The 288,358-nt window shown below is 38.6% G+C and overlaps 4 protein-coding genes and 1 long non-coding RNA gene across 6 annotated transcripts; 2 read left to right on the top strand and 3 right to left on the bottom strand.

The window, feature by feature from the left end:
* Positions 1 to 96,123: 96,123 nt before the first annotated feature.
* On the bottom strand, positions 96,124 to 112,551 carry PSAT1 (phosphoserine aminotransferase 1). The gene is made up of 9 exons (XM_071581745.1): positions 112,443 to 112,551; positions 109,617 to 109,677; positions 108,389 to 108,458; positions 107,540 to 107,745; positions 105,904 to 106,076; positions 104,736 to 104,905; positions 100,943 to 101,071; positions 98,388 to 98,525; positions 96,124 to 97,783 (listed from the first exon to the last, which is right to left on the bottom strand). Exons 1-9 carry the CDS (start codon positions 112,500 to 112,502, stop codon positions 97,678 to 97,680), a joined length of 1,113 nt encoding a protein of 370 aa, XP_071437846.1. The 5' UTR covers positions 112,503 to 112,551; the 3' UTR covers positions 96,124 to 97,677.
* Positions 112,552 to 117,248: 4,697 nt separating this feature from the next.
* Positions 117,249 to 143,295, bottom strand: CEP78 (centrosomal protein 78). Its single transcript, XM_071580659.1, has 17 exons — positions 143,248 to 143,295; positions 142,537 to 142,623; positions 140,964 to 141,238; positions 140,565 to 140,740; positions 140,070 to 140,142; positions 139,454 to 139,557; positions 138,351 to 138,525; positions 136,744 to 136,857; positions 136,440 to 136,504; positions 132,604 to 132,712; positions 130,820 to 130,955; positions 129,856 to 129,907; positions 128,556 to 128,699; positions 123,015 to 123,092; positions 121,102 to 121,268; positions 119,236 to 119,389; positions 117,249 to 118,091 (listed from the first exon to the last, which is right to left on the bottom strand). The coding sequence occupies exons 3-17, from the start codon at positions 141,214 to 141,216 to the stop codon at positions 117,585 to 117,587; spliced, it is 2,307 nt and encodes a 768-aa protein (XP_071436760.1). The 5' UTR covers positions 141,217 to 141,238; positions 142,537 to 142,623; positions 143,248 to 143,295; the 3' UTR covers positions 117,249 to 117,584.
* A 269-nt stretch (positions 143,296 to 143,564) lies between these two features.
* On the top strand, positions 143,565 to 160,908 carry LOC139684566 (uncharacterized). Its single transcript, XR_011699929.1, has 3 exons — positions 143,565 to 143,680; positions 147,801 to 148,071; positions 160,450 to 160,908. It is a non-coding gene; the product is annotated as an uncharacterized lncRNA (long non-coding RNA).
* Positions 156,501 to 162,312, bottom strand: LOC139684565 (uncharacterized). Of its 2 annotated transcripts, none has more exons than XM_071580663.1 (3): positions 161,184 to 162,312; positions 159,218 to 159,470; positions 156,501 to 158,766 (listed from the first exon to the last, which is right to left on the bottom strand). In XM_071580663.1, exon 1 carries the CDS (start codon positions 162,277 to 162,279, stop codon positions 161,617 to 161,619), a length of 663 nt encoding a protein of 220 aa, XP_071436764.1. In that variant the 5' UTR covers positions 162,280 to 162,312; the 3' UTR covers positions 156,501 to 158,766; positions 159,218 to 159,470; positions 161,184 to 161,616. The 2 variants fall into 2 exon arrangements, with proteins under 2 accessions (XP_071436764.1, XP_071436763.1); XM_071580662.1 differs by having other exon boundaries at positions 159,218 to 159,466.
* Positions 161,857 to 281,751, top strand: LOC139684564 (guanine nucleotide-binding protein G(q) subunit alpha). The gene is made up of 7 exons (XM_071580660.1): positions 161,857 to 162,844; positions 204,187 to 204,371; positions 241,809 to 241,963; positions 253,710 to 253,838; positions 254,788 to 254,917; positions 270,659 to 270,812; positions 274,182 to 281,751. Exons 1-7 carry the CDS (start codon positions 162,709 to 162,711, stop codon positions 274,370 to 274,372), a joined length of 1,080 nt encoding a protein of 359 aa, XP_071436761.1. The 5' UTR covers positions 161,857 to 162,708; the 3' UTR covers positions 274,373 to 281,751.
* Positions 281,752 to 288,358: the final 6,607 nt, after the last annotated feature.

Genomic DNA, 288,358 nt, shown 5'->3' with positions numbered 1-288,358 from the left:
GTGATCTCCTGCTGTCGAGGTCCTGCTGCTGCTCTGGATCCGACGAGAAGGTCCTGAGGTCTTCTTACCCACCACTTATGTACCCTCAGGGAGCACTCAGTCCCTCCCCCTGGGCGGGGACTCACACAATGGGTGATTAACTCTGGGAGCCAGGGGTTGTTGAGCTGTTGATGGCCCATTAGCAGCTCCGCCCCCCTCAGGCTGGGTGTGAAGTGATAATGACTCCCTAGGCAGCTGCTGCTAATGGCCCATTGTCCTTGGGGAATGAATAGAGGGGGTGGAATACACAGGTTTGATCACCACCACACAGGGTTAGCTGGTCCCTCCAGCTGAACTAGGACATTATCCACCCCTTATTCCACTCCATCTAGTCATTCCCAGATTAACCACCTTTTTACCTATACATATATATACACATGTATACAATGAAACATTACAAACCCTTCTCGCTCAAAATTAGGTCCCCTTGTGGTACACAACGTGTTTCTCCATCTTTTTGCATTACCCACCAAGTGCAACCAGGTCCTTGAGCAAAGACAATCCCTCGGATGGGTTTGCCTTTGTTTGAGGTGGGACTAACCCAAACAGTCTTTCCTAACATACCTCTCATATGGACCACAGGGACTTTATCTCCATCTACAGTATTCAAGAGTTCTGATTGGGCAGGGCCAGCTCGATTGATGGAGCCCCGGGTGTTGACCAACCAGGTGGCCTTTGCCAAATGCAGCTCCCAGTGTTTGAAAGTTCCCCCACCCAACGCCTTCAAGGTTGTTTTCAGCAGTCCATTACATCGCTCAACTTTCCCGGCAGCTGGAGCATGGTAGGGGATATGATACACCCACTCAATGCCGTGCTCTCTGGCCCAGGTGTCTATGAGGCTGTTCTTGAAGTGGGTGCCGTTGTCAGACTCTATTCTTTCTGGTGTGCCGTGTCTCCACAGGACTTGTTTCTCAAGGCCCAGGATGGTATTTCGGGCAGTGGCGTGAGATACGGGGTATGTCTCCAGCCATCCAGTGGTTGCCTCTACCATGGTCAGCACGTAGCGCTTGCCTTGGCGTGTTTGGGGAAGTGTGATGTAGTCAACTTGCCAGGCTTCCCCATACCTGTATTTCGACCACCGTCCACCATACCATAGAGGCTTCACCCGCTTGGCCTGCTTGATGGCAGCACATGTGTCACAGTCATGGATAACCTGTGAGACACTGTCCATGGTTAGATCCACCCCTCGGTCACGAGCCCATCTGTATGTTGCATCTCTGCCTTGATGACCAGAAGCATCATGGGCCCATCGGGCTAGAAACAATTCACCTTTATGCTGCCAATCCAGATCTACCTGAGAGACTTCAATCCTGGCAGCTCGATCCACCTGCTCGTTGTTACGATGCTCCTCATTAGCCCGGCTCTTGGGTACATGAGCATCTACGTGACGGACCTTCACACTCAGCTTCTCTACCCGGGCAGCGATGTCCTGCCACATCTCAGCCGCCCAGATGGGTTTCCCTTTGCGCTGCCAGCCGGCCTTTCTCCAGCGCTCCAGCCATCCCCACAGAGCATTGGCCACCATCCACGAGTCAGTGTAAAGGTAGAGTCTTGGCCACTTCTCTCGTTCGGCGATATCCAAAGCCAGCTGAACAGCTTTCAGCTCTGCAACCTGACTTGATCCACCTTGTCCTTCAGTCGCTTCTGCAACTCGACGTGTAGGACTCCATACAGCTGCTTTCCATTTCCGGCTTGTCCCTACAATGCGGCAGGAGCCATCTGTGAAGAGAGCATATCGCTTCTCCTCTTCTGGTAGCTGGTTATATGGTGGGGCCTCCTCAGCTCGTGTCACCTGCTCCTCTTCTTCTTCAGAGGCCAATCCGAAACTCTCACCTTCCGGCCAGTTAGTGATGATTTCCAAAATCCCAGGGCGATTAGGATTCCCTATCCGGGTTCGCTGCGTGATCAGAGCGATCCACTTACTCCATGTGGCATCAGTGGCATGATGGGTAGAAGGAGCTTTTCCTTTGAACATCCAGCCCAACACTGGTAGTCGGGGTGCCAGGATGAGCTGTGCCTCAGTGCCAATCACTTCTGAGGCAGCTCGAACTCCTTCATACGCTGCCAGGATCTCTTTCTCAGTTGGGGTGTAGCTGGCCTCAGATCCTTTGTATCCCCGGCTCCAGAATCCCAGCGGTCGTCCTCGAGTCTCCCCAGGTACTTTCTGCCAGAGGCTCCAGGATGGGCCATTCTCCCCGGCTGCAGTGTAGAGCACATTCTTCACATCCTGTCCTGTCCTGACTGGCCCAAGGGCTACTGCATGGGTAATCTCCTGTTTAATCTGCTCAAAGGCTTGTTGTTGTTCAGGGCCCCACTGGAAATCATTTTTCTTCCGTGTCACAAGGTAGAGAGGGCTTACAATCTGACTGTACTCAGGGATATGCATCCTCCAAAAGCCCACGGCGCCTAGGAAAGCCTGAGTTTCCTTCTTGCTGGTCGGTGGGGACATAGCTGCTATTTTGTTGATCACCTCTGTTGGAATCTGACGACGCCCGTCTTGCCACTTCACTCCTAGAAACTGAATTTCCTGAGCAGGTCCCTTGACCTTACTTCGTTTAATGGCAAAACCAGCTCTTAGGAGAATCTGGATTATCTTCTTTCCTTTCTCATAAACCTCCCCTGCTGTGTTCCCCCATACAATGATGTCATCGATGTACTGTAGATGTTCTGGAGCCTCACCCTTTTCCAATGCAGTCTGGATCAGTCCATGGCAAATGGTGGGACTGTGTTTCCACCCCTGGGGCAGTCGATTCCAGGTGTACTGCACCCCCTTCCAGGTGAAAGCAAACTGCGGCCTGCACTCTGCTGCCAACGGAATGGAGAAAAAGGCATTGGCAATGTCGATGGTGGCATACCACTTGGCTGCCTTGGACTCCAGCTCATACTGAAGCTCCAGCATGTCCGGCACAGCGGCACTCAGGGGGGGTGTGACCTCATTGAGACCACGGTAATCCACCGTCAGCCTCCACTCTCCACTGGACTTTCGTACTGGCCATATGGGGCTATTAAAGGGTGAGTGAGTCTTGCTGACCACCCCTTGGCTCTCCAGCTCACGAATCATCTTGTGTATGGGGGTCACAGAGTCTCGGTCAGTGCGGTATTGCCGACGGTGCACTGTGGCTGTGGCCAGCGGTACCAATTGTTCTTCAACTTTCAGCAGTCCTACAGCAGAAGGGTCCTCTGAGAGGCCAGGCAAGGTGCTCAGCTGTCTGATTTCCTCTGTCTCCACAGCAGCTATGCCAAAGGCCCAACGCAGTCCCTTTGGGTCTTTGAAATATCCATTCCTCAGGTAGTCTATGCCAAGGATACATGGGGCTTCTGGACCAGTCACAATGGGGTGTCTATGCCATTCCTTGCCAGTCAAGCTGACTTCAGCTTCCAGTACAGTCAGCTGTTGGGATCCCCCTGTTACCCCAGAAATAGAGATGGATTCTGCCCCGACGTATCCTGATGGCATCAACGTGCATTGTGCGCCAGTGTCCACTAAAGCTTTGTATTTCTGTGGGTCTGATGAGCCAGGCCACCGAATCCACACAGTCCAATAAACCCGATTGTCCCTCTCCTCTACCTGGCTAGAGGCAGGGCCCCCCTAGTTCTGGTCATGGTATTCACTGCGCTCTCCCTGTGAATATGACCGGGAGGTTCCTTCAAGAGGATCGGGCATAACATCATCATTCCTATACTGTCTGGAGCCTTGCCCACGAGAGACCGGAGCAGCCTTCAACCTTGAAGAATTCCCTGTGTTAGTTGTGCCTCTTTGCAATTCACGTACCCGAGCTGCTAAGGAAGAGGTGGGTTTCCCATCCCACTTCCTCATATCTTCTCCATGCTCATGGAGGTAAAACCACAGATTGCCGCGCGGAGTGTACCCTTTCTCCTTAGCTGGAAGACGCCTGCTTCTGATGGCGGAGACTCTTGTTTGTTCTGGAGAGATATGGAAGAGTCCTTCCTTAATCTTCTCTTCCAGTTCAGCCAGTTTTGTTTCCACAGCTGAGACATGGGCTCGTAATGGAGCAGTGACAGTGTCTTCATAAATCCTGAGTTTGCTGACCAGTGCACCCACCTTGTCTTCTCCCTCTCTCCACTGCAATGTTGCAAGGTAGCGAGAATACATTTCTGGCCCAAGTCGTGCAAATTTTAACCACATCTGGGATGTGCACTGGACACCATCTGGACTTTTAGGGAATCTCTCATCCTCTGAAAAGATTATCTCCAGTACGGCTAATTCCCTTAAGCACCGGATACCTTGTTCCATCGTGTTCCACTGTCCTTGCTGTACGTGGAGGTCCTCCTTACAAAGATATCTCTCCCTCACGCTTGACAACAGTCGCCGCCAGAGGCTGAGAGTTTCCTGTCTCTTTCCAATGCCCTGATCAATGACAACATCTCGAGACAGGGATCCCAGCTGCCTTGCCTCACTCCCATCTAGAATTGTGTCATTGGCTGCAGCATCCCAGATTCGAAGTAGCCAGGTCAAGATGGACTCATTTGCCTGTCGTGTGAACTCTCTCCGGAGCTCACGCAGCTCTCCCAGGGATAGGGACCGGGTGATTATTTCTGGCTCCATTTCTTCTGCTTGAGATGAAGGTCCTGACTCTTCCTCGTCATGCACTATACGAACTGATTTGGTCTTTGATTTTCTTTTCTGGACAGGGGCAACTGCTATCGGTTTCTGTTGTCCTTCTGGCTCCTCCATGGTTTGTGTGGACATGGTGCTGGTTGATGTATCTCTCTTCCTCTCTGGCTCAGTCATGGTCTGGATGGACATGGCGCTAGTTGATGTATCTCTCTTCCTCTCTGGCTCAGTCATGGTCTGGGTGGACATGGCACTAGTTGATGTATCTCTCTTCCTCTCTGGCTCAGTCATGGTCTGGGTGGACGTGGCGCTAGTTGATGTATCTCTCTTCCTCTCTGGCTCAGTCATGGTCTGGGTGGACGTGGCGCTAGTTGATGTATCTCTCTTCCTCTCTGGCTCAGTCATGGTCTGGGTGGACATGGTGCCTGTGGATTTGCTCCTTTTCTCCTCCTCCTGATGATGCTGTACCACACCAAGCAGTGTGCGGTAGGCAGTGGCCAGGGCCCAGCAGGTTGCTGTGAGCTGCACATCTCTGGGACTACCAGAGCATCTTCCTTTCACATAGCTTAGCATTTTGGCAGGGTCCTGCAGTTGTTCCGGGGTGAATTTCCAGATCATTTGAGGAGAGAAGGTCTCCAAATACTGGCCCATATCTTCCCACTTCCCGTGCCACTCAACATCATCCGCTCCCAGGGCAGGCCTCCAGCAAGTCTCCTTAGAGAGCCCAGTTCTGACCCTAAACATGGTGTATACAGTACAGAGGAGACAAAGCAACACTAACAGCAGGATTATGCTGTCCCTAACATCAAAAGGAGGCTCAATACTTTCAATGATTGTTGTAGCAGAGGTGAAAAGGTGGAAGTAACCATTTCCGCCTGTTTTCCCCACAGTCTGGGTGCTATTTTTAATGAGACCCCAGAGGTAACAACCCAAACCAGGACAGGCAGACCAGACTGAATATACATTCACAATGAAATTCATTGCTTCTGATGTTATGACAACATAAACATAGTATATTAATAAAGCAATTTTGATCCTTCTCCCTGGTATTAAAGAGAGCATCAAAACAGGCACATGGTTCCCCATGTGTCGAAATATGAACAGGCCCAGATACACCATCCACATGAATACATCAAGCAACATGGTAGTCAGGGAGTTTCTGTACCCAAATACACAAAATGAAATTGTAGTTCTGACTTCTCTCTCGTGCCCCACGTTGGGCGCCAAAAGATGTGCTGGTTTGAAGGTGAACCAGCAGGGGAAATGAACTCACCACGAGAGAGATTATAAGTCAGACCTAAAATTTAATAATAATATTACAATAACAACACTGATACACCAGGGAAATTGCTTTCAACTCACAATACCCCAGCAGTATAACCCAGTGTCCTGGGGCACAAACCCAAGGGGGTTTGTTTGCCCTTGTGCTGAGAACCCTGTGGCTCCCCCAAGTCCAGAGCAAAAGGAAAAGAAAAACCTGTTGGTGCAGGCGAGGGCTGTGGTCTGGGCGAGAGCGGTGATCTCCTGCTGTCGAGGTCCTGCTGCTGCTCTGGATCCGACGAGAAGGTCCTGAGGTCTTCTTACCCACCACTTATGTACCCTCAGGGAGCACTCAGTCCCTCCCCCTGGGCGGGGACTCACACAATGGGTGATTAACTCTGGGAGCCAGGGGTTGTTGAGCTGTTGATGGCCCATTAGCAGCTCCGCCCCCCTCAGGCTGGGTGTGAAGTGATAATGACTCCCTGGGCAGCTGCTGCTAATGGCCCATTGTCCTTGGGGAATGAATAGAGGGGGTGGAATACACAGGTTTGATCACCACCACACAGGGTTAGCTGGTCCCTCCAGCTGAACTAGGACACACTTGAACTTTTATATTCGTAAAATCAGAGCAAGAACATTGTCAGTGAACAGTGCAGCTAAAACAAATTTTCTACATCTCTGCATATTCATTCTGCACATGGTTAAGTGTAGCCCAGAGGCAAATCATGTGGAAGATTTTACCACCATTCTCCCATCCAGAGTCCAAACTTTATGACTACAAAATCAGGTAAGTGCAAAACACAACCTTTCAACTTGGTAATAGCCACTGTTAATTTACTGACTTCCACTCTGTCAAGGCCTTTTCAGCAGAACACTGGAGAGAAAAGCTGTCCTATTCTTGCCTGCAGGGGTTTTTTGATGAGCTGAAGCTTTATCTACACTGAAAAGAGAGTAGTGAGCAAGTGTCAGAGCACTTTTATTCAGATCTCCACCACACCTTTGCCATGCTTTCTGCATCTCTGGGGACTATGAAAAGGGGAAAAAAACAACAACAACAAAAAAAAATCCACTTCACCCAACTTTGGCTAAACATCCAGCAGCCAGAATATAGTATCAGATTAGTCAAAATTATATGACATCTTCCATCTCAGAAAGAAACACCTGACCCAAAGGCTCTATACACATCTCAGGAGGGGAGTGAAGGGGACAGCATTTGTGTGCAAGAGGCAAAGAGAGAGAGATTATTGCTTATTCTGTCACTTCTCTCCGAAGTAAGAAACAGTCAAGCAAGGAATAACATATATATGATTTAATGTAATCATATATATTGGTTTAATTTAATCTCCATAAGTAAGTTGTAAAAGCATTTCTTTGCTTCATGTCAGATGAAATATTCAATGGTTCTCCAGCTTTCTTCTGTTATTTCTGCTGAGAAGACACAGGGCATCTTTGTCAGCAGAGGCAGATGCTCAGGAGGCTGAGGCAGACCTGCCATCTGACCACAGCTGATCAGCTCAACCTTTATGTGGGTGAATATGCCCTCAAACAGTGGAGGAAGTGAAAAATAAATTCACTGGCTTTACACTAGCAAACTTGAACCACATTTTAGGGGAAGAGACACAGATGGTACAGAGACAGGTACAAAACTGAAAAGAAGTACTTTATAGTCTGTTAGCAAAAACCATAAGAGTTAAGCCCCTACCATAAATGCAAGCAATCTCTGCAACAGTCCCTGTTGAAAGGATTGGCAATTCAAGGGAAAATGAATTAATGCATTTTTAAAAATTTACCTCAAAATACAAAAGCACTACCAGAGTAAATCAGTACTTCATTGTATTCCTATTCTTCCAAGTACACCTTACTGGAGACAAAAGCAGCACATGGTGAGCTCAGTTTTACTTTCAGTTTTACTTGCTAGTCTTCACATGACAATCATGACAAAGTCAGATTCAGAGACCAATCACGTATCAAATGAAGTGTACAGCTGAGTATCAACATAAGATACCCTATAGTCCAGTACATCTTACATGTGGCCTGCAGACAACCTATTTTACGTTATGTCTCACTACATAAGCCACCACACACAAGCTAGGATATTTCAATGGTTTTCAAATCCATTAATGAATGGGAATTGTCAAAGTGTAATCTTTAAATAGTATAAATATATTCTCTCTTTCAATATTTTGTTTCCTAAAGATAGATGAAGGGTTTAAGAACCGCTGTACTGCATGACCTACCATAAGACTTAAAAAATTTCAAAACATCTCACACAAGAAGAAGCTGAACTCCTTTAAACTGCTCTTCATTGTAAATATTAATATATAAACACAGGTAAGATCCACTCCAACTGTCATGCAATGAGATTGATATTTCATGGGTTAAGGCATATGGTTTTTATCTTATGACAATGGTAAGAAATTATATAATTCTTATTTAACCTAAGAACCAACAAATATTTTTAGTAGCTTAGAGTCGTATAATACTGTTTATAAAGTTGCTCTTACCTTCCATTCTGGAAGCATGTGTCTGTTTGAGACACCTCTCTATCTCCTTTCTGACAGCAAGAACCAGCTTTTCTGTCTCATGGTCTCCACCTCAAAAAATCTGCAATTATGTTTTGACTCTAACTTCCTGGAAAAAGAGAGATTAGTGCTATAATCCTCAGGGATGTTTGTCTATATTGAACAGCTGATGGTCCTATTTAAGAAACGCACTTGTCAAGGGTCTCAATCTTGACAAGTGAAATTCAATGTTGGAGACTTCTAGGGATAAACCCTTCCTGTATACACATACAAACATACAGACTGATGAAAACTCCAAGATCACTTGGAAAAGAAAAAGAGGCTCATTCTGGATAGTTTTCTTAAAATTCAACGGTAAGAATCAAAAGTTCAGGAACCAAGTCTGTGACAAGCTCCTGGTGTCCAGCAGAATGACAAGAATTTAAGTTTTCTGTCAGGAATTAAGTAAGATTCATTCACAATCTGGTTGCAAAGTTCACAAGTGAAGGTAGAGCCCTGACCCATCTGAGGTATGTGTTCTCCAGCCGGATCTGAAGACACAGTCCTAATAATGTGTTATCCTGCTTTTGGCTTTTAGCAGCACTAAAAGCAATGTATGTCATATCCTTTAGTTGTCTAAGGTTGGAACTGGGGAGTTTTCAGGCTAAGAATTCTTCTGAAGTATGCATTATCATTAGCTGTTGCAATTCTGAATATTCTTGTTAGTGATCAGTGTCCTATCTTTTTTGTGCTTCATACTAACTTTGGTTTCAACATTGTCTTTATCGCAAGGAGTTCACAATTTTAATTAACATGGTATGAAAAGTCATTTCCTTCCCTTTGTTCCAAGCCCATGGTAGAATTTATCTGTATATAAGTCAACTCTTAACCTATATTTCCTAAAACACTGGATTTTTTCTCCATTCTAAATACATAATTCTAGAACCACCCTCAGACATGTGAATGTCAAATCCAATTCATTCATATTCAACCACTGTAGTCAAGAGACCAAAAGAAAATCCTGATTTTACCACTCAGACATTGCGATAAGAAAGGCCAACGGACTTTAATTTCCCCCTTGTTTTTGTTCACAATTTTCCCTTCCCACAGCCTTACCTAGGCCAAAAATAAGGAATGAAAGGAAAGTGACTTTTTTCCTGAGTTGTGTCACATGACTTGTCTTCGGTTGAGCTGGCACAATGCCAGCTGCCCAATACAGAGTGTCAGAGCCTCTCCTTCTGCCGAGAAAAAGGAGGCAAAAAACATAAAACTCAAAACAGGTTTATATATTTATACAGAAAAGAGAAAATTAAAAGAAAACTATGACATAACACACACTTACACAAGTTAGAAATAACAAAAAATATCTCCTCTCTCCCCACTGAACACAAATCCCACCATTCTAGCTACTGATCACTCCAGAGAACTCAGTCCCCTGAGGGATACACTCAAGCAGAGAGAAAGACTAAGAACAAACATTTACTTCCCTCAGATAACATCGTGGTAAACCAGTGCTGGGTCTGGTCCTCCTGTCCCTCCTGGGATGACACAGTACATCCTACTGGGACCACAGCTATGAAAGAACTGAGAAACTCTTCCTACTCTACTGTATTTATATCTCACTTTGCGTCATCTGGTATGAAATATTTCTTTGGTTGCTTAAGTCATGTGATGCTTGTCTCCTCTAATCTACATCAGATTATCATGGTTTACTAAAATTAAGGTTTATATCTAGGTTTAACTAAAACCACCACAAAACTGCAGAAGAGCTTATAGCAAAAGAGATACTATTTGGCTGTGTAAAGACACTATTTATCTCATTAGAGGGCATCTCTGATTTAGATTAGGCAAGGCAGAACAAGAAAAGTCAGTGCAGCTGCAGATAAGGATCAGAGTTTTCCCCAATTCACATCTGTTAAGTCCAGTTATTAAAATTGCTAGAGAGGTGCCTCTTCCTGAATGAACATGTAAATAAGACCATATGCTGAAGTCAATAGCAGGGATTTTTATTTAGCAGTAAATATGAGGTACAGAGATAAGTAAAGAAATAGGAAAAAGAAAAAGAGAAGGAAGACAAAGACAGTGACAGAGAGACAGTGAAACAGGGGCAAAAATAATATAACGTGGAAACTTAACTATAATTGTGTCACTATTACTTTTTAAATCTACTGTGACTTTGCAAAAATTAAACTGTTTGTAGAACTGACAGCTACGCTCTCCTGCATATGGGCAGCTGAGATAAAGGGAAATTAGGAGCTTGCTTGAATAAAGGCTAATAAGACAAGTGCTTTCAGCACGTCCTCAGCACAATAAGATGATGGAAACCTGGGCAGTGACGGGTGGAGAGGAGTAGTGTTTAAAGTGATATTATGTTATATAACATCCTTATAGTAGAAAACATACATAGACCCAATGAGTGTAATAGATAATACTCAAAGCTAACTGTATAAAAATTGCTGAATTTTATGTATCCAGTGGACAAGAACTTTGGAGGCATGAGTCCTCTGCATGACTCCAGCAGTGGCCAGGCTGTGATAACATTGTACTTTACTATCAATACCTAGATTCCTTTAAATCAATTTGGCGACTCCACTGGGACCTTCTCAGCTGCCTGTGAGACCCTCCAAAGCTGGGGAGCCTAAGCACCACAGGACATTATTCCAGGAAAGTTCCCAGAGCTTGGCTGGATCATCACAGGAGTGGACCAAGATCCCGTACAAAGGTACGCAAATTGTAAAACACTCTTTTATTTTGTATTATTGTTTTTATTTAAGATTTGGAAGGTACTAAGGTACCCTAGGGTTTTGGAGTTGGGTTTTTGAGAAAATAACCATAAGCCGTACGCAGGTTCATTTTGCTCTGGCTTGCTGGCAGCTAAAAGGAGCAGCACCTTCTAAGTGACAGAAATCCACTAGAAAGATATAAAGGATCTTTGTCTGTGGGCAAAGAGTCCACCAAAGCCCTGCCAAATTCCTCAGATAAGAGAATTTGGCAACATGGACAGATGTTTCTGGGTTTACATTTGTGGCTGGATTTTGGATTTGGATTCAGGACTGTGATCATTTTAAGTCTGGTAATTTATTGTCTCTGGATCTGTTTTAAATCTTCTGTGGGGATCCCTTGAGTGTGTTAAGTATATGTGTTGCTGGTATCTGTTTGTGGGTATTGCAAAGGACGCTATGTGTGGGTGTTTATGGGAGATAGTAGTTTTATTGCTTGCAAGATAGATCAAGCAGAGAGATAACCCCGGTGCTTATTGCTCACAGGAGCTTGACCCGGAGGTTTGCTGGCCACTTGTAAATGCCACAAACCCCAGAGCTATCAACGTCTTGGCTTACAGCAAATGAAACTGCTAACCCTTATCTGTACTCAACTTATGATAATTGTTCTCCTCGTTTATTTGTAATTTGTATCTAATGCTGGCAACTTCAGCGCATTAACCCAAGATTAGGGATAAGACTGCCACTGAGGGATTTGGAGTTGAAAGACAGGGGGTGTGTGCCTTTGTGGAGCAGTGGTGCAGGGCTGGAGAGTGTGCTGAAAGAGGATTGTTAACTGTAGAGATGGGGCTTTAGCTCTGGATTGGTTACACTTGGACACTGTCCTTGTCTAGTGTCAAAAAGAGTGTCAAGATTATTGCAAGGCACCAAAAATGGAATTAGTTTTAATGCTGTGTTTTTTGCAAGTGTATGTGTTTATGGGCCCTTGTGTGTGTTAATAGTGTTAGCGAGTATTCGTATCTGTTTAGTTGTTTGTAAAACTACTTGAGCAAGAAACTAGTTTTAACATTTATTATTTGCAGAAATCGGACCTGGAAGTTTGCTGGCCACAAACTCCAGGCCTGCCTGCCTTTTGTTAACAAGAAATGAAAGCACTAAATATATCTGTGCTAAGTGTGGAGTAATTGGGTTTTTTATTTCTAATTTTTGTGTTCTAAACTGTTATGTGTTAACAGATCGGCACCCTGGAGTGTGTGTTAAAGGGTAAGCCGGCACCCCTGGAGTGTATGTGTGTGTGAAGTGGGAGTTGTATGTTTAGATAAATTTGTAGACTATAAACTTAATAGAAATATTAAGAAAAAAAACTAAAAATTAAGTGTTGTTCACACTGTCCATATTTATCTGTGAGAGTGTGTTGTTTGTACTGTCTGTAAATCAAAAGACTACTTGTATGTGCTTAAAGCCTGTTAGCTTCTTTGCTGACAGCAAATAGAAGTGCTAACCTGGATCCATGCTCAACTTGTAGTAATTTCTTTTTTTCATACATTTATGTTCTATGTTCATTATGTTTGTTCCAAAGATCAGGCCAAAAAGTTACAGCAGAACATTGAGAGATAGGATTAGTTTAAAGCCTCCTTGCTTTAGAGACAAATTGAACCGATAAATAACTGAAAATTAAGTTCCCATACATAATTTAAAGCTGCCGTTATGTAGAATGATGTGTGCTAGAAGGTGCAATTAAGACATAGTAAATGCAAAGGCCGGAACTGCAGTTCTGCTTCTCTGAGAGGATAGCCAGTGACGGACAGGGTGGCTGCTGTGAAAGGACAGAGTGAGACACAACTAGAGTGAGTGAGAGCCTGGCTTTGCATTTCCAAATGCCTTTTGAAAGGCACAGCCAAAGACAAGTGAAGCAAAAGCTGAAAGAATGGGAAATCAGCAGAGAAAACAAGAGGTTGATAAAAGCCCAAGGTGTATTCTAATATACTGGAAAGCGATAAGAAAACCCCCCACTAAATTTTTAGATCAAGTAAAGATAAGAGAGAACTCAGCTCTAGAAGATCTGAACGACATCCTAAAAACAAAAGCCATAAGAAATTGAGACCAAACAAATATGCAATTTGCAAATGAAATAGACACTGGAAAAGAGAATGCTCACAAAATAAACAAAATTTTACTCTGGTAACAGAATGATACCAAGACTGAAAAGAACCAGGAGAAGATATGAAGATCCCCGAAGACCCTTGAAGACCCCAGAAACCCCTGCTTACAACAAACCCAAAAAAGAGAAAAATAAGATTAAAATTTTTATGTACATTAGATCAACACCTTCTGAGTTAAATAAGAATTAAAAAGTAAACAATGTATCTTTAAATATTATAAAAGCAACTGGCCAACAAAAGATATTTTTTATAAAATTTTTAAGTTCAGTAAACTCTTAAGTACGTACAAAGGGGTTTTTAAAGTTGTTTTTAAAAGACATTCAGTAAAAAGTTAAATGCAAAAATTAAGGTAAAATAGTAAAATATAAATTAAAATGGAGAAAATGAACTAATCAAAGTTTTAAGTTTTGGGTTAATCCGGCTGCAAATATCAGGAGAAGTGCCCTGGAGTTTGAGCTGGCAAGACCCCAAGAAAAGTTACTAGTAAAGTTAAAACCCAGAACATAACCAGTAAGTAGTTCCACCTGGCAATATACACTTGTAATCAAACTAAAAGTAAAAACCAATTAATATGTCTAGGCTTATTGTTCTAGGCTTAAAAGATGCCTTTTTCTGCTTGCCTTTGGACCCTAGAGTTAAAAATTGTTTGCCTTTGAGTCAAAAGTTCAAATGCAAGCCGAGTATCTATTTGACGAGCACACCCTTGGGGACTGTGACAATGACAGCTGAAGTCTGGCCAAAGACCACGCTGTGGGTTTCAGTGAGACTTCTACTTACTGTCCAGCCATGCATGCAGCTTCAGCTACCTAGAGAAACAGTTCCATTCTCTGTCTGCTGATCTCAACTTATTTGGAACTCCAGGATTTAAAATAGCCCCTGGTCTTTGAGAATCATCTTGCAAAAGTCTGGAGAAATGGACCCAGAGTCCTCTCAGTATGCAAACCCCCCCCTTAATTGCTATCTGGACTAAGAAAAATGTGTTGAATAGACTGTAAGCTTGTTAAAAACTTTCTGAGACTGAAGAAGCACAAAGTATACACAGTAAAGCCCAGATTGTTGAGATAAAAGTCACTTATCTGGGATGCAAAGTCTCAGGAAGACAACACTGACTGAGGTCAGAGAAGGAGAAAGCCATATGCAGAATACCTTTGCCCTGCCAGATTACAAGACTAAACAACCAGTGTGAACTGTAAAAGCTAAGAAAGCTTTTCATCAATTGAAGAAAGAACTTATGCAAGCACCTGCACTAAGCCTTCCAGATGCAACCAAGCCCTTCTGACTTTTTCTCACACGAAATCAGGGGATTGAATTAGGAGTGGTAGCTCAACAGTTCAATGACTACAAGCAACCCACTGCATCACGATTGCATTGAAGCAATGGAGGCGACATGCTCCTGTTCATCAGACTTCCACCAGTATAAGGACAGACTCAAAGTATGCTTTTGTGAAATGAGTGCCCACAGGGCAGAATAGAAAAAAAAGGATTGCTAACATTGCAAAGAAAACAGATAAAGCATGCTGAAGAAATCTTAAAGTTACTTGAAGCTGTCTGTCTGACCACCAAAAACTTGCCATTATGCATTACAAAAGACATCAAAAGACAATCTATTGGCAAGTTAAAAACGTGAAAAAGGCAGCAGAAAACAGCCTGGTAAGACTTGCATCCCTAATCCCTAGTCGCAAAATCATAAAAGTAAGTTTTAATATATTTTATTTAAAAGGCAATTTAAAATTAATGAAAGATCAGCAAGCTCAACTCAAAAGTAACATGTACTACTTAAAAACAGGAAAAGTAGTGGTACCTAAAAAAGTACTGTGGAAAATTGTGAAATCAAAACATAATAAAACTCATTGGGGAGCAGATGCATTACATAGACACCTAAATAAACAAATAGTAAGATGAAATTTATACACTACAATAATCCAAGTTACTAAACAATGCAAAATTTGTTTTTGCAATAATTCTCACACAACCAATAAAATAAGGATAAGGACAATTGGCAAGGTAACCTCCCAGAGAAACACTGGCAGAAAAATTTTTCAGAACCTCTAAGGAAGGGGGGTACCAGTACCTATTGGTCCTTACAAATATCTTCTCAAAGTGGCCGGAGGCTTTCCTAACCTGAAGCAATAAGGTTCAAGAAATTGTTAAAATACTGCTTAATAAAACTAAACATTTTGTAAATTGATTTGACTTTATATTGTCCACAAGCATGGGGTCAAGGAGAAATAGAGCGTTTGATAAAACAACAATTGGCAAAAATCTGTCCAGGTTAAATTTGTATTCGTACCAAGCGTCACCATGTTGTAAGTAAGAGCCAAACCTTGAGATCATATAAGTTAAAAAAAGAATATGTATAAAAATGTTTAATTATATTAAATATGCAATTGTCAAAATTAAGAAACACCTCTCTTGGAGAGTAGGTGTATTATGAAGCTTTTAAGACGGCTTACCTGAATGAAAAGTGAACTCAACCTCACATCACATGCTGTGACAAGCGAAACATGACACCAAGGAGATCAAAAACATCATTACAGAAGTGGCCAAGACAGGAGAACACCAGTGGTAAAACTATTCCTAGGACTGTTACTGCAGCCCAACTATTTCAATTCCTGATACACCCAGTGTTGGTTTTGATACTGGCAGCTATTCTGACATTCACCAACCTATGGCTGTGGTGGAAGAATAAGAATATAGCACAATGGATGCAAGTACTCTGGACTGTACAAAGAGTGATGCAAAAGAATTTACATCAGTTATATGAAAAAGAGGGGAATTGAAACAGGGACAAAAATAATCTAGTATAAAAGTTTAACTATAGCTAATAGGTGTTACTATTACCTTTTAAATTTACTGTGACTTTGCAAAAATTAAACTGTAGAAAGGGCTTGCCCAAAACTGACAGCAGTCAAAGTAAAAGAGACTTACGCTCTCCTGCATATGGGCAGTTGAGATAAAGGGGAATTAGGAGCTTGCTTGAATAAAGGCTAATAAGGGCTTTTAGCACATCCTCAGCAGAGCAAGATGGTGGAAGCCTGGGCAGTGAGGGGTGGGGAGGAGTAGTGTTTAAAGTGATATTGTGTTATATAACATCCTTATAATAGAAAACATACATAAACCCAACAAGTGTCTGCAATAGATAATACTCAAAGCTAGCTGTATATTCAGCTAACTGCTGAATTTTGTGTATCCAGTGGACATGAACTTTGGAGGCATGAGTCCCCTGCATGACCCTGGTTATAATAAAATTGTACTTTACTATCAATATCTAGATTTCTTTAAATCAACAGATTAAGTAGGAAAACTTTGTGACAGCATACCATCTGTCCCCTTCTGGTTTTATATATGATGAGGGTTCCAGTATTGTCAAAGTGATAGCTGCGGTCTGGATCTATTGAGGGAAGTCCAGGGTGGTGAGGGAAACCCACAGTGGTGAAGGAAGTTGCGGGTAGTGAGGGAAGCCCACCCAACACACAGTCCATAGGGGTTTATTTCATAGGGTTCCATAGGGATTTAGTTCATAGTGGTCCAAGTTATGCTTATGCTAGGTGGAAAGGCCCCACGACCTCCCCTGTGTCAGGGAAATTTACGCTGGATGACATAACATTGGATCAGGAGATATTTCAGAAGTATTTGACCTGTTCTAAGTCCTTGCAGCTGCCTGTCACATCAGTGCAGTTGAGTCAATTCTAGCCCATTATGGTCCATCAGCAGAAATTAATACCTTCAGGCTACATATGAATGTTCCAGCACTTCCTCAGAGAGGAGTTATCACAGCTGAGTCATTTGTGTAAGGACAAAGAAACCTATCCCACCTCACAGGATTTGCCTCATTCCTTCTCTTGTTCAACATCTACCTTGTAGCCTGAAGTGTTGGATGTGCAGTCCTCTGCAGCTGGACATTTACTTTGCACATTGTCAGTTTTCACCTTCATTGCTGGAGGCATTAGCATTCCATTCTCTGACAACTGTGGGTACATTCTTCTCTGGGAATTAGACACACGTACCACAGAATCACAGTTTTGCAGATTATGCTGAATTGGAAGGGATTCACAAGGATCATGGAATCCAGATCTTAACCATGTACAGGACCATTCCCAAGAGTCACACCATGTGTCTGAGAGTATTATCCAAATGCTTCTGAAATGTGTCAGGCTTGGTGCTGTGACCACTTCCTTGGGGAGTCTGATACAGCATCCAGTCATCCAGTGGTTGAAGAACCTTTCTCTAATATTGGACCTATACCTACCCTGGCACATTTTCAGACCATTCCCTCAAGTTTTGTCACTGGTCGCCATGGAGATGAGATCAGTGTCTGCTCCTTGATCTGTTGAAGTCCTCCACAAGGACAAGGCCAATTGACTTGGAATTGTTTCTTAACTCCTCAAAGGAATTCATCCTGGCTGGGTGGTCTATAGCATATTCCCACGACAACATCCACATTTGCCCCTGGATTCTTACCCAGAGGCTCTCAGCTGTACCATTGCCAACTGTGAGCTCTATGTATTCTAGCCCTTCTATAACATACAGTGTCATCCCTCCACCTCTTCTGACCTGTCTATCCCTCCAGAAGAGTGTGTAACCATCCAACACAGTGCTCCAGTCGTAGGACTTATCCCACCAGGTTTCAGACTTCACGCTCCCACCAGGCAAAAAACAGGCTGGTAACACTTATACAGTTTTCAAGCTTGCTACATTCGTGGATTAAGTGTATTTTAGGCAAGAGTTCAGGAGGAAGTAAAAACACGGGTACTTTTCTTTCTTATTCATGTTTTATCCCATTATTTTCACAAGCTAATTCTGGTTTCTAAACCAAGCACTACCAAGTCTTGCTGTTTAATCATGCCTGGATGTTTATAGCCAGGGAGTCCTTGACCAGCCAGATCTGGAGCCTTTCATGTCTGTCAGTGAAGGAAAATTTCCCTTGACTGACATAGGTTATTAGCAGTATTGGTATACTAATTAGAGTATTACATATGATTTACAGGCAGAGATTCTGCCTTACTCTGCCTCATCCAGAGACAAAAATCCTTCAAGAAACTGTGTTGACACATATGTATAGTGTGTCCTTATATATATGCACTGTACACACACATTTACACAAACACAAGTGAAATAAATCAATAGCCCTTCTAGCCCTGTAACTTCTAAAGGCATCTAGCCACCACAAGAACCAACCTCCTGTTAAAGGCAAGAGAAAAAATGGGTGCAGAGTAATCTGTGTGAGTGAAGAAGAACATGGTAAGAAAGATCAGAGGAAGACCAGTCCAAGACCTGCAGCAGAAGTGTGCCCGAACCAGTCATCACCTCCCACACACCCCAGAAAGTGCATGCTGTTGCCTTCAATAACCATCCAAGGTGAGAGGCACAAAGTGGTTTCTCAAGCACCACAGCAAGCAATATTACCAGCTCCGTTGCACAGAGAGAAACTTAGCACGCCTGCTCCCCAGCCTGCCTCAGGCAGATAAACCTGCCGCCTGTCAGCTCACATACTCGTAGGCAGGAGATAGCAGCTAGGGCAGCTGCCGGTACACACTGGCTGACAGCAACCTCTCCAGAGGCCTGATATTATTACAGACCACACCTCTCTCTCCATGCACTGAATTAACTTGTTCTGACTGTGTGACAGCTCTGACGACTGCCCGCATGGATGCAAGAAGCCAGGGTCACATGCTGTTGCGCGCATGGCCTGTCACAAGCTGTGCCACTAAAGCCAAACAAAACCTTGTCATGGGAGATAAACTACTCCAGAGGCAAAGATAAGCAACTCAACTCGTGACACAGCTTGTGAGGGTTTTGATCAAGTTCAAGGACAGTATTCTCTGACAGGGGAGCTAGGTGTAGGTGGGTAGGCACACACGTACGCTGGAACACACGCACACATGCACACACGTAAAGAGAAAAGCAAAGGCAGACAGGCTCAGCTGATGGAGAGAAGGCAGGAACACTAGTGAGGGCTCAGTTCACTGTCAGCAATCTCATGATAAAAGGATCAAAGGAAAAACTTGAGATTCTCCCTGTATGCTGATATCAAAAGGGAAAAACAGGGATGTCCTTTCACTTTGAGTTTCTAGAGTTCTGGATGTGCTCAGAAATGAAGCTAGTGAGCAGGAAAAGTGAGTTTGCAAAGAAAAATGCTTTGTTAAATTTAGCAGTTAGCCCTTGATGCAGAAGACACCTCTGCTTACAGCATACCTGGCACAGGTTTGCAAACCTGACAGAAAAACTGCTTAATATTCAACATTTTTTCTTCACCTTCCTTGATGAACCTTTTTCCTAAGCATGAAGCCCATAGGCAACTGAGCTCTGAAGTACTTTCAAAGACCTCCTACAGAGTACTCCCTGCCCTGAATATCAGTGAGCTGTACTCCAAGAAAAGGAAAACATGGTAGGGCTAAAACCAAACACCATTTGCTGTCTGCTTTGGATTTGAACTACAGAAAATTTCCATCCTACTTGCTGTTTACTCTAAAGTACCAAGGAAATGTGTTCATTCACTGTCTTATTTGTCCCAAAGGTACTAGGTGTTTGAGAGATACAATTTTTTTTCCTTTTAAAATGAAAGCATTGAGCTTACCAGACATGTTTGATCAGTACATATTCAAAGCAGTTACTTGAAATAATGTACACTTTGGAAGGCATGTTTAGTCCAGATATGGTCTGTCTGCTTCATATTACTGCTGTGACACAAAGAAGCCTTTCCATAGTTTAAACACCTAAGGAGACAGAAGCTACTGATACTGCACATTACCAGCATAGTAGAAAACCACTGGAATATGCTACTTTGGTCCACTGAGTTTGCTAAGACAGGGAAAAAGGAGGATAGGCTTAAGATGGGTATCACGTTATTTTGCAAAAAATCATTATTTTTTATGAGGTCCTTACCCATGGAAAGGATATTAGCACAATCTAGAATAAATCAAACGTTATTTTATGGGTTCATTCCGTCAATTAAAAAAAACATTTACATGGACACTAAATAACATGTTTAAAAAGAGCCTTTATTAATCTGTAAGTATCAGGAAAGTGTATCACTCAGAGACAACTGGTTGTCAGAGAGGTTTTCTGACCTCTTATGGGCCAGCATGGGCCAGCAGTGATCAAATGTTATCCTTTTCCTTCATAGCTCCTCCATGGGAACAACCATTGGTCTTATTCCCAAGACACACCACAGGAAAATCAGCTTAATTGACACACATTCTAGCATTAACACATTCCTGATCACAACTCCCATCTAGACGCAGTGACTGGTGGATGGCACAGGTTTATTCTGCTTTTGTCTGTGCCATAGTCTTTTCTGCAAACCTCTGAAATAAGAGAGTTTTCAAAACTTTTTATTCCATGAAATACCAGAATGTCATTGAACAAGTAATCAACCTCTTTTTGCTTACTTTAAAAACATATTTGGCAACAAAATCTTGTGGGTTTGTGAAATGAGTGAAATATTTCTTTTCTAGTTGGTGATTTTTAAAAGCTTAACATATAAGCAAGTAAGTAGTGTCCTTTCACAAAAAAATCACATTGAGTAAAATATTTTCAGAGTTGTACAGGTACTTCTAACAGCAACAGGGATGAATCCAGAAACTTGATTTTTTTTTATTCTCTTGGACTTCTATACATGTATGATCTTCCACAACAGATCTTAAGGGAACAAACTGCTGTCCCATAACACAGTGGAATCTTAGGCTTAATGGCTAGCAGTAACTTACAAACAAAGAAAAGAAGATGAGAATCAAGCTACTCTCTTAGGTTGTTAATTCTATTCATTCAAGGAAGCTTTTGATTTTCAGTTGAAAGTCTGATGAGCAGTGAGTGAAGAGTTCCAGAAGTGGAGGATCCTGTTAGCATAATTTTTTTCCACTTCTTTTTCTAGGTATTTTGTTTCATAGACTTAATGAATTGTCATTCATATTCTTGAGTCATCACTTATTCATCCAGCCTATCTAACAGAGAAAGCATAGTTTGCTACTGACCTCCTCAATTTTGACAATCTCCAGCCTTCTTCTGGAGTATAACATTCCTTTTTATTTTGAGAGTGATCCTTAGGATCATGTAATGAAAATCCTTTCAAGCCTGGAAACACAAGCCTATCTGGCTGGGAACAGCATAGCCAAAACCAATTCACCAAATTTTTCTGTCAAGTTTGAAGTAATCCGGATATTCCTGATTCTTATTGAGCACTGAATCAGTACAGAATGTCTGGTCTGTGGGAGAGCTTTAGCATGTTTTGACATGTTTATCAAGTTTCATAATGGCAGAGTTGCTGTCCAAGATATACATCATCTTTGTCTCTGCTAGCTATTAGTTGGGGGTTGCTCTCTACTACACTTTGGGTTCAAAAATAACTTGTGATTTTTATCTTCCAAGGGAACAGCCTTGCTGCCACTGAGCAGTGACTAATCATTATGATGCCTCAGGGGGTTTTTGATTTTTTCTGATGTTCTAATTTTATAGATTTTAGATGTAATTGCAATTGTAGTGAAAATGCAGACTTCAATGTGTTAGTATTTCTAGTAGCTTAAGGTCAATATTTATGCATTCTAACTCCTATCCCATATCAATGCCTCAAATTCCATTAGCTATTTAGTCTTCTTTTCAAGGTAGAAAGCTGAAGAATATCAAAAGACCTGAAGCTTGAGACATAAGCATAGGCCAACAACCTCAAAGTCTAAAAACACTGGAAGACCTCCAAGTGCCCTATGTGTGCTGAGGAAGATGAAGATGATGAAAAGGGGGTCCCACTCTGCCCCAGACTCAGTTCCTGATGGGATGAGCCAGAATGGGATAGGGCTGGACAGAGGGGATGAGTGAAGATGGGATTGGGTGGACAGCGTTATAAAAACAATGGAAAATCAGTGTTTGGAGCACAAGTTGATATGTATTCCTGGTTGAGCCTGAGTGCTCATTGAAGCCACTGCTCTCTCACTCCAACTAAAATTGACTTGGAGTCTTTTTCTCTGCAGACATTTCAGTCAAAAATTATCATTATCTTTAATTTCCAACTATCAATAAAAGATACAATTATTATACACCCTTAATGTCTAGTACTGATATTGTGGCAGCACTCTGATCAGCCACAATGTCCCACCTAGCATAGTTTGCAGACAATACACCTGTTAATTTTTTGTGGTTGCAACTTTAGAGGCTGTTGAGTGAAGCAATTGAGAATTGTTGTAGTAATAGCACCACACAACACATTGTCTGTGAACTGAAGTGTTATATGGGTTAGCCTCCTAGCAGAGCGTTGAAAGCACATGAGGATGACAGTTCAGTGCATTTGTAAACATAAGCTTCTTATTCCTGACTCTAAAGAAAAAAAGAAATCATAAGAAAGAATACAGCACTTCTGGATGCAAATGACAAGAATAATACTACAGACGTTGTCCACTTTTTAGCAGGGGACTAGTGCAGCATTCCTAGAAGAACATGACTGCTCCATGCAATTTGAGGAACGAAAAACCCAGATTCCATTTTCAATTCCATTTCTCATTGCATTAGTTCTGGCTTGGATGGAGTTCATTTTCTTCAGAGCAGCCTGAAAAGAGCTGAATTTTGAATTTGTGCTGAAAACACAGCCAGTGTTTGGCTAGTTCTGAAAGGTGCTTGTGCAGTGCCAAGGTGTCCTAGTTAGAGCAGCTGGGACTGGCTTATTGCTCTGTGGGTGTAACCAAAATTGTGTATTCTACACCCTTTATGTAATTTCTAATGAACTGTTAACAATGGATCATTTGCAGCAGCTCCCCAGGGCACGCTTGACCCTACAGGCTACAAACTAGGTGTTAGAGACCCTTGTGAGATAGGGTCTTCACACCAATGACTCAGGTGTGATAACTCTTCTCTGAGGAGGCCATAACACCTTCACATGCCAGCCTGAGGGGTCATGTCTGCTAGTGGGCCATCAAGGAGTCCAAAAATATCCCATGACTCACAGAGTTCATCATGAAACTCCTGGCCCTGGGGAAGGTACTGGGCATTCTCATCTGAACTGAGCATATATAATCTTGGCATTTGGGGACTTCTGGTACCACTCATCACATCCAAAGGAGGACCAGAACTCTGACAGGACTGCAACCACCACTCTCAACCAGACTGCGACCATATCTGCACCAACAGGTTTTCCTTTCCTTTTGGTTTGGACTCAGAGGGACCACTTGGGTTACAGCACAAGGGGCTAATGAACACCATTCTGTTGTGCCCCATGGTGCTGAGTTATACTTCTGTTTTTGTGGGTTAAAATCCATTGCTTTTTGTATCATTGCATTTATTGTAATGTTTTTATTAAATTGCAACTCTGACTTATAATCTTTTTTTTAATTGAGTTCGTTTCTCCTACCAGTTTCCCTATAAACCAGCACACAAGGTTTTCTCTGTTTCTTACCTTCCCTTCACATTTCAAGTGAGCAGGCTGGGGGTGGGCGAATGACTGGGAGGGGACACAGAGGGTATAGTTGACCTCAAATGGACAAGGAGGTGTCCCATGCCATATGGAATGGTGCTCAGCAAGAACAGTTCCAGGCCAGGAGCAGGAGTGCAGAAGGTTGAGCCTATGGAGTTTGTGTTGTTCCCAAGTCAATGTTAGGTGTGCTGAGGCCCTGCTTCCCAGGGAGTGGGTAGTCATCAGTTTGTACCTGGAAAGTGGGAACTGAATTCCTGGGTTTGCTTTACCTGGCTGTGCAGTTTTCACTTCACCTGTTAAACTGTCTAAGCCTTCTCCCCTTCTTTGTATTTTGTTCCCATCTGGCAGGAGAGGGGAGAGACAGAGTGACAGAGGTGTGCTTAGCTGCTGGCTGGTGTCAGCCCATCATATTCATTACACTGTAGTTAATTAGGAGGATTTATTACCTCATAGTGAAATTAACTGTTAATTGCACTGTTACTTTTATTTTTAGTGTGAATAAACCCCACAAAACCAAAACCACAGAGATGACAAAGCATATGTTAATGATGAAATAGGAAATAGAACTCAAGAGTACTGATACTGGTCTAACCAGTGTGAAGCAGATTCTCTGTGTTCTTGTAATAATTCTGCTATATAAATCAGTATATTTCAAAAAGATGAGAAATGCAGAATCTTCAATGCTAGGACTTGAATTATCTCCTGCCATACAAATATCTACTTACCTATAAGCTTTTACCAGCTGAAAAGTAGAACAAAGAATTATATGCTCATCAGGAGGTTCCTGAAAATATGAAAGTGTAATAGACTTTGGTTGCATGATCTCAAGGCAAAATATTGAAAATCAGAGCTAATTTTATGTAGACAGCTCTCATACAAACTTTTGTCAGAGAAGTGGGGAAAAAAGGACCACAATTAGGAGATGTTTAAGTCTGTGCCACAGACCATCTGCTTAGCCTTACATTTCAGCTCTAGGTGCTTTGAAAATGGTGACCTTGATGATTCTTTTTACTCACATAGGTTTATAAAACTGTCTTATTACATCCTGCGGGCTGTAACTTCGAGAACCAAGAGCCAGACAGAATCAGCTGTTATTGTACGTGGAGCTGCTTGTTGTAGAGGGCTGATTGGTTATAAATTTGACATTGAGTGCACAGGGCTCTATAAGACATCTGAGTAATTATGGAACAATTTGCATCCTTTCACAGATCTTTTCAGGAAAGCCATGAATCTATATCCAGCTTGATATGCAGAGGTGCGTGCAGAGGCTGCATAAGAGTAGGAGCAAAATGAAATGCTGTATTCGGGCTCCTCCTCTCTGGCAGCAGTGATTCAAAGCCTCTAAGTGGTCATGGCACTCCCAAGCTTTGTGCATACAAAAAGATCAGACTGGGTTTTCCAGATGTTACTGGGCTGAATCATAGTAGTTGTTGTACTGATATGGTGTTGGACTACCCAGTTCATGCTGCCCAGTAGGAGCAACTTGGCCACTTCTGCAGCAAGTCTGTACCTGCGGGAACCATGGGAAAGAGTCACAACGTAGACTCTTCTCTTCCTCCTTTCCCTGTGTACCAAGTGATGACCCCTAACTGTAGCCAAACTTCAGCTTTTAAAGGGTCACCATGAACCTGGAACCCTGAACAACCACTCTGCCTGCTCCCCTTGGAAACCAGCTGTCTCACAACTGCTTAGTTCTCCTTAGTGCAAGGTTGGATTTCTTTCATACACTGATGTACTGATTGCTCCTTACAGTCATTTATTGAGCTTAGCAGTTGCACACTGTCACTGTGCTTTTTATATTTTGGCCCCAAACCAGAAAGCAAGTAGCAGTTGCCCCACGTTTAGTGTCAGAACCCTGTGCTGCCAGATCGCTGCAAGTCTGAGCAGCAGTCACAAGTGACATGAGAGCATGTGCCAGCATTTCTGTCAGTATAAAGAACCTGTGGGATGAAATGTCTGCTGGCTGTAGGAAGACAAAGGTATAGCTCTTGTAAAACATGCATGCCCAGTAATAATCTATCAGAAAACTGTGGACAAATGTGAAGCAGTGATGTGAGTTTGTATTGGTTGGCTACCTTGCAACTTTTGGCTGCAATATTTCTAATGTGGTGCTAGCCAGGCCTCCTCTATTGTCAAACCATGACCTGTGCAGAGGGAAGGTTGTTAGTTTGACCTTAGTAACATAAAAGCAGAACAAAAAGCATTTAACATATCTTTTGCCAACTAATGGATCTTTCTTTTCCCATCCCCTAACAACAATAATCCTTCTAATACTTCCACAGAGGATGCACTATAGTAATTTCTGTGGTTTTCCTTCCCTCATTTACTGTAGGATTGCAAAATTAGTGCCAGGAGTTCACTGGCTTTAATGTTTAGTAGTTCATAGATTTTTACAAGCATAGACAACAGTCTAAAGGAAAGAGAGTGAGAATCTCATGACTTGACATCTGAAGTATTCCCAGACTTCAAAAAAGTTTCAGCTGGCCAAGCAGTCTCATTTCAATAACTCAGAAGAAAGGTGGGAGTGGCTGAGTCTCCATCAGGGATAGAGCAATCAAGAACATGAAAGAAAAGGAATCCCTCCTGGTGGAACTGGAGTCAAAGTGTCAAGGGGATGGAGTCATAAAGGGGCCAGTAAGAACTTCAGACTGAAGTGTATACAGGATGTTTTTGACCTCATCCAAATCTAAAATAATACAGCAACAGTCAGGCTTGGGAGAGCTAGCAATAGAGCTATCTATCGAGCTATCCAGCTATCAAGCTATCTATGAAGCCATCTATGGATCTATCTATCTATCTATCTATCTATCTATCTATCTATCTATCTATCTATCTATCTATCTATCTATCTATCTATCAAGCTATCTGTCAAGCTATCGAGCTATCGAGCTATTGAGCTATAGAGCTAGCTATCAGGGCAGGAATAGAGTTGTTCATCTATTACAAGTCATCCAAGAGAATTGTATGGTACATGAGAAGACAGTAACTGTCCTCTGGGCAGAAACAAAGTATGTCTGAATGATTTTGTTCCATAGGGAATCAGACAACACTATCCACGAGTGGTCTGGGTTTGGCAGAACTGCTAGTGGTGGGTCGACTTACCCTCTTCCTCCTGGGGATGACTGCCTTTCAGCACACACACTGCCAGGGCAAACAGTGATGAAGAGTGGCAAATGATAGCTGTTCCTCCCTGCTGGAGGGCAAGTGAGGCATATTTCAGTGTAGCAGAAAGAGATGTGGCTGAACTCTCTTTCAAACTCTCCTGCTTAATGAAAATATCTAATGCATTACAGCCTGTGCACTGTGCAGCTGGACAGTGATACTGCTTGCATTTTCCTGCTAGAGATACTATATGGAGCCTCTTTAAAAAACTATTCTATTTTTAATTCCGTCTGTACAACAGGTTTACTGTACACCATTAAATATTTTCCCTGGGGAGGGACTCCACAGAAAACCTTTGCAAGGGACCCTTCTATTGAAAACATCAATCATCTGAAACAAGTGAGTGATTGTGGAAGGCTCCTGGCAGTGACTCTGATATTGGTAGTCATGATAAGCAAAAGAAAGCTGGTTAAACTACCTGTCCAGTATATGAAAAACTGAAGACTGTCAAGAAAATTGGAAGTAAAAAGGGGCAGCCACAGGTTCACTAATTTACAGAGCAAGAGAAATGCTGGTAACATAAGAGAGCCTGAGAGCAGTAGATTACCTATCAGTTGCAATTTGTTTTAGGTCTTGGGTCATTTCTGTGCATGTGTCTTTCCTTGATGCTAGTGCAGTTAACCTCTGTACACCAAACGGATTAAAGCTACAGCTGCCTTCCCATATACTTGCTCAGTAGCTTGAGGTCATCTAGGAATTAGGACCTCTAGACTTATAAAGATTTTTGGTAAAGCAACACATTGTTATATCAGGGGATCAAGATATCAAACCTCAGAAGAGATCCAGCCCTTTGAAATGACATGTGGCTTTTAGATTTCCATGAATTTCTTTCCAGTAAAAGCTGGCTGATTTATCTGCATTACATTTATAGCATTTTGTACAGATACAGATTGCTTTATTTCTTTGCATAAATATCTTTTGTACATTTCTATTTTCTCCTTTTAAACTGCAAGAGTTGCAGGAGATTCAAAATTTCTGGGTAGATATACTTGCTATAAATATGCATCGTATTCTGGTAATAATGACTAACTTTTTATTGACCTCTCGCATTAAAAGTCACCTTCAGAAAACACTGCTGCACCTTGCTTATAATCAAATGACACCTCATAACCACTCAACCATTTTTAATATCCCCTAGACTCTCTTGTATTATGCCAAGGCTCAGACACTATCTAGGTAGTCAAGGAAAAGAGCATGCCATCATATTTAAAAGCAGTTATTGGGAAAGATTTTACAGGCAGTGGGCTAAGACAATTCAGAAACAATTGCTTATGTGATAGTTTGAGGATTTGTCCCTGTCAAACAGTTAATATTGCTTTAATACATGAAGTAGGCTGTATAAGACAGCAATAATGAAAAATGTCAGGAAAGACAATATCAATTGTTATTCAACATCCACATCAAAGATTACTTTTTTGTCAGTAGCTTTCAGAAAATGTATTTTCTATCAGATCTGATTGCCTTCCTCTTTGAAGTGCTCCATCCTCCTGGTAGATTTAATGTGACATCTAGGCACTTTTTAGTCCCTGGGCCTCTGAGGCGATTCAAAGAGGCACAACAAGCCATCACAGGTTTATCCTCAAAGGCCGACACTGTCTGTCTGATTTATTGTAACTTTAAGAATCATCTCCAGCAAAGCATGAGCCTTTCTACCCATCCACAGCCTCAGACTTTTATCAATTCATTTGTATGCAGCCTGTATATTCTGGAACTGAGAGCCCTATAGCCACTCATGGAAAATGCATTACCTGCTACTAATCCTTTTTATCTTTAAAGTCTGTATTTTTTATGTATAAGTCATTTTGGGTTATCATAAAATATACATAATTCTTGCACCAAAAAAGACAAAATGAAAAGAGAATATATAATAAGTTATGAGTTTGCCATGTCCTTATCACCAAGGATTCTAAATAAACAGCTCTCTCTATGTAAATACTGCAGGATATAAAACTGTGATTACTTTCAATAGGGAACAGGAATGCTTCCATTTTTGTTCCTTGTTTCAAAGCGAGACAGTGAGATGAATAATTTTAAACATGTTTGGGAGCACTTCTATTTTCTACTTCATTGCTTGGGGGGCCTGACACTGGTAAGGGTTACCTGTCAAACTTCTGCCATATACTACAGATATCCAGAAGCCCTTCAACATTTTATTTCAAAATTGTGGTCAACCAAAAGTTAATGACATCTGTTTTATTTACTTTTTTTTTTTTGATGACGTAGGATTTATTAAAAGTACTTACAATACATCATGGCATGCTGTGAAAAGTGGTGAACAGGATGGTAGACTTCTGGGAGCAGGGCGTTCTTTACAAGTTTTGAGTCAGCTCCCTGCAAAGTCAGTGTGCTATTCTCTTAAAATATGCTACTCTGTGAATAGTCCTTCACTAAATAGATTAATCATGCTAACTTTTATTATTTTGGATACAATATTAATCACAGATGAAACTTTTTAAAAATTAGGCCTCACTGTCATCTATCCTTGTCAGTCCTGTGTCTCATGCATATATCATATCATAGGTCAAGATTATGAAAAGTAACAGACAGGCACAGGAGTCCATATTTAGACACTTCTGCATATATATATTTATGCACACACATATGTATAGATAGATAAACACATAGAAGTCTTTGTGTGTATGCAAGCATGCATGTATAAAGTTGCCGGGACAAGCTTTTACAGGCAGTGTGCTAAGACAGCTTGGTTGATAGTGAAAGTTTGCAGGTTCTTGTTGCTGATGTAGCATCAAAACATAAAAGTGTTTAAACTGCAAGCTTCAACTGAACCCACTGGGATTCAATGACCTAACAGAAACTAAAAATCTGTTATGTTTTTGCAAGTGTGGTCCTACATGTCCCTAGGGTCTTACTGTTTCAGTGAGTCTGGTCTCATGTTCAGACTCATTCGGTACCTCTGAGGAAAAATTAATGTCTATACACATACTATCAGATATTAATTAGCTAATTAAATTAACAGAGTTACACCAAAATAAAATATAATGGAGAATACTTGTTGGACAGTATGCAGGAAACCAACACAGAGGGAATGTAAATTCAGATCTGTTTTTCAGACTTGGATATAATACTTATAGACACTTTTAATTAATATTTTCTCAGTCTAATGGACAACATACTAGTTTATTAAAGCAGCGAATAAGTATGGTCATTCAACAATGACAAAACCCTACTGCAAACAAAGTGACTTTGTGTATAACTGGAAATTACTTTTGGTGAGAGACTACCTGTTTTTCTTATGAAGTTATATGGCTAATGCCCACAAAACTCACGGCATAATATGAAAAGTGAACAACAGCACTAGGCATTAGTGTGAGAGACTTAATGATGTCAATATTTATATACTTTTATTGGCCCACTGCGTGGGGTAATTCCCCGCCTACATGAGGAAGTTTATCCCTTTGCATGTTTAGGATTGAATTTTGCTTGAAAGCTGCTGGACTTAGGGGACTGAATTACAGAAAGTCAGAATTACAGGAACTCACTAATTTACTGGCAAGTTCATAATAGGAATTGTTGGGTCAAGTCCTGCTCTTCTTTTCCAGGAAGTCTCTGCAGAACATAATTCTCCATTAAACAGTTACTGTTTACCAGCTGTTCCCTACATCAGCAACTGATTTCTAAACTTTTATCACAATATGATATCTGTTGAGAAAGGATGTATTCCTGAGGATTCCTTTTTTGCCTTTGATGTATGGCGCACAATAGAAATATATACCAGGAAAAGGATATTACCACTTTCCTTTTTTTTTTTTTCTCCCCAGAATATATGCTTCTTTTTAAAGATGATAATCCTGTGTCCTGTCAGACTTTCAAAGTCTGGTTTGTTCTCTGTGCTTGATTGTGCTTTTTAATAAATTAATTACTAATTTTTTCCTGCTCAGACTGAGAAGCGCAACTTCTGTTCAAATAACCATTTCCTCTTGTTATCAAAATGATGAGTTATAAATAGTTATTCAACTAAAGTAAGCATATTTATCAGAATGTGTCTCCAGGCTTTTGATGGGATAATTTACTGATCTATTGAAGTATTTTTTTAATAATGTGCTTACCTGTGCTGTGCCCAAACAGTAAAGATACACAGTGACACCAAGCAGAGAAACATACTTTTCTCTGCAGAGTTTTATCATGGGGGAACACAAATTGTGGAAATTTACTATAGCAGGAGTTACAGGACACACAGTAGTAGGAGGTATTTCTATTACTCACCAGCGTCAAGTGTTTTCTTTGCCATACAAAGATAATTAAAATTCTGGCCTCCTACCACTGAGATGAATGGAAAGACTACTACCTTCATTGGAAACTGGACTGAGCCATGATATGGCAGATATATATTCAGCTAGAGAGTGCACGCCTAACAGAAAGATGTTTCTCTTTTTTTTAACTACTCCCAGGTGCAGAAGCACTAGTGTGTTTATGGCAATGACCATAAAGGATCTTCTAGAAGCACACTAAGTGGGAGAAGCTGTAGTAGATAGGGAATCTACAACTTCCCTGGGAACTAGCACAGCCAAAGCCAAATGCTATTCCCTGTGCAAGTTAATTGTGGGCAAAATACCTTGTCATAACTAGTTTCTTCCACAGTCTCATTAATGAACTTTGGCATTCTGTTACAGGGATCTTCTATGAGAGCATGAGAATAGTTCAGGTTTTATATAATTTTTTGGTTTGGATTTTAATTCTTGACATCTCTGCTTTCACTTTTCACCATTTACATTACAACAAACAAATCTGAATTATTGATAGTAATAAGAAATCAATTTCATAAAAGTATAATTTGTTTAAGAAGTGCTATCACTAATGTTGTGGCAAGACATACCTGATTTTTCTCATACCAGGTGCTGTCCATTGGTTTGTTTGAAAGAGAACATACACAGACACCTCTGTTTTTTAACTGACAAAGTAATAATGTTAAAATTGGGAATTAGGATGGAATTGGGGAAACTCTAAAATCCTGGGCTCTGGGCAGAGGAGGATTCTGTAGGTACACAGCTACTGGCAGATGACCTGGGAAGTGTGGATGGACTGGAGGGGCCATGCAACCCAATAATTTCCTAATCAAGGCTGATCTGGAATTTGGGGCAGGTCCAGCAGGTCACAAATAAGCCTGTGCTAATTACTAAAAAACAAGATGCAGGAAGTTAGCCATCAGAGCTAGAAGTGTGGCAGTTTGACTCCGTCTGGACTCCATGTGTCCACTAAAATGGCTCTATCCCTTCCTGTCTCCACTGGGCAGGGAAGAGAAAACACAGCAAAAGGCTCACAGATTAGGTAAGAACAGGGAGACATCACTTACCAATTACTGTTATGTTAAAAACAGACACAGGGAAAAAATTGATTTTATTACCAATCAAATCAGAGTAGTTTAGTGAGAAATAAAATATCCTTCACCCACTCCTTCCTTCTTCCTGGGCTAAACTTCACTCACAATTTTCCCACTTCATTCCTCCTAGCAGCACAGGGGTACAGAGAACAGTAGTTGTGGTCAGTTCGTCACGTATCTTTGCTGGTCCTTCCTCCCCAGTGGGAGGACTTCTCCCTCACATCCTTCCCTTGCTCCAGTCAGGGCTTCTCTCTCCATGGAGTCACAGGTGCTACCAGGAGCTTGCTCCAGCACGAGCTTCCCACAGGGTCACAGCCTCCATCCACCTGCTTTGATGTGGGGTCTTCCATAGGCTGCAGGTTGATATCTGCTCCACCATATATGTCCATCAATGGATCAATCTGTCTCTCATCAAGATCTTCACCATGAGCTGCTGGGGAAACCCCACTCTGATGCCTGGAGCGTCTTCTCCTCCTTCTGCACTGACCTTGGGATCTGCAGGGCTTGTTCTCTCATGTATTATCACTCTTCTGACTACTACTTCATGACAGGCTTCTTTTTACCCTCTTAAATGTGTTCTTCCAGAAGTACTAGCACTGTCACTCATAGGCTCAGCCTTGGTGGGTTACTTCTTGGCACTGACATTGACTCTGTTGGACATGGGGGAATCTTCTGAAGCCACCCCTGCAGCCCCTCTGCTACCGAAACCTTGCCAGGAAAGCCCAATAGGCAGGTAAAACTTGATTGTGTTTCCAAAAGTCCATTTTCTTTTGAGTCCTCTGCTAAACCTGTCTTTAAGGATGTCATCATCTACTGTTGCTTTTCTGTAACATGGACATTATATATCCCTTCTTGCTACCCTCCAAACAGAAATGAGTTCAGAAAATATCATTCCTTCTAGCTAAACAACAACAACAACAACAATAAAAACCAACCAACCGACCAACCAAAAAAACCCCTCAAACCAAAAAATCAACAACAACAAAAATCAATTATTACGTGTCATGGAAGCCAGTAAGAGATGAGATCTTTTTTCACTTCTTTTTTATTTTATTCTCAGTGTTTTATCTCAAAATCTGAAAATGCTGAGACAAAATTAAAATCAATGAAAAAGAAAGTACTACAATGTGTAGATTTTTGTACATGTTCTTCGAGATACCTATATTATTTAGTTTAAGTGATGAATATTTCTGTAACTTCTATCAAAGAAGTAATTCAAAAGGAAAATATACCTGCAGGTCTCAGGGTTATTATTCATGAAATCATGATATTTTAATAGTATTTGTGACATTTTCAGGTTCTAACACATACCATTTGTGTGACCAGAACTGATCTTGAGTGATCTACATTCAATTACCAATTCTGTCTAATCACTAAATTGCTACTGTGAAGACAACAACATTTTGCAGAATTTGGAGTCTTCTCTGGGAGACAGATTACAGCAGAGTCCACAGTACTGTCAAGAACCAACATTCACCCGCAAGTAGCCTCTTTTGCTTTTAATAGAGAAGCTGTATCACTTGCAAATTCTTTTCGCCTGCTAGTTCTGGGAGCCAGCAAAGCCTGCACCAACATGGAAAAGCAGATAACCTCTCTGAATATGGCTACTTTGTCAGATCTAAGGAAAGAAACATACTAAAAGAATGGAAAATCTCTTTATAGCAAGACAGACAAATGATTTCTAGCTCTTTATATCCAAATCAGCTATAAATTAAAGGAAACTGATTTAAAGGAAACTCCCTGTTAACCTTAGGTAAAACTGTGATCAAATATATTCCAAGGTATTAGCCAGTCAAAACTGATGTATTTCCAAGCTGATAAAGTCCAGAGTCACATAGGTAAAAAGACATAGGCAGCCTGTACTGGCAGAACTATTTGAAACTATTAGTTTAGCTCTTGGACTCCAAGGAGATCAGAATAAAAGAATAAAGAAAAAGGAAATTTTGAAAATTTAATATAAAAATTATCTCAGTGATATGGAACCTTCATAAATCTTCTTCAAAGATAATGAAATAATTTATAGCTTTGTATATACTTGGATCTACACTGTATTTCTGGACAGATCTTTGAGTGAGGAACAATGCAAAAACTGCTCAAGAGTCTCACACTTTCTGAGGTGCAGGAGCTGCCCCTTGATATGTTCAGTATTCATCAGGTGCATGGGAGTTCCCTATTCTCAGAGACTGATAATTTATAGCTTTAGTTTTCATATACCATGTGGGTTTTGTGTACTCTCAGAGAGAGGAAATCCTCAGGGAGCTGATGAAGGTGAGCTTCCAGTGATTTTGCATTGCTGGAATGGCACAACTCTGAATCTGACTCTGCTATTGTGCAGAGCAGTGACAGTACTCAGATTTATTTAATGCACATGGCAGGCAGGTAATAATGTAATACTACACAAACTCCCCCCTGTTGAATGTCAGTTTAGGCAAGAAAACACAGAGGATGAGAGGGAAGAGCTAGAATATCAGAGCCCAAGAATGTTTCAGAAGAGTGAACAAGGATGGGGCTGCTGGCTTGACAGCATTAAATATTTATCTAGGAGTTATTTGGGAATGTCAGGAAAGACGCTATGTAGTTTATTGTTTCCTGCACCAGAAAAGAAGGACTATTTACTTGTAAATGAGCCGCATTCTATGAAATAGCTGACCACTCCTCTGAAGATAAAATCCAGACTACAATGCTCTGGTTTTGCTTTACCCTCTCAGCAAAAGGGGCTGAAAACGGTAGAAGAACAGTGACAAAGTATCTTTCTCTGATTGTAGTCAACAACAGAAACATTCAGGTAAGAAAATGAAGTGTTGCTTTAGAAATACAACCCCAGCTGACTTAGTAGTCCTGGCCTGGCTTTGTGTGTACTGTGAATAGAAAACTAAGAAATGCTGTAGTCAGCCTGTCCATTTAATACTCAATAACTTTTGCAGAATGCTGTGAAATGCCTGACTTGAGCTGGAATTTGATGATTTTCTGCATGTTGTCCCTGCCCTATCTTTCCCATTTAAAATTTGGACTAATGGCTTTCTAATTTTTTTTTCTACCAGGAGAGAGCAATTTTGAGCTAGAGAAAAAAATTCTTTCCCTTAGAGACACTTAGAAGGTGATGGCTTAGGTAAATAAAACTTATTTTATTCTTACAAATGCAAATTCTTTGTAATTTTTTTTTTCCCTGAGATGAAATATGAATTTCTTCCGTGAACATCTTGATTTTATGAAGTAGGGTTGAATATTCTGAATTTCTTCTTAACTTTCAGGATCAACTGGTTATTTTTTAGCAAATATGCTGATAATTTTTTGAGATATTGGCTTCTGACAAGTGAAATTTTAATAAAGTGCTATTTTTCAAAATATCCCAAGTCCCACTTATCATAGGACAATGTAATAGAGACAAATACTCAACCAATAATGAAAAGCTAAATAATGTTTAAGGTCTGTTGTATGCAGAGAAGTACATTAAGGCAGAGCTAAGAGACACTTTAATGGATTTAACTTTAACAATCAGACCTGGACTTAGTATAAATGAAATACCACTGCATTTCAGCAGAATGTCCACCCACTCATTCATTAACACTGTTCAGTGCGGATTATAAATATTAGTGAAGAAACCTTGAGCTCTTGAAGAATCTTTCCTCAGACACAGCGGTAATTGAACAATAATTATGACAGTCTTCTTTTTATGAATCACTACAACTTACTGATTTGCACTTGGGACTTGTGAGAGCTTTTTCAGCCAGTATGTAACAGGAAATGGTTCTAACCTAGGAAGAAGCTCGGGAGAGAAGGAGAGACAGATAGAAAGATCAGAAAAAAAAATAATAAAGAAGTAGTAGAAAGATGATGGAATTATGTGGTGATTGATTTAAATGTAAATCAGCAGGAGAAATGAACACAACACAAAGGAGATTATAATTCAGAGTTTCAATTTAATAACAATATTACAATAAATGCAATGGCACAAAGAGAAAAATTGGTTTTGACCCACGAAAGCCCAGAAGTATAACACAGCACCCTGGGGCACGAGCACAAAGGGGTTTGTTAGCCCTGTGCTGAACCCTATGTGGTTCCCCCAAGTCCAAAGTAAAAGTTCAAAATGGAAAACTTGTTGGTGCAGCTGACAGTTGCAGTCTGGTAGAGAGTGGTGGTCACAGGCTGGTTGAAAGTGGTAGTCTCCTCCTGTCTAGGTTTTGGTCCTCTTCTCAATCTGACAAGTGACCCTTGAGGTCTTCTTACCCCAAAATATGTACCCCCAGGTCCAGGCGGGAGCACCCAGTCCCTCCCCCAGGGTGGGGAGTCACACAATGGGTGATCTAACTCTGTGAGTCATGGAGTATTTTCGAATCGCTGATGGCCCATTAGCAGACATGACCCCTCAGGCTGGGTGTGAAAGTGCTAACGACTCCCTGGAGAGGAGTTATCACAGCTCTTATCTCACAGGTGTCTTTCACACACAGCTCACAGCCTGAGGGGTCAGGTGTGCCCTGGGCAACTGCTGCAAATGGTCCATTGTTCTTGGGAAATGAATAGAGGGGGTAGAATACATAGCTTTGATTACCCCCACACAGTGATAAACTGGTCCCACCTGCTAAACTAGGGCTAATTAACACTAGTATCAGATAATTGCAGACATAATCAAGATGTAATGAGAGGATATGTAATTTACAAACCAGGTGATACAAGGTAAATTAATTAACCTGCCTCATATACGTGATCATGCATACAAATGTCATTGAGGAAAAAGGAAAATATGGTAAATTTTTATTTTGCTTTTCAAAAGAAAAGAAGGGCCACACACGTAAATATTTCATGAACTGTATACTCATAAGTATAAGCACAGAAGGAAAGGGGACTTTTCCACTGACTGTGATATACAGCTCCAAATCAATATAAGCAACTTAAGGTTCTGGAAATATATGATCCATTACTCTGAAAAATAGCAGAACTCTTCTATCTTTGTTTTGCAAAAGATGTACTGATATTTGTTAGGGAGTTTTTCCTATCTTGTATCTCAAAATTGGTAGAAAATTGAACAACCTATACCTATGAACGTAAAACTGCAATATATCTGTTTTAAAGGAGGAGGTGTTTCTGTATGTGTTGTGTGCATTATTGTTAGCTTTTCATCTCTCTTGTTTTTGGAAGACAGACAAGATTTGATTTCACAAACATAGAAGACAACTGGAAATATTTAACTATTTATTTCATAATGCAAAATTTGCAGTGGTACTTATTGAGCCTCAGATAGCTTGGATGCCACCAAATATTAAGTGGCATTTCCCTATCACAGTTTTTTGCAAGAGTAAATATATGTATTTCATGCTAGCAATTACTCTCTTTTCCAATATTCTTTCTTTTTTCATGATCTAAAACATTTGTAGCTTATCTCAGGCTAATTTATTGACATGAGTGTAATCAAGCCAAGATTCTGAATAAGATTCAGCTGCGCAAAAATAGTTTTGGTATTTAGAAGTTCACCATAAAGCTACACACTGACTGAAGTCTAGAGAACTTAATTAGTAGGAATAATTAAGTTACAACAATTTTTTTGATTCATGTGTCCCCCCAGGAAAGCCAGATATATTTAAGCTTGCAACATAATTCAGTGAATCATAGATGTTTAGGATTCTTTTTCCTAGGAATAAAAATGTCAAAAGTATATTTTTATGTTTCTTAATTGCTTTATAGTATATGTTCATAAAACTATGTGTTAGCAAGTGAAATTACAAAATATAAATTGATGAGGTTAATGGAGATTGCAACACAGTGATCCTGTGTTACCATACAAAGTATTCAATATTGTAAATAGGCTGAAAAAGAATGATCATCAAGATACTGGAGCTGTGGGCACCCTGCCAGTTTTCAGGTTAAGGCTCATCAAGATGATAGAGAATTAACCCTAGGTGAGATTGCTGTCTCCCAAATGAAATGAAACATATAGTGAAAGCAGGGCAGCAGAAGTCTCATAAAATTCTTTTAACAGGACACTTGGGAAAAGGTCAGAAGATTTGAAGGACTAGGAAGTTAATAGGGCAATGTAAACAAGAGATTTCCTACATGAGAAGATGGCAACAACTGAGTAAGTATAGCAACTATTAATCTTATTTGCCTTCTTTCAGCAGCTTTAGGACTTTTGCTGGCTAAATCCTTACTCAACTGCCCATAACAGCAAGAAGAACTTTAGTATGCCTCTGAAACTGTTATGGAGGGATCTTCATGCTGAGCAGCTGAAACAGAACAGCTCACCCTTGCTGCACAGTACCTACTTGTGTAGAAAAGCCCCTAGTTGCACAGGTTTAGAGTAACACCTTAAATCCCATTTAAAGCATCTCCATTCTATTGGTTAGTGTCCTCACAGTAATAATTGTGGTTAAATACCAGTATCTGGATGAAGTGAATCATGCACTATCAAGAAAAGCAATTTTCTGTCAAATTTATTTGCAGGAAGAACATGGCTGGATGTGGAATCTGTGTTACAACATATGTTCACAGAATCAATGAGAAGACTGAGGACTATATGGACATAGAAGCAGATGAGCAGCCATTTTGGTAGGTTCCATGTCTGAGATACCTTCCCTCATGCCAGAAACTGGGATACACTTAATAAGAAACCATGGTACCTTTCCCACATTTCTTGTGAGCTCTTCTATGACACAGATAGAAAGGTGCAATGTGAAAAAAATTCCATTTTCTCTGTCTGGTGTCAAGACTGTAATTCACCTTACTAATGATTTTTCTGGACAAAGTTTATCATACTAAGATACCTGAATAATAAAAAAAATATTAAGAAAAAGGTGTCCAGTTAAGCAGTCTGCAAGAACTGCTTTTGACTGTAAGCAAGAGATACGTGTTCAGAATTCCACTACATAAAGAGGAGGTTTAAAAGAAAGATAATATATTGGAACCATAAGGATTATCTTTGATTTGTTCTAGATGATTTCTATAGTTATTAGGAACCTCTCCTAAAAAGAAACAATACATTCCTGCTGGGGTTTGGTTGCTTCTCCTCCAACTGTTTTCAGGTGAGTGAGAAGTGGGGTTTGCTCATTAGCAGGGGTTTGAGAAGGCTTTAAAAACATCTCTGGAGAGCACAAGCGACCAGGAGCACAGCAAACAGTAGCGGGCAATCAGGGTCATGGCAGGTCAGTGAGGGCAGGGCACAGCAGTTCGCACAGGCGGGGCAGGCCAGCAGGACACAAGACTAGGTGGGGCGTTTTTTTGTTGTTGTTGTTGTTCTTCCCCCCCCCCCCCCCCCGCCCCCCCTCCGCCGGTGCTGCTGTTAACCAGTAGAGGTGTGTCAACACAGACAGAACCCTCTGAAAAGGATGCAGCCACTCAGGGTGTTAGACTGTTAGAGCCTGGAACTGCTACCAGAAGACAGCGTGAGAAGCACCTGCATACGATGTGAGCAGGTGAACGATTTGCTGGGTCTGGTGGCAGACCTAAAGGAAGAGGTGGATAGGCTCAGAAGCATAAGGGAGAGCGAAAGGGAAATTGACTGGTGGAGTCACACCCTTTCCACTCCTAAGGAAGCCCAGCAGGAGATGGTGAAGCCCTGCCCCTCCTGCCATCAGGCAGACAGAACGGACCATATGGATGGGGAGAATGGAAACAGGTGCCTGGTCATAGAGGCAAAAAACCCCTCTCTACTCCTTTCACCTACTGGGGTGATCTTAAAAAACAGGTATATGGCCCTGGACTCAGAAAGTCTGAAGGAGGACAGTCAGGAGGAAGATCTGTCTAAAGGTCTTCTGGTTACCCCGTGTCTGCCAGATGGATTACAACTACAGATACAAGGAAAAAGAGAAGGGTTGTTGTAATGGGTGACTCCCTTTTGAGGGGAACTGAGGGCCCTATATGTCAGCCAGACCCACCCCATAGGGAGGTTTGCTGCTTTCCCAGGGCCAGGGTGAGGGATATTACTAAGAGACTTCCTAAGCTAATTCAGCCCTCAGACTATTACCCACTGCTGGTTGTCCAGGTTGGAAGTGGTGACATCAATGAAAGAAGTACCAGGGTAATTAAATAAGTTTTTAAGGCGCTGGTCCGATCACGTCATGGGATAGGATAGTAATTGCCTCAGTTCCTGTGCTAGCCGGGATGAATGAGGAGAGGTTTAGGAAAGCCCAACTTACCAATAGTTGTCTTGGGGACTGGTGCTACCATCAAAATTTTGGGTTTTTCCATCATGGGGCAAACTCCATGTTGCCTAGTCTCTTCAAGCCAGATGGGCTTCATCTGTCTAGGAAGGGCAAAAGAACTGTAGCCCATAAGTTGGCAGGATTGGTTAGTAGGGCTTTAAACTAGTTTGAAGGGGGAAGGGACTGAAACTGGACTCTCCAGAGATAAGCCTAAGGGTGTAGAGCCTGAGTTGAGAGTAAAATCAATGGCCCAGCTGAAGTACATGCACACTAATGCCCATAGTATGGGCAACAAACAAGAGGAGCTGGGAGCCACAGTGCAGCAGGAAAACTATAACGTAGTTGCTATCACAGAAACGTGGTAGGATGACTCATATGACTGGAGTGCTGCTATGGGTGGCTACAAGCTCTTCAGAAAGGACAGGCAGGGAAGGAGGGGTGGAGGGATGGCTCTCTATATTAGAGAGTCTCTTGACTCTGTAGAACTTGAGGTCATTAACAATAAAGTTGAGTGTCCATGGACCAGAATCAAAGAGAAGGCCGACAAGGCTGACATCCTGGAGGGAGTCTGTTAATGACCACCCAACTAGGATGATGAAAGGGATGAATTATTCTACAAGCAGCTGGCAGATGTCTCAAGATTGGCTGCCCTTGTTCTTGTGGGTGACTTTAAACTGCCAGATATCGGCTGGGAGCTCAACACAGCAGAGAAGAGACAGTCTAGGAGATTCCTGGAGTGTATAGAGGATAATTTCCTTCTTCAGCTGGTAAATGAACCTACCAGGGGTGGGGCCCTGCTAGATCTGCTGTTCACAAGCAGAGAGGGGCTGGTGGGAGATGTTGTAGCTGGAGGCTGTCTGGGGGACAGTGACCATGAAATAATAGAATTTTCAACACTCAGGGATGTGAGGAAGGCCATCAATAAAACTTCTGTGCGGAACTTCCAGAGGGCAGATTTCAGCCTATTCAGAAGACTGGTCCACAGCATACCCTGGGAAACAATCCTTAAAAACAAGGGGTTACAGGAGGGATGGATGTGCTTCAAGAAGGAAGTCTTGCTGAAAGGCAAGCTGGCAGGGAAGAAAATCAGCTTGGTTGAACCAGGGAGATTCTGTAGGAAATCAAGGAAAAAAGGAGAGCCTACCGACTGTTGAAGAAAGGGCTGATTACTCATGAAGAGTTTAGGGATTTAGTTAGGTCTTGTAGGAAGAAAATTAGAGAGACTAAAGGGCAATTTGAAATCAATTTGGCTACTTCTGTTAGGGACAACAAAAAGTCCTTCTATAAGTGCATCAATAACAAAAGGAGGAGCAAGGAAAACCTCCATTCTTTGCTGAACTCAAGGGGGAACATAGTTAATCAGGGCAAGGAGAAGGCTGAAGTACTTAACATTTACTTTGCCTGTTTTCACCAGCAAGACATGTGGCCCTCAGGACAACTGGCCTTTGGAGCTGATAGACAATGACTGGAAGCTGAATAACCCCCCTAAATTCCAGGAGGATAACGTTAGTGATTTACTGAAACACTTGGATCTTCAAGTCTATGGGACCAGATGGAATCCACCCTAAAGTGATGAGGGAGCTGGTGGAAGAGCTTTCCAAGCCACTCTCCATCACCTACTAACAGTCCTGTCTCTTTGGGGTGTCCCAGATGATTGGAAGCTGGCGAATGTTACTCCAATCCACAAAAAGGGCTGCAAGGAGGACCCAGGCAACTACAGACCTGTCAGCCTGACCTTGGTGCCTGGCAAGGTTATGGAGCAGATCATCCTGAGTGGGATTAAACAGCACCTACAGGATGGACAAGGGTTCAGAACCAGCCAACATGGATTTAAGAAGGGCAGGTCCTGTCTGATCAACCTGATCTTCTTTTATGATCAGGTGACCTGCCTGGTGGATGAGGGAAAGACTGTGGATGTGGTCCATCTGGACCTCATCAAAGCCTCTGATGCTGTCTCCCAGAGCATATTGCTGGAAACACTGGCAGCCCAAAGCTTGGACAGGGGCACTCTGTGCTAGGTTAAGACTGGCTGGATGGCTGGGCCCAGAGAGTGCTGGTGAATGGAGCTGCATCCAGTTGGCAGCCAGTCACTAATGGTGTCCCCCAGGGATCACTGTTGGGCCCAGCTTTGTTTAACACCTTTATTGATGATTTAGATGAGGGGATTGAGTCCATCATTGGCAAGTTTGCAGATGACACCAAGTTGGGAGGGATTGTTGAACTACTGGAAGGCAGGAGGGCTCCACAGAGGGATCTTGATAGACTTGAGAGATGGGCTGATTCCAATGGGAAGAGATTTAACAAGGCCAAGTGTTGGGCCCTGCACTTTGGCCACAATAACACCATGCAGGGCTACAGGCTGGGGACAGAGTAACTGGAGAGCAGCCAGGCAGAAAGAGACCTGGGTGTTTGGATTGACAGGAGGCTGAACATGAGCCAGCAATGTGCCCAGGTGGCCAAGAAGGCCAACGGGATCCTGGGCTATATCAAGAATACTGTGGCCAGCAGGACAAGGGAAGTGATCCTTCCCCTGTCCTCAGTGCTGGTGAGGCCACGCCTTGAGTACTGTGTTCAGTTCTGGGCCCCTCAGTTCAGGAAAGATATTGAAGTGCTGGAGCAGGTCCAGAGAAGAGCAACAAGGCTGGTGAAGGGACTTGAGCACAAGTCCTATGAGAAAAGGCTGAGGGAGCTGGGGTTGTTTATCCTGGAGAAGAGGAGACTCAGGGGAGACCTTATAATTTTCTACAACTACCTGAAAGGGGGTTGTAGCCAGGTGGAGATTGGTCTCTTCTCTCAGGCAACCAACAGTAGGACAAGAGGGCATGGGCTTAAGCTCTGCCAGGGGAAGTTTAGGTTGGATATCAGGAGGAAATTCTTTACAGAGAGAGTGGTCAGGCATTGGAATGGCCTGTCCAGGGAGGTGGTGCATTTTCCGACCCTGGAGGTTTTTAAGGTGAGACTGGACATGGCATTTAGTGCCATGATCTAGTAATCACAGTGGGGTTGGATTAACTGTTAGACGTAATGATCTTGGAGGTCTCTTCCAACCCAGTTGATTCTATGATTCTATGATTTCTGGTGGGTTGGCTCCAGCCAGCAGCTAAGCACACCTCTGTCACTCTGTCTCTCCCCTCTCCTACCAGATGGGAACAAAATACAAAGAAGGGGAGAAGGCTTAGACAGTTTAACAGGTGAAGTGAAAACTGCACAGCCAGGTAAAGCAAACCCAGGAATTCAGTTCCCACTTTCCAGGTACAAACTGATGACTACCCACTCCCTGGGAAGCAGGGCCTCAGCACACCTAACATTGACTTGGGAACAACACAAACTCCATAGGCTCAACCTTCTGCACTCCTGCTCCTGGCCTGGAACTGTTCTTGCTGAGCACCATTCCATATGGCATGGGACACCTCCTTGTTCATTTGAGGTCAACTATACCCTCTGTGTCCCCTCCCAGTCATTCGCCCACCCCCAGCCTGCTCACTTGAAATGTGAAGGGAAGGTAAGAAACAGAGAAAACCTTGGCATTGCACAAGCACCTTTCAGCAATAGCTGAAGCATTGGCATGTCATCAGAACTGTTTTCAGGACAAATTCAAAATGCAGCACTTTCCAGGCTGCTCTGAAGAAAAGGAACTCTATACAAGCCAGAACTAGTGCAATGAGAATTGGAACCTAGGTCTTTCATTCCTCAGCCTGCACTGAGCGGTCATATTCTAGGAGAGCTGCACTAGCCCTCAGGCAAAACTGGAGAATCTCTGTAGCATTCTAGCATCCAGAAGTGGCATAAAATTTTCTAGTCTCCCCAGAGATGAGGCAAGCACTTCTCCATTGCTGATACATTTTCAAGGCTGGTCTAGCCAGCAGACTTTCTTGATAACATTGTCTTATCCATATGCCCTTTCTCCTAATTGATAGATCAGCAGGGATTATTTTTCCTGACTGAGAAGGTCTCCATGAAACTACCATTTGAGGCCTCCAGTGCCAATCCAATTGAGCTATGAAAGATGTTACTTAGCTGTATAAAGAGCTATTTCTTTTCTCTTCCTGAGGCAGACAGGCTGAGACTTGTGCCCCAATAACATCCTGACATCTGTCACTTGGGGAAACACGTAAGACCCAGCTTTGATTTTCTATTTCAGATTTATGTAAATGGATCTTCTGCTCTGTAATTAATTTGCTGCTAATTACACAATTACTCTCATTTATAGTATCATTTAAAATAAATTGATGTTAGGCTATCCTAATTTGCAAAATAAATTAAGCAAATTATTACTTTATTTTAAACCAAGTAAACCTACCCTTCCATTCAGTTTGCCTGCATGGTGCCAAGCCCACTGTGATACTGCTGGACGTTGCTGATGTTCATGTGACTGATGCAATTATCAGAACCTCACTATAACGCAGCAGGGAGAAGATTAGAGGCTGTCACTGCCTCTGGTTGTGTGGCATTTTGCTTTTCCTGGACTCCTGTTTAAGCTGACCACTTTGATCTATCTCATTATGAAGATTTATACCATCATCTAGTGGAACAACCCTTAAACAACAACCCAGTAACTCTCTTAGTCTGCACTTTACATGCAGCCTGAGATGCAAAGAGCAGGCAATGAGGTTCTTGTAGTCATGTTACTAAATATAGGAGGATTTTTGACATCTCCCAGAGCAGGAAAATTTGTCATAACCACTGGAATTAAAATCTTGCTCAATATTTGCCTAATGTCGCATTTGATCCATGTAATGCTGCTCGTCTCCTCCATCCCACCCATGCCTTGGTGTTATATTTCAGAATCTAGAGACATGACTGCAGCAGTAACCACAGCTAAGTTTCATTATACAGATGGGAAAAAATCCTACTTAGAAAAGCATGAGAACCAAGAGAATAAACATGCAACCTAAGCTCTACACATAGAATGAAAAACTATACCTGAATAAAAAAAGTATTTCATCCTAATTTCTTATCACAATGGAATAGATAGCATTTCCTCTTGTGTTGTGCAATCACTCTTGTGTAATAACACACACATGCTTTTATCAGGCATAGAAATGATTTACAGTTCATACCTCTCAGCTCTGAAAAATGGCATCAAAGATCTCTCCTTGCTTAATTTAGGAGTGCCCCCAGACATTTTTCAAATGAATTTGTTCTTTCTAATCCAGAAAAAGATAAGGAATCACCTGTAGTCCCATGTTACATCAGGGCACTAAGAGGAACTTACTTCACAACTCATCGTCAGAAGAAGCACACTAATTCCGTATCTCGGAATTGATTAAAGGCTAAGTCAGAGGCAGTGCAGCTTTACATGAACTTTACCTCAGTCGGAAGGTGTATTTCCTACTCAGGGCTTGCTCCTAACACTGGATCCTGGATCTGTATCTACCATCTACAGCTGTTGACAAAATGCAATGGACATCTCTCTCCACCCAAATCTGTTCAAGCTGAGGAGAAAGCCATGTGTCCCACAAGTGTGCTTGTGAAGTGCATATGGTGAGGGGCACACAGTCTGGTTCCTATTGTACTCTTCCTTTCTGATTTAGGTGCAACTGTTGGACCATGAGGACCTAAGGAGTAATTGCAATGACTATCCCAATGCCAGTGGCCTGTGATGTCAGGCCCAAGATCGTACCCAGGATCTGTGCCAGGAGTCCTTTTCCCGTTTCTATTTTGTGATGTTACCCAGTGTACAGCTACACCTGGACTAGCACCACTACCCCACATTCAGACCTGCATCTTCTATTTCTTTTCAATATGTACAGTTATTTTCCTACAAAATGTATTTTCTCCCTTCTAGCATTGCAGTGGTAGCCAGTTCATGCTGCAGAGAGCCTTTCTGAGAAAAAGTACTGACCATGCATCTATGTTATGGATTAGTTTGTTTTTACTCTGTTTTAGTGCTAACATAATTTTCTGTGGCCAAATGCCTGATGCCTCCCTCTCCTCTAAGGCACAATTATAACCCTTCAAGTACCAGCATACAAATTTCACAACAGTCAAAAGACAATGTAAAGGAGAATGATAATCCAGTGTAACAGCACTTGTTTTATAATAGGGTGTACTAGAGAGCTACAGTACAGCTGTTTCATCTAATCTGAAGCATGTGAAGTTCATATTAATAGTTAACTTAGTCTGCTTGCAAATCACAGTAATGTGAACAGCAACAAAAAAGCGTGACCTGTCTTTCCTGGAGGAGCCAAGTCACATTCCTCTCTGACTTCTCCATGTGACAGAGTAGTGCTACAATTAAAGCACAATAATGTGCTTGTTATTCAAGTCAGGCATTAGTTCTAGTAATAGGGTGCTTGGTAGCGAGATGGATTTCCTTGTTAGGAGCTAAGCAGAGGATTAGCTGAATTCTCCATAGAGAAATCTTGATTTGTTCAAGGTCTTTCATGTTTTCTACAGAGAAGGGATTATGTCTACTTAAAGAGGGGGCTTGCTTAAAAAGCTACAAAGTATAAGAAAAGGATTTAGGGCAGTCGGGTCTGTGGTTAAGTAGCTGAGGGGTAGAGGGAGTTTTAGAGCAGAGGATTATTTAAAGCCTAAAGTTCAAAAAATAATTGGTTTAGGACTACTGGGTCAATGCAGAGTAACATGCTGGAAAGGCAGTTAAGCATAAGCTAATATTCCATTTTACTTTGGCTCATTATTGCAAGGATTCAGAGTAGAGGTTGAAAGAAGAAATGTTCTAGCTCTTTGGAGTCCAACCACGCAGTACAGTTCTACACTCTTTCGCTTTGCTATAGATGCATGTTATGACATACATCACCAGCCCAGCACAAGAATTGCAGAGGACTCTTTTTGAAGCTCCAACATTGCTCACTTAATGAGGCCATGAAGCAGACCATCAGAAGCCTTTCAGGAAAGTTGCAGAAATTAGAGTTCTCCTGCAGCCTCCTGTCTCTAGGGTAGCTCTGCTCCTTCTCCCCTTCCTTCCAAGCCACTGGTCATATCATTAGTCTGCTTTGACTACTATCACATTCCCATGATCATCAGTGCCTCTGACAAACCTAAGTCATTCTGCTCTGCATCCAATGTGCTCAGGAGTGCTGCACAGCACATCATGGACGAGCCAAAAGCCTGCCAATGCAGGAGGCATGAGGACCACCACGGTTTTAGCACAAAGCATCCTTCACATGTAGGGAAGAGTTGCAACTTGCAGTTCACTCTGAATTTTCACCTTAGTCATGCTGCAAGTTCACAGCAGAGATCTGAGGACAGCAGAAACAAAGCCACCACAGCCGGAGAGAGAGCCTGGTAAATGGAGTCCAGGTTTTTACTGGATAAACAGACCAAGACTGATGGATTAAGAGCTATGGGCATGTGGAGAAGATACTTCCATAGATGAAATATCACAATGAGTCATCACAATCTAAGCACAACACACACAAACAAAAGCTGTGCTGGGTGGATAGTCTGAAGCAGCTGTTTTAAAAGTTGTTCAGACTGGACCACAGCTCAGGAATCAGAGGGTGGTAAGAAATAAGTTGTCTTTAGTAATTCACTGGAAACAGTTCAGTGAGTTTGGTGAATGGTAATGAAGAGAAATAAGCTTTCACTAGGATGGTAGGAGATACAGTCACCGGGTAGAAATGTTCTGAGTTCATTGTGCGGGATGGAGAAGAGGTAGGGCATGGCAAGGCAGAGTTCATAAAGTTTCAAAGCAGAAAAAAGAAACAAGTGCTTGGATTTGGGCATCATATGAGGAAACTGAAATGGATTTGTCCTTCACTTGTACAATTGTCATATATCCACATTTGAAGTGTTATATTCAGTCCACAGTCCAAAAGAAATCAAGAAATCAAGAAATCAAGTGGATAGTTTACACTAGACGCCCAGAAAAACTAAGGATCCACAGGTGAATAAAGAGGCGTGATTACAGGGGCTAGTTCTGCATGATAACCTGGTGAAGTGACAACTCAGTGCATATTGGAGAGACATAACAGGAGATATAAAATATTTTAAAGCTAAAAAAAATAGGCAATAAATGGAGTTATTTGGAACAATGCATAAGGCATAAAGATATGTGTGGATATAGTGTCAAGATATGCAATTTAGTAATTTGCCAGAGTAGAAAATATTCTATACCCAAGGGAAACTGAAAACTTCATTATTCTGAAAAAATAAAATTGTATAAATATAAGACTCAAAAATGTACGTTAGAGAAATGCCACACATAGGAGAAAGGAGTAAACTTTTGTGTCTGATGTGCACGATATGGGTCAAGGTACATGGGGACCATGACAAAGCAAGTAAGATACTCTGGCAAAACACATGCAATGCTTATTGCTGAAGATTCAACTAAGTACTCAAAATCCATTAACATCCATATAGTCGTCCTTGAAAGGACTCTGCAAGGTAAAAGGACACATTTATTACCATTCTATGGGTCTCAAACTGACACAGAGACTGACAGATAAACCCCCAATGAGGTTGGGCATTGTCACACTTTTGACAGACCTGATCTAGTTCAAGCCATGAGAAGAGGAGTGTACTTGCCAATACAGTTAACATCACTTTTATTTTACTCTCAAGAGTCTGAAACATCTGCAGACAGCTGGTGATTTTTCATCCTCTGCCATGACCAGTAGACTGGCTTCTTTATAGATTTGTCCTCTGAACGATTTTGTTTCCTGAAACCCATAAACAAGACTTTTGTCTTATGATAATCCAGGTCCTATTCTTGGCTTTTAGTACAGGTTACCTATGTCAAATTTTCAGAAAAGCATTGCTTCTCACTTTGTCTTGACCTTCTCCTCCTTCAAACTCAAATATCAACATTTGCTAAAACTCTGCCATGTGGGGAAACTAATTTTTTTTTTCAAAGGGCTTTGGATGAAAAGCACAATAAAATTCAAAATATTGTTCTTTTCTTGAAAGATTTATGCTGCTAAATAGGTGAAAAGGTTCCTTAATGGCTTTCTTTGTTCACTGAAGCTGAGTATTTGAACTGTGCTAGATAGGAACTTCTTACAGATACAGGAGGGCAGAGCACTTCTCAGACCAAAGTTTTCAGATGAAGTAAAATTGAATCCACTTTCATTATAGATAATTGGGTTTTTTTCTGTTTCAATGTATTTATAGATTGAAAAAATTAAAAATACAAACAAACTAAACTAAGTACCAACTACAGACATAGTTATTAAGACTGAGGTAAGAGTATCTAGCCCCTGTTTATTACCCTTTCCCCAGTGAGAGTAAATCATGAATATTTGACAACACTGTAAATTCCCACTTTGATAGCCTAGCACAATAATTTGCCATCACTGCTTTCTACCATCATACATGGCATCTCTCCCATGTGAATACTCAACAGCTATACTAGAGATACCAGTGCATTGTCATTACTGGTACGACAAAGAAGAATTTGGCTGAGTTGTAAGTCCCAGTTCTCAAACCAGGCCCATATTTTTCAGTAGATTCACCCTCAGAAATGGAAGTGACTGTGTGAACAACTGGAAATAAGCAAAAGCATTCATACTGTTAATGACTACTCTGATGGATGGGTAGTTTTGTGATAAATTCAAAATTCTGTGGTGTTGTTGTTTATTATTAATTTTGCTGTTTCATTTTTTCATTTCAAATTTTTTTAACATTTTAATTTTTTAACAGGACTAGAAGGAACAACTTGGGTCACATAGTAGCTATTCTCTTTGGTGTATAGATCACAAGCAAACAACACCGGCCTCACTTTCAAGGACAGCCTCTCCTGTACCCCGTGAGGCATCTGAATGAGGAAATGCCTATAGCCTTCTCATAAGGTGCCTGGACATGTTGCTGCCAGCTGGTCCTAGATCTAATGGGATGCTTGCCCCATAGAAACCTCACAGCCCTATAATCCTCAGTGGAAAAACAGCCTGAAGGGACAGCCACAACAAATCTTGTGTAGCCATGGTGACTAAATCTAGTCAATATCTCTCAGAGGGTTCATCCCCTTTCCCCTACATATATAAAAACATAGCTCCTGTAATGAATTTGACACCCTTAGGTATTCCTATCTTCATGATTTTATCCCTCCTGTTCTAAATTGCCTTGGTCCTCATGTAGCCTTTTGTTACCTAATTAACATTTAGAGTTTCCAGGGCACTACCTCCATCATTCCTGGTCCATGGAGAGGGATAGCAAGGGAACAAGGTATTAGGAGGGTGTTTGAGGCATGAAGACTAAATTTAAATCTGAATGCCATTCAGCTGAATTAAAGAAATAAAAGCAACCAAAAATCACTCTTCTAGAGACTTATATTTCCCTATACCTGTGAAGAACGAGTACCACCTAAATGACAAAGGAAAAGGAACTTGTCTGTAATAATTGAATTTTACTACACCATATAGGTAACGTCTGTATTTCATGGCACATCCATTGAAAGATCCACCTCATATTTCTGTCTCATCATTTTAAATATTTCAAAGTTCAAATTCCTTTCTTTTTTAAGTAGGTTTTTGTGCCTGATACATATATTTTTAGCTGGACCGGTATGGCACAGTAGAGCCATCCTGTGGTTTGTTAGATTATTAAACTCATGACTGTCACTGAAGATACAGTACAGAGTTATTTCCATTAGATAATGGCAATTTTAATTTAACTTCAAACACAAATTTAAGATTTCATATTAATCAGTACTAATTCAGGAACTTGCACTAATTTGACACCAGATATTTAATTTAATTTGCCATACATAACTAGTTTGTAGTGATTTATGTGAGATAAAACTTCTATTTATACTAACGTGCAAATTTTCTGTCACATTAAGTTAAAGTAACATTGCTGAAGTTAGAGGAGTTTTGTCAAGTTACTGGTAAAGGACATGGCCCTATCTATTTTGAAGAATTGAAAAAGCATATGCATTAATAGTTTAAGATTCTGCAGCAGAAAATACCAATTTGACTTATATTTGTCATGCTCTCCATTCAAGAATGTTGGAAGACAGAATGAGAGTGTGAGCTCCCCCATTTTTAGCAACTTGTTAAACAGCAGCAAATACATTATGGCACTTGAAGATGGAAAGAAGATTGCTAGGAGCAAACAAAGATCTGGCAACTGAGAGGAAGAAGGCAGCCCAACAAACAGAGATTTAGCAGCTAAATGGTGGGGACAGAGCTCCAGAAACAGAACTAAGAATGAAATGAAATTTTGAAAGCAGACACGAGAAAGAGTCAAGCTAGCATGACAGTGAACCTTGGATTGGAAAAAGACAACATCAGAGAATGAGTCAATTCTGACTAGCAGTATAAAACTCTATTTACATTCAGTGGGGCTGTACAGAATATAAGTAAGAGTTGCTTGAGTAGAATAAAATCCTTAAAAAGACAAAGAAAAACCTAAAGCTGGCAGGCAATAGAGAAACAAAAAGGTATGCAGCCTGTCAAAGGGTTTGTGACTTATTAAAGTGCTAGAAGCTTGATCTAAAACACATTTAACCCAGTAGGAATTTTCCACAGACTTTGGATCAGGCTCAGAAACAGCATTGCCTGCCTGGTTAGTAAAGTGAATAAGAGTACATATCTTTCCTATTGACCAAAGTCAGAAGGAGTTTTTAAATTGCTTTTATTCAGACGAGTTTTTACAAACAAGAAGCAAAGTTGGGACATGCACAGTACCTTGTTAGAAGGAGATTGAGGGAAGTTAACATTAATCAGTTTTAATTAGTACTTGGCATGAATGCCACAGAAAAATTTAAATTGAATGCTGCATATGTTTACTATTCTCAGTGGGTTTTTTCACCATTTTAATAGGTACGTATGTGTGTAGCAGAGAAATGAATATTGGTTTAAATCAAGGGTCTATCTAACCCACTGTCCTGTTCCCAGTGGTGACTAAAAGCACACAGCTAAGGAGGAGCAAGAAAAAACATGTCCCTATGTCCCATTCTACCACATATCTCTTAGTCACTACATACTTTTACTTGAAACAGTTTTTTAATCTGATGGCAAATATAATTGGGAATAAGCAACACAATTTAGGAAAGCATAAAGGAGTATATTCCCTTGTGCTGGGACCATTTGCAGTCTGACCCTTTTCTTGTTAGAAGTACACATAGATCACTCAAGACCCTCCTACTCTGCAGATGAAGTAAAATTGCATGCTTTTCATTGCAGGTGCTTTGAAAAGCTACATACCAGATGGAAACTGCAAAGAATCCCTGTAATGTAAGGATGTGGCTTTACTCTTGATTGGATACTGTACAATTAATTGTAAGACCTTAATGTCTCTACTAAATTCCTTAACTCCAAAACTTTTCATTCAAACTTGCTAGCATAAGCAAATAATTTTCCCACCCTATATCAGAAGTTTGTTCACAATCCCAATTTTGAGAACCGGTAAGTGGAGGGATATTTTCATCAACTGAACAAAATGGGTCTGCCTGCACTAATGCTTTTTAATGTATTCAATGTGAGATCCTAGGCTGAACTTCAATAGTGGACAGAGTGTTGTGTTCATGGAGCTGACCAGGAAACAATTTAATTTTTTATTGAACCATGTCTCAAAAATTCAGTAAGGGCATAAATGACAAGCTAATATTCACAGTGAAAAACAGATCACTGGGTTTCCAGGACAATTAGCACCTACCACATTCTTCTGAATGCACTGAAATATTACAGGTGACATTCAGCACTAGTTTTTCTTTAGTGTCTAGTAGTGCTGGTGAAAATTGCTGGCTTGACATAGGTAAGAATCTATAGCGCATTTTTAACCTCTGCTCAAGTGAGAAACAAAACAGAACAAAAAATGGAGCCTTCCCCAAAATACCTACCAGCCCCCCAAGCATCAGCTTGGAGACCCAGCTCCAGGGACAAACTAATAATCAGTTTCCATGCTTATTCACACATTGTCTGTTCTGTTGATCCCATGATCATGTGGCATACTTTTTTCTGACACAATCATTATTGTGAGAAGCAGAACTGCCTCATGTTTGCTGGATCATTTCATATAGACATCAAATGAAATATTGTCCAAGTAGGTACTGCTGAAGCAATCATTTGCACTTTTATTAAAATGCAACAGAAGCAGCCAGCTCAAGAATGCACATATGTAGCTAGCTTTGCACATGGTCAGTAAAACCAGTTATTTGGACCCTTCACAGCTCTCAGACTTTAATCATAAGATGCGTTTGTGTAAAGATGAAAGCTCAGAATTTTTTTATTTTAAGAGCTCTTCTCATAGGCTGTTGACCAGAACAGAGAAATCAAATCACTGCAAAGGCTGGACCTTTAATCCATGCTTGGATTTTCTTTTTGTTTCCTTTTCCATTCCCTTAGATTTCCACATACACTACTCAAAAGAAACTCTGAATTCAGTAATAGAAATAGTTATTAAATGCTGAATTAAATTTGAATCTATTCAATTATTTTGATATCTTGGGAACTGAAAATCTATTACTTGTGACACAGATCAGAAGATTTAAGACAGAATTGTATTCCTGATGATCCATAAAAGTAAAGACAGAGAAACAGTAACTTGACCAGAGTGACTTCCACCTCAGGCTGAGCTGAGCATCACTTACCTTAGCCAAGTTTTCACAGCATCCTTTTTGTGTAACATTTCTAAGAGATTTCTGCTAGAGCTTCTCAGAAAAAATTATTTTGGACACATTTTCTTTATTTTGATGACTGAGCAAAAAGACAAGCTCTATCACTATTGTTACACTACCAGGGTTTATAAAGATTTTATTAATGTTAGAGTCCATTTAGAAGTAAAATGTCATATTACAGAGAGAAGAAAATTTGCTGTAATCTGTGCATTTATCATGAAAATCTTGGAAGACAAGCATAACACTTTTAAATAGTTGTCCTTTCATTATATGCCCACTACAGAAGCTGCTAACAAAAGAAAAACAACAGTTGAATACATACAAAATACGATTCCCATCCCACATTCAGACTGCAGGGCAGCCAAGTATACAGTCGAGGTGGCAGGAGGTTGCAACTAGCCTCTCATCTGATCTCATGGATAGCTTTCAAATATCCAGGGCTTTGAGCCCAATTGTTCTATCTCTATCTTTAGCCACCTCCGTTCTTTGTGACTCTAAGTCCTATCATAAAATATGATTTTCCAGATACTTATTTAAATCCTGTAAATTATGTGTAGCACAGTGAGTTGTAGAAGAAAATTGTATTCTTTACACATTGTACCCCAAAAGTCACAAAGAAGGTGGAAGACTACCAGTATATATCTGACTGACTTTCATCAGCTCAGAAGCTGAGCACTCACTGTCATTAGTGGTGCAGGACCCTTAATGCAAAGAGAACTTCTTCTTCTTTTGCAAATGAGGAGCCTTGAGCAGAAGGGAGCATAAGTGATTTCCTCAGGGCATGGGGAAGCATGACACTCTGCCAAGAACTCTCACTGGGTATCCTTAAGTTTCACTTCAGAGCACTAAGGTCATTCCAGCTATCCTCCTAATAGCCACCACTCTGGGACACCTGTGGTCTTTCTGAGTTTTAATTCATACGTGGCTAGTTAAGAGAAAGGCTAAGGGATTTTTCAGGGAAGTAAATCTGCAACATATCCAGTTCTTTTAAAATGTCTGCTTTGAATGGACTAGACAGTTACATTAGAAGAGATGTGCTATAATGAGTTGAAAAATACTCAGATGAAGTCTTGATTAACTTGTCATCCTAATTGCCTCTGGAAGTAGAAGGAAGAGAGTATTTTATTTTTAACAACTAGTGCAGCAGAAGAACATTTGCATTGTTTTCCACTACATGTGTGAGTGGGAGAACATGAATTTGAGATTTCTCATGTTTTTCTGTGACAGAAAAAGACAGAAACAAAAAGTGGGTTTTGATCTTATATGCAGGAGATCAAGCATTTATCACAGGATTTATGTTTTGAAATTGATTTAAAAGAGCAAGGGCTGACTAGAACTTTCCCCTAAAACCAAACCTAATTTTTGGATTTCGAGGAAACCCATCTACTTCAGAAGGACAGAAGAGAAACAAGTAGACTCCCTGCTCTCTTCTGTTCCTGAATAGGTCTATATTAACAATTCCTTTCCATTTTGCCAACTTTCACAGAACTCTCAGGCCCATATTTCAGAATCAAGAATTTCACATAGTTATGAGAGTTATCAGAATTGGTTCAAAGCTTAAAAAAAAGATATGAGTAGGGGGAACTTGATAGGTATGACAGAGCAGTGAAGAAGGAACTCTTAAAAGGAAAACTTAAAATAAAATTTTGAATAGGGGAAATACCAGAAACAATTGAAGTTATTTATGAAAAGTACTCACCCCTACTTTTTCTTTGCCTAAATGTAATCAAGAATGAAGGGCCACACTGACTACTTAACTTGCTACTTCTTGCACAGTAATGTCGAGTAATACAATACAATTCAAATTCATACAGCATGACCAACAAAGTGATATCACTGACAGAAGAAGCAGTTACCTGACACTGGAATGATGATAACTTTGTTGCTTAGTAGCTTTCTAAACTTGTACTCTTGCTCAGCAATACTGATTATAAAAAACTGACAGACATATGCTTATATTTGTAGCAAGTTATACCTGATTTTTGTGCCTCAGTGGACCCATGCATCTGCCGTGATCTGAGCCCTTTCACAATTCATTTCAGCTCTTTATGCTTCCATATACACCCACTGCAATTTGAACCTTGTGTTTCTCAAAACCACTGTCTGCAAAATCAATTTAAACCCACCTGGATATAGAAGAGCTATCACTAGAAGGGAGTTTGATGCCCTATTTCCCTGCTTATCAATGTGAAGACATCTGCCCTCCTCTGATTGTTCTTATTCCCACCAGCTAGCTCCAGCTGCCAGAGAAAACCTGTCCACTTTGTAAACAGAGCCATTCTCCAGCCAACTACTCTTTATCATTGTGTTAATAACCATGTTCCCATCTGTCCTCCATATCCATCTGCTATCTTCTGTCTTACACTGGTCTTGAAAGATCCTTGGTGAATTCATAGCCCTTGGTTACTATACTTTTGTGATACTCTAAAAAGGCTGATTAGATAAAAAAAATTAGCCTTGATCCACGCATATAATTTAAGAGAAGGAGAAGGAGGAATACCATTTGACAAAGGCACCAGCCACCTGCATGCCACAGTACTGACCAGGAGAGGCCATCAGCTATCTGCTGCACTGTATTTTGGAAGTGATAAGGAAACAGAGGATCTTGCCTACCCTTCCCCACCTGAAGACTGAGATGAAGACCTGTAGCTGGCTGAAAGGCTGTAAGTCTAAAGGATTTTAGAGGCCCTGAAGTCAGACAAGAGTAGCCAAAACACATGGCTGAAGAAAAAGGAATCTTTTGAAGGAAAACGTGTGGGATCTATGGAGGATTTACATGTTTTCCCTGGACGAGGGGGTGGGGCTGTGAAACAGAGGCTGGGACTGATTATTTTTAGGGATTAGTGAAGGTGGGAAAAGCAAGGAACTATGTTCTCCCTCTAACAAATATCCTTAGTATTAAGTATCAGCTTGCTGGAGTGTTTTGACCAGCGGTATTTCTTGTGCCCACTTCAATAATGATGCATAAGTCTTTAGGTAAATAAATTCATAACATAATACCACATTTTTAGCAACATTTTGTGTTGCAGCTCCTTCTACATAGCCATAGGAGAGAGGGACTTTTCCAAGGCTGTGACTGTGAGCCATTGGAAATTCTCAGCATGGCACCCCAATTGCCATGATTCCAAACTAATTTATGTCACTTAAAAAAGATGCATAAGAAAAAAAGGAAATATTTTCTTCTATATTAGTTTATTGAAATGAAGTAATCCATTTATACCATTCTCTTACTATTTCTGAAATCTAGAAATATCCAAAAATATACAAAGGTAATCACATAAAATCCCAAAAACCATGGGAGCACATTTGTCTTCCTCTCTCCATTGGAATTTGTCTCTAAACAAAGGAATCAAACAAACAAACAAAAAAAGGTGGGAAAAACCCCACTGTGTTGGAAGAACAAATGTTCATGCAGACACACAAACCTATAAAAGCAAGGAAGTTTTGAATCCAGGTCACTGCAGAGTCCTAAACATAGACCTATTGTGTTTTGATGAAGCAGCAGCCCATATGGCCTTTCATTAGAAGGTCTCAAAGCAATGGGCAATGTTACCATACCATATGTGCTGATTATTCTTGTTCTGTTAGCAGAAGCCTAGGAATGGACAGCCTTGACATTACAGGTTTCCAGCATTAATATTAAATTTTATTCTAGAAAAAAAAAAACAAAATTATTATAAGGCCAATAATGCAGGACTACATGCTTAGAAGTGACATCTCTAACCTGGAACTACATGTTTCCACCAAATAAAAGATCTCAATTTCTACTTTGGCTTCACACTGCTTCTAATAAATTTCCTGCTAGGAAGCTACAAAGAGGCAATGACCAAAAATGAGCCTTATTGAAATTTACCTCTCATAAACTGAGCCTCACAATGCAGGTTTGTTTCTCAATTTTCCACTTTAAAACAAAGCAACTGGAAAGAAAATCAAACAAACATCAGCCAGTAAAAAAATCTTGCTTTCTGGAAGAAAGAAACAGCAATACAGCTACAGAAAAAAGCCAGCATCATCTCTCATTCCCTCAGGAGTACAAACCAGAGCTATACATGACTTTGCTATCATGGATCAGTTCTGCACATAAAAGTCACCACACAACACCCACAAACATGCTACTCGTCCTGTTCTGGTGAGCATTTCACACTTTGTGAAAGGTCATAAAAAGGACAAACCAGCCCAGTAACAGAGGAGCAGATTTCCTTTTCCATTCCAGCCTGTTGCAGCTCCAGCTACCCCACCCCAACAAAAGTTATTGTCAAATGTAATAACTGTATGATGAAGATACAGGCCTTTATCTCCAGAATAAATCAGTTGAATAATAAATTCAGCTGACAATTGTTGCTTTTCCCTATTTATAAAATGTCAAGAAAAATGGCCTAGAAGGAAATTTTAATAGCACAAAGATAGGACCTATTCAATATCTTATAAAATCTTGGACAAGTGCCAGCCAGCTATAGCAATTGCTTTTCTTCAACTTGGTGTAATCCTCCAATTCAATTTATCCTACACATTTTTCTGAGTCTCAGAGGAAAACTAGGTGCTCCAATGTTGTATGGTGTTCTAAGCTGTTTATCTGAGAACACTGGAGGAAAAAATTGAAGGTATTTCACACAGTTGTGTGTACATACCTTTGTGTGTATAGGTACCTATGGACTGTGTGTACAAACACACTGACAAAAGGTTCTGGTAGTTTTACAGATTCTTTCTTTATCATCAGCACATTTGGCAGTCTCTATTCAGATATTTTATAGGATTGCATAGCTAAAGCAAGACACATTCTGCAAAAAAGCCATTTACAAGGTGAGTCTTCACCATGGAGGTTTCTGTTAGAACCAGGTGAACTAAGCTTCACAAAATAGAACAGATAGCAATTAAAGAAAGAGGCTAAAGACAGAATATAACCAGTTGCCCAGGAACATACACAAGAAGAAGAATGTAGGGGCAAAGCACCGTCTAGAAACTCTACTCTACAAGGAAGCAGACTCAGCTCATCCAGTAAATGTGAATAATGTCATTCCACTGGTTAACACTGAGCCTACTGATTACTGGTCTTAGCAGAATCATTAAGCAGTTGTGTTTTGAAGTTTTTTGAATCTTAACCATGTGGTATTCAAAATGCCAGACCTCAGGAAGCACAGAAGAGCTCTGTTTTGGGAGAGTGAAGGACAGGACTGGACAAATGCAATGTACTCAACAGAAACAGCCAAGCACCACTGACATGGAGTGAAGTCTCTCCCAGTGCAAGTAAAGATAAGGTTCATGACCACCTGAGGAACCTGAATGTGTAAGTCTATGGGACCTGACAAGCTACATCACAGAGTCCTGAGGAAATTGGACAAGGTAGTTGCCAAGTCACTTTCCATGATACTTGAAAAGTCACAGCAATCAGTGGAAGTCCCAGCAGACTGGAAAAACAGATACCATGTACCCTTCTTTAAAAAGGGTAGAAAGGAAGATCCATAGACTTCTGACCTTTCAAGTCTCCCCCATGTGCTTGGGAAGATCATGAAAGAGATCCTCCAAGAAGCTATGCTAAAGCACATGGAGAACTGGGAGGAGATTCAGGGCAGCCAGCATGGCTTTAGAAAGGGCAAGTCCTGCCTGATCAACCTAGTGGCTTTCTGTGATGGAGTGACTACATCAGTGGACCAAGGAAGGGCTACATCTCTCTAAATCAGAGAGATGGATTCCATGGGTAGACTGTTGGGTGAATAAGGAATTGATTGGACAATCACATCCAGAAGATAGTGATCAATGGCTCAGAGTCCCAATGGACATCAGTGACAGTGACAAGTGGTGTCCCTCAGGGTCCATATTGGGACCAGAGTTACCGGAACAGGTAGCCCAGAGAAGTTGTGGATGCCCGGAAGTGTTCAAGGCAAGACTGAGCTCTGAGCAACCTGGTCTAAAGGGAGGTGTTCCTGGCCATGTTAAGGGAGTTTAAGGCCCCTTTGAACTGAAACCGTTCTATGATCCTAAGATTCTCTGAGTCATTGAGAAAGCCCTAGATTTGGCTGCCAAATAGATATGACATGGTGGCATGGATGGATGCCAGTTGCCCACAAGCTTCTCAATCACTCCTCTCCTCAGCAGGATAGGGAGGAGAAGATAAAATAGAAAAAACCCCATGTGTTAAGATAAAGACAGTTTAACAAAAAGGGAAGGTTGTGTACAGAAGCAAAGGAAAAGCAAAGATTTATTCTCTACTTCTCATTGGCAGATCATAACCAGGGAATTCCCAGGAAGCGGGGCTTCAGGACACTCAGTTGTTGCACCAAAAGACAAATGTTGTAATAACAAATGCCCATTCCCCCTCCTCCCCTTTTCCCTTAGGTTGTATTGTTAAACAGATACCATATGGTACAAAATACCCCTTTGGTCAGTTTGGGTCATCTGTCCTAGCTATGCCCCTTCCCAACCTCTTGTCCACTCCCACTGGTTGCAGGGGGTGGGAATCTTGGAGAGACTGCACTGATGCTGTGGGAGCACTGCTCAACAGTAGCCAAAACACTGCTGTGTTATCAACACCTTTCTAGCTACCAATACATAGCACAGCACTGCGAGAGCTGCTGTGGGGAAAATTAACTTCATCTCGGGCAGAACCAACACAGTGAATCAGTCCAGGCACAGATTACTTCTTTCAGTCATTATTGTATTACAACAGAATGCCTCATAGGGAGGTCTAAATAGCTTTATTTCATTGATTCTTAAAATAGAGTCAGATGTCATGCAGGAGTTAATGAACTTGAAAAAGAGCAGTAATCGTAATCAACCCACAAAAAAAAATCCTTTCTTTTTAAGCCCTTTTCATTTGATCCAAATCACTGTGCTATAGGTGATCAGTAGACACAGAATTGAAAGATAAATAAATGCACCCTGCTAGTTGACTCAGCTGTCACTGCAGTACTTTCTGACACATAATTAGAAAACAAATGGCAGATTAGCTTAATGATATTTATTAGCATCTAGTCAAACCGAGAGTGTTTCATGTTCAAAACATGTTGGGCTGTTAGTTGAATTTAAGAAAATTCTGTGGTTCCACCTTACAGTTATGAGAAGACTGGGGGATGGGAGAGAGAGAGAGAAAAGGAGAGAGAGAGCTAGGATACAGTTAACCCTTTTCTTTCTTTGCCATGTTATGAATTGCTGGTTTTTTTCCTCAAGTCTTTCTCCTAATCCTCAGGGAAGGAACAGTTAACAGAAAAGCAGGGCCTCCTTTCAGACATTGCTGTTCTTCCATGCCCCCCCTTCTTTCTTTTTTTTTTTTTTTCGAATTACCCTAAGTATGTATTTTAATGATATTCAGAAATCAGGTCTGTCTTGCTGAATCGCTGTAAGACTGACCTCCCTTGACAGTTCTTAAATTATTCAGCTATCAAGGGCCTGCTAAACATTAAATTAAGCATCCTCTCTCCCCTGTCCTAAACCATTAAGTTATGCAAATGCACAGATAATGGGGCATATGACAGCTGGAAGCATTAATCAGGCAGCTCTGTCTCTGGGCTGTTGTTATGTAGAAACTGCATCTGCCAACAGACAGAAGAGACACAATTAGATCTCACTTAATGGAATGAGAAGAAACTACCGAGCTCTCAACACTCCTGTTAGGTTGTAGACCTGGGAGGGAATAAGACACTTGGGAAATCTCACTCACTCTCTGTTTCTCTTGCTCTCCTTTCTTTAAATGCCTGTTCTTACAATTGAAATGAAAAATTACCGGTAATTGTAATCATTTGCAAACAAAGCCTGTCAAAAGATCCACCCGCTGTTTGCAACGGATGTTTTTGTTGTTCCTTACTAAGGTTCTTTGGGGAATTTTCCTTCATTTGTTTTTTTTAAGTAATGCTCTGTCTTTGGTGGGGAGGGTGGAAGGAAGCAAACAAATGGGTCTCCCTTTACACCATTCAAATTTCTGCTTTGCAAATGAACTGGCATGCTCAATCACAGTGAAGAAGCATATTGCTGAGGCATGACTCAGTTTGCCATTTGTACATATGTGATGATTCCTTTCCTATTACTTGCTAATTGTTGGAGACCGGTGTTTGCATGCAGATTTTTCTGGCACTTTTAGCACATTTCTCCCCACATAATTGCTTTTCCTCTCTAACGAGAGGAGTGGGGGGATGATGGCCAGAAATTGTGCTGTGTCTTGAAGATATTTAGAAAACAGTCTGAATAATTTAATGCAGCTTACTTTAAGACTAGCTTTAAAAATCCTTGTTCAAAATTTGGGCTGTGATGGAAAATGGAGAAAGAATAATGAGCTGGGTAAGTGTGCAAACATGAGGCACTGTGCTGGAAAAGAACATTTTTCCTATACAGAGTGACTTTGCATCCTCTGCTGAAATTTCTGAAAGCAATCGTTATTAATAAAGTATCTGATAGAATTTTCTTATCACAAAGGTATTGTTTCACCCAGCATAAGTTTTTCTCTTCTCTCTGAAAAAGTACCTACTAAAACAACTTTATTAAATCCTTTAGACAAAGTCTTTAATATATGTATTTTCCCATGGAGAGGCAGGGCTTTTAATTCAGATGATGTGTTAACTTGTTTAATAAAAGCAAAGAATATCAATCTTTACTGATACCAGAGTTGATTTTTTTGAAAGCAGTGATTTTTTTTTTCTGGGCCTTATGTTAACAGGAAAATGTTCTTGAAGTAGTGGAACAGATTAGTGAGCATACATATTTTGTATACTGCTAAAATAAGGCAAATATGTACTGCATGCAGTCAGTAATACAGATCTTTTTCTGCTCAGCTGCCATAATCAGAACTTCTGCCAAACGTTTTGCAATCCAAACTGTTACCAGAACAAATTAGTTGAACATTAAAATTGATCTCTACGCCCTCACACAAAACAGTCACTACTTCTTCTGCTGCTGAAAGTCTAAGACCTGATGAGCTTAACTGTCACCTATAGGTCAGCAAACTATAACCCCATCTCTAGGTGGGGGAGAACAAATTTCAGAATCCCAAAATACTAGGTTTTCCTCAGCCATCTGCATTGGGGAAAAAAGGAAGTACTAGGATAAACATCCTAGATGCTCACAGCTGTCAGATTCCACATTTAGAAGAAGCAGGAAAGACAGAAAATGTAAGCTGCTTCTATTATTGCTGATTGCCTGTGACAAGCAGCTGGAGATCTAAGACCTTAAGACTGTAGATCATAAAGCAGTATTAAAGTAATAATGTAGGTACTTCAGTCCATTTAGCTTTTCTCTGTTCATATTATCTCAGGTGTACTGAGAATTTGGCCCAATGGGTTTAATTCACCTCTACTCCCACCTTTCCAGGCAAAAAACAACTTTTCCTACTGATCCAACAGTCTTAAAGGTAAGAAAAATGGAAGCCAAGCAGAACATAACACCACAAAATTGTATTCTTTTCTTTTCAATTTTTGACAAACGTGGTGTTTCAGACACAACTTCAGTTGTATGGATTTGGTGATGTGTTTGTTCCTGATGATCATATGGACACAGGTATCATTTCTGTTGAGTATAGGGTGCTTGCAGAGATCTGGGTTATGAAGCCCTTCGTAAACTTCCCAATACCAAGAACAATATGCAAGACTAATATCACTTTCTTCATTACTGAGATATTGGATGGCTTCTGATTTGGGTTGAGAAATCTTCACTGGCATTGTTTATTTTAAAAAACCAGTGATATGCAAATAACACCTTAGGTTTTCCATAAGTCTGAAAGTCTTATGGTAAATCAGCAATATGTGTATAAATTATTGTACACAAATTCTCTGTATATGAATGGCATAAACTCCTGAAACTTTTACTGGAGAATATGGGACAGATGCAAATAATCAAACCACTGTTTGTCCCATATTGTATGCTTTGTGACATTTGACTACTTTCTAGTGCCAGTTCTGAAATTGCGGTGACTTTGAAGCAGCCATCCATTAACAAAAAATCCAGTTATTTGTGAAATTCTCCATGCCAATGCATACTACAGTTTTATAATGCTTCATCAGGTTTTCACTTGTAATTTTCAGAAATATCTAAATAGAGAAATATGACCAGTCTGAGGGCTGTTCTTGGCTAGAACAAGATAAACATAATACTGTAAGTAAATACCTCTATAAAAATGCCTATATAAGGCATATGTACAGAGCAGTTATGACTGTTCTGAAATTTGTCTAGAGTAGTCTTGGTCTGTGGCACTACTTACAGTGTGACATGATATTTAAGCCACAAACATAAGATATTCTTTTCTGGTCACTAGTCATACTTTTACAAACATATGCAGAAATAATTTCCTGGGTGAGCTCCATTTAGAAAACAAACTGCATTAAGACATATGTATAGTCATAACTATTAGCAGAGTATTAGGCAGATCAAGACAAAAAATATTTCATGAGGCAAATAATTTTTCATACATGATGGCACCATACAGAAGCTAGAGATCACAGCATACATCTGTGTTTTAAATAAGAAAATCCATGCACATTTTTACTGTTGCTGTTCATATTGGTAATTATCAATTTAATATAAGTTAATATAAAATATTAAAAAGGGATTAAGGTTGCAGTAGCCAAAGACAGACATTCATGTAATCACCTTGGTGTTGATTTATCCCTGACAGAGTCGCAACCCTGCAGTGTTCTCAGACTGCTTTAGAAAGGAGTGTGACAGCACTATCTTCACAGTCTCTCTTAGGGAAAAGTGTGTTCAGCAAGACTTCCTTAAGTGAGACTAGACAGTGAAGAAAACAGCACTGAAATTGCTGATTTATGCAAAGGCTATCACATTCTTGTTCAAGAAAGCTTGCCCTCAAATATTATTTTAAATTGTTCTCTATTGATAAGCACCAGTGTAATAAAGTATTCTGCCAACATACGTGAACATTTGGCATTTTTAGTACTCAATAGCCAAAAAAAAAGCTGTACTATCATCTTTTTATACACTGCATATGTAGGCACATTTTTTCTGAGATGAACTAAAAGCATAAAATGCTTAAATTGTGCAAGTCCATATAGTTCTATGCTGAATTTTAAATTTCAAAACACAATTTGCCGTACGTTCTTCATCTCGAATATGCAAGTGCTTCTTCATATATGCTGATTGGTGATATATATCAAGCTAGGACTGAATATGTAGATTACTTGTTGAATGTAACTGCATTATAAAGAACACTATTCATAATGAACACAATTCCTATTATTCAGTACAGATACAATTTTTGTGTTTTCCTATTACAGTGTAATGACTGGACTGTTGTTTATATTTGCCTCACCTTCAAATACAATTTTTTGCTTCTTTATTACCTGGGCCAGAGTCCAGGCTGGGGTTGCTCTCTGAGATTCAGTGCTTCCTTTCAGAAATTCAAACTTTTCTCTAAATAACCTTCTCTTACAGCTTTGCCACTAATTTCTATGACAACAAGACTGGACCCAGTGTAGTCATTTACTATAAAATTACATTGACTTAACCTACTAAGGCAATGAGCTACAACTTTCACCACTGTATGGGAAAAACAGTTCTTTCTAATTTAAGTCATATGTATCAGCAGAATTAGTATTTTGGTCTTCTATAATAACCTTATTTATGATTTTAACTAATTTTTACTCACTGGCTCAAAAGCTTAATCTGATACTGCATGTTCTGAAGCTTTCCTTGATCACTTTGACTGATTACCTTCTTTGCTGCCCAGCACACCTGTTTTTCTCCAAATATAAGAACTGTCTCTGTGTCCCTATTCATTTCATATGATTTTATCAAACATGATTCTTGTCAAGCTACCCTCATTTTCTATTGCAGAATATTTGATAAATGTCAACATTTCCTTCATATTCCTATCTTTATTAGTAATCACTGGTATGCTTCTTTATTTTTTGGTTCAGAAAGGAAACACATGATTTTGACAGTTTTGCTCACATATCTATCTGTGGATGCTACTAGACCTTATTTAATGTTGTTCAGATTTTTTTTTTTAAATTTATTTACAGGTCTGCTTTTAGCCAGCTCTTACAAGAAGTCAGTTGTTGAAATCCTGGTCTCTGATCACTTTTGTCTACATTTTGATAACAGGTTTTCTCACTATCACTTACCATTTTACCTGAATTGATCTTGCCACAGCTCTTCTTTGTCCTTACCATTACACTTTCTGTCAAGGAGTGTATTTCCAAAGCTGCAGGGACTGGCCTTCTTTCTCCATTCACACTCCTTCGAAAGTCAGCCCTCAGCTGAGTACTTGCAACCCACCAGCTCCCAAATGGATCTGAAGCCCAAGCAGCCAGTTCATTGTCCAACAAAAGGCAATATTGAGTAGTCCCCAGCCCAGACAGGAAGAACAAAATCATCCCTTGTGCCCAGGTCTGTACACAGAGGCAAACATTGCCTGTAGGTTTGCCTCAAGACTTTTGCAGTGTGAGTACTTCCTTGACACTCACCAGCAGAATTCCTGTCATGTAAACAGCTGCATCCTTCTTAAACCTCTGTCAGGCTCCTTCTGACCCTTCTGCTTTTCCCAGTCATCAGTCAATAGAAATTAATGCCAATCCACTGATCTTCCATATCCATCTTTCAGATCAAACTCAATAGATCAAGCAATACCAGCCACTTTTTTCTGCCTCAACCAGGGAAGAAATTTGGCCCTGTAATTAATAAAGCTTTGCAATACCTTATTTCCACAATGACAATTCCATCTTCTGCAGAATATCATGGTACTGTGTCTTTTGTACCATTTCTTACACTGCACTGCAGTGAGAATTCTTACTCTGCACAGCCAGGGCTGCAGGGGATTTTTAAAACAGTCTGTTGGTGTACTTGTTTATAAGGATAACTTACACAAGTGTCATTTTCTGGGATGTGATCTCTGTCATTTTGCAGTTTGCATGTGAATTTACACAGAATAATTTTCAGGTTTTCTGGGTTTTCTATGAAATTTCTACATATTTGTTAAACGATCCAGTGGTTATTCATTTTCGATTTTCACCCGTTTGATTAACTTTTTATAATGTTTCAGGCAACAGCAGATTTCCAGTAAAAGCGAACTAGGTCACATCAATTATTTCCCTCACTTCCTCAAGACCACTTACTGGTTTCTTTCCTCAGATTGTTTTATTTCCAGTCATATTAGGCATTGGAATTTTTCCCCATTTTTTTAGCTTATGTTCCATAATCGCTGCAATTTATATATCTATATATTCCATATATACAGAGAGATATGAGACATTCACATAATAAGATATATATGAGGAAAAATATACTTTCATCATATTTTGTATAAGAAATGTTGGGTATATACTTATATATATTATACTTATATTTTATATATAAGACACTTTTGAAACCCAAGTTCATTATAGATATTAGCACCTTTTCTGTGGAGAGAAGTTGAACTCTGAGCCCTCAAACCTCCCAAAGTCCTGAGGCATACTAAAAATGATAATAACCCATGGTTTGTTCTGTCATATTACTTAATTATTCCAGCTGCTCTTGAATTGCATTCTTCTTCTACTGGATATTAAACCAACTTGTCAATTGTAATTGCAGAACTCCTTTTTCCCTTTTTATCTCGTTCAGACCAGTCCTACTGAGTCTGTCTTTTCTTGCATAGTATCTCTTTATTGAAATACATGGTATAAAGAGTTGAAATTTTTAAAAAATTGGCCAACAAATTTATGAAATAATAATTGCAATTTATACAAAAGCTTAATTATGATTTTAAAATATTTTAATTTTAAATATTGTAAAAGCTTTATCTGTAGAAATGTAATAAAAGTTGTATGGATAATTCTAATACATCAGTAATCAATAACTTCAAGGTTTTAATAAATTTCTACTCTGCTGTGTTACAGATGTGTCAGTCTGTTAAAATGGGATCACACTGCAACTCTGCCACTTGTAGAGGAAGATGAGTACTTCTGAGGAATAACAGGTAACATTCAGTGCTTGTGAAATTGCTTCTTTCTCTGTGCACAAGCACACAAAGTTCCTTTAAAAATGTAAGTGCATAGTTTTCTTGTCCTCATTTAATTTTTGCCTTCCCTCATCTAGTGACACAGAACAGGAAAACATAGGTAGAAGGTGATAAAAAGAAAACATGAGCAATGTATTAACAAAATAAAGTAAATGAATGACAATACATTCCTCAGCACTTGAACTGCAGGAAGAAGAACTATCTGATATGGATATTCCTAGCCTTCAGAGAGACATGACCTTTCTGTCATGACCTTTAGATTGTCTTGCCCATCAGAATCAAGACCTGTGAGCAGCTCCATTAAGTACATAGAAGTTCAACCTTTTTTGTAACTGTGAGATTGGGCTCAAATGAACAAGTAGATATGTAGCCACATACTTTTGCCAGCTACAGACTGTAAACGAGCCTTAGAGTTTTTACTCCTTTCTACAGGACAGTCCCTATTTTCATTTCTTCTTGAAGTATGTGGCCCTCACATGTCTTTTCTCTATAAGTCTCTGTATGTGTAAAGTTTTACACCAGTGAATTTTTGTTCATTCCTCAGGGAGCTGAAACCTAAAAGTTACTGAGTCAATGCTACCACATGTGATCTGCTCCTCTTCTTTATTTCTCTGTGCATTTGTTTTTATTATTTTCTCAAGTATATTTAGTGTGCAGTCTCTGTGTGGAGTATTATATATTTCTAAATAATGCGATATTGCTGATAGAGTTTGCATGACGGAATCATTGGTATTGATGTGACAGCCTTGATGTCTCTCTGCTTATTATTATGAAGTATGTCTGCTGTGATGCAGTATTTTTAATCCTCTCTTCACTCAACATGATTCGTTGTGTTGCCCTAAAACAAAATCTTAATTCACTGTGAATAGTGACAGTGATTTTGACAATCAATAATACTCATCCTCAGTGTGAAATCCATTCACAGACTTCCTTTCATTCAACTTTTTATGAGGCAATAACCCAGTCCAGGTGGATATTTCTAGCGCTGACTTGAATCATCAGTCACTCCAACAAACTGCAGACACGCAGGGTACCCCAGCAGCACAGAACAAGCATGACTCCAGAAGGCACCAGAAGATACTGGCATTCTTGAAAAATGGAGACTTAAGCATCAGTAGAGAGCACTGTAAACTGAAGCACTAACATTACCCAAAGTGTGTTAAGTCTTCTCAGGTGCTCTCAGCTACTGCTCACAGACATCATTACATCTAGTAAGAGAAATTTCCTCTGCCTCTGGTCATGTCCTCTGTGAGTCATACAGCTGTCTTTTGTGAGCAGAAACTATCCTGGCCCCTGCAAAACAGCCCTTCTGCCCAGGAAAGAGTATAAGAAAGCAGTGCATGCTAATTAGAAGAGGAGTGACAGGTGCTGGACTAGTAGCCCAGAGTAAAAGGTTCTCCATCCTCTTAACCTGTCATTTGAGCGACCTAGTCCCACCATCTCATACAACAGCACTAATATTCATTTAATGCTTTCATTTCTGTCATCTCAGCTTTTGAACACTATTAATTTCCTTGAATGTGGAAATAGAATGAAATCCTTTAGAGACTTATGCAGCTGGAATCTCCATGACTGTCTTGACAACTGCTTAAAGAAGAAACAGAAAGATTCTGAAGCTGTCCTTGACAGCTATCAAAGATTATGAACTATGCCATCGTACTGGGTCTAGCTGTGCTGGAGTTCATTTTCCCACAACAGTCCTCACAGTATTGTGCTTTACAGTGGTAGCTAGAAAGGTGTTGATGGCCAGCAGCAAGTCTATCTGGGAGCCATCTGGCCTTGTCTGTTGGACAAGGGAGAAGGTTCTGGCAGCTTCTCACAGAAGCCACCACTGTAATCCTCCCACTGTCAAATCATTGCTATGCAAACGCAATCCAGGCATAGACACAGTTCCTCCACAAGAATTTATAATAAATCAGGCTAGTAGCTTCCCATCTGAAGAAGACTATCACAGACTGAGAGCACAAATATAATACTGATGCCAAGTTTTTAAGTTATGATTCAAAGTTACTGTCAGTGAATAAGCTGCTGCACTCCATTCTCAGCCTCCTCATTGAAAAAAAAATTACAAACGTATGTACTTAACTGAGGTTTAGAACATATGAAAATGAATTTGTAGGCAGAATTCATGTTCCATCTGGAGGAAGGATCACCTTCCCTTCTGCAGACTCTAAGGTACATTATACAGAACCTAAGCACACAAAACCTAAATATGAAATGCCTCTCTCCTTCCCGCCATTCCTCCCTCCCCCATCCACCCTTCCTTCCCTCCCTTCCTCCCTAACCCACTCCCCCCACTTCCTTCCTTCTTTCCTTCCTTCCTTCTCTCTGTAATCCCACAGCCCTGAAATAGAAAAGGACATTTTACCAAAACAGATTAAGTTTGTCTCAGGAGCATGAACTTAACAGAAGATGGAAGAGCAATGCACAACAGTTCATATTTAGGTGCATCTGTGTGGTCTAAACACATACTTCCATTAAACATCTGGTTTGCAGATTCTTTTTAATAGCAGTGAAGTTAGCCACATTTCAAGAGGTCTTAATTGTCCAATATAGTAGTCCTTTATTTTATTTCCGTATATTTCGTGTCACTATGAATTACTTCCATATGTGGAAGGAAGACAGCTCTTTGATGGAATTTTGAAGTGTTGTTTACTTAGTTAAAATTCATACCAGCACAAAGAAGGCTGTGTAATTAGGGGTCTCAGAGAAGGATATGAAATCATGCAGAACTGAATTGCTATCTAGAATACAGAGTAGTACTGACCAATTTACTAAACTCATTGTCCCCTGAACTTGATTGTACCTTAAAGTATTCATTCCTTGGAATTACTCTTGCACATTTTTAGTAAACCAAAACATAAAGATTAATTGGTGATTTCATTTTACACTGTTGTAAGTAGATATAAAACATAAAATCACTATTTCGATGACAAGGTAAACAACTTTATAACATCTACATGGCAAACTACTCCTACTACTCAGAAAACTGTTCACATTATCAATTTGTTGTCTTATCCTATCCAGCTCTTTTCCACCATCTCTAAGTCAGTTGATAGTATTCATCTCTAGACAGTTTTATTTTCTTTATTATATGGTTTAAATGCAAAGTCCATCCTCTCACTCTTTGATGGACAGCGTAAGCAACCTCAGCTCACCTCTCAGCAAGCAGGAAACTGTACCACCAATCGGAAAAACGAGCAGATTTTCAGTCCCAGCAGACAGACTCCAAGTGTACAAGAGAAACGAATTCTGGAGAGGCTTCTTCTGAAATACAGTTAGCTCACAATGCCAAGGCCAGGCATATTGTTGTACTGCTGTAGAGAAAAGGGAGCTTCAGTATCCCAGCTTTTAAACAGACAGCAAGTATTCTCAGCTCTGTTTCTGCTGCAAACTACAAAAGACTGTAAAGATGTTGCAATCATGGTTTGCAAATAATTTCTGCCAAGAAAATTTGGAAGAAAACAGTTATAAAAATCTTTCCTATCATGTCTGTTTGCTAAGAGTTCTCAAACAAAAGCACTACAAAACACTATATACACATGACAAATAGTGCTCCATTTAAAAACCAAGATGATGAAGAATAAGTACATCTTACTTCAAACGTTAGCAATATAGTCTGCAGAAACAATGTAACTTTTGTATGACTGAATGTAATTTTTTCTGTTGGCAAAAATAATTCAATACCAGCTATAGGTGCAGGCAAGGGAAGACTGTCCGTGATACCACTTCTAGAAATAGGCTAACAAATTATTGCATTAGCAGCAATTAGTAAAGGAAAAAGGAAAAACGTGAACTGTTTCTCACCGAATAATGCTAGGAGGCAACTTATAAAGCAATATGGGATATGATAAAAATCTTATTTTTAATCAAGCATAATACTTTTAAAGCACTGGCTGTTTTGATTCCACACATTTCTTTCCTGAAGCTCAGTTTTTAAACAATTTTCTATGTCTGTCTTGTTAACCAAGTCTTTGTCTCCCTCCTGTGTTCATTGCCTGTAGTTAACATGAATTTGAGAGAAATGTGAATGATGATGTCTTTCAAGTATTTACACGTACTGCTTTACACACCTTTTTTTTCCCCAAGTCATATGGAAAGCAACATTAATATTTCTCAGATAAAGTGACTACCTTCAAGATAAAGGGTAGTTCACTGGTAAAAGGAACTCACAAAAAATTGCAAAGCAGATTGAACAAACACAATGCGATACCTTTGTGATTTATGATCGACTCCCCCCCCACCCCCCCACCCCCCCGCAAAATACTGCATCTCAGATTTCTTGGTACCAGTTTGCAAAAACTTATCCAAGACCTCTAAACCTTTCTTTTAACTGCTAGGCTGCTGAATTTACATGATCTCATCAAGCAATAACTTTCAAAAGCATTAACCTCAAAAGAGGGAAGAATGATTAATGCATAGATGAAGCATACCATTAAATCTTAAAATAATCAATTATTAAATTTGCAATATCTTAGTAAAGTTGCCTGCTTTTATTTCAAAAGGGAATATATGGAGCTCAGGTGGATATATCATACATTTTTGATGCACATACACATCTATACTTCAGCTCATTAAGTAGTGTGAGATTGCCTTGAAAGAAATATATAGTAGATGGGAAAGACCCTCAAACATGTCATATAAAATCTACCCTGTCATTTTTCCTTTATTTCCTTTTAAATTTCCTTTTCCTTCTATTTGCAACAGCCAAGACAATTGTCTTTGTGAAATTACTAGTATCTGGCTTGCTGCTATGTTTTTAAGTTTTCTAGAGCTGGGTTGAATGTGTTCCTCTTTTTAAAGGAATCTGTAGAGCAGAGACCTTCTCCTTTGCTCTAAGGGAACAAATTTCCAAATCAAGTCACATTGTTTGGAACGCATAGCATCACAGCTTGTTGTAGTTTGGAATTATGATGTAAATTCTCTCCCCTGCCACTAACTACCCATGCCATTAGTTAACAGAGGAAGTAGTTAACTGCTACCGTCTTCTTGATCGCTTGGATGGGGACAGGTTCTCTCTGTTGTTCTTGGGGACTACACACCGCTCGGATGGGTGGGTGTGTGCTGCTGCGGGAGAGAAGCCGTTGCTGCTGCTCCTTGCTGCGACTGTGGAGTGAGGCAGTTTTCCCCTGCCACTGCTGTTGCTCCTGGTTTAGGCATTGGGGTCCCGGTCTCCGGTCCAGTCCCACCGCCACCTGCAGAGTCATGACCGGTCTTGGCTGCAGCAGCGACCCGGGAGAGATCGCGGCTTCTTGTATCCATTTTCTGATTAAAGTTCCTTTTCTTAAATTTGATAGAGTCGCGTGATTATTGTGGAGGAAACCCCCTCCTACACTTGTGGGTAAACATTTTGGTTTTTCCCCTTAAACTTAGACGCAGCTACTGTTCATTCATTCGGAATAAAAGAAAAAAAAAGCCATCATTTTCATCTAATGGAAGTCTGGAATAAACCCACAACATTTCACCTGTTAAGTTACAAGTCTCTTACTTGCTGTAACCTTGTTCCATCAGCACTGTTAAGTTACAAGTCTCTTACTTGCTGTAACCTTGTTCCATCAGCAATGGCTTGTAGTCTTCTCTTTCCTGCTAGCAATCTGTTCCTTTCCCAAAGGTGAATAAAGACCTTAGGCACAACCCTTTTACTATTAATGTGACTGATTTGGGGGATATGAAATCATTACAAAACTGTGGGATTTTACTCTAAAATGCTATCTGATGCTTATGTTTTTGATCCAAGGGAGGGGGCAAAATTTTCTTCTATTTCTAACTCTCAGTTGCTCTGAAAGAAAATATTAGCAGTTTTAAAACCCTTCCATGCTTTCAGTCTCTGGAATTCTCTTATTCGGCAGTCTGTGATCTGAGTTTCCAAAAGCCTTCATTGACTTCAGGAGAACAGCACATAGCTCTCTGACTGAAGTTGTAACCCATCACCCTCGTATGTTATCACTATTCCTATTTCAAGGAGAAATGAAACAGTGTTGTTAGTTTTACAGCTTTGAAAGTCCCTCCAATAAGGGGATAGAGAGCACATTGAAGTATTTCTCACTAACGTTTTCCTGTCTAGCTAAAGAGAAAGGCAGTGTAGTAGAGCTGGAATAAAGCCTGTTCACACAGCTTTTTCAGGACTTCTTTTCTGTGGCATACCTGCATTTGAGTATTTTATGTCTCCCTAAATCTTTGCTCCTTCTCCTTCTCTCTCTCCTCCTTCTCCATCTTCAGACAGCAAATGCAACCACAATAATGTGTAAGTAGGATTTGTAACCCATCCTGATGGGGCTGAACGCTAAGTAGGTCACAAGAAGACAGACGCTGATTTCCTGTTGGATGAGGAAGAGCTCCAATGCTTCTGTCACATACATCTTCTAATGCAATGTGAAACATTCTTAGCCCAAAATGTAGAGTCAAGTCAATTCCTCTTTGGCATCAGTGATGATTTTTCTTAAGTGTTTTAGTACTTATCCCGCCACTCAATGATTGTGTCCAGTAGGAGCATTACTGAAAATTAGCTTTGAAATGGCAGTAATATTGCTACTATGTTTGGCAATAGATATCACATGAATTCATTTGCATTTAGACAAGCCAAGCTTTCAGTTACTACAGACACCATGGTGGAAAGAGGACCAAAACATGGGCAGTAATTTTCTTTGTTTGCTTTACTCCTGTATGCTTTGATAGCAAACTGGTGATGGATGGGAAGCAGTGTAATGATGCAGTCTCCCTCTTCTGAAAGCTGCTTTGTGCAGCAATCCCAATACTATTAAAACCTCATGAAATATCACATTTTTATGAACTGCTAAAGTGATGTGACTGTTATATGCTGATAATGATAAATTGAAGGAGCAATTGCCAATAATTTATTACCCTTTTCCTTGAAAGAAAATTACTCATACAGCTAAATGATACTAGTATGTTATGAAAAGGAAGTCATTTTCTTCCCAGGCTATGCCTCTTACAGCTAGAAGCCATGTCTCCTATTTTTGCATCTTTCATTGTTGTCCAATTCTGAACTCTATGCAAAACAACTGCTTTTCTTTTTGTGGTACACTGAATGCTATGATACAGACAAGGATCACAAGATTTAAATCTTCTAACAGAAATAGCATCATATTTTTGCAACCTAACAAGATTGAAAGGAAACATTTCTTTATACAGTGCATAATGATATAGTCTAATTTCCTGATAGGTCACTGATTCAAGATAGCAAAGCAACAAATATCTTACAGAGAAAAAAATAATCAAAATTAATTAAAGAGGTAGAGAGAGAGAGAAATATCTGTCAGACTCAGCCCCCAGGGCTCACACCCCCATGTTCCTTCCCCCTCTCTGTGTTTTTTCCCTGAGGTTTTTCCGTGTCGTGAAGGTACCTTGATGGTCTCCCTGTGTCAGAGAGTTCTACACCTCTTCCCTGCCCTGCTGCAGCTACCTAAGCCTCTTCTATCCCTGCCTTCCTAACCCTGACCCAGATGTGCTGTCCTAACCCCTTGTCTTGGTTTGAGATAAGCAACTGCCAACCCCCCCAAGCACAGAGAGAAAAGCCTCCCTCCTAACACCAGGGAAAGGGAGGAAAAGAGAGGGGAAAGAAAAAAAACACTTCAAACTGCATTTATACTAAATCTACATATATTTTTCACAGAAAGAAAGAGACAATTAGAAGAGAGTACAAATATACACTCACACAAGTCTACAACAACAAGTTCCCCACGTCAACTTCTTAACAAACACACAAATTCTACTGTCCTAACTACACATTACTTAAGAAGAAGCTTATTCCCCAGGGAGACAAACCCAAGCAGAAAGGAGAGACCCAGAACAACACATTTTACTTTCCTGAGGTACCCTGTGAGCCAGTGGTGGGCCTGGTCCTCTCCATCCCCCCTGGGACAGCATCGTGCGTCCTCCCCAGAGGAGGGCTGAGAAGCGACTGCCTTAACCACTCCCACACTGGTTCCTCCTTCCCTGGAGATGATGTCATAATGTGGTATGGAATACAAAGTTACTGGCTAGAAGAGGTCAGCTGTTAGCTCAGCCCAGCTCAAGTCAGCTGACAGCTTCGGCCTAGTCCAGACTTCAGGGCCCAAATCTAGGCCCACCTAGGTGAACCCATAACACCCCTTCACACCCCATCCCTATCAGGACCCTTATAATCCAGACCCCAGCCAGAAATAAAGTGCTTTTGACATGTTCTCCAATTCTATGTGTGTCTGAATTATCTCGGGAACCATCCCCATCGCAGTCCCAAGAATTATCCAAATAATTAAAAAGTCATCTCTAGCTATGCAAAGAAAGATTAGTATGCAAGAATACCTCTTTAGTTCTCATCTCTGAAAACATATCAAAGATTACCTCATTGGGATGAGAAAGAAATTTATTACAACATTAGTCATCCATTGGAATCATTCACCCCAACAAAATTTGTCTTCAGTCAAGTTTGTAATTTCAGAGATGTAATAAATACACAAACAGCATAGAATATTCTTCAAAGAACCAAAGAAAAGCTTTTGATGGCCATGTTGACAGTGGCATGAGCTCTTTTGAGCATTCTTTTTTATGGGGAATTTTTAATTGCTCTTTATTGAGCATAACCTTTCCTTCTGCTTGTAAAAGAAATTACTGCTTTCTCCCTCTGGTTCAGTAAAAGGAAGTTAATAGTCCCAGTTTCCTCTGGCAACAGAGACAGTTAATGACTGGGACACTATCATAAATGGTTTTATTGCCCAAATTATAATCCAGATCCTAACTAGCCTTCTCAGTTCAGATTGTCCTCAGGGCATTTTAGTGGGTTCCTGTCTTATTACCTGGTTCACAAAGACAGTTCTCTGATACTTAAAAATTTAGTGCCCTTTTTTTTTTATAGTATTCACATGATATTGCTGGATATTGTTAAGGTCAATGTGATAGGTATATTTATTGACTTCATGACACCAACACCAAAGTGCTTCTCAGCAAAGGTGATCCTTCAGAACACAGCAAAGCCTATGCTCATATCCAAAATAAATACTTTCTTTTCTGCCATCATGCTCTTCCTTTTAGTGTGACGCCTAACAGCTGTTATGAAGGCATTTGTATGAAAAACACAATTATATATGCAAATACTTGTAAAATTTCTAAGGTAAAAAAAATTACAGCAGTTCTATGTATGTGATCATTCTTACTATGAAATCATAAATGCACCTAGACTTTGCAGTAAAAAGACTAAAATCCTTGCTTTGTAGTGCTAACAAAGAAGGCAAACATAATTACCAGGTGTAGATGATATTGTGGCTGGAACACATCACTGAATAAGGAGACTTAAAGAAGTTTTAAGAAAGATTTTCTCTAATTATTAGAAATGAGAAGTGTTACAATAAAACTGATAACTAAAAATTGACTTCCTTTAATGTGGCAATTTCAGAAAGGAAGATTTTGGGAATTTCTTTTCAAGAATTGCTTTGCTATTACACCTTATAATTAGGAGCCAGATTTTCTATATAGATAGATTTCAGGCAGACATTAACTCAGAGTGAAATAAAGATGCAAGAAACATAAAAGCCAAATTTCAACCAGGACATCAATACAAACACCGTATGAACACAGTCTTGCAATGTGACCAAGTCTCACCATGAACTCCAAATACCATTACTGCATTTTTTTATCAAACAAGTCTCCTAAATTTTGCACCACTTTAAAGAAAACAGATATGCATCAATCAATCAATCAATCAATCAATCAATCTTAAGTTCATTAGAAGTGGGAGAAAACACTGATTCTTTTTAAATATACCACATACTCCCTAAGCATCTGAAGACTTCCAGCTCTATCAGGGTATATCCCTGATGCTGTTCTCAATAATTCAGACTGAAAGTCTTTTAAATGAAAAATGTTGTTTGTTATCATGAGTATTGCATGATGAAAACATTTACTATCACTGCATCAAGATTTTTACATCTCATATTGGCATTTCTATACTCTAAATATAAATAACTAGGGATATATCTTTTAATTCTTCATTGAACATATTAAAGCTTCTATAAAGCATTTCCATACTGATGATGAAAAGCCCCAACTATTTAGTGTAAAGATAACATCTAGTTTGGTTATGGTTAAGGACTCATACCAGAGTGTACCCATGTCTCCGTAAGAGGTGTTGCAACAGGCACAATAAAAATATAGTAAATATTTTGAATAATCAGGATGATTTAAAGATAACATTTATAGAGCATTTCACCATCAGTGCCTATGGCATGCTACAAGATTGAATTAGAAATCAACAAGTGACAGAGGACTGTGCAGCCAGGGGATAAATGAAAAGTCTTCCAAATATTGCTTACTTTTAGCTATAATATACTAGACATGGTAAAAATAAATGTATTATTTCTAAAAAGCACAGGCTGTTTTGAAGTCCAGAATTTTGTTTAAGTCCAGTTCCAGCCTTGCTTTATTCTTCCCTTACTGTGTCAGTAGTCTTTCACTCAGAAACTCATTTTGTGCAGGGTGAAAGAATAATAACGCAAAAGACTGCAGCTGATGACAAATATCTTAACATTTTTATTTCATGTTACTAATGTGATATGCAACATGTGATTTCCTGAGACTGGTATGACACTCTTTGGGGACCATAGTACATGTGCAGATTCTCCAGGAGAGCTGCTCCTCTTACCAGTTTCTGCCTGGGAATTGTAAGCTCTTTCACATCAGCAACAACTGCCCCCCAAACACACTACAAGTATTACATCAATCTGAGAGGAAAAAAACCAACTATAAATTAGTCCTGCTGAGCAGCACCACTTTCAAGGGAGCGCTCTTTCTAATAAAAGCCATCAGACATGAAATTTGTCACTCTTTCAGCAATCAAGTGCCATCATTTCACATTGACATCAGAAAAAGGAATTAGTAGCCTCTTAAAAAAGTATCAAACAGACATCCTTTGAGTAGTACCTGAAAGTCAAGTTGAGGGCTGGGTTGTTGCCTGCAGCAGGTGCTTATTTCAACAGTTCCAGCAGTGGGAGAGAGGAAGGATATCTGAAACCAAACCAGAGCCTTTAACAGTAACAGAACAGCTCCTTCAGCATTTCTACTCCAACACATCGTCTTAAGACCTTGTCTCAAGGCAATCTATATTTCAAGCTGACTAAATCTGGAATTCCTTCTCCAAGTGGCAAATAGATAATAAGAGGATTGGAAATCAGAGTCTAACATGGGAAGAAGCATGGTACAGAGGCCACCTTGCAAAGCACCCCTTAGGACAAAAGTGCTTCCTGATTTTTTCAGATCCCACTGTCTGAGCATAACACTCAGTAAGCCCCATCTTATGTCTCCTCTACTCCCAAAAAATGCACTGGCACTCAATCGACCTGCAATACAAGTATTTGACAATTGTCTCATGGTACAAGACTATAAAAAAGAAGAAAGATAATCCAAGGTTTTAGGGCTGCTAAGAGGAGATAACCCCTGGAGCAGCCCAGTGCCTTACTACCTCCTCTGGCATTCAACTCCCTGCTCTGGTCTGCAACATGACACACTGGCATTATGGTAAACTCTGTAGGCTGTAGCTCCATTCCTAAGTTTTAGGAAGGCAGACCATATACCATAGGTATAAAATCTATACAACCGCATTGTACAGTTACTTTAAACAAACTGTTCATGGAACCGTAATTTTTTTTAAGTGAAACAAGGTCAAAACAGTTTAATCTGATCTCTTAACCTCATTTTAACCAGCTGCTGGATGAAAAGTTAACTGGTTTGGGGTTCCAAAAGCCATATAAATTCAATTTATATCTACTTATTCCCAAACTAAAGGGATGTGTACAGTTTAAAAATAAGATATTACAAAGTATGCTCTAATGGGCTATTATCAGAGGCATAGCTATGTGGCAGACAGCCTTTACTTTCCATCACTAAGTGCTGCATTAACGACCAGTTAAAGAATCCCCCTGAACTAGCTCATTTACAGGTAGAGGTAAATTTATAAACTATATTTTAGAAAACTGAGTTCTTATTGTTCAGCATATTGGAAAATACTGTGCATCAGAAAGATCTATGCCAGTAGAAGTAAGAAGGCAGTAAAGTCCACAGCAGCTCACTTCATTACACTTCAAGCAATAATCAACACCACCTCAGGAAAAACAGATAATGATTATTAAACACTTCCTTTAAAGTAAGTGACAGTAACGGTGCAGCTGTGGGTAACATGGACAGCTGCTGCAGGGTGGGAGCTTGCTATATGTCGTAAGGAAGGAACTGAAAAAACTACCAGTGACTGCAATAAAATACATTGCCTTTTCTAAAGCCTTGCTTCACCAAAATAACTACAAATATCTAACACCAATGCTTAGTCTCAAGACTTCTAGTGATTCCAGGGTATATTGTTGCCCAAGTGGAAAGGCACAAGATGGACATCACAGTTTAAATGGCAGGACACAGAAGCTCATCCACCTCTCCACAAACAATGGCAGCCTCAGCCACAAGAGGCCCTCAGCTGGAAGACAACTATGTCCTCTGGCCAGTTTATCCCCTAGCGTCACAGATTAAGAAAAAATAAGGAAAACAAAAGAAAAAAGCATACATCAGTCCTTTTTAACAGCAAAAGAACAATCAGGTCATTTCCTCCACACCTCTTGCCAAAAGTCCCACCACTAAGAATGCAGGGCTACCTACAGACTTCTGCAGACCAGGTTTCTTATGGGAGCACCCTCAGCCTGATGCTACCTGGGCCCTGGTGGGGCTGGTAGAAAACACCAGGCAGCAGCCTGTCTGTTTCTCACGCCTTGACTGAGAGCAGACACCTGCTGTCTGAATGCAGCCCTGTGAAGACAGATACCGAAATTTTTGACCTTTAATGCAGTGCCTCTCCACCTCAACAGCATTCAGCTTGTGAGCACTTGGCTGAACAGACAGCAGCAGCAATAGCATTTGTCAACACTGGTGCCACAGCCCCGACTTCTCATCCATCCCCTTTGTTCCTTCTCCCTTGCACTTTGTCAGTCTTCATGTTCCCAACACTGCAGCCACCTAACCTTGTGTGCTGGTTTGAAGGTGAACCAGCAAGGGAAAATGAACTCACCCCGAGAGAGATTATAAGTCAGAGCTAAAATTTAATAATAATATTATTATAACAACACTGACACACAAGGGAAATTGCTTTCAACTCACAAAACCCCAGGAGTATAACCCAGTGTCCTGGGGCACAAACCCAAGGGGGTTTGTTTGCCCTTGTGCTGAGACCCCTGTGGCTCCCCCAAGTCCAGAGCAAAAGGAAATGAAAAACCTGTTGGTGCAGGCGAGGGCTGTGGTCTGGGCGAGAGTGGTGATCTCCTGCTGTCGAGGTCCTGCTGCTGCTCTGGATCCGACGAGAAGTACCCGAGGTCTTCTTACCCACCACTTATGTACCCTCAGGGAGCACTCAGTCCCTCCCCCTGGGCGGGGACTCACACAATGGGTGATTAACTCTGGGAGCCAGGGGGTGTTGAGCTGTTGATGGCCCATTAGCAGCTCCGCCCCCCTCAGGCTGGGTGTGAAGGTGATAATGGCTCCCTGGGCAGCTGCTGCTAATGGCCCATTGTCCTTGGGGAATGAATAGAGGGGGTAGAATACACAGCTTTGATCACCCCCACACAGGGTTAGCTGGTCCCTCCTGCTGAACTAGGACACCTTGGATCTTCCATGCCATTTTGATCTATCTCCCTGAAAAGAGCAGACTTTCTGGGGATTTAAGCCAACAATGTGTTCTGAAAGATTTATAGCATGGCCAAGTTTAGGGATGGAACTTGAGCACTTAATTGCGAGGACATCTAAAACCCCTGCTCCAAAATATGGGAACTTTCTACTTAGGTAATGCTGGTCATTTCTTCTTCACTGCTGACAGATCTACCTTTTTTCTGAATTTCAGAAACAGATGAACAATTCCTCTCATCCTTGCTACTATTCCCATTTCCATCTCTGAGTCCCTGATCTCTTGCTCAGAATGTTGTCTCAAGTGTGAATCCAAACTACCTCTGTCTTAAATACCTGTTACTGAATAGTGTTTTTTGTAATAGGATACAAGCGCTGCACTGTATTTTATCATAGGCAGTACAGTTGTAATATATAGTGTTTCGTACTTACTGTTCCTCAACTAACAGAAATTGGTTTTCCTTCTCCTTTACCCTAGTGTGGGACACACTGTGTGACCAGCCAAGTTCTGTTTGCGTTGCTCTCCCTTATGTATCCCACTCAACAGACAAAACAGATGCATCAGCGCAGCTGCAGGGTTTCTGGGAGCATACTCTGTGGCGAACTGCTGAGTATCCTGCAATATAACAACCAACAGCACATCACCTTTAACCAGCTAACCTGGCTGAGTGAAGGTTTGAATGAGGAAGGACATTTAAGTGCCATGGCTCAGAATATACCTGGAGTAGTATATACCAAGGCTCACTGCCAGTGAGGTCTCTGGCTTCACCCCTGTAACTTTATGTCTAGTTGCTAAAACTAAGTCTGTTATTAGTTCTCCTTAACAATAACATTAAACATAAGAAATCCCAGTGATTTAAAATGGAATGGTGGTCATAAAATCCTCTTTTAGCCTACATTTTAACTGTAATTATATTCTTTTCAGAGAATAATCACTACTTTCTAGAACTGAGCTTTCAATAGAGTTGCAAGAATTTAATATGGGGATTGGAATTTTGGAGATCTCATTTTAGACCACATAATACACTTATAGATTAAAAAAGTAGTCATGAGGTAAACATCACTTTAAGAATGAACTCAAGGCAGCCCCCACACTCAGGAGTGTGGGACATTTCAACCCATAAGCTCTCTTAGATCCCAGGTTTATGAGGTGGATTGCTAGATATTATAATCTGTAAAATAGCCTGAAGAAACTCTGAATATACAGTTAGACATGTAATAACCAATTAATTGCCCTTCAAATCCTTAAATGAAATCAATTTCTTTGCAGTATCAGGTCTCATGATTTCTCAGAGAGGTACTGCAACTTGTCCCCAATTGCCTGTGGTGACTGGAAACGTCCCCAGTTGTGAGACAGAATGGTTAACTGAAGCAAAAGATTTAGACCTTTCAAGTCACATCAGAGCTGTGGCCACCTCTGGTGATGCCCCAATTCAAGTAAAATTCTGATCTCTTGTGTAACTCATTAACTGTCTCTGGTTTTCATTCTTGGACCTCTGCTCTACACAGAGCTGAATCATGCTAAGCTATTAATAGTACACAAAATAGATTTCTTCCTGACCTGAACAACAATTTGCTCTGCAAAGTCTAAGTTTGTTAAGCCTGGTAACATGTTAATGCATTTACTGATCTTTAATGATCTTTTGCCTGGAATTGAACTTACCAGACTCACTGACATTTAAAGGCTGATCATTTGTTTTATATTGAATAGGGCTCCATCCCTATGTGTTTTGCACACACAGACACAAAGAGTGCTTGCAAGAACTGAGAGACACTTCAGCAGACAGCAAGGAGAAGCATGATACGGTGCATCACCGATCCCCTTCTGCTCTTAGGGATCTTTCCCATCACTATCTCCAGAGACGGAGTGCAGTGGAGGTTTGGCCCCAGACCCTGAATTGCACAGCCCACGTCAGGAGCTAAACAGGCTGGCAAGGTCAGCCTGTCCTTGAAGCAGCCTGAAGGAGAGGTAAACAACCTCAGATTCGTGGTAAACAGCGTCAGGCTCTCTCCAGAGGTGGGCTCCTCAGTGCGTGAACAGCTTGTGCATGCTGGCCCCCAGCCAATGGGAGAAGCCCCCAGCCTCGTGTACAGAGCCCTTGGACCTATCCAAAGCTGCCCCGGTTCATGTGAACCCCTCAAAACCCTATATACGTTGTTTACCTCCCCAATAAAGGGTCTGAACATTCTTTTAACCTTTGGAGTCTGGACTTTATGAGAAGACATCCAGGTATCTGGACGCTAAACCCGGGGCACCGTGTGAGGTGGGCAGGCTGGAACACGGAAAAACCTCTCGCTTTGATGCAGTAATTTTTCCCTATAATGGAGAACTTGCCAGCCTTTCACATTTTCTAAATGGTTAGCCTGTTTGTTTGGCTTAATCTGAAATAAAAGACATCACACTGAAATACATGGTTATTCTTTGTGTGTAGAAGACATTATAAGGAGCCTTTCGTATTCTTTCTGAGTTAACAAAGGGTAATGGGTATCAACACTCCAGATTGTTTATGCTGTCTTTCCAGCATCTTCCTCTGTGAATATAGTTTTATTATTCTACAGACACATACTTCTCTACTTCTAGCTCAGCTTTATTCCACATCTAAACTTCTTAAGTACTTCCTTTCACAGAGATGGGAGAGCCACACAAAATGTGTGCTGCTTCATATTGCATCCACAGACAACTAATCCTTTAAGTAAATTCCTCAATGCCTTTCACTCTTCATGAGCATTCTTAATATAATAAGTTCTGTATTTTCTACAATCAGGAATGAGAACCTAAAATTAAATGAATTGTCTAAATAAATACTATTTTTATGAAAGAACTGGAAGTAAATATATTGGGCCGAACAGTCTTCCAATGCTACTCATTTTTGCCTCAGCAAGGATTTAGCAATGCTCAGCAGCATTTTGGCTCAATATCTGTTTTTTCAGTATTGCTGAGCCATGGCTATTCTCTTTTGTGTAGTGTCCCTACTATTCATTTCTCTCATTCTGAGCATGGATTGTCATGCAGAACTTCTACCATATTGGCAAGGTGTCAAACTGATTCACTGATGGTACAAATCTTAAACTAGGATTTACAGTACCACTGCTCCAAAATTGTTGAGGGTTATGATGGCCAAGAAAGCAAAAGCAGATCCAAGACACAGCAGTATTTACAGCCAGCAGCAAGCCTTTATTCTGGGAGAAAGAACCCGCCTTCTGGGTTACAGCTTTCTCTTTATATCTTTAATACAACAGAAAGTCTATTCACAATTGTTTATTCAGTTCCTTCAAGCATAGATACAAACAGATAAGAAGGTCTGCACAGACTGCTAGTGCTACACATCCTGTTCTACTGTTGAAACACCCTCTAACTTACTTACCTGTTACTTTGCCTGCATGTCTTTCTCTGTTTCAAGGGTACACTTTAACAACTCAAGATTGATTGCTTCAGGAGTCAGGGCATCAGCAGACATGCTGTCAACTCCACCAACCCCTACAATTCCCCCTTTTTGTATTCGTGCTATGATAATGGCCATGGCCATCTTCTACAGGGCCTTTTGCAGAAGACTGACTAAACCCAGTATCATTAACAGCACAATCATCACAACCACAAAAATCAACAGTCCAGTTCTTACTAAAGATAAAAGCCATCCAGTCAGACCACACCCTTGAAACAGATTAACCATTCTCATCCATCATCTACCTTCAATTTTTTTACCCCTTCCTTCAAAAGTTGTGTACTTTTGTGGATGGACTCACTGTGGAGTGATAAATTCATACAACATATTCCTTCAAAGTTTTCACATCCATGACCTTGAGCCAATAACAAAAAATCAATTGCTGCTCTATTTTGCAATGTAGTATGTCTAACACTATCAATATCAGTTAACAATGCACTCAAAGCCATAGAAGTAGCATTACTCTGCTTGCTTAACTAACATCCTAATTTTCTAAGCTGAGTCAGAGCCTTGGCAGCTGCCCCCCAAGGAACAAGAACAGATACTGCAGTGGTTTTTCCCCAATTCCAAAGATCCACATTGCTGTCACAACCCTACTTAAAGGCATGAGTAAAACAATTATGCCATACTTTCTGATGAATTATGGTCAAATTAGGAGTTAATAGGGTCAGTCTTCCCAAACTACAGGCACCACCACTGAGTTTTGACGGCAGCCCCCTCCAAGCTCTGTCTCCACAAATTAAAAACAATCCTGAAGGCAATGCCAAAGGTACATCAAAGGACTTAGAAATTTTATGAGAGGTATAATTACACCAACCAGTAGGATTTCCAATTGATTCTGTTGCATTAACATTCTATCCCTTCCTAGCAGAGTGATAGGTATAATTAAAATATAAACATGCATCCATAGGAACAGATCCCAACAGTTCTAATTCCTGTGGTTCCTGTGTCACCTGTGGGAAATATGCATAAATACCATCCCAGTGAACCACATCAGCTACAGGTACTGTTGCTTTGCAAAGTCCAGACTGGGGTGGACAAGGCCACTGATCCAAAGGCACACCAACCAGGCACATTGAAAATGGGTTTTCTGGAGTCACAACACAAAGGCACAAGGTGTTCTGCTGTGTTGCATTTGCCAATGTCATCTATACATTTTGTTTAGGTTGAGGGACAATCCACGCTTCTGGTAATGGCACCACCCACAATAGGCTTAACACATCAAGTAGGAACCCATCACAGACCTGCACCTGTGGAAACACAAGCATATCCCCTACTCCAGTTTACTCAATCATGTGGGCCAGTCTAAGATCTCTGACTTGCACCTGGGCTTTTCCTGGAACCTTTTTTGTGGAAAGGAGAAAAAATGCGAAAAAACAGTAGGAAAATTAAGAGATCTAGGATAAGTAAGAAAGTTAAGAGTATATACTTCTTTTTCTAACCTCTCTTGTCAAGATTCTCCTCTCATTTCCCTTTTTTGTTTTTGCAAAACACACTTTAGAGTACCGTGGGCTCGTTCAACAATTGCTTGGCCAATAGAGGAATGAGGGATTCCAGTAACACGAGTAACACTCCACTTAGCTAAAAACTTCTTAATCTATTGTGCTATGTAGGCAGGACCATTATCTGTTTTAATTTGCTTTGGTGCTCCTAAAACAGCAAAAGCTCTCTGAAAATATCTAATAACATCAATGCTACGCTTACCAGAATGTGCTGCAGCACATATGGCATGAGAAAATATCAATAGAAACGATCCTTCTTGCATAATTACTTTATTTTGCCATGTGTTACCATCATGCCACACAATAGCAGCTTTCCCAGTTTTTTCTGAACCATCTGTAAACACAGTAAGACCCTTTATAGGTTCTTGTAAACACAACTGGTTTTGTCCCAATGGAACCTCACAAACACAGTTTAATTAAACAATGTTTTGAAAAGTGATACAAAACTTGACCCTGAAAATCAGACATGGCTGATTGTACTTCATATTTACTCTCCATGCACCACTCAAAATAAACAGCTTGAACTGGAAGAATGATACTTGCTGGATCTTTTCCCAGAAGTTGTGTGCACCATTGCTGAGCTTTTATAATTAAATCTGCTAGTAGCTCAAATAAAGCAGTTTTTCAGGATCTGTATGGCAAAAACAACCATTCTAAGATATTTAATGGATCAGACCAATCCAAACAATACTGAACTGGAGCTCCAAATGGAGTGACATGATCAATAAACACAAACAACTCAACAACCTGATTTTGATCAATACGGCTCACAAATCTCTTATTTAATAACAATTCAACTTCTTGTACTGCTTTTTGTGCTTCTGGGGTTAAGGTTCTCAGTTCTGTAGGATCATTGGAATGTTGTAACCGCTCAAATAAAGGCTGTAATTGAGAACTGGTTATTACCAAATAGGGTCTCAGTCAACTAAAGATCCTAACACCTTTTGTACATCTCTAAGTGTTTTTACAGTAATATCTAAAAAAAACAGGTTGAGGAGTCACTTGATTAGAAGTGACTAACAATCCCAAATATTTCCAATCTTTGAACCTTCTCAGGTGCTATCATCAAGCCATATTGATTCAGAAATTGAGTAGTGTCACTTCTAGCTGGTCAAGCTGTTATTTTGTTTCTGCTACTAACAGAATGTCTTCCTTATAATGACAGCAATAACAACCAGAAAATTTTTGTTGCACTGGGGACAATGGAAGAACTACAAACCTCTGACAAATAGGTGAATTTTTCATGGCTTGAGGTAACACCTTCCACTGATACCTTTGAGCAGGCATTGCCTGATTTATAGCAGGTACTGAAAAAGCAAATTTTTTTAATCTTTCAAGTGTAATGCAATTGTGAAAAAACAATCTTTTAAGTCAATTACTGTAATGTGCCAATTCATGGGTATCATTGCTGGTGAAGGGAGGCCAGGCTGAAGAGATCCCATAGGAGCCATTACTTACTGCATTTACATATCTCAAGTCATGCAACAATCTCCATTTACCAGATTTCTTTTTTATAACAAAAAGAGGTGTATTCCAGGGACTAGTAGATGATTCAACATGTCCCACTCTGAGCTGTTCATTAACTAGCTCTTACAGAGAGTGCAATTTTATTTCTGGCAGGGACCACTGTTCAACCCACTGAGGCATTTCTGTCAGCCAGGTAAGTGCCATAGTAGATTGACGCACGCCCTGTAACACCGTGGCCCCTGTCAAAAATCCATAGTAAGTTGTGCGCTCCATTGACTAATGGCATCTCGACCCCACAACGTCATTGGGGCTTAAGTAACATAAGGCTTCAAAGTTGCTTCAAGGTTTGCCCTTCAGAATTAGTAAGTAGAATAGGTAATGATGACATGGCTCCAAGGGCCACTCCTCCTAGTCCCACAACCCTAGCTACACTAGGAGTTAGTGGCCATGCAGATGGCTAAACTTCCCACACAATAGTAGTTACGTCAGCTCCAGGAGGATGCAGCACTGCATTTATGAGCCACAGATCCAACTTTTGCATGTGCCTGTACCATGTCAGATAATGTTGGGATTTTCTGGCAAAGCTTCAATAATTTTTTTACAGTCTTCATTAGCATTATCTTGGGCTATTTGTAAGCATAAAATATTTCTTCACTGTTCATCAGACACTTGTTTTCCAAGGACACAGCTAAATGCTCAGCAAATTGCAAAAATGGTTCCTTTAGCCCTTGTTTCGCTGACATATATTATGGTTGAGGGGCAGCAAGCTTCATTGTTTGAAACAGAGCTGCCATCCCTAAGAGCTGAGCTTGGCTCAAAATTGTAGGGTCCCAGGTGGCTTGTAATTCTGGATTGCTAAAAGCACTGGTCCCCATGAGAGCTTCAACTCCCACTCCCCTTAATGGGCTTCCCTGTGGGGTATTTAAATTTTCCAAGGCAGCCACCTCTGCTAATTTTCTCCAGGCATTTTTAAACACATGATGTTGAACTGGTTGAAACAATGTTTGTGCCAAATGTCGTACATCATAGGGAACTAATAAATCAGTATTTATGACTCTTATCAACTTCATTACTTCAGGGGAGTTAACACCATATTGTGCAGCATAATGTTGTAAATCTTGTACCACCTTCCAGTTAATAACAATGCTCATCATTCTTTCCTGAGTTCAGAACCACTTTCAGGACAGGAAAAGCTCCTGTAGCGTTTTTATCAAGCACCATTATATTAAATTCAGGCACAGTAGTAGGAGGACCTAGACGATCAATCAATTCCCACTTTCCCTGATCTGCTGCATTTTGTTTCACTGCATTCCAAAACTTAACAGGAAAGTGCAGAATGAAAGGAAATTTTGCAGTGTTGTTTGCTATCTTTCAACACTTCCCTTTCCCCAGTTCTTCATTAAGTAGGTATTCACACAACTCTTCATCTTCCAATTCTGGCAGAGGACACAAATCACAAATAATAAAATCCTTCTCCCCTATTTCATTCTCAGTCAAAATAGAAGGAGCAGTAGGTGCATTTTTAAAGCCTGATAAATTAGTCAATAACTTTTTTTGCTGTGCAGGAATAGAGCAAGATCTCATAGCAGGAGGACATGGCAGCTGTACAGGCACTTTAACTGTTGCAGTTTAGAACTGCTGTGATGACAAATTACTGTTCTGTTTGATATCCAATTACTTTTCCACAGGAATGAGCAACTGACAGTGTTCTGCATTACTGTCTATTTCTGCTAGAGGAGCACTTTCACTCAATTCAACTGCAGCTTCACTCCCACCATCCTCCATCTCAATTCTCCAAGTTTTTAAAATATCTAAAAGCAAGTGCCAAATTGCTGGAAGGCCAGATCCTTCTGCTGAGCCCTAAGAGACAGCATCCCACAGTCTATCTCCCACTTGCTGCCACATGCTAACACTAAAGGCAATATTTGTAGCTGCTTCATATCCTTGCTGTCAGCAACATATGAAATGATACCATAAATAATAATCAGGAACTTTAACACACCTTTGTTTAAGCAAAGCTATCCAAGTGCCCAGAACAGCATATTCCTTCTTGGACCTATTTTGTCCCATTTTTAAGTGTTCTCAGTGGCTCACATTTCATATCAGATGTCAGACCAGGTCTCGACCAAGGCAGCATCCCCACTGCTCTCTCGCTTCACTAAGCTCCATCACCAACGCTGCTTCACCTGAGTGGACTTTCTTCAGCTTTTCTTCAATGGATCACTTCACGGTTCACGTCGGGATCACCACTTGTTGAGGGTCATGACGGCCAAGAAAGCAAAAGCAGATCCAAGACACAGCAGTATTTACAGCCAGCAGCAAGCCTTTATTCTGGGAGAGAGCGCTCCCCTTTTGGGTTACAGCTTTCTCTTTATATCTTTAATACAACATTAAGTCTATTCACAATTGTTTATTCAGTTCCTTCAAGCATAGATACAAACCTATCAGAAGGCTACAAGGTCTGCACAGACTGCTAGTACTACACATCCTGTTCTACTGTTGAAACATCCTCTAACTTACCTGTTACTTTGCCTGCATGTCTTTCTCTGTTTCAAGGGTACACTTTAACAAGCTCAAGATTGATTGCTTCAGGAGTCAGGGTAGCAGCAGACACGCTGTCAACCCCACCAACCTCTACACAAAATAAGGGATTTGTTTCATCATATAGCTGTTTGGGTTGGAAGGGACCTTTGAAGATAACCTAGTCCAACTGTTATGGACAGGAACACGTTTCCCTGGACCAGGTTGCTCAACGCTCCATCCAGCCTGCCCTTGAGCACTTTCAGCGTCTTTGGGCCATCTGTTCTAATGCCTCACCTCCTTCACCACAAAAAATTTCCTCTTATCTAAACAATCTTTTTAGTTTGAAACAGTTATCCCCTTGTCCTCTTACTACAGATCCTGATAAAAAGTTGCTCCATCTTTCTTATAAGCTTCCTTTGTATACTGAAAGACCACAATAAGGTCTTTTTTCCCCCAGAGAAAAATCTATGGAAGAACTGTAGAAGTATTTCAATTTTGGACAAATAGTTTATATTTCATTCAGGGTATATATCTAAAGTCATGGGAATCAACATGATCAGAACACAAATTAAATCTTCATAAAAGCAAGAATATCTAATATTCACTATGCATACTTGTGCTGGTTTAAAGGCGAACCAGCAGGGGAAATGAACTCACCACGAGAGAGAGATTATAAGTCAGACCTAAAATTTAATATAATATTACAATAAAAACACTGACACGAAAGGGAATTTGCTTTCAACTCACAAAAACCCAGGAGTATAACCCAGTGTCCTGGGGCACAAACCCAAGGGGGTTTGTTTGCCCTTGTGCTGAGACCCCTGTGGCTCCCCCAAGTCCAGAGCAAAAGGAAATGAAAAACCTGTTGGTGCAGGCGAGAGCTGTGGTCTGGGTGAGAGTGGTGATCTCCTCCTGTCGAGGTCCTGCTGCTCCTCTGGATCCGACGAGAAGTTCCCGAGGTCTTCTTACCCACCACTTATGTACCCTCAGGGAGCACCCAGTCCCTCCCCCTGGGCGGGGACTCACACAATGGGTGATTAACTCTGGGAGCCAGGGGGTATTGAACTGTTGATGGCCCATTAGCAGCTCCACCCCCTCATGTTGGGTGTGAAGGTGATAATGACTCCCTGGGCAGCTGCTGCTAATGGTCCATTGTCCTTGGGGAATGAATAGAGGGGGTAGAATACACAGCTTTGATTACCCTTACACAGTGTCAGCTGGTCCCTCCTGCTCAACTAGGACAATACTGTCTTTTAAGATTTCAAGGATTTGTGTCTGATTTTTGGGATGCATTCCCTCATGTGTATCGCAGAATGGACATGGCTAGAAGGGATCACAGTCAGTCATCTGGTCCAACCTTGCTCCTCCTCAGTTGAGGAAGAAGGAGTCTCTAAGGATGAAGAGAGTGAGAAAGTTGCACAACATTCTACACACTAGTCAGGTTCATGAAATTGACATCAATCAATAAATTGTTTTAATGTAGCTACAGGTTTTACATGCAAGACTGCCTGGCTGTTGAGTCAGGGGCATCCCAGAGTACATGGCACAAGATTGCACACACACAGTTCTTGAATATCTCCAACTTCTCTGTGCAATCTGTTCCAGTGCTCAGTCAACTAAACACTAAGTAATTTCTTCCTCATATTCACATGCAACTTCCTGTGCATCGGTTTCTGTCCACTGCCACTCATCCTATTTCCTGGCACCACTGAGAAAAGCCTGGCTCCCATCCTCTTGACATCTTCCCTTCAGACATTTACAGACATGGATAAGGTTTGCTTCTCAGTCATCTCTTCTCAGGGGCTGAGCAGGCCCAACTCCCTTAGCCTTTCCTCAAAAGAGATGCTCCAGTCCCTAAATTGTCTCTGTTGCTCTCCACGTAACTTGCTCCAGGAGCTTCATGTTCCTCTTGGACTGCAGAGCCCAGAACTGGACACAGCACTCCAGATGTGGCCTCACTAGTGCTGAGTAGAGGGGGAGGATCACCTAGCTCAATCTGCTGGCAATGGTCATTCTAATGCATCCCAGAATACCATTGGCCTTCTTGACCACAAGGGCTAAAGTTTGGGGTTATTTTTCCATTCAGGTGTAGTTCAGAGTATCTACCAACCAGTAGTGAGATATCAAACCAATCAAAACTTAGTAGAGCACTACTGACAGAATCCCAGATGTGGTTGCCTTCTCACTGCCAAATGTGGTAGGGATAGAAATAGTATTCCAGATTACTTTACACACATAAACTGGTGCATTTTGCATGAGAAAGCTAAAGGTTTTCTGGTAATATGTGGACTATTTTTCACTTACTAAAATGTACACTCCACTGCCAGTTAAAGACTCTAAATAGTGCTGTCAAACAGCAATCTGTTTTCAAAGTAATGCTGTAATTAAAACTACTGTTAGAGGGCCTCTGGAACACAATGGGACCACTTCTCTGATTATAACCATGATGTAAAGAAGGAATTGAATAGATAATTTTGTTCATCTGAAGCTGTCATTACGACATGGATCAAGTAAATTACACATTGGTGGTCACAGTGTAACTGTGCATGCAAAGTGAGAGTGTAGTTCAGCCCTGACATTTACGCGACACACAGAGGTGTGTTCTGTCTTGCTTCCCGTTCTAGCCACTTTTTTGCTACAGCCCTTATGGTGATATTAGTAGTCACTGACCCACAAAATAAGCAGTCCGTCTCCGTATAATAAGGACAGGGAAGATAGGCAGAGGACCACCTCTTAAAGTGATTCAAACTTGTATACCAATAGCTAACAAAATAGCAATTTCATGTTGTATTATATTCTTAATGTTTTTCTTCTATTTCTCTCCTTCAATTTTAAACAAACTAATTCTAAACCTTGCAATACATCCTCCTGTTCACCAGCTGTCCCCCAGTGTTCACCTTGCCCATACCTCATCACTAACTTGGTCCAATGCCTCTTCTAGAAGTGTCAGAGCACATAGCTCTGCCATCAAGGTCTATTACCCTTTCTGTTGCCACATCACAGAACCCCTCACATCACCAGAGCAATGTCCTGTCTTACCTCACACTACTTCACATCACCAGACAGATGTAGGAAATTGAAGACAAGCTTTTATGCCATACCAAAGAGGAGAAGGTACAGATTAGGTGGCTGTGTGAAACATCTCCACAGACAAAACCTTCAATTTCAGTCCTGATAGAGGGACCAGACCTGACACACAACTCAAGAGTACTGAGACACAGCATGAAGCAGCATCACAAATGAGGCAAGCATTAACACATGCCTAACACTAAGGAAAGAGGTGTGTCTTCAGAAGAAAAATGTGTCCAAAAGCAGCATGACTGGAGCTCCCCGGTAGTGAAGAAAAGCCATAAGTCAGTGTAACCTTACAATGGTAGGGCAGTGTAACTTTTACAGCTTTTATAATTCTTTAGGTCTGGTTTGCCAAAACTTAGCACCAGAGTCTGAAAGTTTCCTACAGTTGTTTCAGTCCCAAAGACTATTGCTCACAGTATGGAAAAATATTTACTCAAAGAGTTTTTGTTACTACTATCCCTAGTTTCAGCAATGCCTCTCAGCTTTCTTCAGCTTGTATTATGGAACTAAAACATAGAATCATACTCACATTTGTTCATTTTATTACAAATTCTAAGCAGTTTAATGGTAATTTCTCTTATTATAGTTTAGCAAATATCAGCCTCTCATATGATTTCTCCATATATCTTTTGCAATTAATCCATTTACTAAAATAAATTTTGCCTTTTATGCATAGCCTACAGGTAGCAGATAGCATTCAAAACCCAGCTTTTTTTTTTCTGCTTTTGTTTTTGTCACTTCAAATACACATTTATTCTTTACCTATTTAAGAAAAAATGTCTCCTTCCATCTCTTTGATGACACTTCTCTAAATATTCAGTAATTCATCAGTAATTATAACTTCTTAGTTTCTTTAGCCTAAAAGGGTTGAATTTTCACCGATTGTCATGAATCCTAGTTTTAAAATTACCAAGAGTCCAAATACTGACTGGGATGGCAAAACTTCTTTCCAATTAAAGTGACTGATTTCATGTAAAACCTTCACTTTTTAATTAGGTATATCCTTATCAAATACAAAGAGGTCCATCTTCATTTTATTTTCTACCCATGGAATGAAATACAGTGAAAATTAATCATACACCAATATAGTACCAGACCTGATAACACTTTCAATATGCCTTGACTACTAATACATCAGTGTATGATGCCTTCTATTCCTGTTTCATTCCAAACACCTACTTGGAAGTCAAGAACAGGTTTAAACTTTTTACATCCAAACATCCCTGGGTACACCTAAAAAAATTAAGCCAGTTATATAAGTTGAAAAGAAAAAACAGGATTAATTTAAACAGAAATGGAGAAACACATGAAAATGCAGAGCATCAGCTGACTGCTCAAACCACTGTCCATATGAATCATTTATCTCCACTAGAATTACTAGTTAAATAAGGACATGACAATCCAGGATTCTTATGTAATTCTTGTATGGGTTACAGATGGCAATGACCATAGGAAGTTCATACCATAGACAACTGACGGGACTCTCCTGATACACTGTACCTTCCTGACAGAAAATTCTCACTTAAGCCAAAGCACTCCTCACTGCACAAAGCAGAAACAGAGGCAGTGTGCAACTTTCTCAGCAGCTTTCTCTTTTTAGGCCAGACCTTGGAAAGACACTGGTTAGAGACTTTTATACTACAAAGAAAAATGCTAGCAACTACTTCTGTGAAACCAAACACAAGAGCTAGGAGATACAAGAGCTAAGATCTGAAAGAACTGTTCATCATTGAAAAGAGCCTGTCTTACAATTTCCACTCTACATAGGCAAACTCAGATGAGACTTCCTTATTTTTAACAGCTTTTAATGTCTCAGGAATATTCATATCAAACCAAGCAAAGCTCTGCTTCAAACACTGCAAATATTGACCCAGATTGCAAGTGCTAACAATTAAAGAAATAGATCAGGACTCTGAGCAACCCATTGCTGAAATTCCTTACAGTAGTCTGATGAGGGGAATCAGGATTTCTCTGTCCACCAGGGCTCAAATCCCCAAATACAACTTTCAGGGAAACAGCTTGGAAGGGTCTAGAACTGCTGCATGGATGAGTCTGAAACAAACCTCAAGTAACTAATTCATTCACACGTGCTTCAGTATTCCCAGTATTCTTGTATCCCGCTCACTTGATATTCAGTCAATCATTGTCTATTTAATGTAGTCTTCACTCTATTTCATTTTCACTTGATTTCTGCCTTACTGGGTTAAAAAAAATTGCCAAGGTGCTAGACACAGTTCAGAAGCAGCAAGAGGTTCCCTGCTGGGTTGATTAATCAGCTGCATAAATCACTGCAAGCCCTTTTGTAAACACACGTTAAGAGCATGCCTGCTAGGAGGAATGCAAGGCTATTATAAAATAGAAAGGTTGACTAGCTTCTGGAAAGAGCTAACCAGAGCTACTGTTGAAAGCAAGTACACAAAATTCAGAGGAAGTATTTTAAGAAGTTCAAAACCTTAATATGGAACCCAAATTAAATATTTGTAATTGGCAGGGCAAAAAGGATTCTTGAAGTCTTTTCATAATAATACTTTTGTTTTCACACTCATTATAGGAAAGACTCTTCTTGGAAAGAAATACGTATAAGAGAAGTTTGCTTTTTACAGAAAAGGCGGATAGCAGAATCTACAATTCTAACACACGTTATTCATAACTTCTCATCCTTCTGAAAGTGATAAAACCAGAAGGTTTCAGACACAATGGTTCTTCACATAATGACGCGACGCAGTTTTATTTTCTTCACATAATTTGTTTAATTACTTTGAGTTATACTAAGTTGACAAAAATCTCAAAACAGTAGTCTTAAAATGATGACTTTTCAGATAGGAATGTAACTCAACACTAGCACATTCCACTGACTTTCTATGAGGTTCCATCAACAAAGGCACAACACATTGCTATCATTATTGAATTGTTACTACTGTACTGACATTACATCAAAATAAAAAAAAATCCCCATTCTGTATCAAAGAGTTTGCAGTCTGAAAACAGCTGCAGTGATACTTAACACTATGATAGTAGCAGACAGCTTCAATTCAAGTTAAAATAGGAGGCTAGTGTAAATTGGCATTGGCAGTAGAGTCACAAGCTCAGAAAGAAAAGTAACTCAACGGTACTGTATTAGAAACTGTTCTGAAGACCTTTGTATAACCATAGCTCCTTCTTTAGCTCAGAGTATCAAAGTCTGCAATAAGGCACAAGGATCAAGTGAGAAAGGGAGACCAAAAGTGTGCTGTAGTGTCAGCAAAAGTCAGAGAAGTCAAGACTAGTCTTTAACACAGCTGAACAAAGCCCCACATGCAAAAGGCTGCAGAACTGAAACAATGAAAAGGCAGAAAAATCTTGGAGCAATTGGAGAGGGAAGACATTTAAGAAACACCAGACAAGAAAGTCTGCTGCACTTGAGACTCGGAAGTCAGTGCAGGGTGCAGAGAAAGTCACAGGTCTATTGAGTGGAATAAGCAATCCAGTTTGGCACAAAATTAACAAATTAAGAACAAGCTTTTGGCAGCAGCAAATATGCATACTCCAAAATAAGAAAATAAAATTAATAATCTAGGAGTTTAATATACAAAATGTATAGAGAAGTAAAAAAAATCTTATAAATTGATTATTCAGTAAATCTTAGCTTTAAACTAATAAATGATATTAGGAAAAAAAGCCCAGTCCTACAGACTTTAACCACAGTCCGTTATTTAGAACTGTTACGATAGTACTTCAAGCACTGGAGCAGTAGTCTGAAGGTGGGGACCTCAAATTAGGAACACTGATATTAAACTCCTAAATACTGCCAGTGGTATACTGTAGGAATATATCCAACAAGCCAACTAGATGTCCTTAGAGATCATGTTAGTCTAGCTTCATTGTGCAATCACAGAGTGTTTGTAAAGCATTACAGGAAGAGTATGACAAACTTTGCTTCCTGAATTTTACTGCAAGCAAGACATTGTTGAAGTCATTTGTGACCAGAAGCAAGAAACAGACTCAGATACATAGCACCTTACAATGCTACTCATGTCTCAACTACACATTGAGAATACTGTTTTTCAAATTTTTGAACCAATGATAATCAGTCTGGGGATCCTCACCTTCATGAAAACCAAGACTGACTGCCAAGTCATTTTAAGACTGAACCTCAATCCCATGCAGTGAACTAAAATAGCTACAGGAACTAAAAGAAAATACATCTTGTGCACTATAGCTGTGCAGTGCCACAGTAACTTTCAAACCCTTTAGCTTTTGTTTCAAAGATGTGCAGCATGGTTCTAACCCCCATGGGCATTTATGACTGATGCATCTGCATGAAGTTTCTCATGAATGTTGCAAGCTTCTGAACATCTTCTACAGTCACCGCATTATATAAAGATGCACGGATTCCTCCCACAGATCTGAATTGAAAAGAGAAGAGAAGGAAAAAAACCCAAAATTTTGTATATTCTAAATAAGACATTAACATTCACAGTCATGCAAATCTATCCCTGCTCTAAAAGGATAAAATTCACATTTTAGGTGAATGAGAAGCAATATTTAATTCTTCAAGGCAAGCCTGCAATCTAGAAAAGCTTAGTATTTATTAGTTATTTACTGCTCCAAAGTTGGAGCCCTATGACATCAAAAACCTAATCCCACAAAGTCTACTGAACATGGGAAAGAGCTCTTGCAGCCCTGCAGACAAGCCACCTGAGAGGCTTCATACAATGACAATCTGATCTCAAGTGACACTTTCTTTGGCATTTGCACAGAGGCAGATTTGCAGAAGAAAGCAGATTAAGGAGAAAACACTCTGAGGCCCGCCACCAAATCTAAGCAGTAGTTGACCCACCAGCAGTCTCTGATTACAGTCTGCTATTCTTGAGTGATGCCAAACCAATATGAGCAAGAGCTTATGAATGAGAAAGGCTGGTAAGTCAATGCACAATGCCCGCTGCTGTATCACTGCTGTATTAACAGTTTGTTCCGCACAGGAAAGAGATTCATCTGATTAATACTTACCGATGTCCTTTCAAAGATATCATGTTAAGTTCCACAGCCTTTTCAAGAAATTTCTTTTCCAGAGCTTCATCACCCTTGACACTGCCAATACGGAAAGGGACATTCATTCTGCTTCTGTTCTTTCTCTCCACTGGACATCTGGAAAGGTTGCAGAATGTAATGCTTAATCTATTTTGTGCTAAATTTATATTTTCAGCTATATACAATTTCAGAAAGTGAATAATCACATCTGTTCAGAACCAAAGTTGAATTTCCACAATCAAAAAAGTCATTACTTCCTTTTTTAACCAAGGATAATAATGGAAATTAACCTTTTCTGACATACTCAAAGTTGCCCCAGAAAAATGCACAAGAGGCTTGTATACAGACCAAATTAAAAAAAACCAACCAAACAAACAAAAAACCCAAACAAAACAAAACCAAAAAAAACAGCAAAAAGCAAAAACACACAAAACCCCACAAACAAGCAAAACCACCCAAAAACCAAAATGTGACAGAACCAGTTACTCAGAATGAGTGAAGATAGTTACAGTGAATTTTGACTGAGTCTCAAGCACTTTCTTCAAAGACTGACACACTTTTTTACTCAGCTAGTTAAAAGTGCTACCAGATTAGACTCAGCTAAATAGAGGTAAAGGAAATATGAAAACACAGCATTAGAAAATTTTCATGACATAAGAGACTTCTGTTAGTGGTTTCAGTCCACTTTCTAAATTAGTATTATTTAGAAGCATAAACACCTCAAGTAGACAAGAGGTATCCATAGCAGAAAATTCAAAATACAATTCTTTTCTCTTCAATTACTTTGTGAAGGTAAGAAAGGATGGAGAAGGAGAAAAGATCCAAGTATCTTTCTTTAGTGATTCTAGTTACAAAGGAGACATGAAGCCATCAGATTTATACTTTCCTAAGGCTGTGCTCTAGATTCTTGCAGGCATTTAGTAGGAGTAAGTGTTCATAAACTGCATGTGAATGTCATACCTAGTATTATTCTAGTTGGCAAAGAATGGGTATCATTCTTCTTAGTTTCTCCCTTGTTCCCTTTTCCAGATGTCTCCATGATGAAGAAAAATATCTGCCTATGCAAATTTTCTGTTTCAGGCTCAGCCAAGAACATATTCTTCAGAAAGGCCTATGCTTATAAACATACCCATACTTGAATTACTGTAGCCATGCTACAGTTTTTATAATATCTGTTTGCTATTAGGCAATCTGATGTAACTCAGTTAGTACGCTGACTCTGGAAAGCAAATTGCAAATTACATAGAGCTCTTTGTGGAAGAAAGACTCCATTTCCTAAATGGCTTGCCACACTGCTTACCCAGGGAAGCATTCCACAGGTTAGGTGGCACATTACAGCTGGGATGGCAGCCTCATATTAAGTCTTCCTTTTAGTCATAGATACAATAAAAAACCCCTCACAATCTTAACTGTGTTGCTCAGGAACATGCATTACAGCTTGGTTAGTGAAGCTTGTTCTGCCTTCCCAACTGACTATTTACCATCCCATCTGCATTCCATTTCTCACTCTCTGCCTTACACACCAACTTGCCAGGAAAAGGTTACTGTTGGTCACAAAAGCACACTTTTTTCAAAGTTTTATGTGCTTTCTGAGGTTTATGAAAAGCCCTCTGGATTTTGTTGGAGTGTGATCACAATCCCGATCATGATGATGCTAAAGGCAAGTCTGTTCTCATTAACTAAATGAATAAGCAGGATGTATTAAATATTATGATGAAACTTTATCTTTGTCAATTAAGATTGCAGTCAGCTTTAATCTAAAATACGAATTTAATTTGCGCCACCCTAACTTTGTCTTGAAAGTTAGTTAGGTCCCCAGGCTGTTGCTTTATACTGGAAGTGAAGTAAAATACTTTGCAGTTTCATAGTCAATTACAGTTTCATCTTAAAATTATTACAACATCAGCTTTTAACTACACATAGGTCCTATAAGCTCAAAAATACCTTATAACAAATCAGAAGGTTAAATCTGCTTTGGAAAGCCATCAAAAATAACTGAAGAAAATATGTAAGTACATAAAGCACATAAAGAAAATGTATTCCATTTTGAGGTTTGATCTTCTATTTCAGAAAGCATTTCAGTACTTAGCATAACTAGCAAATAAAAATGCTCTGCTTGACAGAGGAGAGTCTTTGACTACTGGAAGACGTAACAGGGAGAACACAACCCAAAAGTAGTGTCTACAGTTTCTTACAGGCAACTTTCTCTGGTTAGGTCTATGTTTCCCCGAGAGATTCAGTAAGCATACAAACCAGAATCTGCATGTCTGGGTTTTGTATACTCTTTTCCTAGGCTCTTGCATTTTATTCAATTTAGAATATTGAACTCTACAGGATAATTTGAAATAACTTCCTACTGGAATAAGATTCATCCTTAGGCAGTTACCAAGTAAATGGTTTGCACAAATAATTTCTGTAATAGTCCTCCAAAAAGGTGACTTCAAACATACACTGCAATCAGACTCTTGAAATTTATGAATATGTTTGACTCTGCAAATAATATTGAAACCAAAAGGAAAAGCATAGCAACTTACGCATAAAATCCATTAGATTTGTCTATAATATCATAAATCATTCGTGATTTGATCAAACTAATTTTATCCATAGCTGCAGCTCCACCATTATTCTTTATCCATTCCAATACCAGTCCCATGATATAAATACTGCAAAAGGAAATAACATTTTTTAGTGAGATTATTTGTACAGGAAAAAAGTAACTCTCATCTAGCAGTTCACAAAATGTTTCAGCAACAAAATGCTATGTATGATTTAAGAGTACTTAAGATTAACAAGTCAGAATCTGGACTATTTTATGACAAGTTATGAAAAGTCTAAGAAGAAAATGGCGTTTGGACGCAGATAAAGTATCCTGAAATTCAAATGGTACACAAATCTGCTAGACTAAAGTTAATCCTTTGTAGCACAGAAGGACATATCATGCAGGTTTCCTACAGCCCTGCAGGGCGCCAAAGGACACCTCTAGACATTCTGCATGGACTGCCAATTCATTGACTACACAGTTGCCTGTTAGGTCCTAGAAGGAGCCAGATTTAGCATAAAGGTTAATCGTGTTCACCCTGTGCAGACGCTCTAGCAAAAATACAGCAGTGAATTTCAAATGTGTGTACGTTAACAATGACAGAAATTTAACCACATTTTAAAAAATGTTAAAAATAAATAATAATCCCATTTCTCTCTAAAAAGACCTTTTGTCCACATGAACAACAAAGTTTGGTGAAACAAATAATGACGTATTCACATTTAATTATTCATTACCATTCAAATTCTAAGTAGATTTGGAAGCCTACTGGCATCACATGGCTTGGGACCAAGTATTTCAATGCTAGTTACTAAGTGCAACATAAAAAATCCTTGAGGCCTTTTGCCTTTGTGCTTTTGCCACATCACTCAGCTTGTTCAAGTTCAGGCATTTCCCATGACTACAAGAATTTACATAAAAACCTGCTCACAAGTTTTTATGGCCTATTTCCAACAAGTTTGTACTTACTAATCCCCTCATTATAGATTCCAAGGGAGTGCTCAGAGAATATTACCCTACAAGTTTTCCTAACACCTATCTAGCAGGAGACTGTTTTAAATTTTGCTATTTTTAATTTCTAAGGGGATACCAGTACCAAATCTTTGAACACTGTAGAAAGGCTGCAGACTAATCAAGGTTACAGATTGCTTTTTACAAGCACTTTGTAGCTCTGAGAGCACAGTCTTGCCACATTTATGATAGCAGACTGTTAACTACCCCAGTACAAAGGATCTAAATGAAGTATAGCCTACACTCTTGCCAAATATACAGGGGCACATTCACCTCTTGCCTCACTCCCTGGAACAAAACTTCTTGGACAAGTTAATTCTAAAAATCAGTCTTACAGTCATTCACAAAACCTAGCCAGATGAAATCTTTTATCCTTCTTTTATGTCAGTCAAAGTAATGTTCCTGGAACAATTTTAAATGCAAAATGCTTTCCAGAGCTTGGAAATGAGATTTTTATAGCAAATTCATTGTTAATTTTAGCTAAACAGATTGGGGTCAAAGACTCGACTCTGTAGTGCCGTGAGGTTAAAGACATTAGCATCACCTTAACTTAATTTAACATCCTGCTGAAGTACCTTTTGCAAATTCAGTTAATATTTCATGCTTGCTTGCCAGCAAACCATTAGCAAGTGATAGGAAAAGAGTAGAGAAAAAGAGACCTAGTAAGCTTTGCCAGTTCCTGAAACTGGGACAGGCAGTTACAGCCAAGCTAAACAGATGTGCATCCTGCCAACATCTCAGTCTATTACATTCTGGAGTGTACTCCAATGTGGGTCTGCACCATGAAGGGAAATCTAGCAAGACAGTGATCAGAAAGGAGAAAGACTGTTAGTTTCACTATATTTTCAGCTTCCTTAACCTTCCACTACCCTGTTAAAGTTACTGACAGATACTGAGTTACAACTAAAGTAGCACTTTATTTTCAGAAGTTCTTTGCAGTGGCTCAAATAAAGCTGCAGAATTTGATCTATTTTGCTTTTCAAACCAGAGGAACAACACTGTGTTCAAGTGCTGAGATTAAGTAGAACTTCAGTTTTTCAAATGGTAATAGCTTTGTACTTGGAAAACATGAATAGTTGGATTTAAAAGCTGCCATTTTCAAGTATACAGTGTCCAAAAACTATGTGTGACTTGGCAACCTGGCAAATAATCGATCATTAAATAGAGGCTTCACCAGTCACTAGGGGAAAGAATAAAAAAAAAAAAAGACATACATACTGCTTATGTTACAAAGCTACATTCATAAGACAAAAATCTGGAAAAATCGTATAGTTGATTCTTAACTGCAGCCTTAAGGATACTGTGTGAACCCAGCCAACAGAGCGGACAGGCTGCCAGAAAGGATACATGATTACTGCACTACTTACTCTACAGTATTCACATGACTTGGGGAAACAATTTCTGCACTACAAAATCTGGAAAAATCCAAATGCTCATAAGATTTACTGTTCTTCTTATAAAGGTAACTGCTCCTATGTCATTGCAATAGTACACTCTGCAGTGCCAATCAGCAGATTCAGACATAGAAACAGTAACGTCACCTCAAATTTTGCTGAATTTAAGTAAGCAATGGCATTAAGTTAAAGGCCTTATAGGCAAGAATCACTGAACTTTATGCCTATACTGTGCATTTAACAGTAAATGCGGGAGATCATTAGGCAACCTCAGTTTGCAAACTCTGGCATGTACGAACAAGATGTAAGAGCTAAAACTAAACACTGCGTTGTCAGATTATCTGAATCAAAAGGAAATATTCTCTTGAAAAGCAGAAACTTTTATTTTCAAAGCAATTTTTAAACCCTCTGTGAATTAAAATGATATCTGGATTGAAGATTTTATTATAAAATAAGCATTTCAGTGGACACTTGCGTAAAAATTCTTCCAGTTAAGAATGGGTAGGTACCACTCGTTCACTATCTAAATATTCCAGCAGTAAAGCATCATTTCACAGCTATCAATCAGAAGTTAGAGACAGAAATTTAAAAAGGGCAAGCTGTAGTCTGTTTGGCTTCTTGTATACATGAAACCATCAAGTACATGACAATTTTATGATCTTGATTGCTAGCAATGATTATGAAGCTATATCAATTTTATTTTTGGATGACAAGTCAAACACTGAGACAGTAGTCAAAAAAATAAGGAAAATTTTACTAGATAATAAAACAGAACAATGGTTGAACTACCTTTTAAAAAAATTCTTTTACAGTTTCATTTCAGACCCAACAGTAGTGAAGGATGTAGCTAGGCAATAAAAAATGCTAAAATTTTAAAAGAATAACGAGTCTTGTAATATTTTATATTATTTAAAACTTTAATATTTACTATTTTCCAGCAAAGAAAGTCAATAGGGATCTGGAGTTTCAAATGCTGAGAACAACCTCAGGGAGAAATTAAATTAAGCTGTACTTATTGTCCAAGAAGCAATTCTAAGTGCCAAATTACCTACTTGCAATGACAGAAGTATCACCACTGAATTGACTAGGCTTGTAAATCAGATCTGCGTCCTGAAACTTCTACAGTGCAGTTATCACATATAACATTTACTTTGAAAAAGACTATGTTCTTTATGGCTGAGTTGCACTAGCCAACCCAAAGCCTACCACAGCCACATGGCTGGACACTTCCTATGTATTCACAGGAATCACATGAAACACGCCAACATATCAAACACTCTAACATATCAATGACTTGAGGGCAAACACCCAACTTTAGAAGTTTTCTAGGGCAAAGCAGCAGATGGCAGTGCAGCAGCTTTCTGAGTAAGAGATATCACCTACCTGTAGCATGGTGGAGTGTTGTACAAAGAGCTATTTGCTGCCTGTGTTTTGTAATCCAGTACGACGGGGCATTCCTTCAGTGCAAATCCCAGCAAGTCCTCACGTACTATTACAACAGTAACTCCAGCACAGCCAACATTCTTCTGAGCACCAGCGAAAATCACACCAAACTTTAAAAGGAAGAAGAAAAGAAAGACTTGCTACATGCCTTCACTTGCAGATCTTACAACTCTGCAAGTGTTGTTATACAATAGGCATACTACTCAGCTGAACAGACCTGAGGATGTGCTGAAAATGAGCAAGTTGCAGTGCAAAAGAAGAGTTAGAAGAAGTTCTGATTTCAAAGTGCACTTACAGCTACTCAACTGAGGAAGATAATCACAAGTTTCACGATTTGTTAAATGTTTATTTAATAGCCACAAAAAGTTCTTAAGGAAGCCTGTCCAAATTTCACACTACTCTTAATAAATTTACTAAATTCATACACAGTTCACAGAATTTTCAACACCTTTGGTATTTCAGAACAGTCATCATAAAATCCACCTATTCAAAAAGACCAGAAAAGGCCAAAATGAAAGCACTAACAATTACTCCTTTCTGCTACACATAGGTAAGTAAGGTCAATCATGCTACTACACTAGTTGATAACACTTCTACTCGTAACACACTTCACAAACATAGGAAAGTACTGTTCTACCTCTTATTATCTGTGAAACAGGTATCATAACTGTGCAGTACAGGAAGCTTTAGGAGCTTACAAGGGGTTACAGATTTTCTTTATGAGAGGTAGGATTAAAAAATCCTTCACAGTACCCTCTACAGACTACATATACATTATCTATTGACTAAATATGATTCAGAAGGTACTTTCAGCTACAGCATCAGTGAAGACCACTGACTAGACAAATAACCTTGAGCATCTATTAAAAATAACAATTCCAGTATAGTTAAGTAAGTTTTTACGAAGGAAAAGGAAAACAGATAGACATTGAAATCTCAAATTTGAAATTTCAACACTTCTCTCAATAATCAGATATTCAGTAAACAAAACATAATTTCCTTAATTTCACTGCTCAGCATCACTGGCCATCCAGACATTTCAAAGTGCTTAATTATATGCATTCAAGTCTGAAAATGTTTTGTGGGGCCACTGTGTCCAATACTTCACCTTGGAAACATCCACTGGTCTGGACAGGAAGTTTGATGACATGTCACAAACCAAGACTGCTCCTTTGACATCAGGTACAAAATCAAACTCCACACCATGAACAGTTTCATTAGCACAGTAATAGACGTAAGATGCATCTGGATTAAGCTTCCAAGTGCTTGGGTCAGGAATGCCTGAGACAAACAAAAAAGAAATCCAGAGATCAGTGAAGACAAGTAATTTTATTGGCATGCAATTTCATTTCAGCATGGAACTTGAGTGCAAATGCCCAACAGTTTTGCAGTATACAGTATTAAGTATGTTATTACCAGGAAGGTAGTGTATCTGCAAAGCAAATAGACCATTGCATTCCTGAAATTCTCTGGTGAGCCATGATTAAGCTTGCAAAACCTTTTGATTTTCACCCCTTATTCATCAAATAATTTCCATGGAGTTTACAACTGAAGACTACAAACTAATGTCCTAGGGGTCCAAAACAGAATTTCAGAGAAATTCAGGCACTAAGTTAAAGAATTTGCCTGCTGCCTTTGGAACCACTGAGGCATCCAAGTTCTCACTTGCAAAGTCCTCTAGAGCTGTGTTTCTATGCAAACTCAGAAGTATTTCAGTCTTGCCCAAGCTGAACAAACACAAGGTTATCTACCTTCACATTTTAAGCTCTGCAACTGATTTACAGAACTGTGAAGATTTCCTCTGTCAACAGGCAATATACAGGCAAGTCCTGACAGCACAGAACAGGTTTTGCATAGAACAAATGATTGGTCTTCCTTTCTTTTCTCCAATTGCTCTTCCTTTCTTTTTTCCTCCTACATCTGAGGAGAGACAGACTGGGGGGAAGATGGTGCTATTGCCTCCATCATTATTTACTGCCTCTCTCCTTATCTACAACTACCAAATGGTGGATATACTGCCCCAAGCTGCAAAGTTGTATGTTCAATTTCTTCCTGTGCCTCAGAGAATATAAACTTTTTTCCAAGTTAATGCCCTAGACACCAGTTAATAATGAACTCCTATGGGGATATTCTTGGTCTTTCTCATTGTCCTTCCCCCTTTCAAATGCTACAATTTGAACCAGAAGGAAAAAAAGTGAGCAAAACTAGCAGGAATAGAAACGAGAACTCATGCATTCCTGCTCCAAGAATTATTTATGTATATTCAGTGACACACAGGTGTGGAAGGTAACTAATCGAGAGAAACAGCTAACAGAATTCAGGTCTCCCATACCTTGGGTCAACAAGTTTAAAATCACAGATATGCTTCTAAATTATAGAGTAATCTCATTACCAAGTGTACATGAAACTGAAATACCTCACAATATCCCTGTGAATAGCTTAAGAACTCAGATAAATATTAAAAAATCTGAGGTAGCCCAGATCATTTCCCTACTTAGACACTTGCTTCTTGCCACTTATTTTCTGGGATCTGCTCACTTCAGAATTTTTTTTCTGGGGGAAACTGTTAAGCCACTTAATTGATCTTTCAGTGATGAACATGGAGAGATGTGGCAGACAATGTTGTGAGCACTGGGCAGTCAATTCTAGTTAACATTTAACAGCCAAATAGCTATGTTGGATCCATTTTTAGAGCAAAGCAAAAAGCTGAGCATTCAAGTGGATGGGTGTAATCATCAACTTACTTGTGTAGGCTCCTAGTTTGGGATGAACAATGTTCACTTTGGCATACTTCTCTGCTTCTTTAGCTGCTTTTGCTGACCAGCCCCCAGTAACGACATAATCTGCCTGTCGTCCCTCCTTTAAACCGATAAGGTTAAGAGGGACTGCACTGAACTGAGCAGATCCACCTCCTTGAAGGAAAATAACCTTGTAGTTGTCTGGTATATTTCTGCATAAAAGAAATAACCATTTCTATTATTTCCAGAAGACACGGTATCCATATTACTTGATATTATGCATTTAACAGCCACTGAGGAAGAACGCTGCCATTTTAGAAGACTCTTTCCAAAGGATTTATTATATATTATATATAATTCATTATATATTATTTCAAACATTAAAACAGTGTTGTACTACAAATAGGAAAAGGGCTCTTTATCAGTGATTCTAACACACATTCAGAGAGCTTATGTTAATAAAATTGGACTTATGAGCAATATACAGACAACCTCTAAACCATTAGAGAGCTGATTTCTATTGTTTACGCTTACTGCTTTAAGTCCATGACCTTTATGAATTCTATGAAGGTGACAAAAATTAAAATCTCAAAACAAAGTCAACTAGTCAGTGTATAGTAACCATACATAAAGCATGTTAACGTACTAAGAGCTCTTTGTTACACTCAAAAATATAAGCATCAGACAAACATAAGATCAATGTCCTCCCCAAGATTACTACTCTGCCATACACAGTACCTACACATGAAAAAAACAACCAAACAGGTACTTTCATGAAAAGGTCTCCACATCAGATATTACTGATGCAACTAGGACAAGCATAAAATAAATATAAGCAGAAAGTAATTCACTTACAGCAATTCACGCATGAGATTTTCAGTTGTATTTAAAATTTTCATGAAATCTGAGGAACGATGGCTCATTTCTTTGGTGGAATAGAAAAGAAGAAATAGCATGAAACAAGACGGTAATACATGAATTTGATTTAAAAATTCTGTTAAGCTTTAAACCTTTTACACTACAGACCCAAAATGCCTGAAGGTTGTCATTTCCAGTTCCCACTCCTATTTATTTTTTTTCCTGACCCTTTCTAAATACCCACAGAAAACTTGTATCTGCTGTCTTTTCCAGATACAGGCAAATCCTGTCTATTGATATTTAGACCCATATGGCCTTACTACGCTCAAAAGCAACTACATTTGCAGTATATTCAAATATACTCCCTGGAAAGGTTTCATTTTTCCTCACTCTAAGAATCTTCTCTGCTACTAATGCTGTAGCAAGCATATAAGAAAGTAGAGGAGTTTGTTTTGTTCTTCTATTTTTAGCAAGATTTCTTCACACAGCAACACTAATTAAACATTTAGGACACTATCATTTCTTTTATTAAATCCATAGGCTGCTTTCCATGTGTAGGTGTACAATTTAAACATTAATTCAAATTGTGCAGAAAGAGCTGCACATTCTATTTTTACTAACTAAACAGTTTCATAGAATTAGCAAAATCCTGACCATCCTGCTGCATAAATCCTTTGTGCAAGTGGGGCTGAAAAGCCAGCCAGCTATCCCATGGCACAGAAGACACCTTCTCCATATGGCAGGATAACATCACCTTTCTAATGGGAAGAATGCTATATATCAAATGTATGTCAAACATTTTATCACACAATCCACAAGATACTGTACGTGGTATCTATACACATATACACAGACATGCATCTATACATGTACATCTGTAGACAGTATGTGTATACTTACATAGTCTTTCATAGATATATAAAATCTTTTCTTTATAATTATACACACACATCTATGTCCAAAGACCTGAAAGTACTCATATTTGACACGATTGGTTATCTTGGTCTCTAGTCCTTTGTGTAGAATTAATAAACATCTGGCTATGTATCATTTTATAGTCCTCTGATGAGTGGTAGAAATAGACTATGAAACAGTATTCTCTGGACATACAGGTTACCAGAATAAGGTATTAGAGAAGAAGCCAAAATACCAGGATCAAAAAGTCTTATTAAACAACTCAGTTAAACATCAAAATACTGAAAAATGTAAATTTTTAAAATCTTACCAAGAACACTTATACCAAGTCCTTTGTAGTCCACCAATTCTTTCTGTGCTTCTAACAATACCTAATAAAAGAAAAGTACCCAGAAATAAATTAAGGGATTTTTCCACTATCTGAGGTCTCTGATGCATCATGCCTATGCCAGCTGCTCTATATTGCAATAACCTGACACTTGTCAAGTGAGATTAAAAGAAGTATAGCCACCAACATAATTTCATTGTATCTAGCAGCTGAAGGTTTCCGTAAAATAGCAAGCTGAAATAATATGCATAATTATTGTCGAGACCATGTTTTAAGTTATTATTTCAAATGTTCTATTTCGAGATTTCAGAATGATTTCTAGAAGTCAAATGGAACTCTTAACCTTTACAAAACACCTACTGTTTGCATACATGCTCATTCTAAGCAAGCATCCTAAATACCCATCTCTGCATTTGTGCTCTTTCACCTGACTTGTGTAAACAGGACGACCAAGGTACTGAAGAAAACAAAGAAAAAGGTCAGCTTGGGGAACTGGATACCTTAAACTGAGCCAACAGGATAATGCCGCGTTTGACAGAATGAAGTTCCACACTTTCTAAAGATGAGCCTTCCCGATGTTATTGAAAGTAAAGAAAGAAATGAAGCAAAATTTTGAGACAACCTCAAAAAACTCAACAGGTCATTCCTAGAAGTCCTAGCCAAGTAATCTTCTGCTTCAGCCTTACATTTTTTTCTGTCTTCTCCCATAGCTCTTGAATACCAAGAAAGTAAAATGAGAATCTAGCTACTGGATCTGCAGCTTCTGATTTCAGTAAAATCTCATCTGAGAGCCAGAAGGCTCTTGGCTGCTCCTAAAGGAAGCAGAAGAGAGAGTTGCAGCAGAACAGTCACCAAAACAAATGTTGAATGAATGCATCCCAGGATCAAACAAGAAACTGCATGCTCTAGACAGTTTCAGGAACAAGACATCTACCTTACTGACAGGGTATCTTCATGGCCTGTCAACTGTAATGATGCCTAAAACCAGCTCTTAAAAGAAAATCTCTAAGACCCAATTTGTGAGTTTTAACAGGCAGCATTACTTTTATTACAACATCAGAGGCATGAAAAGCTAATTTCTTCATAAGTGTGCATGCAGAGTTACAAAAGCCTCTTGCTTTTATTTAGTTACCCATTTAACAATTCAAAGCATTGCCTAAAACTATTATATACACTTCCAAAACCATCCATCCCAGAATACCACCTTCAACACACCTCCCTTAGTTGAGTCTGAGGTCTCCAAAACCCTTTATCTTCATCTTGTCTTCCTCATCATCTCTGTCCTGTTTGAAATAATTTCAAGGTTTCTGGGCCTTCTAAATAGTTATAAGTAGAGTTACATAAAACAACATGCCTATTAGAGTTTTCTGGATGCATTCTATAAAAACTAAATGTTCTTGCTAAACTCTTTATCCATTGAAATTCTTGATGGGGAACATTAAACAGTATCTCATGAATCTAATACAAAGGTAATTAGCTAAAGTGCTACTAAAAGTGCTGAAAGAGTTATACTAAATTCTATATAATCCTAGATTTTAAGGCATCAGTAAGAGCTGGTGACCAAAAGGTCAACTAAAAAAATTGTGCTGTTTTCACTTTAGACATTATGTAGTTTTAACCACCACATTTCACAAGCAAATTATCCATGCCTGAGAAGAGGCGGGGGAGGGGAGGGGAATGATGAAAGAGTATATACAAACTACTAGAACTGCTTGATAAAATCCAGTTCTGTTAGTAACATTTATTTGACAATCTGCATATGCCTGACAACAGACATCTACAACATGCCTTATAATACCCACGAATTGCTTCATCCACTCTCATGCTTCAGTGACTCTGAGTGCTTCATATGCAGCATCAGCCCACAATCAAAGAGAAATAGCCGAGCTGATACAGTAGTCCACATAAACAGCATTTCATTTCAAGAGAATAAGAAAGAATAATAACACAGAATTCACCTATGCCCTTCTCAAAGCCTAAATCAAGCGTTCAGCAGCCTGCCAGAGAGCTGGGTACTACAGCAGTCCCATTGAGAGCCTTTTTGGAACCAAGGGTTCTAGGGAGAACAACAAATTTCTTGGCAACCTGATCTACACAGGAGAAAAGAGAAAAGAGAAGAGGAAAGTGGAAAGGGGGGGGGAGAGGGGGAAGAAACAAACAAAAAATCAGGAAAGAAGCTCTGCAGAAAATTTGTTCACCTAAAGAAAATTTTTAAAGAAATAACACACATATTCCACTCACCTATGAAGGGAACTAAGAAAAGAACTAAGAAAAAAAATTCCACAGTACATAACCCTTAGCTGAAAGTCAGATGTGTACAATTTGGAAGAAACCACCTCCTCTCCATACGCAACTCGATAATCCACGGCTGCTGATGCAACTTCCCAGAGGGCTGAGTCTACACTACATTTCTTAGTAATTTCTTAGATTTCTTAACTATAATTTCTTAAATAAAGATAACGCTGGGGATTACTGCACACAGCTACCCATCTGCACTGAGTACCTACTTCCCATACCAAAACTAACGAAATGCCCCTGACGTCCTATGATCCGGTCTGGTAAAAGAAACTCTGAGAGAAATCCAAAACCCACACTAGGGCTCGCTTCCACAAACCCCAGCTTACCAAGGCAGTTCTTTGGGTGAGGAAGGGGAGAAGGAACGAGGCTTCGGCGCTATGCGGGTTAAGTCCCTCAATACCTATTTACTCGAGCCTCCCCAGCCCACACTTTGCAGTCCGCGGAAGCCGCCGGGGAGCCAAGGGGACAGAACATCCCCCCGCCGCATGCCCCAGCCCGGCCCCTACTCACGGAGCGCGGCAGCTTCGCCGGCCCGGCCCCGAAGTTCGCCACCTGCCGCCCCCCGTCCATAGCGACTTGTATAGGGATGGTGCCACTGCTGCTGTCGGCGCTGCCGTAGCCGAGACAGATAAACCCCCTCCGTCGGGACCCGCCCCGTCCCTGCCGTCCATTGGCAGCGCAGCCCCGGGGGCGGGATGGGGCGGGGCGGGAGCGAGGGGGCCGAGCCGGGAAGGGGTGAGGGGAGCGCTGCGGGGCGAGCGCGGCTGGGGCAGTCGGGGACAGCGCACATGCAGTCGGCGGTGGGTAGGCGTGCAGACAGACACACGGTCATGGACACACAGACACACCCACACACACCCACACACACGCACACATATAATGAGCACGTGTCCTACCGCAACTTGTGCTTTTCCCCACGCGAACACTTGTGCCAAAAGCAATCTGCATATATGCCTGAGAAATTAAAAACAATCATCCACAGTGATGCCCAGAGAGGCTGTGGAATCTCACTCACTGGAGACACTCAAGAACTGGATGCAAACCTGTGCCATGTGCTCTAGGATGACTCTTGTTGAGCAGAAACGCTGGACCAGTTCACCCATGGTGGTCCCTTCAAAACTGACTAATTCTGTGATTCCTCTTGAAAGAGGTAGTTTTACAGTACTCAAATGCTCTCGTATTTTGGGTGAAATTCTTTCCTTGTAGGTAGAGGAGGAGGATCCCTGCCTTCTCTAAGCCGGGAAGAACCAGCACGTTCTACACTGTTTTCCCAAAAAGCTTGTTGTAGGCAAATTGCTGTTTGAATTTCATAGGAAGAGAACAAAATTAAGAGAGCTGTGATAATTGATTTCACAGAAAACAGAGCTCGGACTGCCAGATCCTAGGCTAATATCCCTGACTACTAAACCATTCTTTCCACACATACCTTAGTTCATTGAAAACATAGGTGTAGTACAATTTAACACTTGTAACTGAAGGAGAGACTTCAGCTCATCTGTCTTCAGTTTTAGGGAGAGACATTGTGCCTAACAGTCAGGTTTTCAGAAGTTATTTTAAAGGCAGTAGCAGTAAAATAATTTTGAGAAAACAAGCCATGGAATATGACCGAAAACAGATGGGCTTCACAGAGCCTCAAAATTTTAAGTATCTTGGACAACGTGCATGATTCTCATACATAGCTGTATAAAGCACATGTGAACACCTTAGACTACCCCATGTTACCTGTAACACCAGGACTACTGTAGTTCCACACATGTTTACCTAGCTCATCATTAATTGTCTGTATACCAAATCAGCACTTTTTTCATAAATGAACGTGTTGGTGCCTGTTACTTTGCAAATATTGAGATTTACATAAAATGCTACTTTTCATTACCAATTATTTCACTGAAGAAATACCAACTATTTGAATTTGCTCCTTTCACTGTCAAGCCAGGTGATACCTAGAACTGTAAAAAGAATTTACAGATCACAGCCTGATCTGGTATTTAGCTAACATCTTATGGAAGTTATTTTGTTTAAAATATTGTAAACAGAGACACTGGTTTTAGAGCAAAGATAACTTTAACTTCACTAGTGGCTAAAGCTGAAGAAAAACCTACCAAACTTGCTTTTAGACATCAGAAGCCTCCTGAGTTCTGAAGAGGTAATAGCAAACTTTACAGACATTATAGGCTCAATACATTACATTCAAAACACTAAGGTATTTTTAAAGTATGTCTCAGGCCACAACATGCAGAACTATGCTATTTCGAGTTATTAACATTAGTTCTAATTAAATAGAAGACTCTACTGAAATGCCAAGTAACAACATAGATGCAACTGCAATTTTAATTATTTTTACTAGTGTCTCAAATAAAATTGACTCCAGAGATACAGGCTTCTCATATGGGCTTTTCCCAGTATTAAATCCAAACCACTTATGTCTGCCCGAAGAGGCAGCTTCAAACTCCAAGCTGCTAGGGAAATGGTATCCTAGGTAGGAAGGGGTAGTGGAAGCAGTCAGAAGTAGTGTGGGTTGGTGATTCAGGTGAGGAAGTCTTTGACATCTGAGTAGGATCAGTCTTGAATCCTAACCATATGGGATAAATCACAGTGTAAATTAAAACTTTGGAGTTAAAAATGTAATTCAATCCTTTGATACAAAGCTGAAACACAAAAAGAGAAACTAGGCAAGCTGTTGCTGGTATCAGCTCAGAGCACTGGGACTAAATAACAGCTATTGTAGTTTCAGTTCACAAAAGTCCCATCCTGACCAGAAGGGTCAAAAAGAGCAGCTCCTATGAGATCAGAGGACAGTGATGCTGGAAGCCTTGCCATGCAGAACTTTAGAAAATCAGTTTCACATTGTGCATTGATGGGAAGTATAGAAAATGGATAAAATGTATGATTCAGAAATTTTTTCTTCATTCAAGGGATTATTAGACTTTTTCAGTTGGAAAGAAGGAAGAGAAATACTATGGGACACATAGTTTTATTTCTATTGAATTTTCTCTATTTTAATATTTTGCTACCAGCAATTATGATTTAATGTTTTCAATACATCAATATTCCCAGTCACCCAATGTAAAATAAAGGCCTTCAAATACATGACTTCTGGGAATGCTTCTGGCTTCTACCACTTGACAGAATATTTGACCCTTTAATTGCCGCCACAAATCCCTGCAAATGAACATGAATTTGCATAATTAGTAGAGAGGCAGAGAGAATTGTATTTACTATGCAGATTATTGGAAAAACAAGACATATTAAAAAAAAAAACCAACCAAAAATACACAGAAAAAGTGTAAATAAAGTTTCAGAGTTTTCAGTGGATTTTTATTATGTTCATTGTGCTTCATGTTATGTTGGACAGCAAAACTGATTGGCTCCTGCTGGACAGCCAACCTTGATTGACTTCTGCTGGAAGAGGATCAGCTCACTCAAGGAGAGCAACTGTACATGAGTTCCCCCTCTGGTACTACAGCTGACAAACTGACGTCATTACTAAAAGACAAATAATGCTGACTACACAGCAACCTGGCAACTGTTTCTGGAGGCAGCTGCCATGTCTGTTCCAGCAAACTAGTGAGACAGGCAAATTTTGCTGAAACGTAAAGTCTAGGTAGTTCCAACAAGAGTTTGGGGTTAATTTGTTTTACAGAGATTGCAGTTCTAAACTGAAAAGTAGTTCTTGGGAAGCCTATATGAAGGGAGAAAAAATACTGAGTTTTATAAGTAAACAGTAAGCAAATAGCTCGCCTATTGATTTCAGGCTTTTATGTCAAAGAACACAAATATGTAAAACATTAACTAATAGCAAAAGGATGAAACAGTTTCTATCCAAACTGAGGAAAAAATGGTTTCATAATAATTTAAAATAAATATATTTTTACTTTATATTAAAATACTGTTAAATATATGTACAAAATAATTTTTATTTATATGTATAAAGTATTTTTTGAAAATGGATTTCTACATCATAAGCAAAAACCTTGAAACTTCTGAAATATTCGTGATAGCCTTAAAAACCCCTTCTCCTCCAGGTAACTTCATTGTCTCTGCTGACTTCAGATCCAACACTATATATATATACACACACATACAAAGTAGGCACTACAGATTATTATAGTAGCAGTGCTACACCACAGCACCAGCAACAGGATGAATAATTCTTTCTTTGTGTTTCTGATTTAACAGAAAAAAAAAAGGTTAAGAATTAATCCACTGGAATGAAATACGCCCATCTCAGTTGCAAACTGCCTGGTCAATTTTGTTTTAAATTATTACTTTTTACATAATTCATACTTGTAAAAGCAAATATTTAAGTGATTAACATAAAAGATATTTAATATCACCTGCTTATAGGCATACAACACATAAACTGTTCTAAGTTCTTTTGGGTATTTTTAAGGACAAACAACAGATTCCTCATTGCTAACCTCACAAATTCAAACATTTTTGAATTTATTATTTTATCCAGAATTTCTTAGTGATTAGAATTTTAAATTTAAAAAAGGGAACAGGTAGAATTTTAATGCTGGATATACAGATTGCATGTAATTGTTCAAACAAATCAAAATCACAAGCAAAGGATGACTGAAGAATTACATAAACAGTTGAGAAAGTATGTAAAAAATAACAGATTAATATACTACCTTCTATTATTCTGAAGTCACAAAGTCTGTACAAAGAACATAGTTTCATTGTGCAATTACTTGTGCAATATTGCAATAGCTAAGGCAATCTTGTGCTATTTGCTCTGTAGAAAAAATCCATTTGAGGATTCGTGAGCTTTTTCATAATTGTCAAGCAACTGGAGTCAGGAATTTCTACAGATCTTATGTGTTCAGAACTCACACAACAGATGAAAGAGTGAGAAAGAAAATTACAAAACTATATTTCCCCCTAGTTCAGCCTAAAGCATTCTGCCTAATTCCTGTATGGGAAAAATACCCTCTAGTTCACCTGCCTATGCACAGAGACAAGAACTAGAAACTGGGGGGTAAATCACAGGAGTTCTGAAATAATTATATTCTTTTAGTTGTATGTTCTCACATTTCTCTAGGTTTTAAGAGCAAGCTAACCGAGTTGCACTAGACATCCTCCAGAAGTCCCTTCCAATGTGTGTTATTCTATAATTTACAGTGATACCAATAATGATGGTTTTATTTAAAGATTTCTTGTAGAGATGTTTCTGGACTCATTTTTGTATCTGAAACTTACACTATTTTGGGGAACATCATGCCCACACACTCAGGCAGGAATTGATGTTTGCCTCTAAACTATTTTCGCACTACACTTAGAATACACTGGAAATAAACACTGGGGAAAAAATGTATTCAAATCAACTTTATTGGCTCAAAACAGTTTACACCAAGATCAGTGTAGATAAGTAAACCCATATGCCAGGAGTAATCTCTATGTAGTACAAACTGACAGATACCATTTTAAGAGTATCGTATGTTTCCAAAATTCATAATCTTATGACAAGGAATGCAAACATGAAACAGAAATACTGAACAACATGCAATGCTTTAAAAAGTCACAAAGTCTTCATTACCTTACAAAAAATTCACAAAATATACTGAAACACGCAAAATCTATTATTAATCTTCCAAGTGTAAAGAACAGTCCAAACATTTTAGAACCATTTCAAATGCTAGTAACACTTTATATACTTTCTTGTATTTCGGAGCCAGATCCTAAAGTATCACTTCCAGAGCTGCTTACTGCTTGTAGTCTATTTTGGTTTCCTCTTGCTTTAGTAGTTGGAGCTGCCATTTCATTTGCTCTAGGGGTGTATTTCTTAGAGGAAGAATTTTTGCTTTTTTCAAATGACATACCACTGGATACTCTGTTATCATCGCTTTTAATATGTACACTGGAATCGGCAAATGAATTCAGACTGGTAGCTAACTGCCTTGCTGAGTGACATCCGTTTGCCTGCTCATTTTGTTTGACTCTCCTCTCAGAGAATATTGGAGTACTACTTCGAAGATTATCGTCTTTATTTTGGTTAATTATGTGAGCTTCATTTTCCTTCCATGAGGCTAGCTGGTACTGCTGTCCAGCAGTCTCAAGTTCTTGTGTTTCTCTAAGCACAGAAAAGGCACTATTCATAACCATCTGGGATTGAATCGCGCCAGGAAGAGAAAGTTGGATGTCCCCGGCTCTGTTCTGAAACAAGAGATTCCAATGAAGATACTGAGGTACTAGAGAAAAAAAATCAGTATTTCAACTGCCATATATACACAGACTAGGCACATTAGAGTTTCTAGCTTGAAACTTATACTACAAAGATGTGAACAGTTACACTGAAGCAGCCAAAGCTTCATCATGTCTATCATTCCAAAATACCTGCAATTCCTTATGTTTGCTGGCAGTTCACAGAGGTGTATTCCCAGTAGTCTATCCCACAATAATTAGCTGCTACAAGAATCCAAATAATCACCAATACTAGGACATAAGAACAATAGTCTTCAAATGCAAAACTGGAAATTGCTTACACACTTTAAAAAAAAAAAAACCAAATTTTTAACATCATGCTTTAGAAGCTCATTGTTCTTGAGGAATTTGGAACAGTTAAAAGAGGAAGACATTGTGTACAAGAAACACACTGGAATGCAGAGTGACTCTTAGCTATAACTTGGACAAGGCCATATGAAGCTACTTCAATAGTTTTAAAATCTTAAGTCTGGTCTTTTTTTCTTGGTTGTTTTGGGTTTTCATTTGGAGTTTTTTTGTTTGTTTTATTTTGTTACAGGAACTTGACCATCTCTTTTGAAAAGTCCAGAGAGTTTTCTATTAATTAACAGAGAAGAAACCTTACACACTATCTATAAATACTGCAAATATTTAATTGCCTGAAATTCATGTTATGGCCACACAGAAATCTATCAAGACTGGACACATACAATGCAATTACTTAGAAAATAATTTGTGATTTTCAGCAGGCGCTTTGTACTAGCCTCTACTAGGTTTTAAAACCACTATAAATAATTCTTAAATGTTTCTAAAAAACCTGGTCATGGTATTTTCCATTTTTAATGGACATATATCACTACTGGAACTTCTTATTTCAGAGTAAAAAACAACACAATTACCACCAATACTTTCTTTAATACATTACAAAATGCCATGGCTTATGTTCCAAATGGTAAATACTTCAAAAGCTTAATGGTTGAATTATTATTATCTGTATAAATGCAGCTATCGCAAAAGGGTGCAGTAATAACTTCATGAATCAGAGGGGGTTAACTGCTGAGATGTACATTAAAAAGTATCAAGTAAACTTGCCTCTAACATTCCCTCGATAACTTACTTTGCTGTTCTGGGTATGTTCCTGTCTTTCTTCTTCAAAAGACTTCTCCTTTGACACGTTAGCAGGCTTACTGAGAGTAGAATTCATATGTGGATGCCTCAAAAGTCCAAAATCGGACTGTTCTATCCCAGCTAATACAGCAAGTTGTCCAAGTCTGTAAAATAAAGTTCAATAGAAAATGATACAATCAGTTCTTAGCCTTTGAAAGACCTAAACATTCAAAGCCAGAAGTAGTAGTAGAATCTGTTTAAAGCTTTGAAGATAGTTTTCTAATATTTTATAAAAAGCCCAAAACATCTTCACCAAGATAAAAACAAGTAGCTAAAGGTATTTTCTTATCTTTGCACAAATTAGCCTGCAGATTCAAAACTCGAGTGTCATCAGGCTGAAAATTAAGTTCTCCTAGTTAGCACTGTGCTCAGAGCAGGATGCTGACAGGCAGAGTCCATGTCAGACAGAACAAAGATCAAAACCCTGTCATTCAAGCAGAAGATTGATGCATATCTCCAAACGAGCATAATACCTAACCAGTGCCATGACATACTTCACAAATACAGTGGTGTGTCACCTACCAGCTTACAAATTTGCCAAACCAACCACCTGCCTGCTTTAAGTCTCAATAAGAAGTGAGGAGTTGCAGCCATCAATTGATAGCACAGCATATGATATACAGGAGCTTACTGAGAACAACACTCTTCGTGATTGGGATTCTATAACTTTCAGAGCAGCTCCCTAGGACAGGAATAGACATAGGGCCTGTATGAAAAAATTATTCTTCATGTATTGAAAATGCCTTTGTGCCTTCTTCAAAAGTTTGAAATTAATTCTTGAAGTAATGGCAACTTTACAATTGATTGTCACAAAATCAGAACACGGCCTCAGGGTGAACTTTGCAGTAAGTTAAAATCATAGAATCATGGAATCATTAAGATTGAAAAAGACCTCTAATATCACCAAGTCCAGCCATTAATCTAACACTGCCAGGTCCACCACTAAACCACACCCCTAAGCACTGCATCTAGATGTTTTTGAACACTTACAGAGGTACTGATTCCACCATGTCCCTGGCAGTCTGTTCCAATATCTAACTATCCTTTCAGTGAAGAAATTTTTCTTACTATCTAGTCTAAACCTGGGACAATTTGAGGCCATTGTCACATGTTCTGAGTAACATCATTACAATTTGGAAGTGGGAGGCAAGTAAAATCTTTTGTGATGCTCTCTGAACATGCAGAATAGGCTACAGTATGTATTTATATCATTCCTTCATTCTTGTGGATGCAATTGCCATGCCTTGCTACATTAGCTTAACAAATCACATTTAAGCTGAAATTCTTTGACAATCAGAAAGATGAACCACTCTGTGAGAAACTGCAGGGACAGTGGTTAGACAAATTTTAATCAATACTCTCTAAAATAATTCAAATAATAATATATAATTTAGAATTTAAACAGAGGCTACACTCATCCATCTAGATTTCTGTACAATTTCTATACTTCAATTAGTAAATGGAGAGCACAAGAACAACAGACACTTTCTGAAGCCAAGCCTTTCATCTCATGGAAATGCTAAGAGCCACATGTGATCCAATAAAGACTTGAAAACATGTTTTAATATAAGCTTTCTACTCTTTTGGAATGGGCGTCTTGAAAGCCTTTCCCAAGGACAGATATGTAAACAGTGCTTGGATCATGTTTTTCCCATTAGGAAAAGACTAAACAATCGGTACATGGCTAATTTATTTTCCTTTGCTCTTTGGAAGTACAGTCCTGTAAATGTGGGGGATGCAGCATACTTCTCTGTGAAGATAATTTTGGAAGATCTCAGGAGAAACAGTAAGACTTAAGTATTAAGTAACAACTCACCCAGCATCCTTAAGAAGGTCTAAAAAAGCATGAAACTTTTGGAAAGCATTCTCAATGCTGCCTAGAACACCTTCATCTTCCAAAATCGTGCTGGTTACTGACTGTGTACGAAGAACCTCAGATAGGGAGGCATTTAGATTCTTTAATCTTGCATTTTCAATTTCCAACTATGTGGGGGGGAAAACAAAAAAAAAGGAAAAAAAAAAGAAAGACATTTCTTTCATTTTCAGTTTAAAAATACTCAAAATATCAAACCTCACCTTTGCAAGCCTAAAGAGCAGCATCATTGAAGAGAAATACCAGAAGTAACTGATGTAACAGAGCTTTGCTGTACCAGACACATTGAGAGTACTGTTACATTGAGCTCTTTGCAGGTCTGTTTATCCACAGCTGCAATCCTCTGCTACCAGAGGGATATTGCTGCAGGCACTCAAAACTGCTGGCTCAGCACTGTCTTCAGTATATACAGAAAGTTACAGAGCAATTACAAGCCAACAAAAATCAGATTTCCTATCATGCTTTGCATATATTATATGACACGTTAACACCTAAGAATTTATTTTACTACTAAAGAAACTTAAATGAGGCAAGTGTTCTCCTTATATTAACCCTCGGTATCAGAGGAAATGCATATTACTGTTACTTCTTCCCTGCACTGTGCATCCCAAAACTGAAAGCTGAAGATGATTCAGTTTTTCTCTGCATTGAATTTTAATCAAATCAATGACTGACTGGTAGTTGAATGATAACTACAGGATATACAAGGTGTTGTTTGAAGGAAGGATTAACTCAGACACTGATTTAAGATTATAGGTATGCAATCAAATGCTACCTTTGGCTTTTCTTCTTTCATTTTTTATGAAGACAAAAAATTATAGATGGTGTAATACACTGCAGATGTTAAATGAGCATCAAAATGAACAATTTTAAAGACTACTGCTATTTGGTTTATCCCTTCTTCTGAGACAAGGTGCTAGGATTCAACCAGTCTAGGATGACAGTCAAAGATTTCTTGCAGAGGGTGTTTAGCCTGAAACGCATTTAATTATTTTAACAACAGATACCCAGAAGAGCCCACTGGTGCACATCATGTTACAGAAGGATGGGGATGGCCGCAAAAGAGGTCTACAAGGGACCTTGTAGAATGCAGAGTCCTTTGTGGATATCTGCTCCCTGTACTGTGGGTTACCACTTGGTGCTCAAATTTCAAAGGGTATCCCCACTTTCAGTCCCCTCCAGTTTACATCTAAGAACCAAATCCATTTGTTTACACTATCTCACACTCCATTCTATTTGAAGAAATTCTGCTTATTGATGGAAAAGAGTATTTTTAGGTCAGCAACAGCAGACAGGGGAAATAAGACTTTACAATTTAACTGTGGTAAGTTGTTCAGTTTTGTCAGAACTAAACTGCACTTTGGAACAACTGGCATGCAGACAACCATCCAACATGGTTATTGCCTGTGGAAACAAAGCTTGAAAATCAAAGGCACAGAGTAAGCCAAATTCAACAATAATTGCAACAAGACCTTTTCAGCACAAGTCATGATAAATGAGTTGGGAGACACAGAACTATGATGTGTGCAAACTGCAAACAGATTTAAACACTTTCTCAAGAAAAGTAAGTATCAGGATGCCCCAAATGATAAAACAGCAAATGAATAAAAGCCATTGAAAGAGTAGCTTAATCTGGAGTTCAAGGCTCTGGAACAGGACTGGGAGAACAAACACACATTACTAAACACAGATTTCATCATTGCCCTTATGCTAGTAAATGGTCCACGTGACTTTGAGCTGAAACTCTGGAAGCCACCACATCAGTGGTCATAGATAATTACTCCTAATTAAGCAAAGGGATACTTTGATCCATGCCTCCTTTAAAACTAAAGATCATTAATGGTTAAGTATCTTACCTCTGTTATCCGCTCCTCAGCCTTCTCTCTAGCTCTTTGTTCTTCCTTTAGCTTTTTCACACATTCTTCCAGCTCCAACTATGAAAACACAGATAAATTATCATGAAATTTATTTCAAAATGTCAGATTAACATGCAATGTATAAAAACTCAACAGGTCCACTTAACAAGTAGCACATGGCATTCCAAACAACAACTTATCTTCTACAAAAATACATGACAAATGTCTACAAGTACAGAACTCTAGGATGCAAAAAAGACAGGAAAGTATAAATAAGTGTGATTTGCTTAACAGATTTATACTACTGCAACAGATAACATGACATTGCAGCACAAGTCTCTTTGGGCTATGACATTACTATCAGGAATGCGTGTTCTTCTCTATTTCCTCTTCTTCCCCTTCACTTTTTCAAACATCCTTTTTATCTAAATAGGTCTGTATCATCAAAGGCTCGAATTGGGCTCCAGTAAGAAGTCTCTAGTACCATAACTAGATTTTCAGACTGTATTCTTTATCCACCATTTTATTCCTTCTTACAGCAGTAGGAATAGAAAATTTTGAATAGAAAACTGTGCTCTTTCCAATTGGTTTCACTTATTGCCTCATTAGAAAAAGCAAGATTTTCACAATCGCAAGATTAATGTTGAATTAACAAGAACAAAACCAAACATCTAATAAACATATTCTAGTCTTATCTATGAGATGCCTACACTTAACTATTAGTTCTAAATGGTGAATCTCAGTTTCAGTAACAGGAGTCAGGATCTGTAGCAAAACTCATTTTCATGTATCCCAGCCAAGCATTATCATCTTTAATTACAGAATCTGAGGTGGAAGAACAAACAGGAATTTTTGTTCTTGCACACCTTAACACAGTCTTCTGGTCTGAAAGGTGAAAACAAGCATATAAAACTCCATTTCTCTATACACTTTGTATATGGGCACCTATATGTAAAAAGATACTGCTATATGTACACACCTTACCAACCAGCTCTACAGAGAAGCAAAGTTTCAAAGAGTACTGAAATCCTTTGTTTACTATCAAAAATGTATTCAAGAGCATACTAGTGTACTTCATATAAGCAGTCATCTGAGAAGACTGGTGTGCGACAGAATGCATAGTAAAAAATAATCCTTCTACAAATACAAACAGATCCTCACAGGTCTTGTAAGATGCAAGGGACTTCTGCATCTGATTCAAAGACACAGGTTGTTGAGGCCTCCCAGTGACAACCACTCATAATGATGATTATGGGTCTGTCACTGCTGCCCAGGTGCAGCCCAGTCCTATGATCCCTACACTAGTATCAAACAAGCTAACCCTGGAACTAGAAAGCTAGTCATACCTTTGTCATCAAAAAACATGAGCATCACCTGTGGAAGTCAGAAGGCATAAGAAAAACACATTTCAAAGGCAGTATATGGGGAAAGATTTAATAGTACCTAACCCCCAGGCATAGGGCTGGGGGCAAATCTCCAAGCAGAACCATCCACAAATACCACAATCTTACTGCAATCAAGGTTAGAATGTGTGGAAGTAATGGGAGCTATAAAACCTCTTACAGACACAGAAGCACAGCACAGAAGATAGTGACTATAACATTCTGCATTCTCAACTTGACACGTGACTTGAAATCCCATAACCTAGCTCTGAAGATCAGTCATAGAAATCAGGTTTGATAAGCAAGACTTTCCTCTCATGAAGCTGTGCTGGCTGCGACCAATGACTGTGTCGTCTTTCAGGTGTTTTTCAACGTTTCTTAGAATCTTTTCCATAACTTTACCAGGCACTGAAGTGAGACTGACAGGCCTGTAGTTTCCAGAGTCCTCCTTCTTGCCCTTCCTGAAAACTGGGACAACACTCACAAGCTTCCAGTTAGCTGGGACCTCTCTGGATAGATACGGGTTGACTTTAAAAACAAACTGAACACTGCAGCTGCATCTCCCCATAAGCTGTATCAAATCCAGCATTTAAAGGAAGATGCCTTACACCTGTGTGAATGTATTTGTCACCATTAAAGTATATGTACACCTTTTTGTTTTGCTTCTAAGAAATTACTAGTTGACATAGTGCCCTAGTCTTTTTGGAGAAAAAATTATTAAAATACAAAGAGAGCTAAATGTATATCCAAGCTGCAAGATTAAGCCTTCAAGAAGTATAGCCAAGAAAGACAGCACTGAGAGCCTTTAAGATGAAATCACATACCAAAAATATATGTAGCCCTCAGAATTACTGTGCACATTGTGACTACTCAACACTAGACACGGGTAAAAAACTTAAGTTCAAAACTTGAAATATGTTTTTAAAAATTTAGAAACTAACTAGCCATGTTTTTCTCCTTGATTACATTGCTGTCCTTATTTTAAAAAAAGTTTCAGTACAACCTCTACTTCTTTGTACTGCACAAAGTAGTAACATGTAAAAAGAGTTGCCCTGTTAACTAGATTAAGGGTGAAGTTCACCATTTGAACTGTTAGTTAAAATTTAAAAATACAGGAGTTACCTCAACTACATTCTCCATCAGAAACCACTTGGACATTTTATACCCTCTAGTGGAAGGAATGCATATTTATCAGTCCTTATTTTTCATTAAGCAGAAATAAAGCCTTTCATTACCAAAGACATTTTTTTACAGAAAACACAACTTGTTTCACCAAGCAGTATGCTTAAAGCCCCTTTTTTGAGAAGAAGGTGCAGAGAAGTTCTCATAGACTTATACTAAAGTGAAAGTCTGGTCACTTAGTCACATCAAAATATATTTTGAGAGCTTTTTTAGGCAAAGAAGCAGTTTAAGGAGTTCCCACGTCTTACTGTTTATTCCAACTCTGCATTCCCATCATTGTTCTAGCACAGCTGGTTGTCCCACTTTACTGAAAGGCCTGCTGCCTCCAAATACACTTTTCAGTTAGATCAGTTGCTCAACATAGCTCCTCCCTCAAGCTGCTGTGCATTAAAAGCTGTTTAATGCCAGTCCTTCAGCCAAATTAAGGCAGATAAAAAAGGTCCTCCACTTCCTCTCTCACCTTATCAGCCAAAGACTTCTGCCACTTACCATACTCCAGTCCTGATACACCCTCAATCATATAAACTAACGTGAGTCTTTAAGATAGCTGAACACTGTCCTGCAAAAATATTACAGACTGGTCGAGGTTGGAAGGGATACATGTCTAGATGGTTTTTAGTATCTCTAAAAGAGGGAGAGGCCATAGCTGCCCTGGGCAACCTGTGCCAGTGCTCAGTCATCCTCACAATGAAAAAGTGTTTCCTGATGTTCAGAACAAAACTCCTGTCTTTTTGATTCCACCCATTCTGTCTCTGTCACTGAGCACCAGAGAAAAGAGGTTGTGTCCATCTTATTTTCACTCTCTCTTTGGGTATTTATCTTGTACTGGGGAGCTCAGAGTTGGACATGATATTCCAGGTGTGGCCTCACCAGCACAGAAGAATCACCCCCCTCAGCCTGCTGGTAATATTCCTCCTAATGGAGTCCAGCATGCTATTCACCTCCTTTGCTGCAAGGGTACACTAGTGGCTCATGTTCAACTTGGTGTCCACTAGGACCCCCAGGGCCTTTTCAGCTGCACTGCTTTCCCAATTGTCTGCCCTCAGCAGACACTGGTGCTTGGGGTTGTTCTTCCTCAGTGCAGGATTTTGCACTTCTCCTTGTTCAACTACATGAGTTTTCTCCACATCAGCAAGTTGACTCGACTGGCCTTATGATTAGAAAAATATGAAGAAAGACTAAAACTAGAAAAGAAAAAGCGCTAAGAGACAGAGAGGAAACAGACATCACAAGTCAACAGTGACAAGTTGATGGTTAAGTTCTGCCATAATGTGAAATCTGCTTTGTGTCAATGTAACAAAAAGGATGGGTGAGCGCAGAAAGGCCTGCATTCCATTTAAACAGCATTATCTGATATGCAACCATGGCATAAAGAAGTATTTTAGTCTTCAAATTCAGAATGTCAGGAAACTCTGGACTTGTACAAGCACAGAAAATTTAAAACCATTCTGAGGCAGGTTGCTAAAATTTGTGGGTTTACCTCCATGGAAGCTCCAATTAACCACAAATTGTCTCTTCTTTATAGTTGCTCTACATGTAGTACTATACGTAACACTGATGTCATAGGTCAGTATGACAACCCCTTCCCAAACCACAAAACACTGTCTGCCTCTGCCGTGTGTCCTGAAGATAATATTCCTCCCTCTCCAAACACCAAGAATAGATCCATTAAGTGTTTCCTGAAAGCATAGTACTTCCTGCACATAAGTTTTTTAGAGCAATTTTTAGATGACACAGAATTCTATGATTCCAGACACAATGCTTTTGCTAAGTGTTGAACCCACAACACAGCACAATGTCAATACAATACACATAAACAGTAATGAAGTCACCCTCGAAGGAAGTCCCTACACAACTTTTAGTCCCAGCAGCATGTGAAAACTTGAAATTTTCTTGAACAAAAGTTCTAGAGAGAAAAAGGGGAGGTCTAAAGAAAAAGTATACACAGATAAAATAGAAAAAAAAAGGCTGGTAGTATTGCAGTATTTGTATAGTCGTTTTGCTTTCCACAACTCTAAGCCACTCTAAACAGTCTAACCACCTATAGACCTGCAAGAAGTTAATTTTTAATTTCGCTCCTCTCACACAAAGACAGATACACACTCTTAATATTTGCACATGTGAACAGTATATTCACCCAATGTGGTGCTCTGACAACCACCACCAAAACCAGACTGACTATTGGTTTTATTTTCAGAAATATTATTTTAGAGGCAGGGCAGATTCTCCAAATAGAATTCAAATCCTAACACTTCAGAAACAACTCAGTTATCTTGCCTGAGGGCATTAATTTACAACAGTGTTAGATACCTCAGCAGCATTACTGAGCCACTGAAACACATCCTTTTTTCCCTCATTCCTTTTATAAGAACATTCCTAGTCATGATGTTTGCAGAAATAGTTTCACTACTGCTAAGTTTTCAGAACTATCAAAAAAGTAGACAGAACAACAAAAAAATAAAAAAAGTTTGTTATTAAGCTTCGTTATAAAATAGAGCTTTAACACTCTTTCAGGTATTTTTGTAATCATTTTTACACAACAACCATTACCATATTTTAGCTCTTAGAAATAACAGTAAATTACTTTTATAAAGGAAATACTTGGAAGAAAATACTACAGGCAGTAACACTGATTGAAAGATTTCGGAACTATGATTCAAGATTGGAACAGAGAACTTACACATACTGCAGCTAAATGTATTAAGTGAAGTTCTTCCTTATTAAGGCACTGATTTGACAATATGATTATAGTGTACGCATCTGTATTGCAGTATTAAGAGAACGGACATTCAGAGCATATTTCACATGCATCTTTTGAAATGAAAGCCTGTGTGACTCAATGCAGGATCATTAAGAGGTATTCTGAAATCCTGCTCCATGGCTGGTTATTTGCTTAACTACACTTTTCTGAATAAAATATGGTTTAACTGATATCATTTGGCTCTATGGAATCTAAAGTATAGAACATGCTTCTTACCTCCAATTGTCGATACTCTGATACACTGATCTCATCAATTGATTTTGCCAAATCAGGATGGTGCATGACATCATCTAAATCTTCTGTGTCTTCAGTTTCAGATGTAGAAGCACTTTCTACAGTCACTTTCACAGGAACACCTGTCTAATTACACCAGAAAACCACACCCACTCACAGCATTGTAATGCGCAGCAAAAATCCAAGATTAAATTGTATCACAAGCTTAATTTAAATACAGTTGTTTCTCAGAGTCCCTTACTATGTATACACATTGTCCAGCTATGTAATTTTGAAATAAATTCGCATAAAACAAAATTTAAAAATATCAGTTCTTTAAGTGCACTTGTTGGGTACCCGTGGTGAGCATCCAACAGCAGGGCTGGCCCCTGTGAGGCACCGCAGGGCTGCCCCACGCTGGACACAGCTGGTCCCAGCCAACCCACCACAGGCCATAGCTGGGCCCAGCAGCCAAGTTGGTGGAGCATCAGGGTAAGATGGTTTAACAAAGGGCAAAAAACGCAGAAAAAGTGGGAGCAAAGAGAGTGAGAAAAAGCAGAGGGAACAACAGGCTGGGAGCAGGAAGAGGTGCTCTGTGGTGGAGTCAATGCACTCACTCCAGTAAGGGAAGACCCATGTCAGAGCAGAGGGATGGGTCAAAGGAGCGGTGCTCTGCACAGGTATCATGAGCCAGGACAGGTTTTCCCAAAGGACTGCAGTCCATGGGAAGCCTACGCCAGAGGAGGAGATCAGTGCATACCCATCACACCCTTCTGTGAGCCTGTTTAATATACAAGTACACAAAAACACACTTCTCCAGCTATTATATGGTGGGTAGAGTGGGAGGGGAGATGGAAATGAGATGCAAGGGAGAAGAAAGAAAGTTGGAATTTTTCTTCTCCTTCAGGTATGTTTGCTATAGCAGTTCTCAGATGGGTGTAAATACAAGTACGTAATCCAAAACCAAGACAGAGATGGTGCAAAAGCATTCAGATAAAAATGTTGTTAGTCCTCCTTATTGTCTCTGGAGGGATTGTCCCCATACTCAAACCCATCTTGCTCATACAACTAGAAAACAAAATGATATAGAGACAGATACAGAAGTAAACTAAGTAGCAAAGAAGTTTCAACCAAATGTTGATGTAAACTAGTTTTTTTGTACTTCTATAAGAGAGTATCCTTAAAAGTATGTTCCAGTCTTAATTTTTAAACAATAAATTCACAATAAATTCTGTTGAGAACACTTCCATCTCTTTTCAGGCATTTACCTACTAAAGAAACCACTATTTGAGAGAAACAGTACCTGAATATCAACTGTCAATTCTCCAGCACAATTCACAGCCCCGCCTCTAAATCTGAAGTTAGAAAAAAAGCCAACAAAACACTTTAGAGAAAAAGAAGTTTATAATGTCACCATTGCTACACTCACTGCCAAATACAGGATACCAGGACAGGTAAAGCAGTAAGAGTAAAAACAGCATCAGACACTGTATCCCTCACTAGATCCTCACTTTGTTCTATTAGCACTGCCTACTTAATTGTGATTTAGACCAACATGACTGGATGCTAACATTAGTATCTTCAGGAGTCATCTTGCTTAGTGAATTATTTTGAACTAAAGTCAACAGTAGAATTTGGTATTCAGATTTTTAAATGCAATTTTAATAACTACAGTTGTGATAGAGCATTAAGAGATTTTTTGGTTTAAATAGTTACATAGTCTCCATTTTTGAGGCCAAGGTCTAGAGTATAGATTAACAAAAAAAAAAAAAGCCAAACAAAAACTGTTTCAAAAGATAGCTTCCATGTGTAACTTGTTTAAGTCACAGGACTTAGATGATCACATTAATTATGCTGGTATTGGGGGGAATGAAGAAGAAAGAAGAGGAAAAAAGTACCTAGGCATCTAATGCCAAATCAACTATACTACAAGCTCAGAATAGAAACTTGCACCTTCAGCAATGATACATCTGTTAAATCATTATGAAAAAAAGAACAAGCAGGCAAGGTAGGTTTGCTTGCAGTGGGCTTTTTGCTACATCAGAAAATTCCTGTGGTCATCATATATTTTTGTGTATTTTAAATACCAGAATAGAATTGATATAAAATCCTCAAAATTTATATAAACAGAAAAACTTACGGATGAAATATGAAATTCTTTGTGTAACTTTCAAATTGCATTTTAAAAAGACTAACCTTATTCTCTGCTATATTTGTCATGCAGGTTTTATGTTTCAGTATTTTCCCCTGTAGTGTGAAAAACTCACCTGCATCTCTCTGCACGTTCCGCAGTCCGCCAAGGAAAGAATCCTTTTGTGCCTGGTGGTAGTGGTTTTGGTGTGTAACTCCCCTTTACAGATGTACCTTTTTTCCCAGGACTTACAGATCTTTTAGATAATAGTCCTGTATTGAACAGCAAGATTAGAAGAAAAAGAGAATTCATTATATCTAATTATTTACACACAAATTCACAGCATACTTCTAATAAGTAAAATCTCCTATGTAATAATAGGGACTGTTAATATAATAAGTATTATTGACAATAAGTAGGATATCTGCCATTCAGTCTGACTGTGCGAAAGTGTCCAAAAAGTTGCAATTATAAGCTGGCATACTTAACTGCTATATTAAGTTGATGAAACTGAGACAAGCTGTTATTCAAAAAGGAAGAAAAATTTTGTAGCTGAAGACGTTTATGAACATTACTGATTTCAGATACCTAATTCCATTGGCTCACATGGGAGACAATCTGTGTAGACAATAAAGCTATCTATGTGCTTCAAATTGCCCTGTAGCAGCTTTAGTGTGAAAAATATTGGTTTATTTGGGGGCAAAATGCTTAAAAATAAAGCCAGTACTGATGTGGATTGCTTGTACAGAACACTGACAATCTCTTCATTTAAGAGGACTAATAATGAAAAGTTATGTTCACTAGTTCAGTCTTTTGTTTTTGTTTAAACCCTAAACTATCAAAGTAGATTCAGAAAAGAAACCTAATGTGGATGATCACTCTACCTCAGCTTCCTGTAAGTCAGAAACTAACAAGTCCAGAAAACTGTTCACCTAATATTCATATAGTAAAGCTAATGAGAATTTGGATAATTATTTCACTGAGATCAGTAAAACAACTGATTTTGTAATGGTACGGACATGCATAATTATGGTAATGGGATTCCAAATTTCAGGGTATTCTCAAAATAGTAAACAAGATAGTTTTCACGTCTTGACTCCCTCCCTCTCTCAAAAAAACCCCCAAGACCCCCCAAAACCCACCACACAACAAAAACCTCCAAAACAGAAAAAAAAAATTCACCACCACCATCCCCCAAAAAACTCACAAAACACCCAAACTACCACAACTACATATGTTGGGCATTCTCTTCCTCCATCACTCTCATCACCACAGTTTATTTGTATAAAGACTTCAGTTTAATTTATGCTTACATCTCTGCTTCCAGATAACTAGAGCAAACATGAAAGACAGTCAAATGTATTACAGTGAATTTTTCATAGCTTAATGAAAAATATTTAGTGTATTGCAGCTATTAGTACTTAATTATAAATATTCAAGATACCTATGTTATTTTAAACATACTATTGATAATAGGTTTACATGAAGTTTAAAAAAAATCTTAGAACATTTTGTATATCAGTAAAAAATTCATGTTTGTTTGTTCTGGCAAAGCACAGCTTGCTACAGCAAAAAGGTTACAACCGCACAAGAACTAGGCAAGGTACTACCACCAAGCTTTGCAGGAGTTAAAGCTTGTAGAGAGGATGCACTCAGAATACATATGTGCAGTTCTTACATATATTTAATTCAGCATGTCCTACTATTTTTCCGGCCACTATCTAGCTGCACTAAAAACTAGAGCAAGTTTCCTATAGATACCAGTGATAAAAGACACACTATCAAATTAATTAAAAATGGATATTTGTTCTGTAAAACTAACATTTAGACACAGCAAATATTTTATAATTGAAGTTATTAAGCATTAAAATTTTGTAGACAGAATTTAGTATAGTAGGTGAAAATAAAGACAGTTATTACCAATACGAATAGTAGCTTTTCCTTTTCGACCATTTCCTAGGACAACAGTTCTTTTCCTTGGTCTAGTTTTCAAAGAATCCTTGGAAGATGGAGACGTCAGCCACTTATACTGGAATTTATTTTTTTTAAAGAAAAGATGAATCGGTTTAGCAACTCATAGTTAAAGAGGTACTTATTTAAAATAGAAGGGAATTTTGTTATATATAGAGAACACTGCTTCTTACAGAAAACTTAATAAAGTGTAAAATCTGGAAAAAAACTGAAGTCCCACAAAGCCCAAATTCAAACATGGATTTTATGCAAGTCTGACTGCTACATTATCAGAAAGTGTTTCTAAAACTATAATATCCCATCTGATATTTTCCTATCTCCTGTGCAGAACACTTCTCCTTTTACAGCAAAAAACCCAAGACGTCAACCCTACAAAGAGACAACTCTGACTTCTGCATTTCATTCTCAGAAAACTGGCTTGATAGGAATGATTGGCTCAGGCCAAAGTTCTACAGAGCAATAAAAGCTTCCCTAACATGATTTTGTATTACCAATAACATCAGTATTTTAAAAAATATGAAGTTGTATTTTCACTGCCTTGTATAGAAAATTCATTCTTACAAAGTAAAAGTTCCCAAACCAAAATCAAGACACAGTGATGATCAAAGGCCAGAGCCGTACTTCAAACTTCATTTCCATACAGCAACAGCTCTATTCTTAAAAGTTCCTCTTGTCATGATAAAGTTTTGTTACTCCTAGTAGATACTCTTAAGTTACACTGCAATTCTTCAGTGTGTATTATCACTGACACTTTTTCAGTCAGTATTAACACTAACACAGGCTCTACTGCTCAAGCTTTTGAAGGAAATAGAGATGATATTAATACAAAGTTTTTCTCAGACAGCTCTAAAGCCACATCAGAGTAGGAGGAAAGTTATATGCCAAAGTCATTCCCATCTAAAGCAAAAGAAAGACTGAAATGCCATTACTGTGCTCTAACCAAGTTTAGTCCAAAATTATCATTGGCAAGAAATTTTTTTTTCCCCTTGGGACTCAAATAATCCTTGCCTAAGTTTTGAAGGGTCTGTGGCCGGATCTAGCTCCCTGTTCATTTTAAACTAAAAAAACAGACAGAAAGAATAAAATTAAATTGCAAACTTCTAAGAGCATCTTAATTTTGCTTTATTACACACATAAAAGGACAGCGTTACTAGGTTAAACCTAAAGTTCATCTAGACCAGAACCTCTCTTGTCTAAGTGCCTGCTGCTTTTGTTGTACAGCATCTAAGTACAAATCAGCAAAATACCAAGACAGTGTTTTGAAAGCAGGTATCCAATAAAGCTGCTCTATCACTCCCCTCTGCAGCTGGACAAAGAAGTATAAATATAACAAAGGTTTCATGAGTGGAGATAAGGACCAGAACAGATCACTCACTGACCACCAGCACAGGCAAAACAGACTTGAAGTGGGGATAATAATTAAATTTATTACCAAAAAAAGCAGAGAAGGTGAATGAGAAGTAAAATAAATATTAAAAACACCTTCCCTCACACCTCCCTCCTTCCTGAGTTCTGTCTCCTCCCCCGCAGCAGTACAGGGAGACAGGTGAGGAGTTTCCCCTGCTCCCACGGGGTCCCTCCCAAAGAAGACAATCCTTCACGAACTTCTCCAGTGGGAATCCATCCCACGAACAACCGTTCTTCACAAACTGCTGCAGTGTGGGTCATTTTTCCATGGGGTGCAGCCCTTCAGGCACAGACTGCTCCAGCATGGGTCTCTCACAGGGCCACAAGTCCGACCAGGAAAATCTGTTCCTGCTTGGGCTCCTCTGCCCCTGAGTCAGCATGTCCCTCTCAGGAGCCTGCTCCAACATGGGCCTCTCATGGGGTCACAGCCTCCTTTGTGAATCCTCCTGCTCCAGCGTGGAGTCTGCCACGAGATGCAGGTGGATCTCTGCACCCCCATGGACTGTCATGGGCTGCAGGGGCACAGCAGCTTCACTATGGTCTGCACCAAGGCTTCAGGGGAAACTCAGCTCCGGCACCTGGAGCACCTCCAACCTCTCCTTCTCCAAGGACCTTGGTGACTACAGAGTTGTTCATATGTTCTCACTCCTCTCTTCTCTGGCTGCAATTTTCATCTGCCCCACAACTTTTTTTTCTCCTTCTTAAGTATGTTATCACAGAGGTGTTATTATCACTCCTGATTGGCTTGGCATTGGAAGGCAGTACATCTGTCCTGGGGCCAGCTGGCATTGGCTCTACCAGACATGGGGCAGCTTCTTACAGAAGCCTCCCCCATAGCCCCACTGCTACCAAAACCTGGCTGCTCAAACCCGATATACACCTTCAATGGCTTTTCCATTGAAGCTACTTGTTCTCTCAGAAACTACACAAACTTTCATCACTGTACACTCAGTCACATCCACAGTTACAATTCACTATGGTACTACATAGTGCTGCTAAAATACAACAACTTTCTTTTGTTTTAGCAGCCCATCAAATTTAAAGGCATCAATTATCAGTAGAGCACTAACTCTTCTTGCAGACCTGAAAACCCAACCCAAAAGGCAATTGCCTACATGCTGTTGAAAAACAAAGAGAAACGTTTTTACACAAAAGAGGATGGAAGGACTGCTGTGACTGGTGAAAAAACCAAAGCTACTTATCAAGCTGGTGGTCAGTACTTCTTCATTTGTGTTGTTAGTGAAGTATGAAGAACTACTAGCACTGCCAATGAAACTTTAGATACTACACTAAGTGGTTGAATATAAAACTAATGTCAAGTCAAGTGATCCCTTCGTATAAGGGAGATTCTCCAGAGTTGCTGCTTTCCAATCATCCTTAGCATTTCCAGGCAGATGCTATTTTCATGTGATCCCTGTAACATTTTGAAAATGTTGACTGCATCTGCCAAGGAGACAGAGCTCAACAACCAAGCTCAATTTGACAAAAAAAGTCTTCTGCAGATTGAAGTGGGGAAGTGTACTAATCTTCAAGGAATTCTATACAAAAATTCTCAGTTTATTAGACACTCCCTCCAAATCCACAGCCCTGACTTGTACACCTTTTCAAATCCAAAAGAGTAATAAGTTCCAGAACAGTAACTGGGATTGCTGCAGTTCTGTGAAATCAAGAACAAGAGTACACTCATTTCTTTCCTGTCACCTTTGGGAGCTGATGTGTATTTGAACAATATATCTAATACTAAATAGTCCAGATATTTAGTTTATGCACATTACTATGCAATCTCTGTGGACTGTTAGATAAAGATGGAAGGGTGTACTGTATTTAAATGAACTCTGTTTTCCTAGATGGTTTGCATTGCAATGGACAGTCCTGAGTAACTTTTAAAAAATAATAATTATGTAAATTAGTGACATTAAATAAATTTCAAAATAAATTAAGCTTTAAAATTTAAGTTATTTCCTTTACTTCTAATGAAAATGTATTATTACCATGTTATTAAGGACACATGTAGTACAGAGCTCTCCAGCAGTCCAGAAGCAGTATTTATTTAACATTCTACAGCAATGCCAAAGTAGACACACACACTTCCGTTTTTATTTTAATTAAATGTATATCCTGGTTTTATTACATGTTACATCTTAAATTCCATGAGAAATCACAAAAAACCAATAAAATATGTTGCTGATAGTGTTTTTAGGTTTTCCCCAACATAGTGGGGTTTTCTGTTTTTTAAACTGCTTAAGAGTCAAACTTCTTTTTATAAGTAGAATAGTTGGTTTAGATTAATTTTAAGCAAAGTTGGACTTTAACAAAAAGATACGCAGTGGCAGCTACAAAGAAAACCCCAAACTCATTCCAAAATCTGTAAAACATACCTCTGAATTAGCACTATTTCCATTCTTAAGAACTCTTTCAATAATGGTTTTCATGAGACCATGACCTAGGATGAATTAAAATATCCTTTTTAGAATTTTTTGTATGAGACAACTCTTTATGTCAAGAAACAGATCACTGAATAAGCAGTATATATTACCTACCCTTCTTGTTTCCCCCGTTTTAAAAATGTTTAGCAAATTACTGTGATATGTTTTTTTTCCTTAGAAGTAGTTTGTCTTTCCCCATATATTTACTGAAGAAGACAAAACAAACCCACCACACAAAGAGGACAAGGATACATACCAATTAATGGATTTTTTCTTATGTCAAGAACCACTATTGTTGTATTAGTCTGAAGAGCATCTAATAATGACCTTGCTCCCTCATTGGATATTCCACACTGCTGCAAATCAAGTGCTAAAATGTTTAAGGAGAAAAAAAAAATCAGTGCAGTAACTGCATTTAGTTAGTAATTTAGTTTACTAGTCAATAGCTAAAAAATTGATCCACATCTGCTGAAAACCTCCATTTCATAGAACATGAAGCATGAGAAATGAGGACATAATGATAACAGCCATATGTAAAACAGGAGTATTACTGCAAAAGAAGAAAACTAGAAATTTAATCAGTATTATAGATCAACTTAAATAAAATTGTTAACTGCAAAGAAATTAATATAAACCACTTTACAACCACTGTGGGCAAACTGTACCAGTTTCAGTCACCCTTACAGTGAAAAAGTTTCCTGATGTTCAGGAGGAACCTCCAGTGTTTTAATCTATATTCATTTCCTCTTGCCTTGTCACTAGGTAACACTGGAAAGAGCCTGTGTCCATCTCCTCTACAGTCTCACTTCAGATATTTATACGTCTTTTACAACCCCACTCTGAGACATTTCTTTTCCAAGACAAACAGTCCCAGCTTCCTCAGCCTGTTCTGAAATGAGAGTTGCTCTAGTTCCTTCATCATCTTAGTGGTCCTTCACTGGACTCTCTTCAGTAGCTCCAGCTCTCTCCTGTACTAGGCAATACACGTGTGGAGTCACTTCTGTTAAGAGAAAGAATCACCTCCCTCAACCTGCTCACAATTCTCTGCCTAATGCACCCCAGGATACCACTGGCTTTCTTTGTCACAAAGGCACTTTCCTGGCTCCTGGATAGTTTGTTTTCCATCAGGTTCTCCAGGATCCTTTCTAAAAAGCTGCCTTCCAGCTACGCAAACCTCAGCATGTTCTGGTGCATAGGATTATTCCCACTCAAGTGCAGAACTCTGCACATCCTTTACTTAAACATCATGCGCTTCCCATCAGCTCCTTTCTCTAGCCTGCTGAGGTCCCTCTGGATGGCAGCACATCCCTGCCTGCCCAGGGATGCAAATAAGGATGACTGGCCTTTAGTTTCCTGGGTCCTTTTTCCCAGACTTCCTGAAGATCAAGGATGACATTAGCTATCCTGCAGTCCTCATGCACTCCTCTCCAAATCACCATGCTCTTCCAAAGATTATTGAGAGTGGCCTCAAACTGACATCAGCCAGCTCCCTCAGCACTTCTGGATGCATCCCATTAGGGCCTGTGGACAACTGTTTGTCCAGTTTAAGAGTTCTCCAACATGATCCTTTTCCATTAGTATGCATGTTATCTATAGACCTGCCTCAAACTATAAAAAAATTTCAACAGGTATTTGATTCCATGTACAGAATTATATGATTTACACCACCACCTTTAATAATTTTGTAGATATACTGTAGAACAAATTTTCCAAAATGCTAGAGAACAATACCAGATGACACAACAATACTTGGATATTTCAACAATTCAAAAAAGAGAAATTTCTTTGGACAAAAAAGAGCACTCTTCTCAGCTACATAGTGAGTGACTTTTCTGTATTTTAAGAATCAATATTTTGCAATACCTTTTAGCCAGAGGTCCTCTCCTAGACAGTCTGCAAAAGCAATTGCTCCTCTATCTCCAACAAGGAGGTTGCAGTTCAAAGTAATCCGCCTCAAGCCTGTCATATATTCAAGGTCAGGTCTCCTGTAACGTAGGCTTTCAGCCCAAGCTTCACCATGTCTTCTCATTGCCTGGTGCTTTGAAAACAAGCCGTTACCAAACGCAGAGCCAAAGCCATTACTGACAACAAGATCACAAATTATCTTTCTTTGTAATTCACAGAATCATAGAATCGATTGAGTTGGAAAAGACCTCCAAGATCATCGAGTCCAACCCTTGGTCCAAATCCAGTCCATTTACCAGATCATGGCACTCAGCGCCACGTCCAATCTGCATTTAAAAATCTCTAGGGATGGTGGATCCACCACCTCTCTGGGCAGCCCATTCCAATGCCTGATTACTGTCTCTGGAAAGAATTTTTTTCTGATACCCAACTTAAATTTCCCCTGGCAGAGCTTAAGCCCGTGCCCCCTTGTCCTATTGCTGAGTGCCTGGGAGAAGAGACCAGCCCCATAGTTTGCTCCATAGTTTGAGTGCTGGTATAAACAAACACAGTCATACCATTTCTGAATTCAAGAAATACAAGTAACTTTTAAGCCTTACAGTATATTCATGTTTGTTTGCATTATCCAGTTTGCAATGTAAATTATTAAACTTTGCTACAAAATATCTTAATACCTTCTTTTGGCTCACAGACACTTTCAACACACATTAAACAGGAAATACATACATACTACAAAGTTTGTGCTTTCATGGAAACCACTGTTAATATTAATTAGAATACTGCGCTGGTCACATGCTTACTAACAGTTTATCAGTAGCTCCTAAACTGTAAAATCAATTATTCTTACCCAGGGCTTAAGAATACTTGAGATATTTAAATCCCATACTATTAAATTAAGATACTTTTGGCATACAAAGTCACGGCTTTCAGAAGAGCTACTCGCACACTTTAGTATTCACATATGCTCCTCACAAAGTGCTTTAATGGACTTAGAGCTTGAAAGTAAAAGCAAAAAATCAAATGTTTTAAGGTCTTGTGAACACGAAAGGTGATTAAATTACCTTTAATAAATTTGCAATATGTTCAGCCCCTCGCCATGTGAGGCTACATGCTGTGAAGTTTACAGATCTGATAGTAGCTGTATTCTTTATACTCTGACAGATTGCTGAAGAAAACAAAAGTAAGCACGTTACCCGCACACATCACTTTCAGATTATCAGAACACACCTTTTCACTGTCCTATTAAGATGCTAAATCAGCTTTAACAGGCAAAAGCTTTGACAAAGAAATAGTGTTGAAATATGAAGTATATTTTAAATGCTAAGTTTATACATTTCTAGCGTAAATGTTTAGCAAAGACCATCTGAACAACATAGAACACATTTTATTTCAGTTTCCTTATGGAAACATGAACAAATCAGGAAGGAATTAAGACATATGAATGCTGTTTTAAATACAAGTATAAACATCATCATAAAGCAGTATGGCTTTTCACTAGCATCAAGTGAAGAAATTCAAGTCCAAAGGCTGTTGAGCCATGTAGAATAAAGTGAAGAATTTACGTTAATCCCTATAGAGAAACTTAAAACAGGAATGGAAATACTGAAAAACTTCCTAATCTATTTGGAAACTAAAACAGAGGAAAGTGTATTTAAACATTTTTGACTCTGAACTTACTTTCCAACCCTCCGTCTCCAATTGGACAGTGGGCTAAAGAGAAACTCTCCAGAGATGAAGCTGTGGTCAAGCCCTGAAGAATAAAACAGTATTGTTAACTGCCTTGAAAACCAAAAAAAGAGAAAAGTCACCCAAGCTGTTCAAACTCTGTGTTCCTTACAAGAAACTCTAGGCGATTGAAAGGAAGGTCAAAACAAATCAACCTTCAAGTTCAGTTTAAGCTGGTTCATTTTATTAGCATGGGAGGAACCTTGCCTGTGGGCAACAAGCAGCAACGTCCTTTCCTAAAAGCCACTCATGAGCCCATTGGAGTGTTCCAATAACATATCTTCAAGATTAGTTTTTATCTCCTCGGTGTTCCACAACTTTCTACCATGTACATGCACAGTAATTTCACAATATCCTTGCCTGTGAAAAATACTTGTAAGATTTAGTTGCTACTATTCCATATTGTGGGCATATTTTCCACTTATTTGTACGCTAACAAATGCTCACCTTTGTTAAAAGTGTTAGATCTCTTTCCCTCAAAAGCAAACCCTGCAGTTCTAAATTTTTTAGTACATCTGATATACTCAGACAGTCTTTCACAGCTTGGCATAGTTGGCCAGTCAAGTCTTTCGACAGAGTTGCTGGAGTTCTCCTTCTAAAGTAGGTTTTGTATCTTTCAACACCTAGTAAACAAGAGAAATTACACATCAGTAAAATTCAGTCCCTATCAACTTAAAAGCAAGCACAATCACACTCTGCTTTTCTTTAATTAATTTTTTAAATAGAAATAATTTCTCAGGCAACACAGTTCTACCCCCCATGTAATCAATTATACAAGAGTTTTATGCAACAAATTTCAACATGCACACAACGACATATTTAACTTTTATAGCCATCACTACAGACCTGATTCTTCAAGACCATGTTGATATAAGCTTCTTATTCCAACAGAAGTCAGAGTCTTATTATGCCTGATAGCACCCAGAAGTGGTGCCCAATCATTAGCTTTGATGTGATCTACAATTAGATCAATAGCATCCTGAGTCAGGTTAGCCTTCACAGCTTTCAGTGGGACAGAGCCTTGAAGTTCACAAAGATGTTCATAATGTGAGTAAAAATCTAGCATGCACTGCCTTCTTAATTTGACTGACTCAATCATTTCTTTTATGGGATAAATTTCTCTGTAAAATAAGAAAAGGGAAAAAAATATAAACTTTTTTCAACGTGTAACTGATTTTACAACACAGTCTCGATTCAACACACATACCCAAACCACAGAAATGTTCCTGTATATTGTATAGCATTTACCCATCTGTAATGTGGCAGCTAAAAAACTGACGTCTTGTGACACTCGCTACTTGTGCCAGTACAGCTGAACGAATAAGGGGTTGAAAAAAACCAAAACCCAAACCACCAAACTGGCATTTTTTTTCTCCCCACACAAATAGATATATCCAGAGCACAAAAGGCCTGATCTTCAAGCACTGTTGTAAAGATCTCGTTTTCCTCTTAAAATTTAATTTTGTAGCGTCAGAGTCTGCAGACTCCCAAAAGCCTTGGATACTCCCACCACAAAAAGAAACATACAGAATTAGTTGTGAAACATACAGAACTTCTCTGCTACTTCAGTCAAAAGCATAAATTCTCCTCATACAGAATAAAAAACGTTTTCCTAAATATTTTTGTTATTACTTACCTTTTATATTTATATCAGTAAATTTCAAAAAGCATTTTTCAGGCGTAAGTTTTTGTTACACATTAGAACCAATCAGAAACTCTAAATACTGCTATTAAGGGTTAAGCAATCCACAGTCTCAATAGGAATATTTGTCATTATATACAGAAGATCCATTTCTTTATTTATATTCAAGATAGCATTAAGTATTCCACACAGGAAACATTTGTCATATTGCAAAGATTTTTCTTATTGCTACAGACTGGAAAGCTTCTACCAAGCTTCTGAAATATTCTGTATGTCAAACTGGGACAAGAATTACTGGACAGATATAAGCACATAAGAACAGCTATTTCTAAAAATATAATTTAGAATAAAAATTATCACACTATTAGTATTTAAATGACTGAAAATGTTTTAAGATACAAACTCTTATATCTAATACAGTTAATATTACTATAATAAAATGGCTCCTCCAAACCCTCTTATTTATGCTGATTTACTTGCGTTTAATGATTACACTGCATCCACTGAAACAGAAATTATTAAACTAGCATCCAGTAATTCAGTAGCAGAAAGTGACCATCACCTTTAAGGCACCAAGGGTTTCTAGTGACATATCAGTGTGCAAAATATTAGCCTTTTATCTCCACAGCTTAAGCAATATTCTCTCAGGGTGGCTTTCATTGCAGTACCTGAACGCCATACCTCTAACTGAAGTAAAGAGAGATGCTCTTGGCCCTAGAACTTAAATGCATTTGCAGGTAGAGAGGAAAAGGCCCAAACTTATCAGACCCACATCACCTTCCAAGTGGAAAACAGTTATGGAAGCTAGAACTCTTCTGCGGTGAAGTTAGTGCTTCTGCCACCACCTGAGAGTATCTTCACTGGCTGTGACAGAGTAAAGAGATGACAATTATTTACTGTGTTTTTCAATACAGACGACAGAAGACAGAATACAAATGATACTAGCTGGTGACAAATTAAAAGAAACACAGCACCTAGTGACAGTGAAAAACCCGGTTCCATGCTCCCGAGCTGGGCTGCGTATAGCGGAGCAAACAACACTCGCACAGGGTGCTCCCCGCCTGCAGCAGCCACGGCCGTGCCCGCGCCCCGAGTGCCGCACACAGCGGGGGCCGCACCGGGCGCTCCTGCCCCGCTCACTCGCCGCGCCAAGCCCAGCCCGGGGGGCTGCGGAGCTGCGCTCACCGCACGGGACCTGCAGCGCCGCTCTGCTCCAGCGCCTAACAAAGCATCCGGCTAACAACTCACACAGACAACCCTGCCCTTAAATGAGGGGAAAGAGGGGCTTTTTCACGTTTCGTGCACTTAATATCGACACCAACTCTGAGAACTACTTCAGACCGAACATCACTGAACCAACCGGTAACAACCGCGGGCTGCGCTGTTCGCCGCCACCCAAAGGAGCACGCCAGAAGCGGACGGACACGAGCAGCGACAGCCGGTCACACCCGCAACTCCCCGCACCGCCCCCCACCCCGCCGGTCCCACCTTCTCTGCTCCGACCGCAGCCGCCGGTGCCACCCCCGCCGGTGCCACCCCCGCCGGTGCCACCCCCGCCGGTGCCACCCCCGCCGGTGCCACCCCCGCCGGTGCCACCCCCGCCGGTGCCACCCCCGCCGGTGCCACCCCCCGCCCCGGCCCCGGCCCCGCCGGTCCCGCCTCCGCCTCCGCCTGCGCCGTTACCGCGCCCGCCCGCGCGCTCCAACTGCCGCCGCCGCGCGCAGCCACGTGGCGCGCGAGGCTGACACGCGATTGGCCGCCGCCCTTGCGCCCTGTCCCCGCGTTCAAAATGGCCGCGCCCGGCCATGGCAACGGCGGGCGCGTCCAGGAGGCGCTGCGGCTGAGTGCGAACTAGCGCTCCTCTCCCCTATAAAGATAAACCAAAAACCTTTAAAGGCAGTGCTAGAAGGAAGCAAGCCGCGTGAGTAAGCAGCTGTATCGGTGGGGAAAGGGCTGTACTGATGCACAGCAGTAGCCACATTCAGCTGGCCTAAGCCGTCCGAGAGGGAGAACAAATTCATCTTTCACAGCTACGTTTGTTATTATTGTGCTAGGTTGGTTAACATTGAGGACACTTCAGAGAATCCTTAACATTCAGTGCAGTGCATTACACAACCTGACATTTAAGACAAAGTTATTCAAAATGGAGTATAGGTGCTGATCCTAGAAATTGTAGGTCATTCATGAGTAGGGACACCAGCTCATTAAGAAAAATTGTTACAGTAGACTGATGCCTAAGAGTGACTTGGTTATTTAAAAAGTTATACTTCTAGTCTGCTTGTAGACTGCAGGATATAAGCTCCAAAATTGGACAAATTCCAGAGAGTTTTCCAGAGAAATTAGATAGGCCCCTAAAACATTGTGAGGACACTGTGTTTATGCAGATGTAATGTTACACACAGTCTTTGACCGACATCAGAAGCAACTGAAGCATGCTAAGTGCTGTCAAGTGTATGGAACAACACTTACTTCAGTATGTCTCTGAACACCATCCATACAAGTTGTTTCACTGTGACATTTTGCAAATTCAGTGTAAAAGACAAGAGTTTTTGTCTCTCCCTCTCATTCATTGTCTCCTTTTTTTTAATTTTTATGTTTCAAAATTGCCAAATCAACCATTTAGTAACAGAAGTCTTTGTAAATAAATACTTCTATAAAACTATCTAGATCTATCTAGTACTGAAAACTGTCTAGATCAATTCTGAAAGTCATGATGTAACAGGAAGCAACACTGAAAAAAGTCACCCAGGAAATTCAATGTTTTTTCATTAGGGTAGCTTTCAGATACCATAGAATCACAGAACAGCCTGTGTTGGAAGGGACCCTAAAGATCATCTAGTTCCAAACCCTTAATATGGGTAGGGGCACCTTCCACTAGACCAGGTTGCTCAGAGCTCAATCCAACCTGGCCTTGAACACTGCCAGGAGTGCGGCATCCACTTCTTTGGGCAACCTGTTGCAGTGCCTCATCACCCTCACAGTAAAGTAGTACTTCCTAGTATCTCCACTAAACCTACCCTCCTTCAGTTTGAAGCCATTTCCTCTTGTCCTGTCTCTGCATGCCCTTATAAATAGTCCCTCTCCAGCTCTTTTGTCAGCTCCCTTCAGGAGTTGGAAGGCCACAATCAGGTCAGTTCAAAATCTTCTCTATTACAGACTGAAAAGTTCTACTTCTCTCAGCTTTTCCTCATAGGAGAGGTGCTCCATCTGTCTAATCATCCTGATGGTCTTCCTATGGACTTGCTCCAACAGGTCAATGTCCTTCCTCACCTGAGCACCCCAGAGCTGGATGCAGCCCTCCAGGTGGGATCTTACCAGAGCAGACTAGAGGGGCAGAATCACAGCCCTCAACCTGCTGACCTCACTGCTTTTGATGCAGCCTAGGAAATAATTTGCTTTCTGGGCTAAAAGTGCACATTGTCAGGTCATGTCCAGCCTCTAATCCACCAGCACCCACAAGTCCTTCTTGGCAGGGCTGCTCTTGATCTGTTCATCCACAAGCCTGTATTGATACTGGGGGGGTGCCGCAATCCAGGTGCAGCACCTTGCACTTGGTCTTGTTAAACCTGATGAGGATGTACTTCTTGAGCTTGTCCAGGTCCTCTGGATGGTATCCTGTCCTTCAGGTGTGTGAACCACAGCATGCAGCTTGGTGTCCTCTGCAAATTTGCTGAGGATGCACCCAATCCTTCTATCTATGTCATTCATGAAGATATTAAATAGCACTGGTCCCAGTACAGACCCCTGAGGGACACCACTTGTCACTGATGTCCGTTGGGACAAGGGAGATGACAGATCTTTAAGTCACAGAATCACAGAATATGCTGAGTTGGATGGGACCCACAAGGATCATGGAGTCCAACCCTTAGCCCTGCAAAGGATCATCCCCAAGAGTCACACCATGTACTTGAGAGTATCATCCAAAGGCTTCTTGGACTCTTCCAGGTTTGGTGCTGTGAACACTTCCCCGAGGAGCCTCTTCCAACACCCAGCCACCCTCTGGGTGAAGAACATCCAAACTAAACCTCCTCTGACACAACTTCAGAGCATTCTCCTGGGTCTTGACACTGGTTACCATAGAGAAGAGATCAGTGCCTGCCCTTCTTCTTCCCCTCACAAGGAAGTTGTAACTGCAATGAGATGTCCCCTCAGTCTCTTCTTCTCCAGGCTGAACAGAAGAAGTGACCTCAGCTACCTTTCATCCGGCTTTCTCTCAAGGCCCTTCACCATCTTCGTTGTGCTCCTTTGGATGCTCTCTAAGAGTATCTTATATTGCAATGCCCAAAACTGTACATGATCTTCAAGGTGAGGCCACCCCAGTGCAGAGCAGAGCAGGACAATCCCCTCCCTTGACCAGCTGGTGATGCTGTGCCTGATGCCCCCCAGGACATGGTTGGCCCTCCTGGCTGCCAGGGCACTGCTGACTCATATGCAACTTGCCATTAACCAGGGCCCACAGGTACCTTTCCATGGCACTGCTTTCCAGCATCTCATTCCCCAGTCTGTACAAACATCCAGGGATGCCCCATCCCAGGTGCAGAATCCAGCACTTCCTCTTGTTGACCTTCATATGGTTGGTGATTGCCCAGTCCTCTGATTTATCAAGGTCTCTCTGCAGGGCCTCCTGCCTTCAAGGGAGTAAACAGCTCCTCCTAGTATTGTGCCATTTTCAAACTTGCTCAGTATCCCTTCCAGTCCTGCATCCAAGTCATTGATGAAGCTGTTGAAGAGCACAGGGCCTGTAGAACCACACTAGTGACAGATCACCAGTCTGATATTACTTCATTCACCTTTACCCTCTGTGCTCGACCTGTGAGCCAATTGCTCACCCATCACATTATGTGTTTATCCAGCTGTGTGCTGGACATTTTGTCCAGAAGGATCAGATGGTATTGAAAGCCTTACTGAAATAAAAAAATATTCCATCAGCTTGCTTCCCTTGATCATCTAGGTAGGTAACCTTGTCATAAAGGAAATCAGGTTTGATAAACAGGACTTTCCTCTCATGAAGCTGTGGTGGCTGTGATTGATGACTGCATTGTTTTTCACATATTTTTCAATACTTACCAGAATAATCTTCTCCATAATTTTAGCAGTGAAGTGACACTGACAGTAATGTAGTTTCTGGGGTCCTGCTTCTTGCCCTTCTTGAAAATCAGGACAACATTTGCCAGATTCCAGCCAGCTGGGACCTCTCTGGATTCCCAAAACCACTCAAAAATTCATTGAGAGAAATTACACAATGACATCAGCTTGTGCTTTGAGAGTTCTGGGCTGAATCCCATGAGACCCACAGATTTGCAGGGATCCAGTTGGAGCAGCAGATCTTGCACAATTTTTAGGCTCGACTGGGAGCTGATCATTCTCACAGTCATGGTCTTCCAGCTCAGGGCACTGAGACCCCCTTGGCCCATCATCCGTGTCGAAGTCATGGCAGCCAGGTGAAGTCCCAGGTGTGTGGAAAGAGGGAAACATTGCATCCCTCTTCAAGAAGGTAGAAAGGAGAACCCTGGGAACTATCAACCTGTCAGCCTACCCTCTGTACCTGGGAAGATCATGGAACAGATCCTCCTAGAAGCTATGCTAAGGCATATGGAGAACACAGAGGTGATCTGAGAAAGCCAGCATGGTTTTACCAAAGGCAGGTCCTGCCTAACCAACCTAGTGGCTTCCTATGGTGGAATGTCTACATCACTGGACAAGGAAAGGGCTACAGATGTCATTTACCTGGACTGCTGCAAAGCCTTTGAAATGGTCCTCCACCATCTCCTTCTTGCTACAGATGAATCTGATGAGTGGAGTGTCAGATGGATAAGAAAGTGGTTGGATGGTCATATCCAGAGGGTAGTGGTCAACGTCTGTTTCAAGAGATAGAGATCTCAATGGCTTATGTCAAGAGATACGCTTTTTTATCTTCTGGTTAAATGTATGGATTACAACAGATTCAATCTTGTAGAATAAAATATATATATATATATATATATAAATACATACTTTCAAATAGAATTTGAAAGGAGGATTATTATCTATTCTCATTCCAGATTTGCAATATTAATGCATAAGATGGTATTTCAAGGGAATCCTGATGCCTGAAGAACACAGAATTTTTCAAATAAAACATCTCCCAGGCAGTGTCAGGAACCAAGACACACAGGGAGCTACTACAGTGGCACTGCTGCTGAACAACCAGGTACCGCCTCTGAATGCTGGTGCACTGTGACTTGAAGAAGACAAAGCAAAGACAACTAGCAGCACAGGCAGAAAAAGTTCTGATACGACTTTCATTGCCAGACCTGTACTTTGTTACACAAGGTAAGATTGGATCAGTAAATAAATTGAATTAATTAGTCTACTATTTAGCACATAATTACGATAATACTTGGATTTCTCCTGTTCAGTTTTCCATCATTACTAGTTTAATGACTTCTGGCATTTTACTCAATACATATTTGTCATGGTTTAGAGATAGTATTCCCCAAGTTAATGTTCCCACCAAAGCACTCCACATGCTGCTTGCTCACTCAGCCATTAGTGGAATGGAGAGGAGAATTGGAGACGCAAAGGGTAAAGATCAAAGGTTGAGACAAGAACAATTTACAAGAAGCAGCAAATGAAATAAGAAAATGAACAGTAAAAGCAGCAATATTAATAACAAGTGTACAAGAGAAGAACAATTCAAATGCAATTGCTCACCCCATGGAGACCCCCTGACAATGCCACCACACTACCTGATCTGGAAAAGACCCCTTCCCCCTGTCCCCAGAAAATTATGTGAGGTGGTATAGAATAACCTCTGGGTCCTAGCCATGCACTCTCCTGACTTCTTCCAAAATTAACCCTGTCCTGGCCAGAACCTGGAGAATATTGAATTCTTATTTTCTACTAAAAGCTGTTGCCCATATGACATTAAATGAAGTTTGCTCTGACTCAGAAATTTTTGTATACTTTCAAGATTTTCCATCATGGTAATCTGTAGACCATTTTAGACTACTAGATACAAGTTCCTTTCAAAAAGAGAGAGAACTAAAAGATCAAGAAATGTTTTGTGATTGTTTCAGTCACCAATTCTCTGAGCTTTCCCTAACTCCACTACATACCTCCTGCAATGGAGAAAACAAAACTAGCCATGATACCACAAACCACAGGCTCATTGATATTTAGACCTAGGCAGATGCATCTGACCTGTTTTCAGCAGCCTTTTGATGACTGCCAACATCCTGTTGTATTTTTAGCTGCTAATGCACACTTGGCTGATGATTTCAAAGGGGTATCAGTGACAACACCTAGAACTCCCTCCTGAGCTGCAAATTGCAGTTAAGCATTATAAAAGCATCTAATTGTGTCATAGAGTATTTCTCATTCTGAGTAGAATCATGGTTTTGGTGCTGAATTTTCCTATGCTTCCTCATAGGAAAATAATAAAAATAATAAAATAATAATAAAATAATAAAACCCCACAAACACTGTTTAATGCAAGAAATACGTCTCCTGTGGTAGTGCTTTATCTTTGGCCTATACTTCATGGAAATCCATGTGTGTGAGTTCAGCGGTACTGGTTTTGTGGAAGGAAAAAAGATAAAATGATAGCAGAAAAGCTTTCTAATACATTATCAGTTTGCTTCATATATTAACTAATTTTCTGGTTATTACCACTCCTACGGGGAAGATTTACCTTCTTTTTTACTTGCCCTGAATCTTGGATATTATGCCAAATGCTCCTCTATAGAGGTCATACAACATCCATCAAATATGTGTTAACTATTTAAAAGAACATGAAATAGCACTATGTTGGATTCACTTGACTAGATGAGGGAGATGAAGTAAAAAAATTATAGCAAAATTTTAATATTATTATTCAAGAGCCTCAGAGGAGTGAAGTTTTTCAGAAGCAACAGCTTAGCATTATTCTATACAATCCAAATTAAAAACTGAATAAAAATTAGATAAAGAGGCTTCATCTGTTACAGTAAGAAAACTCACATGACTCACTAAAGATTCTGCAAATACTGCTTGAAATTTCTCAAGATGACAGACTGAGAATTTAACAATTAACTGAAATGTACATTTAGTTGATAGCATTCAGAAAACACCAAGAGAAACATCCCACTTTCCCCCAGAATAATGTTTTTCAGAATTGTAGGCAAAGACAAACATTTTCACAACAGTGACATCTAAAATCACAGAAACACTTGTCTGACTAAGAAGAAGAACCAATCTGGCAGCCAGCCAATCTTAGGCTCATTGTTTGAAAAATATTAAAGGTCAAAATCCAGCACTGCATTCAGTGCATGTGGAGGTAGGAGGGGAGATGGAATGAAGGAGTAGGAGTATAGAAATAGAAGACTAGGAGTATAGAGGTATAGGAGTCAAGAATGAAGTGTCCTTATTCTAAGCGGGTATTTATTTGATGATACCTAAGAATTGCCTATTCACATATTTTTGATCAACAAGTAAATTTTTTCCCCCCTGAATTCACTGCCAATAATGTCTCAATCTGGAAGTAGATTGTTCTTTTCTCACACATTTTTCCACTGTTCTCCTCTACATCATTTCATGACCTTTTCTCCTGCTTTCAGTGCGAACACCCAATTTCAATTTTCTCTAGGGAAGTCATAAATACATCTTTGTACTGGCAGAGAAAAATATTGAACAGGAATCCAATTCAGTGCAATCCCAAGCACAAATACCAGCTGGGCAGAGAATGGATCAAGACTACCCCTGAGGAGAAGGACTTGGGGGTGCTGGTGGATGAGAAGCTGGCATAACACAACAATATGTGCTTGCAGCCCAGAGCAGGCAACCATGTCCATCTCTTCCAACTCAAACCATTGTGATTCTGTAATTCTAGAAATGGTGCTTCTCTGTGTTCTCTAACTTATGTTAACTGCTGAATATAAATTCACTGTATGAAAACACTTTAGTCTTTTTTATATTTTACATATGTAAAATACGTAAATGTTTTATTTTATGTAACTTTATTAGTAGATAACTTTGTATACATTATTGAACACTAAATTATAGTCTGCAAATTCAGATCTTCAACTGACAAAGAACATTACAGATACAAGCCATGCTGACACTGTTTCTGACACAGTTTGAAGGTATAATGATATGGTGATAGTGGAATTCTCAGTCATTATTTAAATTATTCAGTTGTTGCATATAGTGCCTGCTCATTTTACATAACCACCTGAATGGTCTAACAGAGGCCTAAGTTTTGCTGTGTCACGTGGCCTAATGTATTCATGCTGTATATGGTGAGTTGATCTTGGCCGGTTACCAGACACCTACCCAACCCAGTTGCTCTTTCACTAGTCCTCCACAGGAAAAGCAAAAACAAAATAAGATGGAAATGTCCATAGGATGAGATAAAGACAGGGTGACAGATTACTAATTATTATCACAGACAAAACAGACTTGGAAAAGATTAATTTTCTGCCAGCCAAAAGAGTTTGATGGTAAGAGTCAAAGACACTTCCCTTTTATTCCCAGATTCAACTCCATTCCTTCATTCCCAACTCACTTACCTTCTCCCTCACCCAGCTGCACAGGCACTACCAGGGCCTGTATGATTATTGAAGTAATGTAAGGCCCACAGAATTCTCAGTCGTGAAAGATTTTCAAGTTTCTGAAAATTGAACACAAACTCAAAAATATTCTTTTTTTATTGGCCTTTGTCCTGGTTTCAGCCAAGACAGGGTTAATCTTTGGCAGTAGCGAGGAGGGGGCATGGCTAAGACACAGAGGTTATTTAAATCATCTCATGGCATTGACAGGGCAGGGAGAAAAGACTCTCTTCAAGCAAGAAGGGGTTCCATCTGACAGACAAAATGTGGCAGGGGGGCCTGTTCAGTATTGTTTATTGTCATGGGGTCTGCAGTGAGCATTTTAGATGATTATTGTTGCTATCACTGTTCATTTTCTTATCTCATTGCTGTTTCCAGTAAATTGATCTCATCTCAACATGTGATCTTCATCTTTTTTGTCTCCAATTCGAAGTGGGGGAGAAGTGATATGTGTTTGGGGGTTTTCAGTGGGAGTACTAAATTGTGGAATACCATCCCTAAACCTCAACTGTCATATATCTTTTAAAAAAGATCCTTAAAGGTATAAGTTATTATCTGGATATCAAAGGCAAATGTGTATCTGCTGGAAAAGAACAATTGGTAATGAAAGTGTAATTCTTTCTGAAAGGAAAAGGCTAATTGAGAAAGTAGCTACAGCCTGCTGCATTTTTAGCCAGGTAAGAAGACAAAAGCAAGTCTGGAAATACAATTTACAAAATATATATAAAGTAAACAGCAGTAACAGTGTGATCTTTTATAAATTCTTTTTTTTTGACAATGAAGTCATCACAGTTGTAAGGAATCGTACTGCTAATGACTCAGTGCAAATTCCAAAGAATACAATATGAGAATGTCCTGCACTGAGTACTAAACAGAAGACAGATTTTTGTCAAGTGATGGTTTCATTTAAAATAGAAAAGGTGAAAGAAAAAGAGAAATCAAAGCTAGAACTGTGAAGATGTGTGTAGAGATGTGCAGTGATGCAATCTTGAGAAAAGTGGGAACAAGCAGTAAGGCAGCAATGAAGCAAAGCACCTAAAAAGTGGTTTGAATGAAATGGCTCTTGTCCTGAAGGCCTCTCTCACTGTTCCAACATGACATCATTGTGAGGACTATAGTGATGCTTCCTGACCCAAGATCAATTGTTCTCCTTGGAGATATTTCAAAAACTCCTGAGGAAACACAAGAGATATATTTGTTGAAGTCTTCCATCATGTTTCAATCTGTCTTTATTGTTTGATTTTCTTTCTAACTGTAGGTTTTACTAGTTAAAGTAGTTGACAGAGTAGCATTTAATTTTGTAGAAAATCAACAGCTTTAAGATGATGCTTATTTGTCAGGCACGTAATAACTTTACAACATTTTTCCCCCATGTCTGGTAATGGGAGAGATTTCTTTTTAGACTCCAATTGATCAAATTTATTATTCATGTTGATGCTGCTACTGTGATATACTATATAAAAAAAATGCCTTTCTGTTCTACCAAAAAAGGAATGCAAGTAAAGTAAACAATTTACTGTGGTGGAGAGAAAGGACTTCACACAACAAACCTATGAGATTCATAGTGAGGACATTTTATTACACGTAGCACACGGTTTATAGGGGGTTAGAACTACAGCTTATTGGCTAAAAAGAGTTACACACCACCACACTAGAAACTTCAGTTGGTCAGAACCCATATCTCACAAGTCCAATGTTTGTAGTAACTTATCCTGGCTTTTTCCACTCACCCTCAGAGTCCTGTGGGAACCTACTGTGTGAATCCCTAGGGAGTAACCTCCTTACCAGCCAGCAGCAGCTGAGCTCCTTGCAGCTTTTGGCTGATAGCTAAGTGTCACAGGGTTTGTGCAGACTGGCTTCAGTCTCACAGGATCTTATATAGATCTGAATTGCTCACTTGTGATTTTGCTGTACCAACATGCAAGCACTAATGAAATGAGTGTGCTCAAGTATGTTCATACATTTTCTTGAACAGGAGAAAGCTGCTAAATTGGGGATTTAGACAATATTTGGCTAATATTGGACAGTTAATTCTATTGATCCAAGTAACTGTCTAGGTTCAAAGAAAACAAATACCAATTAAAAGTTATGATAAAGTACTTTAGAAATAGATTCAAAAGAAGGTACTAGACAAGGACCTGCAGCAGAGAGTTCTGATGAACTTCTGTGTCCCTATGTGATGAATAAAAAGCCCAAAACCAAACACATTTAGTCTGGAACAGAAAAAGGAGCCCTCTGATCATTCAAGCAGGCAGATACTGGAGCTGCTTCCAGCAGTAGAAACAAAAATAATTTCTTATGAATTGGAGCTCCATGTATTTATGAAGGGAGACACACTGAATCTCCAACAGAAATAGGAGACTACACTGTGATCCAGTGAGTCATGATCCTTTGAAATAACCCCAATCTACATTGTGTGACAAATCCACTGCTCCTGTTAGAGCTAGCTGAACTTTAGTGCAGGCAGATTCTCAGCAAGTAGGCCAAACCAAAGTTAATCCTATTCTGTAAGGCTATCAGTGAAAACTAGCAGCAAACACCCCCAAAAATGGTTTGGCTGGAGATTGGGCTGATAAGCAGCCAAAACAGCATGAACACAGCAGAAAATCTGTGAATCAGCCACTTTACACTGTAAGTGTATGCAACCATCAGGGCCTGTTGAGCTGTCCCTGTGCCACAGCTGGCTGTGCAGTGGCCATCACTGCTTGAGCAGGGATACCTGTGAGTGTTACCTCTCGAGGCTGGGAGACTCCTTACCTGACACCATGGACAATGGGTTGGCAAGTGACATTTTTTGCAGGCATGTAACATTTCAGAGAGGTACAATAGGTTTCTCTACATCTTTCTCTTTTTCTATGTAGTAAATACTGTTGACTGCCAAACCAACTGTAATTATGCAACATTTTATAATTTACTGATCATGGTTCTTTACATTTAGAATTATCCTAAGGGAAAAAAGATTTTTTTCAGATGGAGCTTGACTGTCTGCTTTTTCAACTATCCCACTGGCATTTTCTATACATAGATTCCTTCTTTTTCTTTTTTTTTTCTACACAATATAGCTACCTTTAAGACCAGCAGTCAGGTATTGCCATTCTCCAGTATCTAGACATAAGCTGTTAGGAAGACAAGGCCTTTTCTGTTGGTCTTTTGCTTTGCAGCCTGTACTTAACCTAGCAAAACACTTAAAAGATAGTTTCACTTCTGTTCATATATCTAAATCTGTTTGTGTTCAAGTGGAGTCTACAGCCAAGTGCTTTGGAATAATCACGCCATAGCTGATACTTATTTTTATGAAGATACACAAAAAATTGAGTAAGATTAAGAATAGCATGTTGCTTTATCATATGTAATATTAAAAAAATCAGCAAACATATTTACATTTAATATTTAAAACCAACTTTGTACTGTTATTCATTGTTTATTGCTACCTAAGGACTAGATAGTCAAGACTGCTAAACAGATATTGATTAGACTTTGCTCTTAGTGGATGAAAAAAACACATTGATGTTATCGCCTGCATTAATGTAGTTTACCAGTTAAAAGCTGCATTTTTTTGGGTAGACAACATGTTATGAACATTTCTTAAAGTTGAAATACTAAACTGTTCATGCTAATAAAGGTGACAGACTATAAGTAAAACTGATTGTTTTTCCTGCAGAGGTAAACCTTGATTTCATGACCCAAAACCTTTACAAATCTTTGTGAGGCTTTAATCCGGAAGCAATTCAGCACACTTGAATGCCTTTGTAATTTTGCTGAATTTTAACTCTAAGGGTCACGATGAGTTATTAAAGCTCATAAAATCTCATTTGATGACATGTGGCAACAAAAGTCTGTGTATAAAGGCAAACTAGTCTCTATGGTCTTTATTGTAATTCTTCAATAACAGGCTCAGATTAAGTTTCTAGAAGTGTTCCTATAGTCATCATGGAGATCATTACACAGAATGTGTCTACTGGGTGTGGTCCTTCAAAGAGAGAGTTTGTGAGGGTGACACATGCTGAAACATAATCCAAAAGTGCACAGCCAGAAGCAAAACAGATCCTAAATATTGACTGCGGAAACAACAATGTCCTGAATCAAATGAGTCATATTTGCTTAGTAATAAGGGATCTGCTAACCAAAGGTGACCTTTTACTAATAGCATGTAACTGCTAAATTAGTTGTTTTGTCCTTATGTGTAGCATGGTTGATGTTTTCTCTGAACTGAGTTCTGCTGTTGAGGGGATCTACATTAGTGAAGAGAAGGAAATATACCTGTTGAAAAAATTTCTATTGTTGAAATACCTGTATTAGCACACAGGACTTTGCATATATATTTTTCTTACAAGTACTATCAATTAGGACTGAAATCCCAGTGTTCTAGAGACTAAATAGAATTACAGAAATAAGGAAGTGCACTCCTGAACAGTTCACTGCTGTCTGTCCACATGTGTAAGAAGACGCTCTACTGGGAGCCTTGCAGAAGACATTAATCTTGAGGAGCTGGTGAACACGTACAGGCATTGTTTGCTTTATTGGAACTTGCACTTGAGAAGTCTGTACATTATTAATATAATCTGTAAATTATAATATATATTTGAGAAAAGTAAACTGTATGTGGATTAAAGGGGTGAATGTATTTATCCTGGCTGGGAGACCCTGTACACCACAACTAACATGGGCAGGTGCTGCACAGCCAGCATGGCCTTCAGGCTGTGCTGTGCTGTGCTGCATGCCTCCCTCAGCTGTGGGACAGACCCAACTCACCTTGGTGCTGGAAGAGCCTGCAGGCAGCTCCTGCTCAGCAGTGCCATGACACCTTCTCCGTGGCCTTGCCCTTAAACAGAATTGTTTTCTTGGTGACAAATGACTGCATGGGCAAGTTTCTCCCTTGAGACAGGATCAGTTCTGTACAGTGTGCCGTGAGAAAATCCCTTAGTGCTCTGACCACTGCTGCATGAATATGGGGCACCCAGCACCTCAGAAGATGTAAGATGTTGCTATCTACATTCCTTTTCTTAGTCTGTCTTTTTTTGAAGCAGTTATCTTATTAAGCCCCTTGTTGCTGGGCCTTTTTTATTGAAATCTATAAAGACCCCTGCACCAGCTCACTCTCACCCGACAGCTCAGTGCAGTACAGATGGTATTTGATATTATGAGACCAAAAAATAGGACTTTGCTGAACTATATTTTGGAGATCAGATTGGAAAAAAGAATTTAATTAGAAAAATTTTGAACTCCACAGAGAAACTTAAGCATATATATATATGATAATAGAGAATTTAACCTTTTTTTTTTTAATACAACGCTACCACCTAAAGGTCACCTAGGAAGAGTCTAGCAGAGACTCTATGAGAGTGTGTATAACAATGAGATAACCAGTGCATTAGCATTTTGCAGCTGTTAAAATAATGAAAGCACAGAACTACATATAAAGCTCAGTCTATGTGGAAAGACAGACTTTTTTTTTCTAGGAAAAAATAAGTCTTATTTAACAAAGAGCATACTAATAAACAGACAAAAATGCTTTGATCATAAGCACTGATGATGATCTTGAACTCAAAAATTATGTTATAAACTACTCTGGCCATTATGACATTAAGCAGTTAGATTCAGTGAAAAGTATTTGTAATATGAATGAGTATATGGACCAGACTTCTAATTCTTAAAAGTACTTTGTTACTTGCCATGACAGTAATGTAAAAGAACTCAGAAAGTAGATTTGCAAATATTATTATAAATTGCAGTATGTAGGAGTTCCAAAACAACAGCTTATTGAAAGCTATCTGAGAAAGTAAATTATAATCATCCCTTGTATGAATGCACCAATATTTAACACGTTCTATGATCCACAAATTTCACGTAAGTGGAACAACATTAACTGTATGCATACATAAGCAATAAATCACACAGTTGCACAGGAAACTTGGAAAATTCTTACATGTATACATGCTCATGCACATTATCCTATAAATGCCAAAAAACTTGAGAATATTAAAAACTTGAAAAACAACTTAAACACTCTAGTTCCACTGCTAATAGCACATTACCGGAAACTGAAAATGTAACTTTTTATTGTTAAATTTTTCTTTTACCTGACTTACATTTCAGTCATCAGAAAAAAAAAAATCAGGTTTTCTATCATAAATCCACGTTTTCCATCTTTCTTCATGCAGTGGAACATACAGTAGGGGGAGCTAAACACGGGTTTTTTTTCTGGTAAATTTCACAGAATCATGACTAGTTTCCTAGCAAAAGCAGGTATTAATGGGAAAAGTTTTCCCTCATAAATATAAGAGGTTTGAATATACAACATTATTCAAAATACAGCTACGATTGTTCTTAGAATTTAAGCCCTGATTCTTCTGAAAATTTACCAATCTCTGCAAAATTTTAGATGCATTAAACATTCTTTACTTTGCAGTAAAAAATTAACTTTCTTGCAGTCTCTTTACACATATAATCATCAAAACAAAAACTAAATTTCAGAGTTATTTTTGTTTAGATTCTATGTAAAGTATTGCAAAGTCACAATTCAAAATACAACCAGATTAGGTAGCAGTCTAATAGAAATTCAACACCCTGACAAGCCAGCTTGCTTATTATACTCATACCTGGGTAATACATGACTTTTATCCATATTTGTATTTAAATCATCTCCGCACTCTATACAGCTGTCTCTATGTGTCCAAAGTAGTGTTGAAAAGTCTCTGTCTCTTAGAACAAATTAAACCAGTCATGTGATCCTTTTCCCTACTCCATCATTCCTTCAAACGTTATTACAGACTCACGAATCTTCCTTAAGGCTGTAATGCAGAGCACTACCTAAATTCAATGTTAACTGCATGCAAATTTGACTAATACACAGCAATCAGTGTACTGCTAGTATTAGCCCTGCATCTCGAGCATGAGAATTTTTCCATTTCTGCCTAAGTTCAAGTTCATGAAGCATTCCCTACTGTCTCAGGAAACGTACTATCTGGCTGTCTTGTGGTATATTGAGGTTATAGTTATAACTTAAGTTATAGAACTAAAGCTGTAAGTATAGCTATAAACTGAGACTCACAATGCAACCCACATTTTTACTTCAATATGTAACCCAGAGCCTCAGTTCCCTCTGAAGAATCAAACGGAAGCCAATGATTTTGCCATCTTCCAAAACCACCACCACAACAGACCCAACACAATACACCATAATCCGTTCCGTGCACGGGTGAGGAGCTCAATCAGCTGGCTGCGAGCCCGTTCCGCCGGTGCGGGCGCGGCGCCCGTGCGCTCCGGCAGGGAGCGCTGTGGCGGGGCTGGGTGCGGCTGGAGCGGCGCCGCCCGCGGTTTGCGCGCACCCCGCCGCAGGTGTGTGCGGCCCTGCGCGGGGCGCGGGCTGTGCTGGGCAGGGCGCTTCTCCGCACAACATTCCTCCTCTGGCGCTGGTGGGAAATAATACCGAGAGAGGCCTCTGAAGAACAAAAACGTACAGAAAAATACTTGCGCTTTTTCAGAAATAGGTCCATAAGAACCTCGCTATGCAATTAGGTAGAAGCAAACAAGTTTCTAAAATTTTACATAAAATAGGTGAAAAAACAGGGAGGTTTAACCCTTCCCTTGTCATTAGCCTGTACCTTAGCACCTCGGCACACAGCTTTTTCTTTGAAATAAGTAACACTGAGAAACTTTCGGAAGATGATTTGTCAAAACAACACACACTGGAACAAACTGATTGTATCAACTGAAGGATTACAAATACTGGATGTTACTCATTTAAACAGTAGAGAAACAACAGATACATTTTACTTGGGTTGGTTTGTTTTTTGTGGTTTTGGTTTTGGTGGGGTTTTTTTTCCCCCACTAAAAAACGCCTCAAACAAAACCCTGACAAGGGTTGCATACTGGAAGGATAATTTGCTCACCTCAGACGTACTGATGACCTCTAAATTTCCTGTAAGTATTCACACACAAGACAGATGTACTTGTGTGCAGCATTGTGAAAATATCTTAACATGCAATGACAAACAAAAAGTACTTGCAAGATATCCCTTTGCTTAAGAGGGGAGGCTGACTATGAAAATCCTATGATGTTGTTACACACAATCTTCTTATTGTCAGGTGAGCACCAACTTCAGATACCATTTGGAATCCGTCAAAACATCCCGGAAAACCTGTCTTAGGCAGAAGAGACAGAAGAGAGGGGCAATAAGTATTTTCAGGCATATGGAAGGAAGAAATTGAAAATTGGGATAGATTAGTGCAAAGAATATTATGAGATGATAAAACAAAGCGGTAGTTTCCCAATCTTTGCTGTCTTATAAGCAAGAATACCAAAAATGCAGGGTGTTTAATACCTCTTTTTCTCCCTCTGTCAGTCTCACTTTTAATTTCCTGGGTCAGTAAGCAACATTAAAATGTCTCACAGGCAGGTTACTATGAGCCATGCACTGAACACCACTTGGACAGAGGTATATGAGGTTAGTAGTGCTACAGGGGAGGTTTATCAGGAAATGTCCAGGATTAGGTAACAGTATGGACTGTATCTATGGAAAATAATTACCTGCATGGGCAATAATGATGTCTGTCATTTACTGATAGTTCTTAGTAGGATAAAATATTTATAAAGGTTGTTTCATGTTTCAAAACAAAAGCCAACCATTATGGAATTGAGGTCTGGAAAGAAACTTCCTCATAGGTTCATTACCATGTAATTGTCCATAATGAGTTTCTTCTGACTTCCACTAAATCATGAAGCAAATTGGCAAAACAGTATGTAATGGCTATCTGCTGATGCCAGATTCAGGACAAGATGCCTCATCCATTAAAAATCTGAAGATATTTATTCAGTAAAGATTTGAAATCACATTATGTCAATAGGAGTAGTACATACAGATGAAATTTACAATTCTTGGAGTGTATTTTCTCATTAAAAATCCAAAATTAAAGGACAGCTCTGTATTTGAGGTACACACTGTGTTCATGCCTTCTACACTGAACATATAGAAGGATTAGGAAAGTTTAGTCAAGACTCCATCTACTGCAGAATGTTATGGTTTTTAATAGAATCATGTGACCTCAGTTTGAGGATGGATATTGATTCAGTTTACCTGAAGGCTTGGAAACTCATTGACCTGTTCCTACTCTTTTTTTTAAGATGCGGTTCTCGGAGACAGTTACTGTGGATTTGAACACCATGTACAAAACATCCATCAACTATTTCTTGTGATTGTTACTATACACTTACTTTCACTCTTTTGGACCCTGGCATTTACAAGAAAATTCCAGTATGTGGAGAATTGTTTTCTTGAAGAACCATTACCCTCTTTTTGTTACTTGTTGTTGTCTCTGTAATTCAATCTTTAGAAATCTTAATTGCATTTAATATTAATGCATTAATCTGGAACCAGAAAATGAAACAAAACCATAGCTACACCTGTGTACATACAGGTTCTAAAATAGAGGATATGCTTTGAGTGAAATATAATCTATTATTAATAGCTGGAACTACACAGTTTTGACTAAAAGTTGTGTATTAATTGACTGGAATAAAGAAAAAATATTACAAGTAATATTAACCATTTTTATATATTAGATATACTAGTACAATATAGATCTCGGTGGAAAATTGTGCATTTTTAAAGTAGTGAATTTTTTTCATGCTCTAAAAATTGATTGAATATATTATTTGCCTTTTTTGGGGGGGGAGAGGGGAAGGGCTGTGTGCGTTGTTTTGTTTGTTTGTTTAATTCCCTTGTGGTCTTACTCCTCATGGCAGATAAATTCTTACCCCCTTACTTAATTCATATTGTCACTAGATATGTAAAGTTTTAGGAAATCCCATGCAAGTTTCAGAACAGATGTCAGCAGGTACTGGAAAGGATATCACACCTGAAGCTAGAAGATGGAGAGTGATGTGCCCTTCTACCCGCTACATGGACTAGTACAAGTTTCCCAGCAGATTTGGCAATACTCCTAGATACAAGTATGGAGGTGGCCAGAGGAAATCCAGGCGTGGGAGTTTTGTGAGGAGTTTATGAATCCACAAAAACTAGAAGGTGCGTCAGTGCATTCTGCCCGACAGTGTGCCATCACCCCGGGGGCTGCCGAAGGCTGCGTGGGGACAGTTTTCAGGGACTGGGCCTGAGGCGAGCAGAGCTCGGGAGGCCGAGTGCCTGCCCGGGGGTGTCCGGCTTTGCTCTCCCGCGCAGGGCCGGTCTCAGGGCGCTGATGGTGCCTGGCGCTGTTCGCGTGTCCCGCTCGGCTTTACCATTCCGGCCAAACGTGGAGAAGGCATTCTGCTTTTCCTGCCCCTTCCCTCCTCTCAGCTGGCACATTTTCCGCCAGTCCGGCCAACCCAAGTCATCTCCCCTCGGATGGGAGCTGAATAAAACGTGTGCCCACGACTGAAAGCAAAGGAAGCGAAAGCGAACGCAGCGGTAGGGAAGGCGCTGTCTGGCAGGACAAACCGCAGCACGCAGAGCTCCTCGCGGCCATTTGGTGTAAGAATCCGCCCAGTGCTCCTCCGCGCCTCCCCTGCCCTGCGCTCCGCCGCTGTGGGGAGCAGCGCGGCCGGGCGGGGGTTCCGCTCTTCCCTGGAACTCGGCGGCGCGCAGGGAGAGCGGGAGCGGCGGCGGGAGACGCCGCCATATTCCTGCCGCACCACGCCCGAGGAGCCGAGCGCTCTAAACGCCGGTCGAGTGCGGCCCCTGCGAGTCCGCTCGTCTCGCTTTCCTCCGCGCCGTTCTGTCTCCCACACGGGCAGGGCCGGGCCTGGCTGCGCCGAGCACCAGCAGCTCCCCGGCAGCGCCCCCGCCTCCCGCCGGAGGGGCGAGCGGCCCCGGTGCCGGGAAGAAGGGGCGGTCGCGGGGAAGCTTTTCCTGCCGGGCAGCAGCAGTCTGCCCACCCCGCAGGAGCCGGGCTGCCGCTTCGGGGGCGGGGAACGGCGGGGAGATGTGTGCGGGGCGGAGGAGGGATTAGCGGGCATTAGCACTGCACGGGGGGGGTGGGGTGGTCGCGTCGGGGGTGGCAGCGGCCGCCAGGGACACTCGGGCACCGCGCAGGCTGCGGGCGGTGGCCAGGGAAGGGGAGCGGCGGGGCGAGGGGCGGCTCGGCTAGGTAGCGCTGCTGCTGCCGCCGCGGTGGATGTTTCCATGTTGTTTGGTGCATGACTTAGAGGAGAGGAGGAGTTGTCAGCTGCAGGGAGCAGGGATCCGCGCCGCCAGCGGCCCTGCCTTTCTTTTTGCCCCTGTGTGGCATCGAGGCGGCTGTACCTGCGCGCTTGCCCTGCGGCGGCCCCGGGCCCCTGGAGCGCGCCTGTGCCCCCCCGGGGCCGGAGCGGCGGTGGGGTGCGTGAGTGCGAGTGTGCGTGCGGCTTTAGGGGGGGTGGCGGCTGTGTCTGAACCAGTTAGGAAGAATGACTCTGGAGTCCATCATGGCGTGCTGCCTGAGCGAGGAAGCCAAGGAAGCCCGGCGGATCAACGACGAGATCGAGCGGCAGCTGCGCCGGGACAAGCGGGACGCCCGCCGAGAGCTGAAGCTGCTGCTGCTGGGTGAGTGCGGGGCTGCCGCCGCCGGCTCGGCCCGCTCGCCTCGGGCCCTCGCCGGTGCGCACGCCCCAGGTGCCGCCGGGGCTCAGCCCGGGCATCGCCGCCGCCGCCCCGGGCGCCCTCCGGCCGGCGTGGTCTGTGGCGCGGGGCTGGCAGCGGCAGGGCTGGGGGCTGGGGCAGCGGCGGTGCCTGCGGTGCCCCCGGGCGCTCGCTGCCCCCGCCGCGGCAGCCGCAGGCCGAGCCCGCCGCGGGGAGCGGGGTGTGTGTGCCCGCCCGCGGGCAGCGCCGGCGGGTGGGTTCGGTGTGTAAGGGTAAGCGGCCTTCCAAAATGGAGAGGGGACGGATGGCGGGTGACTGACAGGGCGTGGGGCTCGGTGCGAATGTCGGTGTGTATGGGAGAGCGATGGCAGAGAAGCGGTTTTAAAGGAAGGGACTCCCAGGCGGAGTCGCTTGTGCGGATCCATGGTGGCGGGTGTCATATCTGCATTGTTCCGTGAGTGTCGGGAAGGTTGTTAGCTCACCGGTTGCATTTTTTTAATTGTGATTTTTATTTCATGAGGTAAAGTGGGTTAAGGGGCTTGGGCTCAGCTTGTGCACCAGTTTCTATAAAGAAAAGGGAACCGCAGAGGCCCAGATGCACATACTAAGCTGAGAGGTAACCTGAAGTGTGCAGCATGATCACAGGATCTTTAACATCGTCGGAATCCACCCACTGGTCAGGAAATACAGTCTACTGTATCATTTCTCCTTAATTAAAACAGAGATTGTTTTTTTTAGAGCTGCAAGTATGCAGCAGCAGCTTTTATCTAATAGACTTATGTTAAAATAAGCCCTTTTTAATTAAAATACGCCTGCCCGTGTCCAGTGTGATGCACTGTGTCGTGTAATACAGTTTCTGCGTGGGATCTTAGGCCTTGAAATATGTTTGCACCGCTGTCTGGTGTGTGCATGAGGGGATGTTCGAAGTGGATCTGGGATGTTTATGGTGAAGATTTTTATCTTGGGTCATGTATATGGAACTAGTGATTTATACTGGGGGAGTAAACTGCCTTTTCAATGCGTTAAGGCAAGTTGAAAGGAGAAGTTCGAATATGTTTTAGTGCTTCCATGTGCATATGCTGTTTCCTGCAGCTTGTCTTCTGGATATGGAGAAGGGTGTTGGGATCTTTAACTGATGTGGGAGGGGTGTGGTGAATATGGATGCAGCACTTTCAGTAATAACGTTCTGCCTCATTTTGGCCTGATTTTGGTTTATGGCATGTTGTGAGTTTCAAGATTCGCAAAGAAGATAAAATAGCTTGACCTTGTGTAATATGGGTGTTTAAGTGCTTCAGGAGAGGCAGGTCATACATTTCACTTGTTACTTGGGTTCAAATTGTTTCTGTATTTTCTTGAGGTTTTTTGCAGTACTACTAGAGATTTTTCCTAGATTTTCAGAAATGTATGAAATTTACTGAACAAGACCAATGTACATTACCTAGAGTAGAGATTCAGAGATCCACTTCTGCAGTCAGGAATGCAGAGCTTGTACTGCTTTGCAAGGTCCTCCCACTACTAACATGAAGCGTAGAGGTAGGTGGTGGTTGATTAGGATCCAGTTGTGGCATCACTTTGGATGAGGTGGTACTCAATGACTTGGGGAGAACACGGGAGAAGCCAACCCATAAAAAAGGGTTATAGGGAAAACTCTTGAGTGCCTGTAGAAAGGAGGGTTGAATGTTTGGCTGCTCGTAGTTAACAGTACTTGGGTAATAAAACCAGTACAGAAATTGTTACTGTGTGCACATTTTGTCTTTTGTTTGGTCAGCCTCTGTTTGACTGAAACTGCATGTGCATGTTTGGATGTAACATGTAACGATCTTGTCTTGTAAAATGCAGTGCATTGGTGAACCACTCTTGGGGTCTTAGTGTTGGGTAGGGATTCAGTTTTCAATTTCTAAACAAATTTTGGGGAAACTAATTTCATTAGTGGGTTTATTTTAACTGCCTGACAGCATTTATTTTTTGAGTTACCTTAATTGCTTCCCCAGCTTAGGCAATTGCTCAGTTATTAAGTTTGTGTTGTTTGTGTGGGACATTAACATGGTTCTAAGAGTGAAAAAAAATTTTAGAATGAAAATGCATTCCTTAAAAGTGGTAAGGCTGGTAGCACAAAAACATCTGACACTGCTTATTGTCATTTGGGTTTTTGTGTATTGAATACACCTTTCCTGTCCCATTACATCTCTTCCCCCTTTTTTTCAAGTGGCAAAATCACTAGCGTAAACATAGGCAAACATAGGCAAACATGTTTGTTTTGTGGTTTTGATTTTGTTGTGGCTTTTTTTTCAGAACTTCTCAGGCTCACTGTGTAAAGAATTGTGGATCTGAAAAGCCTAAGTGGGATAAGGGCTTTTAAATATGGGACTGAGGAATATTCTTTGGCTTATAGAGTACTAGCACAGGTTAAGCTGAGCCTTGTTAAGTGACTCTGCATGTTCTGCAGACTTGTTACAAGTGCAAAGTAACAGGTATTATTAACTCAAAAGATTGTTTTAAGGCAAAACGAGTGTATCTGTGCCAGGTTGTTTACTTACACTTTAGAATTATATGTATACACATTAAATATATATAAGAAAAAAAGTAACATTTTTTGATCAGGAGAAAGGTTGTTTCTCATTATCTTGTGAAAGATACAATGTTTTCTTGGGGAATTAGTTTGCTCCTGATTGTTACTGTGTGACACACACACAAGGTGCTTGGTAGGCACCTTTTGTGTTTTAATGGTATCTTTTTACTTCCCGTGGAATGAGAGTGTCCAAAATCTGAAGTCATTCATGGAAAACTTTCACGGTGTGCTAAAATTATTTTTAGGTATTAGTTTAAAAATACACATTCTGTGTGATTAAGCATTAAAATACCACTGTTAGGTACTTTATTGTACATCATTGCTTGCTTTTCTGAACAGATCAGAACAGCAGAAAGTTTTTGTTTGATGTTACAATTCTGGAATTCATAAATATGCACTGAAGCATATTACATAGTAGTAGTTCAGCTAGCAGAAGTTGGCTGTAGTGTTTCAAGTCACTCTGAAAAAAATTCAGTCTTCCACTGAGTTTGGTTTTAATCTCCTGTATTTTTCAAACTCCTGGATTTCATTACTGCTGAACAGTTTGTAAAACCCTGTGATTGTTCTCCAGAGCTTAGAGTTGTTAATATCCATCCATTGTTTGCTATTAGCTGTAAAAACACATTGTTTTTGTAATTAGGCAATAAAAAAAAGAGGTGTTTTAATGTTTATATCAGCATATGCTAATGTATGCTCCGTGCTTGTACTTTAAGCATGTAGGTACGTCTTTGTTTTGAAGTGGAAAAGGCTGTATGCTGTAGTTCTATGTATATAATTTTTCCTTGTCCTCCATGGAACTTTTGCATGGTCTCAGAAGGCAGCATTTGAGCCTGCATGACAGAATGTAGCCGTAAAGCATCAGTCCTGGACATCCTCTGCCTGTAGACTCTGTGTGTTGATATTAAACGCTGTTTTCTCAGTGGGAAACGCCTTGAGTATCTAAGAAAATAATCTGCTAGTATTGTGCTAGCTATGCTTACATAAATGCAAAGTCTGGCCAAATGAAGTACTGGAGGTGTGTGTGACAGTGCCGTGCTGGAGCATTTTGGTTGGTGTGATGTCATGTGCAAAGCATGTTTTTTAAGGGGTAGGTGCTTCTTATGTTGCAGGTAGTTGTGTCAGTAAAGAGATTTGCCTGATGTGAGCATTCTGCTCGTCTCTGTGTGTGTTAGCAAAGGAAATGGGTGAGCAGCAAGCCATTTGAATTGGCATGAACAGCAATTAATCTTAGTGAAAAGGTGCTTTTGAACACAAGGTGAATATATGCATTATTTCTTAAAGCTGTGTCAGCAGAATTAAAGGTTTACATGCAGAACTTGGTACTTTCACAAAGACTCGCTGTAGATACGTTGGAGAGGAAGTGAGTCTATGAAGTCAACAATGGCAACCTCTGGTTTTATGTAACTTTTTGTTCAGCTGGAGAAACAAGCAAGCTTCCTTATTTTTCCTGTAAATTGTATTTGTATCAGTCTGCCCTACTCACACTGAACTCTTTCACATAATTTAGGTAATTGATTCAGTACATATTTACAACTGTAAAATGAACAAATATTTAACCTACATCTTGATACATGTTGTAACTAGACTGGTAAATATCTCTTGTATAGTAGAAGCTGTTTCTAAGGAAATACATTTTTTTTTCTATTAGAAAACACAAATCATTATTTGGATGTCTGTGTGATAATGTGAGTAGCATATATTTAGAAAATAATTAGGAGCTTTATTTTTAGTGCATCACAAGAGGATATTTTGTTTGCAGCCATTGAAAAGGGTTTGCTGCTCTTTTATTTTTATTGCTTGAGAAGTGATCCACACCCACTGAAGTTAATAGGAACTAAGGGTCTGAAAAGTCAAAGAACTCAAACTAATTTAATTTTATTTAAATGTCAAAGAGCTGAGTGATCCCAAATTTGTGTGATACACTGAAAAACAATACTGAATGAGTAGAAGATGAAAAAAATATGTGCTGATCACAAAAATCTTTTGAGAATGGGCATTTGAATATGTCATGCAAATTAACAAATAATACTTCTGTTCCTGTCATTCCTTCAAATTAGTCTTTTGGTGTATAGTGGTAACAGCAATTTCACAGGAGAGAGCATTTCCTTGCAATCTCTGCAAAATTAAACCAGGGAGGTGTGAAATCAAGTAAGGTAAACGTGTGATTAACGGTGTCAACTTTGTTGCAGTAATAGAATGCTATGAACACTGAGATCTTTTTCCTTTCCCAGCTGAAAAATATAAGAATCAAGAAAATTTGTTTCTTCTACTTGAATACTGCTATGTATGAACAGCTGTTACTGCAAAATTATTGAAATTCTTCAGCATTCACCTTTTATTCACTCTAATTATCAAACCTGCCAAGAACGAAGTGCAAGAAAGCAAAAGAAAATGAAGGATGTAGCAAAGAGGGAAGCATGCAGCAGGCTTTGAATGTTACTAACTGTGCAAAGAAGTTAGGTGTATCAACACTGGATAGCAAAAGTGTAAGAGATACCACAGTTTTAGAAATTAAATGTTTTTAAAGTTACTGGGAGAGTTCCAGGAACAGCACAAAGATTTTTTCAGGCCAAACTAAAACGTAAAGCTGATCCAGAGACTAAACTGAAGGGTGATTGTCCAAAAATTTGTATCCTTTGTGGGTTTCAAAGGACAAATGGCATGGAATAGTCAAACTAAATTTGCACACTATGTTTAGTGTTTAACTGTACTGTAGAGTTTTATCCCAGTACCCAACACAGATGCATACAGAAAAGCCACAGTTGCCAACAGAAAAGCACTGTTGATTTCATCCTGCATTTAAAAGGTAATGTGGCTACTCCAGAAACAAAACCAAAACTCATGAGGAAGATTTCTCTTTTGCCCCTCCATTAAGGCTGAGTCATTCATAAAACGACTGGTATGAACCATATGGTTTAGATGAGGCCCACTGAGGGGATTCAACTCATCTCTTTGTGAAAAGAGGTTGATGTGCAATATGTGCATTGCTTGAGTAAAACAACAGAACATTAGAAAGTTTATGAAAGTGGAAACACTAGCAATTCAGTAAATTGGAAAGAGAGGCCGTATCACTATTTCTTGAGCACAGCTGAGCTGTGTGTTGATACCTTCATCTGGAAACTGTGCTGCTTGTAATTTAGATTGACCTGCTTGTGTGTGTAAGAAGCATCTGTTAGGAAAGAATAAGGCTGGGCAGTTTTGACTAGAGCCTTAGGCTGGATCTGTTTTTGTCTTAGAGCAAATAAATCAATTAAATGCCTACCCAGGGCTGTGTCCTCACTAGATTATCCATGTCTTCTGTTTTGTGTGTAGGAGAATGTCATGGTAGTCCTTGTTGAAGTATTTTGCGACTCAGTCCCAGCTCTCAAAAGTCTGTTGAAGGAGGATTTGATTTTCCCAAGGAAAACTGTGAAAGGGCTGTGGAAACATCTGAAATACATTATATTCTCTCTTGTACCCCTCCAGTCTTCTCTACTGTGAAGAGATGCACGCAGTTAGGTCTTTAACGCCTTTGAAGTTTGCTGTACAGTACACCTCTAATTTTACTAAGAATGAACAATTGTGAATCAGAAGGGTGTTTTCCCAGATCAGGTTAGCCACCTTCAAGTTAAATCCAAAGGAGAAGCTCAGGTTTCTGTTCAGTAGTACTTGGTGTATCTGGATGTGATAGAAACTCAGCCTGCTAGAGATTCTTTGAGTAAATGGGAGTCAAGATAGAAATTACTAGTCTAGTTATGACAGAGGCATGAAATCAACCTAAAGAAATCCCATTCTTGGTCATAGTTTTATAAACAGTGTAGTGAATATGTCTTAAGTACACTTTTAAATTTTCCATTAGGAAAAAATATTTTAGATTTAATAGTATTTGTTCTTGTGTCACAGAACATACATTACTGCTCGATCTTGTTAGTGTGTGTGTCACTGTATGTGAGCTATATGTTCATTAGCCACTATCATACTGTGTTTCAGTTGTTGGCTAGTTCATTGCTCCACCAGCTGCAAACTCAAAAGACACAAGATAATCTTTGTCCGGAATCTTTGCACTGAATGAGAACATTTCTGAGAGTTAAGGAAACTTGCTTTTATCTCCTTGTTCTGTAAACCCATCACAGGAGAGTTTTTAACTCTTAGAGTCTTCAATGTTAATGTTAATTATCATGCTTGTATTAGAGAATGTTGAAAAATTGCTGAAAGCTATTCCAGCCCACATTTCTGGGTGAAGAGAGTCATCCAGAAAGCCAAACAAGGCTACTGTAGTGTCAACTGCTAACTTAGAAAGCCAGAAAGACTCAAACATAGAAGTTGGAAAAGATGCTGTCATCCTTTGACTTTTAGGAACTGATCACACTTGGAAAACTGAGGATCAAGTACAGAATATATATTTTGCTGATACTGGATTTACAAAGCACTGTTAAGTACCACTTGGTCTCATAGACCAGAGCAGTAAAAGCAATGGAAATTAAATGCTGAAAAATAAAGTCATCATTCATATAGCTTTTATAGATTCTTGCGTAGTCATCCAGGTACACGAAGGGTCTGATGTTTGCCTTTTTGGAGTGTGCTGTCTAAGACAGTATTGAAATGAAACATTTATGTTGGTAGTGAAAACCTTTCAAAGATGTTTGCAGAAAGGAACAATAGAAACAATAAACCAAAAACCACGAACTCGAAATTATTAATTTATAAAGTTTGCTTTAACTCTCTTGGTTCTTTTAGGAGAGAAAATAATGGTATTTACAATAGTCTTACTTCTATTTGTTTTTATAAAGGAAATAATAGTAGCCTGGAAAAAACATCTGGTTGTGCTGGGGAAAAAAGCCCAAAGAATACAGCACATGTTCTTATATCAGTATTGGAATAGCTTTGGTTAAATTGTCCTTTGCTTATTTTAGTTTCCTGTTTGTATATTAGTGGAACCTGAACCTCTGAATTATTCCTAAAACAGTGATAATCTTCATGTTGTTTAATCTCACTTGTCCTGAGACTACCATTTTTTATTTGCTGTTATTATGATGTAAGCAGCTGATCATCATTAAAAATGATGGAATGGTAACTTATCTCAGAGTGCAGGCCACCAACCAGCTGTCTGGCTGACCTTTGAAGACTGATGACCCTGCCCATTACTGAAAGAAAGATTTAGAGATCAAAGTTCATTTATCTCATTACCATTCTTCTAATTCATGAAGACTCTTTTTAAGTGAGTGTTTGGTGGGGGGCCCAGGGGGGTATTTCATTTGGGAAGTTACAGGTGTGGCATGTTGTGGCAAAAGGATTTAGTGTAAATCCCCCATAACAAACACTCGAGAAACTTTTTTTAATCACTTAAATGGAGAAACCTCTTTGGCAATGCTAAAACTCAAGCCAAAACTCATATATAACTTAGCCTTAGTCTTTAGATCTTTAAAGATATGTTGAAACATGTAGAAGATAGGAAGGTGACTATAGAGTCAGCCAACAAGGCTTCGCAAAGGACTAACTGGCTGACTAATCTTGTTGCCTTCTGTGATAGAGTAGCTATGTCAGTGGACAAAGGAAGAGCTAGAGATGGAGGGACACTGATGAATAAAGAGTTGGCTTGATGGCTGCCTCCACAAATTTATGATCAATGACTTAATGCCAGAGTGGAAACAATAATTAATGGTGTTCCTCAAGGAATCATACTGTTTAATATCTTCATTATGACGTAGATAGTGGGATTGAGTTATATCCTCAACAGATTTCTAGGTGACCCCAAACTGAGAGGTGCAGTTGGTACACTTGAGGGAAGGGAAGTGGGGCCATGGGAACATCACAAGGTTCAACAAGGCCAAGTGCAAGGTCCTGGGTGCATTGCCCCTGGGTTGGGGCAGCCCCTGACATCCATACAGAGTGGGGGTTGAATAGATTGAGAGTAGCCCTGTGCAGAAGGACCTGGGGGTAGTGGTGAATGAAAAACTTGACATGAGCTGGCAGTGTGAACTTGCAGCTCAGAAAGCCAGGGGTACCCTGGACTGCATTAAAAGTCTGGCCAGTGCATCAAGGGAGTTGACTCTTCTCTACTTAGACCCCACTTGAAGTACTGCATTTAGCTCTGGGGTTCTCAGCACAAGAAGGATATGGATCTTACAGACTCAGTTCAGAGGAGGGCCACAAAAATGGTCAGAGGGATGAAACGCTTCGCCTATGAAGACAGTCTGAGAGAGTGTGGGTTGTTCAGCCTGGGGAAGAGAAGGTGCCAAGGAGACTTTGGAGCAGCTTTTCAGTATCCAAAAAGGGTATATACGAAAGATGGAGAAAGACCTTTCACCAGGGTCTGTGAGTGACAGGACAAGGGGGAATGGTTTTAAAGTGCAGGAGGGTGGGTTGAGGTTAGATGTTAGGAAAAACTATTTTGCTGTGAGGATGAATGAGTCATTGAAAGAGGCTGCCCAGAGAAGTTGTGGATGCCCATCCCTGGAAATGTACAAGGCCAGGCTGGATGGAACTTCGGGTCTAGTGGGTGGCATAGGTGACCTCTGAAGTTACTGTCCAGTCCCATCTGCTCTGTAATGCTATGATTTGACTCCTTTGGTAAGAGTTAATTTACTGTAATTAAAGATGTTGCATATCTTCCTAACTTGATGGCTGTTATACACAATGCTGTATGTGTAGGGTTTTTTATCCTCTCTGAAAATGCACCTAAACATGCTTCGGTTTTAATTCATGAGAAGAGAATGATGAGAAGAAATGGCATGAAATCTTTCTGTACTGTGTTCAGTTTCCTCTTGGTATCTGTTTATCTCAGCATTGAAATTGCAAATAAATTAAAGGAGGTAATAAACATTTGCTCTGATAGATAAAAAGATGAATTTCATTTAGGTTGACTGTCTGTCCTCGTTTAGAATCTGATTTCATAGAAAGGCAGAACCAACAATTTAGGAGTAAATTTGCTTTCATCTAAATGTAAAATTGAGTATTTTCTACAAACAGAGCAAAGATTCACTGGAATTACTGAATTTCAGTAAACTGACCAACAGCATGTTTCTTAGAATCCCAGAATGGTTTGGACGGGAAAGGATCTTAAAGACCATCTCATTCCAACCCACTTGCATGGACAGGTACACCTTTCTCTAGGCCTGATTGCTCAAAACTCCATCGAGGGTGGTCTTGAATGCTTCCAGGGATGGAGCATCCACAGCTTCTCTGGGCAACTCGTTCGGTGTCTCACCACCCTCACAGTTAGCATTGATTGTATTTGACTTTTAAAGATGGCTTGTCTTACAATCCTTTAAGCTTGAGTTTTAATACCATTGGTGTTGATAGGAGTTCAGCAACATTGTCTAGAAACATTGAACAAATTTGTTCTCTTGGGGTATCTGTACTTAATCCTGGCCATTCTTGCCTCTTACCTGCAAGACAAGAAAATAATGAATTCAGATTCACTGTGGTTTTATTCTGTGTTTGACTGTACAATGGAATAATATGCTACTATTAATTATTAAATCTAGTTAGAGTTAAGAACTAGATTCATGGTAATCTCTAAATTTTTCAGCCTTTGAACTAAAACCAGCTAAACAATGTGAACAGAATTTGCTGATAGCTTAATTGTGGCTGTATTCCCTATGACTAATGCAAACCTGAGGTGTAGCAGTGAAGTATATGTTGCCTCTAAGTTGCTTTCTTGAAGAAATTTATGACACAAGCATTCTCTGGGTAATGACCTGTTTGGCTTTTTTTTTTTTGTAAATTTGCAACTATATTGGTTTTATTAGTGCAATTTTTCATTTGGTTATTCTCAGAAAATACTTCATTTTGATTTACAGACTTTTGTTCTACAGTTTCATGTAGTAAAGTGAGAAGCATAGTATTTAAATATTTATATTATACTTTTTGTCAGTGGAGTTACCATTAAATGTTATAAAAACAGTAAAGCAGTAACAGATAGATGACTCTTGTTGTTGAAAAAGACAAAATATGTTGAGGGTTTTTAACTAATAATTATGCACTTACTATATATGACTTGTCAACCCATTAGGACACATTCTTTTGTCAGAATAGCTTTAAGAAAAAAGGAAAAAAGGCATCATGAATATATTTTGTAATGTCTTTGATTTGGTTTGGGGAGGGGGGGGTGTGTGTCTTTTTTTGAAGGGCTGGTGTGGGATTTTTTTACCAAAATACGTGGTTGTTGCACAAAATGCCAGCAACCTGTCTGATAACCTGTTCATTTATTGTCCAATTTGTTTTCTGACATTAGATGAATACAAGAAATAAAATAGCTGCACTAGTCATGTTTTAAATTCATCATCTTCATGAACATTACCTTTTTATCAGCTTTGAGGATGGAAAGAAAATACTGCAGCATCCCTCTGTGTCTCAGTCTGGATGGTTCCATTGTTGAGTTCTAACTGATCCTCTAGTAATTTTTGTAGCTATTTTTTGGCTCCTTTCCAACTCAATATCATTACTGAAATACAGACCATGAGAACTGAACACTGACATGTGTATACTTTTTGTTACAGGTATAGGAGTACTGCTGGTTGGAATACCACTGTTGAGGTGTGTTTGAGGAGTGCAGCACCTACTGAGCCATGACATTAAACTATTTATGTTTAGATGACAGCTGTAACTTAAATGCTCTTCTAAATAATTGCTTTTTAGAGTGGTTTCATTTATTTTTGACAAGCTTATATTTAACAGTATTTGGATGCACGGGATTTGCCTGTTTCTGTTTTATAAGTTATTCTAATGTACATTTCAGCATCCTATCCTCTTCATTATTTACCAGTTGACTGCTTTTGTGTCACCTACAAGTACTGTCAGTAATAATGTTACAGTTTTACTCTGTCTGGTGGGTAAAGATTTTTAAGTTTCTTACCCTAGTCTTAATATTGCTGGGATCCTGTTTAGAAGTTGAGGACTTCTGCTTGTGAAGTTAACTACTTAATCATTTAAACAATTGTTGCTTAGTGCATGCTGTGTTGGTTTGTTGTACGATCAGTGACTTTAGCAGATGCCTAGTTTCTCAAAACTACTGACTTTGCAGGGCAAACCATCTACATGCGGAAATCACATAGGTCTTGATAAGCAATCTCTTTCCCTCACCTCTTTTCTGCCCGTTGGAATTTTTTGGGTGATACTTCAAGAGTTACAAGTCAGTGTGACATCTTAGCCAGTCCTTCTAAAATGTTGGGTAAGAGATGTCTGGACCCTCTGAGTCGAAGTGTTCTAACTTTAGTAAATCATCTGTAATGTTTGTCTTCAGTGGATGCTCTCTCATTGTCACTTTCATTGCAGTCTTTGCTTTCCTAAGAACAAAATAGAAATATTTGCAAATTATATATGGAGGGTTTATGTGCTAATAAAGTGTTCTACATCAGCAATTTAATGAGACACCAGTGTGGTTTTAAGTGTTTTGTCATTAAAAAGAAAGGGAAGTCTTATGTGAAGCCACAGAGTTCATAATCTGTCTCTTTTTATTAAAAATGCAGGAGTTGATTTTCCAAGTTTTTGTTTTACCTATTTCAGTTTTCTCCTTTTACTTCCCCTCCTATTTAGGCTAGTTCTATTATTTTTCATTTTTCTTTTTTCTTTTTTTTGGTATAATTGTGTCTGTCTAGGCTACTTCATAAAATGTTCTAAAATTGCTTCCAATTGTTCCTCTTTTAAATATAAATCCAGTTATCTACATTTCTAATTCTGTCAGCTCTTGTTAAAGTAGCTCTCATGAGTTGTAAGTCTCATGTACTTACAACGTACCTCTACTACTGGTGTTGAGCTCTTTTGTTTGCATGTAGCAAAAGGTGTACAGTTGTAATCATATGCGCCTGCAGTTACTTTTGACTGTGGTTCTGACACATGCCCTCTTTCTTAAGAGGTGTATCTTTGTGGTGGTTTTCTGGTTTAGAAATCACAATTTTTAAACTTGCAGAAATACCAAAGTAATTTTCTGAAGACCTTTAGCATGAATTACATGGCCCTTGGAGATTATACTTTTCTTTTTCATGGAAGTGTTTAAGGAGCCCCATTTCCTTGTCTGTCATATTAGCTGTGACTTTGTCATCTGCTACAGCCCCAGCTTTTGTGTCAAGTTTTCTCTATTAGAATTTAAACCAAAAATATAAAGATTACTGCCTCTAAGCCAATTCTGAAGTATAAAATAAAGCTTTGACTTGTCAAAATCTTTTCTTCTGTTATAGCTCCTTCTTCAAGTCTACATCTGTATATCTGCAATTCTGTGGGTTTATCACCTAGTTGTCCAAAATGTTTGTACAAACAGTTCAATCTCTCCATTTAATTTGATTATTTGTTTAATTTTTATACAAATTGTTTAGTTTTTATTCAATTTTTCTACTAAGTAAGTACACTCCCCTCCTTGTCCCCACCCTTTACTTTCAGCAGTGCAAGGATACTCTGACCTCTGCCAATCTGCGCTTCAGAATGTTTTCCCTTCTTTTCCATCAATGAAAATTGTCCAAATTCTGCAATTTCGTCTTCCACAGAAGTACAGTCCTCAGCACAGAACATTATAATGTGTTTTTTCACTGTCCAGGAGTTTGCCTCCAGGTTCATCTGTTTTCTTCTAGTTAGAAATACTCAAACTGGATGTCAGGATGATATATATCTGGGGTCTTTGTAGGTATTTGTAATTTGCAATATTTAGAGTAATTAGTCTCGTGGAGTGTACTTCAGGCACATGTACCATTTACTGTAATTATTTCTGTTAAGTGCAGTTGAGCAAGGCCTTTGAGCTATTCTCAGGTACTTGCTTGCATCGAAACAGAGTGCACTCTAATGGCATAACTATCCCCCCTGTCTGCCTGCACCTCAGGGTACCTGCAGGCTTCTCCTGTGTACTGCATGCACAGTGGTCATGGCTTATCCACCTTTGGAGCACTGTGTAATTGTGCAGACTATATGGAAGTGCTTTTGTCTAAGGGTCCATTGCATGGTGAGTGCTGGCAGCAGCTGCTTAGCTTTTCTATGAAATATAAAAACAGCTTCAGGTTGCACCTGGAGGAACACTGGCTCTAAAAGTCTGCTATAAGGAGTTCTGCATCTTCTGCAGGGGGATAGGAAGTGGTTGTTCCAGGATTTAGCTGCAGTTGGAAGAGTCTGGGATGCTTACAGGATACTATCTCTCACTTACCACCATCTAGCTATCAGACTTCCATGGACAAGCTTATTCTTACAAAAATGAGGATTTGAGGCCCATGGAACACCCGCTTACCTGTTGGACTGTGTTTTCTTGTGTAACTGTGGAGATCAGTGAGGTTTTACATGATTTTCAGAAGTGCAATAACACAGCTAGCTGAAGGATGGTTAGGACTTGACACTGTACTGAGACAGATGCAGCCTGAACACTGGAAAAAGCTTTCTTCATCTGGTAGAGCGCTTATCCCTCTCTTCATTCAGCCCACTGGGCAGTTCATTTGAAGTTAGTTTCCCCAGTACAACAGAGGGAGGCATGTAGTTTCTGGAGGAATTCCAGCAAAAGGTGCCTAAGGTAATGAAGGGACTTCAATAACTGTACTGTAAGGAAAGGCTCTGAGATGTGGGACTGTTCGGGCTGGAGAAGAATCAGGAAAGGATCTTGCTAATTTATATATATATCCAAAGGGAAGGTGCAAACAGGACAGAGCCAGGCTCTTTACAGTACTGCCCAGTGATAGGGCAAGAAGCAGAAGATGAAACACAGGAATTTACTTCTGAACATCAGGAGTAACTTTTTCACTGTGAGGATGACTGAGCACTAGCACAGGTTGCCCAGGGCAGTTGTGGCATATCCCTTCTAAAAAACATCTAAATACTAAAGATACTAAAAAGCATCTGGACATTGTGCATCTGGACATACCTTCATGTTGTAGGTAACCCTGCTTGAGATCCCTTCTAACTTCAGGCAGTTTGTGACCCTCTGAAATACACTCATTTTGTTGCAGCATCATATCCCAGGTACAGATCAGTTGAATCACAACTTCACCCTGATCTGTAGTCAATGTGGGGAAAATCCTGTGGGATTCGCATTTCATTATGCTGCACTAACTTATCAGTGCTTATGAGTGTACATAAGAGAATCATTTTATAGGTAGTCCCAGGCTGCTGTGACCATGTATTTCAGAGTTCAGAGGTCTGCTTAGATCTGTCTGGGGAGGCAGCAGGGTGGCTTGTAACCCTGGGATGTGGCCTGGTGTAAGGTTGCCTGTCAGCTGATCCCTAAACATCTACGGGACTGAGACAGTCTGTAGCTTCAAGTGGTTGATTGTAGGCTTATGGGCCTCAGTGCCTGATTCAGTGTCAGTGCTCCCAGTGATCTCTGCATCATTTTTAGGGCAGTTGTGCTCTTAGGGGTTTGACAAATTATTATAAACCAAGTAGACACAGCAGGGTTGGAACCATCCAAATTGGATATACCCACTCTGGCAATGTCTTAAAACCATGTGTGAAGGATGTGCATGAGTGTGTAAGCCCAGATCAGTACCAAAGCATCCTGATAAGTGGCACTTGATGTGGTCAAAAATTCAGTTGTTTTGCCAGTATTCAAAGATGCTGCCTAGCATCAGCAAACTCCTTTTGCACAAGGCAAACTATTTCTAGATTGAAAAAAAGTAACAGAAAGAAAAATAGTCTCTTCTCCTGCCCTCTCAATACTAATTACTAGTAGAACTGTGCTTCCAAGTCAGGAGATTATTTGCAAAGATGAGGATTAATCCTTACTGTGTACATTCATGAAAGAAAGAAATGGAAAAGACCTGTGATTCTACAAAGCTACAGTGCACCAAATGTGTCTCTTCTGAAATACATACAAGTAACTTCAAAATAGCCAATCTGTCCAGTTTAGGTTGAAAAAATTGAGAGTAAGGCAGAAGTGCATGTACTGCCAGGTCTCTAGCCCTGCCATGCTCAGGCCAGGTACTGGACTGGCAGAGCAGCCAGCACCTGCCTTAGCTCTAGGCAGAACTTCACTGCTCAGGCTGACAGAACTTTACTCTGAAGTATGTGGATGCCTGCTAGAGAGCCTGGTGGCTTCTCTCAGAGAATTTGTGGGGATGGTCGAGAGGGATACAGACTTGCATGCAGAGAGGCATCCACATCCAAAGCAACAGTCCTACTCCCACTGCTTTATTGCTTTCTTTAGGAGCCCGCTTCCTAGCTAGTGTTTGAAGACAAACTTCTACTCTGCAGCTGACTGATGGGGTGCACCACACCACCAGTGTCCCATCTCCAGTACCTTAAAGCATCTGCTGTCTTGGGGTCCACTGATGATTGTGATGTCTAGGAGAGTGAAGCCTGAGGAAGGCTGTGAAGCACACCTTAGTTTTGTCTGCATTGGCTGTGCTACAGGGAAGAATGAATGTACTGGTATGGTCTTCTGGTAAAACATCTCATGCAGTTCAGATTGGGAGACATAGGACATTTGTCAGGCTGCACTGAAGAGACCTATCAGTAGGTCTCTCTTTTATTATAAAACTTCTGCTCAGTGCTCCTGTGGAAACTAGGCAGTGAAATCCTTGAGGAGGGATGGACCTTGGCAAATGAGAGATCTATACCTGAGAGTGACTCTTTGCTGTTATTTCTAAAAATGGACTTTTGGAGGTTTTTTTTTTCATTTCTGTAACCCTGTGTGGTGTTGGGTTTTGTGGGGTTTTTTTTAGTTTTGGTTTTCTAAGTAGTCTTCAGAGTCCTCAACCTGTATCATTTATTTGTATCTTAATCTATAAAGTCAAATGATGGCAAGGTGTTTCCCAGGCTCTTCTGAGATTATTCCACTAATGTCTATTAGTTGAGTCAGCTGTTTGAGGATATACTGTTTTCTTTTGTTTCTTTGTGAAAACCAATGAATGAAAGGAGGAAAGAAGCCATTTGAATGCTGGATGATCTTTTTGCCTGTCCTTTCTCAATAGCCTCCTTTAAATGTACCAGGCCTTTGCTTCCTACAAAGATTTGTTCTTTTGATCTTACCTGTCCCCACTTTGAAAAAGGTATGCTTAAAAAAAAAAGAACACAACCTCAAGAAACAAAACAAATAATCAACAAATCTTGTTCCATGTTATGGAATAGAAGTGGAAAAAACCTTCGGGCTTTTGGTGCACACTTTTCCTGCAGCAAGCTATAGGGATTTGTTAGTTTTCTGGTGTATCTTGCTCTGTGATGAAGTACCTTGCAATATCTCAGGTCTGCAATTGTAAATGAAGGCTTTACCATACTGCCATTCTCCATTCAGACTCTGTTGCTCTATTAATGAATTCTTTTTCACAGAGAGGGGGAAAGCAGTTCTCTGTTGAAGTCTTTTTGAAGCAGAAGACCTCCTTGAACAGTCATTAATGCAAATTCTGAAGTTTATTGCTTTCACAGTAATGTTCTCAATTTCAGCCAGCTCTTTAAGTCCATCAGCAAGCAGGAGAGATTATTTCTGTGATTCTATGTTGTGACATAAATGTCACCTAGTAGTATTTCCTCTTTTTCTTAAGTTAATGTATCTCTGTAACAGTAAGTATCTTGAGCTACTTCTTCTTTCCAGTAATCTGTAATTACAGTGTTATTAGTTACATTTCAGAATGGTGCTGGAAATGGCACCAAGCTTTATTCCTGGATCAGTTAATGAATCCACTCTCACCATCATTTCTCAAACAGAATCATGATTCAGACTGATCTATGGTTTGTTTTGGTTGGGCCTTTTTCTTTTTCTCTCCCTCCCACCCTCCCCACCCCCCTCCCCACCCCCCTCCCCACCCCCCTCCCCACCCCCCTCATTTGCTTTGTTGTGCTTTTGATGCGGGAAGTTACCAGGGAATGATAGCACCTTGCCACCTTTGCTGTTTTTCTGTGCTCCACTTAAAATAAATCATTACAGTTTGTATCATGCTGCCTGATTCTTTTTCTAAATGATAAGAAGTTTACCTTCATGGGTCATTATCTTACCTTCACTCAATAGCTTTTCTAATTGTAAAAGTGTCATACTGAAACTAAGTTTTCAAGTATGGGAAGGAGAAAGGCAGGAGTTGTTACTTTTGTAGGTGGTGCTGTTTCCTCTTTAGTGCATCACACAGTTTATAGATTGAGATGGAAAAGAGACTGAGATACCAGTGCTGCCAAAGAGGCAGATTTTAGTTTGCACTGGACTGGAAATGCTTGCCTATGAGTATGAAGATTTTCAAGTCTTAACCAATACTCTACTAAACGTCTGAACTGAACTTCACATTTAAATATCTTGGGAACATTTTCTTGTCACAGTTCCATAAAAAGTGACTATTTATAGAAGTTCCTATTCAGTATTTTTATTACATACAGTCAGGTACTGATGTTTTTGGTGGTAGCAGTAGTTAATTTTTTTCTGAAAATTTTACTGTGAGATGTATTTTAATGTGCTCTTATATTTGGTCTAAATTATGTAGTCATACTAGTATTTGGAAGTAATTTTAAGTAATATTTTTGAATGAGTACCTGAAAGATCCTGTTACTCCTCTAGAGCTAGGTTTAAGGGCACTGAAATTCATTAATTTCTTTGCAATAAGTCTAACTTCTTTAGTTACTGATTTCTCTCACTACAACTTTTGGCATGCTTGCACACAGTGTTGCTTACATTTGTCTTCATCATGCCATGCTGTGTAGGTGAAGAATCTGTTCACAGAGATTGCAAGATTCCTGGAGAGAACTGTGTCCTCTGCCATCCAACACTTCAGTCCTTATTTGCTCTTGGACCTGACTTAGAAACCCAGACAGAATAGGGTGAGTGAGTAAGCATTATGTAAATGGACAAAACTGGTAGGATCAAAAGCTGAAACTGCCTTTTGATCAAGGGTGAGAAAGTAACCACTTCTGTTCCTTTATCTGATGATGCTTTCTGGTTTTCAACACATGGATGGGGCAATATCTGTGTAGCCTGACAGTGAATTATCTTGGGAGGTTGAATTTGAGACTTTGAAGTACTTTGGCGAAACAAGAGAAGGTAATTAAAGTTCTCTCAAGTTCTATATGACTTTGCTAAACAGTAAACTCTTGATGTATTTTGAAGCAGAGAAGGCATCCCTACATTTACACCAGGCTTGCTCTGGTAGACTGACTCATCAGATGAACCCCTCTGGGGGCCTCTTGGCTGTACTGCTAGGATTAAATACAGTACCAAAAGGAAACATTAAAGATAGTAATTAACAAAATGGCAGTCTCAAAAGTAATGATTAATAAATTCCTTACATTATCTTTGGTTCTATTAAGCAAGAATAGATAAGTAGGAGATGATAGAAAGAGACATCAGCAGGTACTTGTTGCTTTTGTTATGTATAGCAATGGTATTGAGGATTCAGTTAATTGTTCATGGATATTTTTTGGATCCTACTTGATAAATACTGAATAACCTTTTAAGGGATAGGAAAGGTTTTACTATATAGTCATACTTGTATTACTGTAGGCAGACTTCAGCTGAACAGGACAGCATCCTAACTAAAATCAATGCATGTACTTTGAGTGGACTTGTCAGATCACTTTTAAGTTTTATGAAATAAACCTCCTGTGATCAGAGGGGCTTAATTAAGTAGAGCGAAGTCATACTATAGAGGAACCAAGAATGTTCCGAATTGGTTCTCATTTTTAAGCTGCTGTCTTTTTGGGTTGTTCAAGCGTTAGAATATTTCTAATAAGAGGGAATAGCTGCCTAGGACCACACATTTTGAGAGTGCTGCACACCCACTAGCTAATCAGTCACTCTGTCACCTCCACAAGGAAGGAAGTAGTTAATTATTGTTATCCTTGTAATTGTAGGTGGGAGAGTACAGAAAAAGGGTATAGTGTGAACAACAGTGGGTCTGTAGGGTAAAACAATAGGTGCTGAGAAACTCATGTCCACGATCAAGGGGTGGTTTTAGCTTTAACAAGGTCTAGTCTGATCACAGGGACTAAATGCCATTTTGTTGTGGTTGGAATGCATTAGCTGTGGTCCTCAACTTCCATTTTTTACTGGTTTCATTCTAAAGAAATCCATGTTCTCAGCTGGAGGTATTTTAATAATACTGGAGGAGAGCACAGTGACACAAGGAGTTGAGCCGTGTTTGGGAGAACACTTTCAAAATAAACACTAGTGTATGTCTATCCCCAGGGACACTCTGGCAAATGATTTTAGGTGGAATCTTTGCCGTACCTATAGGTTAGTTGTTTAACATGGAGAAAGGGAGGCTCAGGGGCAACCTTACTGCTCTTTACAACTACCCCAAAGGACGGTATGGTGAGATGGGGGTTCATCTCTTCTCCCAAGTAACAAGACAAAAGGAAGCAGCCACAAGTTGTACCAGTGAATGTGTACATGGGAAATCAGGAAAAATTTCTGCATGGAAAGAGTTGTCATGCATTGGAAGGGGCTGCTCAGGGAAGTGTTGAAGTTACCATCCCTGGAGAGCGCTTAGGAACATTGTTCACTGGTGGACCTGGCAGTGTTGAGTTAATGGTTGGACTTGATGATCTTAAAGGTCTTTTCCAACCTAAAGGATTTTGTGATTCTGTGATTTTCAGAACTGGTAAGGACACTTAAACTGGAAAGAAAGGCTTATGTTTGCAAACATCTCCAAGTACCATTTCATATGCATGAAACAAAAACATGGTCCTAGAGGTTGGCTGCTACTTTGCACAGAAGTGGTGGAACTCACAATTCACCTCAGGAGTTTTCTTTTCCTGTTAGTGCTGAGAAATAATGAAATACTAATTTTTTGAAATAGGTTGATTTAGGTTTAGAAACATCTTCTTATTATGTCTGATTTTCATGACGAATATGAGCTACTTTAATTTTCTGTGTATCAATCCGTTACATCAAAAAACTTGGAATATGTTGTCCTCTTTAGGGTCTTTTTTATTTTAAATTTTCTGAACAATTAATGGTATTTCAGTCCTTCGTTGCTTTGCTTTCTGTCTAAGGTCTGCAGGAAGTTCAAATTGCAACATGACTAATTGATTAAAGAACTGTTTATTCTTCGATTAGGCAGCAGGAATTCTTTGGTTATGAGTTGTCTTTGTTAACATCCAAATTACCAGTATTTTTTGTTTGATTTGAATTTTCACTTCAGTTAGTGGTACCAGCTACTGTCAATTCATACCAACATTTTTCAACAGAAGTATCAGAAAAACAGATATTAATGTTTCCGGTCTTAAAAATAAGGAATTGAACAAGTTAAAATACAATCCTGTGGGATTACTTTTTGACAGGAAGAAACAAAGATAGTTTGCCTTCTGCCTCCCTTTGCATGTGCAAGTGCATATATTCACACAACTTGTAAAATAAGTTTGACCTTCACAGTTTGTGTAGCTGCACAGCGGTGTCATTAGAATGAGAGGTTTGATGCTGGCTTTTCCATGAGTCAGTTTTATGTCTACAAAATTACTCTGTATTGTACTTTCTTCGTGCTTCAAAGTGAGCCAGATGCCTTTAACTTGATGTACAACTATATTTTACACGTTCTTCAGAAGATTTTTGGCCACCAACAGAAGTTGAAAAGACAGTTTTAATTTAATAGAGATGTGAAAAATTTGATCAGGTGGTTGATAGAGTATGTTTAAAGTGCTGGAGAAGTATGACTCAGAAATTAGCATACACTAAATAGGAAAAAGTTAATCTTAGTCCATCAGTTGCATTTTTAAGGGAGCAACCTCTAATGTTACCTTGTAATCTGACATGATACTGAACACAAGAAGTTCCTGCCCTTATTTAGACTTTAGTTTACCACCATGGATGTTTGTATTATTCTTGGTAAGATGAAAAATAGCTGTTTGTGAAGTAAAATAAAAGTGACAAATGAAAACAGGTCAAAACTCATGAGCCAGGATTGGACCTGGAGCTGCACTATCTGCTAGCTGATTCACAGGACATAGAAATGCAAAATATTATGTCCAACTTCACAAATAGGAGAGAATGACAGACTGTCTGTAATGGCTTTGCAGAAGATTAATAAATGTATCATAAATTTTAATAGAAAAATGATCAGTTCAAGCAAACAAATCATGGTATAGTTGTATGATACATTAGGTTCTAACTAAAATTGCTGGTGAAATACATAAAAATACCCATATATTCATGTAGCATTATGCTAGCAATGCTTCTTGCAAAAACCAAGACAGTATTTTTAGTTAGTCTGTTTTGTGATTTTACAGTCTCACGTCAAATCATATGTACAGTATTGGTTATCCACAGCCATACAGCAGCAGCTGGCATGAAGGAACTATCTCTTTGCTCTATAAGGTTATGTTGGTGATGTAGTAGCTATCACTGGTATGAAACCCAGTGTTGTAGGTGCCTTCCCACATAAAGTTTTTATAGTGTTCTGCAGAAATAGGAATGGTTGCATTTCACTCTTGCTAATTCATAAAATACCTATGCAAGGGGAGAGGGAACTTAACATACTTAATTTAGGCTTTAAGCCACAGAATTTAGGCCTATAAAATATAGAACTTTGTTTTCAAATTTCACATATCTTTCAGAGTTAACCAAACATTAGACTGCCTGCAGTCTCTTATTTTTTGAGGGGAAAAATGTTTGTTTTATTCGAAGGTGATTTGCAATATAGTGTACAAATCACTGGATCTGCACTTATTCCGTGTCAGGTTGTTGTCACAGCATCTGTGTTTTATCGAACACAGCCTAATGCACCTTCTAACAGAGGGTATGTGGTCAAAAAGGGGGGTGTGTGGTTATGAAGTGCCTCTGAGCAGAGTGTTGAGCGAATCCAAATGACGCTGTGTGGAGATGTAGTTTGAATGGAGCAACTTCTGTGCACTGAGATTAACCTTGATACTTGCTTCTCTTTTTAAAAAATCCTAAGTATGCAAAGCAACAATGTAGGTAAAATTTTAGTAACTGTGATTTTAAATGGATAGCTCATGTAGAAGAATGGTAGGTGTGTAATTTTTTTTTCTAAATCTCTGTAAAATCTAACATGCAGATGGGATTTATAAGAAAAAAAGAAACAAGAAAAATAGCCTTTAAATTGGTGGAAATTGGTACATCTTGGTTAGGTACCAATAGCCTTGAAAAGTAATGTAGAAAAATGTATTGGTAAGTGTTCTTTTTGATTGTTTAGAATAAGTAAACATTTTCCTGTATTAAAAATTAACAACAGTAACATAAACATACTAGTGAAAAACTGTTCATAGGGCTGGTAGGTCATGTACAACAGGTGTAACAACACTGTGCTCAGATGTGTTCTTGTTCAGGTAAATGCATGTTTCACCTCTGCATTGAGAAGGAGTGGGATCATGACCTGTACACCTATTTCTGTGATGTAATAACCTGCCAAAGAATTTTTTTAGGGTAGTGTTTTAAGAAGATTGATCTTCTCATTAGCTTTCTAGACCAGAAGGATTTCCTGAAATAAAAGAGGAATAACAAATTAGTTTGATAAAAGTTGACATTTGCTTATAACTGAAGCTACTCATGCAAAAACCACTGTGGAGCAGCTGATGTGTGGTAACTGGTCACACCACAGTAATTCTGTTCTTAGACTCTTCTCTCCCTTGTTCAGAAATATTTTAGGTACTTGGGTTATTTTGGAAAGCATCTGATGCTCATTCCTATTCCTTATTTTTAAAGAATACCTCTAGAATTTTTAATATGGACATTGCAGTATACTCTCTTCAGGTCTGCTCTCAGTTTTTTGCCCTCATGCATGGTAATAAGGCCAAAGTTTGCAGTAACCTCTTGGGACTACTTAGAGTAAGGATAGTAGAAAAAATGCTTAATAAGGGTCCCAAAAAATGAGGTCATGATTAACCTTTCCTGAGGTCATTATCAGTTTCTTTAATTTCTTTTTCCAACCTGTTCAGTACCTTAATTTCTTTGAATTGTGACTGTCTTGTCTTTATTACTTACATGAGTGGAATCAGTATAGAAGAAGATAGCAGTTGCAAAACTGGGAAAGGGTGGCAGGTTGTTTTGTTTCGTGGTATTTTTTTCTCCCTGCAAATAGTCTCAACACATCTTTGGTCCTCGTAGTTACAAAAAGTTTTACAAATTATTGTAATTCTGATAATGGAAAATTAGTTTATTGACTGTAAGTTGCATAGTGTAAAAATCCATATTTTTATGCAAATTTTGTCTTCTCTCATGAAGTTATATTGCATAAACATTTTTGCACTCACAACTCAGAAATTTCTCTTCTTGTGTTTTTCAGAGTTCAAAAGTTCCTTATTAAAGTGTAGGAAACCCTCTCAATTTTTGACTTGCCATGTTTTTTTGTTGGGGGAAAAAAATACTTAGCAGGTAGAAGTGAAGCTGTATGATGTACAGTGAGAAGGTAGTCTTTAGGTATTTATTTTAGTCAACCAAATTGCTGTATCAGATTTAACAAACCTAGAGTTGAGTACGTAACTTTTTACCAGAACTGCTTCAAATTGAAAACTATCCCCAAAACACTTCAGTTGTCTTTTATGGGACTTTTTCCCATGCGCCATGGATTGGAGGAGCAGCATCTGTCCTCTGTCCATAAATGTCAGAATGCTTAACTTACATGTTTCTGTAGATCTTGTTAAAAGAGAAAATTGACTGCAGCTTCTTTGTGGCAAACAATTTAAGAGGTAATTGGTGATTAGCGTGAGGTGTTGATTATACTGGATGTGCATGCTTGACTCAACAGGCTCTGAATAATGGAAGGGGGCAGTGGTTGCTAATGCTCATAGGCCTCCAATAGTTTTCTGGTCTTTAGGGCAACAAAGCTGGAGCAGTTGGGCTTCTTCTTTTATTTCTTGTATGACGAATGAGACAGTTGAAGTAAGCAAAATATTCCCCAACCAGAGGTAAGAAGGATCATAGCTCAGGATGACCTGGCTGTCACATCGTCTTCTGTTTCCCATTGTTTTGAAAACAAAAGTGTTGCAAGGCATAGACTAGGACTGGCTGCTGCTGAGACTATCACACTATATCCACTTTCAGTCACTTCTCGCTCACCAGTGTGACGGCAGCCAAACAGATACATGTTGCTTATACTTGAAGGCTTGTCAGCTTCTTGTTGGTGGATGAAGGAAGGGCTCTTTCCTCATACTCTCTGGCCAAGGGCCACACCGTGCCCGTGGCAGGGAGAGCTGGCTGGCAGATTCCACCATCATTTCCCAGGCAGAGGTGTCTATGCTGCACACACCTCTCCTCTCCTGGCTTGCACGGTGCAGAGACCTGCAGGGCAAGGCTGGACAGCCGCTGAAGGACTCAGAAAACACAGAGTCATATGCAGGGTACATCTCTACTTGATGGTGATTTTGCAAATTCTGCAGAATTATAACAAAAGCTGTATGGAGCAGACTGTTAGGAATTGTGGCGTTCACATAGAAACAGCGTTTGTCTCAGTACTTTTCCTTGTTTTGAAAAATCTTAGCATTATCAGCATTTGTACTCTCCATAAAATGAACTTCTGTTACTCAAGATGGGAGGCATTTAAGGCAATAGTTGTATTGTACTGTGAGTTTTTTATACTTCTAAAAGGTCTGGGCTACTTTTCAGTCATTGTTAGCTATTACCTGTTGCTTGCTTTCTGCCTGTCTCCCTCCCTCCCCTCAAAACAGAGAACATTTTTTAGTAACTTCTGTTGCATTTCCCACAAAATTTTCATGATACATTTTCAGGCAGGCCAACACTATAAATGGAATTAGAGACTACAGTTTATCAAAAAAAGTCTTCTGAAAAAATTGAAAAATTGATAGAATTTCAGAAGAGGTTTTTCCTCCACATGTTCACACACAGGGACCACCTTACATTCCCAAGTCTGTGTGTGTGGCTCTAAGCAAGCAAGTTTTTTATTTGTGGGGGGTTTTTTGTTTGTTTGTTTTTTCCACCACAGAGGTATAAAAAGAACAGTGTAGAAGTTGAAGTAAATACAGAGGTGCCAAATATAATCACCTTTCAGCATTGTGCCATTGTGGTTGTTGGAAGTAAACACTTGTTTAGCTTTGGATGGTTAACTGTGTGGTTTGTGCTGATGACTGGATATGCACTGGATTGTTTGGCTCTGGGTTTTTTTAGCTGAACTGAAAATATAATAAAAAAATTATAAAGAATGTTGACTTGGGTGGATAACATTTTAATAGCCTAAAACATAAACTAAAATTTTGACTGGAACACTTCTCATGACTATTCTGAAAAGGAATGACGTGTTAAATAAATATTTACTTCCTGGAAGTAAAAGTTTCCTCTATAAAGAAAAATAATGGCTAGCAGAAACCAGTCCTTCCCTGTGCCACCTTTTGCCTGTGGTAGCTGCAGTTGTTTTATGGTTCTTTGCCCTGACAGTTAAATTTGTTTCTATTTTGGTGTACTAAATCAGAATAGGAACAGATTCTCAGTGTTACCGTGTGTCTTGCTCAATTGCACTGAAAGTGCCCAGAAGTGTATTCCATGTAACCTCTGTGAAACTTGATGCAAGTATAACTAGTGAAAAGCAGAATTCTGTGCATGTTCAAAAGCAAAACCCCAGCACCACAAGAAGTTTAATTACCCTGTGTCTTAAGTGAATTTAGGACTTTCTCTCAGATGAACTAGAATTTATAATGCAAATAACTTACTTAAATGCCAGTGAACAGTATGTGGACTTTTTAATCGAACAGAAATTCACATGTCATTTCACAAGAGATCAGAGCTATGAGGAGACTCTAGGAGAGAAAGGATGTGGCATTTCCTAAGTTACATATGTATCTGGGTGGTACATGCTATTGGCTAGAGTTGATGTTTGAGTAAAGCAGTAGTTGTAAACTCAAACCCCCTCTAATTCATGCATTTCTGGAGATTTCTTCTAACATTGTAAGAGTATCCAGCAACAGGATACTTTTCTGAGGTGCAGCAGGGTGTTGTTTATCCACAATTTTCAGTGGGTTCTGACTGGTATTATATTATGGTTATGTTACGTTTATAAATTGAAAACAGTTTTTTATTAATCTATGCATTCTGTGTTAAATATTGTGTGTTTAGATTTTTTGTATTTTTATTTACTTTAAAAACTTTCAGAGGAGGTAATAATCTGCTATATACAAGGTTATATAATCAGGTCTAAATTGAATATGTACCTTCAGCAACAAGGTAGTTATAAAGATCATCAGCACTGTGTCTCATGGAGAGAACACAGGAGTCCTGTAGCTGTCTCTTTTTGCTTGTTTGAGCTGCAACTGGAAACTTCTCCTTTGAGGTGCTAAAGTAGCTCTGCTGAGCAGGTCATTGGTGAGGGAGCTGGACTCAGCCTGGTCAGCCTGAAGGGGCATGAGCCATGCGTGCTGCTTGTGCAACACTGTGGTGCTCCAGAGTGCTGCCTCCTGACTTCTTTTCTGCTGGAGAAACAGAACATCAAAATGTTACTCTGTTCAACCGTACAAAAGTGATGCTTTAAGTGGCCTGGACACTGCTGTTCAAAATCCTACTGATAAATAATGGGACCCAATGCTTTGACCAGTAAAATCTGCCGACTTGTGCCTGGTATCTTTACATACCATGTTCTTATCTTTACATACCAGTTCATCCATCACTTCCTCCAAGCTTACAGTTGTTCAATTTTTCAGTTTTTTTTATAAGGAAATGCAGCACCTGAAAAAAATGTTGGATTTCTCTTATCGTGTACTTTGCATGAAATACCTGTATGGTGTAGTATATAAAGCTAGCAAGGATGTCCTCTCAGAACCTTTCTGTTTGATTTACCTTGTTTTTTTCTTTAATAAAAATCAGGGATTTTTTATGGGGAGGATCTAATTATAATTTTTTTAATTATAAAATTGTTCTTTGGTAGTATTACCCTTGACCTGATTTCATAATTTTGGAGAGTGCCAGTGGTACATTTATGTCTACAGTCTTCATCACTCTGTGTGTGTGTGTCTGTGTATGCACATGAAAGCATACACGTAGGTGGTGTTTAGATTAAAATAAGCAAGGAATGTGACAAACACAGGAATTTGTTCAATCTTTATCAATATTATTCAACTCTTGCTAGATTTGAAAGGGTTGAAATTAGAGGTGGACTGTCTTTCCTAAGGTACAATAACACAGCGGTTGTGTTGCTCCTGTCCAGCTAACAAGCTGACCAGCCCAGGTCCCTTCTCCTTGCAGGACAAAAAAGGGTGCAGGGGGTCTTCCTTCATTTTGGAGGAGCTGCTTCGTTAGTGTATGGCTTCTTGCAATTTCTGAGAACACATAAGATGGAAGAAGACAGCAAAAACCAAACAGCCAGGGATTCTCTCTGGGGGAATTAGCAGTTAAAAAGCACTCTCAAGGACTATCTACCATAAGTTGCAGCAAATGTGCCACAATGTCTGTAATTGTGCTTATCTCTGGGTGGATATATAATGTATTCGGCTTGAAGCCTGCCTAAGTTTCACTCTGTGTGCACACACTCCTGCCTATGTGTGCTGAGGAACACATAAAGTTGTGAGCAACACTGTGAATGTAGGAACAGGGGAAAAGCTCCTTATCGTGGTCTGTCAGCTCCACTGGGCTCTGTGTGTGTCATGTGGGAGAAGACTTGAAGGAACACTGCCTGTAGTAAGGGACAGGTCTTTAGGGGACAGAATCTCTCTCACAGTTGCTTAACAACCTCTGAGAAACTTGCACATGGAACAAGGCTGGAAAGAGGAACAGCTCTGGGCTGTTCACAGCCCTGCATGTCCATAGGGCGCAGGCCAGCCAGGAGGACCCAGGAAGACAAAAATGCTTCTCAGGGCCACTCGTGGCTGCAAATTTGGAAGTGGTGTCTGCATTCAACTGGTTCTTGCACCCTCTAGCTCACCTTTGTTTTTATCCTCCCAGTAGCAGTTACATCTGCTGAAGCTCCTTGCCCTGTTCTGTTTTCTGCTAGGAAGTTTCTTCTTTGTTCCTTATAAAGTGCCTAAGCTGCCGCCCCCTCACCCTCCTTCCAGTCTAATGCTGTGATCAGCTGTAATGACATTGAGGCCGACTCCAGATGGAGTAACTGGGTTGGTGGTGTGTGGGAGTGAAATAGCTACTCATTCAAGGTGTGAGGATGAGCAGGCTATAAACCAGGTGGATGTGGATTTCAATTGTCCCCCCCTCAGTGTCCTTGAGGAAGTGGGAGGCATTGCCTTCACAGTGGCATGAGGGAAAGGGGTTAAATGTGGAAGAAAAATAGTTACTGGAAGATTTCATATTTAACATACAGTGCTGGTTTAAAGGTAAACCAGCAAGAGAATGCACGCAAGTCAAGAGAAATTTTAAATCAGAGTTACAATGTAATAAAAATATTACAATAAATGCAATAACACAAAGAGAAATTGGTTCTAACCCACAAAACCCAGAAGTACAACCCAGCACCCTGGGGAACAAATAGAATGGTGTTCATTAGCCCCTGTGCTTTGCCCACGTGGTTCCTCTGAGTCCAAAGTAAAAGGAAGGGAAATACCCTGTTGGTGCAGATGGTGGTTGCAGTCTGGTCAAGAGCGGTGGTCACAGTCCTGTTGAGGTTCTGGTCTTCCTCTGGATCCAGAAAGTGGTTCCAGAACTCCCCAAACCCCCAAGATTATATACCCTCAGGTTCAGGTGGGACCGCCCAGTCCCTCCCCCAGGGCAGGGAGTTCCACAATGGGTGATCTAACTCTGTGAGTCGTGGGGGATTTTTGGAATCATTGCTGGCCCATTAGCAGACATGACCCCTCAGGCTGGGTGTGAAGGTGCTAAAGACTTCCTGGAGGGGAGTTATCACAGCTCCTGTCTCACAGGCGTCTTTAACACCCAGCTGATATTCTGAGGGGTTGGGTGTGCCCTGAGCAGCTGCTGCAAATGATTTATTGTTAACAGTTCATGAGAAATGACTTAGAGGGTTTAGTATACACAGATTTAGTCACACCCACACAGTGATAAACTGGTCGTGGCTTGCTGAACTAGGACACTTACATACCATAAACACAGTATTGCCTTTATGATGCTGTCAAGATGTGTTTCCTTGGGAAACCAGGGGAGATATGCAGTATGTAATACAGATTGTAAGGTATATTATTTTAAAAATTATTCACTACCCCAGTAGATCCTTTGTTGCACTCAGTGCAGGGCTCTGCTTGCAAGACACTGCTCTTTGTTTGTACTTGTTTGTGTGTAGATGGACTAAAGCAAAATAAAGCAAAAATTTCCTAATAATTTTAGTGCCAGGGATATATTTGAGACTTGAAAGAAACCTTCTGTCTTGAGTCTAGTGCTGTCTGTGAATGGACCAGGAAAGCTGTGGTATATGTGTGTATAGTAACACTGGATATATAGTTACTTTATGTTTCTAATGTAAGTTTGACAATGATAGTAGTAAGTTGACTCTTGTGTAATTACATGTTCAGAAACAGCTGTCATGTTATTTTATTAGTACAGGGGTCATAGAGAGCTCTGAAGCATGAACAGCATAAAAGCACAAACCGAAGAGACTAAGGGAACAGCTTGATTGCCTTCCTCAGGAGTATGTAAACCAACACAGAAAGGCCTCAAATAGTTTCATGGGGAAAATACTACTCTCTTCATCTCTAAGGAAAGCCAGCATGATTTGCCTTCTTTCTTTAAATCCTCTAAATCCATATGAAAAAATGTTCTTTCTTTGGCATGAATGAAGGACATTACAAGGCGGTTGAAAACCAAAGAGATTTTTGTTTGTTTATTTGGATCTTTCCCCTGAAAGGACTGCTCCATGGTATCTAGACTAAAGCTCAGAATGTGGGTGAGTATCATTCCTGGAAGCAGTGGCCAACTATTTTTGAGGAGAAAGTGTACCAAAATACTGCAAAGCAGTTGCTTCTCCTAGCCCTTAATGTAAGATAGTTTTTAGTAATATCAGAAATGCTTCTTGATATAAACATCTGTTAATAAGAAATATGATACTATTCATATGACTTGTTTTCAGTAAAGACTTATTTTTACTAGTTTTGGTATAGGAAGCAATTAACTTTGAAATATTTCCACACTCTAGGAAAGAAAATAGTTTACTTTACACTTTCATCTCCTGGAAGGTGCCCTGTTGCATGACACATCAAAAGTTCATATCAGGCTCTCAAAAGGGAGCTCACAAACACAGAATAAGGGTAAATATTATTTTAAAAAACCCCAAACCTTTGGAAAGTGTTTTCATGCTTTTGTACTTAGTTGTTGCTAACATATTGGTAAAAAATAACAAATTGTATAACACATTAGTTTTTTTAATAGCATTTCAGTTACCCAGTATACTCTTGAGTACTACAGTACTTCTTTAAAATGCAGGTTAGAAAATAGAAATTAGAAAATTTCTAACTACACCTTATGAAAGCAGAACATGCAAACTATTAGGCTTTGTGTGCATGTTAAATACATCTATCGCTTTGTTGATATGTCCTTGTGCATGATAATTTTATTTATTAATGGAACATGTTAAGAGATAAAGATTCTCCTTTTGCAGTTTCAGTGATGGTAATTTCATTTGGGTAGAAGAATGTTAGCCCATGGTGAGGGGGACACACAGATGACATAACAAAATCTGTTGCTGTGATCTAGACTTGAAGATTGCTTTTTCTCAAGACATGACTGTTAAAGTAGTAAGGGTGTCTTATTCAGTCCCATGATAAAAAACTATTACAGTTTTGAATACCAACAGTATTTGTCCTTGCTTCTGATTAATCACAGTGGTTCCTACTGTCCCTGAAATGGTATATCTCAGAGTTACTACAACAGGAGTTATGTCTGTTCATAATCCCTTTAAGTAACAGAAAAGGAAAGAAACTCGAAAGACTTACCTTTAAATAAGCACTGCTACATTTTGTATCTCTTCCTTAATAAAAGTTTACAGCTAACTTAAGTCTTATCATGCAATGTGGGGAAACTAAGGTCTTGTACTGAAATTCAGCTCCTGGAGACCCACAGGATGTGTAGGCTTATAGGGTTTGTTGCAGCCCCCATCGTTTTCAATCCATTTTACATGCACAGGTGAACAACTATAGGTGAAATATGAAGGAAAGATAAAAGATTTAAACACCAAACCCAGACCTTTTCCAATTTGTAGTTAAGTTAGTTTTCTGAGAAAATCAGGTAATGGTCAGCATATTACTACTATTTATTTTTAATAAATAGCTCTCAGAAAACATACATGTCGATTTTATAGGTATTTGTGTACTATATTGATCTCAAAGAATAGAGATATTAATAAAGTCAGAGGTAAAAGAATAAAAAATAAAGGGTTGTGTGAGTAGGATATTGGTTTATTTACCTCAATTTAAATCAGACTTGTAAGTTGGGTGAAAACAACTTGCCTCTGGGAACAGTGATAATTCTGACAAGCTTGTGCCTTGTAATCAGCTTGGGTCTGCTTTCCAACGCTGTACTCTGCCCTTATATGTCAGTATAAAACCCCATTTGAAATTAATTGCTAGCAGGTTTCTAAAGACAGTTTTGTCCTTTCCTCTGTTCATGGAAGGTAAGAATTTGTATGATAATGTCTTTCAGTAATGTTGGTATTGGCTTCTAGTTTTGTTTATGTTTTCCATGGAAGAACAGAAGGCAGCAGACTGAGTTTTAACAGTTTGCTGTTGGGTTGAGTTGTGAATAGCATCAAGAGAATATTTTTGAGGATGCAACTTGATTTGTGGCATTTTTTTCTGCACAGATGAGCTCTTTAGGCAGAATTTATTGAAGTTGCTCCAAACCATATAAAATGTAAAATTCAGCACAGACTGTAAAGAGTTGTTTCTCTTCAGGGAGTCCCTGGTTTTAAAGAGGGATCTTTACCTGAGAAAGGAGGAGAAGGTCACACAGAGTGGGTTCCTGGCCTCCTCTGAACACATTTCCAAACCTGTGAAATCTCGAGGAATTACTTCCCCTCTGTGAAGGCAGCCAGTTTATCTCTTCTCTCACTGACTTCCTTCTGAATTACACCTGAACCATAAGAAGAAAGCCTTAGAATTGTGTAAAGGTGGGGGGGTTTTGTGTTGCTTGGGGACTTTGGGGGTGGTGATATTTTTTGCTGTTATTGATTTGTTTGTTTGCTTGTTTAGCATGTTGTTGTTCTTTTTGTTTTTTTCTGAATTGAAAGTGGAGAAAGGAGAATGCTGAGTTTCAGTACAGTGTGGTTTTAATTGTGTGGCACAAAGTTGTATTTGATTAACTGGATTTCTTGTAAAGGAGTTTGAGAGGTTCTGTTTCATTAAAAACTTGAATTAATATTCATTTAAGAAGCTACAGAACATCAGCTGAATGTTACATTTTAATTCCATCTTTCTAATCATCAGTAATTTAGTGTCTCTTAGACTTTTTGGTGGTACTCACTTGGACTGTTCTGTCACTTGTAATAACAATAGTTGAGTATTCCTTTTATTTCTATGAGTTTTGTGGCTACACTACAGTGACAAGCAAAGGAACATGGTTCATACAATTTTTACAGTGTAGGTAGGGAAAGGGGTGCAACAGCTTTAGTATTATTTTGTAAAGGATAATATTTGCTTGCTTTTTATAAATATTTAAGACACTGAAGATTATTCTTGAAAGAACGTGCTATAGATGAATATAGGTGTGTCATGTTACTTATTTGAGGCAATTATCTGCTTTGTAAGCTACTTCATAAAATTCTACCTGTCCTTTGTTGGAAGAAATATTTTCTTATCTTGCCTAGCTCTTTTTGTTGTTACATTAGTAATTCATGAAGTGATACTGTGCAGAATATTGATAGTCATCTCAACTAAATGTTTATAAATTACAAAAATGATACTGAAGAGGCAGTGAAGACAAACTGATTATTTGATTCCATTTTTGAAAACAAGTGAAATATGCAGCTGTATATTGTGAACAAAATAATTAAGATGATGATTATGTAGTGATTTAAATTAAAAATATTCTTGTCAGTGAAGAAACACTTGGCAATAGGACAGTATGTGCACTTCTCTCAGGGTTTTTGTTTGTGCATTGTTAAATCTCAAAGGCCATCATTGAGGTTCTTACCTTACTCGGCTTTTTGGAGTTATTTCCATTCAGTTTTTAATATAGATACAAAACACTGTGCTATTTGTGTAGGAACAGGCTTCAGGACACCTTTGGTCCCTCTCTGACTTGTTTTGTTGCCTTGCATGAAACTTGAGATGCTTTTCCATTCCATAGGCTTTTCCATAACTCCAAATGAAATGCCATTGAAATATGTCCTAACATCAAGTGACTCTTGTGAGGTTTAATCTATTCATGTTAATTAAGGAGTTAAACAATCACAGCAGGAAGAGATATGACAGTAGTACTTTTTATTTTATGGAAAATATAAATATGACTACTATATTCATTATTAGGGCTCATAGTATTTCCTTACAGAAATTATACTCTTGTCTCTCCGTGAGTTGTCACTTAAACTCGTGTTTTTATAATGAAAATGAAAATGGTCAGTTCCAATTATTAATTTAGAGTAGTATAAAATGGTTGGATGTAGGTTGGTACTTAAATATCTTTCAAGAGGCATGATACAGTAATACAGTATGTCATAGAGATAATACTTTTTAAACGATGAAGAAAAAGTTGCATACAGTACTAGCAGTCTTTAATAAGAAAGGAGTGCTGGGCAATAACTGCACCAGCTTGAAGCTGATGGACAACTGTTTCGGTTTGAGGGGAAAAAACTAAAATGTTTTACCTACAAGCAGGGGAGGGGCCTTCTTTACGATAATCACACCACTCTTTATCAAATTTAAGAAAAGGAATTTTAATACAAGAAGGATAATTGCTATATATATATATATATATGTAAATAGACTAGTGCAACCCACTTTCCTAACACCACAAGAGAAAGAAAAAAAAACCAAAACAACAACAAAACCCAGCAGGTTTTCCTCCGCGAGAAAAAGGTTATACTTAAGTGTCCATGTCACAGCCCGGCTGGCTGCAGAGTGAGTTTCAGTCCCTCTCCAGCGAGACAAACGAGCAGTGGGCTTTCAGATGGACTCAGTCTTTTCTCCCTGTGTTCCTTGTCTAAGAAGTAGAAAGGTACGAGCAACCAGCAGCAAATTTAAGGCAGGCAGCAGCAGCAGCGCGGCACGAAAAGTAGTCCGAGGTAGGCAGCACCAAGACAGCCAGGAAAACCCCAGCAGTAACCAGCAGGGCAGCCTGCCTCTTTCGAGCCCCCACTCTCCCGTTCCGCCGAGCCAAGACTGGGGAGAATATCTAAAAAAAAACTAAAAGAGACAAACCTGCCCCCACCCCAGCGATCAACAGTTAACTGCTTCTTTTGTTAACCGCTGGCCTGGGCAGTTAAGTGGCAGGGGAGAGAATTTACATAATAATCCCAAACTACAACAACAACTCAGTTGTGCCAGCTGTTGACAGAGGTGATGGTCATGGCTGTAGGGGTAACAGTCTATTTGTACAGTGTCAGGATGAGTAAACAGTCTGGGAGGGTACTCAACATCAGACAGACAGAGGTCTTGGTTGTGAGAGCCTCTTTGTTTCACTGGCCTTGCCGCCTTCTTTTGATGGAGAATAGACCACTCTGGTTCTGCTCCAGAACTTGCACAGAGGTGTTACAAGGTGAGCTGCGGAGCTTCACCTCCACCTCAGCGAGCTTTGCTGCATCCAGTGTTCCTCCTGACAGTCACCTTCAGCAGTGAGTCTGAAAGCTGCCATTCTAAGTGGCAGGACAGACTGGCTTCTTTGCCTCAGCACCCAAGATTATTTCATGCATTCTGTAATACATTTCAACTGATTGTCACCTACAAACCCAAGCCAGTCCAGGGCCTGAATTTTGCAGTTTGATGTTTTTGTAAAGGCCACACGTGGTTTCAGCAGAAATGCAATCCTGCTGTATTCTACTGCTGGAACAGCATCAAATTAAACTTTATTTTTTGTTTTCTCTATTGCTGAATTATTAGAAGCAGAGAGGCTATAAAACTATTCCAAATGAAATACAATTTTATAGCTGAAATCAAATATTTTTCTTTTCATGTGTTACCTCTTTATTACTGTTTCAGCTCTTACCCCTCATAGGAGTTTCTCTCCTACTTAATATCTGATAAGGTTCATTTCTGTACTTTTCTGTAAACCTGTGAGGCACTGTGGAACCAACTGCTTTATCTGAGTAAAATGTTTGATGAAACTGTGGTTATAGTAGTACCACAAGTAGAGTGATGGTCAGTAGATTGCAGTGTCAGATCTTGCTCAGCCTGTGTGGGACATTGACTCCACTCAGACCCATGAATCTTCACTTTCTAGATACTTCTGGGTCTTTTTCTGCCTCCAAGTCCCAAGCTAGAAGCCAGTTTTCTGCAAATATACACACTGTTGATTTAACAGTTCTTAATAAATGTGTACAGTGGCTAACAGGGATTAGTGGATTTCAATAGATTTGTCCTTTTACCCTCCATATTAAGAATGTCTATTGCGGACGGGTCCAATGGAGATCGCACACACCAATGTGGTGTTCAGGCAAACCCCAACTTTATTCAAATTAGACAACATTTATAACTTGAGATGACCACGCCCCGGGCATAGCACATCTGACTCCAATAGGCTAAGGTTAGGAACATGTACTTTTAAGGTAAAGTCCGAGCCTTCTTCCGGGTGAGGTGAGGGCTTGTTGTTGTTTACCTCTGAGGGAGGTGTCACGTGGTTCCTCTGGACCCACCGGAGTAAGGTGGTCGGCAACAAATGTCCTTTTCTAATTTAAATATACAATTTCAGGCAATAAAATAGTGGGGTTTTCTTGCTTTTTCAGAGGTCAGACTTGGGAATAAACACAGCTGGGTGTAGTTTAGCAGCATTTCTGGGTTTTTTTAACAGTTGCCAGTGTGAATTCTGCTTAGAGAATGGTATATTTGCTGTTTTAGTTAAAAAACAGCCTTGTATTTGGTCACTGAAGATACGTGAGATTTTAAATTTACAATACAAGTAGAGGTAGCATTCCACATCTATATAAAAGTTTCTCATTCTAGGCTTCTACACTTGTCTTGCTTTGTCTCTATGTCATCTTTGTCAGTCACTATAAGTTTTGAAACCACTCTGCCAGTAGCTTTAGTATCACCTATTTAAAATTAACCATGTTCAAAGTTTTTCTGTAAGTTTCACAGGGCAAAAAATACTATGTTTCAACATTTTGTAGTTTCATTTTTGCATTATGTGCACCAGGAGTAATAGCAATAATACAATAAATTGCAGATGATACGTGTATGTATGTGTGCAAGCACATGTGTAGGGAACTACTCTGTGTTTATTCAACCTGACTTCCTTCCTGGTTCTGCTTTTGGATAAAATAATTCTGAGGGCAACTTTCAGATCTCTGGTTGTAAAATTCTTGAGGATGGAGTAATACTTGTTGCTATCACAATCTGAAGAAAAAAATAGGAGAGGTTTTCAGAAATTTTCTGGTTGTAAGATGTTAATCTCTTACAAGTTTTGCTAATCCCCTATGTCACAACTGATTGGGAATTCATCACTAATTCAGATATTTCTTTACTATTTTTAGGAGATGGTTAATTTTTTTTTCATTCATAAGTTAGGTTGATTTTTCTCTGGAAAAAAAAAGTTTTTAAAGTTGGATGACCAACGGTGTTGTGTACTTGAATAATGATTGTTTTTTCAGTCACACTATTGATTTTTCTCCAAAGTACCAGACAAGGAGTTATAATAGGATCGTAGGAGCTTTTTGGGAAAGTCACGGTTTTTAAAAGATGAGTATGGAGGGTGGTGGCAATAGTGTGATTATGACTGACATTCAGGTACCACGTGTGGCCTTCAGGAATCTTTTGTCAGATGAGAAGATACTACTCCTCTGGTTTCAGAGAACTGATCCAATGTTTGACTAATTTAAATGTGCAATGGCAGTCAGCAGAAAATTGATCTCTGTATGGTGTTATGCCCCACTGGTCCATTCTGCTGACCTGCTATGTTACCATTCCACCTTTCCTCTCTTCTAACATGTAGAGGTATTCTTTGGATGATGGTGGTGGGAGCAGCCCTTAGCAAAGACCATAAGGCATTCACATCCTCTTAGGATGTGCACATTTTTTTCTTACTCTAAAGTTTTTTTATTTTCACCAGATGTAACAGGCTCTCTCAAGAGTCCTATTCAGGGTGTTACCTGGTTGGGTTTTTTTGTTATGGTGGATAGGTAAACTTTTTGGCATATATAACCATTTCTTAACTTGCTCTGTAATGAATGGCTGAGGCTGTTGAAAGCACAAGTTGGTGGTGTATCAGTCAGTGTCTTGATCTTCTTATCATGCCAGGCATGGAGTTTGAAAGCTTGAAAAATATGGAAAACCAAATCTAGTTTTGGTTCAGTGTTGTATCAGTGACAGTATAAAATCTCACTCCATACCAGGAATAATGTTGTAGTGATTGCAGGTTTGCTTGGCTAGCCCTGGTAACTGATGATGCCAAATTCTCCCACATTTCTCTAGTAAGTAGCATTGCTTCATTTCTTTTCAATTATTTTCATTTGAGGAGAAGTATGTGAGCCAGTCTCTAGTGACATGTTTGTAAATGGTGTTCTATCACTGGTAAGCAATGTCCACATAAATAGGGCACTTTTAAATGAAAATATTTGATGCCATTGTTAAAGAGTCATACTTGAAATAATCTTTGTATGCTTTCCCTGGGAACAACAATATGAAATGTTTACTTTCTACTCTTGATCACAACAATGTAAAAAGATATATCAAGATGAAGTTTTTGTGAGGTCCTGCATAGTGTACTGAAAATTAATATTTTCACATCTTAGTAATTCTGTTCTCCTCTTTGTTTTGTATGCATTCTCTGCTGGAAATTTTCCGTAATTTCTTTTTTCTCCAGGATACTTTTCACACTGTGCCCCTGTGCACAGGACTAGAAATGTCCTCATCATTGCCACTAGTTTAACTAGAAAATCAGTCCTTGGGAAGATACAAGGAGTTTTAACAATTGACCTAGTGAGGAAAAGATTTGAGGAAATGTTGACATGGCCTTCAAAAAGATAGATACCATTTTCATATATGTATTGATAGTTAAACATATTTTGTATGTATATATGGTATATAGTTTTATATACATGTGTATGGCTATATCTATGTATCTCCAAGTACACTCAGTTACTGGTTTTTGTCTGGCAAAGTCTGAGTACAGTGGCATCCAGTTACAGAACCACAGAGATGAATGAAATGCAAATTTAAATTTTAGATTCTTCTTTCAATTTTAATTCTGTTTTCTTACATTTTATGGTAGTTGTAGATTCACTTTCAAAGTATAAATAGTCTGAAATACTGTCTTCTCTAATAAAGAATGAAAAAAATTGGAACCTTCAGTTTTTAAAACAAAGTGGATAAAAAAAGCATGTTCTTTCTATCTCTGTGCTTAGCTTGCATTTGGAGATCCTGAAAGAACTTGAATTTCCATATGAAAAAGTGTCAGAACTAAAACTGAAAGTTACTTTGTATTCCACTGATTCAGAGATGTTTGGTGGAAATTGTTTTCTTATGTGTAAGTTAAAGCAGAACTTCTGGTAGAAATTAATCATGTCAAAAAGCATCTGACATACTGTTCTGTGCTTTATAGGCTCATGTTGAACAGATTTTTTTTACTAAATGACATATCTTGCAAAAAAGGTGGACAGTATTACAGAGTTAATAAAAGTTATAATGCTTTATTTCACTTCATATATACGGACATGACTGTTTTGTAGATTTCAGAAAAGAGAATAGCTGTGGTGCTCTTAAGAGAGGCCTGAAGTATTTTTCACTATGTAATAGTTGTGTATTGTCTAGGTTTGTAATTTTGTGCAGTCTTAAGGAAAGTAATGTTTTCTCCCCACTGCAATTAATGTATTGCAGGGGTGTAAAGATTTCACTTCTGATTCCGATGAACTGGAAGACAGGCAAGTATTGTTGACCCAGGATGGCCCGTACTGGGTGATCTGTTCTGCAGAGACCTCTGCCTGGTTACATGAATAGCTTGGGTTCCGTGGGGCGAGTGGTGCCTGGTGGCTGGGCAGTGCCCTGAAGGGATAGCCTGGGCACCTGGTACTGCACTGTACTGTGTGGAAGGCTGAGGATGGAAGCAGACTTGGTCTCACTTCTAAGCCTCTGAGCTTATTCTTCATCAGATTCATCAAAACAATAATCACTTTCTCCCTACAGAAAGTAAAATTGGTCTACATTGGGCTGATTAGTGTGGAGATGAGAAGGCTCCAGTGAGATGTTACTATAGCAGCCTTTCAGTACCTAAAGGGGGCCTAGAAGAAAGCTGGAGAGGGACTTCTGACAAGAGCATGTAATGGTAGAACAAGGAGGAATGGCTTTAAACTGAAAAAGGGCACGTTTAGATTAGATATTAGGAGAAATTCTTTACATATATGGGTGGTGAGACTGGCACAGGTTGGCCAGAGAAGTTGTGGGTGCCTTATCCCTGGACGTGTTCAAAGCTGTGTTGAATGGGACTCTGAGCAACCTGCTCTACTGGAAGTTTTTCCTGCCCCCATGGCAGAGAACTTGGAACTAGATGATCTTTAAGGTCTGCTCTAACTGAAACCATTGCATGATTCTGTAGTATGTAACATCATCCTTCATTTTCTGGCAATGTGTGTGTGAGGAAAACTTGCTTTAGAAGTTTCTTTTATGTGTGCAGTAATTGGGACTGAAGGTGTCAAAATTTTGCTCATGGTAAAGGCTTAGAATTTTGCAGTATGTGGTGTCTCAGAAATAGTTAAGGGTTGCTCTTTTAACCTTGCACTGCACTGCTGTCAAATACACTTTTCTGAGAAAACATCTGAAGCATTATGAAAGGGGTATATAAGGCTGCCTTTGTCCATAGACATGAGTATTATGGTATGAGGTATGAAAGCTTTACAAAAATGATTAAAATAAACCCCAGGCTGAAAGTCTATGAAAAGCACATCACTGAGCAATGAGTTTTGTTTTCTGGAGGCTAAGTAGCTTGGGTGAACACGGGGTTTATGCGGCTATGCCAATTCAACTCGTCCTCTTAAGCAAACACAAGGATGATATAGATAAGCTCTTCTAGTCACTGATGAGCTCACTGAATTGGAGCAAGGGAAAAATATGTGTTGTAACTTTTGTGAAATTTCCAACAAGCAGATCTTAACTTTCAAGTTGGCAAATAGTCATATTTCATTGATAAACTACTTCTAGTACAAAGTACAAAGACGTGAAAAAAAATTAATGGAAGAAATGACTGCCTATTAATGAATATGAGCCAAATTTTCATTTGACAGTGATTTTACACAGTTCTGAGATTGAAGTTCGCAGGGCATTGATTGCTACAATACTTGGTTGAAAAACCCCAAAATTAAAAACCTTAACTCAACTACACCCCTCCCAAACAAAAAAGTGAAAAACAAATGAAACCAACAAGCAGAATAACACAAAAAAACCCCAACCAACCAACACTAAAAAAAACCAAAAACAAACACCCCCAATCAAAAAACCCCAAACCAACTCCCCCCACGAAAAACCAAAACACAGATGTATCTGTTAGTTGTAATACCAATAGATCACTGTAAAGTCCTGGGGTTTGGTCTAGGATGACCTTTTTTTCTTACTTCCTGAATTTTTGTACCAAAATGTCTGATAGCAGTTACATGAGCAATTACATTTTTGGGAATGGAAGATTTTTAAATGTGCATTCATATATAATATGTATATTCTGGAGGTTTGTTTTGCTCATTAGTTTAGTTGTTAAATGAAAATGCAAATTTTAATTCATTTGTTCTTCAGTTGCTACTGATGCTGCTGTTTGCTACTGAACTGGTCCTTGTAGTTACCTTGGAAGCACCACTTGACACTGTTCAGCCCTGCACTAAGCTGTCAGCATTGTGCAAAAAAAGTCATGTATGTGTCCAGTGGGTAAAGCATATCCTTCTTATTTGTCTTGCAGGCACAGGAGAGAGTGGCAAAAGCACATTTATCAAGCAGATGAGAATCATTCATGGATCAGGTTACTCTGATGAAGACAAAAGGGGCTTTACAAAACTGGTGTACCAGAATATATTTACAGCAATGCAGGCCATGATCAAGGCCATGGATACCCTCAAAATCCCATACAAGTGTGAAAATAACAAGGTGAGATTTTTGTTTATTTCTGAAGCCGAAGCTTTTCCACTTTTTATTTTAGGAAATATACTGAATGTCTCAAAAAAAATTGACACATCACAGAAGTGATACTCAAAGCTCAGTAGAAAAGGGCATCTTCCTGTCCTGCATTTAGGTCTCTGCCCTTCTTTCTACTTTTATAACACGAGTGTGCAATGTACTCCTTTTAACGAGAGACCTCTCCTAAGATGCCTGAGGGGCGTTGTCACAGAACAGAGATTTAATGGCAGGCTGCAGTTCAACTTTAGTTACTCTTGTATTTTCCTCCCAGGCTGTGCTCTGGTTAGAGCACAGTTTAACCATTCTTGTGTTCTCTGGAGGAACTTTACCACTTAACAGTTGCCATTAACACTACAAGTGGAAAAAATTCAAATTATTAGTAAAGTAGATGGAGATATCTGTTTGTGTGTGAACAGATCGTGAAATTAAATTTTCTGTGCAAGACCTTTAACCAGTCAGATTCTTCTGAGATGGATCCTGTTACTGCAATGTAGAAGGACAAAATACAGTTGAAATGTTTGGAAGGTTCATCTCTGATTAGCCTGACTTTTTCAGTTTTTTTTTTAATATTTATATTTTAATAATTAGATAACTAAAATAGTTTAAGCATTCCCTGAAGGCAAGTGAAATGCTTAATATTTACTTGAATACATGATGAGTCACAGGATTACATGTGTAAATCTCCCAATATCACAGAATCAGTTAGATTGGAAGGGATCATAGTGGGCCATCTGGTCCAACCTCTCTGCTCAGAAGGGGCTATTTGATAACAGTTCATGGGAACTTGTTCTCATTTTTACTGTTGATCCATTATCAGCAACTTTGTCAAATGGAGGTTTTAAGATCTCTCACAAGTGGAGGACTACCCTTTCTTTCAATCTTGCTAAAGAGTTTTTTGAGATAATTTAGTAATCCTGGATGAAACTAGTACTTTTTCTGATCGATTACTCTAAGGTTCTTTTATACTAATATTATTTTTTTTAATATCAGAAACCAGCAAGGAGTAGTGATATTTACAATAAAGAAATAAGTTTTGAGTAACTGGAAGAGAATGAAGTGAACTTATGTTAACATTAAAATCTTTTGTGTTCACACATACAAAGCTTAATTATTAGAATTGAACTGTATGTGTTTTAAGACAACTAATTTAGAAGTAGGAAAGAAAGGTTATTACCAGGTTAAAGACATGTTATTTTTTCATTTGCGTTTGCTGAAGTCATTGCAGATTGTCATCACTTCATTGGTGATTAAATATTGCATTAACCAGAGTCCTGCAGAAGCCTGCAGTGAGAAGTCAGGAGGATCCCATCTGTCAAAATCTGTATTGTTAATCTTCTTTAATGGTTGGTAGGGTTTTTTGTGTACATGAATAAGACTCTTGGCTGTTGAAGTTTCTAGTCTAAGTGTGTGCTAGAGCTGTCTGTTTTCCTGCCATCATTCACAAATCAAAACCAAATGTGTAATTAGTGTTAAAAAGAAAACTTCATCTCTATGTATATTTAAGCCTTTTGGCTCCATATTTTTACTGTATGCAAAACATAAAGCATGTTGTCCTAAAAAGTTAGTTGATCCTTCAGAATTGGCATTGATTGTCACTTTACCTTAATATCTAGAAGTCCTGTTTGTATTAGATTACAGACCATATGTTCTGTACTTTATTTTAGTGTAGAAGTGCTGAGTTTATGTAGTGTTTTGTATATAGCTGAGTGAGCCAGGTAGGTTTGACACAACTGTATACACGTGGCCAGAACTATTCACTTTCTCTACATAAAAATTGCTTTCCTGAAAGTAGGAGTCTTATCTTTGTGTTCAGCTCCTTCACAAGCATTCCCCTCAGTTGCTAATGGGGCTGCATGCCGTTAGAGTAAAAGTCATGAACTAACAGGCTCTCAAGGCAATTCCTGTATGAATTTCTTTAGAAATACAGGAAAACCCAAACTTGCTACAGCCTTGTGCATGAATAGAGACAATTGTGGTCTACTATACTTTGGCTTTGTCTACAAGGTCACTTCACTTTAAAGCAGTGAACACCAACCAGCTGGTAAATCTGGTCCTTCTATTTTTTAAAGGCTGTTGAAAACAAACTCATTAGTTTAGCAGTCCAGAAAACACAGGAAGGGCACTTCCTATTAATTTGTGTCTCCTATCAGGAAATCCTATCTCTGGAGAGAATATCTCAAAGTTTGAATAACAGCATATTTTTAGCACAGTAGATGTTCTGCACAGTAGTTTAGAAAATTGCAGGCCAAGCTGGTGTTAATGTGGTTGGGCCTAAAGAAAAATGACCCTTTTTTATCTTTATGTTCTGCAGTAGACTTAGAGGCTACAGTAGAAATTATTTTCTTTTGCTGCACCAATGTTCACACCTTTAACTGTGAGTTAATAAAATTGAAGTGTTTTGAATCTCTGAATGCTTGTGGAATTTGAAATCTCCTTGTATGAAGATGTTCATTAACTCTAGGCAAATGTGGCTTTTTGTGGTGTATAACATCACAGCATTTAGGTTGTATTATTTTAATATATTCAACATAACAAGACACAAATTTTAAGTTTAGCAAGTCAGTTCTTGTGGAATTCTGTTTGGCTTCATAGTCACCAGTGTAATTAAAGAAGCAGAGACTGAAATACATAGTCCTATATTATAATAATCTAGACTGTCTTGAAAGACTTACTATCAGAGTAGTGAAAGTCAATTGAGAAATGTTTGCTATCAGTGTTTGAAAGCTCTAATATCTCAGAACTGATGGTAGAGCATTATAACATGAAAGTCATTTCTTTTTTTATTTTTAAACTTCAGCATGCAAGCTTTTCTGAGGTTTAAGATAATGGATGAGGGTGATCTCTTAGGAATTTGTCATAGGAAATGGTTTTTAGTTTTCTTTTGAGTAAATTTTGTTGTGATTCCATTACTTATTTTTTAACTAAAGTGGTGAAGTTTGCATATGACTTTGTAATTTTAGATTAACAAGTATTTAATGAAATAAGGGAAAGCACTAATTTTTATAGAAATGTTTATAAGCTGTTCTAAAAATTGCCTATTTTGCAAAGTGTTGTGAATATACAAAACTAACTCATGTTAGCTAGGTATTCAAGTACACAGTTTTTAAATACTAAAATACAGGCTTATGCTTTTTGTAGTTTGTCTTTTTAGACAAATATATCTATCACTAAACACAAGCTACCACTGTTATCCTGTACTATCCATTTTCATGTAACTTCCAAAAGACAAGTTGTCTCTATTTGAGCAGACAGTGTCAGGAAGGTGTCACTTCATGGTGGTTAACAGGCAGGAAACCTTACTTGAATCCCATTCCCTTAATTTCCTGTGAGACTTCTTAAATATTCAAATATAATATAACTAATGTGATTAATAGTAGCAGAACAGGCTACAGGAAAGTTTTAAAAGAGGCTGGAAATGTAAAAGCAAGTTTGATTGTTGACCTAGACATTTTTAAGTTTCTAAGAGTGTTTTCTACAGATTTTCTGTATTTGTGCCTTTTCCCTTTGGAAAATGTTTTGCAGTAAAAATAAGCAGATATGGTACATGCTTTCAAGGTCCAAAATCTTACTGGTGTTATCTTCAAGTCCGCATTTGCCTTGTTATCTTGTTTCTTCTTCATTAGACAGATCTACTGGAGCAAACTAATAAAATTACAGACAGAAGTAGGACAACAGGAGAGGGCATGAAATCAGATTGCTCCACAAGTGTTATTTTCACAAGAAACACATTGCTGCAGTCAGGTAACATAAAGAATTTATAGGAGATTTAAAGTATCATGGTCCTTTAACCACATACAGGATAAGGGAACTGAAGATAGTTTTTTGTTAGGTTTTTTTGTTTTGTTTGTTTATTTGTTGGGGTAATTTTCCCCAGAGGCCATAATGTGAGGGAAAGCCCATCTCCCTGATACCTGTGTTTCCTCCTGTGAGAACACTGATCAATGAGCTTTAGGGCAGTTTCGTCCTGAGTGCTTCGTAGAGTCCTTCATGAGCAATTTGACAATCCTACCTAGATAGCAGCCTCTCCTCACCTGTCTCTCTCATCTTTATATCAGTCTTTTTCTGTCAGTCGTTTGGTCTCCTCATTCCCTGCCTTTCTGCTCCCATATGTACATTCGACGTCAGCACATCTTTATCTGCTTACCTGTAGCTTTCCATTTTGTCTTACTTTCTGCTGTTTTCCTCCTCTTTCTTTATGTTTGAATAAAATTTTAAAACAAACAAAAAGCCCCCATACAAGTAGTAATTGACATCCTGTTCTCTTTCTCATTTGCTTACCCTTTGTTTAGAGCAGAGGCTCTTGCATTTATTTGTATTGCTCTAATGGATTAGTAATTTGGTTGTTCCCTCTGTTCTGCTTAACTGTTTCATACTCCATCCCAACAGATGCATGAGTTTTAGCTATTTTTCCAAGTGTGTAGGAAAAATGATTATGTATGAGAAGTAAGCTAGACAAGCAGGGTTGAATGCTCCATGAAGAACTGAGAATATCTTCATTTAAAATAAACATACAGGGAAATGAACACTTCCTTTCTCCACTTAAATAGCAGGTAATTTCACTGATACAAAATGAGGAAAGTGTCAGTTTGCTGTTGAGCATAAATTTGAAAAGTAAATTCTAGCCACCCTTTTTCCAGTGCAAAAAGATTTCTTCGCTCTTCTTTTAATATTTCAGTTTAAGTGAAGCTCTTTTTAAATGTGATATTTTAAGTGATTAACTGCCCTTTGTTATAATAAGAAGTGGTAAGGCATGCAAAAACACTCATGTAAGGTGTGATGGCCTTGTTTTATCTTTACAGTTCCATTGTTTTACTGTTTCTGCTAATGTGAGGAATGAATGGCTGGTAGTAATGCTGGCAGATTATTGTAGATTTTGTGATGACTCACACACTGGATAAAGGACCATAAATGTAGAAAAGAGCAGGCTTCTAGCATTTTTTTGGTTCATTTCTTTCTGAGTATTTTACTTCAGATATGTTTGTGTTCTTTTATCATTTTACTTGAGCAGCATATTATGTGTCTGAAAGGAAATGTTCATGAGTGTTCTCTGACATAAAAATGTGAAATATACTCAGAGCAACGTTTTTTGTATGTAATAGGAGTTTGGCATATATTTTAAGGTAATGAGATTGTGTACTCTGGGAATGGTTCCACTTCCTCTATGGTTAACAGCTGTTACATAGATATAGGTATTTATACAATATAATGTTACAGAGAAAGTACATAAGCATAATCATATGTAATTATTTCCCAGATGAAAATATTTAAATTTAATAACTTCCTAATTATTTCATTCATTTCTGTAGAAGATAGGCTAAGGATATCTAGCACTTATTTCTAAAATAATTTCAGATTGAAATATTTTTGTCTTATTTTCCTCTGAAACTTTATGGAAATATTTCTTTCTCACAGTAAACTTCTTAGGAGAATTCAGATCCAATTGTATTCTGGTTATATTATGTCAAATGTGTAAAAGTTACTGATTCCTTTGTTATAATTTCTAGTAACACGTAAGTTGCTTGACCTAAGGTTTACTACAATAGATTAGTAATTCTTCAGATAAAATGGGCCATACCTTTCTCCAGGTTTTGTCACTCTCTTGTTCACTTTTGGTAAAAGCTACAGCTTCTGAAACTCAAGTAGGTTTTGTGTTATAGTAAAATTCACTTTTGGCTCGGCAAAAGGGTTGTTTAAAAAGAAACAAAACCAAAATACAACTGACGCCCCCCCACCTCTTTTTTTTCCTCTGTTTCTCAAGTATAATTTGTTTTGTGTTGTGGGGTGTATTGCCCAGTAGTAGCAGTCACATCATTGCTTTGATCTCTACATTTTCTGAAAGTTTATTTTGCTCCTTTCTTCCTAGTTCAAGCAGGCTTAAAGTCTGCACGTGAAGGGTGATTACATATTCACGCTTCATCAGTCCAGTCACATGCCTACCTGTTTTCAGGCTATGGGCTCATGTAGCGCCTCTTTTGGCCTTTGTCTTCACTTTGGGTGATTGCGTAATGGTGAGTAATGAGGCAAGAGTCCAGTATTTTGCTTCTGGAAGAGTAAATTGCCAAAGAAAAATCTAAGCATGACATTAGTCATGCTGCATTTTGTCTTTTTTCTTATAGCTTTATAACAAAAAGAACCCCAGGGTTTTGTTTGTGTGCTTTATCTTTAGCGAGAAAGTGTACAGATTTTGACTGCAGAATGTTTAATCTTATGGTGGACCTAAGACAGTAGGTAGTAAGAAAATAATTTAGTATGAGCAAGTCACTTACTTCTGTGAAGAGTCTCAAACATAACAAAGAGAGCTGAATGTTGAGTTGGAGGGGTAGGAACTACTAAGAGTTGCTTCCTAACATTTCTCTAACTCTCATATGTCTTGGCTTTTCATTAGTCATGTCATATATCAGAGTTTGTGACTATTTAGTTAGGGAAAGTGATACTATGGAAAAGGTGTTACAATTAAGGTTTTTTCTAATTAAGGCTGGTTTTGATGATGATTTTCCATTTTTCTTAATGTGACCTACTGGCCAGAGTTAAAATTTGGCTTATTGTTTAGTTGTTAATCTTCTAAGCCAAGCTGTAGATAAGGTGTACCAACAGGTTTTACCCTCACCCACTCACAATCTCATTGAATCAAGTAAAACTGAAGAAAAGAATGTTTTTGAGAAACTTTTATGTATATTTTTTTATTATTCTTTTGACCTTGTGCATTTTCTAAAGCTGCTTTCATTTGAAGTCTGAACTGAAAAGGTACTTCTTAAAAACTGAAATATTTTGTAGTAAAGCTTTAATTACTTTTTCTTACAACTCTAGAACTTTATGGGTTTTCTTTAGTTATTCTTTCTTCTTTTACTTTCTCTGTCACTCTTAACTTTTAAATATTACATTGACCTTTGAAAAGTTGAAAGATTAATGATGAAGGATTGAAAATAAAGCCATTCAAAACTGTGCAAAAACATACCAGATATTATAAGGTCTGTTGCAGCCAATCGTCTGCCAATAAAACAAGGGCACAGGATAAAATGAAATGTGATAACATTTTTCAGAAATATTTTATGGATATTTTAATTTAGCTGCAAAGTAAGAAATTAACTTCAATACTTATTCTTGATTCTGAAAAAACTGGAGTTTTTCCAACCACTTACTGCTCCATAAGCACTTTTGAAAACTCTTCTGCAGTAGAAGAAAGTGGCTCTTTGATAATGAGCCATGAAGGAGCCATTTGTATTGTACTGAGACATCCTAAAAGACATAATGTTTGCCTAGTGCATGTATCAACTGTTATGTATGCAGTATAAAATGAACTTCTATTAAAGAATTTGGAGTTGTCTGATTCAAACTTGCTCATAAAGGAAGGTATTTAAGAATATATATGAAAAAATTGACAAATGCAAGAATGGGCGTGTCTCTCGGAGGCTGCAAAGGAGCCTCCACACTGAGACAAACAAAGCATTTCTGAAAGATAGGATGAAGACCGTGCAGGTGGTATGTAAAGTGTCAGGAAGTTTAGAAGAACCCTTTTGTTATTTAGAAGAAGCCTGTCTATTTTTTAGTCTTGTTAGTTTTTAGAAGCATGTTCTTTTAGAACCTGTGTAATAATACTGTGTTGTGTATATTTCATTTACTGCTTGCAAAAAAAGTCTTCCCATTCTTTTAAAATCATCTAAACACCTGTTGGCATTTTTCTAAGATGAGTCTTGGCATTTTTTTAATTTTGCTTGTGGGTAGTTCTAGTCCTACTGATCAGGAAAAAAATTGTGTCACCTCATTAGTTGACTCACCCTGAAAGGCCCTGTTTTAAACAAAACCTTCTTTTATGGGGCAGTATTTATAAAAAAAAAAAAAATCATAATCAGAGGAGGGGCATGGCAGTACAGCCCTGTAGCTCATGCCCTACTTGTGTGATAAGCAATGACTTGCAGTGGCTGCCCTGGCTGTTGCTGTATACTCATTCACTGCGTTGCAAAATGTTTTAAACAGCAATTCGCTGTGATAATTAAACTTTTCTTCCTATCTGTCTCAGAAGAGAAATGTACATTTTCAAGAAGTACATTTTTGAGCATCTAATACTAATTATTGAGAGGAGCTATAGCTTGTTAACTCCCTAGTTTCATTATTTCCTGATTCCAGTGGTGTGTATATGCTCTTACTGGTATATTTCTGCCTATCTATCCCTTTTTGGACACTTAGCTTTTGTGGTCTTCCTGCAGAGCTTCCTGTGCACTGCTGTCTGGTGATACCACATGAATCAGCAATGTGGCTGGTGTTTTGCCTATCTGACAAATAAGAAAACATAATTTTAATTTTTCTTCATTAAAGTCAGTACTATTTGGAGTTTCTTTTTTAAATCACATTGAGATGAATTTCTGTGATCCAGTAGGTCTTTTTCAATTTATTATCTACTGGCTAGGATATGCAGTAGAAAACAACTTTTTATGAACTCGTCCCAAGCAGATGTTGTAGCTGTCTGGGTGTACTGAAACAGACTCCTTGCCAACATAAAATGCAATCAAATTCTGTCATTGCAGCATTTTAATGCAGTTTTTCATTGTGTCCTTAATTACAGGTCCAAACTTTATGAGAATTAGATTTTACAAATGCTTTCCTCTTGGGAGAGGTATGAAAGGCATTAGTCCCTAAACAGAGTTTTGTTTAGTGACGCTTCTCCAGTGTTCAGATGGTCTCATTAAGTCATTATTCTTTGAATGTGATATCGTTATTTCTCAACAGGGTATTAAAGAATTTTTTTTACCTAAAAAACTTTTTTCCCACTTTTATATTTGGTAATTAGATAAATTTCCTTGTCTTAAGGTTTGTGTTTCTTTTTTTTCTTTCACCTCAGGTATTCTCCCTCTCAGATTTTGTCCAATTGTATTTTGTGCAATTCTTCTGAAAAGTGTGAGAGGAGGATGATAAACGAGACCTGTAACACTGCTGTGTTTTGTGCCTGGTTCCCGTATTCCTATTGAAATTCTTGACTCTTTGGAAGTTGATGAGTTTCTCAGGAGAGTCTTAGTTTTCTCCAGCAGCAAGGATCATGGAAGTAATCAAATGGATCAGTATTTGACACAGCTTTATACAGCTGGCCAAAGTGCGGTTAAGGTGGCTGTGGAATACAGACCTCCTGATACAATTGCATTTTCCAGCACCTACTCTGCCAACACAGGTTTACAGCAGCTGCAGACTCACAGGGAATTTTAATTACAGTGCTTGTTAAAAATAAGTATTTCCAAATGGCTGAGAAATGAAATGGAAAACAATGCCATAATTTTGGGTCTGCAGTTGGCAGTACTGGACACAATACAGAATATCCTTTCTTTACAATACATGAAGAGACAGTAACTATCTCATCCCTACAATAAGCAGAAGTGTAATGCATGCTTTCACTATGAGGTAATTTTGTCTTAGCAACTAGAGTTCATAGATATTTGAAAAGGCTGAGTAAAATATGCTTAATCAGAACCCTACCACACCCAAAATTCAGGCATCTGTATTCATCTCCATCTCCTAATTATGCCTTACTACATCAGCAGATGAGTCGAATGAAAGAAACGATAGATCTCCACTGTTGCAATATGTTACATGTGCCAGTACTGTTACTATTTATAAATAAAATCAGTAAGTGAACCAAGTATTTTCCTCTGCACTTCATAGAAATTTTTTTTCATCCAACCTATTATAGAATAAGGGAAAGGCTCATGCTGATTAAAATAATCCTTCTGCCTTGAGGGAATCTTGCCATTCTGAGTGCTAGTCTCTCCTGTCTCATCTTACAACATCATGCTGTGTGGAGACCAGTACTTTCAGAGACCAGTAGTTAGGCCTGAAAAATTAATAACTAGACTTTAAAATGCAGAATAGTGATAGAAGTGTTCACAGCTATTGTGGGGAGACTGTTTAAAGGTAGAGCTTGTTCTCCCTCCTTTATGGCATCCAGTGCCCTGGACTCTGTACCTTTTGCCCTACTTGCACTAGCAATCTTGTCCTAAGCATTCCTAGGATGACCTCACATCCAATTTACAGCATGGATTCATAAATGGAAAGAAACAGTAGCATGGCCAGCACAGCTTGGTTCACCATAAGCTACACGGGCTCATTGAGCTAGATTCTGTCACATGTCTGGTGAGCTGCAGTAGGCAGTAGGGATCCTGTCTGCAGTCCTGTCACTTTAACTGGCTCATATGGCCCTGAAAATGTCAATATTGCCACAAGCAACATGTAGCTAAGAGCCTAAATATGGAGATTGAATAGTATCCCACAGCATTTAAATTAATATTAATATTCTTTCCTCAAAGATAGAAAACTTGCAGAAAACGAGTTTGTCAATTGCCTGTTTTTTCTTCCTGTCTTTGACCTCTGAATTGAAACAAAACTGTTTCCTCCCTTTATTAATGTCATTTTACCAAAGTGTTAATCATTGCTAGTTTGGTGAAATTCTGTACTGTGGATATGAAACAGCAGTGATTTAAATACAATTTAACTTGTCAATTTATAAAGAATTTATCTTCAAAAATACTTGTATTTTAATACTTGCTATGTAAAAAGCAGGAAAAGAGATGATAGCTTCAACAAACGAAATTTAAGACAAGCAGCAGTAATTTTTTTCAATGTAACAAAATTAGTGCTGCCTTTCCTTCCATCAATTCTTTCAGATAGTTAAAAATCTCTACTCTTTGTTAAAATACATCTTACAGCATTTTAAAGCTGTTTTTAATAGGTTGCTAATTGTACTAGCAGTTTCTAGGCAAGGAAGGGCTTTTGATGTCTGAGCTGCTAATTCTGCTTCAAGCAATTCATTTTCCTAAAGATTAGGAAATCTCTTTTCTGTGAGAAGTTTGAACTATTAAATCCTAATTTTGCATATTTCAGGATTATGCATGGTCAGATTGTAGTAAATAAATGCTAATGCTTTCTGTCATCACCCTGGATTTTTTCCTGCATTATCACCTCTGATCTCTTTAATGCACACTCTTGCTTTCTGACCTTCTACTATTACTGTTTAAATTACATGAAAACAGAAGGATGAGTATTTGCAGCTGAATACAAGTCAGACATAACAATTAGGAAGGCAAAGCTTATTTTCCTTATCTTCCAGTGCTTCTAAATGCTGTTAACAGAAATGAGTTTCTGGCTTGTAGATTACCAGTGAAAGCACAGTGAGACTTCTGACAAGATACCTTTTCTTATTGGCACTCCCAGCCTCACTGCAGAAAGAATCTGACTCAGCTAAGTGCTGTTATCCTTCTCCCCCTCTGTCTTGTCGGTGTTGATAGGGCATGTGACTGCCATACAGAGTACACTTGCTCAATTATCATCTGTAGTCCACAGGTCAGTTCAGTTGGAGTACTGGCAGAGTGAGGTGCATAAGGTAAGAAAACTAAGCCATTTCCAGAATGAAAAAACACTTGGGTCAAGAATTTTTTACATTTTTTACATCTTTAATCTGCAGTTACTTTCTCATCATTTATGGGTCTCTTTAGCCAGCAATCCACAACTACACCTGATGAGCAGCCTGTGGTTCATCTGCCACATGATTTGCATGAATGGTAGTTTACCTCAGAGATCTTTCTCTCACGGAAACACATTTCTGTCTGATTTTGCACAGATTATGTGTTGTACAAGGTATTCGTGGCAGATAAGTAGTATTTAGACATTCATTCAGGAGCAGCAGTACCTGCATTTCACATTAGACAGAGATAGTACAAGGTTTTCCTACAAATTTTTTTCAACAAAGTAATGAAGATCAAAGAAGTAACTGAAGTTATAACCAAAAATGTAAGTGCTCTTTCCATTTATTCACTCTACAAGGCGTCTCTATTTTGACATCAAGCATCCCTCCAAGAATATTTTGTAAGTCTACCAGAAGTTTTCATGTAAAAACTTGTTGGAAAAAAACTACTTTAAACAATATTCAAGAAATCTTTCCATTTTTTAGTAAAAGTTAAACTAGCTCTGGCCCATAAATATTTTTCTGTATCTTATCCAAGGGTGCTTATGACTCAGCATTAATTATAATGAGTCCAGTGGTTGTCCTCTTAATCATGTTGATAAGTACTTGCTCTAACTATTATCGGGTTATTCATGTAGGGATTCGTAAGCATTGAATGAAGGTTGCATAATTGGGCTCAGTGTACTTTAAATGTCTGACTAGCTGACTACCTATAATGTATTTCTCAAAGTATGGGACTCATCGAAGTCCTTTTTAGGGGACTGCTGCGTCTTGTCTGTGTTTGATGTTCAGGCTAAGTTTCAATCTGTAATATGCAGAGTGCTGTCAGTAATAAAATCTCTGTTCAAGAAACGTCAGGATTTATTTCAATGCTCTGCATTTATTGTATATGACACAATTAAAATTAAGCTTTTAACTGTGCTTCAATAAGTAATTTGGTGAGCTGCATGAACACAGTTTTTGTAAAACAGTTTCCCTGGTTTCTGAAGCTTTTCTTTGTTAAGCCCATGAGGAACAAAAAATGTTAATATTACTGAATGTGTTACTGAAATGACAAATAAGGGGGAAAACGTCCAGGGAAAGATTTCAATAGTAACTGAAATCAGTTATTATTGGTTTTGACAATGTGGCTTTTGTTTTACTTAATATATTTATTGTTATTTTTCCTTAATCATGTAAATCCATGGCATGGTCCTTGTGCTACCTTAGTCTCTCTTTTGCCTTGTCTCTGCTGCCTGTGGGATTTTTATTTTAAAAATTATGTATCAAATTATATTGGCTGCACTGATTACTCTAGTCCTCTTCCAAGGACCTAAGTGCTGAAATACTGTTTCTCTTCTAATTAAAGGGTTAACCCCCCCACCAAAAGTAGGTGTTTACTAGTGGGATGGGATTTTTGTGAGCCTACATAGACAGCAACTCTTTACAGTAATCCTTTCCCAGAAGCACACTGTTCAGGAAGAACACTCATATCTTTGGGTTCAGGTTTGGATACTTCATGGCAAGCAAACTACCAGTAGCGTGTGGTACTTAATGCACAGTTAGTTGTGTTGTTGCTGAGTCACTGTCTAATTAACTGTGTTCTTTTTAATCTGTTTCATTCATAACTTTTCCCTCTCCTAACTGTGAAATGTATATTTATTGTAGACCTTGACTGAAGTAAATCATATAATGATGAATAGGTTGTATCACTTCAGTATGTTGATACATTTTTTAGTCTTTTTTACTGTTGCTCCTGAGGCTGAAAATAAGTGGTGAATTCTTGCAGCTGGTAGCTGAAGTAAGTAGGAGGAATTGCTGGTTATCTGGCAAAACCACACACTTTTGGTGATTGATGTCACTACCACCTCACTGTCACCTGTTTGTTCATTTGACTGGCCTTTGGAAACTTTTCACTTACCTGGTATATTAAACCTAATGAGCCAAAATTAAACGAAGTAATTATCGTATGAAAATGAAAGAAAACCCCACAAAAAACCAATCAACCAAACAAATACAAATCCACAATGGGTAATACTTTTGTTTTTGAAGTCTTGATGACAGCCAGTGAATATCTGCTAAAGAAGGAAAGGTGGTATTCTCTTATTTATGCTAAAGTTTTTAGACTGGAATTTCTGAGACTCCCCTTTGTATTAAGCTGATTAAAAGGTGATGGCATTGTCAGTCCTGCTCAAGGTAGAAAGAGGAGGAGCCTTTATTTCTGAAAAATCTCTGTGTGTTTCGCTTAATGGCTATCTGAGGCTTCCATTTAGGTTTTCCTTGTCTTTAAAAACTTAAGTCTGGAAGAATAACAGTTCTGCATTTCAAAGTTTCCTTAAGCACTACCTGCAAAAAAAATAATGGTGAGGCAGATATTGTTCATACCTTTTGTTTGTATTGAAGCTATGAGCAACACAGCAGCTTAGCTTGGTCACCCTTAACTCAGGAAGACATCGCTGTTTTAATATGCATGTGAGTCATGCTTGTTATCTCTGTAAATAGAAGAGAAGGAGGCAAGCAAAGCAGTAATACATCACTTAGAGCTTAAGTTATTTGTGAAATAGCCTTGAAAACTGAACCAAAACAAGCATCTCAAGGAAGTTAGGGAAATGGCTGATAGTTGTTACAAAGCAAGAAGGTTTTCACTTTGGTACATGAGCAGTTACATAAATGGTGAAATACAGACACTCAGGGCTTGGGGTCAGGAGGTCTTTTTCATTGTTCCTCTGATGCAGTTGCTTTTACAACAGAACAAGTCAGTGCAGTTGTGTCTGCCTAATATGTTGCTAGTGTCAATGAAAATGCTTCTCGACTTATTTCCACGCATGTAAACACAGTAGGCAGATGCTTTATCAAAAAGGATGCTTCATCAGTTACCTCCTTAGTTCATAAACTCCATCTGCCTTTCTAAAGCTGTGTGTGTGCTGTGCTTCAGATTTGAGTATGCCTTTAGGCACCAGGTTCTTCTCATTTCAGTGAGAAGTGGGGAGCCCTAAAATCAGAAGCTGTTTTGAATGTGGGCTGTAATGAGAGGGAGGGAGTGAGCTGTGTGAGCATCAGGTGTGACAGCACTGAAGGGATTCACTGAAGCAGTCTAGTTTTTTACTTATTAGCTGACCAGCTATGTCATTCATGGCAAATAGGTAGAGGTCAGAAAATGGCTCGTACAAGCGACCAGGCAGTCATTAGGCTCTAATAACATAGCTGTCTTTATAGCTGAGGTGGGTTATCATGTAGTCATCTATTAGGGTAACATTTGTCTCAGTGGGTCTGGAGGAATATGCTGTTCCTTTTTTATCCTGTTTTGCTAATGCTGATTATTAGTGCTCTTAGTTTCATAATGTTTGGCTTCATTATTGCAACATTCATATGCATTTTTAAAAGAGAATGTGATACTGCAGTTCTTCCATTAAAAGTTGCAAGATATTTTGCAAACTGGTTTTAAAATTTGTCAATGATTGTATATTGTCTGGTAAACGTTTTTGTGGGAATATTTTTTTCCCCACACTGTTTTAAATATTTTTGGTTAAAGTAATTCTGAAAGTGATTGGATAAAACCATGCCAATCCTAAATTATCTGTGCTAAAATAGCTTTATTTTAACTTGTGTCACTATTAAATAAAAAATATAAGTTAAAAGCATAGAGAAAGCTTTTAGCACTGCATGCAGTATAGAAAGACAATAAGAAAATAAAGTTAGAGCCAAATTCCAATTGATGTATAAACCAATGTTGGGCTACAGAGGAGAATTCATAACTACACATACCAAAATCTTCATATTTTGGAGCATGCATGATTTGTAGTAGTGCTTAGGAATTTATTAACAAATGTTCAGAAAACAAGAGGAAAAATCATTAGTTCATATTAATAAAGGCATAAAATTCAGGAGAAAAATTCAAAATTTGTTAACTTCTGCACAACTCAGTAGCTGTATGCACTAAACTCACTCCTTCAGTTCAGAGCCTCATGAGAATGAGTGTAGTGTGTATTACTCTGGTTTGAAAGGCTGCTTGAAAAGAGAAAAAGAGAGTGAAAGGTATACTTAGAAGTCTCATAGAAGTTTTTGTCCTTGTACTGTACAGTACTTTACCTTTTTACAGTTGTGTCACTAGAAATTGTTTCTTATGTTCTGTCTTCAGGACACAGTTTTGGAAGTTGTAGTGTTTGTAAAGTAATATGGGAACCAAGACAAACTGGGCAGTACCTTGTGAGGTCTTTGAAGGCTGCAGGTGAAGATGGTGAGAAGGCAAGAGGAAGTACTTGGAGGAATGAAAGACATGCAAAACAATGGAAAGGAATAATAGAGAGGAAAAGTGGAAGTTGCAAAAATATGATAGTTGCAATTGTGCAGCAATATATGATCAAATATTATAACTGTACCAAGTTTTTTGTGTTCACTGATAAAAACCCCTTTTGTATTAAAAATTTTTCTTTTAAAATATCTAAAAAGTGATTACAATGGCTTCATCAATATGTAGAGTCCATTTTTGTCATCTGTAGACTTTGATCTTCTCAAAAGGATAATAAAACATAAAGTTTATGCCAGATATAAAATACAATGCTCAGCTTTGGTTCAAAACTTTTTGATTTGGTTAGCTTGATTTTGGTTTGGTTTTGGGGATATTGGTTGTTTCATTTGGGGTGTGTGTTTGGGTTTTGCTGGGGGTTTTTGGTTTGTTACATTTGTTATGTTTGGAGTTAGGGTGGGTTTTTTTGTTTTTTTTTCATTTCAGCATTCAGGGTCTCCTTGTTCTTCTTCAGCACTTTTAATGTTCTGCTTTCCACCTGTCAAGGTGTTGCGTATTTCTTTTTTGTTGACAGCGGACTTCATGCATCTCCAGAGACTTGCATAAAGCAAAAATAGTTTCTCTGTATGTAGTTTCAGAACCAGGAAGTTTCTCTCATTTTTCTATTGCTGCCATAATATAAACTTCTACAGTAAGGAAGAAGTCTTAAGAAAATAAGTCTGCACTTGCTTCCAGAATTAGATGATTCCAAACTATGTTGTTCTAACAGGTTCCTCTGTCTCATTTCATGAGCTAATTTATCAAAATCAGTCATTTGCGTTAGGTTTTCTTCTCTGCCCCCAGCCTCTTTCTCCCCATCAAAACCATAGATTCAGTTTAGCTCTTCTGCCATTGCATGAGGGATTTCATTCTAATGATTATTTTATGCCTGGTTTTATTCTTCTACTGATGTTTCAGAAAATTAAATACCAGGAAAAAATATATGACAGTTTATATTAAAATTGTAAAACTTACAGTGTTGTGTTCAGAGATTGTTTAGGTTATACCTAATATCCTATATAAGCTTCTCTTTGTGGTATTGTATTTAACTGTGCAGCTTTTAATGTCTGCTTTCAGCAGGAATAACAATTAACAAATAACTGGAACTGTAAAAAAACCCAAACATAGTTATTTGTCCGGTCTGAGTTTTTTCTAAATCTTTATGGTACAGAAAGACTAATACACTTGCTATTTGAATCAGTTTTGTGGTTTGAGTTTTATTCTGCTTCTTGCCTAGGCTAGGGATTTTTTTGTGTTGTTCACAAATAAGTTTGGACGGAAGACCTAGGGGATGGGACTTGGAGTGAGGACAGGGACATGGCAGAGGTGGACCATCAGACTGAACTAGACTTTAGTCAATCACAGACTAATGAAAAAGAAATTCAAATGCACCTACTTATGTATGATGCTAGCTAGAACTGGTGCATTTTTGTGCTGAGCATTCTCAAGCAGCTCTTTACGAGCCCGCTCCTTTATGCTTTTCCCTACCCCCCACTTTTTTTTCTCTCTAAGCTGTAAACCTTCTGCCAAGCTTGTTGCATCCTCTTAAGTCCAGGCCTAACAGGCGTGCAAGAACATGCAAACTCGGAAGACAACACAGAACTTGATCTCTCAACATTGATTTTCTTTTCTGATACTCCTGCTCATTATTCAGCTCAGAACAGAAAATAGTTTGTTGGGAACCCTTTTCTTACTGCCTTGCAGGGAAAGCAGGGAAGCATTTTGCTGCTTGAATAGGAATTTTTAGTGGAGCTTTTCTGTAATGTTGAATGTCGTCTAGAGTAGCAAAAGTGCTTTGATTATTTTAAATTTTTTATTTTATTTTCATCTTCTGTGTAAGAATTCTTCAAAGGATTTAGATGAGTTATTCAGGAGCACAAAGCTACTGATAGAATAAACTGAGAAATGTGCAAGGAGTTATATAAGGAAGTCCAAACTGATGTTATTTCCTTTAACTTACCACTGAGAATATTTGTCCTTGCTTACTTTGTATGAAGAAGTTGTGGCTGCTTTGAAAACTTGGTTCTGTAAATTTTTTTGTCTTCTCAAGTAGTGAACCGCCTTCCTGTTTCGTTCTGCCTGAATTTAATACTTCTCCAAATGCATTAGGTGAGCAATATTGCAAAGTCCGATAATTCCCAGTTATTTCATTTTTGCTTTCTATTGAAACAAAAAATTATGTTTAGCTCTGGGAATTCTTAGCCTTTGGACATCCACATTCTTTTGAGAGAAAAAATGTAACTGAAACAGACCAGAATTAAGAAAACTCCTATGTGTGCTGGTTTGTGTTCTCTTAGTGAAATAACTTAAAATGCACAGTAAATGGATTAGATAATTAATTATTCTAATTTAAATTCAACTGTTAATGGTACTGAAGCTTAGATATCATTACTCAGAGCAATATATATATATATATATATATACTCTTCCAATGATTTTAAACTGTATATGACTAAATATTTGAGGTTGTAGACATAACTCTTGTCCACAAACTTGCAGATAAATATTTGAAAGGATTCTATATGGGAGACCTTGAAATATATGAAAAACTTTGAATTCAGTATTCTCTTAAGCTGATACAACCCGTGCAGCTATGGGATTTTTTTGGTGACTTTGAATTCTTATTACATAATGCAGCGAGGAAAAGATAACTGACGTGCAAATTGAATGAATTTATTTTGTTTTGAAAGCATGTTCAGTTCCAATAGGCTGGAGGCTAAATTTGCCTCTAGTTGTTATAGCTGTACTAAGCACATTACAGTCAATTGTATACAGATGTGGCAGGTTCATTTCCCACATTTTTTCCAAGCAATATAATTTTCTCCTTATTTGTGTAAAACATGAAATCTCTGTTGATTTGCTCTTTCTGAGCTCACTGGCTGTTGTCTTTTTAAGTTATGGATTCAACAGTAGTGATGATCATTTTTGTCAACATTTTTTCCTTGCTCTTGCTACAGATACATGCTGAGAAGCAAAACCCACACAATGCTTGTTTTCTTGCTCTAAAAATAATATAATATTTGATAACAAAGCAGGTATATTTTTATCTGTTTACAATTTCAGTTATACTTAACACTTTTCTTACACTATAAGAAGTTGATACAACTGTTTTTACAAGGAATCAGTTTCACATATTTTACTCTTTTCTGCATATTTCATGTTTTTCCAAGGAATAAAAACCCCTTTTTTAACAGTCTTTAAAATGTTTTGCCTCTGTGAAGCAATATTCTGTTGAAGTCATGTTATTCTTTTTTTGTAATTTCTTAGTGTTTTGCTTAGTGTGCCATACAGGAGGAGGCTAAAAATTTAGAGGTTGCTATATTTTTTCATCTCATTTCAATTAAATTATTTTATGAAGTCATACAGAATACAGTTTTGTGTATTGCATTATATATTTTTTCTTGATCTAATATGAAGTCAGTCATAAATATTAACTGTGTTTAAGATCATTCTCTTATTTGGCATGTATTTCATACCCAGCAGAAATTAGATTGATCAATAGCAGAGGATATCCCCTTAACTAGAAACATTTACATGATATATAATTGCATCTCTTTAGCTTCTAGCTTCAGATACATGGTAGATACTTCATACCTCCAGAATGACTAGGAACACTTAAAATTTGTTTAACAGAAGAGATTCTAGATTTGTATCTATCATATGTCTGCCATTTACTGGCCTGAAGCAATATTCATCAAAAGGTGGTGCTTATATGGTGGTGTAATACAAAGTTTTGAGTAAGAGGCTGGTAAAGATTGGAAAATCCTGGTAAAGCTGTGATGTTTTTAGTGAATATACAAAGCTTCACATCAGCTGTACTCTGCATTCAACAACTGCAGGTAACTGTTCACAAGATAACTTAATACTTTGGCAAGTTTTGGAAGGAATATATTCATGTTTCCCCAAATGCTGTGCTTTTTACATGTATAGAATATTTTTCTTTGATTACCCAAAGAAGTTTAACTAGAACTGCAACTTCTTATTGAAAAGATGTATTTCCATTTTACAATATATTTTTCTACTTAGTGTTTCACTTTCATTGTTAGAGCACATACAGCAGTAGCAATACCTCCAACATAACATAACAGCTCGTGTAATAAACAGTGTAGCACTATTTATTCCATCTAAACCATGCAAGAGTGTCTTAAGTGTCTCATGTAATTGATAATGTGATGAAAGAAATCACAGTTGCCATCAAAGACTTGTTTTCAGGGAAGGTATGTATGGCCAGACTTCACGAATGCAGATTTGGGAAGGGCTCTCCCCACGTGGGTGTGCCCTTCCAGCCTGCACAGTGGATTTTTTAGGTGAGGCTCAGCGTGCGCAGAACTGGCCCCACCGTTTAAGGCTTGAGGTCCATCTGCCACAGCTGAGCGAGCTTGGACAGTGACAGTGAAGTCCTCGGGACTGTCACAGCACCCGGTACTGACCGGGGCTGACCCTGCTGAGCATCCGAGGTCTGACGGGATGGAATGGCAGGGAGGCTTGAACTGCCAGGGGACGGTCCCCACTGAGACTTGAACTCAGGTCCTTGGGATTCAGAGTCCAGAGCGCTCTCCTTTACACCATGGGAGTGCCCACAGGGAAGGTAATTCCAGAAATAGTTTAACTTCCATTTTGCAGTTTTATTATAGGGCTAGTATGTCCTGTCTTGCAAATATTTTTAATATATTCAGAACTCACAAAATAGGACTATCTAATAAGGAAAGAAGCAGTGCTGAAAAATGATCCTAGAGAGGAGACAATTTTCACCTTATCCAGCACTGAATGTTTTTCACTGTATTTTAGATACACATATGTGATCAAATCTAAATACTGCTGAATGGTTACAGAAAGCCACAAATCCATTAATCACCTTCTTACTTTATTGTATATTGTACCATGTGAGGTGTATACAGTCTGTGTAGGGGCAGAAACTGTTTCAGTTGCAGAATGTTTTAAGAGCTCCTAATGAAAATGAAGACCTCTACTTCATTTTCTTCAGTAAGTAACATCTGTAGGAAAGAATGAAAATTCTTAAGATTCAAATATGGATTAAAAAAAGGAAAAATTTATCTTGAATCAGTATATTTTGCTTCTAATCAAACCATTCTATTGAAATATAACTTAAGGTGTAATCTTCTAATATTGGTATAACAATGGGTCTCACTTAAATAGTTGCAAGCACAATATCTGACATTTATTTATATATACAGGTCTTTAGTCTCCATCAGCTTTAGAAAGAGTTTATATTATTCATACAAGAAAGGATATGTGATAAATATCTTCATTCAGATATTACAGTAGTATAGATGTTGGAAATCAGAACACTTAGGAAATTTGGCAAAGGATTACACAGTTTAAATACATTTCAGTTTGAATACATTTCAGAGTGTACTAAATATTGTAAAATATATTGGGTCAGCACCTAATTACAGTTCTAGAAGAAATCTGTTGGTTTTATCTATAGCTCTTTACAGGCAGCATTTCTAGTGGGTATCTCTTGAGCAAAACCAAATTCAGGATTTTAACACTGCAGAAGTGTCTTGGTGCTTGCCTTATTATGTTCCATACAGTCATTTTTGCGTCTTTCCTTCTTGGTTGTCATTGGATAGGAAAGAATTGCTACAATGGAGATGGTGGCAGGGGCTCGCAGTACCTTAGATGTTCCTGGTTACTCACTCCTCCTATACTTTTCCACACTGAAGCAGAGTGTGGGGTACTTTTTGCAGTTTGCTACCTTTGCTTGCAAACCACCTACGTGGTTCCTCCTGTCTGGTGAATTCTCTGTGCAGAGAATCTTCACTCAATAGTATTTATAGTCCCATGAGTGATAAATCTAAATGACCTAATTTGCTGCAATATCATGGACATGTATTGTGGTTCTCCAGAGGAAAAAATCTAGTACCTTGAAAATTGCAGTGGATCACCTTATTCTCAAGATACCAAAAATCACCCAGAAGTCTTTTCCAATCTCTCATTCCTGGGCCAAGTATGTTCAGAACCATTAAATCTAGCTGGCTTCCAGGATTTCTGAAAGAAAACAGAAGAGTTTAAATCTTGAAAGGAAGTTGAGACCTAAATGCCTGGCTCTTTTAACTGCGGGCCAACAAAGTGAGAGTGTTAGTTTCACAGTACAATAACAAGTGAGGTGTTTATTTGTTGTTGGGTTTTGTTTCTCAAAGAAGGGCTAGTTTTAAAACTTATCTACAAGGCCTTCATCAAGCAAAACAGTTTAAAATTGCAGAGTGAATAATCAGAGCTGTCCATATATGATTCTTTGTATATATCTGGTTTAGTTTTAAGAGCTTAGAGTGGGATAAAAATAAAGAGGTAATGGCTACTGGAAGGTTGTCCTGAGGGAAAAAATAAGAGGAGCATGATGTGTGTAAAAAATGTGAACAATACAGGTAAGAATTCAGTGGTGAAAAGTAAGAGTGAGTTCACATTTTGTTTGGTTGGGGTTTTGTCACTTACAGCTTTCAATTTTTGTGCTTGGTTTGCGTAATAGTTCTGATTTCATCTGTCTCGCTCCAAAGCAGTCAGAAGGCTGTCTTTCTCCAGCAGTCTACCACTGCCTTAACAAAACTACATATGTTTTCTTGATAATTTTTGATAGTTAAGCCTCTTTCTGCCAGCTGAGTAATATTAATGATAGCTGAGACATTAGTCTTCAGGGTAACTGTGATACAGGCAAGGTGATCTATTCTGAATGTGTGATTTCAGATGTTAATCAAAGACATGATTTTTTTTCTATACAGATGAGAATAGTGAAATCATAGACTTTAGTTATAAGTTGGAGAAGGCCCTTTCATCCATTTTACATATGCCAAGGAAAGCAATTTTTATATAATGGGTTTTTGCTTGGCTCTTTTTTCTCATGTTTTTCTGATCATCTTCAGTATATAAATATGCCTATTTCAGGTAAGTCGGTAGGTACAGTTCACTTTAAGGTCCTGATTCAAGGCACTGGAGCTGCTTTCTCTGCCTTTTGGAGATGCTCTAGTGCACATGTTGAGAAGTGGCATACTTCATAAGTAGTCTCAGGTCCTCTTTCACACCATTTCCTCTGTTTGCTGTTTTCTAGCATACCTCCATATTTTCATTTGCACTAAGTTTTGAGCTATTTCCACTCATACTATTTTAAAGTAGTGAAGCATATATGCTGTATCTGGCATTTATTCACAGTGTTACATTTTCCTTTTCTGCTTCTCTATATGTCCACTCTTTTCCTCTATGTCCAGCACTTCCCAAAGCCTTGTTTTCTTTTCCAGAGTCTCTGGTGCAGTACTAGCTTTGCTGATGATACAGTTTGTACCAAAAAACCTAGCAAGCCTCATTCAAATAAATGGTGTACAGAGTAAGTGATTTTAATAGTGTGTGACTTCTGAAAATTAAAAATTAAGATTTATACAAACATAGAAAAATCAGTCTGTTCTAAATTTGAAGAACACACCACTATATTGTAGCTTAAATGGAGAGTAAAAACTGCTTTGTTACCTGTGGCACAACTAACATAGTGACTTGTTAGAATTCACATAGATCTGAATTACCTTTTTGTAAAATACATTCCTATAGTAATTTTGTTTAAAAGGTTTCTTCAATTACTTTTAGGTTACTGAGTTAATGGTTTCTCACATAATCAGATTTCTGTGTGTGATGTTACCATGTGAACCAATGTGTAACCAAATTGATGATGCTTATGTCTTAAGGATCAACTGAACGAACTATTTATCATTTCTTTAGCAAGCAGCTTTGTGAGTTTTATTTAGAACTAAGTAAACCTGTTGATTTAGTATGAAAAGTAAAGATTTAGTCTGTACAGTATTGTTGTCAAAGTTTAAGTGTTGAGATGGGAACTGCAATGGTGATGTTGCTTTCATTTTAGGGTTGGCTTCAGTGTTCTTAGAAAGGCAATTTAATGGCAATGAAAGCAGGAATAGGACAAGAGATTTCTTCTCATTCATAAATTATCTTTTCTTCTATCAGCCTGCTTCCTTGTTTATCTGTGCTTATTAACCTCACCAGATTCTTCAGTTTCGCTTTTCTTTTGCACCCAGACTCAGACAACATACTTTAGGGATTACCAGATATAGTCCACAGTCAAATTCAGTCCCCAATATTCGACAAATGCAATTCACAATTTTATTGTGAAAGTGTAGAATCACTAGGCATGGCCTCCTTCTTCTGTTCTCTAAAACCATTAAGCATCTTCTTCATTACGCAGTTTAGGAGAGGTAGCTGTCTTCTCCATTGTTTGATGTCATTTGTGTACATATGGCTCACAAGCTCCTGGCAAGCTGCCACTATGACACTTGAATGAGTAATTTGATTTCTCCCAGAATATGTGTTTTCCTTGTTGCTTGTTCTAACTCATGTTGGGAAAGACCAGCATTAATCTGGACAAGGCTTATTGATGAAAAGGGCTATGTCTGCCATTTGTCTTCAGGAGTTTGGGAGTGTGTCTTTAAGGTGCAACAGTCAAGTTTTTGTGTTGGTGTAGGTGCTGTTAGTACTGAACTGGACTTACCTGTAATGAGGTGCTTGAGAAGACTGAACATGAAACAAGTCAATATGGTGGTGCCTGTAACATGAAAATAATAATAAAAAAATCTGTAGCCATATGGCTAGAGCTGTGTTTTTCTGCTATTTTCATTAAATAATAAATTCTTTACCTCACCCACTGAGTCTCTGTATAAAAATAGGGAGACCAATATAGCAGCATCAGTTCAAATATGCTTATAAAATAATATTCTAGGAGGGTTTTTTTTATCTTTTCCTTAACTTCAGCGTATGCAGCCTTCCTTTTATAATTATAATCCTAGGGTCTTAGAACAGTAGGAGTTGGCACTGCCAATAAGATACTGTCTTTAAAGATGTCATTTCTTTTCCCATATCTTCTTGTTGCTATGATTTTGGGTTTGTTTGTGAAGGTTTTGGGGGGTTTGGGTTTGTTGGGGTTTTGGGAGTGTTTCTTTTGTTATTGTTGGTGGTGGTGGTGGTTGGTTTGGTTTTACTTGGTTGGTTGGGAGTTTTTCATCTCTTTTGGTTTGGGGTTTTTTTGTTCCAGGTTTTTTGGTTTGGTTTGGTTTTTTAAATTGTGACACATGCAACAGGAAAATGCACTCAGGACTGTACTGTGTAGGAACAGAAGTAAAATTTGTTGTAAATTAAGGCCACTGAATTCACAGTAATCCTCACAGAAGGATTGCACGGCACTCTAACAAAGAAAACCTGTAATTAAGCAACACAGCCTTTCAGACCATTTACTGCTGTTCATCAACTAAATATGGTTGATAGATTTCCGGTATGCTCTGATACAAGGACAAGGTAAGGAAAACACAACTTTCAGATCCATGTGAGACTCTGAGTTTACTTCTGGTTTATGTAGGGATAGTGATTTCTGTAGTGATCATTCATTAAAGACTACTGGAGTTATTTGCCTTTAGATCGCAGTAGACAGAAGATGAAGCTGCTAAACAATTGCTAAGTTAGAGCATTGTATTTTGTTGTTTAATCCCTCTCTTTTTTCTCCTTTTATTATTTCTTTTTCTACATGAAATTATTAGTGCCAGGGCAAAGACGTTGCCATTGATTCTGTCAGTCATCAGGTGTAGAACATTTTGTATGTTTTGAGGTTGATAACGAGCACTTTATTTCTTTTTCTTATTCAAAGGCTTTACTTGCAGTTACAGTGATGGAGTTGGAGGAAGGCATGGCATGTATGATGTATCGAGACTTACAGACAGAATTTGTGGATTCCTATTAGACAATAAATTATATGGAAGAACAAAGAGTGACATTTCTGAAAGCATTGAGCCTCCAACTACAAGTGTGGGCTGTCCTTAATTTGATGACACTGCTTGTCAAATGTCTAGTCTAGTCATCATGGGGTCAGAGTATGATTTCTAATTAAACTTCTATTTCCTTCTCAAGTACTTGCATTTTAACTAATCTAGTTAATTGTTTTCTCACTTAGGTTTTTTCCAAATCATGTGCACCTAGCCTGCTAGTCAGAGCTCAGGCAATACTTGGGACCCTCTCAGCACTCTGCAGTACCTGTGGTACTGAGATGGAGCAAACAGGCAGCTTCTGCGGACCAGTAGCCGCAGAAGTGTGCACAGGCAAAGCCTCTTGTTCTTGTCCAAGCTGCTCCGTTCTTTGTGTGTTTTTTCCCTCCATTATGCTTGAGTCATGTGCTGACCCTCAGGAGGAAACACTGCAAACACTTCTGGCTTTTTGCTGCTTAATTTGGAAAGGGTATGACCTACAAAGTGCAAGAGACTTACTGACCTCAGACTGGTAGCTTAGTTTTTTACCTTATAGAATGGAATGATTTTACTGCTCTATCATTAGTGTTTTATGAAAGATAGGTGTTATTGCTGATCCAAATTAGCATTTAGATAGATACTTCTCTTGTTGGAGAATTTCTGAGGCCTCTGGATATACTGATAACTTTCCCTGTCATAGATCCCTAACTAAGGAACATTTTTCAGTATGTGAAAAGCTGAATTTTGAAAAATAATCAGAAAGACTGTGACCGCAGAAGATGAGTGCTGATTATTGTGTGGAAAAATCTTAAAGCAGAATTTGCTATCCTATTTTCTAAGTATTTTTGTTGATTTTTTTATTAAAGCTGTATTCTAACATTTTAAACAGTTTAATTGCAGCATTTTAACGGTTATAGCAACTAGTGTGCTATAAAAGGAAGTTACTGATAGCAAGAAGATGCAGGGGAAACAGCACTGAAATCTTCTGGAAAACATAAGTTTTGTGGTTCCTTTGGCCCATGATACAAAAAAAGAGGGAGTTTAGTATTTTCTTAGAACTGTACTGTGAATTTTCTAGCTTTCCATTAATTGTTTTTAATTATTTATTATACAGTTAAAATAATGCATGAATGTGACACCAGTGTAGTCAATTAGTCACCTACTGTAAATCAGTTATAATTCATGGCCAGTGGATTTTGTTTCAAAACAATTTTGATGGCAGTACAGTGGTTGCAACTGAGAGTGCTGTTATAGTGTAGGAAGTGCTTTAACATTGTTATGTTGACGTCTGAACCAATACATAATTGTAATTAGATAATAAAATTCAGAATTTATTACAACAGGCATTACATGCTAATCTTCCATAATTACTTAGTTAGCATGCATTGTAATGTTCACTCTATCTACTCAGTGTTGACTTTTTTAACTAAATATGTCATTTAAATCTACTATTTGAATATATATTACTTACAGCATCAAAATAATAGCATGAAGGAAAGTGCACAAACAGACAAAGTCGGTGCTAGAGCCACGTCCTTACCCTATGTTCTCTAACTTTCCAGCCTTTTTAAATTTTACCCTCCTTTGATACCATTTACATGTTAGGATTTGCAGTCATGACAATTGCAGAAGAGTATTTCATCCTGCACAAGTCTCCTGCTGCTTTGTATGCTGGATTGCAGAGGCAATGAAGGATAGCAGCGGTCACATACCTGGATGCACAGGCTGCCAGGTGCTGACTGTGGCACGGGCTGCACTAACCAGTGTCGCAGCTTAAGAGTTACTGTGGGACTGTGGTCCTTTTGCAGATTTAGTGATTAGCACTTCTGAAACTGTTGGGTGGCTGTAAAACTACCATAAAGCTTCTTCTGATTCCTCCCCTCCAGCAGTGCTCTCTTTTATTGGATTAATAATGTCCTGACTTACCTTAGAACATGCAGAAATGTTCCTGGTCTGAGATGTGTTCTGCAGGTAGAGTGATAACATGAAATCAATGTACTATGATTATCCAGTGAAGCTAAATATTATTCATGTTTAATCCTATTCATGATTCATTTTAGGCCAGCAGTCTGAATTAAAATACTTATCTACCCTGTCCAAAAAGTAATTTGGGTCATTTACATATCAAGAAAGAGTTTAAAGCCCACTGAAGAAAACAGAAATCTTAATGATGGCCTCAGCTGGTACTTGGTCAGGACAAGAGCGCTTTGCTAGCTTTTTTGACAACATCATTTTTTCTTAAGGTGAATTAATTATGTATTCTGTTCTAAGAACTAATTACAGATTATTTTTGTTAACCATCTAATTCAATCCTACAAGTAGCATTCACAGTAATACTGTAATTCCAATTGAAAATGGTTTTTTTCTGTGCATATCATAGTTGCAAGCTGATTTGCATAATAGCCTGACTGATAATACTTGTGAACATGGTAGATAAGGCCTATTAATAAGCATTCTTTCTGGATAGCAGACTATAACTCAAATACCCTGTCTTTTCTACATCAACAGTTTCTCTAAATTGATCAATTTGTCTTGAAGATTTTCTGGTAAATTGCCTTGAGCATTTCTGAAACAAAGAAACAACAAAAAAAAGAAACCATTAAGGGGGTGGATTTGGATATTTGTGGCTGAGTAGAACCTGTAGACTCCAGGAGACTTGATGTGGTTGTTAATATGTGGCCATAGACTTTGTCTCTAAATGTTCATCTCCTTGCTGTGTTTTGGAGAATCTGCAGATTAGGTTACAGAGCAGGCTTAGGTGACTGAGTACAGAAGCCGTGGTGTACTAATAATGAGGAGACAGTTTTTCTCAAGAGACTGCATTGCGACTTCTTAACCTATTTTATTCCATTCCCACAAGCTTCTTCCAGATACCATTTAATCAAAATTAATTTTAAAAAGCCCTCAGTTTTGTTTATCTTCAGATAGATTACACTCTTATTGAAAGCACAGGCTTTTATAAACTATTTAGATTACTAAAACCATCCTATAAGCAAGTAAACATAGCCCTCCAGAAACCTATTTCCTCTCAAATAATGACTAATGGCACATTTATAAAGCCCATGCCTTATTTCCCTTGGGAGGATAATCCAGTTGTGCTTTGGCAGACAAATAAGCCTTCCCAAGTAGTTGTTAAAATGTCTGCTGTGACTTCTCACTGTAAATACTGAATAGTTAGTAAGCAAAGTTAATAATTTAAAAATACATATGAAACAATTTTACACACACCAGGCAGCAAAGGAAGTAGCTCTTCAAGCTCTTATTTGTAGAATTTCTGTATTGGAAAGATGTGTTTTATTGTTCATTACTCCTCCTTCCTAATGATCTAAGTTGGCAGCATGTTTCGGGAGACTGGTATTTTGCTCAAAGCCTTGAAAGAGGAGTCAGCAGTGTTTTGCCATCCTCCTTTAAATAAACTCTTCTTGGTGTCTGATATGAACCAGAGAAATGCAGTCTGTTTCTAGGAATGAGAAGATAGTACCCAATTTATAAAGAAAGTATCACATTTTTAGGTCATAAATGGCCTAAAACTTTTTTTAATTCTCCCTCAGGGCATGTTTCAAATAGTTACTCATCACCATGATACAGTATGTCTGTGGTTTCTCTAGAGAAAATAATGTTGGGTTGCTATCTTTAATGGCCTGGGGCTAAATTCATTCTTGTGTGACCCTATTCTAAACAACAGCTTTTCATATGAGATTACATTTTGCCCCCTTACTTCAGTCTTGCCAGTTCATTGCTCTAAATATCAAGCAATTAATGAACACATTTGAAAAAGTAGGTGATAGGATGTCATGTAGCTTTGCATGCCTAGGGCAGGTCTGATGCTCATTTTCAAAGTTTATTTCCAAGAAATGAAGTAATTGTTTAGAAGGACAATCTTCCTGGTTGGACAGCACACAAATGCAACCATTTAAGTTTCTGGCATTTCTACAGAGGAAAATTACTGCTGGAATAATTCATTATTTTGAAAGGGCCCTAGGCCCCAGTCTTCTGATATTTCTGGAAATACAAGAAATACCATTTTGAAATAACTGCACCTGCAGTTATATTAAGTCAGCAGAGGGCATTCTGCTTCTTTAAAAACAAAAGTGGCTTAAAAATATGGAAGCTACATGCTTTTCTTTTCAATGTCTTTTTTTTAACTTATCCCATTTGACAATTATAATTAGTATGAATTGTGTGGAGGATTATTTTTCATGTGATACTTCCACTTCTGAATTGAAATACATGATGACGTGATTCCTTGTTTGCTTAACTCCATCTGGCAGCTAAGTACCATGGCCATGACCTCCACTCTGTGAAAAGGTGTGCAGTCTTTTCAATGCTAGCTGTTTGAATCTGCAAAGCCAAGCAACGTTCCTCTGATTCTTAGGATGTCTGTAGTGACGAACTCAGGTTTTGTACAGGAGTTCTGTTCATAGGTATGCTTTTTAAATAAAGCCTGTTATAAAGGTCTAAAAACCTCTGACATGTGAAGTAGAAGTGATTTGTCCTAGTCTCTTAGGAACTGTAGAGACTGGCAAGGCAATTTTCTTTTCTTTCTGCCTCCCTCCCTCCCTCCTCTCCCCCTCTTCCCCCAATACCTTCAGCTTTACAGAATTTCTTTTAAATCATTATTTTTCTGTTGAAAATGCTTTTCAGGAAAGATTATGAGGGGCCACTTTTACTTTGTTACAGTGTAGTCCAATACTTTGAAAAGTGTTTTCTAATTATGTACTTGTCAGGCACACACATGCATGAGGAGGAGGAACTGTGGTGAAATGGAAAATGCATCCCTTACTCTGGGCTTGGCATTGTTCTCTGCTTACTGCTGTTAAAAAAGCTTTAATTCTGCTCGAGTTTATAACAGCTGAATATAGATAGTTCTTTGAGTTTATCAGATGTAATTACACCCACTCCCACATTTGTATTTACTGCTTATAAGCTTGATGCAGTGCCTCTAGTGACACTTACTTACCTGGAGTTTCAGCTGGACTAACAGTGAGAAGTAGTCCAGTAGTTCTCATTTTTGCTCTGTGTTCATGAACTTGTTTAGCTAGCTCTAGAAACAATGATATATTTTCTTACATGTGTGTGTACAGTAACCATTGGTAGGATTAATGCAGAACAATTATTTGAAAATTGAAGTTAGAACTGGTCTTCAGGAGAAAAAAGAAAGGGGGAAAAAAAAGGGAATTATAAAAAGCTTAGGATATGGATCCATTTCTGAAAATGTGATTGTACATATATAGAATCATAGAATGGCCTGGGTTGGAAGGGACCTTAAGGATTATCTGGTTCCAGCTCTCCTGCCGTGGACAGGGACACCTTCAACCACCAGATTGCTCAGAGCTCCATGCTTGAATGTGTTTTTGTAAACACTTGGTGATAATGCTGTCTTTTTTTTCAGATAGAGCAGTAATTTGGATAATTCATGTTAGCTACAAAAACTGTGGTGAGGGGAGATATTGTTGCCAGTTCTTGCTTACGCTGGTTTAAATCTGAAATATTTTTGTTAGTTTCTGTAACTGCAGATTTGAATTAAATTTGTAAATAGATTTTATTACTACAAAAAGGTTTTTCCTATTTAGCCTTGTCAATTATTAATTGTGAGGACTTGATGAGGATATAATTTGTTGCCAATGACTGTGTCCAAGAGAAGAAGATTGCATTCAATTTTATGTTCCTATTAGCAATGTTAGGACTCAAATGCTACAATTTAGAACTATTTCAAAACTTTAGTAGATATCTTCCACTGTATTCTTGAGGATCTTAAGGATTTGTCTGAACTAAAGTGCTAATCCCAGAATTTTAACAGCTACTGAAAACCTGTGAAATTTTGTCAGTAAAAGCATTTGGAAAACAAGTCAAAACTTCATGTTCTGGGACTGTTTAGTTTTTAACTCCAGTAGAAATTTTGCAAAATCACTTTGCGATCTAGTGCTCTGGATCTCTCTTTACTTATATGGATTGTATTTTACTTGTTGCTCTGTTTTCTGTAAAACAGAATTAGGCAAAGCTTGGAAAACAAGCTGAACTTGCTGAATTAATGTAATACAGTCCTAATCAAGCAGGTAAATGTATATAACTGACTCCTGTAATTGAAGTGAAAGCTATTGTTTGCAACTAGAATATAATGGTATGTGTGTATTTTTTAAAAAAATGTGTTTTAGGAGAAGTAGATGTAAACAAGTAGGTTGTTTAGGCAGACTGTCTTAAGCAATTTCAGGGCAGAATACCTGGTCTACCTGCAAGACCAAAGCAATTCTTTGGAGGTGAGTTGCTAAAGCAGTTGGAAAGGATGTGGCAATTGGCCAATTCATAAAGATGTTTCTGAAAATCAGCAGTAAAATTTCCCCAAGTCTTCAAAGTAGAAATGTTTTCCAGAGAATAAAGCTGTTTCTGTTTCCAGGATCTTCAACAGCAAAAAGACACATTTTTACAGCAGACATCAGGAAAGTATTCACTAGCTACACCATTTCAGGACCAGTGTGTGAAAATTTCAGCTAAGGTGCTACATTTATCACCAGCAGGAGATGTGAAAGTGCCTAACTTATAATCTGTTGCATATGTAACATGCCACGTACACAAAAATAAATTTTAATCATGATTTTTTGTAATAGTTGTTTACAACCAGCTGTTCAGTTTTTGAACAGTGATACCATCCTCCAGCTCAGCTTTTCTAGCCATGCCAGTGTTTGAAGAGTGCAACAACCTATGCTGTCAATAGCAAGCAAGGTTGTGATGTTTAGTGGTTGTAATGCTTAAAATTATTTCCCTTCCTAAGAAAGAAAGTAGCAGAAAGTCTTGAGAATCTGCCTGAAGAGTAAGTGATATGCAACTTTCAAAAGAGAGGCTATAACTTTTGTTTATTGAATCTCCATATTTAATTTTGTATCTGTAAATGAAACAACTGGGTCTAGTGAAAAATATGAGGAGAGAATGAATAACTAAAATCTGAAGGTGAAATTTCTCTCTTTCACCTCTGTCATAACTGCAATTGAGAAGAATATTATGTCACACATCTCCTGTGGAACTTAGATCTTGTGTACTGAAGAGGGGGTGTGAGATGTTCTCCAGTCCCTTCCAAAAGGATGGAATTTTTCAGTTTAGTTGTTCTTTCCTCACATGCTAGGAGTACAGAGAATAAAAGGTGATTAGAAATTACTGTGATGTTACTAATTAAAAGTAGTCAAATAGTTTCAAAGATTAGAATACATTTCAGTTTCAGTTTGCTTTTGAAAAACAAACTTATATCTATAATTTTCTCTGAAATGCCAGTATACCTGAAATGGTACTACATGGCTGGTAAAACAGTGGAGATACTTTGGTAATTAAAACTTCTCTAAGGGCAGACAAATGCTCCACCATACTACAACTAGGGTTATAACCTGGAGATGTAAGTTTTATTTGAGCAGTTCCTCAGAAATGGCATAGGATTTCCCATCTTCATGGAAGAATTTGCCTGCAGAGCTACCATTTGCTTATTCTATATCTTACTTCTTGTCGACACTTTGCTATTTAACAGATTTGGTCATAGAATCGTTAAAAGATGTCAAGAATCCTTGAAGGTTGTGCAGTATTCAGAGTGTAACCTGTATACACTGTTTTCATTTGAGGGTTTTCATAGTGTTTTAAACATTTGAGCACCCAGTGAGGGCCTTATAAGGTGATTGTAGAGTCTACAATTAATTTTAAAAGGCTCTGTGTAAATTAATCAGAAGATCTGATAGATTTCAGTTCATCCAACTGAGATTTCACCCTTTCCTTGTGAAGTAGCAAAGAAGTTATTGTACATCCTTATTTTTCCCTTTGTGCCTGCATAGTTGTGCATATCTTAATGTTGCAGGTGGAGCCACATTGAGGAAGATGCTCCTTTAGCAAGTTTTTTGAGGCTTTGGCTGCCATATATATAAATAGCACATACTGACTGAGAGCTGAATCATTCTCAGTGTTTAAGTGTTAAAATACACATCCTTGGTTTATACATTTAAATTCAACCTACCAGAAAGTTGGGAAAGTTGCTGTGGTATTGTCTTTCTATACCCAAGATTTTGGAGTGTGCTGGTCGTCCTGCCCTACTCTGCACTGGTGCAGCCTCAGCTCAAGAATGATGTAGAGTTTTGGGTGCCAGAATACAAGAAGGATCTGAAGGATTGGAGAGCATCCAGAGAAAGGGAACAAAGATGGTGAAGGGCCTTGAGGGGAATATGTATGAGGAGCAGCTGAGGTCACCTGGTCTGTTCAGCATAGAGAAGAGGAGTCTGAGGGGAAACTCCACTGCAGTTACAACTTCCTCATAAGGGAAAGAGTAGGGGCAGGCATTGAGCTCTTCTTTATGGTAACCAGTGACAGGACCTGAGGGAGGGAATAGCCTGAAGTTGTGTCAGAGAAGGTTCAGGTTGGATATTAGGAAAGGGTTCTTCACCCAGAGCGGATGAAGTACCCAGGTGGCTGGGAACCAAAACAGTCTTCTGAGGAAAGCGGTCGCAGCACCAAGGCTCACAGAGTTCAATAAGCGTTTGGATAAAATTTTGAGGCATATGGTGTGATTCTTGGGGCTGTCCTGTGCAGAGGCAGGAATTGGACTCATGATCCTTGTGGGTCTCTTCTGACTCAGGATATTCTGTGATTCTATAATTCCATGTCTTAGAATGTTTTAACAAAATTTGAAATATTCAAAATTAGAGACATTTAATAAAAATTGAGGTATGGTTTTTAGGCAGAAACATGTAAGTCTTGTGTTGATGAACATTTACAGTCACATTGGCATTTTAAATAATATAAATACAAGAAAATTGCATGGTGGGATGGGCAGGAAACTCCTTAGCTATCAGTCAAATTATAAGCATTTTGGATCAGGAGCTATTTCAGATCTCTGGTTTGAGATTTTCCATAAATTTTTGGATGTTTGCCCATTTAAGTATTGGAAATTAGCTACTAAATATGCTGTCTGGGTAGGCCCCAGCTTTTTAAAAATAGCTACTGTAGAAAATTTGAGCTTGCCACATGTATGATACTGAAGATTTAGCTTTCATTCTTATTTTATAATATATAGTATGACCCAGAAGCTAAAGACATTGCTTAAGGAAAATGATGCTATTATATTTATCTTACTATCTTTTCCATTCCCAATTGTGTCAGTAAGACTTGCTTTTTCCTACTTTGTCTTGTGACCTCATCTCAAACAAAGCTAGGCAGTGATTGGGGTTTAGCATTAAAAATAAAAAACAATGTAATGAAATAGTTCTTCACTGTACTTTGCTTTCATTGTCCATCAATCCATTAAAATTAATTAATTCAGACTTTTTGGGCCTTCACAAAAAAGCCACCATTGGCAGACACTTGGCAGCAAGCAGATGTTTTGTTTCTTAGTTTCTGCCATTTAATCTGCTCCATACAAAGGCAGCAAAAGAGAGAAGTTTTTTGGTTGATGAAGCTTTTCCTCAGGGATTTGGCTAATGATTCATTCTGAAGATTTATGCTGTTTTACCAAAGTTAAAAAAAAAAAAAAGATGACTGATCCAGTTTCTCCTATAACTGGAAAGATGCGAGAGATATTTGTTATTAAAAACTGTTATTTATTCAGTTTGTTCAGCTAACTGCTATTGTTGTCATAGCTAACCACTGTGGCAGCTCAGGAAAATACTAGAGTAAACTAGTAAAACTCAGCTTAATTTAAATGTACACAAATACCTAAAGAAAGCAAGTGAAGTGTCAACCCATTGATGGAAAGGAAGTCTTGTGCAGATCTAGCTACCATTAATGTCCTATGGTTCCAGAGAGCAGAGGAAGTGTGAACCTTTTTCTTGGTCATAGTGCTGAATTACTAGAACTTTTTCAATAGGTGTGTTGCTCTCTTGAAGTGGGTTGTGTAGGAACAGGTACCTCCAAGTACCTTTGGGAATCCCATCTTTTTCCTATTACTGCAAAAATGAATTTAACAAATCCTTTTCCTAAACTCTTAAATCAATTCCTTCCTCACCCTGGAAATACCAGGATATGAAAGTCATGTGGCTTCATTGGATATTCTTGTGTGATTTGTGTAGACTTTAAAAAAGCACAGCAATCCAGGCTCTTCATGTAGTGTGTGTTTTAGGCAGCATGAATGCTGTATCTGCTTTAAGATGTATAATTCTGCTGTGTTTTGGTTAAAAGGAGCAGTAAACATATATAATTCTGCCTCAGAAGTACCCTTTTTCTCATTCTGGAGACATACTGTTCTAAAACATTTTTCTTGAAATTAAATAGTACATTTATGGTACATTTAAATAGCACATTATATTATAGCAAAAAATCCCAAAATAGAAAACTTTCTTGGAGCAGAGAAGAAATTCAACTTGGCGAGGGGCCAGAAAATACTGGTAGTTAGATAAAAAGGCAGTGTCTTTGCTTTTATAAGGGAAACTTCCTGGGTCTTACAACAAAATAAATTCTTATTTTTCCTTCAGACTCTTTTAAGGTGAAGGTTTAATTTGTACATTGGGAAACTGGACCTAAATTAGCTGGCTATGGAAAGCTATGCTAACTCTGTGAAACCTGTTACTTGAAGGAAAGTCTGCTTCAGATAATCACAGAGGCATTTCACTGAATTGAAGTGGCAGTTTAGATTCTGGGATGCAGGAAGATGTGTCAGTGTGTCTTCATGTATGGGCATCAGGGTACCATGTTATGATACGCCACTTAACATGCCTGTGACTCCTGACGTAGACATGTCAGGTTTTGTGCTGTGTCAGTAACCTCGTTAGAATTAATTATGAAAGAGTTGTTACCATTTGGAGGCAAGAATTACTTTCTCTTACAGGGCTGAATCTTAGTCTCAAATGTAGTAATAACTTAGAAGTAATTGCTGTTAATTGAACACTAATATGATTACACTTTGTTCATTGGAAGTGATTAACCTGTGTGTTATGGGAGTTTTGTGTAACTGCACTTAGTGGTACTTATGACCCTTGTATAGTGTTTTGAGATGTTTATGTTAAAATATTGTGTTATATCATGCAAAACACTCAGTATTTGAGGTTTAGATATATGAATACAGGAAGATTTTTATCATGTTAAATTTTGAGTCGTCAATTCTTTTACCAGAGTTTTCTAGTAAATTGCTCTGCTTAGAACTCCTACATACAAAATTAGAATTAATATCTAAAACCTAACATTCTTCATAAAGGAAGAAGTGACAGAGACTTTAAAAGCAGAAGTTACCTACGATCAGTGTAAGACCGATTCAGTTTATTTCATCTGCCTCTTTGTCCCTTTGGAAGAGAAGGGATAGCTAAGGGTTGCTTCATTTCTCTTTTTTCCACATTTTTCTGTATTCTGTTTTGTTTGGAAAACTTGGTTTGTTCTGTAGAGTTCGATTGCCGTAAGTATTTGCTGAAGAAGTTGGCTTCAGGTGTTGGAAGTGTTACAGTAGATAGGAGGTTTGAAGAGGGAAGGGGTGGATAGTGGTAAAAGCTCTTGCTTCATGCTCTGCTTTGCCATGAGAGAACTAGTATGTGTTAGCTTTGGGCTCTTTAGATCTGTTTGTTTCTAAACAGTATCTAGACTGTGCTACTGTAAATGCACCATCCTACAGCTTTCCTTTCCCTAAATAAACAACACTTATGTTCCATCTAATAGTAGGGCATCTCTTGTATAATGAAGGGAAACCGTATTTTTATATACTTAATTTTCTAACATAGCTAGCTTTCTAACCTAACAGTTTAGTAACAATTATTGGCGTACGAAATGAAAGAAATCTAAGAAGATATAATTTGCTCAGGAGCAAATTCACTTCCTGTGATGGTTATCTCCTTTTTCCATCCTCACAACTGTCTTCACAGTACTTCGTTTTTCACATTGCACATATATGTTGGTGATATGTCTAATGTCAAGAATTATTCCTATTAATCTTGATCACTGTTTATGAGCTCTCTGCAAACATAGAAAATGAAGTAAATTTTACTGGTTTGTTTGTTTTGAATTAGGTTCATGCACTGTTAGTTCGAGAAGTTGATGTAGAGAAGGTGTCAAGTTTTGAGAACCCGTATGTAGATGCAATAAGAAGTTTATGGAATGACCCTGGAATTCAGGAGTGTTATGACAGACGACGGGAATATCAGTTATCAGATTCAACTAAATAGTAAGTATATGGTGGCTACAAACAACTATATCTAATTTTCCCTTTGTAACAAAGTAATTTTGACTTTTTGGCATCTTATATTGTATGCTTGTGTCCATATTTGTATGTATATGCAGCACAAACCTACCTGAATATACACTCACTAGATTGAATTAAGGAGTGGAGTATGTCTCCTTTAGGATTATATCTGCAATTGTTTCACAGAATGACAGTCTGAGATAATTCAAAGTCTTAAACTAAGATTCTTAACTAGGGGTAATTGATTTTGGTGGTTTTTTTTGTTAAACTTCTTTGGGCTCTTACTCTCCTCTGACATACAATGACAAATGCAAGATTGACACTAATACTTTCATGTAGTATGACAGTAGTGACTATTGCAAAGTTCAATCAAAGTCGACCTTCATACAATTCCTAAAATTGTACTGCCCCCGAACTCGTATTTTCCCAGGTTTTCCTCTTCCCCCCCAGATTACATTTACAGTCCTGGGGGTACAGTTAAGCAAGTCAGTTTGTATTACATTGAACTGCCTTTCTATTATGGAAACAAAGTTTAGAGTTTACAGAACATGGCTGCCAGGAAGACAATAGGAAAGCACTTTAAGTTAAACTGTGTTTGTTCTAGGTCAACAATAATAAAAATGCATGCGTTGCTAAAAAAATTCTGAAACATTATGCCTTTAGTTTCTTGGGACAGGAATCTGATTAAAAAACACTGTGAAATTTGTCATTGTGATCTGAGGCCTGCCTGAAGATTCACTCCATGAACTTTAGTTTATCCTAATTAATGTAGCATATGGCTCTGATAAAATTTTTCTTCAGCTGTCAGAAAAATGGATAATGGTAAGGGCTGATGGGCTTTTGATATTGATTAATGTTACAAAGCATAGTTTGATATTAAAGCTGTGGCAAATACATCCATGGACTCTGCATTAATTTCTGTATTAGCTATAAAAAAATTATTCTGATAATCTAATTCCAGTCTCTATTTGGCTTGTGTACAAGAATGGAAGCCTCTTATTGAGGAAAGAGCAGAAGAATACAAAAGCACCATTAATCTCCCATTTAGCTCATTAAAACAGGGCTATAATTGTGACAGGACTGGGATGACATTTATCTGCAAAGTAGTGTGAGGATCCATATCTAACACAGCACTTTATAAGTGAATCAGTCAAGATAAACTCATACTATTTAGGCAGCTGAAGACCTACGGATGCATGACACAGGTCTCGGATTTGCTGCAGTGTTGTCACCACACCATATTTTTCTCCTTGCCCTATGCATAGGGTTTGTTGTCCTGTGCACTTCTCTGTCCTGATTACCTTTCCAAAGCATCATTTGTGTCTATTTGCTTTGGCGTAGAGTGGTGCAAAGCACAGTGGCAACTGCCTTATATTATTTGTATTTTCACTGTTCCCAAAGATACGATTCTGTGTTTGGTTTTAAGTGGCAAGAAAACGAGTAGAATATTACCTAAAGTGAAGAACTTAAGGATGCATAACTGGTGAAAAGAAAATTTTAAGGACAAGTTGCTGACAATATATTTTCACATTGTTCCTGTGCAAAAACAACTGTAAAGGTTAAGTATAAGCTGAAGCAGAGCTTGTCTTATGTTTTGAATTTTTTGTATTTTTAGGTCCTAACTTTGTTTCCACAACTGATGTGATACTGGTTTTAAAGTTGAAATAAATGTATGTATTTTGTGTGCTTTCCTTAGAAGTTAAAAATAGTATTACTTACTCTCCAAAGTAGGAAATAATGATCTGATGCTAATTCAGATCAGATTGTGCTGAATACCATAGTTTTGACCTACTTCTAATTAAATTGTCACCATAGTGGATCTTTTGAGTAGCATTAAAAATAGTAGGGAATAATTATTAAGTAGCTATAAAAGCAAATTCCTAGTACATTGTCTTGCAAAAGGAACATGTACTAGTTGATAGGTTATTTTTCAAGCTCAGCATGTTTAGCAATCTGCCATGAGTTTTTGCAGATTTGGTGACTTTACTACAGCTCATACTGTGGATTTCTGCAAAATCAACTAAATTAGAATTGTGAATCACTGTATATGAGTCTATAGAAAAGCCTCTTGTGTATTTATGCTTGCAAGTAGAGTATTTTCAGGTATGTAATTCTTCTAAAAACAATTAGCAGAAACAAAACAAACTGTTTCAAAAATAGCGTGTCTCTTTACCAGTAAAACACAGCAGCAAATTTGGTAGCATTAAATCCCTGTCATAAAGCAAGGATACAAATTGCTTAAAGATTACTACTGGGATTCACAAAGCAGTTAAGACAGAAATAAGCCCTCAGTGCCCCTTGCCTTCTAACTTGATGTGTAAACCAAAACAGTTTGTTGACCACCAGATCTCTTGTAAGCATATGTGTCTGTGTGTCTGGTAAGCATATGTGTCAATATCACACATATTCTTTCTTCATCCCTTGCACAATCTCTCATCTTCTCAGTAGTTTTCCCCTGTGTTTTTATTGTAGTCGTAGTAGTAGTAGTACTTTTAGTCTGCTAACTATATTGTTTTTTTTCTCTCATCTAAGTTCAAAAAAGTCAAATGCCGGGTCTTGCCTTTGAGTCACAACGACCCAGGTAGTGCTACAGGCTTGAGGCAGAATGGCTGGAAAGCTGCCTGGTGGGAGGGGGTCTGTGGGTGCTGGTAGAGAGTGCTGAACATGATCCAGCAGTGTGCCCAGGTGGCCAAGATGACCAGTAGCATCCTGGCCTGTGTCAGGAATAGTGTGGCCAAAAGGACTAAGGAAGTGATTGTCTATTTGTATCAGCACTGGAGAAGCCTCACCTCAAATCTTCCCTTTGGTTTTGCGTCCTTCAATACAGGACAGGCATTGAGGTGCTGACGTGTGGTAAAGTCAAGAGCACATCAGGTATTTAGAGGTTATTTGCTTCCCATGTACATTACTGGGTGACTTAGCCACTTGATTACCACTAAACCACTTCCCTTTAGGATGCTGCTCACAGGGTGCGACTGATGTAAAATAATAACACGATGTGGATTGCCTTAAGTAGTAGCTGTGTGAGATCAGAACATTCAGTATGAACTGTACAGTGTGTGAAGACCTTAACCCAAATGTTAAGAGGTTACTAGTCAACCATCTGATTGTATCATGGCTTTTCAAAGCCTAAAGAAAGGAAAGACAAGAGTCTTCTCTGTTATCATTAAAAGGGACAGTTGTCATAAATAATATTTCACTTCTGTGTGGCAACTTACAGAATTTTTTCCAATAAGACCATCTTTTCCAATAAAACCCTAAGGGCTTGCCCTTCACAAACAAAATGTAGAAAGTGTTTGAAACTGGAAAGTGTCCCAGAGCCTTGATTTGGCTCAGATGTTCAACTTCACCTTTCTGTGACCCCATGAAATTGATGTATTTGTCCATGGTGTACCTTTAATCAAGGACCCTCTAGTTGCTACACAAGCACTGGGAATACCTTCCATGACTATGTTTTCTAACACTTAAGATAATTAAACATAATGTTCCCACAAGTTTGTACCCCGCTATGTTACCTGTGCCAGTGGGTATCTCATAGCCCACTCTGTAGTGCACTATAGTTGTACCTGCCACAGCGTTCTTACGTGTATGTGAAAGTCTCTTGGGCTTTTGTTTTTGCATTTGTTATCACCTTTAACAATACAGTTGCTGTGGTTACAGAGCTGTGCAGATACCTGTGAGCTGAGTTAGCTGGACAGTTAGTACAGAAATGCAGATTCCAATATTTAACTGGAATAAGAGCTTGAGGGTGTGATTCTGAGAACATCTTCAGCGTATCACTGTTAACAGGGAAGAAAGAGATGAAATCTAATGATATCTGCTCAATAAAATACATCCTTTGTGAAACCATTGCAGCTGTAAGGCTTTAGTATCTAGTAATTTTTGTATGACAGGATTCCATTTGAGTTTTAAGTATTTTCATAAGTTCAGCTAACAATTAATTCCTTCATATCTATCAGCTGAAAGTAACATTTTCCTTCTGTGTTCCACTTCCGAAACAGGTGTATTTCAGTGGAATTAATTCATGTTAAGTACAATATGCTTAGGGCATACAAGAGGAAAGATCAGTGTATGAATCTAAGTTCTTTTTAAGGCAATTTACTCCATTTGCTGGTATTGCCTTTAGCAATCATTCTTTCTTTTATTTATTAAAGCTGTAGGGAATTTGAGGACTATAATACATCTGTGTGAACCTTTCAGAAGGATTAATACTGTCCTAAATTGGGACCTGCTTTGCAGCTGACACTAATACAGCAAATTTTGAACAGCTGTCCGTGGGCTATCTGTGTGACAATCACTAGTTTGCGGTGAGAAAACCATATACTCATAATTTATAAGATGCCTAAGCACATCATTATTTAATAAATATTGTAATACTGTTAATTAATTCTTTCTTACCTTCATTTGTAAAACTGTACCTGAAGGTTCTAAAGCTGTATTTGGGAGAGCAATTTCTGTTGCAGAATGGTAGGTTCTGCTTTTATGTATCCACAGTTTACAGCCTTACCTACATAAGGTTTACAGTAAGCTAGAGCTAACAAATAAAAATGAAAGTCTGAAATTCAAAGATCAAGTGCGAGCAGCAGAACCATGCTAATCCTATCTTATTACTTAGATATAGTCCCCAAACATAAAAGGAAGATCTGAAGAAAGATGCGACATGAATTCTACTGCATACCAAAACACTTTTTTCTATAGAAGAAAGGCAGATTATGCAGCAGAAATCAGGAAATTCAGAAAGGGAAGCAGGGGTATATAAAGCTGTAGACAGTTATGTATTTCTTTCTTTTCTCATGCAGTACCAAACATTTTTAACGTCATTTTTATGCCACATTTCCTAAAAAGAAAAGTTTGCAAAAGCATTTTTCTAATTTATGACTTGCCTTTTTTAGCCTTTGCTGAGGTTCACTTTTAGCCTGGCAGGAGGCTTGAGGAAGACAGCTAGGTAGGATTTGGATGGAATCGTCAAAATTAGTGCTAATGTTTTTTAGGGACAGTCTCATCAATCATTTCAGAGTTTTGTAGAACAAAAAAAAAGACTTTAACCATCCACCTGCACCCCTACAAAACTGCACCAAAGTCCAAAAATAGTATGGAGCGTAGCCCCACAGGATTCCAGAATAGTCAAGCTCCAAAGGACAGATCTTATCAAATACCTTGTCTAATTACCCTTAGTCATAGACTTTGGTTAGGTTTTCCTTTTCACTGGCCTGCCACTGTATGTGTATGAAACAGCACATTTTGTAGAGGGTAATGCACATGAACTACCCTACCTTTGAGGTGAATACATTTTTTTGTTTGGTTGGCTTTTGTCTTTTTTTTTTGCATTAAACTTCAGAGCTTTAGGGTTGAAAAGCTGTAAACATGGTTACTATCATACCAAAATCTGTCCTTCTTGTGGTTCAATGCAGTGAAAGAATTTGCATATGAAATGTTGCTGGCAATTATAGCTGTGGCTACACTGAAATCACCCATGAAACTTTATGTTAAACAACAGATTTTGTAGAATTTCTTGAGTTTTGTCCCTTCCCTCTTCCTCGTACTCTCATTCCTCCTGTATAGATTAAGAAACAGTCACATTTTTGGCTGGCTAGGTGATAACAAGTTATCTTTACTGGTTTTATGCTGACCTTTTATCAGTCTCGATAATTGTCTCAACATGTTTTGTTTTATTTAGAGATTTCTAATGGCGTGTTTCTGGTGTGGTGCCAGCCAGAACCCTTCTCTTCAAAAGTGTGTTTCAGAGGCACTCTACTCCCCAGGGAATGTGCTCTCAAGGTCTTTCAGGCAGACTTTTTCTAAGTGCAAGGTTTATTACTGTGCTAGTGAATATTTATTCAGCATCTTTTTACATCAGTTTTGTCTGCTAAGTTTAGGAATAGTTATTAAGTAGTACTGATGAGTGAACCAGTCTCATTTTTAACCTCAGAAAGACAAGTGAGTGTTACAAATGGAGAAAGCTGTAGTTTTTCTACTTTTGTCTGCCATGCCTTACTGCTGTGCCTAATTAATTAGGCCATACCCTTAACATAGTTTAAAGTTACAGAAATTCATCTAATGGAATTATTCCTGAGAAAATGCTACTTTAACACCTGATTAGTTGCAAAAATCTGACCTCAAATACACAGCTAAGTAGTAGCTTATGGCTGAAGGAGAGTGTTTGGAAGTGCCTCTCCCACGCTGAAGTGCTCCAAGACCTTAATCTCTGAAAGGAAATTCAAGTAAGTTTTGATGGTCTGCCTTCGTTAGGTGATGTAGCCCTAGGAAATTAGTTAAGACTGAAAGTTGAGCTACCTGTTAATGGTGGCATGGGTCATATTTAACTTCTTAAAGAGCTTTATTAGTTAAAACAACTCTGGACTGTTTATTAAGGTTAGGAGTCTCAATTCGTTGCTTAATTTCTATATGGGAAAAGCATGTAGGAATGCACAAAGCCAGTCAGTCTGTCCCATGATTCTGCTTCTGCTGTTTATTTTGAAATGGGAGCAAACAGTACCTTTGAAACCTGCTGTCTTTCATGGGCATCGTTGGCACCTCCGTAGCCTGGGAACTTCCCTGAAGCTGGCTGCAGGCTTGCATCTTGCCATAGGTGATGTAAAGTGCATTAAAAATAATTATTTCTCTCTTTATGCTGACTGGGAAACAAAAGGCTTCCTCTGCTTCTGGTCAGCGTGCAGATCACAAGCGTGCTGCTAGAAACTGGCAGTTTCTCCTGACGTCAAGGGAGGGCCACTGCCTGCAGCTCATTATACACTCATCACCTCAGTAATGTACCTTCTACTAGTCACTATAGCAACTCCCTGGAAAATTACCTCAGCAGCCACTAAAATTCATTTTTAGAAAAACTTAATTTCAAGTATAATTAACTTTTGAAACTTGATCCGTATTATAAATTTACTCAGAACCATGTATTTTCCTATTTTCTTACCTTTGTGTAATGCCTAGCTGAGCAGGTACTGTTTGGGTGAGAGGCCATATAGCTACAGTGTGATTCATCAAAGTAAGATTTCTTATCAGGTTGTAAAAAAAAACTTGGAGTACCACATTGCTGAGACCTTAATGTCTTGTATAGTTGCTACTACCCATACAACTGAATTCCCCATGTTAACACACTGGTGGTTACCCACTGCTAGACTAACCCTCAGGATGGCTGACAGTGTATTTCCAAAACCGGTATTGTTATTATGACTTTAAATTTTGAAGAAAATATCTGGGTTTGGGCAATTGTTGGCAACTCTCTCTTTGTGAAAGTTTGTGGATATGTCAAGTCTTGTGGTTTGTTTGCAAGTGTGAGTAGCCATTTATGAAGAGTTAATTGCATTGCATAGGTGAATTGCAGTAGTTTTTTCATTCATTTTGAGTTAGGCACATAACCTAAAATACACTGTGCATGTCTCTTGTGTTCTAAAATTTTTAGTTTGTGCATTGGATTTGTTTTCCCGGGTGAGCAATATAATTGTCAGTACTTTAGGGTCTGCATTAAGTGCTTGAAAGGCACAGTGAATCAGCTTATTAATAAGCAGATACACAAAAAAGTTAGTAAAAATTTTCATTTTCTTTCACTCATCACCCATCTACATTCAGAAACCCGACATATTTCACATAGCCTTGGCTTCATTCTGGTTGCTAGTAAGACAGTGGAGGAAGTAACTCCACCCTGTTTTCCTGCTGGAGCTTACAGACTTTCCATGTCCCAGGCCACATCCGTAAAATAAATTACCTTAATTTGAACAATTTCAGTATTCTAAATAATTCTGATGGAAATGTGTTATCACGCTGTTGCACAAGTGAAAGAGTTGGCAGGTGGGGATGGGCAGAAGTGCAGCTAAGGTGGGGCTGGAGCCAGCACAGTTGAAGGGAAGAAAATAATTGGCATAAGCTAGCACATTTGATGTTTTAATTTAAAGTTGCTGCTTGGTAAAGTACTATAAAAATAAATAAATTTTTAGTTTAATAAGCTATATGATGCATAAAGGTTGTGTATGCAGTGCTGCATGCCCCTGATGGTCAGAGAATGTCCTTAAGCCCCAGCTTTCACATGGGGGAAAAACAAGTTAAATAACTCTTTTGGTATGAGGAAGATTTGAAAATACAAGTCTTTATTGTGACAGAGACTTTTAAACCATGATAAGCCAATTAATAAGTTTTCAATGCTACAAGAGCAGTTGAAATAGTAGTATGTAAAAACTGTATATGCTGGTAATATGTCTTTAAATATTACTGGTATTCCAGTTGTCTTTTCTTTTTATGTAGTCACCTCTATTCACATACATATTCCCTCTCAGCATTTGGAAACAGTGAATCAGCCCAACAAACCAGTTGCTTAGAACAATCAGACTGCCCTTTTTAAATCAATGCAAAAATCCATTTCTGTGCTTCATGAAGAGAAAACGTCTTGGGTTTTCTCTGTGTAGTGCTACATGTGTAGAAGTGTAGTGGTTTGCAATTAATACAAAAGTTGTGATAATATGTTCAGCTTAGATGTGTTGAACTGCTCCCAATGGCATTTAAGGAAGATTGCATCCGACTGAATAGACAGTTCTGCAATGTATCAGAAAAATCTTCAGGATATAAAATAGTGCATAAAATGGACAGGAGAGACCTTGATGTCAATCCCTATGATAGATATTCCTACCCAAAGATAATAGATTTTTTTTAATTAGTTACTTTTTTTAGAAATGATATAATTTTTAAGAGACTTTTAAGGCATTTGCAGTGACTTTAGAATGTCTCGGAAGGAACTCTGTGGCAGGCAAAGCTTTCAGTCTGATTTTCAGAAACATGTTTAATCCCCTTGAAGTTGATAGCAGAATATGAAGTTACATATCCCCATAGGGTGACAGGAATTGTAATTGTCTGCAGAACTGTCAGTAGTAGAAAATGCCTACTTATTCACTTCAGAAGAACAGTGCAATACTTAAATAAAATCTGAAGTCAAGCACGTCATTTTTCAGCAGAAGTGTCTGTTAAAATAAAATCTAAAAGTACTTCAACAAAATTAAAAAACTCACAAATCAAAACTTTACACAGTTTTTCTACTTCAAAAGAATTTCATTAGTATTTGCTGTATGTTCATAGAATTAAAATAGTAATAATAAAAGATTTAGAAATAAGTTGTGACAAAAAGAACTGGGATATTTTCATTTGAATATGATAATATGTTTGTTTATTAGCTTTAAATTAGAAGGAAATGTGGTAGGGGCTAAATATCATTATTGGGAAACAAAGAAATGCAGAATGTATTCCAAATTGCTTTTGTTGAACTGAAGATTATAATTGTGATTGCCACAAATATTTTATTTTTATAGCATTTAGTGCATGCTTCTGATTGTTTGTTGGGATTTCTTTTATGAAATACTCCTGCTGGTTTTGACATTGCTTCCTTGATTCTGAGTTTGAATGTGTAATTCAAGACAGTTCTTAGAGAGCCCAACATCCTTTGATCTGTTAAGTGAAGAAATCCAGTAGAAAAAAAAAGTAGAATTCCATAAGGATGCATAAGGACACCTCTGTGGACTGTATAGGCTGTGTAAGGTGCTACAAGTGAAATGAGTGAAAAGGTAGTGTAATCTGAGTTTTGTTATTGAGTGAGCAGAACTTCAGCATAACTGAATGAGGACAATGTAAATAGTTTTAAGGATAAAGTAATGCTTCTGAAATTTAATTATGTCAGTGATTTGTGTTAGGGTAAATTAAAAAAAAAACACTTGATCTTCTTGTTTAATACTTTCTAGAAACACAAATATGATTTAACAATTAAATAGTATCCCTTTGCTTTATCACCTTTCTAAAACCAGGTGGATATACATTACCAAATACCTTAGTAACATGTGCACTGTGCAGAGGCTCACCTCGGAGACCACAGCTGAAGCTTGCCAAAGGAAAGCAACAACACAATTGTGTAAATTGGCCACCACCTGCCAGTTTATTCAGTTAAAATTCTCCTGCTCATGCTGCCACTGTATCATGTAATGACCTGCAGTACTTCTTTATATCCCTCCAAAATTCAGTCACGAAACAAAACTAATTATTTTGGGGAATAAGAATCTATTTCAGGGTCTCTGTCACTTTCTTATTGTGGTGACTATGGAATTCATTCAGTTACACTTTTTTTAGTTTTCTACCAGCAAACTGATGATGAGCTTGTTCATGTTGCTTTTTGTGTAAAAAAAAAAAAAGTTTCAAGTGCTGAGACTCTCATGGCTTTTTCTTATTGCCAGAAACTAATCAGTATTCTCAGAAAATACTTTCAGAGTAGTTGCTTCTGATTTACCTGAGATGTAGTGTTCAATACATCTTTCTCACATTCAGTGCTTACTATCACAGTGATATGAATAAAATCATAGTGAGTGAAGTTTGATCATAAAATTTGGTAACTGAGCCAATAATAATTTGGCTCCTTTCCAGAGCTAACAAAGTTTAATTCTTCTGTATTTTTACTGTAAGGTAGAAATCAAACGGCTTTATTTCTGTCATTGTTCAGAATAACTTCCTCTCACCATTTCATTAAGAAGTTATTCATAACATCAAGAAGAAGTCTGATTATTCCTTGTGTGGATTTATTTTAGAAAGGCACCTTCTCAAATTACTACAAGAAAAAGAACATGTTCAGAGCTTGGTGATACTTCATCATCATTTAATAAATTACAAGACCATTAGTCTGATCCTCTAGAATGAATGAGGGTATCCCTAGATTAATTTATCTTCTCAGTGGCTAACTGTAGGTCATTCTGCTATGAACCAGCCAAATGCCAAAGAACTTCATTGCCTGCAGCAGTCTTTTTCCCAGATGTCTAGCATGGGGAGAGCATAAGGTGCCTGGTGCACTGATTTCATGAGCTGTTCAGCTCCTGGACCGAACAGGCTGTCATACACACATTGGTCCAACGCATCTTTTTTGAAGGATGTCTTTAATGACAGTTTATTAAAACCTTCAATACACTAGTGCTTTATGGTTGAAACTCAGCATTAACCAATAAGAAGAGTTTTGTGTTGTAGTTTCTGAACTTTTACAATTAATTTTATAGCAGTTTAGGGTTTTTTGGTGGCCAGCTGAAGTGTATGTCATGTACTGCAGGCTTTTTAACTTAATCAGAAGTTTCAGTGTGAATGCAGGACTTCAAGTGCAGAGATCCCACTAAATAATTTGTGCTGCCTTCTGAAACCAACATCTAAAGAATTTTTGTCAGTGAGTTTTTCCTTTTTCAATATAGTCTCAAAACAGTGCCATTTATCCTCCTGTCATTTTATAACTGCAAGTGATCTGTACTATAGCAGTTTATTGTTCTGTGAACAGTTTGCGTTTCTTTACCAATGTGCATGTAGGCACTGCAGAATGAATATCAAGAAATATGTTGTATATTCAAGTAAGATCATGCAATTTTATAGTTCTCACTTATTATATGATATTATATCTCTAAATTTCATAGAATTATGTGTTCGAAAACTTTAGTGAATTTACATGTGAAAGCCAAGCAAAGTTGCATGAAAAAACCCAAACATAATAATTAAGCTCCTCTCCCATAGAATTAACTTGAAGCTATGTAAATGGGGTTGGAGTACATGTTTTATGCCTTGTCCCCTTCTTTCTGCCCGTAATGCTCTTTTTTTCTGTTGTACATCTTCCTACCCCACAGCCCATTTCCATTCCCAAGTTTTCCTTTCTGTTTTCCTCAGTGGAATGATGGTGTCACTGTCTAGCATTCCTGTTGTTTCTCCCTGTCTATAGCTATCTTAATGACTTGGACCGCATAGCAGATTCCACCTATCTTCCAACTCAGCAGGATGTGCTCAGAGTTCGAGTTCCAACAACGGGAATCATTGAATACCCATTCGACTTACAAAGCGTCATTTTCAGGTAGAAAAAAAAGTTTTAACCCCCACTTGCTTTGTTTCTTTTGTTTCCTTTTGTGTTACTAGTGGCAAGTATGGGATATTGGTTAAAAGTGCATAGAAAGCAATTATTTTATGTTTTAAAAATTGAACTAGGCCAGTTTGTTTTCTTGTAATTGTCCATATTTAATAAAGAGCTGATGTTAAAGATGTCAGAAGGATCAAAGACAATTAGATCTATTATTTTTGAAGGTAGTTATTACTGATAGAAAAGATGCAATTCATCTTTTCAATAGTACGTATCAAAGTTCTACTGTGAGGAATAATCTACAAATAAAATCACATATCCCTGTCATATAAATTATGGACTAAAAAACTATGACATTTTTAGAGAAAAGTTACTCTCCTTTAGAGAGAAATCACCCTACCTTGGTGCAAGCACAGTTGTTTCAAAAGTATCTGTGGAATTGCAAGTTAGACACCTGTCCTTACATTAAGACATGAGATGAAGTGGGAATACACCGCAGCAGACATAAGTTGTAATTTTGGCTATCAAAAATTTTAGTAGGTACATATTGTGTTATATTCACTTTAATGGGGGCAGCTTTAACAAATTTGGAATGTTGATTCTGGTAATTTGTGGGGAAAAGGGCAGTCCACCAAGTCTATTCACATCTGTTTATGCTGAATACACAGGGCATACATTGCCAAATTGTGGATCATAAGATCTTTATATCTCATAATTCTGAGGGCTTAAGAGACCCACAATAATTTAAATACAAAAATCACATCAGACTTAAAGCAAATATGATTAACTATCTGCTTACAACAGATGCTATTAAATACCAATGGGAAAAATTGTTAAGAAAGCCAAACTATTTTTAACTAAAGTTTTGAATTTTGTCATTGTCTGTGTGATTGTGTGTTTATCTGTTAAGGCGTTCATGCAGTTGATGTGGATGTTAATTTTACAGAATGGTGGATGTAGGAGGCCAACGATCAGAAAGAAGAAAATGGATACATTGCTTTGAAAACGTCACGTCTATCATGTTCCTAGTAGCTCTTAGTGAATATGATCAAGTGCTTGTGGAGTCAGATAATGAGGTAAGCAATTGTCAGCAAAAGCAACCAGTTTTAAAGGAAAAGTACCTTCTCTTGTCCAGTCCCAGGTGTTTTCTTGATGCATCTGCATGCAGTTGTGTACAACTTGTACCAAATGGCATGAGAAGCACTGTAGGGATCAAAAGGGAGGAAGGGATTAATCTCCAAATATGGCAAAGCTGATCCACTTCATGGAGGATTCAAAGAATTCTCTCTATTTTGTGTTGAAGGGGAATACAGTTGAATATAGAGAAATGTTTGTGCAGTTCTTGTTATGAGTGGAGGCACAATAGTAGGTGGTGAAAATGAACATGAACTTTAGAGATTCCTACCTGGACCAGACCCTAAGGTAATAAACATCATTCCTTTGACTTAAAGCCTAAGAAGTATATTGTATTTTTATTTCAAAAGATAAAAGTAGTAAGTAAGTGGGTGAGCTGAGGGGCAAAGCACACTATTATCCATTATTTTGAATGCAGTTTTACAGAGTAAGGAAGTTTTTCAATGTTCAGATTCTTTTGTCTTTCCTCAGGGGTATTTGAACTGACTCCTCAAACTTTTATGAGTTTTACTCAGTGGCACTGTCCTATGCAAGTCTTTTAGCATATACTTACAAAAGTAAGGTGAAAAAAAGAAAACCTTTGAAAATATCTTCTTCATGGCTGCATACATGTTGACTACACTGCAAAATTTGAGAGTGGTTGACATAACAATGTAAAACAGGTGTCCCTGTACATTCATGTTTGTGTGTTGAACTTTATTCATGATTAATTTTTTAAAAAGCCTAGGAGCTCTGAAAGCTTTTACATTTTCCATGAAAGAAAAGTATTGTTATATTAATTATATAATTAACTGTATCATTCACAGCTGAATTTACATAAATGATGATGTAGTCTGTGCCAACTTCATATCTTCTAATTTTAGCAGCTAGAGTTGTGAAGATAAAAAGAGAACTTAGATGTGACTGATTTCAAGCCAAACTAGAAATATCTGGGTCTGTCTTTTTCTCTTTGCATTATTCTTTTGTAGCCATGAAGTCAACACACAAGTATTAAGCATTTTAAGTATACGAGTCAAAGCAAAATATGTTGGAAATCACATGGAGAAAAATTGATTATGATAATTGTCAAAGGCTAGTCTAATCTCCAAAATAAATTTCCAAACTTCCTATTTTTAGAAGTTTATCGCTGTGTTTTCACATTGTATTTCTCATACGAAGAATTTCTCAAAGGAACAGTCTCATAGGGAGAAGTTTACCAAACTGTGGTTTCCTATTAGCTATCTCCTGTTCTAGTGAGATGGCTTGCTCAGCACTTACTCTGGATTGTCAGATAACTTCAGCATGCAGGTCATGACTTAGGGCATCCCTTCGGCAAAAGACAGAGCATTATATTCCTAAGCTGAATCATTTGGCATATACCAACTTGTTATCTGAAAGGGTTCATGTGTTGTAACCTGTATAGAACATCTGACTGAAGGTTTGGGCTCTTCAATGATTGAACTGATGCCTAAAGTTGTGATAGCTTTTTTGTAACTGCTTTTCAGCTGTTACGAGAAAGATCACTTCACTCATAAAGCTGGTTTGATTTTTCAAATTCTTCCCTTTTGAAATACTTTGTGGAAGTCAAAACCTTATTGCAGATGGTTCTCTCACCTCACTGCTAAACTATTTATGTTTCTTATTAACAGCAGTGGAAAACTTCTGAACCTTTTTAATTTAAAATATATTCATGACGTTAATTCAAACCAGTTTTTGTTTTCAAGTCATACATACATACATACATTCATAGTCTGATAGGCTTTCCATCACCCTTAGGTCTGTGTTACTCTGGCTCTGGGAGGGGTTGCAGCAGTCTCAGAGCTAAGCACCAATCTGGGTGCTTAAGTTTTGGCTTTCAACAAACTGTAACCTGTCTCGATTTTGTTGGTATGCCAGGGCACTGCATTCCTTCTTTCCTTTTCCCTTTACCTCTAACCATTGTAGTCCCTGAATAAATGGAGCAATGGGTTTATTTATTCTACATAAAGCAAAGCATGTTTTTTCTGAATGTGGATGTGGCAGAAATATGGGAAAGCATTATAAATAAGTTAGTTGACACCTTGAATTAAGAAATTTAATAATTTTATTCCCTCACTGAGAAGTGACTACCTCATGAGGGAAGACAGTGATTTAACTTGGAGACTTTGGTAACCAGTGAAGAGATACTTTTTGCATCTAGCTTTAAATTGTGAAGCAGTATTGAAATTTTAACACCAAAGTGAGTAAGTGTGTGCAAATGCCCTACTTTCTGTGTATGTATGCCATCATATTGATACTAGGATAGAATCTAATCCTCCTTTGATCTGTGTGGCTTGTACTGAAATTAAAATATCTGACTTGACAATTTACAGTGTTCTGCTATTTCCTTTACATTGCTTTCATGGCCTGATTAAACTGATTTTTGTAAGATGGCCTAATTTCTTTTTCTAATTAGTCCACTGCATGTTATTGCCTGAAGTCTCTTTCTTCATAGAACATTTTTACAAAGAAAAGTGTAGTTTTAATCATTTATGGTGTTCTTTTTAGTTAATACAATTTTTTGTTAATCTTGTTTTTGGGAGTAAATATCAATCTGTAATAATTATTATTTGACATTTAGTGCATGTGTGGTTATATGACCCTTCCTCATTATGAAATTGGTTTAGAGCCCTGAAGATTCTTGATTTGTATTTCAGAACATAGTGCCTGGTTGATGCTCAGTTGTAAATCCATTTCTTACCTTGTTTGCCTTATTCATGAGAAATATATTTTGATTATAAATCAGATGATGTTCTACTGAGTTGAGAGACTTTGTTAGTGTCTCTCAAGGGCATCCACTCACTGGATATATATGTCAGGTAGAGCTAGGAACGGTTTCTGTCTTCTTTATGCCTTTGGAGAAGTTAAGAACTAAGGGTTCTGAGGAATATATTACAACTACTGTGTAAGGGGACATCATACATGGAAAATAAGACAAGAGTTCAGACTGCATGTGTTTCAGAGGCCTGTGTAGGATGACTTTTGAATGACACATTCATGAATTTCACTCCCATGACAAAGATCAGCAACTGAAGAGTTTGGAGCTTCAATGCTGAAGGAAAGCATGCAGAGCTGTCTGACTGTATTTGAACTGATTTCTCCATAAGGCAATACTCAGAAACAATGGCATCTCTTTTAAGTATATGTCTTTTGATTTTGTTTTTGATTTGATTTGATTTTGTTGCATAAATACAAAATGGGAGGAATCGATAAGGAGGGTATATTTCAACATATCTTGCAAAATTTCAGTTGATGTATGGTCCTGAATTGCTTCTTTCTTCTAACATACACATAGAAGCAGAGATAGCTGACTGTTCTGAATTCTGCACTGAATAAATTGAAGGTCTGTCTAGGTTCATTGGTGAAAATGAAGGCAAAATTTGATCCAGAGGACATAATATACTAATTACATTAATAGTACTGTAAATTTTAGTTAATATTCCATCAATGTGATAGATATAACAAAGGAGAACATTACAAATTAAATTATCAGGTGTTTCAGTTTTTTAGAAAACTTCAATAGAATCAGAGGTGAGATAAAAAATGAAGAAATCATCTGTCTGGTAAATTGATATGTTATGTTCTATGTAGGTCATGCTTTGACTCTGAATTTTGACAGCAGATTTGTAGAAATTTACAGTTTTATCAAAAAGCACAATTTAGAACTTTTTCCATGTTTGAAATCAACTTTTTTTCTTACTAAAGGATTCATTCTAGATTAAGTGTATTAATTCATATACCAGGATGTGCTGCATTTATACATTTCACAGGTAGCTTCTCTCCACATATAAAATCTCAGGATCTGAGGGCAATAAATGGGAACACGAGTTTCATTGGAAAAGAACCAGTAAGCACTTGTAATTATGGAAGAGCTAGAGACACAGCAGCATACCTGCAAAATAGAGTTTCAGAAAAAAGAGATTTTCATTATCTTACTACAGCTTGTGAAGTACTTGGAAATTGCAAAATAAAGAAACATATTTACTGAAGCTTGAACACACTTTCCTTCCATATTAGCGCATTAAAAGTCTTAAGGTCTATAACATTTGAGATACTTTGTATAACTCTGTGGTGATTATACAGATTTGGGGTTCTTCCTGGTGTTGTCATAGCAAAATCAGAAAAGACAGGATACAATTTCCTTAGTTGAGCTTAATTAATGGATTAATAAGCCAAGTGATAATTAGAAATTTTCTAAACTCAAAAATTTCCAAAAAGCAAATGCTGCCTTTCCTGTTGTCACAAGTTGCAGCAACAGATCCATTGGAAGCATGCGTTGTTAGAAGATAATTTTAGAAGTAAATCAGTGTGAGTATTCTGGACATCCATTGCACAAAATACATTGAGGAAAAATGCCAGTTTAGATTATTCTTGTCAGAGCCAGTATATTTTGGTTAAAAATAAAATTGTAAAATTAGAAATTCTAACAGAATTGGAGGTAAGTTATGAGCCTCCTTGCTAAGAGGAAGCTGTTGTAAACTTGAGTTCTGCACTTTTTAAAAAACAGCTTCTGTTTTAAAGCCTTTTTTTTGAGCTTGTACTGTCTTAATAAATCAAATTTGATTTAGCTGCAGCCAAAATTGTTAGTTTTAAAATAGTAATACATAATGGAATTTCTCTTAAAGCAGTATTTCCTTCCACTGCCTTTAATGATCAGAACTGTCATCCGATTTGCATTTAAGTTTTATAGAAAGTACCACCTCCTTATAATTCATATATTTATAGGTTTGATCCCAAATTGCAGTTCTTGCTGAAAATGTTTGTAATGTGTGAAGCACACAGGAATGGCTTAAGAATTCTGTTTTTAAAGTAATAGGAACATTGATTCCTTGGCTTAAGAAATCCTAGTCACGTGATCTTAGAGGTCTTTTCCAATCTAAACAATTCTATGATTATTTGCCTTTCAGCTGTGTCTGATATTGCCATTACTTCCTGTCTCACCTACTTTCACAAGTATTAAACTATGTTCTAGGATCTATCTGTTCTGTGAGCTTGACAAATGCCATATTGCACAATTGACATTTAAAAAATTATGCCATAAAGATAATTTCTCCATTTTCTTGGGTTTGCTCTGTGTTGATCTTTCCACTGGTTTTCACTTCCTCACAGGATGGAACCAAATGGTTTGTCTGGTTTAAGGACCCGCATCGCCTAACTTGATATGATAACTAGATTGAATCTTTTTTGCTCCAATCTTGATCAGTAACTTTTGAAACATTCCAACAAAGACTTTTACATGTGGCACCATTCTCTTAATTCTGAACAGAAGGAGTTCCCCAGAAACTTGTCTGAACCTGCTCCGTTGCTGTAGTGTGGTGTACTGTGGTGTAGCAGCCAGGCTTGTGCAAAGGCTGCAGCTTACACTGTTCAGAATTCTGCTTCTGTAACTTGATGCCCTCTCATTCTGTGTTCAGCATCCCATTGTCTTACAGGTTTTTATGCTGCGTTTACAGACTTCTACAGCAGTGTCTGTTACTTAGGAGCAAAGTGCAGCTGTGATTCTCCATCAAGTCTTACAGGTTTCTGAAGTGTGGAATACCAGGTTCACTTACCAGTGCCAAATGTTTGCATGACATTAGCAGCAGGAAAGCATAACATTTGTAATTTGAGATGTGAATAGAACCAGTAGATCTGGAGATGGCTTAAGCGCTATTTCCAATAGCCATTGCACAAATCTTCTGGTAGTTCAAGGGGGTACTCAGACAAGTAGAATAGGAGAGATGAAAGGAAGAAGAGATATCTGGTTGGTAGAGTCCTTGGAGTCCCTTATGGAAGCAGTGTGAAGCATTTTTAGTTGTTCTTAAAAATGCTACTATGTCTAAAACATTAGCAACAGGGATTCATTGAAGTGACTTAATAGTTTGTAAATACAGTGGCCTGCAGTAAAACCATGTTTGACTTGTGTATTCATGGATTTGAGGGCTGAAAGGTGATACCTACATAGGAGTGAGTGAAAAGTAATTGTTTGTTTAGAGTGGTACGATGTCCATCCTGGAGAGAGATGGTCAAAGCTTCACTGGGCATAGACATGAGTAACCTAATCTCATGATAAAGTTTGGCCTGCTGGGAGCAAGGAGTTGGACCAGATGATTTCCACAGGTCCATTCTAACAGAGTTTCTTCTTTGATTCTGGAAAAGCTGTAGTTTGACATGTAGAAGGAGACTTTTTGTTTGTTTGTTTCTTTGAGGAGCGTATTCGTAATCATGTCATAAGGTTTTGCCACAGCATCTTTAATACTCGAAAGAATGCTGATTTATGCAGCAGTAGATGAAGAACTGTCTTGCAATTTATCAGAAGTAGCATTTGTATGAAGGCAAAACAGGATATTAAGAAAATTAGGGCTTCAGTATCTCAGCCAGTGCTGCAAATTGAAACTGAAAGAACTTTTGTAGAGTTGTTTTCTGCAATGTTTTTGTGTTTCAAGTAATTGAATAAAGGCACTGTTCTTTTGGTTGATGGATAATTTTGTTTTTCTTAGTTTGTCCCAAGTGGAAGGATCAATGTTGCTTGATTTGTTAAAAATTATTCCAGTTAAAATCTAATTTATTAAAATTACTTTAAAATAATTACATGAAACCCAGGATATGTATTTTTAGTAACTCATTGGTGATTCAGATATGTAAATGTAGTCATACATGCTTACATTTTGAATCTGAGCAAAAGTACATCTGCAAAACAAGAAGAGTATCCAAACCCTAGATGGAGTAAGTGTAGTGTTCATGTGTGTTATCTGTTAACGGGTAACAAATTGGTAAAATGTTCCAGTCACAATTTTTTTTGATGTGGGATAAAAACAACAAATGGGGTGAGGCCACGTAGTTCAGAGTACTTTTACTCTTGATGGAGTCAATTATCTGAACACCGTATTTGATTTTTTCATCAAAACTATTTTGCTGTTCACATCTGGGCATGCTTCCACTTCTCTTTCAGTATTTTGTGTTCCTTATTCACAGGTTAGTCATGTGTGGCTTAGCATGAAGTTTGAAAGAAAACAATTCTGAGATCAGAGCACTTCTATTATTCTGCATTGTGAATAAATATAGTAGTTCAGTTGGCTGTTTCATTCATCAGCAACCAACAATCCAGAACAACTGATCATAGGGTAAAGGGGTAATAGGACATCCCAGTTAGAACTAAAATCCTCAAATGATCTTCATAGTTATTGTTTTTCCTATGGGAATTCAAATCTTCCAGAGCTGATTGTTTATTTGGAAACTAGAGAAAATAACACCTGTGCCAAAGGTTGTTGCTGTATGTGTTGTATCTGTTCATACTTGTTCACACAAATATGTATTTATTTTTGGCTTGTGGATAAAGAACGTTTTGAATATAAGGTATCAGTGCTGGGAAAGATTTGCATAAGGAAGAGTTGGAGCTTCTCTCTCTTCTGTTCAAGTGGATGGTTCATAATGGAAATGGGAGGTTGAATGATTGTGAACTGGCTTACAGAGTCTGCCAGAAGTGCTGGTGGTAAATCTTGCTATTGGCAGATTGCTGGCAAAGATATCTACCATTTATTTTTTTCCCTGAATAACCAGTGTCAGAAGTGTCCAGGAAAGTGTTTTATTCAATGAAAATTTAATTTAAAAATATTTTCACCTATTTTTCTCCAATATATTTAGATTGTAATGGAAAGCTGACTATTCTGGCATTCATGTTATTTCATGAAAAATAATTTAGGGGCCCTTGTTGTATTTAAAAAGTAGGACTGCATGGACCATGATTTTTGACCACTTTATAGAGTATTTTGGTTTGGGACAGTATTTTTTTGTTTTATTGGCTGTTGAACATGTTAATTTGATGTATTTCAGCTGTCGCCAGCAGCTTTGTTTTTCAGGCTAGATTGCAGAAACATTCAAGACCAGTGAAAAAAATAAAGGAATTATTCCCGAGCTCTGTGTTTGAAGTTTCCTCTCACTGCATTTGACTTACTCATCAAATTATTTGTTCAGCCATTGCAGTTTTCTTAGTTTACAGCAGGAGAGCTGCAAGATCATACTGATGGCAAAAATGTGAAGCACTCTCAGTTTTGATACTGTATTTATGTTTTTTACATGGTGGAGGACTCTGCACTTACTTCCCAGAGCCTGATTTCCTCTGTTATTTCCCAATTTTTCTGTAGTAGCTGTATCAAATTTTTAGCCGAGAAATACATTGTAGGTCTTTCTGTGCAGCTAAACATTACTTCTACTAAAATAGTTGCTGGGACTCTTACTTGGATAATGGGGGCATTCTTACTTAATACAGACTTTCACACAAAAAACACTCACACAAGATTTTGTCAATTAAAATAATGAAGTCCATTACTGTGATACTAAACAACTTCTGAAATATTAGCCTCTGCTTTTTTTGATGAAGCTGTCTTGTGCTACTACCGCCTTTTCTACAGTTATCATCTCAGAATGCCCTCTCACTCAAATAAGCATTTTTACCAGCATACACAAGTTACATGCAGTACAAGTTTTTCACTGAAAAATGCATCTTTTTTGGCTCCTCACCACCTTCTTTATCACAGCATTTCAACAAAACTTAGTCCCTCAGAATTCATAAAATCCTGATTTTGTTGACAGACACTATCTAAATTGCTAACAATTTTTAAAGAAAAAAAATAATTACTACATTTTTCGTTCTGTATGTAAGTTACAGTATGCCCACTAGATGCCACTCTAGACAATCCTAAAGATAGTAATGAGCGAAATTCCACTAATGCTTCTCTGTTGTTTCAGATTAATATTGTGCATGGTCCTTTCTGTCAAAGCACTGTTTGTTAGCTGGGAAATGCTGCTTTCCCTTCACTGGGTCCCAGCTGATATGGCTCTAAAATGCTATTTTAGTACTCTTCAGGTATTTTTCAGGATTTGACACTTTAGAGTCTAGGGCTTATAAATTATGCAGATTCTGTCGTTTCTCTAATTGCAGGAGTAATTGCATATTTCTCTGGAGCAACAAATAGCAAGGATAATTTCCACACATAAATCCAATCTAGAATCCATCATTTTAACATAAAAACTGAAAGTGTAGGTATTAAAAAAAAAAAGTTGAAAGAAGTGCACTCCTTTTTGATCCATTAAAAATTAGAGAAGAGTAAGAGTTTGCATTTGGATAAAAATGTGAGAAAACATGATTTATACATCTAGTTGTATTTGTGTTAATGATTAATGGTCATAGAAAAACATTTCAACTTAAATTCTTTTCTATAATAAGAGATACATGGTAAAAAAAAATTCATTTTTGTTTCATAAAAGCTTGCTTCTAGTCATAAAATTGGACAGTCCAGTGACTCATTAGTAAGTGCAGTGTTTTTTCTTGATGTTTGTTAAAAATTTTGAATAATCTTGTCCAAGATTATATGATCTGTTTATACTTACCAAATCTCTATTCACTTTTGGAGTTTGTCTACTGTATTTTCTATTCTGTTTTGTAAGGTATTTTTACATTGGACTGGCAACTGTGTCAGGTTGTGTAGGAGATGGGAGAATTTTATGCTGGCATCTGTATATCATAATGAGAAAAATGGAGGAACAGCTGGTAATATCAATGTGCTTTTATGCAATTTGGGACTGACTGCAGACAAAAGCAGAGCAGGGAAGTTGTTCAGGTCAGCAGATCTTGAGGCCTGGTGAAAAGAGTAAACCTACTGCTAATTTTCCATGTGCAAAGACAGAAAGGCTATGATGAGCTCTTGCTGCTGTTGGACAGGGTTTGTTGTTGACGGTTGGCTTCACTGCTGAGAATGGCTGTCAGCTACTGAGAAAGCCTCGAGCCAGCTCCAGCTGCACAATTCTGTACAGTAGTTAATCAAAAGTTTCTATCTGCAGCCTTTTCCACTGAAGCTGAAAGGAGATTTTTCTGCAAGGAATTTGGTGAGGTAAAACACGATCAAATACTTGGACAAACTGTCAAATACTGCCTGCTCCCTACTGTTGGTGCTCTTTCTTTTGAAGAGCCACAGTCGTGCTTACTTTGGGAAATCTTCATTCACATTGCATCTGACAGAAGGTCAGATCCCCAATGCTCAACTCTTCCTATACTCCTTGTAATCCTATCCATACTTTCAGTAAAATTACTGTAACATGAAACTATTTTTTGCATAAGAAAAGAGCATCCTGTTAATGACAAGTGTTTTTCTGAATAGTAGTTCAACCATGTCATCTTGTCAAACCTTCTTAAATTAAACTGATTAAAAATATTTTGGCAGTAATGTTACATATGTATTTAATAAGGAAGACAGTGGGCGTGCAAAGGAGTGAGGTATCATGAGTAATACAAAACCAGTTTAAGAGAAACTTTAGAGGATAATAAGCAATATCATGGGAGGAATTAGTTCTGGAACAAATATTGTTTTATCTGCCATGACATCCATAAAAGACAAATTGCTTTAAGAAGTTGAATAAACAGAGAGGTGAAAGACTGCAGAAGGTTAAGCAGAGATTGATTAGTCAGAAAATTAATTGCTTCATAATTTTTGCTTAATCCATGAATTATAGTAAAATGAAATAATGAGACCATCTTAGAATGTTCAATCTCTACTGAGGATCTGTATCGCTTCATCTGCTCAGGCAGATAAAATCTACTTGAAAATCTCTAGGCCATGTTTCAATTCCTTTAAAATACCTGCAGAGTACACATAGGAAGGACAAAATATCACAATATCGGTTCGCCATACCATGCTTAACACAATTTTCTTCAGTTTCCCTTTGAAATAATTTGCAGAGGGTTTATAAATGCAATGTCATGGTCACGTAATCTGTGGGGAAAAGCATGAAGAGTCCAGAGCCCATGTCCCGTGAGGACAGGATGAGAGACCTCAGCTTGTTTAGTCCAGTGATAAAGATACTAATATTAGCCAACAAGTGTTTGTGGTATTGCAGGTGTGCCATGGAGCTGAACTCTTGGAGGTGAACGATATAACTAGATTGTGGCTGGGGAAGTTTAGGCTGTGTATTAGGAAATGGTTTTCCCATGGCTGTTAGTTTAGCAGTGGGACATGGAAATAAGAGAGTCACTGAAATCTGTCTGTACAGTCTTTCAAGACTTCCCAAGACAAAACCATGGCTGCTATACTCCCATGTTGTCATTAGTCCTACTGAAGTGAAAGACTAAACTAGATAACTTCAGGGATGCCTTCCAGCCAGCATTCCAGAGTGCAGCCGATTCAGTGGAAGATGTGTGACAGTCACTGTGAGCGTTTACTGATGTTTACATTTAAACATATTATAGGAGGGGTTGTTACTCATTCATGTTGTATAGTGCTGGATTGTATCAGCAGTGCAGCAGCATCCCTACTAATGTCTAGGTGCGTAATCATGCCCTCTTATGTTCTCTTGGGTTATAACAGTAACTACCATCATCTAATTGTACTGTTTTTACCTCTAATAGACCTAGTCTTTTCTTGGAAGCGATACAGGTAGCCAGGCCCTAAATGTGTATTGGATAATAGTATTGTTATATGAAGAGTGTGATTTTGGAGCTAAACTGTAAGTTACTGTTTATAATTTTATAGTCAGTAGTTTCTGGTGATGTAAAGGCAACATTCTTCTACAAATAATGGGGACCCAATATCTTAGTGTAGACAATTTAGAAACTTAGCTCTTGGAAACAACTACTTAAAGATGAGAGAGTATATAGTGATGTTGATACTAATCTGAACTTTTAAGTTTCTAATACTTTTATCTTACTAATACATCTTTTGTGAGGGCATATTTGTTTGTGGAGCATTGCAATGTGGCAGACAAACAGCAAAAATAACCAGTGTTAGACTAATTCTTTTTTCTATACTTCTGTTGCAGAACATAGCATTGTATGGGCTTTTCCTTGAGAAGGATCATGGAAATGCATAATCTGTCAATTATGGATCTTAATGAGAGTGACCTTTTTCTTAACTGATTTAGACAACTTGTCATTCTTTGCCGACTCCCAATGTCTTAATATGGTAGTTTTAGTTAGGCCTCAAATTAGGTGTTCACTTGTTCCGTCATGGCCAAAGTAGAGGCAAGACACGCAGCTGCTGCCCTGCTGTCTTGGGCCCTACTGCTGCTGCCACTACTTGCATTTTGTTTGAATTCAGGGAAGTAGAAATATTTTGTTGTTATACTTTCTGTTTCTTGCTGGCTGTCTTTTAGGGTGCTTATGGATCTAGAGTAATGGATTCTGTTTTCGATGGGGAGTGGAGTTATTTCTTATTATTTATAAGTTCTGTAAGTGTGTGTTATATTGTAGTTTCTCTTAATTTTCCCTTTTCTTTATAAATATATATAATTAGTTTGCATTTAAACCTGTTCTGATTTTCTAGTTCTTTTTTTCCTTTCTCCCTTTTCTCAGCGTGGTGGGGGCGGGGAAGAAGTCTTTGAATCTGTATTGGGCAGTTGGCATTTTGCAGCTCAACCCAAGACACTGAGTCCCTGCTGTTTGCTTTGTTCTGCAGATGGAGGTGCAGTCAGGGTCATTCTGTAGTGATGAATCCCTATACTGAGATAACTACTGTTTTGTTTGAGCTACCATTTGGTGTGCAAGAGACTTCACTATCTTGTTAAAAAAACAGTGTAAAAAGTGAATTCTCTAACACTACAATTTCAGTACCAGAAAGAAGGTATTCTTTATTCGATGCCAGCTGCTCAGGGGATACTTCCAACCACATTGTGCATACTGAGTATAGAAAAGCTTCTGTTTAAATACCATTTTTAATATGGTTTAACATTGGTTTTCCCAGAAGAAACATGATAATCATTTCCTCAAAATCATTAACATATATTCCCTTCTGTCTCGAGGGTTCTCATGGTGGTCATAGACCCCAAAGTTACTGATGACAGCTTGGATGAACTGAAGTTAATTCCCAAATATGGAGCTGAATTAGCATACCTAGGCTGGTTAATTTCCTATTTCTCTTCTTGGTTAATGCTTAACATGATCCTATAGAATAAATATTATATGATTCCATAGGCTAGTAATTTTTAAGGATAAGTATTGTATTTTCCCTACCAGCTAAGCAAATAGCTTTTCATCTGGCAACAGTCATACTTTTCCAATATTCTCATCTGTTACAACTGTATTGGGCATAATCCTTACACTGTAAGAAATAATTCTGCTTCAGTGGCCTCTGACAATGTAAGGTGCATTTTTTTATCAGTTCCGCAGTTCTCTGACTTCCAGGTAATTTTGTTTGGAATTGAATAATTTAATACAAAATTAGCAAGGGCAGCAGTCTACTGCTGCTGAATCTTTAAAGCCTGTTCTCCCAGAATCAGGAGTAGATTCAGATTTAGCCTAGCTCTTCCTGGAAATGCAGTTAACTGGATGACAGTTGGAAGCAAATGGCTTCTGGAGGAAAGTGGCTTCTGTGTGAAGTGAAACTTTTATACTAAAGAATACAGTGGAGTGAATGAGATGGGATAATCTGGTAGTATTTTATTGGATTTAGTTACTGACAACCTGAACTATGTATCTTTTCTGAAGTAACTGAGGATTTCCTTCAGTTGTGTTAGACTGCACATATCAGGCACTCCTGTAAATTTCTCAAGTCTGTAATTATTTTCTTCAATGTAACATTATTTTTTCTGCAGTAGCTCTTTTACACTTCTGAGTAGTAGTATTTTTTATCACAGATAGCTTTACAATTAATTGAAATATTTTTGAAATAATGAAGACTTGCTTTTTCTGTGACCTGTTGTTTGAGTGAAATCTTTAGTACACGTCTTCTCAAGGAGAGGTTTAAGTCAGATACATCAAATCAAGTCTGAAAGGACTTGAGAGACATTCAAAAATTGGTAATAGGAAAAAAATGATGGTGGAATTCATATTATAGAGCATTAATAATTAATGTAGGAGACATAGTCATCTTGCACTCACAGTAATTTTGTCTTGATTGTGTATGTTTCCTGGTGTTTTTGTGATACATAGCAATTACAGAGTTCATTTTTTAGCTGATTTGATGCCAGAAATTGTTTTAGGCATGATGTCAATGTAGCTTTAGTCTGCATGCATTTTCTGCTTCATCTTGTTTGGCATTCCTTTCAAACAGAAAATGAAAATGCTCTGGGCCAAACAGTGTTTGCAAAACACAGTTTTCTTTAGCTTTCCTGGAGGAAGGGTCATAAGTTTATCCAAACAGATTTATTTATTTTGTCCTTGTAATTCTGTGTTATGTATATGGAAAAAAACAGCATTGTAGATAGAAATACTGCAGTCCATTTAAAGAGCTTTTGTGTTAGCAATAGCTTATAAATTTACCGTGAAAGAACACTTCTAATTGAGTCACTATGTTCTTTCATCTTCTGAGTGTCATCTTAGAAGATACCAAGAATTCAGGAGTTTAGGTAAATACTTGTCTGTATAGAATATTGAGAAGAAAACATGGTCTGATTAACAATTATTCTATGGACTAAGATTTTGCACTCAGCTGTGTTGACATTTGAGTTTTTCTACTTTCAGAATGAATCCTGGCACCATTGAAATGAACACAAGTCATGAGATCTGACTGCATGAAAGAAAATGTTTTATTCCTCTCATTAGTTTCTCAATATATTAATTCAGTTACTATTTTTCATTTACCACAGCAACATGCAATAAATTTTAATAAATGACATGAAAATTCTGGGGTCATATAAGAGACCAAGTCATCAACTTTTATTAGAAAAATGAATTGGTTTGGGGTTTGTTGTTTTGTTTTGTTGTTTTAAGTTTGTTTGGGTTTTTAAGCTCATGTTTATGTTGGCCTCTCTAAAAGGCAAAGTAGTGGAAGTAAAGATATACTTACAACAAAACTATCTGAGTTACCTGACAGATTGTTGTATGGCTAAGCAACAAAATCCGCAGGATTCACCTTCTTGCCTTTCTCTGGAGCCCCATTTGGTGGTGAAACAGGGCTAATAATAATAATAATAATAACAATAATAATAATAATAATAATAATAATAGAAACTTAGTTCCTGTGTTTTAAACCATATTCATTATGACTGAATTAACCACATCATGTCAGCCTGACAGTTGTTCAGAGCTAATCAAATTGTAACATTCTTGCACAATGACAGAACAATGTTACAAATATGACGGTAGGCTTCACTGACATTTGAGCTATAATGAAAAGTGGTTTCAGGAGCAGTTAAAGAATTCAAGACTAATCCGATGATATTAGAAGCAAGTTTAGCAAATTACAATTTTTAAAAATTTTATGTCATAATCTTTTGATGTTGACAAAATGTTCTCAGGTTCCAAATTTGCTTATAATTATTTTAAGGCTGATCTCTAAGAATTACGTAACTCTACATTCAAAACACTCAAAGTCACGTAAAATAAATAATGTATTAGATCTTGAATTGGTTATTATGTCTTGTGAAGCTGTACTTCTCCTTACCATTAATCACTTGCATCTCAGTAACCACCAGTGCATTGGCTGATCATAGCTGTACACACTCAGACTCTACAAATGTACCTGTTACAACTTTCATGTTCATGACTAGTATTTTAAGGAATACTTGCACTTCAGCAGTTGAATTTTCAGAAGAAAAATGCCTGCATATTTAGTTAACTGCTTGGTTACTACTTTAAATTACTTGAACCTTCTGTCTTGGTGGGAAAGTGCAAAACATGAAATGGATCCTTTTATAAAATAAATTGAAAATGCATGAAGTTATTAAAAGAAAATAAAAATTCATGACCACTAAAATTCTGCTCTGTTTTCTTATTTCAGAATCGAATGGAAGAAAGCAAAGCACTCTTTAGGACAATTATCACGTATCCATGGTTCCAGAATTCTTCAGTTATTCTGTTCTTAAATAAAAAAGATCTATTAGAGGAGAAAATTATGTACTCCCATCTAGTTGATTATTTTCCAGAGTATGATGGTAAGTAGAAGGACATCAGAGCTTGTGCTCTGTTTACACTGCAGCAATGGCAAATATAGTAGCCCTGTCCAAATGCTAGATCAATAGATCCTTTGATATATATTTCTGCCTTAAAGAAAAAAAAGTAAGATATGATTGAACTGTTGTGAATCTTTAGACTGCTAGGACTTCACTGTATACAATAATTAGTTGTGGGTAGGATGGCAGAACTTTTAGTGGGAAATTGTTGACTTTCAGACGAGTGTTGTCACAGTAGTGAACCACATTCTGTCATTTTTTGTAAGTTGGGATGAGGGTTTAAATTCAAGAAAAATGTTAAAAATAAGTAAAATGCATTCCTCACTTGTACACATAATCAACCATGCTTTTGGGTTTTTGAGGTTTGTTTTTATATAAGGTTTGTCCATTATAAAAATCGTGTGTTGTATAAGTGTTTTTATTAAACCTGTCCTTTCAAAAAGTTCTGAGTGGAAAAGCCAAGTATTTTGAGGTAACTGAGTGAAGGAGGCCTTGGTAACAAATTAAAATTGAACTCATGTAATATAAGAGGTCTAAAGAACTAAATGTTCCTATTTTTCAAAAAAGAAAATTGACTTCATCCCACCAGGAAGTGGATAGCTGATTGGGAAGCTTAGAAAAAGGTTAAACCTCGCTTGTACAAATATGGAAAGTAATAGTAGGAAAACTGTACATTTTGTTTTCTGTTAATGGGGAAGGAACAATCAACAGCCTCCAGGATCAGACCATTATGAGTCAGTATAAATTTAGTTTCACAGTGCTATACAGAAGAGAACTAACAATTGAATAGAAATATGCTCGTTCTTTTGAATTTACTTTATGAGACAAGTTCCTTAGATGACATCCCAAAGGTGAGATTTACAGTCTGATCAGCCATTATCACCACACAGATGTTGACATGGCAAGCCAGTGTAAAATGCTGGTCCTGAAAAATAACCCAACAGACATAACTGAACAGCTCAGTTCATAGAAACTCTGTTTCTCCTGTCCTTTGAAAGGGTTATGGACTGGTACAGGGTTGTTGGAGTCAAGACCTGGAAGTCTTCAAGAATCTTTGTCTCTTAATTCTGCAGATCTTGCAGGACTTAACTCCAAAGGCAGAGTTTGATTTGATTACTTCTGGTGACAGGGTGGAGTCTGTGGCTTGCAGAGGTGACCATGTGGTCCTGTCTTCAGTCCCAGCACACCGGGTATATGGGAATTGGGAAGATCTGAGGAATTTATCAGAATTAGATATTTTTCAGCTAGACCACTTCTTTCATCAATTTTCTTGCACAAGGGAGAAAGTACCATAGGGATGGGAACTGCTGACCAAGATGGCAAATTGGATGGATTCAATTAAGTTAAGTAAGTTCTGCTGCACAGTGCATTGTAAGAGCATTGGAAGGAGGACCAAGGAATGCTCACAGGTCTGTGAATCTCATGAAGACATCCTTGCATGGCTAGTACTAGAAAATTGACTAAAAGACTGGAATGAAGAGCTGGAAGAGGGAGAGAGGCAAAGCTATAGTTGGGAGGAAAGAAAAGAAGAATACTAATGTAGTACTTCTTACGTGGATCTTGAATATATCATTTAGAGACAGCTGTTGAAAACTGTTGATTAGAGCAGTTGACAAGAAACTTGCTAATTCATATAGTAATTCTTTTCCAAGTCTATGTTATTTAGATCACAACCACTTTGTAGTCTAAATTTAACATTAACTCATTCAATTATTTTTCTAAACGGAGGTCATAAACATCCTTTCTAACCTCATTTTTCCATACTTTAACCTCAGTCAAATAAAAGTTTAAATAATAATAGTAGAAGTATGATTAAGTAAATTTAGGTATAGGCTTTGAATAGTCCAGTGGATTTTAAGAAAGTGCTGTGTCTACCTAATGTGGAACTTTTTAAAAAAGTTCTAGGAAACTGTAAAAAATTGAATTCTTTATTTTGAAGACATCATTGTCTTTGAAATTTGAAGAGTTTTCTTCAAAGATACTATGAATTTATTTGAGCTATTGTGAGACTTACTATTGTTGCTCTTTATCTATAGAGATAGTTGTAGAAGTGTTGAACAGCACTCTGTTCTGCTTCATGGAGTTTATGATCTATTAACATCCCTAAATCTTGGAAAATATGTCATCTGTGATTGGATATGCATATATGTACGTCTGTTCATGTGCATACAGCTGTATATTGCAGAATCCTACTCCCCCTCCACATGGATTTGCAGCACACCAGAAAGTATGCGATTTCTCATCCATACATTCCCTTCCTAAATTTTATAGAGTTATCCATGTTGGATATATTAGCAATTGTAAGCTTGAAATATTAAAAATAAGGTCTATTATCCAGTTGTTGAAAAATATGTGGACATGTGCTGACCCACAAAGTACAGATTTCAAGCTTCATGAAGGACAGAACAACACATAACAGCCGTCTGCTGCTGTATGTATTGCCATGTACTAATAGGACTAATGAAGAGACCAGGAGGAGGCAACAGCATAGGAAATGTATCTTCTGTAGAAATCCATGTTCTGGAAAAAGGAGAACAAGGGAATAATGGCATCTGGAGGCATCACTGGAATAATGGAACAGAATTAGCAGCACGTGGCTTGTGTTCTTGCTTCTACATTGTTCTTTTAGCTGTGAGCGGCAATGAATCTTCACTGTTCCAGGCTTGAAGTCATTACTTTACCTTTTGTGTTCTTTTAAGCTGAAAATGTGGTTTGGTTACATTGACTCTGCCCTTCTGAGAGTTAAAACTTTAATTTAGATCTTAAAGGATCGTTAACATACATAATTTAGAAAACAAGTGATGGGTTAGAAAATGAGCCTTTTGCAATCAACAGCTTCAGCTCCAGAGTGCGTGTATTTTGTTATCCCTTAAAGTAAATTAAATTCTATTGGTGACAGTGCCAGACCAGTTCAGGATACACTTCCCTTTAAAATCCACATAAAACTAGTAAATCTTGCAGTGCTAAAGAAACTGAAGTATAATTTAAATATAGTGGGTTTAGAACATTCACCAATTCTATTATTATTTTTAAAGATTTAATAATGGAGCTAATTTTTTTGTTTTGATTCTGTGCATTTATAAATCACCAGTTTTAAACAGCTGATTTCTCTTAGTGAAGAATGAGTCAGCAGGAAAAGAGCAGCTCTGTCCTGGTGAACTTCTGAAATTTCCTTCTGTGTGCTTAGTAGTTTCTACCACAAAGAAAGTAGCCAGTATATTACATTACTGATTTGTAAAGGTTCCCCATCTTCTTTTACATGAGGACAAGAGACTGAATGATTCCTGTTTTCTGTTAAAGAAGTTGAAATATGAAATGGACTTTAAGAAAACTGAATTCTTTTTCTCACAGGACCACAGAGGGATGCACAGGCAGCACGAGAGTTCATCCTGAAGATGTTCGTAGACCTGAATCCAGACAGTGATAAAATTATCTACTCTCACTTCACATGCGCTACAGACACAGAGAACATCCGCTTTGTCTTTGCTGCTGTCAAGGACACAATCCTACAGTTAAACCTGAAGGAGTACAACCTGGTCTAACTGTGCCTGGGGTGTCCTCCAAAACCAACTTTCCGTGATTGAAGATACACAAGAGGGACTGTATTATAATCTGTGAAAACAATTTGCATAATACTAATTTATTGCCGGCCTGGACTCTGTGAATATCCACAGAGTTTGTAGTTAATATTATGATTTTATTTAAACCATATGGAGGAAAACCAAAAGATGCTGAAGTACATTCAGAGCACATTTCCTCATTTTTTAGGCAAAACCTTGTGACTCAACGTGTTTCAAATTCTCAGTCGTACATTTACAAAGGATAGCAGTTTTTTGCTATTGAAGCAAAATCAAGCTGGTTTCCTCTTTTCCTAACCCTTTCTCTCCCCCTCCTTTCCTTCCTCCCTCTTATCTTTTACAAGGTACAATGGCATTGTTTTCCTCAAGTTGCATTCCTGGGTGAAATATTTCCTGTTGAAGTCAGGAAAATACTATCATCACAATTTAAGTCATCAGTCATTGTAATTTTACAGTATATACTTTCTCTGAAGGATCAAAAAGTATTGATACTGTGATTTTTAAATTCTTTACATGGGTGTCTTCATTCTGTCTTCACTTTGAGACTAGAATCTTGGGATTGCAAAATAGAATTGTAGTTGTCTAAGGATATTAAGTTTAACCATAATTTTACAGTTCCAAAAGGTGCACAGAAGACAATAATGAAATAATTAAGATACAATTTGGGATGTACATGGAATATGTTAGAATCTCTTCTTATTTGCCATGTGCCATTTTTTTCTCTCTTTGTTTATTCACAAATGCCAAATAGAAAAGTCATAGACACTACACTTTCCCTAGTGGCTACAGCCTGAAACAGTATTGTTTTTCCCAGTTTGTGTGGGGTATTTTTCTTAAGTTAGAGCTTTTTTAAGTGTTCTTTTTCCACAACAGAAATATTATTTTTATTGTGCAAAATTCATGTTGCCAAATCTGGCTTTTTATAAAAACCAGTGCTCGTGAAACATAGGATACTGATGGAAATGCCAAATGGATGGGTTGGGATCTGTCCTGTTTGAGACAACTGCCAAATGATTAACTCACAGTTTCAGCTCATATGTTCCCTGTTTTAGAAACTGTTCTATTTTCTAATGCCAAAACCAGCAGTTAAGTGAATATGCTATGAGATGTACCATGCATACACATGTGGTCTACTAATTTAAAGACTGTTTAGCTCTCTCCTTATGTCAGTTAAGACATGAGGTTGTTTTCCGTAATAATGTCAAGGCATCTTTAGTTCTATAACAAGAAATTATTGATGAGAGATCATGTTCAGGAACCTTTCTCAATAAGGTTGCTTGTTAACTGATTCACAGGCATTTGATAGGCTTTCATGCAAAACAGCCTCTCTCAAAGTTCTTGAAAAGAGATTTATAAATGTAAATGAAACAGTGAGAAAATTATTCTTTAAATTTAAATGTGCAATTTTTTAACAACAAACATGCAGCACATATTGATGAGTCTTTATTTGCAGGTTGGAAGGTGTATTTTGACCAGGTGCACGATTGCTAGCAAGCTATAGAAAACGCAGAGTTCAGACATGTAATTGGATTATCTGTGATGCCAAGTAGCACTAGAGTGCTCTTAACACAGAAATTGCTGCCACATAAGAGCAGATGGGAGGTGGAAAAAGGAATTGCTTATTAGTTGATTACCAAAGTTAACAATAAATACTAATAAGGCGTTTTTCATCTTTAATCCTCCCAACTCCAAAAAAACAATAAGAACAGTTGCTATTTTTTGCTCCCTCTTAAAACATCTTGTAATTTAAAACTGGTTGTAGGTATAGTGCAATTATGAATGCTATAATCATTGTACATACATATATATATATATATATGGCAGCATCCATATTGGCTTTGTAATCATTAATTTTTGGCAAATTGAATGTGCTGTATTGATATGTATCTATGTAATTGTATTGTATGTCTTATAGTTAATTCACATTTTAAATAATGTTATTTTATTTACTTTTTTAAGAGAGAAGAATGTAAATTTTGTCAGTTTATTTCTGACTAGGGATTTGTTGTTGTTTTTATTTACAGAACAAAATACTGTAGTACAGAGCGGTACTAGCATTGTGCTGTATAAAATCATTTGCACATTCCTGAGTAGAAGTAAATTGGAGACACTCAGAGGTCATTCACATTCAAAAGAAAGCTTAAATCTTGTTAGGGCTTTATACAGCTATAGAAAGCAATCTTACTAGAGAACTTACATCATTATATCTCTAATTGGAACATAAGCTTTAAATGTAAGTTTAATTTTTGTTTGACAGATTAGGTTACTTTTACTTTTCTAATAGGCCTTATTGGAAAAGTAAATTTAGAGATATTTCAAACCATTGTACATAAGTACTAATGTGTATATGCTGTTGCCCTAAAAATACCATGATATAATATAAAACACCAGATCAATCAATCAGTCTTTCAGAAACCGCAGAAACCTTATGTATAACAACTAGAACTGAAAAGTCACAATTATTAACAATTTTAAGGAGTTAAAGAGTTTTGTTTAATAAAGCTAAAGCAGGTAGACCTATGTTATAAAAAGTGACACTGACATTCTGAATTGGGGATAAGAGCAGTGACTCTTTCTTATATACAGTTTAGCAAAATTGGTCGTGATCGTGCTATAAATGCAACAGAGTTTCTGTTTTCACAGTTTCACTGTTGATAATATCCTTTCTTTCAACGTGGGAAGGCATTGCCCACACTGGATTGAGTGCTACAAATGAAACTGTAACTGAAAAAATAAAAAAAAAAAAGGAAAAAATAAAAAAAAACAAACCAAAACCGAGGGAAAAAACCCAAACAAACAAAAAGCCACACCAGACAGTAGTGTCTAACAAAAGTTTGGGAGTTTTTAAATTTTTTTTTCTTACGAGATTTTGGGTGGGGAAAAATGAAATGTGGTTCCGAGTTTTGTATAAAAACAAAAGTTTACTCATGCTTTATAGTTCTATTGTGATTGCAGAAGTTTTCAAGAGTGTGTGCCACTGGACTCTTTTCTGGTATTTTTTAGGTGAGTTGAACCTGTGGCAATGTTTAGATCTTTTCAGCATGTTCTGGAAAAAAAGATATTTGGCATGCCAAGGCAAGCTTTACATGAATCACCTAACACAGCATTGCAGTGTGACAGTTTACAAAAACATTTTCTTTTTAAATGACACAGCTGTTCCCACTTGTAGTATATTCCATTGTGGCCACGGTGGTGTTGTTCCTATTGTTTTAATTGGTGGTTTCTACTATGCCTTATAGTGCTTAAGTCGAGAAGTTTGTGCCTCTAACATGAAACTGAAGGCAAAAAGATCAAGAAAGAAACCCTTTTAGTTTTTCCAGAATTACGTGTTTTATTTGAATGTTATGAATGGGGGAGGAGGGAAGGAAAACATCTTTGGAACCTATGTATTCTAGATGTTCACTAGCACAAGAAAGCTGTAATACGTGTTTTACAGAAACCTTGACTTGCCTTTTTCACTAATTAACTGGCACTGTCCTTACAGATGTAGGATGATGCAGCTATAAGGGCAGTTTACTTTTTATAATTCAGTCTCTCTTGATTGTCAAGGTGTATGGACTGTAATTTTAATCATACTGCCACATGATTGTGAATCACTTTTTAAAGTTTGAAAGTGGAGAAGAGACTTTTAATGCTGGATAACAGTCAGAACTGACTGCATGATTTGCAAAAACTCTATATGGGGGAAAAGGGCTGCATATAAAGATATTGCTAGACTCCCAGCCTTGAGTTGTAAGGTGCAGAAGACTTTCAGATTACTCAACCTCATGATCCTTTCCTTGTTAAACATTCTTCACAAAAGAATGAAATATTAGGAGAAAACAAAGACATGTTAACCCACATAAAAAAAAATTAGACAGTAATTTATTATTATGTGCTGCTATTTTTGGAGCTCTGTGCATGGTTTTTCTGCAGACTATTACATTAGTGAACTAATGAAGTGTTCACAGCATACTAACAAGGCCTACACATGACCTACCTCTAGTTAAGAGATCAGCAAAGTAAATGTTTTGGGGATACCAACATAAGTTAGGAAATTTAAATATTCTATAGGTAATTAACCATGGTATTTTAGAAATTGACGCTTTGCAAATAGAGTCTGTCTTTTGTATAAACCATAAACCATAAGTTCTAAAATCTATTAGGCATTAAACAACTTAATTCATCTGTCCTTGTCCAGTTTGTTAGTTTAGTAGAGATCTTGAAAACAATACATTTAGCTTGAGAAGAGGAGCTACTGATACCTCCTCTGTTTTGACTTTTGGTTACTCATAACATTTTGAGTTATGAGTACATAAAACAAGAAACTTTTCTATGTAGTCAATACAATATGAGGTCAAGATTTGCATAGTTCAAGGGATTTTACTGTAAATTTCACTTGAGCTTTTTCACAGTAGCCAAGCTGTAGGGAAAAAAGGAAGATAGATTTTGAAACTATTATCAAGAATCTAAAGTCAGCCATATCAAGCTTATTTTTAATCTTTTCATTCGGAGTTGTTTTTTCTCTCAAAATACAGTTTAAGGTGAAGTCTGTTGCTGGATTCCTCATTCACTATGCTGCAGGAAATCCTTATTTGACCAATTTTAATTTTTTTTGTTTGTTTTTTTGTTTGTTTGTTTTTTACTTAGGGAGGAGTGTCAGATGCATTTTAAGCCAGTGTATTTAAAAATAAATATCATATTTGCTGTTCTTAAAGTGTCATTTAAATGCATGTATTGTGTGTTGCTTGAGGGACAGAAATAGTTTTTTTGAAAAACTAACATTGTACAGTTACTGCCCCTCAAAAATGTTGATGGTTAAAAATACAATATTTTTGGCCATACCTTCGTACTATAGTATCTTCATTCCTTGAAATTTAGTTTTTCTGAAATACTGTTTGGGCTTATTGTTCTCCCAAAGTGCTTCTTGTTACAGTAAATGTTGGATAGACTCTTTAATTATACGTGCTCCATCATCATTGTCAAAACCTTAACATTTCCAGAATATCTTTACCACAGCCAGACGTTCAAAATATTTAAGGTTGTTACAATGTAGATGGTAATTTGACAGTGTTATTAAAGGTTTAGGCTTTTTGCTTATATACAATGGAAACTCAGAAGCATGGGAAAAGAAATAAACCCCATACCTTACTAATAGAAAACTCAGACTTTGTAGACAGTGAGACCCTAATTTCTTAAGGATTTTGGATGATTGCAGTAGTACTGCAAGAGCAGGGTGTTCATTAGATCTTTTTGCCTATGTTGTGGCAGGAATAACAGGAAATGTGTACTAGTTTTGAGGAGTTTGGATCATATTTTCTCAACAATCAGTGGATCTCATATCTTCATTGCTGAAGAAACAGAATTTCAGGCCAGTTGCAAAAACTACTTTGTTCTCTATGACATGATCACAACAGTTTAAATAAGATTGCTGGAGTATAAACAGTTATCCTAAGCAAGGACTTGAGTGGTTCTTGATTTTCATTTCAAGTTGCAGAATGTAAGGGAGACTGGTCAGTAGGGAAGGATTTATTTTATCTTTATGTCTCAGTGAAGATAATGTCAACAAAATACAATGTCAGTGGTGACCATTAGATGTGTGAAATAGATGTAGAAACTGTGTGATAAATTGTGCATAGTTGTGATTAAAACCTTACATCAGATATTATGATCATCTCATCCTATTGCTAAGCACTTTGTAGGATACTGTCCCAAACACCTAGGAATTCCAGAGTATTTCTGGGCTGCCACAAAATACACAATTGCCACCTCCTCAGTAGCACACCTGGTATCAGTATCTGATATGAAGGCACCTCCCTCCCCCTTTCATTGCTACCAAAAGAAGCTACCCTCCGAGACCTCCTCTGTTACCAGTTTTCAGCTGCTGGGAATTTCCCCTCTTAATTATGTCAGCTTTCTGCTTTGCCAATGAGCTGGATGAAAAAATCCCACCAAACTCTCATTTTTGCTCCTCTTGCTTGGCTGCTTTACTAGTCTAATTTTCAGGGGTGTCAGCCAATTTGGCTGAGCAATATTTCCAACAAGTGGTAAGCTAACTAATTGGAAGAGGTAGAATTTTGTAGTCAAAAGGCTTAGAAATGAGGAGAAAAGTGAGTAACGTGCCTCTCCTTTTAAACCTAGTCCTAGTTGTATGCAGTGTGGGCTGTTAGCTATTGTGGCTTGGAAGGGTTGCATTTTTCACTTGGAACGGTCTTTATTGCATTTTTATCTTGGGAAAAATAAAAAAAAAGGAAGTTGTAGAACAAAGAATACCTCTTTCCTGCTCCCCTTTTAAGCTTCCCATAAGTTTCTGTATATATGGACTGAAGACAACTGTAGTCATACTGATGCCAACAAGTCACACTGAGTGTTGAGGATGGAGAAATACAAGAACTGGGCTTTCATTCATCTCACAGGAAAAAAAAAAAGAAAAAGAAAAAAACAGTTAATTTCCAGTAGGATCTTAAAAAAAATATTTTTTTATCTTATTTAAAATGTGATGTTGCTGTGCATGACATTCAAGGTTTGCTGTACCCTTGTCCAATGCACTCCTTCCTTCTCCATTCACACTCATCTATCACACTGATTAATTGCTTCCTGCCATCTAAGGAAAGTACTTCTACAGTATTGCTTTATGTATGTAAACTCTGGAATACTTTCTGATCCTTGTGAATTAAATGTAAATTGGTCTGATAGAATTCAACAACTGATGATGTGTAATAGAGCTGAAGAGGAACACTCTCTCTTGCTTAATCTAGTTTCATGTTCCTCCTGCCATTTTGTTCTGATTATCTTTCTGTATATTTCCTTTGTCCTGTCTGTCATAAAAAGAAGGTTGCTTGACATACCAGATTCAGTTCTGGTAGTCATTGCAGAATTTATTAATTGTACTGGCTACATTAAAGACGAATTATGAATAAGAATAGCTTAATAAGGTTCCTGTAATCAGGGGCAGATCAAATTAGCTTTTTGGACAGGCATTAAACACTGTAATTGGAGTACAGTCAACTGAAAGATGTAGTAGGCAAACGTGAGCCAAATTAAGGTGTTTCAGTATGTCATTTCACATTGTCAATACAGAACTGTTTGCCAGGATGTTACTGAAAATTTTCCTTTTTTCCTACAGTCTTGTATGAGGTGGTTAATGCAATGCTCAGGCTGGCACTCAACTGAAGAGATGCATTAATTTGACAATAAGTTCCAATGTATTCTTGCAGAGATTATTGCATAAAATTACTTTATATGATGCTAACAACAACAAAAAAGATTACTTGCATGCAGTAAATACTTAAGATATTGCACTTTTATACATTTATTATAAGGAGAAATCACTCCCTAAAAATAAAATTCCATTTATCTCACAATGAAGTATCTGGAGTCTCTTAACAACTGGCAGTTACTGGTGCACTCAGGTGTGATTATTGCATAATAGAGGTGAATTAATTTGTTATCACATGCTGCAAATTTCTTGGTTTATTCTAAATACTGATTTTGGAAAGTCAGAATAATGTTTTTTACTATTTTGGTGTCTACTTTTCTCAACATGTCTTGGCAGAACCCTCACAGTTACTGATAGAACCTGATTTATTTTAGCTGGGCAAACTGACTAATCCAATATCCATTGTTAGGGTATTTCTTCAAGTGCTTTAGAATGTCAGTGTTTTATTTCACCTTACCAAAGTTAAGCAACCTGATAGTAATTGAGGCAAAAAGCTAGATACATAGTCAAATTCGATACTTCCCTTGCATAATAATCTTTTAACATGTTAATAATATGGTGATTATTTAGCTAATGGAATTATTCCTCTTAAATTGCAACAGGCAATGGTGGTACCATGAAGAAATCAGTTTTCCCTATCTACATGGTCATATTATTGAGATTCCTTACAAGATGTTGGAAGTGTTCAAATAATGTTATGACTAATATGTGTAAAAATAGCTTGAGTTTTGGAATTGTTTAATACGGTCTAGAAATTGTTTGAATCTCTTATAAGAGATTATAGAAATGATGCTACAAGTGGAAGACTGTGGTTATGGATTAAAACAATTCTCTTTTGATATATATTCACATTCCTACATGCTGAATTGACATTTACACTTCATTTCTGCTAATACGAAACAAAGGCAACTCCACTGTAGATAGCATAATGTAATCCTCCATTTAAAACCAGAAGAGCAAAGCATTGTATAGCTAGAATGTAAAAACAGGACTCATCCCAAATTAGATGAGTAGCGTGTAAATAAGCACAACAAATTTCCTAAGCAGAGCTTATGTAAACTGAGAAACCATTTGTGAGTTTTAGGTGACTGTTCACTTATTCAAGATTAATAGGAAAAAAATCCAAACCTGGCCTGGAGATACTTTGTTAGCATATCTCTCAGATTTCTTCAAAGATTTTACATTACAAAGTAAGGCAGGTTACAAGTTCTTTCTCCCTTTCTCTGATGTTCAAGAGTTGAATAATTTGTATTATTGCAGAGTGCTTGAAATGGACACCTCAGAATTGCAACAAAGGGGAATAGCATAGTACTGCAAGGCATGGAAGGCAAACCTTACATCCCCAGTAAAGCAAGTGAAACCTATTTTGCTAGTTTACCTGCAAAATATGTGTAATTAAATTATTTTTTTTTGTTTTCTCAGTAGAAAATATTACTGTGACTTCAGTGTACTAGAAGATAGTCTTTTTAGTTCTTTACTCTTCAGTTGTTCTAATAGAATTAGGAAAGAGTAGTTGTCTTACCCTAAGCTACGAAACCAGAAAATTAAATCCTTTCCCACATCTCCATCACTAAATGTCCTGATTTTCTGTCTTAGAGAGCCACAAGTATGGCTTTATTTAGTCTTCTATTGCAAAGCAAGCAAAAAGACAGGTCTTTTGCCACCAGAAATTAATGAAATAGTTGGCAAGTTTAGGTGCTGTGGTCTTCATTGTCTGCAATCTGTTCATACCATTTTAGTCTTTGCTTTCAATAATTCTATGACTGCCACAATTTAGGAGAAAGAAAATAGATTCTTTTGTCTGCCTGAAGGTCCTTTGAGTAAAAATTTGATGGCACTGACATCTATGTAAAAGAAATCTGCATCTTGGAAGAAGGTTCTTTTAGAGCTGATCATCTGAAATTTCCAAACATTACCTTGCTAGTTGAAGTTCTGTAAGTGACAGAAATTGAAGCATTAGTTTAAAGAAAGTGTGTGTTTCCATCACCAATGTCTGTCTTGAGCAGGTTGACTCAGGCTGATGTGGCATTACTTAAAATGCTTGTGATACATGGAAATTCCCATTTGGTGTGTGTCTGTCACTGTGGAATGCTGTGTCACCTGTGAACCCAGGGTCGTAAAGAGTTGAAATTTAAACAGAAATTCTAAGCATCTGGTGTTTCTGCAATCAAAGCAAGATCAGGTCTGCCCTTGCTTTAGCGCAACAGATTTTCTTTGCTACACAGCCACCTTCTTCACTTTCTGGTTTTTTCATCTCCCTCTCATTTTTAGCAAACAAAACAAAAAACCCCACCACACAACAAAGAAACAAACCCGTCAAAGGAAACAGGAAGACTAATGACAGGTTGCACTCACATTCCAGACTATAGCTTTCAGTCATACAGTTTGAGCCTACAAGTACCCAGTAGGTTTACAGACATGACCATTGGCTGTTGACTTAGAGCCTTTAATTACATCAAGCCTGTAATGTCAGGGGGGAATTTGTTATGTAGATGCCACTTGTTCTTTAGGAAGATGCCTTCCTAAAACCCCTTTTGCACTGTAAAAGTTGTTTTCAAGTTTAAGATTTCTCAAATAGTGAGAAAAGAAATAGGTAATGATAGAATGTCTGTGAACCATGGACTGAGATCTACGGTGAGAACAAGCAGGACACTGGAGTGTGAAGCATTCATACACTGAAGTTACTGCTGCAAGAGGAAGGGACTTAGTGGAAAACTGTTTGACTTATGGTTAGGCCAAAAGTACACTGGAGAAACAGCAATGTGAGATGCGTCACACCATGTAATAAAAATTCATTTGAAAATAAAAAAGGTGAAGCGTGAGGCATTTTGCCAAGACTTCAAGGTTGTCTTTAAAGAAAACACAAGTTGAGAATGTATCTGTGCATATACTACCTAGCTAGAAATTCAGGAGCCATGACACTTAGAAAATGGCATATCTCAATAGTTACATAAAGAATTTAACACAAAGCCAGTGCCAGACCACACCATTTTACATCTTTCACCAGAGACAGGTACAAACACTTTTAAGTATATTTTTCTATATGTACATGCACATTTCTACTGACATAGCAAGCATATCAGGCATTTTGTGATATCTGAGGGCACTAGTCTTACAGATAATGCTTACATATTTAAAGAATTTTCAGAAAAATACTGTAAAACCATTGTAATTTCATAGATGTTAATGAAAACTAAAAGTTGTATTTTGATTTTTTTTTTCTGGGCTCAATTAAACAAGTTTATTTTAAAGGTGTTTTCTACAAGAGCCTGACTTTTTTGATATCTTACATCTAGGTACAACTATGGCTTTCTACTGACTGAAGTGTATGTAATAGGCTTCACAGGCTACAATGATTATGAGAGACCAGAAGCACCTTATAAATGCCAGGCACCCCTCCTGACTGTGCCTGTTTGCTCTGTCCTGTGGGAACAGGAGGCAAAAGACAGCCCAAAGCCTCCCAGCTCAGGCTCCTGACAGGCTGAAGAGGAAAGTCAGAGCTGCCCATGGGAGGTGAGGCATTGGCCAGAGACACCAGCAGATGGTTGACGTCCCATGAGGGTGACACCGAGGCTCAAACCAGGGCTTTTCAGCCCAGTGCTGCCTCCCACTTCCTACAGGACCAACCCTTGCCTTACTCCAGCTCTGTTCTGCCACCACATGCTCACCAGCCCCCTTGTCTCTGAGCATCAGCCTCTAACACCTCACACAGTGGTACCCTGACCAGTCCCCCACATCCTGGTGCAGCCATGCAGGACCACCACCACAGCCCCTCACCTTCCTCTGCCCTTCTGTACTCACTTCTTCACCTCCGGCAAACTTTCCTCTTCCTGCTGCTGCCGATACCATCTTGAGGTCTCACAGTGTCACCAGCATTTCTCACCCAGCTCGTGTCCACCCATTAGAGAGACTGAGATGTGAAGGATAGCGTGGCAAGAGTAATACTCTCCTCATGGACATCAGATGTCCCATTCCATTTGGGGCGCCCTCAATGCATTGCAACCCTTGGTTCTGATATCTTTTAAGTCCTCATATATGACAGGATGTGCCCCCTCACTGCTCAGCCCACACATGGGCAGATGGTGCCTCACACACACACACACACAAACACACAGACACACAGACACAGACACACACACACACACAGACACACAGACACACACACACACACACAAACACACAGACACACACACACACACACGCCCACACACACACACACACACAGACGCACACACATGGATACACACACACACACAAACATACACAGACGCAGACACACACACATGCACATGCAGACACACAGACATGAACACACACACACACAGACACAGACACAAACACATGTGCCTCACGCATCTATGGTGCTGTTACTGTCTGTCAGCTGCTGTCATGAGCAAAACATCCCCAGAATCTGTCTGGCTGCAGTTACTGCCCTGTGACACAAGTTAGTACAGCGTTTGGCAGAAGTGTGGGAGGGGCTGCAGTGCCGGCCTTCTCTTATCTGTTTATTTCTCCTGATGGGAGCCGTCCTTCTCCTTGCAATGAGCTGGGTCCTTTAGTCATGCTTACTTAACTGTGACTACACAATAGACAACATCAACTATCTATATATGTACATATGCATGTATGTATGTATCTCCTCTGTAAATTCATACCATTTAGGTATCATTTAGGTTGGAAAAGATCCAAGTTCAGAATCATTTAGGTTGGAAAAGACCCTCAATACCATCCAGCCCAACTGAGTTCAACTGCCAGGTCCACCACTAACCTATGTTCCAAAGTGCCACGTCTACACAGCTTTTAAACTTCTCTAGGGATTGTGATTCAACCACTTCATGGGGCAGTCTGTTCCAGTGAAGAAATTTTCCCTGATATGCAATCTTAACCTCTGCTGGCACAACTTGAGGTCAATTACTCCTGTCCTATTGCTTGTTACCTGGGAGAAGAGACTGACCCCCAACACACTACAACCTCCTTTTAGGTTGTTGTAGAGACCAATAAGGTCATCCCTGAGCCTCCTCTTCTCCACACTGAACAATCCCAGATTCTGGCATACATTATTGGCAAGAGAGGGAGTTTCTGGAAGTAATCTAGGTACCTGCTACTTTGAAAGTCCCAATTTATGAAAGCTTCACAAAATTTTAAGTGAGGTATGGAACAAAAGGAAGCACAGAGTTCTACAAAGAAAGACCACAACTTTTAAGACATTAGATCAAGAACGAAGATTCAGTAGCAAGACAGGTATTTCTGTAAGTTCATCTGTACTCAGTAGCAAAGAGAGGGGAAAGGAAATACAACATACAGAAAAATAAATTAAAAATCTAGTCATAAATCATTGGAATACAAAGGTATCAAGTACAAAAATTGCTAAAGGGAAGTTTAAATACCAACAACTCTTAAGGATAAGGTAGCACTAAAAAGACAGATATTTTCAAGTACACTGGAATAATATTAGCAATATTATGGGTCCTACATGGTCTTATCCAAGTGGTAAAACATAAGTGTGAAAAAATTAGGAAGCAGGCGTACCAGGTAGCATATCACATCTGGTATATGTCCGAAGGGAACATAGCAAGATGCTGTCAAATGACTGTGATGAAATATTCTCTAATACACAAGTCACTAGGGATAATTGTGAATAATATAGTAAAAATTAAAACAGGACTGGATAACCTGCAGCTGAAAATTCCAAAGAGGCTTTGTTCTGTTTGATGTGAAAATTTTATAAATTGTGAACTTTGCGAGAAACACCAGAAGACTGGAACAGTGCTGCTGTTGTGCTACTATCATCTGTAGTTCAACTAATTAAATGCTGCCATCAGTCAGCGCAAGTAAACACCTTGGAAAATTTTTGAAGACATTGTTACTGAGTCCTCTATGATAAACTGAAGAACAGTGATTATATTTAGGTTTCCTGTTCCAGCTCTGCCATACCTGTGATGTGATCCTGTGGAACTGCTCTCCTACCTTCTAAACAGTAAAGGAGTACAGGAATTAAACCCAGTACATCTAAACAGGCTTTTGTGGGAGGTGATGCACTATTTTTCATGAATTTTAGACTACCCAATGAAAGATAAACCAAAGTGCAAAACCTCACTGTATTTACCAGCAAAAGAAACATGTATTTTTTTGCCAAAACAGCATTTAATCCAATGTTTCTAAGTCTTTCTTTGAACCTGTCATTATTTAAGTGTTTTTTACCAGCATGACAAAATACTTAAACCTGACAGAAGACTGCTTAAACAGAAGATGGTGCTTTTAACTTCTCTATAGATACTGAAAAATTTATGTGAGTTCAAAAGTGAAAAATGTAAATTCTCTCCTCATACATCAGGATTGTGGGCTTGTAGCTAATGTGTGTTAGCTCCTTCATTCAAGCACACCTAAGCTTTTACAAAACACACCAGTTAGTGTGGCTTCACCTGCTGTAAATCAGCATACACGTGTGGAGTTACTTGGGAAAATTTTCGTATGTGGTCAAACATTTAGGATATGAGTGAGGTCTTTGTCTTATCCTCCACTTACATGAATGAGAATATGAATTCCCTTGCTTCCTCACACCCACAAAGTGTTTTTTATTTCTCTCACGAGATACAGTACATCAGCAGTTTTATTTCACTCTCATCATGTTTTGTGTGTTTGCAGTGTTAGGATAGTGTGTAACTTCACACTGCCAGATGAAATTAGCACACCATGCAATTAAAATTAGCAAAATTTCGCTACGGTAAGTCTCAGACATCTGTTAGAAAGAA

Source organism: Pithys albifrons, chromosome Z (genome assembly GCF_047495875.1).
Source record: "Pithys albifrons albifrons isolate INPA30051 chromosome Z, PitAlb_v1, whole genome shotgun sequence".
Taxonomy (NCBI): Eukaryota; Metazoa; Chordata; class Aves; order Passeriformes; family Thamnophilidae; genus Pithys; species Pithys albifrons.
The sequence above is the reverse complement of the archived record's forward strand: the minus strand, read 5'-3'. Positions and strand labels throughout refer to the sequence as shown.

Bases quoted from the DNA above. Each gene is read 5' to 3' on its own strand.
- CEP78 (XM_071580659.1), bottom strand. From the start codon at position 141,216: ATGATTGAGTCAGTCAAATTAAGAAGGCAGTGCATGCTAGATTTTTAC. The intron at 140,741-140,963 runs GTCTGTAGTGAT...CTTGTTTACTAG, and splicing joins ACATGGTCTTGAAGAATCAG to GTGTTGAAAGATACAAAACC. The intron at 139,558-140,069 runs GTAAGTTCAGAG...TGTTTTCTTCAG, and splicing joins TGGAGACGGAGGGTTGGAAA to CAATCTGTCAGAGTATAAAG.
- PSAT1 (XM_071581745.1), bottom strand. From the start codon at position 112,502: ATGGACGGGGGGCGGCAGGTGGCGAACTTCGGGGCCGGGCCGGCGAAG. The intron at 108,459-109,616 runs GTAAGATTTTAA...ATTCCACCAAAG, and splicing joins ACTTGGTATAAGTGTTCTTG to AAATGAGCCATCGTTCCTCA. The intron at 104,906-105,903 runs GTGAAGTATTGG...TTCCTTTTAAAG, and splicing joins GACCAGTGGATGTTTCCAAG to TTTGGTGTGATTTTCGCTGG.
- LOC139684565 (XM_071580663.1), bottom strand. From the start codon at position 162,279: ATGCCCGCTAATCCCTCCTCCGCCCCGCACACATCTCCCCGCCGTTCC.
- LOC139684564 (XM_071580660.1), top strand. From the start codon at position 162,709: ATGACTCTGGAGTCCATCATGGCGTGCTGCCTGAGCGAGGAAGCCAAG. The intron at 253,839-254,787 runs GTAGAAAAAAAA...TTAATTTTACAG, and splicing joins TTACAAAGCGTCATTTTCAG to AATGGTGGATGTAGGAGGCC. The intron at 254,918-270,658 runs GTAAGCAATTGT...TTCTTATTTCAG, and splicing joins TTGTGGAGTCAGATAATGAG to AATCGAATGGAAGAAAGCAA.